General features: G+C 41.6%; 5 protein-coding genes and 1 pseudogene across 6 annotated transcripts; all 6 read right to left on the minus strand.

Moving 5' to 3' along the window:
- Window positions 1–5,938: 5,938 nt before the first annotated feature.
- On the minus strand, window positions 5,939–57,578 carry LOC308435917 (uncharacterized protein; the record flags this gene model as incomplete). Its single annotated transcript, XM_080936650.1, has 28 exons — window positions 5,939–6,116; window positions 6,407–6,479; window positions 7,894–8,025; window positions 10,702–10,849; window positions 11,072–11,152; window positions 12,838–12,978; window positions 16,628–16,666; window positions 18,191–18,295; window positions 19,459–19,563; window positions 21,461–21,614; window positions 24,973–25,106; window positions 27,768–27,912; window positions 30,492–30,696; window positions 33,396–33,571; window positions 37,295–37,465; window positions 37,752–37,824; window positions 40,777–40,908; window positions 42,175–42,322; window positions 43,168–43,248; window positions 44,030–44,170; window positions 46,618–46,656; window positions 47,438–47,602; window positions 48,643–48,696; window positions 50,264–50,417; window positions 51,590–51,723; window positions 54,477–54,621; window positions 57,024–57,228; window positions 57,527–57,578. 28 exons carry the CDS (start codon window positions 57,576–57,578, stop codon window positions 5,939–5,941), a joined length of 3,510 nt encoding a protein of 1,169 aa, XP_080792776.1.
- Window positions 57,579–65,553: 7,975 nt separating this feature from the next.
- LOC308436388 (carboxylesterase 1D) lies at window positions 65,554–94,655 on the minus strand. Its single transcript, XM_080937284.1, has 14 exons — window positions 94,542–94,655; window positions 91,776–91,980; window positions 89,549–89,693; window positions 86,465–86,598; window positions 84,853–85,006; window positions 83,032–83,136; window positions 81,951–82,055; window positions 79,292–79,330; window positions 75,735–75,875; window positions 74,318–74,398; window positions 73,237–73,384; window positions 69,006–69,137; window positions 68,050–68,122; window positions 65,554–65,939 (listed from the first exon to the last, which is right to left on the minus strand). Exons 1-14 carry the CDS (start codon window positions 94,591–94,593, stop codon window positions 65,756–65,758), a joined length of 1,698 nt encoding a protein of 565 aa, XP_080793410.1. The 5' UTR covers window positions 94,594–94,655; the 3' UTR covers window positions 65,554–65,755.
- A 4,152-nt stretch (window positions 94,656–98,807) lies between these two features.
- LOC308436217 (carboxylesterase 1E) lies at window positions 98,808–125,711 on the minus strand. Its single transcript, XM_080937066.1, has 14 exons — window positions 125,582–125,711; window positions 120,998–121,202; window positions 118,887–119,031; window positions 116,613–116,746; window positions 114,768–114,921; window positions 111,706–111,810; window positions 110,837–110,941; window positions 109,086–109,124; window positions 107,095–107,235; window positions 105,611–105,691; window positions 105,231–105,378; window positions 100,236–100,367; window positions 99,261–99,333; window positions 98,808–99,003 (listed from the first exon to the last, which is right to left on the minus strand). The coding sequence occupies exons 1-14, from the start codon at window positions 125,631–125,633 to the stop codon at window positions 98,832–98,834; spliced, it is 1,686 nt and encodes a 561-aa protein (XP_080793192.1). The 5' UTR covers window positions 125,634–125,711; the 3' UTR covers window positions 98,808–98,831.
- Window positions 125,712–142,971: 17,260 nt separating this feature from the next.
- LOC308436218 (carboxylesterase 1F) lies at window positions 142,972–166,147 on the minus strand. Its single transcript, XM_080937067.1, has 14 exons — window positions 166,082–166,147; window positions 162,217–162,421; window positions 161,399–161,543; window positions 159,262–159,395; window positions 157,409–157,562; window positions 155,403–155,507; window positions 154,689–154,793; window positions 153,724–153,762; window positions 151,567–151,701; window positions 147,969–148,049; window positions 147,630–147,777; window positions 144,807–144,938; window positions 143,593–143,665; window positions 142,972–143,328 (listed from the first exon to the last, which is right to left on the minus strand). The coding sequence occupies exons 1-14, from the start codon at window positions 166,131–166,133 to the stop codon at window positions 143,157–143,159; spliced, it is 1,680 nt and encodes a 559-aa protein (XP_080793193.1). The 5' UTR covers window positions 166,134–166,147; the 3' UTR covers window positions 142,972–143,156.
- A 12,209-nt stretch (window positions 166,148–178,356) lies between these two features.
- On the minus strand, window positions 178,357–215,624 carry LOC308436219 (liver carboxylesterase 1; the record flags this gene model as incomplete). Its single annotated transcript, XM_080937068.1, has 14 exons — window positions 178,357–178,531; window positions 181,179–181,251; window positions 182,230–182,361; window positions 195,814–195,961; window positions 196,888–196,968; window positions 200,048–200,188; window positions 203,341–203,379; window positions 205,948–206,052; window positions 206,736–206,840; window positions 208,365–208,518; window positions 210,167–210,300; window positions 212,503–212,647; window positions 213,866–214,070; window positions 215,573–215,624. The coding sequence occupies 14 exons, from the start codon at window positions 215,622–215,624 to the stop codon at window positions 178,357–178,359; spliced, it is 1,689 nt and encodes a 562-aa protein (XP_080793194.1).
- A 10,743-nt stretch (window positions 215,625–226,367) lies between these two features.
- LOC308435919 (carboxylesterase 1E-like) lies at window positions 226,368–240,172 on the minus strand (annotated as a pseudogene). Its single transcript has 6 exons — window positions 240,124–240,172; window positions 236,456–236,663; window positions 234,387–234,534; window positions 231,384–231,517; window positions 228,312–228,465; window positions 226,368–226,538 (listed from the first exon to the last, which is right to left on the minus strand). The product of its transcript is annotated as a carboxylesterase 1E-like (transcript).
- Window positions 240,173–277,617: the final 37,445 nt, after the last annotated feature.

Raw genomic sequence — 277,617 nt, forward strand, 5'->3', positions numbered from 1 at the left:
AAGTGATTCCTATGTAACTATGTATGGGATCAGGAAGACAATGCTTTCGAAATGACTCCTAAGCTCTCCTTGCCTACTAAAAATGATGAAGCTTTCACAAGGAAAAAGTTCATTTACTTTTTAAAAATTTTCTTTTTGTTGTTGTCGTTTGTTTATGCCCAACCTGGTTAGGTTTTTTTTTTTTTTTTTTTTTTTTTTTTTTTTTTTCCCCACCCGGACACAAGCTAGAGGCAGTCGAGAAGGGGGGTGGGCAGCCTCAGTCGAGAGAATTTCCTCACCTGAATGGTTCAAAGGCAAGTCTATAGAGATAGATTCTCCAAAAATGATTGACATGGAAGGGCCAAATCTAAGGCGGGCGCTTACTCCTGGGAAGGTGGTCCCAAGTTCTACAAGAAAGCAGGGTAATAAAACCGTGGAGAGCAAGCCAGTCAGCAAGCAGAGTTTCTCCATGGCTCTGACTCAGGGTCCAGTTCTGGCGGCTTTGAGTTTCTGCCTGACTTCCCTCAGGGATGATAAGGGACTTGGGAGCTGTAAACTAAAACAACCCCTCCCCCTGTCCCCGTCCCTTCCCCTGTCCCCGCCCCTTCCCCTCTTCCCTCTCAGTGTAAGGTGAGGTTGTTTCTTGGAACTTTCACTCAGTAGTTTCCAATAGAAATTTTCTGTAAGTATCCTCCATGAAATAGACCAGAAAGGACTTTCCAAATATGATTCCCTTCACTCAGAAACTAATGCCAACAATCGACTCATGGAATCTTATAAAACTTAAAAAGCGTTTGTATGGCAAAGAAGAATCTCACAGAGAGGAACTGTATAAAGTAAGCGAGAATCCTTGCCAACTGCACGTCCCATGGACGATTCATATCTAGAATACACAAAGAACTCAAAATAACAAAGAACTAAGAATATAAATGATCATTTCTTTAAAAATGGCTATGGATCTGATCAGAAAGTTCTCAAAAGAATTCAAATTGACTAAGAAATATCTTTTTTTAAGCACTCAACATCCTTAGTAACCAGGGAAATGTCTGTGAAGACTGGTCATGTTGCCTTACCCCGGTCATAATGGCTAAGATCAGGGGAGAAGCTGGCAGCAAATGCTGGTGAGAATGTTCACAGTGACAACCCTTGTTCTCCGTTGGTGAATGAATGCAGACTGGAGCAGCCACTGTGGAAATCAATATGGAGAATTCTCAGAAGGCTAAAAGTAGATTTACCCAGTCACATAGCTATACCAAGAGTTGTACCAACTGGGATCTCCTCCCAAAACCCAATAGTAGCACTTACGTCATGGAACGCAACCAACAGCTGTCTAATTGAACTTATGACCCACTCAATAGGAGAGAAATCATGTCTGGGTCTGCAAATGTAGCCAAACACCAATGTCTGGAGAGGGCATGAATCCTAGAGAAGGACCCCAGTACTGCCATTTTCTCTCACTAATAAAATTTCTAACTGTATTTTAAATATGTATCCTTATATCTACAGAGAAGCATAGCCCTCGCCCTTTCTCAAAGAAACTTCTTTTCTACACAGACCCACAAATATTCAAAATGCAGATAATAAATGATCGTGGGGAGTCAGTGGAAATGATGCGAATATGCTATTGATGTATGAATTTTATAAAAACTTAAATAAAAGAGACATTTTTCCATAATCTCTTCTTTGGTACTCTGCATGTACGGCCCTTTCCCTGGGCTGCCTTCAATATCACTTGTCCAATAACCTCTCCGTATGGTCCTTTGACTCCTCCTACCACAGATGTTCTCATAGTGGGAAGGTTCACTCTGCATTTTCCTCTGATGTTTAATTTGTCTCTTGTTAATGGTGTTTTCTTGCTTTTCCGAGTTCTTGGTATTGCATTAAATATTTTGCATCATGTGTCGGAGAGAGGAAACAGGATCAAACTGTCTGAGTGGAAACAGATATGCTTTCCTTGTGGGAGCAAAAAAGCTCTTTCGCTCAGCTCACAAACAGCACTGAGGAAACCAGGTATATTAAACACATAGGGCTGTTTCTTCAAAGGGAAAAAATGTAGAACCCATTTCTGCTGTAAAGGCTGAGAACAGAGGTTGCTAATAGCCTAAGTAATCCTTGCCCTATCTACAAGAACAGGCCATATCTGGCTTTCCCTTCAAGATTCCCCCCAAAAAACAGGACCAGAGGTGGCTAACAGTCTAGGTGACCTTTGAGCTATTTGTATGGCCAAGGGCTCCTCCAAGCTTCTACAAGCAGGACAGGAGTGCCTAATAGTCCAGATGACCTCTGCATTATTTGTAGGACCAAGCCACGATTTGCTTCCGCAGGCTCTCACAAACAGAACCAGAGGCGGTGAATAGTCTAGGTGACATCTGACTCTGTATGACCGAGACCACACCAGATCCTCTTCTAGGCCCTTAAGAGAACACATGTAGTCTATCTATACAACCCATCTTCATGAAAGAAGTGACATGTTCTTTGAGAAGAGTGTCTAAGTAATTATGCCTCTTTGTGCCCACAGGTTTATGTTACGACAGGAAACATTCCCCTGAATTGAACAGTATTTAAATATGCCTAAAATAAGCTTCCCAGGATCAGACTCTACAGGACCAACACTCAACTACTAAGTCATGTTGAGCTGGATTTTCCTCTTATCTCACACAGGTTGTTGGATTGTCATTCTGTAGGCCCTAGTTTTCAGAGAACCCCCCTCCACAACTTCTGCTCAGCTTACTCTCTTTCTTCCTCCCTCCCTCCCTCCCTCCCTCTCTCCCTCCCTCCCTCCCTCTCTCCCTCCCTCCCTCCTTCCCTCCCTCCCTCCCTCCTTCCCTCCCTCCCTCCCTCCCTCCCTTTCCCCTCTCTGTGTGTGCACTCGTGCATTGTGTGTGTGTACCTGTGCATGTGGGCTGTGTGTACTCCATCCCTATTCAGATATCATCCCTTGGGTATCTGAAATGCATGTTGATTCACACTTTCTTGTATCGCCCGGCGTTCTGCAGGCTCTAGTGCTTGTGTGAGGGCTGGTTTCTGATATGAAGGGTTTCTTTAATGCATTGTTCCACCTTTGATTTCAGGCTTCCCTGTGCTTTTGCCTTTCACAGTATCTGATTACTCAGTGAAAATATGGGTTTTTAATGGTCTGGTGCAGTTTCGATCTTAGTTGGTCCTTGGGACAGAATCCTCTCAGAGGTCATACCCCTCCCCAACATTAAAATATCTCTAATGGCCTTGACCTAGAACAACTTCCTCTTTCACACTGAGAGTGAGAAAATTGCTGTGCTGCTGCCTATGGGATGGTTAAAGGATTTTCTTCTTTAAGAGGGAAGGATCTGCATGGGATTTTATGCCTACACCCTGGAGGCTGGTTTTCTCTTGTTTCTTTCATGAACTTCCACCCAATAAAAGACTATGGAGAAGAATGACTAAGGGTATCAACTCATCATCGGATCTGTGGTTCTATGACATTGTGGCACTGGCATTTATTCCCTTTTTCTGGCATAAAACTTAAACACTAGAGCCATGTATGCTGGCTAGTTTCATGTCAAGTTAATAAAGCTAGAGAAACATCAGTTGAGGAAATGCCTCCATAAGATCTGTAGGGCATTTTCTTAATTATGGGGGGAGGGCCAAACCTACTGTGGGTGGTATTGTGTCTGGGCTGGTGGTCCTGGGGTTTGTTGAGAAAGCAGGCTGAGCAAGCCAGGGTGAGCAAGCCAGTAAGCAGCATCCCTCTATAGCCTCTGCATCAGCTCCTGCCTCTAGGCTCCTGCCCTGTTTGAGTTCCTGTCAATGATAGACTGTGAAGCAGAAGTGTAAGCAAAATAAACACTTTTCTTTCTAATTTGCTTTTTGGTGGTGGTCTTTCACCACCACAACAGAAACCCTAAGACACTGATTTGAACGCTAATGATTTGACTCAAAGACAGAGAGAAAATCAGAGGGTGGAATTTAGGGCCACATGGCCTAGCACCCTGGGGGGTAGGGAAGTAGGCCTAAAGGTTGCCTTAGTCACACATGGGCAGTCCTTTAAGAATTTGTGACTGGAGCTGGAGAGATGGCACAGGGGTTAAGAGCACTGACTGCTCTTCCAAAGGTCCTGAGTTCAATTCCCAGCAACCATATGGTGACTTACAACCATCTGTAATGGGATCTAGTGTCCTCTTCTGGTGTGTCTAAGATAGTAACAGTATATTCACATATTTAAGATAAATAAATAAATCTTCTTAAAAAAAATCACAACTAAAAACGAAGCTTCCACATCTCGAAAGCCTGTGTTTGAAGAGCTTTGAGATGAATGAATGTTGGGATTCTGTGATTCTTGGGATGTCTGGTTGTTTCAGGATGCACATCAACCCCTTCTGGCTCAAAAAAAAAAAAAAAAAAAAAAAAAAAAAAACCAAACAAACAAAAAATCAAAACAAAACAAAAAACCAAAAATAGCAAAATCCAATAACTAAACAAAAGCAAAAACCAAACAAAACAAAGCAAAAACAAATAACCTATTTTCAAGTTCCTTTTTGTGCTTACTTTCAAGTTCCTTTATCTACAAGACCAGGAACTTGTAAAAGAGATTTTACATACACCCCCATACCTAACAGGATGAGCCCCACATTTTACCTAAAGTGGGAAATGTAAGTTGTTCCACCTGCCCTCCAAAGTATCTGTTTTCCTTTTGACTTCAGGTTAATCACTGAGCCTACATCTTCAGCTCTTCAGTACAGGAAGTTATGGTTTGGAGGGTAACGCTGCTCTCCGCACTGTTAGAATAGAGGGAGGGTCTTTGGAATCTATATGTCCCAGGGAATCCAGAAGTCTCTCCTCTGGTTTTTGTTGAGGTCATTTTGGAGTTATACTTTAAGAAATTAGTGCAGTGGTTGATGCTTGCATCTGAAGTGCTTCCAGATACAGAAGGGTTCAGAGCAGCTATAGAAGAAATAGCCTCAAGGGGTATGTTTAGGAAGGTATTGCGGAGCTATGGAAAGATCAGCAAATTAATGCACAAGTTTATTTTCTTCTCCTTATACAGAAAGTTAGTTCTGGCAGTGTCCTTGGAGTTCAACTGATCGTTTAGGACAAACCATCTCAAGGTACCCCAAAGTTAGAATGTGAAGAACAATATATGGTAGTTGTCTCTAGCTGGATCAGGAACATCCTCACTAGGGGACCAAGGGCTGAACACTGTTATTACCCTTACCCTAGTGAAGTCTAAGTCCCTATACATGTTCTTCCATCTTATATAATTACACACAACTGAATCTTAGTAAAATCTACTTCTAAGAAGAAAACACCTCCTTCCTGGAAACACCCATCCTAAAGGAAGCAAGAAGGAGAGGAAGTGGGTTGGAGAGAAATATAAGTCCCATGTCTGCTGGGACTGAGCCATTGCTGCTCAGAGCAACTCATGTGTTTTCTGAAGAGTATTCTCTTGTTACTTTGCTACTCTTGACTACTTGATGTATCCTTGTGTCCTGTCTGAAATATTCTTTTGGAGAAACACAAGAACAGAGATTGCTTCTGGGGTCAAGACTAGAGGACACAGAACTTCCCAGAACACTCACATGTACATTGTTATTCTGGAATGCTTCCAGCTTCCCATGTTCCCGTGTTGAATGTGGTTCAGATAAATCCAAAGTCCCCATTAGTGCTTCCAAGCATGCTGGGATTCAGCATGTACACACAAGCTATTCCTTCAAGGGCACTTTTCTTAACCTCTCTCTGGGGAGGAACAGCTTATCCATAGTTCAAAACTCACACACTAATTTGGTTCCCCTCAAAAAATTTATTTTATTTATTTTATAAACTGAAACCACAGCTACAAACATTTTTCTTCACTGGCTTCTGCTTACTTCCAACAGAGTTCTTCAGACTCTGTGATGGGAAAGCTCTCTGGGCTACAGACCCCTTCTGTGGAACAGCATTGACATGGCTGTTGGTGGCTTCCAGAGTTGTGCTGCCTTCAGCTTCATTTCTGAGTGTCTCCCTTGGTTGCTTCCTCCACCTCCATAGCCCGGAGGCCAGTCCAGAAAGCTACTTCCTTGTATTTGAGCTTCTTGGCTTGCTGGGTGGTGGTCCCAATCTGAAGGTAACTTTCCTTCTCGTCATACTCTGGCCAGTATGGCAGTCCCTCCCCATTTGGGTTCCTGAGAACAGAATCGAATAGAGTTTGCAAGGCCACTCTGTGGTCCTCAGGTTTCTCCGAGGATTTTAGGAATTCCTTGCCATATACATTGCCAAGAGGCCACACAGCCCCTAAGACACACATTTACCTTCTACATGGCAGCCTGCCCAGTTTTAGAGAGTTCTCATTGTTAGAATACTATAGCCATTGTTTGGTCACTTAGACTTTAGAAACTGCCCCTTCCCATCTGGTGTGTCTCCAGCACCCCAAATCTCCCATCAAACCTGCTCTTTTTTTTTCCACTAGCCTCACCCGTTCCAAGCAAAATTGCCCCAAAACTTCATCATCATGGTGCTGAGGTTGATCTCCTCCTCTGAGGCACCCTCTGTGGGGAAGAGACAAGAGTTACTGCTCATGGTGTGGTGCATCAGTTGGGAGAGTTTAGAAATTCAGTCTTCACTCCTAGCATATACCTGCTGAGTGGGAATCTGTATTCTTAGAAGAGTTAGGCTGCGTGTTCTGTTTAAGCTTGGCTATCTAGGATTCACAAATGGGCACATAGTTTGCCCATTTCTTTGTTTCTCATGGTTATCCGATATTTCCTCTTCACTCAGTTTCACAATGCCAAACCCCAGAGTTTCCTCTGCCTCACAAATTGCTGACTTTGGATCTTCTCCCATTCTCTCATTTTCTTAGATTCTGAAATATACCAAAACTATTAGCGTTCTAAGGGTTCACATAAGTGGGAGGCACCCAGAGATACTGGTGTGATAAAAATAGCCATGATATGAGTCACAGGTCACCTACACAAACTGAGAGTCATGATGTTGAAGATATTTGTGAGAAGCTTTTTAAAAATATTATATTATATGTTAAATATATTACATATTTAATATATTGTTAAATATATAATATATTTGATACATAATAAATATATAATATATGATTATACTTAATATATTATATAAACATATGATGCATTTAATATATAATTATATGTATTATATAAAATTTTGATATGTAGGCAGAGATATGGGAACATATATGTTAGTCCCCACCCAAGCTTAACACCAGCACTGTCTCTTCTCTCACATTCTATATGCAGATATATTGAATGTGAAATATAGATATATTTCTATCCTGGGATTAGAAGTACAAACAGTGGTATTCTTGCATGAGGCAGAGCCCTGAAGGTAACCTGCCACTTGTCTAAGTGACATCATGAATCAAGATTATGAGGGTGACTATTGGCTAGGATACAGCTTCCTTTATATCTGTTACAGGAGGAGAGACTGCTTGATGTAGCTCTGTTTTTGTTGTAGTCTGAATGTGAAATGTCCCCAGTATGTTTGTGTGTTGGAATGCTAGGTATCTAACTGCTGGTCCTGTTTGGAAGGCTGTGGAACTTTTAGGAGGTTAGAGACTTGTAGAGTGCAGGTCACTGTGAGCGAGCTTTGAGACTTAAACCCTATACCCACTTCCTAGTCGCTCTCTGATTCCTAACTGCAAGTACAGTGTGACCAGTCAACCTAATGGTCCTGCCACCATATTTCCCTCACTGTAGAAGGTGGTAGCCCTGTAAAACTGTGTGTGTACAAACCCTTTCTCTTTAAGTTGTCTTGGGCAGGTATTTTGACAAAGAAATGTATAAAATAACTAACAAAGAAATGTATAAAATAACTAACATGGTCCTGTTAGGAAACTAGGGTTAGGATGAGAGACACTTACTTAAGGCCACCAAACTAGGACTAGATGCCAAGGCTCTGAATTTTAAGTTCAAGCCAATGGTGAGCCATTACCCTTTAAAAATGGTGTCCCCCAAACTGAGTAAACTTCATCTCCATGGTCTGCAATCACCATCTTGGGTCTCATGTTGGACACGAAGCTTGGGCGATATTTAAACTCATACATGTAGGTGGGGACTCCAGCATCTGAGAAGACAAGGATTCAGGTATGCACATTAACATATAAACTTGGGTGGTATAAAGGCCCTGAAAATTCACAGTTAGGAGGGAAACAGAGCTTTAGGGGATCCTAGGAACTTGCTTGGGCTGCTGTTGGTGAAGCTGGGATTTGAAAAAGTATTGTTGTTGTTTATGATGTTGTTTTGGTGTTTTTCCCTAGTACTCAAGCTATCTGCCTGAGCATTAAATGCAAGTCTCGGAAGAGCCTGAGCAGTCTGTCTCTTAGGCTTTGTTAGACCGTGAAACTTGAGGTTAGTATTTGAGTCTTGCTTGAATGAGAGTGGTAAGACCATCAGGCATAAAAGGAGAATGAGTTTGCCTCTTTTCTGTTCTTTGTCGTTCTCTCTCACCACCAAGGATGTCATGTCTCAGCCCATGCAGCATTGCTCCCGCCCACCAGATCGCTGTATCAGCTAACGCTTCTGCTTATGTACCAAGCCTTGCATCCCAGGAACCACAGTACCAGCAATCAGAGGGCAGCAAAGACACCAGCAGAGAACTGCCTCTGAACAGAGGATAAGGCCTTGAATCAGAGTGGTGGAAAACGTTGACCCCTTTCCCTGCTTTTTGTTTCTGTAAAAATCTTGAAAGGATATAGAAGAAAAAATATTCCTCATGATCCCACCACAGAGACAGTCCATTGGTGTTTTATCATATATCCTTCTCTCTATAAACTGGGATAATACTCGCCAAGACATCTTGGAACATACTGTAACTGTTTTTCATGATATTAAATGTTCATCTTTAAAATAGTAGATAATTATGGCACCTCAGCATGAGTACATAGAGTTGGCTTTAGTGAATTGCTTTCTTAGCCACCACCCTTGTCCAGTGGTTTAGCAAGAGTTGGTGTTTTGAACACGTGTCTATTCATGTCCCTGTGATCCACTTATTAAGTAGTCACTATAAGGGCATGAACAATTTCCTGAGAAAAGAGTAACTTAGCCACCAATGAGAGGAAAATGACTGTGGGAGGAACATCAAGCCCCAGCTGGGAGAAGAGAATATTTCCTTTAGTCAGTGTGTCTGGTTTGAAACTTCTTGCCTCAGACCACTGAGATAAGATCAGTAAAATTGTACAATTATAAAATCAAGTCATCAACAGAAAGTGGGGCATAGATACTTGGGTAACAACAATTGGGAACAAAAAAATTGTCCTGGGAGGTCCCACAAAAAGCACCTGAAAGAACACATATCATTTTAGGTGAGTCCAGGCTTTCATAACATCCTACCTTATCTACATGGTCTTGGGACAACTTTGGAAAGTCCCAGAGAAGATCCTCTTTGGCCCTCAAAGTACTCACACCTGTATTACTTAGCTGGACAAAGGCAGGCATGGACAACAGTGGGTCCCTGATCCCCCTTTCCTCATGTCCTAGCACCTTCTGTCTCTGCGATTTGGGTCCTGTGTAGTCCTTAATCCTGTGTGGCTTGTTCTATTCTTTTTTTTATTCCTAGTACTGTAAACAAGCTGCCTTACAGCATGCCTTGAGCATGAGCAGGTTCTCCGAAATTTTGAGTGGGTTAAGGACTGATAGAAAACCGTAAAGTATTGTGTCTGGGTGTGGGCAGTGTCTTTAGGGGAGACTGGAATATGACTTGGTACACTAACGGGGGGAGGTCCACTCTCAGTATGGACAGGTGTCATCTGACCTGCTGGAAATCACAGAGAACAGAGAGAAGGTGATGTCCTCTCTCCTGAAGCTTCTTCCCCTGACCTTGAACTCCTTCCCAGGACTCCAGGATGCTCACATATGGACTTTGAAACTTACACCAAGGCTCCTCAAGGGCCTCTGGCTCCTGGGGTTAGACTGAAAAGCACCATTGGCTTCTTAGGCCCTGAGGTCTCTAATCCTGTAGTCATTTAACCAGAACCCCAGGGTCTCCAAACTGTTTCTGGCCCCAGAATCCTTAGCCTTAATAATCCTGTAAGTTAATTCCCCCAGTATATCACTTCTTACCTGTCTGACTATCTGCCTGCCTGTGTATCAGTTATCTATCCCCTACTGGTTAAGACTCTTGGCAGACCCTGCCAAACTTGCCAAGTGTTTGTACTTTATATATACCAGTGAAAGTTTGGTGACTCTAGCAGAGGCCACTATGCCCCACACATACTCCTTGTTTACGTGCAGGTCAGCTCCAGTACCTGGAGCTCTTTGACTGAGGCTTTGCTCACTGCTAAAGGTTGCCTTGCCCAAGTGTGCAACGGGTCAATGAATCAAGGAACTAACTCACTGAACTAACATTCAACCAATGGCAAGTGTGTGCTGAAGGGTATGCCTACTTCCTTTGTGACTCCAGTGGGATAACCCTGAGATATGTCTTCTGCATGCCTCTAAGAACTTCCTGGCAACTTCCTCCATCCACAGCAGGCAAATTCTTGATAGTGAATCACTGATTGGTCTCCTTCCAATATCATATCCTCATATCCCTATATGTGCTTAATGTGATTAACTCCTAAATTGACTATTTGTATTTGTGCCCAGGCATAGAGATTCACGTAAAAAAGAAATAATAGAGAATATACACCATAATACCTCTGGACCATATGAAATGAACCTTTGAGTTCTGACCCTCATCAGTTTTCACATTTGACTACACTGGGAGTGAGAGTTCCTCTGATGTCCAGCCGCCAGAACTCACCTCTGTGATACCGAGCCACAATCACAGATGGCACAGCAAATAACACATCTCCCATCATGTCTATAAAGAGCTCTTTCTTCTTGTCAGGACAGTCTGAACCTCCCAAGTACTTCTCAATGGCCACTGAAGTCAGTTCCTTAGAGATATTCTGAAATAAACCAAGAAAGAGCCCACCCCCACCCAATGAGCAATGTGTGTTTTCCAAGCAATTGAGAATACTCTGATTAACTGTGACCATCTTCAGTGCCGTGCTAATACTTACTATGGGGCAGGAACTTCAGGTTCTTGTTCCCTTTTACTCTACCATTTAACAGGGTGAACCCTCAGCCCGTCCTTGAATCCCAACCTCTCAGATTCCACTGATACTTACAGTAAGTGGGTATGACTTCCACAGAAGAGATGTGGCTGTCTGCTGGTCCAGTTTGCCTTCAGAGAGTGGATAGCCCATCATCTGTTAAAGAATGGTCAGTCATTTGTCAGTTGTTGGCAATTAATGGGAATAACCAAACCAGATAACCAGTCAACCAAACTGATGCAGAATGGAGGTGTTTGCAGGCCTTGATGTATATGGGATCTAGTGAAATTAGACAATAGTAGTTAACTTGATGTATTTATCCAGAAACTGAAAGAATACAGAAGATATTTAAAACATGTTTAGGAGAAGTTGACTCTTTGTGCCTGTGTGTACATGTGTGTGTAGTGTAGTGTATAGTATGTAGTGTAGATGTGTATATAAGTGTATATGTATTTGTAAGTATGTGTGGGTGTATGTTTGTTTATAAAGCTGGAGTACACACAAGATCCTTCAGGCAGTGAGAGAAAATCTAGAGCAGGTATTTAGAAGCCAAGAACCAGTGCATAGAGGTCACAAGACATCCCACTATCATATCATGTGACTGAAGAATCCACTAGCTCCCATTTATGGCAGTGTCATTGGATAATCTCTAAAATATTCTGTATTGAGAGCTGTAGATTTCTTACCACGTGCTCATGTGTGCAAACCTCAGCAGTCAGAGACAATCCAGCATCAGCATGGCTGTACAAATATGACCCACCCCCTGCTATGCTTACTTGGGAAGAATACCTGAGGTGGGGCAGACTGTCCATGGTCTCTGTTGAAGCAGCTACTGTAGAATGCTTACAGTTACCAATCTTTAAGATGCTACCTGAGCTATTAATGTCTCAATCAAAACGTTTTCCTCAAGGAACAGGGGCAATTTTCTCTAATCTTTGAAGCTTCTTTGAAGTAAAAAAAAATCTCCAAAACAAAAAACAACATCCCCCCAAAAAAATTTAGAAATATTGCTCTGGCTTTTTCTTTTAGTATTTATGGGGAAAAGTCCCTAAGTTTGATAAAGGCTCAACTTTAACTTACAGATCTGAATCCTCCCATAAAAAGAAGGATGTTTCTTCTGCAGATGAGTGTGGATCAACAATTCTGTATCTGACTACACAGACTCATCCCTCCTAGCAAACTAGCTCTTAGAGAACATCACAACATTGAAATCTCTTTCAATATTGGTGGCAAGGACCTGAGTTAATTTTGTAGTTCATCTAGTCCCTAATGCAGTCTTGCTACTAAGTAAACAGCATCATTCTACTTGATTATGACTTTTCATTGTTTATTTTTAGCACAAAAAAACCCTCTCTCATTTTCCTTTTGTATTCCGATTTTTATTTAAGTAGAACTAATCTTCTCTAGTATTTGTAACACAGTAACTTAGTGTGCTTCTGGAGATTTATGGGGTATGTGAGTTCAACTACAGGGTAGAAGCCACTGTGACCCAACCTGACTTCTGACCTTCCAGCTCCCTCTCCTTTCTGGGTGTCCTTGGTTATTTCATCTGAACAGTTTCTGCCACTTCCTGGCCTTTGGGCTAATAAGCCAGCAGTTATCATCATTACAGACCTCTCACTTGGATCTTGTCAGGATTCTTTAGAGAAAGGCAAAGAATTTGGAGAGAAGAACTCCTAGGACTGCACTTCCCAGAGCACAACTGGACCATCTTGGAGACTGTTTCCATGGAGATGCCTACTAGTGACAACGGGGACAGCTTCTGTGGATTCATAGACAAGAAAAAAGTCCTGGGCTGGATAAAGATGGGTTCTGGGGTTATGAGATCACTATTTTCTCACCGTTGGAATAAACCAGCCAAACTCTTGCTTGTTGATGCCTACGATGTAGGGGACAGTGTTGAAACTCTTCTCAGCCAGGATCTCTTCCGGTGCCTTTGGTAGAAGTACCCCATCAATCACAGTGGTCAGGAAAGGGTAGCTCTGGGGAACAAGGCAGCATATGGTTATGTATTCCTCAGAACCCTGTCTCTTTTGTGGTCTAGTTTGTCTGATGGTGAAACACACACTATCAAACTACATGAGCCTGGGCAATGACCAGAGAAGTTCAAGGCCCTTAAAGTGATTAAAGTGACTAGGTTCTGCAATGGGATAGAACTCTGACTTGTGAGTATCACAGGTAAGGTGAGAAGGTGCAATCTGGAATATTTGTATCTCTAGCTCTATGTCTCTATATCTAGATAGATAGATAGATAGATAGATAGATAGATAGATAGATAGGTAGGTAGATAGATAGATACATACATACCTATATACATATATACATAAGCATATTAAAAGATTTATTTTAACTTTAATTATATTCCTATGTCTGTGGGGGCTGTACATGTAAGTACATGTGCCCACAAAGGCCAGAAGAGGCACTGTATGCCCTGGAAATGGAGTTACTGGTGGTTGTGAGCCAACATTGGCCCTACGAAGCAAACTCAGGTCCCTTGCAACAGTTAAAAGTGCTCTTAATCTCGAAGCCATCTTTTTAGCTCTCTCACTTTGATTATTGATTACATCAAATATATAACATTTTGACTATAACTTGTCATCGAAGCCCATTTGTGGAATTTCTGCTGACTGTGGAGCACTGTGCTATTTAAAAGAAGTGGATCACTTTGCACTGGGTGCTTAAGGAAAGGCTTAGCATTTTCCCAATGCTAAGGAACAAAAGTGTAGAGTTCTCTGGCTTCATTTTCACAGCCATATTGTCTCCCACACATTTTAAATATCTTTTTTATGTTATGAACTTATATATTTAGCTTCTTTTTCCTCTTTCTGTAGCCTCATCAAACATTATAGGTGTCATATTTGCACCTTGTAGGATAGCCTATCTTACATGTAGACAAGGCTCTTCTTTTGGATCTAATAATATATTGTTGACACTGTCACCAAACCCATACTCAATAGTTCTGTAACTGAAACCTAAACTAATGGCACCTGACACTTTTTTCATATAGTATATTATAGCACATTTGTGTTTAGTTACAGCAGCCTTTTCCCTACTCTCTGGAATATTTTTAAAACAAGAAATTAGTAGACTCATCAAAGTATTGGAAATAATACAGTAAAGCAAAGGAGAAAGAGTGCTTCCCCGGGAGTTACATGGAGCCCTCCTTTGATTCAAGATGGGATTTTGAGTCTCATGTGACTCAGACATTCAAGGCTCTGCCTGAGAGCAGGAACAAGTTTTAAGTTCCTCTGAGGACTTAGAAACACATTTTTACAAATAGCTCAACTCACTAGCATATCATCTGTCATTTATATAGACTAACTTCATCCATCTGTCTCTATATAAATGTAAGCTCTCCCTGAGGACCAGAGCCCCTCACCTCCAAGATAATTGCTGAGAGCCACAGAAACTGAAATTGACTATACCACATAGATAGACATCTTGATAAAATGACAGACATTTTATATCTTACCTTTGATAAAAATATTTACCAGATTAAGTGGAGCCTGGTTTACACATCTCCAGCTAGGAAGCTGGTTGTGGTTTTGGTTCAACATGAGATCTAGAACTCTGGTGTGTTTGGAACTTGGGTTTTGGAATCAGGCTACCTGGATCTGAAACCTGGCTCTACTATGACTAGCTCTTCCTTGGGAATAGTAATGTACCTGCATGTGCTACAGTTTCCTCATCTGTGAACCCACTTGAAGTAAGCAATTGAACAAGGGCAATGTTCAGCACAATACTTGTACCGGGAAAGGCTCAATAATAGTAGATATTATTTTCACTGGCAGATTTATTTTATCATCTGGGTCACTGTGACACTATTTTTGTGCTGTCTTGCTAGTTTCATATTCCATGTACAGCCTTCCTCTTTTTGGAGAACGAACAGAGGGCTGGAAGATGCTTAAACTGAAAATCATAGTTTCAAGGTCCCTGAATGAATGAAGAATCAATGACTGGCTAGCTCTTGCTGTATGAAGCTCAATAAAACAAAGCAGACCTACCCAAAAGGTCCCAGAATTCTAATCCATGCTAGCTAACACTGGAGAGCAGGTTCTGGGTGCCACTATTGCTGCCTTAGTAAAAGTGTAGAACACAGAGAGAGCTGATGAAGGAGGCTGCACAGGAAGAAAATAATCTGAATGGAGCAGGTGTGTTTGGCCTTGGCAGTGGTCTTTGGGAGTGAAAGATGTTGCCAGGTAGAGGAGGGTTGGGACTTCCACAGATAGAGTTACTACTATGCAGGGCTATTCCCAGAAATGTCAAGTAGCTTGTGATATGGCCAAGTGAGACTATCAGAGAGAGGATCACGGGTCAGGTCACATTTTCGGCATAAGATGTGGCACATAACAAACATTCGGATATGTTTTGAGTGTGGTTGTTTTTAATGGAGGCAGGATGATGTGTGAGATAAACAAGGCCCAGTTTTAAGAAAGGAGGTAGCATACTTCGGCATGTGTTGTGCACGGTAAATCTGCTGATATCATGACATGGGGGCAGGAGAGGAAGTATATATAAAAAATAGAAAAAAAAAAGTCAAGAAGACAGGCAGTGAGGGTCCTCTGAAAGTAGCATCTTCAGAGGGGCCATCAGGAACAGTAGGGACTACAGTGACAGTCATGGGCCTCGGCGATGCTGGTGGCTGCGCTATGCCATCCAGGTTCATTGTCCCCTTTGGTTAGACAAGAGGGGTGGGCATTCTTCCCTCTTATTTCTTAGTCTATAGCTTCCTTCAGCAGATCCTCTCAATTATCCCTCCAAATATGTCCAGCCACAAACTGTTTTTTGCCACCCTTGTGCTGAGGCCTTGGTATAATTTACTAGAATCTCTTCCCTGGAAGGTAGCCCCCGCCTCCACCCTGAGTGATCTCTGTTCCCGCCTAGTCTCTTATCTACTTTCTCTTTCCATTTTGTAATCTGTGGATCCTGGTAAAAACCAAGTCCACATCAGTCTGTTTTATTTATTCTGTTGGAGGCATCCCTCCCCTTGGAATGGGAAGGGTCCAGGAAGGTCCAGAGTACTGTTTCCCTGCTCTATCCCAGTTGCAGAGCTGGTTCTCACCTCATTGTAAAACCTTGAATGGCTGAAAGAGTCTCACACTATCCTTACAAGAGTATCAGTGAGTTGCTAGGGCACCCAGGAAGAGAGCATAGAACAGGACTAGAGATATTTGACGTTTGCACAGCAGATGCCACAGGACATTACTAGAAGGTGAGAAGGCAGGGCTGGAGCTGGAGAGCCAAGATGGAGTTTCTGCTGAGTATATCCGTCCAGAGCATCTCAATGAAGGCTTCCAAGATCCTTACCTCAGCATCTTAGCCCCTTCCACTGAAGGTTTTAGTCTAGTTTCCCCTTCCAGGGCCATACTGTGAGCAGAAATGTAAATGAAAAGAAAATACCTGGGCCCAGGAGGCTGAGATACTCATCAGTCACCCTGTACTGGGCCCACAGCTCTGCCTGTGGTTTTCCTGACTATGCTATTCCATCAACACACTACCTTCTCTGGGCCAATGCCACATGCATGCTGAGAATAACTAGTATTTTACAAGAACAATTCTTTGCTCCATAGTTAATTGAAACTTAAAGGTGGTAAGACTCAGCACCTATGATGGAAATGCAAAGGTCCTTACCTCTCTGGGATCTCCAAGCAAATCAAGAGCAAAGAATTTCTGTAAAGACAAAGGCCGAAGATGTGGTGAGCAAGAGTCCTTGTACACGGGCTGACCTTTAGCTACACTCCTGAGTTGTCAGGTTCTGGCCCCTCCTTGGCTGGGCCCAGTGTGTGAAGACCTGAGCTCTACCAGGCATGAGAACGTGACTGAGGAGTAAGACAAAGATGGATAGACACAAGCAAAGAGACAGACCCTTGGACAGAGAATGAGGACCCTTAGCTCTGGAGATGACACGGTTAGTATGCCCATCTTTCCTCATATGTGTTTTTATTCTTGTGTTATAAGAAGAATCACTGAAGTAATTGTCTCCAAGTCTTAGACACTGTTCATGTTTTGTTCCAACAGTTTGATCATTTTATGAGAACCTGAGAACCTGATATGCCAGGGGAAACAGGCAGTGCCCAGTCCTAATGGGATATTGCAGGATCCAGAATTGTTGTCAGCAGCTAGCACCGAGAAAGAATGAAAGCAAGAGCAGGAGGTAGAGGACTCAAAGTTTCAAGTTTCTCTAACTTCTTACTCACATCTTCCCAATAAAGGGACTAGGTCATATGGCCCTAGATGCTGTGTTTTCAGTGTTTGCTCTGACAAGCTTCCCTGTGCTGAGCACCATGGTTATCTATCTTCTAGTGTCATCTTTCTTTCAAGCATCGTAGCTGGGTGTACAGAATGCATAGTCTATCTTTCTACCTCATCTGGGTAGACATCTGAACGGATGCATGGCCGTGTAGTATTTGATGGTCATATTGGTGAGTTGGGTGAATTAATGCATAAAGTGGTAATGAGCAAGTAACAATAGTAAATCTGTGTTTGGTTGGAATGGATGGTGGGTATAAGTAAACAGTGGCTGGATGGCACATAGGTATGAAAATGGTCACAAAGGGTAAATGAAGCAATATCGATAGATTAATGTTGCGTTTGTGGAAATACAACATGTTTAAATAAGTAGGTGAATGGCTGGACTAATGGATGATGGATGGATAGATGAAGAAATGGATGAATGTGTGATAATCCTAGAATTAGACCACTACTTATAACTGATAGTTTCTCGTTTTACATAGTTAATTACATATCTCTATTCTTGATTCTTCCTGATTCACAACTTACAGAAAGAGTAAGGAAAAGATTGAGAGTAGGAAAAAAAAATACTTGCAAAGTTCTAGTTCATAAAGCCAACTAATCAAGTGTTAGACAAATTATCACACTTCTGAAAACCTTCTTGCTTAGTATTTCCAGCCCGAAGAATTGGAATGGTTGTCACATCTGTGAAAAGAAAATGCTTAACTTATTGTAATACATTCACCTATTATAATAGCAAAACAGTTGTTTTGGTAACCCTGGGCTATTGTGATGCATTTTTTTCAACAAAACATTTTTGAACACTTCTAACACTTGAATCTTTTCAGACTAAAACCATCAAGCTTGTATCAGAGGGCTGACCCTGTCCATGAACGGGTCAGGACATGAGGAGCTCTGTACCTAAGTCAGAAGTGTGGGGAACACTGACTTAGTCACACCTACCATCTTCAGGGTCGTTGCCAAGAGTTCCTCCTCTGTCTTCTCACGCAGACAGTGAACTATATCAGCTGATGTAGTGGCCGCACACCCTGTAGCCATGGCAACTTGCTGCAGTGATCACAGGGAATAACAGAGATAAAAAGCATTTTCTCTCCCTTTCATGAACACAGACAAGGATTCTATCTCAAGCCCAGTTCTGGGATGTGATCGCAGAAAGACCAGCAGGTGAAGGTTGTGGCTGATCAGTATTGCCCCTGTTACTGATTGGATTGTGACGTGAGTCACTTACACATTTGTGTCTTAGCTGCTATTTCCCTGATGACATGAGTGTGGTTATTGATTTTGAGAACGACTATGCTCAACTGCAAGCACAGAATCTATCTTTTGGTTTCATAACTGTCAAAGCAAAACCACTCCTCTGCTGCCCCATGAATCACAGAACAAAGCTACTACTTTCTTGAACCCTGAGAAAATGTGTAATCTTGGGGACAGGTGTGGTACCCATGTGGACTGGAAGCAAACTGGCTGGAGGAGGAGGCACAGGTGGATAGAGGTGGATGATGGTATGCACTTGGCTGACTATTCTCTGTCCATTCTGTCTGCTCTGTCCACACCAGCTTTCACTCATCTCCCATCACAGGATTTCACTTTGTGCAGGACATTTGCACATGCTCTTTCTTCTTGGGATATCCTATGCTCAACAGGTAAATGTGGCTTCTTTCTGACCTTTCTGGTTCTTACTTATTGGCCATGTTCTCACTAACTGTTCCTTCTGGATTCTTGAGATTTCATCAGATTCAGTTATTCTCTTTATGCATCTTCTTATTGTTGAAATCTTACCATTGATTACATAATTAAAAAAAAAAAAAAAACAATCTCCTTTACAAGAATGGATGCTTTCTAAGTTGCAAGGTTATCAGTGCCACAGGGAGGAATCATCCCAAATCCATAACCTGCAAACAGAGGACTAGAACTCAGATGTAATGATAGGACATTGATTCCTGTCCAGCCTAGCTTGCTTTGCTACACTTGGAAGAGTGCGCTCAGTGGACACTGCAGTGAGCTGGCGGTACATTGTCTTGAGCTTGGGTCTCAGCTTGGTCATGATCACTTAGTGACCTCAATAAATCACTTCTTCACTGTGATCGCTGAGAAAATGAATGCTATCTCTAATGCTCTTCCAACATGTGGAGATATCACCTGAATATCTCAATGGGAAATTTCCTTGAAGGTTCGTGCAGAGCTTAGAATGGGCTACAGTGATGACCTACCTCAGCCCCACGCCGTGTATTCTCCCTGAAGAGACATGGTGTGAGGGCCACACCACTCTCAGAAATGGCCCTGTGGAAGAGATTCTTGGTCAGTGGAGATAAAACCTGGAAGGAAGAGAGGAGAATCGTTTATGTCCAACGGAAATGGATGGCCACCAACCTGTTCATCTTGTAAGGTTCCCTCCACCTATACTTCTTGCCTGCAGACTCTGATTCTCAGTGGATGTGGCAGCTCCTTACCTGCCTCTGCTTGTTTCCTGCTTTCCAGAGCCAGGGCTAGCTAGTGAGTATGCCGCATGTATCTATGATAATCATCAACAGCACTGGAAGGAAAGGCTTTGCAGTTCCTAGCTACAAAGTCTATTTCAATGTCCCCAGTACTCAGAAAGTGTCCCAAGGAAAATAATCATGAGCATCCATAAAACTATTCCAAAGACATTTTCTTGATGAGTGGTAAGGATTATACTTATCTTTGGTTATAGGGACAGATATTTAGAAGTTATGATTTTCTCCAGTGGAGTGACACTGGGTACATATCAAGTATATATCAAACACACTCAAGAGCAGGTCCTATGCTTAGGAGTAAATGACCAACAATACATGAAGAAAGTTTTTTGTTGTTGCTGTTGTTTTTGTTTTGGTATAGGAGTGCTTTTATTTTTATTTATTTTTTGGTGTTCTTTGTATTTTTTTGGCTTTGTTTTTTGTTTGCTTTGGTTTCTTTTAAGACAAAGAACATAAAGTCATGTGGGTAAAAAGTAGGAAGATCTGGGAGGAATTGGGGGAGGAAAAGAACCTAATCATGTTATATTGTATGAAAAATAATAAAAGCCAACAAATACAAACTAAATAAGGTAAAAAGAAACAAAATTCATGGTGTATATGATAGTAGAAATAAAGGACAACTTTAAAAGTTCTAATATAATACTGGGTAATAAAAATAATTTATAATTACCATGGATACTATGCTATTATAAAAGCAAGTATTAAGAAAAGGCATTTAGCATTTTAGGAAGTGTTTTCAGTGGTATAATATGGAGAAAAGATTTTCTTAAAGAGTTACACAATACATAAAAGAGATAGTGAGGCAGGGTAAAGAGATGCTAAACAGAGGCCAGGGGTAGAGATGAAGTTGTCAGAGAAAGACAAGAGGCATGGACCTTAAGATGCCACAGAAACATTCCCTGGGTGCTGGGACTGTGGATGACTTCTTTCTCTTTTGACATAATCTTTTTCCCTCCTTTTAAATTTTTTAAAAATATAAAATATTATCCTGTGAGTACTCAACCACGAATTTGATACATGCTTAAAAGATAATCGGGCTGACCAACCCAACTCGGAGATACCTGGAGAGTTTTGTACAGCTCCATTGAGGGTCATTTCATTGTACAGCTCCTGGTGCCATTCCATAGCTTCCCTCAGTGTGCCCCCATCTCTACACTCACATCATAGGTTGTTTGTGACCTCTTTGCCCTTCCCTGGCCCTCTCTGTTACCCTCTGTGCTCTTCCTCTCTCTCACTGACTTCCCTTAAATCATACACAGTACCTTAGGCCTAGGGCTTACTGCCCACCTTCTTAGGCATGACCTCAAAGGGAGCCCTGTTTGCTCTCTCAATGCTCACATTCTCTTAACTTGTAAGTGGAGTTGCCAGCCAAAGTGTGACCTTCTAGATGGCTGTTAGCATTTCTTTCTTCACCCCAAGTTAGGTGAGCTGCAAAAACAAAGTGACTAAGAACAAGAGAGAACTTAACCAAGAGAGAGGAGTAAGGAACAGTATGTTCACAGGCTTAGCTCGACATTCTTTCTCCAGGACACAAAGCTGAGGTCTAAGCTTCTTTGAGAGCTTTTGGTATTTAGTTTACACTGCCTGGTACTGAGCCACGAGTACAATCAATCTGAATCCAGGTCTTGTCAGCCAATGTGCCCGTGACTAGACTGAATGGTCTTTAAGAACTTCAGCACCCACACTAGACATGGGGCTTGGTGTGAGGAATACTTACAAGGACAGAGACGCTTTCTCCTCCTGCTGACTCGCCAAAGAGAGTCACGGAGCTTGGGTCCCCTCCGAAGTTAGCTATGTTGTTCTGGACCCACTGCAGAGCAGCCACCTGGTCAAAGTGACCCCAGTTTCCTCGGCTGTGTTCATCCCCTGTGCTGTTGGGAAAGGTGAGAGTAAGCGTCGGAGACATAGCTGATGGGCCAGGAGCTGGCAGTGGCTAGGGTGTGGATTATCCTTTACTGTTTTGTATGTTAAAAGCCTCGTCTCCAGTGTGGAGATGTTGGGAGTTGAACTATCCTTTAAAGGGTCCATAGTTAGCTAGCTGAGCTATTGAGGACACTAGAATGGAGATTGATCATTCTAATAGCATTCTGGTTAGTTCTTATGAGAAAGTTATAGAGATCCCGCTTGACCTACTACTTGCTCTCTGGCTTCCTGATATGCCCCATTGTCACAATATCATCTGCCACAATGTGACACAGCCAGAGGTTCCACAGCTGGGATCACAGTGCTTGGACTTTCAGCCTTTGAAGCCCTGTGGTGAATAAATCTCACTTAAAAATTTGCATTTATTTCTTTTTTAGTTATGTGTGTTTGCAGGGATCTGCACACGTGAGATCACTGGTGACAGCCAGAAGCTAGAAGCAAGGAATCCCTCTGGAGCCTAGAGTCCTGGGCAATTGTCAGCTGTCCAGTGTGGGTGCTAAGAGTTGAACTTGGGTCCTCTGCAAAAGCAATATTTACTCCTAACCACTGAGATTATCTCTGCAATCCAACCTTATATTTTACAAAATACTAAACTTTGGGTATTTGTTATACCTATAAAAAATAGCTTAATACAGAAAACTGGTCCTAAAGAATTGGTCCACTGATGTAACTGTACTAGAAAAGGTTGGGGAAAGTGTAAAGGAATTGGAGGGGCAGGCTAGTCATCCTGAAGTGCTGTATGTGGAGTGCAATACCTGGTCACCCGGTCACCTGGTGACTCAGATGACCAGAAGGTTAGGAGAGTAATTGAAAATGAATACAGTCTCTGATTGTAATAAAGACTACTCCGAATGTCTTCACAGAGAACTTGGATAAGCTAAGCTCATGCTCAAAGCCTTATGGGAGGCTAAATGAAGACCGATAGGGCACTTTACATGGTGGAAACAATCTCTATACAGATGTGTCTTCCGGATATCGTGTGGACACTATTGGCTGCTGGAGATCTTCAGTTGGAAGTAGTGGGCAAAGTTAAATAGACTAGGAACACTAGTGTGTGGTTAGAGAAGGAACAGAGAAAAAGCATTTAGGGGTAGAGCCAAGAGAGCACCTGCTAAAGAGATTGGCAGGAGGCTAATCATTGGGAAAACAGGAAAAGGGCTTGAGAGCCCTCCTCACAGGCATGGACACCTTCCAGGACATAATGACTTCAAGGGAAGAGTTCCAGACCTTTCCTTGGACTGTCTACCCGAAGTCATCTCAAAATTTTCCTCCTAGCTAGCAAGATCTTCAACCATGCAGCTAAGAACACACTATTAGAAAGTTGGGAGCCCTCTGTGGAGGTGACTATGACCCAATATGGAACAGTCACTGCATTAGTGGCAGTGAGAAAACTGAATGGTCACTATGCCAGTGTAGGCCAGGGACACGGAACTTTGATGTTTGTAAGTGTAAGGAGCTGATGACTAGCTGGACTCTGTATCTACAAAGAAGAGCTAGGAAGGTTTGCTGGCCACACAGGTATGGAGTATGAAATAAAGCAGAATCTAGACTCTTGCAAGGACTTTATTATAAACATTCAAAAGTATAAAACCCAGGACAGCTGCTTGGGGGCCTTAGGAAAACAGGAAGAGAGATTTTTGTGGTCTAGGTAGTTGTCAAGAGCTCACACTGTCTCTGTGAAATTAGGGCAGCCACTAGGTAGACATCCCAGGAAACATGAGGAGACAAAGATGGCATCTTGGCTTCAAAGTAGAGGCGGGCATCATAGTTACTGTTCTATTAGTGAGAAGAGATGCCATGACCAAGGCAACTTATTAAAGAAAGATATAATTAGGAACTTGCTTACAACTGTTTCAGAGAGCCAGTCCCTATCATGGTTGGAAGGATGATTGCAGGCAGGCAGACAGAACTCTGGGGCAGTAGTTGAGAGCTTACATCATATCCAAAAGCATCAGGCACATACAGAGAGAGGGGGGAGGGGAAGAGGGGGAGAGAGGGAGAGAGGGAGAAAGGGAGAGAGGAAGAGGGAGGGAAAGAGGAGAGGTTGGGAAAGAGGGGGAGGAAGATGGAGATGACATGTGTCCTCCAAGAAGGCCATATCAATTAATCCTTCCCCAAACACTTCCACTAACTGGGGACTAAACATTCAAATATATGAGTCCATGAGAGCCACTTCTTCAAACTACACTGCAGGGAGGGTAGAGGGTAGTGGGAATGCTTGAAATTTCTGGACAGGGAGGAGGAGTCATATAGAGGCCAGAGGATAGGGAGGGAAGAAACAAAAAAGGGCTGATCATGAGCAGCCATGATAGTGGAAACAGCCAAAGGTCAGAGAAAAGAAGCTGTTAGAAGCATGTGTGCTCACCCAGCTGTTCCTGAGGAGTCAGAAAGTTGTTCCACGTAGGGCGGAGGTGACTGATGGCTTCAGCAAGCACAGCCTGCCAGGCATTGGGGGGTGTGGAGAAGGAAAAAGAGGAGATGGAGGAACAACTTTTGGTAGGCTTGCTGAAATAGCAAGCAGAGAAACAGAACCTGGGTAGAAGATGATGCCTTAAGAGGAAGGTTAGCTCCTGCTGAGAGGTAGACGTGGCCACCTTCCAGCTCAATTATCCCTCAACCCCCCCCCCCCCCCCCAGTGGAGCTGGAGCTCAGCAGGACAACTTAGCAACCTTCTCTGGCCTGTACATTCCAAGTCATGAATATGTAGGAAAGACTTCCTAAGTTTTAATGCAGAGAACCTGGTCCTGACCTCACAGATCTGAGGGAGAGATTCTAGCCTGGATTCCTGCATTTGCCAGATGCTAAGGAGGAAGTGAGCTGTGAGCATCCTAACAGTCTCCAGGGAACGGATGTTCCCTGGAGTCAGATCCTCCGATAGCTTTCACCAGGCCCTTCCATTCATTCCTTAACACAAAAGCATTTTGTAAATTCTTCTGTGTCTCCTGTCCCAGGATATGTGTGACACTGAATTTCTGTGCTGCACACTGACTGTTGTCAGGAATTTGGTGTTCTGGGCAGCACCAGCAAGAGGAGACACATGTTTCAGAACTGTTTAAATGGCTGCTAGGCTTTGAACAGTGAATGAGTTTTAAAGCAAGTCTTCTATGAAGAGAGAACAGTAAAGGAAAAAGCCCAGGGTGCAAGTGTGGTTGAGGAGAGAGAAGATTGGCAGGGTCTAAACTGAAGAAACACATATGATTTAAGGAACTCATCACAGATTTCTCAGAGGATGAAATTACCAGGGATGAGTCCCAATGTCCTGGTGAGGGAATATTAATGCCATCTGAAAGGGGTTCACTATCTTACCTGAGGAATCCCCAGATGCCCAGGCGGTATTGAATGACTACTACCACTACTTTTTCATGGGTAGACAAGGCCAGTCCGTCAAAAGTTGATGCTCCACCAGAGAGTAAACCACCTCCATGGACCCATACCATCACCTGGGCAGACAGCAAGGAACCACGAAGGTTATAAGAAGTAGAAAAAAAACATTTAATGACTTAATTATTTCTCGGTTCTGACTAAGAAAGCCATTATCTAAAGCCTATGAGTGTCCATTATGGATACAAAAGGTGTATATGTCTGTATGTGTGTGTGTGTGTTTCTCTGTGTATGTGTATATGTTCATGTATATGTGTATATGTGTGTATATATGTATGTGTGTATGTGTATGTATGTGTATATGTGTGTATGTGTGTATACATGTGTGTATGTGTATATATGTATGCATATATGTATGTATATTGTGTGTATGTGTGTATGTGTGTATATGTATGCATATATGTATATATGTGTGTGTATGTGTGTATGTGTATATGTGTGTATGTGTGTGTATATTTGTATGTGTGTATGTGTGTGTATATTTGTGTGTGTGTGTGTGTGTGTGTGTGTGTGTGTGTGTGTATGTGTGAGTGTGTGTAGCTCTCCTAACTCCCTAAGCTTGGTCTCAAATTCCAATCCCATCAAAGCAGCCTAGTTACTTACTGCTTTCCCCCTTCTCTCCTGTCTCCAGGGCCATGTCTTTCTATAGTTCTTCCAACTGAGAATGTCATTTTGTTCCAGCAAGAGCCACAGATATCATTTTCTCCCTGACACAACACCCCTCTCATGTGAGTTAACCTTCCCTGTGACTGAAATATCATCTCAAGAAAAACACATGTCCTCAGTAGTACCTCTTCCTGTGGTGTCTCCTCAGCCTCTCTGTCTCCCAAGCAACTACATTTTCAAGAAGTCTTTATACATTGGCTTTACCTGAGAGCCCACTACCCAGCAGGCACTGCCACATAGATTAAGTATCAGGAGAAAAGGGAGTACAATTTCTGATTAGTGACTCCCGGAGGTCACATTTCAAGGCAAAACCAAAAGAATAAAATAATATAATGTTGCTAATAACATATAAAAGAACTAACAAACTGTAAACTAATTACAAACTAAGTAATCGTAAACTAAGTACTGTTCAAAGTACTTAAAAAATAACCTGTTAATGTAACAGATAGGCAATCTGTTTGAGGTTCCACAGAGCATGAGAGAGAGTCAGAGGTAAGACTTGACTCAGAGCCCACATGTTGAACTCCTGACTCCTATAGCCCACAGCTACATCTTAGTGACTTAGCAGTCAGGTAACTAGGGCAGAAGGCAGATGTTCTTGCTGCCTGTGTGGCTCATTCAGTACTGAATCATGTCTTGAAAGTCACTTCTGTTTGTGCACATGGGCCAGTTCCCATCTGAAGAAACAGAGGCCAAGAAAGTAAGAAAAAGCCCAGTCTCTCATCTTCTTAAAAACACAACTAATATTAATCCAGACCAGTATATATCTAAGACTTATGTTCATAGTTGAAGCATCTCCTGCCTTTAGGCCCCCAAATGTTTCTCCTTCTCTTAGGTCCCCTACCACCTTGAGGGAAGGTCTGAAACAAGATCATCTCAGAGTGAAGACCAGCAAAGGCTGGTGGGCAATGATACACTGAAAAACCTGCTATATTTTATCTTCTGTCCCAAGGGTCACCTTCTCCAGATGCCCACCTCTATCCCATAACCTGTAACTAGCAGCCTGCCCCATCCTCTATCCCATAACCTATAACTAGCAGCCTGCCCCATCCTCTATCCCATAACCTGTAACTAGCAGCCTGCCCCATCCTCTATCCTGTGACCTGTAACTAGCAGCCTGCCCATCCTCTAACCCATAGCCTGTAACTAGCAGCCTGCCCATCCTCTATCCTGTGACCTGTAACTAGCAGCCTGCCCATCCTCTATACCATATAACCTGTAACTAGCAGCCTGCCCATCCTCTATCCTGTGACCTGTAACTAGCAGCCTGCCCATCCTCTATACCATATAACCTGTAACTAGCAGCCTGCCCATCCTCTATCCCATAGCCTGTAACTGGCAGCCTGCCCATCTTTGGGCCTTTGTTTATACGGAAATGCTGACTCACTAAGCCATCAGTTCTTGCCAAAGGCAACCAAGGAAAGAAACAAATTATAGTGAATTCCCAGATGTTTGGCAAAGGAAATGCTTCTGGGATTGTCCCAGTCTGCATCCCACATACCTTCATCATGGAACCATGAAAGCATTCACAGATGGGCCCCAGTGCACTTGGAATGCCACACACTTGTTCCAAGTCCATATTAAAAAACATGGTTTGAAAGTCAGGGGACCTAAGCTCTTGGCCCACCAACTCTAATTTATGCATTCCCCTCTGCCTTTGCCTTATTTTTCTCTATCCATAAAAGTGAGACTAGGTAGATGTTAGGTCATGGATTCCTTCCACTTCTGACTTTACTGAAAATTATGTCTTAATTCCCCAGGGTTTGGGTTCTCAAATAGCAATTAAGAGAATACACATTGATTTCCTAATGTCCATTGTGAGAGAGCATGCAAAAATTAAGATGAGCTTACCTGCTATACTGCACTCCCCCACATATGCCTAGCTTTACGGGGAATAACTGAAGTACCCAAACCGTATTTTTCTGAGGTCAAGGGAAGTCAGAGGCATGACTAACTACACTTATACTGCTAGCATATGTCATCCCCTCCAATCTGCTCTGGAAGTTCCAGGACGCTGAGGCTTCTGGGTGCTCACTTCTACTCTGAGTGCTTACCGGCAGCCTGTCTTTACTTGTCGGCTCAGCAGGGGAGTAAATATTTAGGTAAAGGCAGTCTTCAGAATACTCAAGAGGAACATTTTCTAGTTGGTTAGTGAAGACATCAGAGAGCACTGGCCCCACTCCTGTAATTTGGGAGCACCTGGGAAGGGGAGAAAGAAGAACCGCGAGATTCAAACAAACAGATGAAACCCTTCTATTATGTGATTAAAGGAAGGCCTTCTATTATGTGATTTAAGCTCACAGCCTGAATTTCCATTACTAGGCCTGAGATACTTGGGTGAATAGGAAGCTATCTGGGAGTCCTAGTAAGAATCCTGAGATTCCACGAAGACCATGCAGAGGCACTGACACCCATTAGTCAGATGGCAGACCCAAAGGGGATCTAATGTTAACTCTACATCTTGTGTTTGTTGGGAAACAGCAATAATGTCTGTAGAGGTAACTGCTGAGGGATGGGTACCCATCAGATCCAGTGAGACACAATCTCCAGCATTTGCCCTGTTACAGGTACTGAGGTAGCCTGGTATCAATTCCAGCTTCTCTTACTAGGTTAGGCATTTGTCTTCTCCGTGTAGGGACAGTAGGCTCCACAGGGACATAGTTCCAGGCATAAATCCCTGAGAAGATTGATCATGCAGTCCTGGAATCCTCCTTCTGTGTGCTCTGAGGCTATTTAGTCTGGAAAACCCCAGGACCCTTGTAACTCTCAGGGACTCAGAGCAAATCTGTGTCAAAGTGCCCTCTACTGCTGAGATGTGTGCATTTATCACAGACTTAAGGAACACCACACTTAACTCCCTAAATCTCTTAGAGAATTCATATACAGAAGTAATTTCAGGGACTACTTGGGCCTTCAATGTGTAGACACTGCACAGTGGCCACAAGCATCAGGAACAACCACAGCAACATAACCTCAATAAATAATACAAAGTAAGGCACCAGAGACTGCCACCTGAATGACAAGGATGTGCAATCTCCCACAGCTCTGCCTCTCAACATCTGTTTTCTGTCCTTAAGGAAGAACAACAGACTTCAAGGAAATGCAAAGGAGTGGCTCATAAATTCATTGTAAAATGTTTCTTTTGGGGTGGGAGAAGACAAGTTGTCTATATGGACATATTTCTAATTGCTTGTTGTTAAGCAACACAGGGTGTCTTCACCATAAAAATTTAACAATGAGATTAAATGTTTAAAGAAAAAGAGTCAAATAGGAAGGCTGAAAAATACAAAGAATGATGTGGAAAAAGAGCCAACAGCTAATGAACCAGAGAACAGATCAGTGTGCTTGGGGGCCAAGCTAGCTCATGCTTCTTCGCTCTTTTTTGGGGTCATTTTTATAGTGCTAAGGGCTTTTGAACTTACCAAGCAAACAGTTTACCACTGAGCTGAAACCACCACCCCAGGCAGTTCATTTGAAAGTACACAGAGTGAGAATAGGGCAGGAACGAAGGAAGACAACTCACAGACCCCATTAGGAACATCAAAAGAGCAAGCATGGCAGTTATTGAGAGAGTCGACAAAGACAAAGAACAGGGAAGCTTACTCAAAGAGGGTAACAGGCAATGCTACGGCCGGATGGGAGATACTAACCTCCAGATAACTGCCAGATATAAGGTCAAAGGTCCCATGTTTGATCAAACCCAATAAAATCACCTATGACATATTATAAACAAGCCCAACAGTCAAAGATAAAAAGGGGGGGAAAGTAAGAAGAGCAAGTAACACATAAAGGAACTCGACCAGCTCTGCAATACAAGAAAGACTAGAGTGTTCTAGCTAGAAGACAGCATGTAACAACTTGTTAGCCTCCAATGGTCCAAGTAAACACCGAGATTATTACTACTACCTTAGCTCTGCAATCTCTATGAGTATTCACACCTGTCTGCAAGCTGATGAAACGATTTTAGTTTATTAAAAATATGACTCACTGAATTTGTTAATGATAGGCAAGACAGAGATGTGTTCTGTGGCATTAAAAATTCAAAATGGAAGGACATGCTGTCATGTAGAGTGTTCGTTTTCCTTTTGGTTAATGGTGGGGTCTTGTCAATTTAATACTGCATGAAGCGTTTGTTGTGAGCTTCACAGTCACTACAAAGCAAGAAGACACTGAAAAAGCAGTCAGAGGATCAAAGAACACTACTTGAGAAAACCACCTAACTACTGAGAAAGACAAAGAGAGGGGAGAAAGGAAGAATGGAATGTGGGAACACTGGGCGTCTTTCTTGTGAGCTCATCTGGGCGCTCTAGGCCGTGCTCAACTCACTACACCTCACCCCCAACAGTAGCATCTTTCTCCATGAAAAGTTTAAGGCAGGAGAGACAGGATCCCCACGTCATACCTCCATATCAGCATTTTTATCCAACCAGTGGACCACCAACCATCCTATTACACAATTCCTTTTCTTGCTTTGCGATCAGTTATTCTGTCTCCCCACCTAACATACAAACTCTGCGAAGATAGGGGATCCTTATTTCGCTCACTGATGCATGATTAGAACTTAGAATAAGTCTGAAATATGACAGGCATTTAATAAATACGTGTTTGAGAAAAGTCTCTAGCGTACTCTGATAGTTATGAAACATCCTTGGGATCTTAGAGTATGTTGGGGATACATCAACAACACGTTATCAATCAGAGACCAGTCTCAGCTCTTTCCAACAGCTCTGAGGCAGATATCCTACAGAAAGAGACCCAGGCCCACCTCAGTGGCTTACATAGGTGGGTAGGTGGTGGCATTCTTCACAAAGCTCCAGGGTTCTGCAGGCTCTGGCGGAGCAAACCTCAGGGACCCAAGAGGGGGCTTGGCAAAGGGGACTCCCAGGAAGACAGCCACAGGCTGTGAGAATCCTTCTATGCTGATGTACTTCCCCAGGACTTTGCCTTTCGTGGTGTCCACCACGGGTGGTGAGGATGGGTGTCCTGATGAAACTGGAGTCAAAATAAGAACACAGCAGAGTGGACATCTGAGAGCTGAATTCAAGGGGGGTGTTTACTATTTTTAGGTATATGGTAAGGAGTAAGTTCCCCATAAGCCATGTAGACATCAATTATTTCTAATATAAAGTTATAGTGAGAAAAACAATTCTTCCCAATTCAGAGGGATGTCAGAAGGGGTAAACTGGAACTGCAGTAAGATATGAATCCATGCCATAGAGGTTGGGCGAGAGCTCAGTCGGTGAAGTGTTGATGCTGGTGTTGGATGCTGGGCTAGAGGACGAATGAGAAGTGACATCTTATTCCTCATTACACATTACTTATGCTCTTCACCACTGATAGGACAAGGAAAGGAACCAAAGTCAGTCAGGAGGGAGAGGCAGAAGGATTGGGAGCAAGAAGAAGGAAGAGGAGAAGGGAGAGAGGAAGCTGGTTTGCAGCATTCTTTGGAGCTCAGGGGCTGCAGTTGTCTGGTGCCTGGCTCTGGGAGACTAAGTTGGATAGGCAGTAGGCAAACAAACCCCATATTGAAGAGGCCTGGCGTACAGGCTTTGCATTAGTTGGAGTGTTAGTATCTCCAGATCTGCCAGGCTTTGTGTTTGAAAGGCTCAGATGCCAAAAAGACAACCTATGCTTACTGCAGGACTGCTCAGGACCTCATTATACTTCTATGCCATTTGATGCTCTGAGAAAGCAAGACTCACTAGGATGTTACCCCAGTGTCACCCACTAAACTATGCCTTGCTTCTTTCTGCCATCTGAATCCAGATCCAGTGTTTGGCCATCAGAGTCCTCCTGGCAAACCCCACCATATCTAAGATTCTGTCTCTTTTCTATCCCCGAGACACAGTGACAGATTTGAAAGGCATAATGACAATGGGCGAATCTGGAAAGGCACGTTGTTTTGTTGCTGGTTGCCCCAGCAACTTCATCTCAGCCCATCCTCAGGAAGCCCATTCAAGAGTCTCTCAATCCCTTGGTGTCCTCATCTATAATGTGGCCATTTTAGTGTCTACTTAGCAAGGCTTCTTGAGGAGGATTATAAAGTGCTTGGAACACACATGTGGAGCACAGTAAGTACTCCATATGTGTACCTCTCATCTGATAAGCTGTATTTCTTTTTATATTCTCTCTTCTCAACTGTCTGCTCTTACCTTCTGGCTATGGGCTTCTACCCACTTCAGGTGACAGAAGAGGGTCACTGAGCTAACATGGGCCACAGCTAGTGATCTTGGCTCAGATGTTACTCTCCTACTCTTCCAACCCCTCCTCTACCTCTCCCTGGCCTTCTGTGGCGCTTCGCCCCTTTCTCCTGCTACCACTCCAGGGGCATTCTCAACTGTGACTGTTTCCAATACCTGGAGTGGACTCTGATCCATTTTGCAATATAGTTTCTGATAAAGACCTTCCGGGGCTATTGGCTCTTCTCTTTGGTGAGATCAATTTTGAATCGTTATCTATTTCTGACCACACACTTGAGTTGTGGTCATAATGACATATTGTCTGAACTCAGTGGCAATCATTGGAAAATGAGAGAATGGAATCATGTTATGAGAGGGCTGCTCTGAGATACAGACCCTCTGAAGTCACACAGGAGAACATATGATCAAGAGTGCCAACGTCTCTCAGCCTCAGGACAGAGGATCAGTCTGGCTTTGTATAGAGCCACACTAAAAAGGACCAAGGCAGGGGTGAAGCTGTAGGGAGTCAGGGAGGAACCGTTTGGAAGAATTGGAGTTCACGGGCTCTACAGGAGCCTAGCTAGAGTGGCCATGTTAAGAACTACCAGAAGAATATTCCTGACTCCAGAATGGCTCTTGTTTACTTGACCACTGAGCAAACCTCAGTTCTTTGGGTGGGGATTTGATATCCTCTGCATCACACACCTGTACATTTCAGAGCTCCCCCCACACTTCCCACTGACTATACTTAGTATTTGTAACCCATGTCTTCTTCCCTGCCAGGGCTTGTATCTTGGTATCGAGTCTCTGAACTCTTCTCTTCCACATGTGCAACTCCTTCCTAACTCCCCTCATTTACTCATTTCTACACTGAGGGACAAATTATCTTCTCAGTGGCCATTGGCCCTTAACATGTTGGCTTGATCATATTTCAAATTTTTATTAAGATACCCATTAAAAATATCACCCCTTTAAATCCATCCATTCATTGTGCTTCTAGACTACACTATACTAAGAGCTATAAAACAAACACCTATGTCATCCTCTGTATAGCCCAGTAAGGAAGGCTCCATTTATTTCCTATTTTCCAGATTCATCACCCAGACACTGCAAAGCTGAAGTGTCTTTCTCAGAGTCACAGGGATCAGAAGAGCTGAGCCAGACTCTAGCCCTGCATACTGGGTCCCGACTCAGTGCTGTTAAAATTCTGCTGAGCTTCTCTTCATATCTGTCCAGAGATGGAGTAAGACCTGAAAGTTAGGCACTCTCTTAAGTCATCACATTAGGTGAATAAATATCACCATGGTTTTCTTTCTCTGGATCTCTGTGATGGGAGGAGCTTGCTGGGTTCTTCTGCTCCAAGCCCTTTTGAAATTGTGCTGGTGATCCCTGATACAGAATGGAACCTGACATCTCTTCCCTTGATACACATTTTCAGTCACATTAGCCCAGGCCTAGGAGCTTCAAAAGTGTTCCCAGTGTTTGCATTTTGGAAGAACTCACCAAAAGCCATGCAAGTGTTGAGGGAAGCCAGAGCCAGAACAAAGAACCACATGGTGGAAGACAAGTTGCTCTGGGGCCTTGTAATGGGGTTTTGGTGCTCTTCTGAAGGGCTTTGTAGAACCCTTCTTAGATTGTGAGGCCTTGTCACCACACCCATCCATGTGCAGTCCAGCAGCCTAATCATGAGATGACAAGGTGCTCTCCCTGTTCCACAGAGCTCCCAGGCATCTGATGGCAACCCAAGCTAGACCCAGCCTCAGTTCAAGCTCTTATAATTGGTTCCAGACCCAACTATCAGATTACAGATGACCTCAAACTTGTCCAACGACTTCTTACATAAGGTCTCTCCGCATAGCACTATAATCAGTCCACATTGATCATCTAAAAGGCAGGCACAACAAATGGTACCTTCAGGCCGGGCTAAGCTTTGGTCTGAGACACCCAGGAAAGGCTGGAAACTTTAGAGCAATGCACAACTCCAGAGCTGCTGTCCTAGGAAGTTAGAATGCATCTACAACTTTCCTGGGCTAGTGGGCCGGAGAATTCTGAGTTCTTAAGTCTGCAAGTGAAGTTAAATTGTGTGTAGTTTTCTTTCTGATGCTTCTGCCAAGTGGCCAGATCTTCTGTTATCTACCCCTACACTCCGAGAACTAACTACTTTTAAACATGTTTGGGACAAATGTTTCTATGCTAAACCAACTTCATCTCCCCACCGTACCAGACATTTGCCAAAATGTATTTTTCTCCACAGTAAAATAAAATGCAAAGATTTGAAATGAGAAACTTGCGAGTCTCTGATGCTTGTGAAACGCATCTCACCTTTCCCCATATCCACATGTTCCAGGGAAAACAGCCAATCCAATTGGTGATACCTGTTTCTAAATTTTGTTTTAAGACAGGGTTCCATGCAGGGCTGGCCTTGAACTTCTGATTCTCTACTTCCTAGGTGCTGGGATTACAAACACATACCACTACACTGAGGTCTTGTTTCTAATGTGTCTCTATGTTAAGGCTTCTCCACTTGTCTGTATCTGCACCATCTCAGCCACAATGGTCTCTCTGGTGCTGTGAAAGAAAACACGTTCCTATGCTGCCCTCTGCTGGACACTGGGAAACACTCAGGCTAATGAGACTGGTGTTGGTTCTGAGTGATGTCATGGAACAATGAAATAAGTTGCTTTGCTGAAGGGAGGAAGCTCTTTAGGGACATGTGCTTGTAGAATTTAGGAGTGACTGCAAAAGCCTGACCTTGGAAACACCTCATTCTGAAAATGTGGAGATGCCTTAAATCACATTGAAAGATGAAGGGATTGTTTAAAAAGTTGTGAGTTAAAGCGCATCTTCAATGCCGAGCACATTGAAGCAGTGATTTGGAGAACCTCTTAGCAACTTAGGCCAAACGTATACTACTTTGTTCATACAGTGATCTTCAACAAAACGTTTGGACCAAAACACCCAAGTAAACAGATATCCAGGTCCCATTCTCAAAGATTCCAGTCGGCTGGAACGAACTCTGCCCTGGCCACTGGGATTTTGGGAAAACCTCAAGCAATTCTTCAAATTTTAGCTAATAGAAAAATCTTAAAATAATCAAAGAAACAGAAAATAGGATGGCAAGTATAATTGATAGCGGGGCACCTAGTAAGACACATGCGAAAAAGAAAACCACACATAGGATTCCTAGGGTTGTGAACAGCAGGCACAGTACACAAGGATCCATGGGCTTCCTGGCCTTCCGTCATGTGTCCTGGCGCTGCCCACTCATGTGCACATGGGAGCAGGTACTCACATAGCACACCCTCTTCTGCTCTGGGACTCTGACCATGTTATGCCACCTCTCACTGATCCCGTAGGCTGCCTCATTCTCTCCCTAGAACCCTGCTGCTCCACACTGCCAATGGCTGACCTCTGGCCTATCTGGTCTCTCCCCTCCATCTGAGTACTTCCCCAAATCACAACAACACTCAGATTTGTCTTGGCATTGAATGTGTGTGTGTGTGTGTGTGTGTGTGTGTGTGTGTGTGTTTATGGGGGAGGTAGCAAAGACACCATGCAAAGCCTGTATGACCATGGTTATGTGTACACACACTGAAGACTGTCATGTCTTATTGGAGAATGGACTATTTTTATTCTATAATGCTATTTCTTGCAGTATCCGTTAACATGATATTCATGTAGCCAACACATGTTATTTCGGTGTCTGTTTGGTATACTTGTCTCCTGCGTTGGGAATATCTCTGTCTTTTTCAGTGTGTGTATCCACTGGGAATGTATAACCACACCTCACCTCACCTAAAGAAACTGCACAGTCTTCTAACACGCAGAATGGAGCTCTTACCACAATGTGGGGAGACAGGATAGAGCTTTCAATCAGAAAGAACTTTGTGGTTGGGGGTGGGACCAGGGTGAGCTTGTGAGGTTTGGATCTTACCCAGGCACCCAAACAGGAACTACTCAGGCTTTCTAATCAGCTTCTCCAGATATGTGGAGCCACAGGGGGAGGGTGACAGGTGAGGCTTAAAATCTGCCAGCAATCAGAGGTCGCAAAGTGGAGTCAGATTCCCTGTTACTCAGCACCTAATTTGGCTTTGGCTTTTAAGTACAGTCTCAAGGTCGTTGTTAACTAATATGTTTAGGCTTATTTATTTAGCAAAATCATTCACAAGGTGAATTCAGCTTACTTTCTTGAACGTTCATGGAAATGTGCCATCTACCATGTCAGCTTTCTTTGAGAGTGATGATTTCATTTTATCCCCAACACTCAATTACTATGTAAATCTCTTCTTTAAAAAAAAAATCTAATGCCTGGCACTGCAACAAAAAATAAAAAAGATTTAGGAATTTCTCTTGGTACTCAATATTCACATCTTGTGATATTAAACATTGTATCTTCAAGCAGAGCCGTATCAATCACATGAAGCTGAATAATTTCTCCTTACTGTAAGTCATATTCTCCCATCCACGTATCTTTCCAGGTCCTTCCAGCCTGTTCTCTGCCCTTCACGGAGGGTCTCTCTCCATAAGTTCACTTTCCACTGCAAGTAGACTTCTGGTACCTTGCAGATCAAAAGTGGCAGGTTCTTGGGGCAGCATCTATAGCTCTGATCCAATTCTCACCTTAATGAGACCTCAAGTCTCCAGTTTTGGAATTTGGGACTTCTCAGTAACCCTACCTCTCTCAGGTACTGACAGATCCCCAGTTCGTTACCCACAACTGTGTTCTGCACTCCACTTGGGGAAAGTAGAACATCACAAATCTTTTTGCCCATCTCAATGGGTCTTCACACAAGCTCTAGAAGAGAGACTCCCGTGCACTTTTTTCAGAGGTGGTAGGATTTTGTTTCTTCACGTTAAAGACTTTGTGCAGTGTTGTGTGCCTCAACCCTCTGAGACAGGCTTTGTCCAGCCTGACTATCTGCTGTCATCCCTACTCATGAACACATCCAGCTGGCACCCCTGGGCTGTGGCTCTCAGGGGATTTATGGTCCTACAGCTGCTCACAAGAGGTTATTAGCATGGCGGAGTGACAATGTTGTCTACTTGGAGGTGAACCATGAGGTAATAATCACATCCCATCTCTCCTTCAATCAGCTTTCTTCCCTTAAATTCCAGCAACCATTCCCCAAATCTTCCCCTGAAAAGGTGTTTTTCTATGTCAGCATTTTCTTTATCCTTGTACCCACCCCCTCCACACACCATGAGGATGGATTCATCTTTAGTCTAAGACACAACTCCTGATTTTACTTCTGAAAGGACATTTATTTCCGAGTTGAGATACAAAGATCCCCACGGTACAACTGTGCAGTTTCCTCTGTAAGATCCATCACTGGTGAATAGCCATCCTTTAAGGAATCTTCGCTTCTTTGGTCCTGAGGACGAACGCAGACACTCCCATTCACGCATGTTCCGTGTGTTCTGTCTGAGGTGGATTCTTAGCCAGGAGCTCAGCCCAGAAAGCCACTTCCTCCTCTTTCAGTCCCTGGGCTTGCTGGGTGGTGGCTCCAATCTGCAAATACCCTTCCTTCTGGTCATACTCTGGCCAGTGTGGCAGCTCCTCACCATTAGGGTTCCTGGGAACAGAATCAAAAGAAATCCTCAAAACTGCTCTGTGGTCCTCCATCTGTCTGAGGTCTGAATGAATCCCTGGCTTATCTCAGTAGAGAAGCCGACAACCTCCACAGAGAGCTCACATCTTTTAGAGCAGCCCATCTGATTCTAGAAAACTCTCCCTACAGTGCACTAAGGTTACACAGAATGGTCAGAGATTTTATCACCCAAACTCTAGGAGTCATCTTTCCTAAAAGATATGTCCAGCCACACCCTCTCCACCCTTTTTGCCTTTGCCATACATCTCACCCATTCCGAGCAAAGTTGGCCCAGAACTTCATCACCAGTTTGCTGAGGTTGGTCTCCTCTTCCGAGGCACCCTCTGTGGGAAAGAGAAGTGTGAACCAAATGTAGCTTCATCAGGGAGGCTGTTAGAAGATAGAATGAGATGCTCACTCCTTATCCGCTCAGTCAAGCGCTCCAGTGTGAGAAGACCCTGGCTAATCACTGCACATTCAGGGGCTGAGGAGAGACGCTGATCTGTCACCCAGCAGTGGAAATATGCATATGCGCCATGAGTGTCCTCTTTTGTTTCCTTGTTCATCTGCTTTCTCATCCTTCCTTGGAGTCAAAAATGTCACATTCCAGAATGCCCTTTGTTTGGAAGATTTGTTTCTGGGTATTTTCTGAGTTACTTACACACGGTAGTATTATCGATAGACTGACTATAAAAGGTATCAGAACCGCAAAAGACTAAGGAATAGTCTAACTCGGAAATGCCCATAAGGAGCCATGAGCTGCAGCCATAAACTTATGCAAATGCTGAGGCTTAAGACACCGAACACATTTGTGAAAGGATTTCTTTAAATACCACATTATTGGGCTGCAGAGATGGGTTGGGCCACACTTGCAACATGAGAATCTGAGTTGTAATACTGGGACTCATAGTAGAAGGTAAGGAACTATTCCTAGAAGTTGTTCTCTGATCTCTAACAAGCATTGGTGTGCACACACTCACACACACACATGTCCATACACATATACATATATACACATACATATACAGAAACACATCACACAATATACACATAGATACACTAACAAACACACATATACACATGTATACACACATACACACACAGAAACCCACACACATACACGTATGCATGCACAAAAAATTTAAATTTAAATATTATGTTATTAAGTCTATCTGTGAAGATGCCAAAAAAATCTCCATAGGAATAGAAATAGAGTGGACAGTTAAGGAAAGATGAGGGAAAGGAGGAGGGTAGGAACAGGAGAATCAAGTGGAGAGAAGGAGGTAAGAGGAGGGTGAGAAAGGGAATGTTGGGAGAGACAGTTAAATTCACGGCCATTTGAGGTATAGTATGGAAACCTAATACAGTAGACGCTCCCTAAAATGTATGCATTTATGAAGGTATTCTAAATAAAATTGATGACAAGTAAGGGTGAAGACAAAACCACAACCGGGCATCTCTTGTCATTAAAGGAAGCTTCCAGTACCGGTATTGGGTTACATCTAATTGAGATGTTGGCCAAAGATGTCTCATGGGAAACCCCAAACCACCTACGATGTTGTCAAGAGTATAGGTTACTCTCCACAGGCTAATGAAGGGCCTCGTTGATAAAAACAAGATCTATATAGCTCACTGAATATGGAGAAGTTGAGATGGAACTTACAGAGAACCTTCACCCCTACTCTCTAGTGTCTTTGGTACAGGAAGGTATACTGCACATTCCCCAAAGAGAAACATAAACACCCATATACAAACCCTTAGATCTACAGTGGTGTCCTGTCTGCAAGATGACACAAAGCTTGTGGGAGCAAGCAATATCCAATTCGACTTAACGTCCACTGCATAAGATGATGGAACCTGTACCTGATACTGCCTGAATGGTGAGGAACCTGAGACTAGACAGCTCAGTGACCTGGGCAAAGGCAAATGCTACTGCTGTTAAGAACAGTTAATAAATAACATTTAAAACACGGCAATGAAAAGATTCCTAATGACACTCAGCTATACTCATAGTTCAGTTCCTTGCACAGCCGCCATCAAAGAAGTTTCCTCTGCAGAAAACTGAGACAAATACAGAGACTCACAGCCAGACACAGAGAATGTTCTGGAATACTCAGCCCTAAATGGGTCCTCTCTATCAAATCCCTCTCCATAGCACCCAGGGCACACTACTGAGGAGGAGGTGGAAAGGATCTAAGAGCCAGAGGATGCGAAGGACAGGAAGGAAACAAGGCTCTCTAATCAACACCCATGTGAACTCAGACTGAGGCCGCTTGCACAGAGCCTTCATGGGTGTCCACCAGATGGCGCCCTAGAGCTGAAAAAGTGGACACATGACCCCATCCCTAACCCAGAAGCCATCTTTAATTGATAACCACTTGTAAATGAAAATTTAATTTCCTTCAAGGGAGGAAACAAACCACTATAAGGGTAGGCTGATATGCCAGCAGGAGATGGCCAATAGGGAACAAACTCAGTGACATCCCTGGAGGTTCCTTGTCTTCTAATAACATTTTAGGGCTTTTCCTTTATTTAAAAAAAAAAATCTTATTTTTAATTTAATTTAATTGATTCATTTTTTTTTCTTTTTCTTTTACCCCACATGTCCTTTGCATATATATATTATGGCTTTAATCTCAGTGGTTTCAATGGGATTCTTAATTAGGTCTCTGTTTCTTGTGCCTCGTTTTGGGCTCTTTTCCTTCTGTTTGTTTTGTCCTTTTCCAACGTGTTAGTTTTTGTTTTATTATATTTTTTTAATTATTGCCTAGAAGCCTGTTAGTTTTCTAATGAGAGACAGAAAGGGGGTGAAGCCACACAGGAGAAGAAGTGGGGAAGAACTGGGAGGAGTTGAAGGAGGGAAAACTGAAATCAGGACATAGTATGGGAGGGAAAAAAGTCTTTGATCAATAAAAGGGAAGCTATACATTGTCCGTAAGAGATACATTTAGATAGATAAATAGTCACACGATAATGCAAGGTTTTGTGGGAAATTAAATTATGGTCATTTAGACCTAGATTGGTGCCCTATGTGTGATCCACCACCCAGGTTCTGATTCCCAGGTCATGATGCTGAGAATGACTATGGTTGGGGACGCATGAGCTATCTTTCTGTGTGATATAAAAGAGAAAGGTTGGGGACTGTCTAAGGGAGCTCTGTTCTGCTCTAGAATGCTGGGAACTAGCATTAGGAGAACCCTTCAGAGACAAGAAGGAACTTACTGAGGGCCCCCAAACCAAGACTAGAGAACCCAGTCCTCCTAACTCCCAGATCACACCTGGCCCAGAGCCAATACCTTTTAAAAATGGAATCCCAAATACAGAGAAGATTTCATCACCGTGATCGCCCTGAACCGTCTGGGGTCTCCTGTCAGACACGAAGCTTGGGCGATACTGAAACTCATACATGTAGGTGGGCACTGCAGCATCTGAGGAGAGATGGATTTATGTTCAGTTCATGTTAGCAGACGCACACCTGTGTGGCACTGAGGTCTTCATCCCTGAAGAAGACAGTTGGGTCTTAGTATAGGACAGAAGCAGCTTTGGGAAGCCCAGTGACCTGCTTGCGCTGCATGGCTGATTGAGGTAGAGCTGGGATCTGAGCCGGGTGTTTATGAAACGCAGAATGAGCGGATGTGACACAGGCAGCAAATGCTTGGATGTGCTCAGTGATCATCCATAGTGCCCTTCCATTCTGAGAAATTAGCACCTACTCATACTCTATCTAGTTGTGAGCATCCCAGTGATACGATGCCTTTCAGAAACAAAGGAGAAACATCAGTTCCTCCAGAGAAAAGCTTGTAGAGCTCACTGTCTCTGAGGTTGCCTTGTGAGCATTTGCTAGGGTCCTTTAAACCGAAAGGTCAATGGACTAATGAATAACACAGAGGTCAATGATGTAAACTTGTGAAGCCATGTTCAGGACACCATGGGACTCTAATCTTAATTTGTAAAGGCTTTTTTCTTAGCACATGGGCTTCTGGACAACAATGTTGCTAACAATGAATGTTAAAATCCTCATTCAAATTGATATAAATTGTGACATGAAAAACATAAAAGAAAAAAAGTTGGGCTGAAGTAATAACTCAGCGATTAAGAGACCTGAATACTCTTCCAGAGGACCTGAGTTCAGTTCTCAGCACACACACACAGCAACTAACAACAATCTCTTAACTCACGTTTCAGGATCCGGTGACTTCTTCTGGCCTTTGTGGGCACCAGGCACAACTTACGGTGCACAGACATCCTCATACACATAGGCAAATATACTCATACACATAAAATAAAATAAAAATATTCTTAAATGAAAAAAATAGATAAGATTGTACAGTTATTATATGAAATCAAACTATAGTATTATCAGTTTAAAGAAGGTCCTATGGGTGTAGGGCCTCATGATAACCACAATGTGAAAATTTTGGGGGCAAAGCATATAATAAAAATAAAGAATTTAAAGCATGTAAGTCATTCAAACCATTATATCATCTGGAAGTGACCAAGAGAGTGAGGTAGGAAGAGAATATTTACAAAACCAGCAGAAATAGCCGACGTCACTGGTCCTAAGTCCTTGCCTATCAGAAATTCCCTTCCGCGTAAATTCTCCAATAAAAGGGCATGTGCTGAAAAGTGGGCAAATAAAAATCAGAGACGTTATTGTCCTCTCATGTAACACATATGACTCACGAAAGACTCACCTCTGAGGCTACGGGCCATGAGCACAGATGGGATACCAAAAAAGAAATCTCCAAACATGTCCAGGAGAAGGTCTTTCTTTTTGTCAGGGTCGTCTGTTCCTCTTAAGTACTTCTCAATGATTGCTGGAATCACACTCTCTGAGATGTTCTAAAATGGATCAGAAAATGGCCACTCCCACCTGTCTGCTGCAGACAGTTAAGATGAGTTCATGGCTTGAGGAGTGCCTGGGCTTTGTACCAAACCAGCCTGCTATACTAGGGAAGACTTTCTATATCCACTTGCTGTACGTTAAGTTTGGAGGTCAGGTGTCTGAAAATTATGTTCTGTCATTGGCTGTGGTGAAAAAGACCCTTTTGACTGGTACCACCTGACAGCTTGGAAACTGTCATCTAGTGAATACTATCTTTAGTTGTTTCTAGAGGAAGTAGATATTCAGTATCTTCCCCTGCTCTATAGGGTAAAGATACCTTTTGTACCTGAGCAAATAGAATAGGCTACATCTAGGGAATGGAATGAGAAAAGGCATGACGTAGGAGATTTGCTAGTCAGTAAATATTTTGTCTTAGGTGTAGAGTCCAGAATATCTGTTCAGTGATCTACTGATAACAAAAGCTTATGCATCAGAAAAGCAGAGACTACCGTTTGTAACTGTCATAGTGCCCACCTATCTGATAAGCCTCCTAACTCCTTGGTCTTAGGCTTCCAATGTATAAATGTGATGGTCTTTGTTAGTCATGGAATCGATCCTTTCTGGGTATATAGCTCTCCAAATAAATTTTTCCCCTGGAAACTTGTCCAGGATCTATGTGGAGTTTTGATTGGTGAGTAATGAATGTGAGTTTGTTATACTAGGAAGCAAAGAAGATGGAGTAGAAAAGTGGGAGGGGTACCCAGTCAACACCATTGTTTGCAGCCATTGAATTTGTCTGTGATTAAAGCAAGCCACTGACCTTTGTTTTCCATACAATTCCCATGACTCCCTAAACTCTTACAAGGTTAGAGTGGAACTTTCTCAGGAAGGAGCTGGCTGTTTCCTCATTCATTTTGCCTTCAGAGAATAGATCTCCCATCATCTGTTAAACATGTGGTAAAACATTGGTGAATCTCAGTAAATGAAGAAGAACCAAACAGATCAACCAAGAAAACCAAACAAAATAAAGGTGCTTGGGGGGGACAATGCTAACAGATATGGGAGTTTATGATTCTGAAAAAAAAAATCAGCAAGCTAAAGAAATGGACTTGCATGAATAAAGCTAAGCCACACAGAGAAGACAGTCGATTGACTGTGTTTATTACACCAGGAGGCCCAACATTCCTCAGGTCAGGGTCATGTAGAAGCCAAAAGCTCAGGGACAGAGGACACAGGCAACACACCCTCAGACTCAGGTGATGAGGGAAAGAAGACCTAGCATTTTGTTTGTGTCTATGTTTCTATGATGCCCCATGAGGTCCTCCCGCAGAACTCTGGGAATGTGCTGATCCCGTCCAAGTATGTGCTCGGAGATCTGCTCTGGTCTCAGTGTGTCTTCTAGCACTGGAAGCCACACCCCAGGCTGATACCAGGGCCCTAAAATGCCTGCTTGAGAGGGCTTAGCACTGCTGAGTTTCATAGTGGGCAGTCAGGGTGCTGATACCTCTTGAGTAGTTGCTTTAGAAAGTTTCGAATTATTGATCCCTCCTCTGGCCCAGATACAAATTAACACTCCAAAGGATGTCACCAAGGACTCTCAAACCAAATTTACTTGGAAAGTTTTAAGCCTCTTTGAATGGTAGTCATCTAGGTGCATAACCCTTGATCAGAGGGCGATGATTGAGCCTCCGTGGAGTGTGTCTAAGAGGTCTGTACATTCTCACCGTTGGAATGATCCAGCCAAACTCTTGCTTGTTGATGCCCACAATGTAGGGGACAGTGTTGAAACTCTTCTCAGCCAGGATCTCTTCTGGTGCCTTTGGCAGCACCGCTCCGTCAATCACAATGGACATGGAGGTACTGTACTGAGAAAAACAGAAACACAGTGCTTATATTACACCTTACTTTTGATCCATCCTCCTCTTTTGCTGACCTGAGAGCTTACCAAACAGGAAGAATCCTGTGCCTATGGCCATAGAAACCCAATGTCCTAAGGACAATGGCTGAACCTAGGAGACCTCAAGGTCAGAGCTGTGAGGTGGGAACCCAGCAGTGGTAATGCAATGGTAGGGAATTGGGAAGAGGAGAATTCTTACTTATTAATAAGGGCTGATTGCCTCTGTTCATCCATATGTAAATTTGCTTGCTTTGGGATATATAGTTGGCTTTGAGAAGTACTGAGCTTATCACTTGAGGAGCCTAAGCTGAAACCTGGTTTCTATTTAGACAAATAAAATACCACAGCAAGTACCAGATTCTGTCCAACAGGCTGATAGCAGAAAATACCACCTGGGCCCAACTACTGCCACCTCGAAGAAGCTGATTAGTGAAGACAGAATGTTCTAAATCTGGCAAGAGGGGATGCTTTCTGAAGAAAGATGACATGTCAGACACACAAAGCTGGTCCTTTTGATTTCTGGAGTGAAATCTGTGCAAGGACAACTGAAGAAGAGAGTGAGCCTTTCTAAGTAGTGGGAAGAAAATGCGTCAAGTGAGCAAGGAGTCTGCTGTGTACAGGGCTCATCCTGGGAAAGTCACAGCAGCCTGGACTTGGGGGGACTTCTCTGGGAGAGTATTAGAAAGGGGACCACAGAGTGGAATTATTTTTTTCGTATAATATACAGCACACTTTTCTTTACACTTGACTAAAATTTCATTATCTGTTATGCTGTTGATAGACATGTGATTCCATTCCTTTGCTATTGTGAATAGTAAGGTAACAAAGATACAAGTGGGCAGGCAGAAAACAGCAAAAACTAATTGTTTGAAAAGTTTAAAACATTTTAGAATGCTGTCTTAGTGGTTAAGAGCATGGGCTGCTCTTGCAGAGGTCCTGAGTTCAATTCCTAGCAACCACATGGCGGCTCACAAACATCTGTAACGAGTTTTGATCTCCTCTTCTGGTGTGCAGGTGTGCCTGCAGACATGGCACTCATATGCATAAAATATATAAGTAAATCTGTAAAAAAAAATGGGGGGAGGTCATGTTGGAGAGGTGGCTCAGCAGTTAAGAGATTGTGCTCTTCCAGAGGTCCTGAGTTCAATTCCCCAAAAAGAGCATGGTGGCTCACAAACATCTGTAATGAGATTTGGTGCCTTATTTTGGTGTGTGTGAAAACAGCTACTCCATACTTACTAAAATAAATAAATAAATCTGTTTTTAAGTTTCATAATAAAACCTAATTCTTTGATATATATCCTTAGTTAGTTTTAACAGCTTAAGGTCACAGTTAGGGAATTGTCAGGATCATATTGGTCTGTAAGCGTGTCTATGGAGGAATGTTTTGTTTGCCTACTATGGGCGGCACCATTCCCTGGAAACCATGTCTTAAGCTATATAAGAAAACTAGCCAAGTATGTGTCTTCCCATGAGCAAGCAAACAGCTTTCCTCCATAGATTCTTGTACACTTATTTCCTTAGCTGAACTGACCTGCTTGAGATTCTGCTTCATGTCTTTCCTCAGTGATAAACCATAGCCTAGAGGGTTAGCACAAATAAACCCTTTACCAAACTGCTTTAGATCTGAGGATTTTTAATCACAGCAACAAAAAGGCACGCAGGGTTGTTTGGGATGGGGGTTACTATCTCAATTCAGGAAATGGACTTAATCCTGTAAGCAAAGTCAGGCTTTTAAGAAGAGAAATGGCATGGTCCATCTTGTATTCTCAAGAAGCAAAGAGAGTGAGAAGGGAAAGCAGAGGCAGATTTCCAGAAGACAGACAGTAAGGGCCTGCATGGATCAGCACCTTGGAATCAAAAAAAGACACTGGCATGAGCAACCATGAGGCCCACAGAAGGACCACTACTGCTCAGGAATACTGATAGCTGCATGTCATGTACTTTGCTGTTTGAGTCAGGGAAGCCAAAGGCATCTTTCCTTTTTCTGTTTATCCCATGCCCTATAACCTGCTTATCAATAAGTCCAGTCGGAAATTCCTTCCAATGTTCCTGAACTTCAGCCACATGCCATCACCCCACTCCTCAGTCTCAGGTGTGCTACTGAACCCCTGCAGTGCAAAGACCTGCTCTCTGTAGTGCAAAGATTCACCCACTGCTGTGCAACATCTCCCCATCAATCTCCTTGTACCTTCCCAGGCCCTTGTTTGTACAGTGCCTTTTTATATTGCACTTAGTGTTAAGGTTTATACCTATAATAATGACATTTAGGAGGCTGAGGGAGGCAGATCACACGTTTCTAGGCTGCAGAGTAGGAGCCTATCTCAAGACAGAAAATAAACACAAGACATTAAGAAGAAAAAGACTAGTGTTCAGAGATCACTGATTGTGTCTCATGTTGATTCATAGTCCAATCTTCTTAGCTGTAGCAGCCCCTCCCATCTTGGTGACTGTCTTAAGCCTGCTCCTTCCTCTTTGCCTTTGAATTTGAATGGAGGAAATCATAGGGAGAAATGTAATTTTAATAAAAAATTAAAAAATATATAATTGGTGAGTTGTATAATACATACCGATAAACAGACAATTTTTTTTTTTTTATAGTTAGGTGAAGAATGGTCCATCGTTTGGATGGTTGGAGGGATCAAAGATATGTGTTTATCAGATTATCCATGAATAAGGGACATGCTGAAAATATATTAAGAAAATTAAAGATTTACTTCTAGCAAATTGATGAAAAGACATGAACAAATGAGATGGTTGAATAAATAAATCAGTGGATGATAGATAAATGAACAGAGAAACAGATGGCTGTCCTAGGACCATAATTGAGGCAATATCTCATAAATTCTAGAGAAGTTGCCTACTACTGTGTTATAACTTGATTTTTATATCAACCAGTAGATAATGTGACACTTTACTGAGAATCTCCTAATTGAATATCTCACTCACTAAAATGTAACAAGAAGTTTCAAATAACAAGTTTTGATAAATTTGAAAGATTTCCATGTAATTCTTCATCATGAGCTATATAATTTGGACTAACTCTGGACATTTAAGATGTTTTATAATAGAAAATGAAATTCCCAGTTGCCAGTTTGAGTCAGGAAGTTGACAGTCTTCCCAAGAACTGAGAAATTGTACCCTTAGAGTCGATCCAGGGCAAGAACAGCAAAAGAAATAAAGATTGGAACCAAGGATACAGAATAGTAGCAACTAGAAGGGATGCACATATTACCAGTTTATTTGTGAGCTCCAAGAGTTCATCCTCTGTCTTCTGACGCAAGCACTGAACCATGGCAGCTGATGAGGTGTTATTACACCCAGAAAGAGTGGCAATTATCTGAAAAAGATCACAGGCGAGAGTAATGACTATATTCTCTGTCAGTGTAGACAGTAGATTCTAGCCCAATCTCCTTTTCCTCCTCTGTCTCTTCCTTTTCTTCTTCCTTCTCCCTTCTCTCCTATCCCTCTTCTACTTTCCTTACCTCTCCTCTTACTCCCTCTCTCTTTTTTTATTCCTTATTATTTATGACGATGAAGATAAGTTTGTAAAGTGTCTAAATAGGCACTTCTCAATTTATGGCTTTTGGCCTTTTTGGGTGAATTTGTAAAGATGAAAATGTATCCTGTATATCAGGATTATGTTATGAGGTGGCAACAAAACTAATTTTATGGTTAGGGTCAACACTACATGAGGAACTGTGTTAAATAATCTCAGCATTAGAAAGATTGAGAACCACTGATCTATATTAAAAGATGTAGATAATATATCCCACAGAATTACTAAGAGAAATAATGACACAAGTGGGTCATGTTACACACACACACACACACACACACACACACACAATTTTCTTCAATTTGAATTCCTCTGTAGAAGCTATTTGGAATGGAGAATGAGGTCTGTTTGGTTTTATACACTAACCCTCCCACTCACTAACTACTTCGATTCAGGTGAGCTACAAAAAGATATCTCCTGTCTAGCATTAATGTGAGGGCATATTTTCCCAAAGTAGAAGATTACCAAGGCACTGAGGTGGAGAGGGTAATTGGGAGAGGGTGCACCTTTTTGGAGACAAGTAGAGGGGGAGGAGATGAGAGAAGGGGGTAGGGGATCATTTGAAATGTAAATGCAGAGAGTATCTAATAAAAATATCACCTTATATTTCAGGACTTGCGCAGAATCACAGGTGTCTGAGTAACATGATTCACATGAAGTTATGTCTGAACATGCAGAATGTGTCTTTGCTGTGAGTCAAAAGGCAGTCCTTCTGCCCAGCTATTTTTACTTTAAGAATTGATTATCTCAGCTGCACCCCATAGCCAGAAAAGCGAGGGAACACCCAAGGGAAGCTCTGAAAATGTTGCAGGAATGCTTAGTTTGGGACCTACTTCAGTCACAGCCTGGAGATTCTTGCCCATGGTTTGAGTGAAGATTACACCACTCTCAGAAATGGCTCGGTGGAAGAGGTTCTTGGCCAGAGGAGATAAGACCTGGAAGGAGAGAAAAGATTTTATGCTCCTAAGATGGGTTTTGTGGTTAACATCAAATTGAAAACAAAATTCTGGAATCGCCTAGGAGATAAACCTGTTAGCATAGCTGTGGGATGGTTTCTGCATCAGATTAATTGAGGTTGGAAGATGTCTAATGGAAGCAGCACCTTGTGACCTGTGACTGGCAGCCTGTCCAATATCTGGCCCTCCTTTACATGGAAATGCCAACTTACTGGATCATCAGCCCATGCTAAAGGCAACTAGGGAGAAAAACAAGCTACAGTTAAGTCCCAAATGTTTGATCTAAGCCAAAGAAAGAGGGTATGGATGAAGGATATATGATGAATGATGAATAGAGAGAAAGATATCATGTCTCATAAAATTCTGTATATGTACATGAATGTATCTGGAACTCTAGAAAAGACCGAAAAGGCTAAATATAACAACAGCCAAGTGACAATCCCTCGGTATGTTAGTAAGTAAGACTTTATTCTTCACTGGGCATTTTGGAGAATTTTTGTCTTACTTAATAATTTTTCTGTTTCCAGGTGGTTGTTATCTGCCTGATGTGACTGCTAGAAACCTAACTCAGGTCTTTTGGAAGAACGGCAGGCAGGCAGCCACTGAGCCATGCCTACACCCTTCTCACACCTCTTCTTACATTCTTCCAAATACTGACCATGTTCTCTCCTTACTAAACCTTATGTTAATATTGCATGACATAGTTAATCATTTATTTTAATGTTATGTGCAAAGGTTCCCGCTTTAAAACATCACAACTCAAAAATAATAACCGATTAGTATTCTAAATTATTCTCCCTCTGAGAATTTAAGGAGTAGGCCAGTGTATGTTAGTTCTATGGCTGAATGTCTACTCAACTTTAAGGAAGGTAAGGTTTCTTACAACCTCTAGAACATCTTTAGCTTTCTCGCTGTTCCTATGCCTTAATTCCACAGACCAGCAAGACACTTAACATGCCCAGCCTATGTCTGTGACCCGCATCATCTTCCCTACCCTTCCACCCTAGATCATCCATATTTCTTTCTTCCCTTCCTCACGTCCGTAAGATAACCTGCTGCTGCCTTCTTAACCTCAGGGGAAGCCTCAGTCTGATCTTGGGTCTTGAATTTTCTTAATGTAAAGATGCAGCTTCAACCCAAACAAGGACACTTGGCACAGCTTATTGCTCATCTCCTCCCATTTGTAGTGGGTACCCATCACTGCATCCCAGGACTTGTAGATTGAAACCTATTATTAAAATGATCAGAACGGAGAAAGATCATCCAAGTGAGAAGAGAAGCTGGAGATGCTCGTGACTCCAGAACTAAAAAGTAAAAAAAAAAAAAAAATGATAAGCTTATATGCCAAGGGAAGCTGATTATACACCTGAAGCTATCCATCATCTGATGCTGTGCAGCAAACAGAGTCAACCTCAATGCAGGTGTTGAATGCAAAGATACTGAACTGAATTGGCTGCTTTCTAACAGGTTCCCTCTCATGTACCTCCTTCTTCTCCCAGTAGCCATATCAATCCCAGGCAAGGGGTCTGGTGCAAAGAATACTTACAAGAACAGAGACACTGATACCTCCTGCTGATTCTCCAAAGATGGTCACTGAATCCGGGTTCCCTCCAAAGTTTGCAATGTTATCCTGGACCCAGCGTAGTGCAGCCAGCTGATCCAAGTGAGCCCAGTTTCCCCGGCTGTGTTCATCACCTGTGCTGCAAGATGACAGGGTGGAATGGGAACAGAGATGTCATAGCAGGGCTCTTAAGAGCCAGATGGACTGGAGAGGTTCAGTGAGCTTTTCAGAATCAGGTTGGACACCACATCACTGACACAGGGGATGAGGAGGCATTACCTGCCTATATTCCTGACAGTGTTGCTTTATGTGAGGCTCTACACTCATATTCTAGCAACAATGTACTGCACTGAGGACCCATAGTATATCCAAATTTGCCCAACTAGATAGAAAACAAGACAGACAAAATCTCTGACTATGCCCAGCTCACAGTAGAGACCGGAATCAAGTAGACTAGAAGACAGTATGTCAGTTAGCCAAGAAAAAAACAAAACAAACAAACAACAACAAAAAAAAACCAGTGTGGCCAATGAGGGTCTATAGGATGGCATTTCAACTGGGAAATTCATATTTGAAGTAGCAACCCCGGGAAAGGAAAATAAATGAGCCATGGTTTCATCAGTAAACTGCAAAGGGAATTTTAGTTAGAAGCATCAGGTCCTAGGGCTATGTAAATAGATGTGTGAATGTATGATGGGTGAATAGTTAGATAGAACAAAGGATCTGTTCGGATCTTTTATATTATTGGAAGTGGGGACCACTGGCAGAGACATGATAGGACCTAGTCATTTTCTCACAGATCACTCAGGCCACTGGCAGGAGCAGCTATGGTATTCAAAGTACAGATTTATAACAACGGTGATTGTAGAAACAGAGGCACAGGACTTTGATTGTGGTGATAGTGAAAAGTAATATTGATTGCACAGAGCATGAAGAGATAAGGCTAGGTGCAAGGTGACTGTCCCATTGGGGCATCACTTGAAAGAGGATCTTTGTAGTGCTCATAGGACCTTGTTCAGTTCTCCAGGAGTGTTTTGTCTAAAAATATCAAGACTGCCTCCCATTACTTCCCCCATCATTCAATCTCTTCTTCAGGTAAAAATCTAATTTCTGTTCTTCTACGTTGTTGCTTCCTAGGCAAGAGTTTTCACTACATAGTTATTCTACCCAAACATTGGTCTTTGAGTCTTTCAAACCTTTCAATAAATCTCTGTTCTTCTATCTAGCCAATCTTGGGCATTTGTTTTATTAATTCAACAAAATGAACCAAAACAAAGATAATATGCTGAGAGGAAAATTTTAGTATCTTACCTAAATAATCCCCAAATACCCAGGCGGTATTGAATTGTTACCACCACCACATTTTCATGGGCAGAGAGAGCTAGTCCATTGTAGAGTGATGCTCCGCCTGCTATCAATCCACCTCCATGGATCCACACCATTACCTGGACAACAATAAAGCCACACAGGTAGTAGGTTGAAGATTTGGGACCACCGCTGAGTCCATGTGGATTGATTGTCTATATCTAGGCTGTGACTCCAGGTCATTTGCCCAACCCACACAAGTTGCCAGGAAGGTTGAAAAAGGCTGACTCTTTTTGTTTTCAACTCTCAAAGATGAGGTTCAGAATGCCATGCCACTCAATAACCCCACCTTATCTTCTCATCTCTCACCTCCTCCTCAGACACAGAACTGACATTATCATGGGACCCATCAAGGCCAATGCGGCTGTCATCACCTCATAATCACACCACTTTACAACAAGAACTTCAGGCAACTGAACATGAACAAGAGACAGACTTTGTAGTTCAACTTAGTCTTATCCCATTTAACTCCTCAGCGAGGAATTAAACTTCTCTATGGTAAAGGCTTGTCTGGGGAGACACCCACTGCCCTGATGGCATCCCTCCCTAGTGCACCTCTCCTCAAGCCTGAGTCCTCTCACTATGCTACTCCCAACTCACGTCTCCTTCATTCAAGATGGTCTTTGGTCATTTGGCTAGCATTACCTCAGAGTCTACAGTGTGCCAGGCTCTCTGATGAAACTCAAGGAGAAGGGATATAATAATTCATAATCTGTGTTATTTGATTTAAATAATATGATCAGAAAATAAATAAGGGTATGTAAAAAATATTGTGATAATCAATTAATTTGAGAGAAAATTTTGGGGGTATGATGAACCAGGAATTGATCTATGCACTATAAATAATAACCTCTTCAAATGATAAGGAATAACATTTTCCTATGTGACAGATAAGAAATGGAGGAGAAACTTCCTGCTGAGAAACTATGGATAGTAAGAAATGATTCAGGGTTTGATCCTGATGCTTCTTCCTGTCAGTCAGATGCTGAGCTGACTAACCCTCTAGTTTATGACCAGAGTGCAGTGAGATAGCTCTTGAGTCATGAGGCAGACCTTCCTGCATGTCTGACTAGTGAGTCAGCCTGGCTGTTGCCTCTCAGGCAGTACTGGATCCAAGCTCACTGAGTTTGTATATGACAATTCCCATGTTAGGAAGCAGGCCATGAGGTTAAGAAAAGGGTCTGCCCTTTCATCTTTTTGAAGGTAGATCCAGGTTTAATGCTCAGAATTAGTGGCTCTCGTACACATGTCTAAAGCTAGAGGGTCTCCTGTTACCATGATCTCAAGTTCCTGTTTTCTCTGTGGCCTCTGAGAGATGAGTCATGGATATCTAAGAGTGAAGGCAGAGTCTAAGGGTAATGGGTAATGATGTCTTGAAGAGCTTATGGTGCTTCTATATAGACCAGTTGCAAGGGTCTTTAAAAGCATGGTTGTGTGGAATTGAACTAAATGTTTCCTTTCTCTGACCCTAAGTTTGACTCTCTAGGTACCTGGACCTCTGGTCCAGGTGTGGGCAGTAAAGCTTCCCAAGATCTCGTTGCCTGGCCTGCTAAGGTTCTACAATCTGTCTATTCCAGCAGTTGCTGTTGGCTTCCTGATAAAGGGTGTCAGTGGTCCAGTGTTGAGTGGTGCTGACAACAATCAAGGAGAATCAGAAACAGATGCAAGGTCTCCTTGTGCAGGAAGCCATTTCTTACTCAGAGCAGCCTCAGGTATCTATTGTTATTCAATCTATAGTTGAGGGACTGGGTGCCCAGAGAGGATTCACAGCTGCCCCAAGGATGCATGTTCAGAAAGATCCTTGGTAGGTAATACCTATACTTCTAAGTCCATTAGAAACAACATTTTGGGTCTCTGTTCAATGAGAAGACCAGATAAGGCTGCCTCCTGAGATGCTCACTTTTTATATGACTTAAAAAGTGAGTGTCACCAAGGTTTCCCCCGCCCCCACCCCAGCTCATCTCCCGTGACTTTTGAACACAGGTGATGCCAAATCTTAACATACATATTATCAACTTTGTCCCCCATTTCTGGCTCTAACACAGAAGGATTCTGGGAAGTTTGTTGGATGCTGGCATTACCAACCCAAGATTATCTTCTCTAGAAAACTTTCTCCCAAACTTGTCATCTGTACCTGGCAGCCTGCCCCTTCTCCTGCACTGTGTTTCCATGTGAAATGCTGGTCATCAGACTGTGCCAAAAGCAGCCAGATATGGAAATGAACCACAGTGAAATCCTGGGGTGCTGCCTACAGGCAGGGACTATACTTTTGAGATTGTCCCAGCATCCTCTCTCCTCCTTCCTTTTCATGGGACAGTGAAATTTTTCATCTGGCAATGAAACTGTTATGGGTGACCTGAGAATAAAGCCATCTCCCTGCCCTGCAGACCCTGTCTAAGAGCACCCACATGAAAACCAGAAGACCTGAGTTTCCCCTTCCTCATGCTCTTTTATTTTTCCCCATCAGAACCTTAGTTCCTTTATCTGTGTCGTGTTGGGTTGTTCAATTTTCCCCTAACATTTCTCCCAGTTGTGAATTTATTGGAAATCATGACTTAACTGCCATGGGGATAGGATTCTCATAAGATTAGTCATTCTTTATGTTCCACCCTGTGAAGACTTGGGAAATTATATCTGAGCTGTATCGTGCTCTCTAAAAAAAGGTCTAACATCACTGGGAAAAAAGCTCAAGTGAACACTGGAAGGAAGCTATGGTCCCTTAATCACTCCTGACTTATCTGCTCCTGACCTCTGCTGCTTTTGTCACTCTCTAAGCCCACAGAAGATCTAAATGCTCAAACCTAAAGTCTTGACTAATGGTCCCTGCACTTACAGGCAATCGGCTGCTTTGTGTCAAATCGGCAGGGCTGTAAATATTCAGGTAGAGACAGTCTTCGGAAAACTTGAAAGGTATACTCTCCGTTGTGGTGAAGAACAAATCTGAGAGTTGCTGTGCTGCAGCTGCATTTTGGGAGCACCTGGTAGGGAAGAGAACTTCTGAGATTCCATCAGACTGAGCACGCCCTCCAGACCTGATCATGCACTGAGAGATCTGAACCTACAAAAGTAGTTTCTATTACTTTCCTGGAGTTAATTGCCATGGCTGAGAGGTGGAAAACCTAGAAATCTCTGGAGTCTCTAAGTCCTCCTTCTCTTCTTGGAAGTTTTTTTCTTTTTCTTTTTTCTTTTTTTGGGGGGGATGTCCTGAATCAAGGAGAAAGATGATTGTATGGTGACCTTCCCTAAGAGATGTCACTTCCTGAAGTGCCTGGACAGGACTTTGTCCTTCTGGGTTTTGAATGGTGGTCTCTAGTTGACTATTCTCCTCCACCAGGCAAATGTGCTATATAGTTCTCAGAAGATATTCATTAACCAAGACAGTTAGCTACAATGTTAGGCAGCCTGTTGTAGGCTGAGGTAGGGGAGAAACTCAGGAAAGCTAAATTCTAGCCTTGTCTCAGACATGATGTGCTGGGTGGCCTGAATATCTTTCTTGCTCTGTCCCCAACCTTCTAGGTTCAAGTGGATGAGAAAGTCTCCAAATATTTTGTGATGTGGCCTGCAAAGGTCCAATACCTTCCTGTTCCAACAGTCACTATTGATTCCTCAATAAAGGTTCCTAAAGGTACCGTGTAGCATGAGGTTGAGAGAAATTACTGAGTTCTCCCAGATTACTAGAAGAATCTAGTATATGAAGCCATTTAAGGGTCTGTTCAGCCTCAGGCATCTAGTATTATTTCTGTTTTAGGGATGAGGATTTGGAGGTGCAGAGAGGTTTGACAGCTGGCCCAATGACGCAGGGTCAGGAAGACCATTTTAGTTAGTGCCTAGACTTCAAGTAGATTTTAAGCAGCATTTCAGGTCTCTTTACAATGAGAAGGCATGGTATCACCATTCCTGCTGTGTAGGGCCAGCATGGCACAAAACAGATCAAACAGCAGAGACACCTAAATCTCTGTCCTGGATCATTATCCCTGCATCATTGAGAGTACTGTGTGGTATTCCTAAAAGTATAAATTCACATGACAAATGTGGATAGAAAAGTTCAGGTTCACTAATGTTTAGGAAAAAAATGTAGTGTAGAAACCCAGGTTCTATTTATTATTGTTATGGTCTCAGTTTGTTTATCCAGTGCACACAGGCAAAATTCATCAAGTAAGCCAAGACATGGGTAAAAGCCCAGGGATGGAAGTTTTTATGTTTCCATAGCAGAATTGTGCAGAGTTTGATTGTTTGCGGAGACAAATGTACCCAAAGTTCATGTTTTTTTTTTCTTTTTTTTTTTTTATAGGATATTCTCTGTATTTACATTTCAAATGTTATCCCCTTTCCCCCACTCCCATCACCCTCCCCCCTCTACTTGCTTTCATGAAGGTGTTCCCTCTTCCAATCACCATCTTTGCCAGTCCCCTACACTGAGAAAATGCACCTTCATTGAACCAAAGGCCTTTTTTTCCATTGATGCCAGACAATGCTAACCTCTGCTAAATATACAGCTGGAGTCATAGGTCTCTCCATGTGTGCTCATTGGTTGGTGTTTGAGTCCCTGGGAGTTCTGGAGGTTTTGGTTGGCAATTTTCCATCCCATAGAACAAAAAAAAATTCATCAAGTACAGATTTGTTTCCCTTAATGGTTTCTGAAAACCCTTAACATTACTGGTTCACCACAGGTGCTCAGTAAGTTGGGTCTAAATAAAGGGTTTAGCAAACTATGAAAGTACTTAGTAACTAGACCATTTTAAGAACCCATGATGCTCTCAGGAATGCCAGTAATTGCTGTTAATACAGGTAGTCAGAGGATTGCCTACTCTCCATCTTGTATCACTGTGAGGTAGGTATACCTATCTCACATACAACCTTTCCAGCTGTTGCTATGTATTGTAAAGCTAAGTACTGGCTCTGGTTACCTCAGGGAAGAGGAGAATCTCAGGTACACCAAGTGATGCTATGTGACCTTGTCCCCCAAGTTATCCTTGATTGGTCAATAGAGATGCCTACAGTCTATAGCTGGGAAGAGGAGAGGTAGGTAAAGTTTCAGCTCCTGGGCTTGGGGTCTGAGGCAGGACCACGAGAGGGAGGAGGGTAGGCAAAGAGAGGTTAAGACCCCATGGGGTAGGTGAATCATGAAAATATGACCATGAGGGCTGGCCAATTGGTGTAAGATCAGCCCAGGCGGAACATGGCAAATTATATCTCAGGGTTATTGGTAGCAAAGTAGACAAAATAGTTTAGAGATTAAATATCTACACAGTCTTACTATAAATATAAAAGTTGTATGTTTTTTACCTGGGAACTAAATGACCCAAGGCATGGTAGAAACCCCCAATTAACATTACATATTTACCACAACACATAAACAGTCCCCACTCTAGTGGCTTACATAGGTGGGTAGGTGGTGGCGTTCTTCACGAAGCTCCAGGGTTCTGCAGGCTCTGGTGGAGCAAACCTCAGGGATCCAAGAGGGGGCTTGGCAAAGGGGACTCCCAGGAAGACAGCCACAGGCTGTTCAAATCCTTCTAAGCTGACATACTTCCCCAGGACTTTGCCTTGTGTGGTGTCCACAACTGGAGGTGAGGATGGGTGTCCTGCTGGCCACGAAAGCATGAGGACACATCAGAGGGGAAGAAAGATCAAACCTGGATTCCTGGTTGGTTTTGTCACTTTTAGGCTTGTGTCCTTGATAGTCACTTCTAAGGTCTCATTTCCTTCTGACATTAAAGAGAGGGCCAACTAAAAAGCAATCTGGAGGTATAAAAGTCGCCAGCCTAAACCAGTACAAGGGTTATTGCATTGTTTGGTGCCTGCCCTGAATACATTTTACCCACTTCATCGAGGACAGATTTCTAAATGTGCAACCCAATGTTAGTAATCCAGATTACTTACCCGAAATTGCACAAACAGCAAGAGAAGCCCAGACCAGAGCACAGAGCCACATGGTGGAGGGACCAGAGCTCTTCCAGACAGGGAGGTGAGACAGGGAGGTGTGAGCTGCTCAAATAGAAAGCCTCCTTCTGACCTCTTTGCGGTGGGTCCCACCTCTAGAGCACTTAGCATAATTACATAAAGCAATCCCTCCAGCAAAGAACTCTGCAGGTGTTTGTTAGGACCTCCAAGCCACACCCACTAAGAGTTTACTCTTCTTTATCTTTAAAGACCCTACCTACGCTCTGATACCAAGCCAGCCTTTTATGCAAACACTGCTAATTGAAATCACAGTGCACCTTGAACTTCCGAAGGCTGGTACCAGCAAGCTGATGCCTGAGGTCAGGAAGAAGCTTTGGTTTAGGATTCTCAGCACAAGCTGGATGATTAAGAGCACTTCTCATTCCTAGTGTTGCTTGGCCCAGAACTTTGCACATTTCCCAGCTTCTATAAACTGTTATTTCCTAGAAGTCAGGTTCTGAAGATTGGAGGTTTTCTAATCTCACTCTTAGGCCAAGTTTGTTTTTTGTTTTTTGTTTTTGTTTTGTTGTTGTTGTTGTTGTTGTTGTTGTTGTTGTTGTTGTTGTTGTTGTTGTGTGTGTGTGTGTGTGTGTGTGTGTGTGTGTGTTTGGCTGACTATTCCTGCCCAGTGGCCTGACTCGCCAATGACCTCTGTTAATGACTGCACTGCTTTCAGAGAAGGGGTGTTTAGACAGAATGTTTGTATTAGTTACTTCTGGTTGCTGTGATGAAACACAAAGAGCAAAGGCAACATAAGGAATAGAGAGTACCAGAGGGAGAGGAGTCCATGATGGCCGAGCAGAAGCACGGTGACACATGACAAGAAGGATGGTTGGAACAGAAAGCCAAGAGCTCATAATACTTAAGTGTAAGCTCGCAGCAGAGAGTTAACTAGAAACTATGAGGCTTTAAACTCTCAAGGCCTTCCTCCACTGACATACTTCCTCTAACAGGGCTACATCTCCTAAATATCCCCAAATAGCACCACTAACTGGAGATCAGGTGTTTGAATGGCTGAGACTATGGGAACAGTTCTCATTCAAACACTACATTGTTCTTATGGCAAATAAACTATATGAACCACAGTCCTTTGTATAATCATCCATATATGCATCTATCTATAAATTCGTTTTTGTAGATTTTATTTCCTTTTTGTTCATTTCTTTGCACACACACACACACACACACACACACACACACACACGTATGTATGTATGTATGTATGTATGTATATATATGCACCATGGGCACGATACTCATGGTGACCAGAAGGGAGAGGGTTTCAGAACACTTGGGAATGGAATTATAGGTTGTGAACCAATATATGTGTCCTGGAAATTGAACACTGTCCTCTAGAAAAGCAGCTGTTGCTCTTAATGGCTGGGGCACATCTACAGCCCTTATCTATGAATTATTTAAAATGTCCAAAATGTTTGGCATTAAGACAATCAGAATGTACCTAAGTGGGGAAAATAAAAGAGAACATGTACTATTTGATTTCTGTTTTAACTATATGCTGTTATTCCCATTTCTCAACCCCAGCAGCCCAGGAGCATGTTGGAGAAAGTATGTCCCTGTGGGATTGGGCACTGAGACCCTCCTCCTAACTGCCTAAGAGATAGTCTTCTCCAGTTTGTCTTTGGCCCAAGTTGTAGAACTTTCAGCTCTTCCAGTGCCATGCCTACCTGGATGCTGCCACACTTCCTGCCATAGTATTAAAGGACTGAACCTCTGAACCTATAAGTCAGTCCCAATTAGATATTGTAAGAGTTGCCTTGGTCATGGTGTCTTTTCATTGCAATGAAACCCTAACAAAGACAGTGAGTAAGATATAAGTTGGTACATGAACAATTCAAAGTGTGGGGAGGAATGGAGTACAGTGAGACATTTTTATGAGTATGTTTCTGCTTTCCTTTTGTTTGATTTTTATGATCAATGTGTTATTACAGAATATATAAATATAATCAAAATCTCAATTAATAATCTCATAGTAGCTAGGGTGGTAAGGCAGGAGTGGGTGGGTCGGGGAGCACCCTCATAGAAGCAGGGGAATGGGTAGGATTGGGGGTTTGAAGAGGAGAAACTGTGAAAGAGGTTAGCATTTGAAGTGTAAATAAATAAAATGTACAATAAATAAGTAAAGAAATCAGAATTCACCTGTTTGTTGCCTCCAAGAGAGAGCATTTTAACATCTAGGACAAAGACAACCAAGGACCAAATGATGGAGAAGGCATTTCAAGGAGGTGGAAGTAAAAAGGAAGAAATTCTCTTTGTTCCAAAGTTGACAGACTTCAAATTGATATTATTCAGAAGTCACAAAAAAGGTTACTTTATATTAATTAAGGGAAAAATGTATCATGAAGATGTAAATAATTCTAAACATTTATGCACCAAAAAACATCAGCAGTACAAGTTTCAAAATGAAAAAAAAAAGTATTTGTTAACAAACAGATTAAACCCAAGGGAATTATAGTGGATGACATTGGTACCCCACTGTCACCAATATATATAGATTATCCTGACCAAAAAACCAGAGAACCATCTGAGGTAAATGACATTGATACAAGTCAAATGGACAACCGAAATCTTTCTCAGCAGCTCATGAAACTCTCTCTATAATAGATAATATAATACCCAAAGCAGATTTTAACCAACATGGAAAAGCTGAATCATTTCTTGTGTTATACCTGACAATGAAATTAACCTAGAAATCAGGAGCAAAAGAAACTAGAGAACATACATAAACTCAGGGATATTGAACAACACACCTTTGAATGATGAATCATTAACAAAGTTGATAAGAAAAGTTGAAATTTCTCAAAAAATCAACACACCTAAACCTCAAGGTCATGAGGATAGAGTCCTAAGAGGAATGTTTACAGCTACAAGTGCATGTGTTAGAATTTGAGGTGCACAATAGACCTCTAAACCTAGTCTAACGAGATTTGACGGAAGGAAAGGACATTTTCCAGACTGGGAGTTTTCTGAGGCTTGAATTAGGGAAAGAAGGCCCTAGGTTTCCTCATCAGTTTCTCCACACCTGATAAGGAAGGGGAAAAGAAGAAGTTAGAGGCTCCATATAGCATCTACTCAGTAAAATACTGAATCACTCAGAGGAATATCACTCTCCATCTCAAGACTGAATTTACTCCCTTCTACGGCAGCTTCTTTCAGCTCTGGATTCCTGTCTTTGTCTTCCTTACCAGACCATTCCAGCAACTGCCTTCAGGGACCTCATGACTTTCTTAAGTTGCACACTTCCTACCACAGGGTTTTCTTCCCCCTCAAAACACCTTTAACTCTGTCTCCACCCTAGCTTTGCCAGATGTATCTCACTTTAATTTCGGTTCTTAGTGAGGTTCCATTCTGGGATTCTGGGGGCCATAACATGGATCTAGTATGTTGGTAATTTCTTATCTTTCTAAACCATTAGATACGAGTATTTTAGGACAGCCTTGTTTAAGAGTTTTAATGGCAGCATGTTCCTGACCCAAGAAACTTAAACGGTTCCCTTCCTCCTTTTACACCTCCATGTGTCTCATCTTAACAACCTATTTCAACTTACCAGGCAATCTCTGTGCTCTCTCCTACTCACACTCATGCTACACCATTCTATACACACTACCCAACTATAAACTCCCTCAACCTTCCCTCCCATGCTGATGCTCCCCCAACTCAGCTATACTTGTTCTCCTTCGTGTTTCTCCAAAGCCACAACATATTCTTTCTCATGATTGTTGAGCTATTAGATCATTTTCTTCACCTTTCTGACTCCTTTCCTGGACTGGCTCCAACCTAGTCTATATTGAATTCAACCTAAATGTATGAAGCCACACAAGGCATACTCTATTGCCAGCTAAATAACTCCGGAGTCAAGGCCACTCCTATCAAGGACTACCAATAGGCAGAACATATTGCACTAACCAGGGCACTGCCCCTAGCCCAAGGATCATTTTTAGCTATTGTCATTTATGTGAACAGCTTCTCCTGGTTTAAGAGACATTGTAAAAGATCCCAAATTTTCTGTGTTTGCAGTCGCTTATTATTGAACACCACAAGATGAAGGGGATCTAGGTTGGTCAATATATGTTCACTGACCTTATCATTCCTCGGTAATTAGTTCTGTGAAGCCTTGTTGGAGGCCACTGCTAGCTGCCCAGAGACATCTCTGGACATTATTCTTAAACAGGTCAAAGGGGTTCAGAAGACTCTTTTTAGCTTGGAAGAATACTTCGTTGCGATTGCCTCTGGAAAAAAGAATCTCTCTGGATCTTCTCTTGAATTTCTGCTTCCAGAGGATTATACTTGATATTACTGAATCTATGCTTGTTCTGTCACCATGTCTGCTGGATTAAACCACTGGTTTAGCAGCCCTAAGTATTTGTAGCCCACAAGATAGAACTACATATATTGACTTGGTTTCTATGAATAGAATTGTGTTAGGTTGTAGAAAATACTTCTCTTTCCCCCTGTATCTGCTGGCCTGCCTGCTGGAAAATTGGAAGCCTGCCTATTCTGCCCACCTTATTGACCATTATCCTCTTTATTGATCAATCAAGAACCAACTGGGAAACAGGACCTTTAGCATTCACATGCAGATCCCCAATCAGAACCACTACCTATGTTTGGGAATCTATCCTCCACCTGGTTCCACTCCCCAAATCTTCCAATAATGGCATCCTCCAACCATATTTGAAGGCAATTATCAGAGGCTATAGTACCTGTAATGATTTATTGTTTATCATCACGATCATTAATACAGAACCAAGTGGAGACAGCTAGACAAACTTCAAAAGGTGATCCTTTTTTCTTATAAGAATTTCTGCCCTGGTTCAGATATTCATAGTTAAATCAAATTTTCATAAAAGAATTTGCACCTCTGTATGAATGTGAGGATGCTAATCATACCATGATAATAATTTGATCATAGTCAGAGTGAGAAGGAGCAACAATAGACCTTCTCTAGAATTTTATGCCTAAAAATAGAGGGTGAGGTTGGCATTTATTGAACATGACCTTTTGCACCTCAAAATTCACGAATCATTGTTTATTTAACTCTGTACACTTAAAAAGGTTGTTGACCTCCTGTTTGGAGATAGTACCAAAATCTGAGCCTAGTCCATCCATGAGCAGAAATCTGAAAATCTTGTCCTTCAATGGGTGATGTTGCTCAAAGAGTGTGGTGTTCCCAAGACTTGCTATGCATAGGCCTATTTGTGTGTGTGTGTGTGTGTGTGTGTGTGTGTGTGTGTGTGTGTGTGTGTGTAGGGGAGGGTTAACTGCTGGGAGAATTTTCATTTCTAGTCCATGTGGACATTGGATTCTCCCAGATGGCCTTGGATTACTCCACCACCTTAGATGCAATCTTTTCCTCTTGCCAAATAATCATGTTGTCTACTTAACTGTTAAAGGGAAAGTCCTTGCTGGTACATTTGACATGGCCACAGATGGGTCAGCAGTCTTGGAAGTATTGAACTTACTGGTGATGGCAGGTCCGTAAGGTATGGCCAGGTGGTATTTCTCCTTCTGGAGACCTCCTAACATCACCCTACCAGGATGGTGCTCTGTAGCCACTCAGCTAAAAGATTTGGTTGAAGCACCCTTCACTTGTTCTTTCAGACCCATATCATGATTAAAGATTAACCACTAACATTTAATCTTGTTCCATCTCAATGACAACATTATAAGTGATGTCATTCTAGTATTACCCTGCCTTCTAAAAGCTCCAAGTTGTTTTCAGGGCATGCAGCTTGTCATGCTCCAGTCTCCCTAGAAAGAGAACATTTATCCTTCAGCCATTTGCTCTCACTTGTTCACTCGGACTGGCCCCATGAGAGTGGATAATGAAGATGTGGGCTACACACACATTGTAAAGATGGACTGTACCTCAAGCTTGAGAATAAAATTATTTTGCAAAAAGATAAATAAATGGAACCAGGGAACAACATATGAAGTTAAATAAGGCAGATTCAGAAAGACAATGGTCAAAGGTTGAAACAACTTCAATGGTTGACTTGAACTTTCAATTCCCATCTTTGAACAATTAAACTGTAACTTCACACTGCACTAAAAGTTACATGAAACTTGAAATCAAAGAGCACACTTTAATTCTACCTCACAGTTTTATTTTTGCTTTTCCTTGCTTTCTTGCCTCCAGAGATTCCTTCACTGGCACACCAACCAGCTGACTTCTGTTATCTGGTATAGGGAGTCTATTGACATAACACCAGTGAGGAGTGGGTTATCTAGTCATTGTCTTGTCTTGACCTTAGAACCATCGGTGCGTCAGATGAAGTCTTTTCAGTGACCCAGTTTCTCAGCAGCAGTTAAAGCTCTCTGATGACCTAGGTTCAGTACTGTTCATGAGATAGGTTACAGAACTTTACAACTTTTTTCCCTTGGCTGCAATAAGCCTTCATCTGGTATCTAATGATTCCCCAGTGTGGCCAGAGTGTGATTCCCCTATGGAAAGGGAACAGTGGTGTGCTTTGTGCTTGAATTCCAGAGACAAATTTTATTTCAGTCTTGCAACATGTCCTCAGACTCATTCATAAATACCTGATAGGCATCTGTGGAGGAGTCTGGGATGGGTATAAGCTTCTTTTTGAGTCTGTGGTACTCAATAAATTTTACATTCTTATTTAGACCACACATTGCCTTTAGCATGTAGAAAACTCTGCTCATTCTCTTTATATTTATGAGAACATATTCCTGGAAGGGGAAAGCGAGATATGTTCACCTGTGCTTTGAAAATGTCTTCTGAGCGCAACAGCCTTTACCCTCCTAATCAGAGAGGCTAAGAATATCAGTAAAAGAGTCTTCAGGACCCTGTAAGAGCACATTTAGTGGATTGCAGAGCCACTGTCTCTGATTCCAGCCACTCTGTATTCTCATACAGTCTCTGTGCAATTCTTCCAGAGTTGTACTAGGCTCATGGAGGTGCTACATTATATATAGTGTGGACAGTTAACCAAAGGAGCAATTGCATCTATGCAGCTATGGGGAAGTCTTCATCGGGAAAGATATTTGGAAACACAGCTGCTTTCTAAATAATCTTGTTAGTAACTCTTCACTTAACATAAATAAGCCAAATTCACTCATAGTCAGTGGTGAATCAAGGTGCACTCAGTGGAATCTTCTCTCTCTCTCTCTCTCTCTCTCTCTCTCTCTCTCTCTCTCTCTCTCTCTGCCTTTCTTTCTGGCTCTCTCTCTCCCTGTCTGTCTCTCTTTCTGTATCTATGTGTCTTTTTATTGCTGTCTTTCTGTCTCTGTCTCTCTTCTCTCTCTCTCACTCTCTTTCTTTCTCTCCCTCCCCCCTCTCTGTTTTTTCATGCTCTATCTGGGGTGAGTAGATGCTTGCTCATGTCTCCCATAGAAAATTTCACATGACACCCCATGTTTTCCTTTGGTTTTCAGGGTAATTGTTTCTCTTTCCACCTCCTGTAGAGACAATTTTTATGGTTCTTCTCTCTTCATCTGTCCCTGTTTGAGACACTTAGATTAATTTTGAGCCAAAGACATTGCATTAGTTAGGTTTCTATTGCTGAAATAAAGACAATGACCAGAAATCATTTGAAGAATAAAAATGTTATTTGGCTTATGTATCCCGAGTCATGGCAGTTCATTAATGGGAGCTAAGGCAAGAACTCATAGTAAGAACCTGGAAGAAAGAACTTAACCAGAGGCCACAAAGTAATGCTGCTTCCTGACTTACTCCCCATGGGTTGTTCACCTTGCTTTCCTATACAACTTAGGACCCCTAACCCCAGGGTAGTACTACCCATAGAGGATACACCAATCATTAACCTATAAAATGCCCTATGAACTTGCCTACAGGATCTGATGGAGGCATTTTCTCAAGCTTCTCTGCACACATATGAACATTCACAAAACAAAGAAATAAGCAAATAAATAAATAAAATGAAACAAACAAAAACCAAAAAAGCAACCAAGACCTGACCAAAACAGACATTGACCCAATTTTTATTTTCAACACAATGTTTTATTTGTTACAAGTTGAAGGATAAATAATTTTCCTTTAATGCATTTGTACAAAATACCATGTAATGTTATGGTCTCAAAGATAAGAAGTGTTATTTCTCTAAAAAAATCTTCTGTGGAATAATACCCCTTTGGCTTCAGGTTCTCGAACATGGTTGACCTTCCCGATCAGAGCTCAACATGTTCCCTGTGAGATGGCCTCTCTGCCGCCTCCTTGGCCCTGAGCTCAGCCCAAAAAGCCACCTCTTTGTCCTTCAGCCTCTGGGCTGCCTGAGTTGAGGCACCAATCTTCAGGTACCCTTCCTTCTGGTCATATACTGGCCAATGGGGCAGTCCTTCCCCATTAGGGTTCCTGTGAATAGAATTAAAAGATAAAAAAAGAAAAGAAAAGAAATTCGCCAAAGCAATTGTGCTGTCCACATGGTGCTCTGAGATTTTTCAAGGAAACCTTGGTGGATCTCCACCAAGAAGCTACCTTCCACACCTGTGCCAATTCTTTACCTCCTAGGTCAGCCTAATCATCTTTAGAAAGTTCTATGGTATTTAGACATTTGCTATCCTCCAAGTCCTCACATGTTGAAAGCTGATGCTCAGATGACACTCCTGTTAAGGCTAATGGAGGCATCAGGAGTGGTACCTACTTGAGAGAATCTAGTCACTGAGGGTCTGCTTTGCACCATGTTGGGACTTTAGTCCTTTGTCTTAGAGCTTCCTGGTTGCATGCACGACACACACACACACACACACACACACACACACACACACATACACACACACACACACACACACACACAGAGAGAGAGAGAGAGAGAGAGAGAGAGAGAGAGAGAGAGAGAGAGAGAGAGAGAGAGAGAGAAAGAAACAAGAAAACAAAACAAAACAAGACAACAAAGTCAGTTTCCTGACTGCCAAGAAACCTGGAGCTGGTTCTCATTAAAGCCACCACAGTCCACTTTGTCACAGGCTCAAAGTGAAAATTTCAAGACAAAGTCAGAGCCAAAATCAAGCCTTCATAATTTAAGGTGATGAACCTTGGGTATTTTGTCTTCGCAATTGAAAGATGTTAACACATAGAATTACCACTAAAAGTATTACTAAAAGTGGACTGCTTTGACATTAGCCCCTCAATGTGGTGGTTCTGAAGAACTTAAAAAAAGTAAACTGAGCTATAAAGGAGGTTGGGAATGTTCGGAGTGTGCTGTATAGAATGCAGAATGCAGTGAGTGGGGCTTACTTTGGAGTCTAATAGGTTTCAATAGGGGGAAAGGTAGATGCTGAGCTCATGATGGTTCAGAAGAGAAGGACACCTGGATTGGAGGTCATTCACCCTCACAATAGATTTGCCTGTATTTGTACGAGGTACCGAGTTTATATAGAGTATTCCCTGGTGGAGGACAAAGGTAAAATAGCATCTAGGTAATATGGCAAGATTTGTTTTGTTTTGTTTTGTTTTGTTCTTGATTATATTTGAAGTGAGATTCGTAAGCAAAAACAACAACATAAAGATTAGAAAAAGACAATCTTGCCAAACAACAACAAAACCTAACCAAACTCACAAAAGCCAACCCCTTATCACCCCCACCACCATAGCCAAGGACTACGGTTAAGGCTGTGTGGAAGGAGAGTGCTACTGTTAAGGAGACTGCTTCATTAAGAGAAGCCAGAGTTTCATGTACCAGATCAAAGTGAAAGCTGTTCCCGGAACTTCTCAGGGTTGAAAAAAAAATCACAGGCTTGAAACTAGCGTAAAAGCCTAAAAGTTTCTTGTTTCACCTTTGCCCCTAACTTTTTGTCATTTATACTTGGAGCTCTTTCTCTACTTCCAGACCATAGCCATCAGAGACATAAGATGTAAAGGTATAAAATTTCCCCAAAGATTCTTCTTTGAGAAAGTTACACCACAGGTCCCTGCCCCGGGGTTGCCTGGAGAGTTAATTCTCAGACATTTTTTCTCTTTCATGTTCTCAGACTGCAGAAATTACTATTAGCCCTACTGAACTTGATCCTCAGCTGAAAGTGCTCCCGGGCTATGATGGGAAACAGGTAGGCTTAGTTGGAAGAAGCTGATCCTAAGAGACAAGACCCTGATGAGTATCTTGGGACCTTCATCTTTTCTTCTATCTCTATTGTCTGACTGCCAGAGGGATGGAGAGACAAAGAGATCTAGTTATCACATTATCCCACCATATTCCATACTGACAAACAACTTGAGTAAGTAGATCAAATAACCAAGAATTGAACCCCCTGTGTCTGTGAGCCAAAATTCACATGCCTTCCTTTAAACTGAACTATCTCACAAGTCTATCACAGTTCCAAATCTGATTACTCTAGCCTTCAGTGTTGAAGTGCTATCTATGGTCACAGGAACTGTCAGTTGGCCACTCAAACAGAAAACACTCCTATCCAACAGGTATGACCACATCACACCCCCAGATTTGTCTCTTCTTTGTCACAAGACTCACCCATTCCGAGCAAAGTTGGCCCAGAATTTCATGACCATCTTGCTGAGGTTGATCTCCTCTTCTGAGGCACCATCTGTGGGGAAGAAAGAGTAAGCTTCAGCTACTTACCAAATGGCTTTCTTGTTTGTTTGTTTGTTTATCAGTTATATAGCAGGGGAGATCATTGTCATCATCTTGGGAGCTGGTTAGAAGTTCAGAGTCTTGACCTTTTCCACATATTACTAATAACACCTACCTTTTAACAACATGTTGACTGGTAGTCTAAACTTCAAGTTAAGAGTAGCTTTCTACATATTGACTTCCTTTGTCACCCATGCTCACACACCTGACACAAACCCCACAACTGTGAGTAGTCTTTGTAGGGTTGCTGGCTCTTGGGTTTTTTTTTTTTTTTTTTTAATCTCTCTCTCCAAAGTTCTTAAGACATTACAAAACAGGGGCCTAGAGAGACTGATTTTATGAGAAACATGAGTGAGATTGCTTGCTACATATAACTACTGAAAAGCAATGCATTGAAGACAGCCGTGAAAGCCTCCCTTAAGCACTACATTACAAAAGATGACGAATATATGACCCAACTATACAGATAGGCAGATGGGTAAAACATGATAGACCTTGTTCAGGGTTAGAAATTAACTGTTTTCTCACTTACATCCCAGCACGTTCTTATGGGAGAAAAGTCCACCAGTGGCACCCTTCTCTCAAAGTGGAGCTTGTGGCTGGCCTCTCATCTCTCTTACTGGTGTTATAGACCATGATTCTGAGAGTAATTATGGCTGGGGACACATGAAGATAAGCTTCTTTCGTGTATATGAAAGTTCAGGTCTGTCAACCCAGTTACAGAGTGGCTGGAAAGCTAACTGGTGAGAAGAGGAGAAACTTGTACAAGGTCACCAAGCCAGCATCCAAATTCAGGCCTCCTAATACCAAGGCCAAAGGCAGCAAAGAGACATTACCTTTTAAAAATGGAGATCCAAATACTGAGAAGATTTCGTCACCGTGGTCTCCCATCACTGTCTTGGGTCTCATGGCTGATACAAAGCTTGGGCGATACTCAAATTCATACATAAAGGTGGAGGCTCCAGCGTCTGTGGAGACATGGATTCATTGCAGACGCTAGTATGGTGCCCAGACCTCAATCCCTGTACCGAAATCCCTTTTATGTGAGCAGTGTTTCAGGGCTGCATTTGACCCATTTAAAAATAAAGGCAGTCAAAAACACAAATGCATGCAGAATTAAAGAATCAGCATTGCTTTTCTTTCAAGGAACTGCAAAGTTTGGGGTTCATGTTACAAACTTTCATACTCCTCTTCTCCCTTGCTCAGGAAGTATTAAACATTTAAGATACAAGGTGGTGTCAAAGGAAGAAGCCCAAGGGAAAGAGAACTTGTCTTCTGACTTGTGCTCTTCCTTTTCTCTGTCCCCCCTCTCACCACCAGAGATGTCCTGTTCATAGGCCAAGATGCTCCAGCGTTCTCTTGCTCACAGAACATTGGTGCTGCCAACCACTGCCTCCTATAGATAATCCCACATCCCCACTCCCAACCTTGGAACCTCAGAACTTTACAGAACTCACATCAAGGGATGGTTCCTACAATAAGGTAACTCAGAGAGAAAAGTTTCAGGCCCCAGAACAGCAAAGTGAGGAGATTGTACAGCTTTGCCCCTTTAAAGATAGTAAGAAATTTTTAAAAATTCACAGAAAAGAGAAAAATGCTTAATTTTTATATACACATATTAGTAATAATATTGTGAATATTTCATATACTACTATCATTGTTTCACATGGTGAGTTACTCATTCACAAGTTAAAAACATTATTAATTACTGTTAAGATGTATGAGTATGGTGTGTTATGTTGATGTATTCTATAACACTGCCTATGTGGAGGTCAGTGAATCCCTTTATGGAGTCAGTTCTCCCCTTTTACCTTCATAGGTGTACTAGGATCTCAACTCAGGTTCTAGGCATTGTATGCCAAGTGCTTTGCCCACTATGTCCCTACAAAGGTTTTAAATAACATATGCCATCCCACCGTAGGATAAAGAATAAACTGTCCAATTGTGTCCCGGACTCATCACAAGGTCAGTCCCATGATCTTAAGCCACCTAAGAAGCAGCTTTTCAAGGTCAAGTAGGAGTGCCCCTGCCACTTGGTCAGATTAGCAAGGAACTCAGATCTCAGCTATGCAGAACTTTGAAGTTTGAGGCAGGATGATTGTATGTAGTAAATATGAGGTCAGTTCTAAAACAGTAAGTTTTAGAATAGTCTGGGTTATAGAATGAGAACTTCCCCGAAAAAAAGGAAACATGAACAGAGATAGACTCAGAGCATAAATGACAGGGTGTAATCACTCAGAACACACAATGATAAACACAGACACAATATCATAGCCATTAGATAAGCGAGATAAATAATAAAGGCCCTAAAGGGAGACACAGAGCACAGTAGACTCTAGCCTGCTGGGAAATACTTCCAAGTAATGCCTCCTGATCTTGAAAAATTGGGTGCAACTAAAGAGATCTCCCATCTGTGCCTACTCAGTCTGTGGGCTGAGCTGGTCGCATGAAGAAGGAAGTGGTCTTGACAGCGAGACAGGGGCAACTGCAGACTGAAGGGAACAAACTGAGCTGCAATTGTGGACACAGCTCAATGCCTGAAAACAGTCAGGGTGGGAAACAGAGTTCCATAATTTACAGGACAAGAGCTGGAATGACATGAAAGGGGGCAGGGACTAGAGAAGAGCATGCCAGGTTTCGGACAAGTCTTCAGTGACAAGTGTCTTAACTCCCAGTTAAGAACCTGTAACATTAACCAGTATTTAGGGCTAAGGAATCCAGGTTTCCTGAGTTTACAGACTGTAACTGAATACCATATATGCGCAGGCATACACAAGAACTGAAATCTGACCATCTAGAGGATTCAGTGGGGGGAAGAGAGAGGAGTTGGAGAGAAGAAAGGGAGAAAGACAGGGGAAATGATGCTCTGTCTTTCTACTGGATATGGTCTATACAAGTTCCATCTCCCCACTGTTGGGCATTTCATCTAAGGTCCTTCCTTTTGAGTTCTGAGCACCTCTCACCTCCTAGGTCTCTGGTACATTCTAGAGGGTGCCCCAACCTCAGTTAAGTTTAATCATACATTTTTTAAAACCTCATAAACTGACCTGAAGCATGGCGAGATGGAGACCCTGAGACCTTTGGGCTCCAAGAGAAGACCAAATAATGAACATGTAAGGAGATTCCATGCACAAAGACATGTAAGGAGATTCCATGCACAAAGTACAGAAAATATTTTCAGTAAAAACATAGAAAACACCTCAAAATCTAAAGAAAGATTCCTGTCAGCATACAATAGTCTCACCAAATGGAAGATAAGGATTTACCAAATAGGGGTAAATAAAAGAACTCTCTGTGTCATATTATAATTGAAGTGCTGAAAAATAAAACAGAAAAAAATGATATTAGATCATGTACAAGAGAATGTCAAGTCATACATAAAGGAAGGTCATTTGGACTTACAGCTGATTATTTAACAGAATCTCTTCAATCCAGGAAAGATCAGAAAGGTGGATGTTCTGTTTTGAAAGACCACAGCTACCAACTCAACAAACTATCTGATACAGCCAAAGGGAAAGCCAGCACTTTCCTTTACAGAAGCAGGCTACCAGAATTAATGAGCACTAAGGTCACTCTTCAAAGAGTGCATCGAGAAAGACTTCAGACTGAAGAGAAGGATGACCACGTTGAAGAGACCACTGGGACAAAATAATAGTAGTGCAGCCAAACAGGAAGCAAACCAGCACCATCACAGAAACAGCAATGAGAGGCATCTAACGCCTTTGAAAATAACATCAATGCTCTTTATTATCCAAACAAAAACACATCACTCACTAGCAGATAGTGTGAGAAGACAGAATCCATCTTTTTGCTGCCTCCAGGAAAACACATCTCCTATCATGTTTTAAGCAACTGAAACCAGGAAAACAAAAGGTCTAGATATTCTGATATTAGACAAAATAGACTTCGAATCAAAAAAAGTCATAAGAGACAAAGAGGATCACTTCATACTGATCAAGGGAACAATCTACCAAGAGGACATTTTAATTCTAAACATTGTGTCCAAAACAAGTGTACCCCAATTCCTAAAACAAATTCTGTTAGGTATAAGCTACATATTAATCTTAACAAGTAGGTAACATTAATAACGTGTTCTCACCCATAAGTAAGTCATCTGGACAAAAAAAAAATGAAACAGAGATGCGTTAAAGTAAAATAAAACCAGAATCAGACACCTTCAGGCAACCCACCCAAACACTTCAGAAAAAAACACTCTCACAGAATTTTTCTACAGTAGTTCATAGTTTAGAACTCAAGTCATGTGTTCACTTACATAAAAACATTGAAAAGCTCCATGCATTACTTCTGACAATGGAAGAAAGCTAGGAATCAACAGCAAGAAAAACTGTAGAGACTGCTCAGACCCATAGAGATTAAAGGATATACTATTCAATGATGAATGTGTCATTGAAGAAGTCAAGGAGGAGTTAAAAAATTTCTAGAACTGAATAGAATGAGACACAACATACCAAAGCCTAATTGATAAAGTAAAGATGGTCCTAAGAGTAAAGTTCTTTAGATCTAAGTGCCTACAGTAAACATCAGAGAGGGACCATCAAGACAGCTCAGCAGGTAATAATACTTGAAGCACACAGACCAGAATGATCTGAATCCAATTTCAGAATCAGGCAAAGGTGGAAGAAGAAAAGCAACTTCTTGTCCTTTGACATAAGCACCTATGAGACGTGGCTCCTGATGGTAAATACATATCTGTCTTGCCTTTCGGAAAAAAAGAAAATAATGTGTTCCTTCTCCTTGCTCTCTAGAGCTCTCCAATTACAGCTAAGGCAGACACATGCTCTCCAGATTGAGGTCTGTATCTAAGTCTACATCACCTTACCTCCCAATGGTGTTTTATGGGAATATCTGGTAAAGTAAACTGCATGTGGAGTTTCCTCATGGATCTTTACAAGAAGAAATGGCAGAAACAGCATTACTGGCCATATGGAACCAACATCTGAGGCCTGAACTCAATAGCTTTCATATCTACCTATGCCAACAGGCAGGCAGGTCAGAGACATAAAAGTTCAACTTGTCTTCATCTCCCATCTGACACCGGAAACTCACCTCTATGGCCTCGAGACACAATCACTGATGGGACACCAAATATCACATCTGCAACCAGGTCCTGAAACAGGTCTTTCTTTTTGGCAGGGTTGTCTGTCCCTCCTAAATACTTCTCAGCGGCCATTGGAATCATATTCTCAGAGATTTTCTGAAATAGATCAGAAAGTAACCATCTCACTGGGTGAGAAATGGGACTCTGACATCAGTTAAGAAGGATTTATTTACTCTAAACTATCTCAGTGGTCACCAAATCCTCCAGGTCTTGCACATGGAAGACTCAGATAAACTCTTTAGCTCTTTATCTTCACTTTCTCCGAATGTCCATGCTAATTAATTGCTATTTGAGTTCAGGCATCTATGCCATTTACAATTATTGTGTCACTGGCTTTTGTGGAAGAGAACCACATGCCTGAACAGACCTCATAGATTAAAATATGTTCCCAAGGGGACATTCCTTTCAGCTATACCTACAAGAGCATGGCTTTTTTTTTTTTTTTTTTTTTAAATATATCTCACTCCTGGTCCTCTGGACAAAAGTAATTTTTTGCTATTTTCCCACATTCTCTTGGGAAAGCACATACTGAAGTTCAGAATTAACCTTTCTTGAAAAATGAAATAAAAAAGACATGGGTCATATGATTTTCTAGTTAATACTATTTTCTTTAAATTTACAAAGCTTATAACATCTATTAACCTATAGATTACAGAAGCCTATATGTCATAAAAACAGAAACAAAAAATCTGTAAGTAACCAGGTGTCTACCTATCTGACTTTCATTCAAATAACTCCATAAGAAAGTCTTGTGCCTCAAGTGTCTAAATGCCTGGTTGTGATAGTCTCCAGGGTCTTGGTTTGGCTAAGTTTAAAAGTGCAAGTCTTTTCCTCTAAAACATATCCTAATCTCAATTGAACTTTGACTGGGGAGTCACAAATATGGGTTCAACACACCTGGATAGATAAATGAGTAAATAAAATCATAGGAGCTTAAGCATAAGTTTTCCACCAGTGAACTGGTCTGCGATTAGAGAACACCACCAACCTTCTTTCATCCTCAATCCCCATGATTCCCTAGAGTCTTACAAGTGTTGGGTAGGACTTCCACAAGAGGGAATTGGCTGTTTTCTGGTCCAGTTTGCCTTCAGAGAGTGGATAGCCCATAAGCTGTTAAACAGATAATTAAGCATTGTGAATCATGGAGAAGTATGAAGATCCAAAGACCAACAAAGTAAACCAAATTGGAATGAGGTGGAGTTGAGGGTCTTGACAGTCATGGGAATTTATGGTTTTGAGAAAAAAGTCAACAAAACCAATGCAGATATATTGAATATATGCAATATATTCAAGATGTAATCTGTAATAAATAAATACAAGTAACACAGAGAGGACATTTAATAAAGGTATTGAGCATAACAGAAGCCACAGTGTTTCTCAACACAGTGGGGGACCTGTCAGGCCAGAGTCATATAGAAGCTAAGGACTCAGAGACAGAGAACACAGACCACACCCTGCCACCCCCAGACTCAAGTGACAAGAGGAAACAAAACTAAAATTATGTCTGTGTTTCTATGTTCTTACAATGTCTCCTGAGGTCCTTCTGTCTTGGGGAACCATGCTATGAAGGTAGCAGTCCCCTATTTCCCCATGATTGGAGGTCTTTCTGGGGTCAGTGTGAAATGGGGAACTTCATTTCTCAGTGGAGTTTCCCTGCTTCTGTCTGTCTTTGTCTGGAGAGTGTCCCTGAACACAAGTTGCTGTGACCTTGGTTAACCTCGTCTGAAAAGTGATCTTGTACAGAGCTTTCTGCAAGGTTGCATAACTCAGCACCTATGTCCCACTCTGGCTCCCAGTCTGCATAATTAGGTGCTGTACCAATCATCCTTTTCAGCTTTCTTGATGTAATGACCAGTTACCCCTTTACACTTGCACCCCTAAAAACACCCTTATATATCTCTAAAACAATCTTGCTGAAGTGTTCTCCAGAAGTCATTCCATCAATACTCCTGACACTCTGAACCCTTTCCTCTACCTCTGCTCACTTTCTCCTGTAAGGCTGGTAGCAATCAGCCTTCAGGGAGAAAGGATGAGCACACTTCTGCAGAACTCTGGGAATGTGCTGACCCTATGTCCACGTTTGCACTCAGAGATCTGCTCTGGCTTCAGCATACCTTCTAATATAGAAACCACACCACAGTCTGGTACCAGGGCTCTAAAATGTCTGCTTAAGAGGGCTCAGCATTGGCACTAGAAAGCTTGGTTGTGGGCAGGCAGGGCCCTGAGTCACTGAGTAGTTGCTTTAGGAAGTCTTCAATTATTAATCCCTTCTCTGCCCCAGTTATAAATTAGCACTTCAAAGGGCTTCACCAAGGACTCTCAAAACAAATTTATTTGGAAAGTTTTAAGCCTCTTTGAATGGTAGTCATCTAGGTGCATAACCCTTGATCAGAGGGCGATGACTGAGCCTCCATGGAGTGTGTCTAAGAGGTCTGTACATTCTCACCGTTGGAATGATCCAGCCAAACTCTTGCTTGTTGATTCCCACCATGTAGGGGACAGTGTTGAAACTCTTCTCAGCCAGGATCTCTTCTGGTGCCTTTGGCAGCACCGCTCCATCAATCACAGTAGGTAGGAAAGGATAGCTCTAGGGAAGAGAGAATTTAACCTTTATGTAATATTTTGACATCTGTTATATCTGTGCCCTCTCTGAATGTCTGCGAGCTTGGTCAGCACAAAGTCCTCTGTGGCTATGACCACAGAAACTCAATGTCTTAGATGAACAAAGTCCAGGATTCTCTAAGTTGTCATTGCTACCAAGGTGATGGTGGTAGGGAAATCAAGATGCCAGTTTTTATCCCCAAAAATCTATATACCAGAGAAAAGTGTGTTTCAAAGTTTAGGCTATATGTTGGATTAAAAATATCCAGGTATATGTTAATTTGAGTTAATATATTAGTTTGGGTTATTGTAGATAAGTCTGTTAATTTGCTGAAAACACTGAATTGGCAAATGCTGAACCATATCTGCAAGGGAAATTAAGAGTTAGTCACTGGGAGCCTCTGGCCACACAATTTCCAACATTCTTCTTTACAAGTTAGTTTCTATTTAATAACACCTTATATAACACATTTCTCTTACAAATTATTAGTTAACATCAAATTAGTTTATAACAAAGGATTTTTAGGGAATGGATGTTTCTGATCATAGTCTGAGTATAAATTTCTTTGGTTTCTGTTTTGTAATCCTGCTTTTTTTCTTTCTTTGTCTTTCTTTTTCTTTCTTTATCCTCTCCTTTCCAATATTTATCACCCACAGCCCCTCACTCTACCTCCTGATGGCTTTGGAAGTCTCTGTGTTCTCTTTTGGATGGACTGTGCTGTTGCCTCATTAACACTGATTTCAAAACCAAAAGTGTCACAGCTGAAGGAGGCTAACTCCTTACATGTGTTTTCTCTATAATGTGCCTCACATTCACCCATGTTGGAGGCATTGAAGCTCTTCATTACTGTGCTTGTAAACATATCAAACAGAAATTACCTGTAAACATATCAGTAAATAGTTGTCAAGATACAGTATTGCATAAAGCATAAAAAGGTTATTTCTGAACATGAGAAAGAAATCAGGAAGGCACAGTATCTCCTCTTTGACTTCTGACAGGAGCCTGGGCGTCTAGCTACTCAGTGCATATGGTGCAAAAGACTCTGACTGTGTCATAATTGTTGAATGGGGGTTGCAAATATATTTTAGCAAGTGACTTCACAAATACAGAATAGGTGATTAATGAAGGCAGACTGAGTATGTTTATTTCTATGTAAACCCGAGTGCTTTGGAATGCAATGTCTGGTGTTAGAGGTAGTAACTTCTCTTTTCAAGGTGTCTAAACTGAGGCTTCATTCACTTTTTGTAAAACAAAACAAACAAAAAGCATAATCAGACAGGCTGACAAAATAGAATATGTCCTGGACACAATTGCCACTGCCTTAGAAAAGTTGGGCAGTGCAGATCATCTCCTTGGAGAGCTGCTCATCTGGAGAAAAATATTCTGAGGCCACAAGGAGCCTGCTGTTTTGCCATCTGAGAAGGATCTGGGCAAGAACACTCTATACAAATAAGGAAAAAGGCAGGCATTTCCACATGGGAAAGGGGCACAAGTCAAGGGAGCAGTCAGTGTGCTAAGGTCACCCAAGACAGTCAAAAAGCCTGGACTTGAAGGTCTGCCCTACAGCAGGATTATATATAGTCAGCGGGCAGCACACCCTTTCTCTTCAATATATAATCCATCTTTGAGATTCAGAGATGTGTTCAAGTACTAGATCTGTGAAGGAAGGGTGTTTTGTCTTTACTCAACACCTGTGATCTGGAAAACAAAAGTCCTTAGCTTTTTTGGATCTCTAAGCAAAGTCAAGACTCTGTTACCAGAGGGAAAAATGACATGTTCTAATGCGTGTTTATATAGTCATGTTTGGTAACCTCATGAGGAATGGATATGATTGAAGAACATGGAAGTAGGGAATAGCAAAACTACAGAAGTCAGACAGCAAAGGACCACATGGAGCAGTGAATGCATGAAAGACTAATATTAGCAACCACAAGACACACAGTAATTGCTAATACTACCCATGGAGAACCATAACTACTCTGTGAGGTCAAGTGCTTGAGTTAGAGGCCAGTGGTGTCCTTCTTCCTCCTCATTATGTCACTGATGGTGAGCAAGTCATCTCACCAATATTAAAAAATATCCCAACTCCAATCACATAACACCATTCAGCTTCAGTGTAAAGTCTTCCTATTTGGTTTTTCTGAACCTGTCCTGCCCCTGGCTTATACAGTGAATTTCTACACTGTTGTCCAAATGGACGCCATAGCTAGATGTGATGCCCTATGATTCCAATTGCAGGATATTGAAAAGCAGAGAAAGGAGAATCATAACCTCAGTGCCAGCCTAGACTTTATAGTAGGACTATGTCTCAAATCAAAACAAATAAAATCAAGGTAGCATAGGTATCCAAGATCACTTTTTGAAGCTCACTAAAAACCTATCTCTTGCTGAATTGAAATACAAGCCTTATAAATGCTACCTGATTTTCCTAATATCTTAAGTCTGAAGCCCAAGCTTCCCTCACCATCATCCCTCCCAGCACACTGACTTCCTGCAGCAGGCTTTTGCAGCTGTTCCCGCCTCTGCCTGTAATATTATCTCCAAATTTCCCAACATCTGGCTTTCTTCCTAATCAAATCATCTCCTATTTTCTGTGTATACCAAACTACTGGCCAACTCTGTCCCCATCTCCTAATTTATCTTCTATTTGTCTGACTACCATCAGATACACCACATTTTCTATTTGATCTGCTGTTGTTCTCTCTCAGCTCCTGGGATGGAAGCCCCCAAAGGACATTGAATACCATCTGTGTCACTCACTGCTGCACCCCAGCTGCTAAATAACCTCTTGCAAAATGTTGATGGTTGGCTAACTCTCATTTCCTTCTCACAGGGTTTACAAGGATAATGTTAGATGGGATTTTAGAACTGAACAGCTGTTACTAGGGGAACGCACTGCTGAGAGGTCAGAGGGAAGAGATACTGCCCACTGCCAGTGTTTCATGGGTAGAAGAAGAAGGCTGACTTCTTTGGCTTCCACGTGATTCTTTTATCATTCACCACCACTGTGTCCTGTCAGAACTCTGTGCCTTAGTGAAGGATCTTCAGATCCTTCCTCAGGCATTTGGCAGTAGAAGGTTCTATTACAGCATCCTTCCACAGGCCATTATGAGTGTAGGGGATGTAAATGAGAGGTGAGAAGTAAGCAACACACAGTTGCTGACAAGGTTCTATGAGTCACACTAGCCACACCTCTCTCTTTCTGTCCGTTTTACTAGTGCAGACAACTTCCCCTCTCAAGGGCGTGCACACACACACACACACACACACACACACACACACACACACACACACACACACAAATTATTATACCATGGTGGAGATTTTGCATTCGTTTTCAGTGGGAGCTAAACACTGTTAAGACAGCATTTATGATCAAAGTGGGTGCTGAAGGTCCTTACCTCTTTTGGGTTTCCAAGTAAATCCAGTTTAAAAAGATTCTATAAAGATAAAGACAAATAGTGGGTTAAAAGCCTTCCATATACAAAGTGATCATTTGAACTGTGCTCCAAGGTACCGGGTATCCCCTCCCCCAGCTCTTCCCTGCCTATGTCATGTGGCAATGAGCCTTGAGTAAAAGAGGGTAAAGGAGGGGTATTAGAAGCAAGGGGGAAAAGCCATAGGACCCAGAGTCAGGATTAATGAGCTCTGGAGAGGATGTCTGCTGCCCATGTCTATGTTTCTGTTTCTCTACATTCTGTCCCCCTATGCTTTCCTTCTGGTAAAAATACTCCAATTTTTCTCGAGGGAACAGTAGAATAATATGAAAGTGATGGCAGGAACTAGGAAATCTCAAGGGGAGAGGGGGTTGGATATGGGATGGACCAGAAGAACAGGAAGCTTTCTTTTTCTACATTGCTCAATTCAAGATTTTGGGTATTTATATGTGACTTAGAGTGACCATGTCACTGAATGTAGAACAAATCAAGAATGGGTATATGATGGTGTCTATCCAAAAGAGTCCTGCAAATCCATTGCTGAAATCTGGGGTAGAGATGGGTTCTAAGCAAATCAGATATAAGATTAGAGTACTACTATCTTTCACTTCCCTAAGAAACATGATTATTTGGATAGAAGACAACAAAGAATGGAGAGGTGACACATAGAGACAGGCAGATCCTCAGTGATATATTTATAACATTTGGGTCTAGCCATGTCTTGAATTGTCTATTTAGAATATCTCAGCTACCTGAAGATTCTGTTACAACCTGTTTTTCTTTTTCTTCTGTTCTAGAATTATTGAAATGAGTGCTTTCATTTTGCATCAGAAAATTCTGGTACCCACAAATGTAATGGCACTCCTTCCAGCCCACCCTTTTTCTTGATGTGTTTGCTAAGGCTTCTGTGGCTATAATGGCGAGGCAAGCAAGCATAGGGAATAGCTTCACAACCCATGACTCTGCTTGACTTGGTCTATGGATACACTTTGTTTTAAACTATGCACTTGGCAACCCAGGACTCTTACCTTCAGGTACTTTATGTATACACTCTTTATCTAAAATGCACCTAAGTTTGATGGACAACCTAGAACTCCTGCCTGCACTGAGCTGCAGGTACTTATCAATCTAAACAAGAGAATACTTTCCACCCCTAACAGACATAAAGTCTGCCCTTCAGTGGAGAGTTACTATTCAAATTTTGTGGTGGTTTGAATATGTTTGGCCCATGGGAAGTGGCACTATCAGGAGGTGTGGAGTTATTAGAGGATGAGTGGTCTTGTTATAAGAAGTGTGTCACTGTGGAGGCAGGGCTTTGAGGTCTCAAATATATGCTCAAGTCTGGCCAGTGGTACACAGTCCCCTTCTTCTGCCTGTGGATCAAGATGTTGAGCTCTTTGCTCCTCCAGCACTAAGTCTGATTGTGTGCTGCTGTGTTTCCCATCATGATCCTAACAAACCTAACCTCTGAAATTGTAAGCCAGTCCCAATAAAAATGTTTAATAACAGTTGTCTGGTTTATGGTATCTCTTCACAGCAATGGAACCCTAACTAAGGCAGAACATATTTAGGTACAGAATGTAGGAGTTGATAGGTCCTGAACTAGTTTGTTTTTACTTTGCACTTGTAGTAAGATGAAATGTGCCCATTGAGTGAGCATTTAGGAGAAACCTTCTGTGTGCTATCTTATGCTCAAGCATACTTGGGTATGTGTACACAAATGTTGTGCTAGTTCTTAAGACCTTGAATGTTCTTTTCTTTGTATTTTTGTCCTGCTGTGTGTCCTTGCAGTTGAAGAGTCACATAACTGCCCAACAAGTCTCAAAGGTGACTTCTCCAAGAACTACCCCTGCTAAAATAACTGTACTGAATGTGTTTTCTATCTGTACTGTCCCTCCTAGATCAGTAAGTACATGTCTGAGTCTCTCTGTTAGTAGTTCTCCATAAGACAGAAAACTATTACATTTTTGTCTGCATTACTTCCACATACTTTTGGATAGATGATGGATTGGCAGATAAAGGAGTGGATGGGTAAAGTTGACCAGTACATGTAAGATGGATAAGGAATGAGAAAGAAATGTAGGTGTGAATTGGCTGGATAGTTCATGAATTATAGACACATTGAAAATTAGGTAAAGGAAAAGTGATATATTACTAACATTTGATGAAAGGACACACACACATACACACAGATTACACACGCAAGCGCGCACACACACATATTGAGCAAAAGGATAAACTAATATGATAGTATTATAGTATATGAATGAATGGGGAGATCGATAGCTATCTTAATAATCCATTTATGCAGTATAAGAAAATTTGGGAAATTGGGCTAGAAATTTATGTTATAAATTAGTTTTTGTATTAAATAATGTTGTTATGGTTTTTTTGAAAAACATGCTGAATACCCTCAACCCCCAAAGCCAGAATGGTGTTAATGGTATGTCATTAAGATACATCTTGAAGCAAAAATGTTCACAAAAGTAAGTTTTATAAATATAGAAGGGTATCATATAATTTTTCATTATGTTACTATTGGAATACTTTTATCTGAACAGATGAATATTAGACTTAATTACATGAAGTGACCATTGCTAGAATGTAGAATGGATGTACTTACCAATTTTAGTGAAGTCTCCAGGAGTTCATCCTCTGTCTTCTGGCGCAGGCAATGAACCATAACAGCTGATGTGGTAGTTTTACACCCAGAAAGAGTAGCAACCAGCTGCCAGAGACCACAGGCAACAGGAGAAGTTAAAAACAATGACTTCAGCCTCCATCGATGTACATAGTGAATTCTATCCCACACTCAGTTTTTTATCTCCCTTTATCCCCCTCCCTCCCTATTTCTTTCTGTCTATTATCTATCTGTCTGGCATCTGTTTATCTGCCTCTCTCTCTCTCTCTCTCTCTCTCTCTCTCTCTCTCTCTCTCTATCTATCTATCTATCTATCTATCTATCTATCTATCTATCTGTCTATCTATCTATCTATCCGCTGCCTATATATTGAGAAGATTATGCAATTTTGGATGGTCTTGAATGTTTTTATGTAGATCAGGCTTGTCTAAAACTTACAGCCATCCTCCTGCCTCTGTTTCTCAAATGCTGCTATTATAGACAAATGTTACTATGCTGTGTCCTACAAAGACATTCTAAAGACAAGAGACATTTGAAAATGTACGCTAGACTGGTAATCCTGGGTGATGATCGTACAGAATGTTGTCTCTGCTGCTGAGATAGTGAAATGAGGAATTAATAACTGATATCTCTATTATTTAATTATTGTTAATTATCCCCATTAATACACTTATCTCTAACAGCACAAACTATATATATAATATATATATATATATATTACTGTTATTGGCTCTCAGTGCTTCTAAAGAGGCCTTTTGTTATGGAGGTTTGTCTGCTGTTAAATACCACTTCCTAAATAGTTGGCTGTAGGTAAGACATAAAAGATGTTTGTGATGTGGCTAACCATACTAAAACGTGTGCAGGGTTTCAGGACATCTGCATAATATGATTCACACAAACGTGGAACCTGTGTAGTGGGATTTAGACAGTCCATAGCATCCTTCTTACTCAGCCATTTTCCCTTCCAGCATCCTCTGAACATTTAAGTTGAAATTTGTGGAAAGAATAACCTAAAAACCTCAGAAGAGAAAAGGACGCAGGTTCTGTTCATGGCAGTACTTACATCAGCAATGGGCTTGACATCTGTTGTAATCAGAGCAGCAGTGAGGGACACGCCACTCTCAGAAATGGCCCTGTGGAAGAGGTTCTTGGCCAGAGGAGACAAGACCTGGCAAGAAGAAGAAGAGGAGAAGAGAATAGGCTTACAAGAGTGGCCAGTGGCTCACTTGCTCTTTACGGCTTCTCCCTGCTGCTCTTCTGTCCTGGTCATTTATTTGGGGACTATGGTGCTGTAGACATGACAGCACCTCATGTCTCCTGATATGTTTTCCAGACTTCTCTTTGGTTTTACATTCCACCAAAGAGAACATCAATGGGGTGGAAACAATGACCAGAGTCAGAGCTAGAATAGGACTGGAGTGGCAGGTGCTCATGAGGAAAACTGGGAAGACTGTAAACCCTGAGCTGCAGACTCTGTCTTATCATTCCCCTTCTTCAGAATATATCCTATAAGTAAGGATCATGGGGGCCTGTAAAAATGTCAAAAATGCTTATTCTCTGTTAATAGTAAAACTTGGGAACAATCCAAGATTATAATATTATAAAATATGGGGATAAGGTTTTATTCCTACCATGGAATATTATGCAATTATAAAAATAATACCAAAGAAGTGTTTTATATTTAGGAAAATATTTATGTTCTATTGTTTCATATTACATGCAATAGGTAAAGGAATTGTAGATCAAATGTAGTTGTGTATTGAGGAGAAAGAAAAGAGATTATGCATGGATGGAAGAAGACAGACAGACATAGAGAAGATATGGACAGTTAAATACATTTGTGGACAAAGATTAGAGAAATAAAGGAAAAAAATCTTATAATAATAATCTTTGGCTAGCAAGGAGATGAACAACTTTATTCTTTGGGTTAATTTATTTGTTTTTCTCTACTTAAACATTTCTCCCTTTGAATATAAAACCAATATAGGTTTGAAATATACATTAATATTGGTTATTCTCCACTCATCTCCAAGGCAGTATCTTATGGCTCATAGACTCTTTCTGTACATTCTTTAAATATCCATCTGGCTCAGTCACATGCACCAAGATACTTTTCATCCCCATCTGCATCTGTGATCCATGTTTGTGTTCCATCCTTCCCCCATTCCACCACCCATCCCTCCACCTCCACACCTACTTCCATAGGACATCCAGGTTCTTTAAAGTTGGCTATCTTCCTTCTTAGGCACGTGAAAGATGTCAGACCTTCTCAGGAGAAGCTCCATTATGTTTGTGGACTTATCTTCTCTCAGTGAATAGTCCTGGCTTGAAGGAACCTTGTTCTAACTTATGATGAAATTTATACTCTTATTTGAACTTTTTATCTATGGCTATAGTCCATGAAAACTCCCTCTCTCTCTCTCTCTCTCTCTCTCTCTCTCTCTCTCTCTCTCTCTCTCTCTCTCTCTCTCTCTCTCTCCTCCCTCCCTCTCTCTCTCTCTCTCTCTCTCTCTCTCTGTGTGTGTGTGTGTGTGTGTGTGTGTATGTATGTGTAGAGACAGAGACAAACAGACACACACACACAGAGGGAGGTAGAGAGAGGAGGAAGGAGGAAAGGAGAGGGAGAGGGAGAGGGAGAGGGAGAGAAAGAGGGAGAGGGAGAGAAAGAGGGAGTGAAGCTGGAAATTCTTGAGTGCTCATATGTGAAACTAAGCTTGAGCTTCACAAGGGGACATATAGTCCTTAGCTGTCTACCTTCTGAAGGTGTGTTGTAAATATAGTATTATAAGCAAAGATGTTCATGACTGGATTGGAAGGTAAATGGTTTTATAGGTGGTTCAGACACATAAACTTGGGGGGTTTGCCTTGATCTAGGAATACGTACAAGAACAGAGACACTGAAGCCTCCTGCAGACTCTCCAAAGATGGTCACAGAGCCTGGGTTGCCTCCAAAGTTGGCAATGTTGTCCTGGACCCAGCGTAGTGCAGCCAGCTGGTCCAAGTGACCCCAGTTGCCCTTGCTGTGTTCATCACCAGTGCTGCAAGAGAACAGGTTAGAGTCAAGGCTTAGATGCCATGTCAAAGCTAGCAAGGATCTCAATTCTTCCAATGGGATGGGGGCCCCCAACACCCCAGAGTCAGGTTGCGCATTGCATCCCTGACAAGGACCTCTATATGATTCCCCTTTATGCGGCACTGTTCTATGTGGGGCTCTATGCTCATCTTTCAGCAGGTATGTGCCAAGGACTTAATATTGCATCCAGCACTGCTCAGAGCTAGAGCTCAGCTAAGAGGAAACACCAAATCTCTGACCACACAGAAGACCAGGAACCAGCAGATGAAGAGAGAGTGATGGATAGTAGAAAAGGAAAACCATGCACACCCCATGACAGATGTGGGCCTGCAAGGGTGGCATTTTAGGTATTTTTCATTTGAAAGGGACTCTTGGAAGCAGCAAGTGGTTTGAGTGGAGACCTGAATAAAATGAAGACACAGGTCTCCTGAGTATCCAAGTAATCTATTTTCTCCCAGGAGAAGCTGCAGGTGCAAAGGTCCTAGGTGTGAGAACAACAGTGTAAATGTAGCTGCTGTGATTTTTGAAAGCTCTTCTGTATCGTTATAAGTAATGGTCCCATGTATTATAAATATAGATGTCATTACGTTATAAGTATAGATCTTGAGACATTGTTCAGAGACATGACAGGGCTTCCTGTCTCATAGAACACTCTGGATGAAACAAGTGTTTTATTAAGATGGTAAGTGTGTAATAACAAACTGCTCTAATAATTACCCTTCCCCCAGACGCAGGGCTAAGCAGAGGATCATAGTACCCACATAGATATGTCCTGTTTCTCAATAATTCATTGCTAGGATTCTGGCTTCTATTGTGGCATACTATTTATATGTGAAAGAATATGCAATGGGTGAGGTCAAGGGTGAGGTGATTATTTTCCTGAGTTCACAGCTCTCAGAAGGGATCTATAAAGCATTCCTAGAACCTAGATCATCAAAAGGTACTTTGCTGTACAAAAAATAACAAGGTCTGGGCTGGACAGATGGCTCAGTGTATAATAGTACTTATTGCTCTTACCAAATATCCAGGTTCGATTCCTAGCACCCAATGGTATCCCACAATCCACCATAACTCCAGCCCCAGGACATTTGAAGCCGTCTTTTAGCCTCTGCAGGTGTCAGTTATACAGTGCATAGACATATATGTAGGCAAAACATCAATATGCATACAATAAAAATAAATAAATCTTTATAATTAAAGTAGCAAGATCTCCCCTGCTCCTAGATCCCACCTTCATTGTGTGGTCTTGTCACATGCATCTGTTCTACCATGGTTTTCCATGCCAAGGGCCTTCAGTAGTACTCCACTTAGTGGAGCCAGCCTTAGTCTCTCATATCTTGTGTTATATAAAACTGCTTTGTAATGAACTTGCTCCAGACTGCTGTAATGGTTAAGGTGGAGAGACAACAGTCCAATATCTTACCTGAAGAACCCCCAGATGCCAAGGCGATACTGAATGGTCACCACCACCACATTTTCATGGGCAGAAAGGGCCAGTCCATCATAGGTGGATGCCCCACCCACTACCAGTCCTCCTCCATGGATCCACACCATCACCTGGACAAGAACATAGGCAATGTTGGGACTTACATAGCAGACTTGGAACATAGCAAAGGTGATTTGATTTGGTCACCAGCCTCTAAGCTATGGTCATTGTAGTCACCATTCAAATCACAGCAATGTGCAGCAAGGCTATTCCATGTCTCTCAAACTCACTCAGCTCCTACTGGGAATATAATGTAACATGGTACCCCACTGCATTTCTCATTTCTCACATCCTCCCAAGATGCTCAAAAATTACCATGGGAACAGCTCAAAGATCAAAGATACTCATCTCCTGCCCCTAGTTTTATCATCTATTCCTGAATGAACATTAAAAGGTCAGCTCTTGTATTTCTTTTTCACTTCATGGCATATAACTCCTCACTGGTAAACTAGACTTTCCCACATGGAAGTGATTATCTGATGAGACACACACTACCCTGATGGGACACCTTCCAAAGGTGCCTCCTTTCTTGCACACTCACATCCACCATGATGCTAATCCTATCTCACAATTGCTTTCTCCAGAAAGTCTTCAATCTTCTGCTAACATTATCTCTAAATATATTACATACCAGGTACTCTAATAGACTTAAGCTTGCAAGGAAGTATATTTTTTTCTTCTTTATTTTTTTTAATTTAAAGAGTCCAGCAATAAGGGAAGAAACGTGAATGTGTAAAATACTGTTCAGATACTCTTGCTAAGGAAAAGTGTAATGAATACATAGACCAGAATTACTCAAAACAATAAAAATGACTTACCCAGGTGGTAGAGAAAGTATTTTCTAGCGACAGATAAGAAACGTAGCACTTTGCCAAGATATCATAGAAAAGAAGAGGTAGAAACAAGGCTTCCTGTAGAGATAGTCTCTGTGTACTGTGTGAAAGCATTAGCTTTCAATAAAAAAAAATCTGATGGCCAATAAACTGAGGCAGGATTAGAAAATGAGACATCTGCCAGAAACAGAGGAACTCTGGGAAACTGGCATGGGAAGATTTGCCACCAAGACTTGGAGGAAGTCAGATGTGTGAAACCAAAGAGGTAGCCAGCCATGTGGCAGACATAGACTAGTTAGTATAAATGGGTTGATTGAGTTACAAGCTAGTTAGGAAACCTAGATTAAGGTCTAGGTGCTTATTCATAAATAAATAAGCCTCCATGCAATTATTCAGGCACTGGGGTGGACATAAATAACAATAATTATAGCTTCAACCTGGCCCCCGCCTCCAGCTTCTGGATGCTGATGTGTCTGATACCTGTTCATGGCTGCCATGCAGTGAGCCCACTGTTAGTCCGGGAGTCAGGCTATTCTACATCTCTAACTAGTGTGCCAGCAATTGTTGTGTGCACACAGTCAGAACTGTGATGCAGTTTGCCATGTATTGAGCTTCCTATAACAATTCCCATGTAAGGACAGAGGTTACGAAATGGCTCTGCTCTCCCAGTTTCTCAAAGGCCGGGTTTGATCAAAGACCTCATGGCTCTAATGCTTCTTAATCTGTGGGTTGAGATCCTTAGGGAGTAGTTCATCAGATATCCCGCACATTAGATATTTACATTATAATTCATAACAGTTGAAAAATTACAATTATGAAGTAACAGTAAAATAATTTTATGGTTGCAGGGGTGTCACCCCAACATGAGTAACTGCATTAGAGAGGTTGAGAACCACTGTTCTAGGAGGTCTCTCAAAGCACTATCACACCCATCTCCCCACTCGGGGATTCCTGTCACCTACAGGATAGACTGAGTTAAGGTCATCTAAGAGTAATTGCTGAGCCCAAGGATGACAGACAAAGGCATGCTGAAGAGGTTATGATATAATTGTACAGACCCTTGAAAGCCAGGCTTAAATTCCTCCCTTCTTCAAGCCCAAGTCTGACTGTGTGTTTGGGGTTACTAAGTGCACTGTAGAAAGTGGTATGTGTGTGTGTGTGTGTGTGTGTGTGTGTGTGTGTGTGTGTGTATGCATAAGTGTGTATGTATTTGTGTGTTTGTGTGTATGTATATATATATATATGAATTTGTGTGTGTATGTATGTATATTCATGTATGCATGTATATTTGTGTATGCATGTGTATGTATATGTGTGTTTTTGTGTTTGTATGTATGTATGTATATGTATGTGTGTGTATGTATATGCGTGTGTATATATGTGACTAAGATTTATTCTCATCTCCCAGTGAGTGCAAAGCACAGGTGGTACTAAGTTTCAGCACACAGATTTGTAAATAGCCCAAATTAATAGGTTCCACACAAAAGAGTTTCTGGGAAATTTGTTGGGTGTTGGTCTGTTACAATGCAGGGATCAACTTCTTTTTCAAAAGACCTACACCAAGCCTGTAATCTTTACATGGCAGCCTACTTGTCTCTGGCACCGTGTTTCCATCAAAATGATTCACTCTGTCACCAGACCGTGCCAAAGGCAGCTAGACTGGGAAATGAGCTATGGTAAAAATCCCAGGATGCTGCCTACAGGCAGAGAAAGTACTGACGAGAATACATCAGAGCTTTAACTCCTGAGTCCTTCATGGGCTGTGAATGCCTTCACATTTGTCCACATGACCTGAGAATAAAGGCAATACTGACCCTCCCTCCCAGACACTGTCTAAAAGCACAGGTATGTGGGTCAGAAGACCTGACTCTTATGAGCACGCCTTCCATATATGCTTCCATCTCTACCACAGCCTCAGTTTCTCTAACTGTACAGAGAGACTTAGCTTCTCTGGGGATTAGAAGCTAACCTAATAACAAACATGACCCATTCTTTCCCTCATATTTGTGTGAGAAAAGTTAGGAATTTACTGTGATCTCCATGTAAAACAAATGTCACTTGGAAAATCTGAGGTCATACTGTTCTTGAATCAGCTCTAGCCCATGAGCTGCTGCTACCCCTTTGTGGTTGCCTATGAAGAGTTGGAGGCTGGAACACAGATTTCTGCTCCAGTGGTCCCCATACGTACTGGTAGCCGGCTATTCTTTGTCAAGTCAGCGGGAGTGTAAATGTTCAGATAGAGGCAGTCTTCAGAAAACTGTAAAGGAATGTTCTCCTTCCTGTTGGTGAATAGCTCCGAGAGAACCTGCCCTCCGACAGCATCCTGAGAGCACCTGGAAGGGAAGAGAGAATATCTGAGGCTGCACCAAGTTGAACCTAGTATTATATATTAACTAGAACTGGACCTTGTACTTATAATTTTGAGCACATAGTTGAAGTTATCCTCACTGGATTGGAGTCATTGTTAGGGATAATAGAGTTTTTAGATTCCTGGTGGAACTACTAAGATTACAGATTCTCCCAAGCATTCAGAGGGAGGACTTGGCATCTCTTTCTTCCTGGAGCGTTAGGAGTACTGTGTACCATAGAGAGAGACACTTGTATGCTGAGCTCACATTCTCTAGAAAATGGTGTTCACTGCACTGTTTGAACAGGGCTCTGTAGCCTGCTAGACTTGTTCAGCTGGTTGTGGCAATGATTCTATAGATAAACAGGCCTATTTGTGGTAGTCTTCTAAAATCCAAGAAAATGACTTGTTATCGGCTAGAGGTGTTATCTTTGGCAGACACATAAGTGGTCCTGCCTCTACCACTGACATGCTGGGTAATCTTGGCTGAATTTCTTGCTTGCTCTGGCTTTAGCCTGCCAGGGACAGGTGAGGTGAGTAATGTGTCTCTAAGAGTCTCACCATCTGGCCTGCTAAGGTTCTTCCATCTTCCTTTCCCATCAACGATCACTGTTGGCTGTCCTGATTAGGAGCCCATTGTAGAGTGGAATTGGTAGCAATATGTGAGTTTTTCAGAGTTTTAAATACCGCTCAACTTCTGCTAGAGAAGGAGTCACTAAAGACATGTCAGCTCCAGGTGTCCATTATCCTGTTTCACAGATGACACCTGGCTTCCAGTTTGTCAAAGAGAGAGTGGAGACACCCAAATGCCAAAGCCCCACAGATGTCCATGACAGAAGTGGAATAGAAAAGGTGACATCCACATCTCTGGTCTAGGCATTATTCTACCCAATAAGAGAAAGGAGCATAATTCATAGAACTAGGAACCAGAGGACCAATAAAGGAGAGGAGTTCAGCTTCAGTAGTGTTTAGAAGTCTCACATAAAGACCAATGTTGCACATTTAAATTCTTATCAGCTCATGTTGCTTATCTAATACACACATATTCTGATCAAGGCATAGCATGGGGAGAGTTCCTCTGAACACGGGTTTTTGTGTTTGCATGGGAGAAGGGCATTCAGTTTAGATATTCCTGGAGATAAGCTTATTCAAATTCCTACTCTTTGAGTCAGAAATGTCACTTTTTAAATGTCTCCCCAAATCTCCATGATTCCGTGCAATGATATGGTTACAGATTGATCACCATGCTGTCACACTGTCAATAACATGGGAAAAACTTAACCCGAATTGAAGATTGGATTCATAGAGTCTAACTTCACATCCAGTTAACATAACTGCTAAACATTGGTTGTTGCATTGACAGTGAGGAATAATGTTTATGTTATAATGTGCAAACGACACCTAAATTTTTCATGCCCATAATTCCTGTATAAAGGAAGGTGCAACACAGACAAAAGACTGGAAACATGACCTCAAATGCTCACCATTATTCTGAGTAATTGGATTGTACGTGATTTTTAACTTTATTACCTTCGCTTCTGTGCATTCCCCTGCCTTTTCTGGTTTCAGTATTTGTGTCTTATATTTGCAATCAAAATGGAAAAAAATAGTAAATGATGATATTTTTTAGAAGAAAAGCATGCAGTAGTAAGGACACCACCAGGAGTGGAATCTTTGCCATGGGAGCAAGTACCTTGCCATGGGAGCAAACATTGCCTGCACTGACAGTTTTAGACTATTTGGGGTCCTTGGGCTTTTCACTTGGCTCCAAGACTGAGTGGGAGACATCGGCTACTGTTCAGTGGTGACTAGGTGGCTGGACAGACCTGGGGATGAGAACTTAGTCACCCTCAACTGTATAAGCCACTGGTGTAGGCCTATTTCAAAGTAAAGAGGATGAAGACGTTTTATTCCTGTCTTGAATTTTGGCGATGCTTGGGAGTGGGTGGGCGGAGCTACATGGGTGAAGAGAAGAGTTGAGGATGACATTAAGTTCTCATGCCCAGGTCTATGTCACTGTGGGGCAGGTTTCCTCCAAAAGAGGTACAGACTCACCCTTGTGACTTACATAGGTGGGTAGGAGGTGGTGTTCTTTACGAAGCTCCAGGGCTCTGCAGGCTGTGGTGGAGCAAATCTCAAGGAACCAAGAGGGGGCTTGGCAAAGGGGACTCCTAGGAAGACAGCCACAGGCTGTGAGAATCCTTCCAAGTTGACATACTTCCCCAGGACTTTGCCTTTAACAGTGTTCACCACAGGTGGTGAGGATGGGTGACCTGTCAGACAAGAAAAAATAAGGACATATCAGAAAGGAAAAGGTAGACCTGCATTCTTGGTGGGTTTGTCACTTCAGGATTGATGGCATTGATAAAGTCATCCAGCCCCTTCCAGGTTTCATTTGCTTCTTACAGAAAACTAGAGTGAAGAAAGTTGTCTTCGTTTCGGAGGGCTGGTTAAATGCTAAAGTGTATTGGTGTCTTAAAAGCATCTGGCCTAAGTCACTGCAGAAAAAGAGGTATCAAGCATAAAAATGAGTTTTGGTTTCCACTGGAAATGTTTGTTCACTAGGATCCTGGTGCTGACCCGAAAACTGGGTAAAAAGATGGACAAGAGGCGGTCCCTGTCCTCAGGAAGGCTTACCTTGTATACATGGCACCACACATGACTCAATATGAAGGCTAGACTTAATATTGAGATGAGTGAGATTTTGTCCTGGGATAGAGCCGGGAAGGGGATACAGCAGTTGGAAAAGAGGGAGACGTTCCTGATTAGTCACACAAGAGTTGTGACTTACAGTGTGGGGAGTGGCTAAGGAAAACAGAGTTGATGGGAATGGCATTGCAGGAATGAGAAAGAGTGTTATGGCTCACAGCCCAGCTGGGAAGAATGGGAGGTGTCCTATGACTGCTGCCAGGAGGAGGCCATGACAGAGAAAGATAGTCCTGGAAGAGAAAGTGTACACCAAGGAGGACCCTGGATGACGGAGTAGGGGATTGAATTTTACTGAGTGTACAGAAATAGATCAGTGGTAAAGCAGACAACATACTTCTAGAACATGCTTCTTGGAGATCTTTAGAAAAGAGAAACTGGGCATCAAAACCATTTGTCCCACTGCCTCCATTCTTGCAGAACAGTCTCTGCAGCTTCCTCACCTCTTCCCTTTCTCCCCATTGGGGGTCCTGCACAAACCAACCCCATCCTTCTTTACATGGTTGATGGACTTAGAGACACTTTGTCATGGCTCTCCTGATGTCCTCTCTTGTCTGACCTCAGGGGCCTCAGTTTGTGAGATCATCCCTCATTGGGCAGGGTCTTTGAATTCAGACAAGATGTCATCTTCCTCAATGCTTATGGCCAGGAAAAAAAAAAAAGGAAAATTCCAAATTTAGTAGGAATTGTACAATAGAACTGAAGACTCCTTATGGGACTCCAGCCTTTCTGTCTCATGCCATCCTTAGCCAGCTGCATGCTGTGAATATGCAAGCTATTGTTACTAGTTATTACAGAGACCAATAGACATATGAAATCTCCTTTAGGATATTCAGAAAGCATATGGAAGCTGGGGTGAGATGCTGAAATGTGTTCAGGACTTCAAAGAGGTGAAAAAGGGTAAAGCCTGAGGAGAAATAGCCTGGGGTAACCTGTGTCAGCTCAGTGAGAGTCCACCCTGAAGTGGGTAGAAACAGATTACCTAGGGTCATATGCTTGTGTCTAGTGGATGCACAGGAATAGCACAGATGTTATGTAATTATGTATTTAGAATTGTGTAATATCAGAGTGTGTTACTGAACATTCGCTGTGTGCCCAAGCATATTCATTCTCTTTACATAATTCCTCAAAGAAGCCTCGCCAGGTAAACAGGCAAGATTTCAAAGCACAAAGCATCCACTATAAAAAGGTGTAAATAGAGCATCATCACAGGCTGGGGAAATTGGGATCCCCAGGGCTTAACTAATGCAGGTCTAATCCCTCACTTTACCTGAGTCTCTTTCACCTGGACCACCCCATCTGTCCTGATCTCCAAGATTTAAACATCAAAAAACCAGAAGACAGTCTTATTTCCCCAAATGCCCCAAAGAACTCCACGTAACCACCCTCTCACACCACCTCACTCCTCTTCTTTTTAGGACAAACTACAATGATGTCTCTTACCCCTGTCTCTTTCCTACCTCTGCATCCTGACTGACCTCATAGTTTCCTCTTCTAAGTCATCCCTACGTTCTGTCCCTGTCTCTTGGGAGCTTCAGTATGACATCATCATCTTAATTGTCTGATTTAAGCACATTAAAATTTCTATTAATCCATTAAGTTTTCAGCCAAACCTTTTGCCTACCTCTTAACCTAACATCCTCTGTACCCAGCGCCATCCTAGGTGCTGCAGAAACAACCACACGTTTGATCCTCAGCGGCAAAGGCACTCTGGTCATCGCCTCATTAGTCCCCTAGGCACTGCATCTTCCGGACACTGCAAGCTTTAGGATATTGAGTTGGAGTTATTGATTAGGAGCCAGCCTTACTTCTGGCTCCCGAGTTTATGTTTTCAATGTTCTGCTCAGGTTCTCTCTATGACCTGCTTGCAACCTGACTAAGAATCACAGGGAAACAGACTAAGCTTTCTTCAGCTGTCCTTTGCCCCCTTTAGCTGGGTATCCAGGTGTTGGTCCTCCTCAATGTCTCTGTGAGACCCAGGTTCATTGAACTTCTATGTGCCTCTTTAAGTGCAGAAAACAAAACTCACCAAGGGACTGGGACTATTTTTTTCCACAGCATTACCCACTCTGCCCAAAAGAAAGTCTGAAAATGTCCATGCAGACATTTGTAACTCAGAAGAACTTACCCCAAGCCGTGCACGCAGCAAGAAAAAGCCAGACCAGAGGGTAGAGGCACATTGTGGAAGGACAAGGGCTCCGTGTGTCTGTGAGCTATCTGTTGCTTTAGCAATGCTTCTGTGGTGGACCTGGGGACCCGCCTCCTTAAGTCTTGCTCAATCAGTTCAGTTATGTAATCTAAGATGACAAAAAAGCTTTCCCTTCCAAAGAGCTCTCTGAGTGTCAGTTGGGACCTCCAAGCCACGCCCACTAAGAGTTTACCCACTTTTATCTGAACAGTCAGTGCCCAGTTCTCAGATTACAAATGGCCAGAAACCCATCCAACAGCTTCTTACATAAGCCCTCCTCCCTGCAGCACTCTCACCTCAATCCAATGCACCTTGAACTCTCTAGAGCAGACAGCAGCAGGCAGGAGCCTGCAGCTAGTGGCAAGTGTTGGTCTGGGGTCCCTTTTACAAAGCTGAACTTTCTAGAGTACCTTACGTTTCCTCTCTGCTCAGCTGGGAAGTGAGGACATATTTTTTAGCCTCTCCGGGCTGGCATTTGCTAGAATCCATGTTCTCAAGTTAGGAAGGAACCTCACCCTCTACCAACTTTCAGACTAAATTATCTTCGTATTCCTAAGTGACCTGGTGAGGCACAGTGCATACTCAGGCTCAAGGAAGTTTACCCTTCAGAAAAAGAACCTTTGGACATAACGTTCAAACAGTAAACAAACTCCAATGGCAACAATCCTTGCTTCTAACCATCTATGCATGCACTTATGCACTGATCTGTCAAACATTTACCCAAGCACAGGACCTCCCTTTTCGTGGGAATGAACAGCAGCAGGTGGGTTGGTGCATCTCTGGAACGGCTGGCCCTCTCCTGTTCCAACAGGTAAAGACTCTTCTTGCTTCCGTGAATCGGTACCTCTTTTCATTCCTCTGTTATGTATTTGTTTGTTTTGCCCAATCATTTATTTTTAAGTTCTCAGTATGCATTACTAGGTTATTTGTTTGGTTTTTAGGAATCTTTATGTCCTTTAAGACTGAATCTCTTCGACTTATCCATTTTGGAAAAATGTCTATGAGCTGATCAAATAATAATCTACAGCTCTGGGAAGTATTAGTTTGTGAATTTAAGTCCATTTGATGAATAATTATGTCTTCCTAAAGACATAAGACTGTAGAGTGACACTAGAATTTCCTCCAGACCTACTTTAGTTTTATCTGGGTCCTAAATGTTGTATTTCCATTTTTATTTCATTTAAGGAATTTTGCAACCCTCCCTCTCTTCCCCCTATTTCTTCAATGAATTGCTGTTCATTGTAAATTTTATTGTTCAAACTCCATTTTTATGTTTTGGCTCCTGGTTTCTTTGGTTTTATTCCCTTATGATCTGACTCAATGAGAGAAGTTATTGTAAGTTTTATATTTATGTTTGTCAAGTCTTTACATTTGCTAAGACTTCCTTTATTATTTAAAATATGACTTGTTCAGAGAACCTAAGGCAATAAAGTGAATTTGGATTCTGCATCTGTTAGATAAAATACTCTGTAAATTTCTGTCAAATCCATATGATGTTTAGGGTAACTTAATTCTACTATTTGATGACTTTTAAAATTATGATGATCTACTATTGGTAAGAGTAGGGTATTGAAACCATCAATAGCTGTGCTTAAGCTCATGACATTGTTATTGTGATGGTGGCCCAACAACCTTTGAATAAGTAAGTGCAATCATTTAGTTTGTGGTGCATTTCTGTCTTTATCAATATGTCTCTTCTGACTTACTTTGTCATGAAGTCTGTTGAGTTTCGTATAACTATAGCTTCTCTTACTCATTTTCAGGCTCTGTTTCTTGAATCTCTTTCCTCTGTGTTTGAGAGACTCATTTATGATGAGATATTGCAAACATCACATTGTTATGTCTATTTTGAAAAATCCGGTTAGCTAGTCTTTTAGTTGGAGAAATTAGACCATTTGCATTCAGGGTTCTTTTAAGTAGTCTGCATGAATTCTGCTATTCTGTTGTTTTCTTCTAGTTGCTTTGAGTGGCCTATGCCTGCTTATGTTTCTTCTGTTTACCTAGAGGTTTGACTACTCACCGATTAAACAATTCTTGTTTTTTACTTACCTGATATTTATTTGCTGATTTTCTCTTTTGGTGTCATTTAGTCTCTCTCCTGTTGTCATGACTGATTTTATCTTACTTCTGTAATGCTTAGCCCTCACACATTCCTTTAGCTTTGTTTGTTCTGGAAGGCTTTTCCCCCGCCTCAATTTGACAGATAACTTGGTTAGTATAGTAATCTAGATGGGCAATTGAAGACAAAGTGGAAAAATCACAGAATACTAAAATGTTAGAAATCAATATTTACAAATAAACATTGTTCTTTTGTAAAAAAAAAAAAAAAAAGCAATTGCAAAAGTATTTACAAGTAAATAGCAACTATAATAAAATACCGAAGATATTCAAGAGGGAGAACTGTGAAAGAAATGAGTAAATAGAATTAAACTGCAAAGCTGGGGTTTGAGGAATGGCCCCGTAGGCACAGAGCCTTGCTACCTGACTACCTGTATTCATTCGGTCCTTAGGACCCACCCAGCGGAAGGAGAGGACAGAATCCCACAAACTGTACTTGTATTGTTCACCATGAGCAGCAGGGTACTTTGTGGGTGGAGTCCATTGTAACCGCCCAGAGACCTTGATCACCAGAACAAGCTGGAGTGGACAGTCATCTTTACAGCCATATCGGGCTGAACCATCGGTGGTATGCACAGGTTTGTTTTGCCTGCTAGGAGGAGTGGAGTTTCCATATGTTGTGCTGTTACAGCATCCACACTGAACACGGAGGGTGCAGAGGTACAGTACAACCGTATCCTTCCCAGCCACTGGGCGCTGCTGGCGAGCCTCCAGCTCAGTCACACTGCCAGGTTTCCTCTCAGCTCTGGGCTTTTTGGCTGCTTTCCTGCTGCACCTTTCTCTCAGTAGGTTGCTGTGAGTTTGTGTTTGTTTTGTTTTGTTTCGCCTGTTTTTCTTTTTCTCTGGAGTAAACAGGTTCTTGAGGCTAGTTCTCTGGCAGTCTCCCAACAGAATTTTGCTGTGAGTTCATGGAAACAGGAAAATGATGGAAGCATTTCTCCCAGAATAGTAGTTTTAGACTCGAATTCTTTCTTATAGTGTCTGTCTCTGCTGAAACACACACACACACACACACACACACACACACACACACACCAGCAGGGCGTGTGAATTTCCTATATGCTTATTTGAAATTCCCTTGTCTGCTCCTTCCAACACTTGTGTTACTTACTCCATCGACATGGGCTGATCATGTCGTCTCTTGCTAGTGAGATTTTTTTCCCCCCCAAGGCTGTAATTTTTGCATTTAATATTCAATCAATGTCTACTTTGTACTGATTTCTTCAGTCAGAGTACTGAGACTTGGTATCCACAAGCTGCTAATTTGAATGTGGTATACAGTCTAGGTCTCAGAATCCTTAGAGGGTCTCATGGTTCTGTATATTAGACTACAAATTTCTGTGTGCGCTTGCTCTTCCAGAACTTCAAAAGGCAGCTAGCAACACTATTCGGGACGGTTTCCTACCATTCTCCCCAAGGTGTAGGCTTAAGTTCTCCTGCTTCTCTGCCTCAATAAGTCTTCAGAGGCAAAGAATAAATTATTAAATAAACATAAAATGACTTCTCCTTTTCCTTACAGATTGTATTTATTAGGATTAGAAAATCGGAGCAGGGCCTCATGCTTTTCTTATGCTTCATACCTGCCCTGAACCTTTCTTATCTATCTCATGACAGATACGCATGGAGAAATTGGTTGTGTTTGTAACTCCTCCTTGGATCTGTGGTTCTATGGACCTCATAACTCTCCTATTAGCCCCCACTTACCTTTAACAGCCCACTAAACCCTTTAAAGTAAATTTCTGTACGTATTGATGTCATCACTCAGAAGCAAATAGAATGTGAGCCAGAATCCCTGCTTCTTTACCCTGTACTTGTCTTCCTTTAGATTTCTGGATAATCATTCCATAAAGGACTTTTCTGCAGAGACCTCTCCCTAAGACATTGCCTCTCTCTGAGAAACATAGATTCATCTCCAATCTAGGATACTGATTTGATTTATGAAGCAATTTATTTTTCAAACTGAGTTCACATGTGCAAAGATCCTCTCCCTGGCCTCTGCCCACCCCCACCACACTGTACCACAGTCTCCCCAGAGCCTTGGCCAACATTATCTTCCATGTGAAATAGCCTCATTTGGGCTCCTCTGAGGCTGAGGCTGGCAGAGCCTCCCATTCACAGCTCAGTGTGTCCTGTCCTCAGTGGCTTCCTAGCCAGAAGATCAGACCAGAAAGCCACTTCTTTTTCTTTCAGCTTCTGGGCTTGTTGGGTGGTAGCTCCAATCTTCAGATAACCTTCCTTTTTGTCATACTCTGGCCAATGGGGCAGTCCCTGTCCATTGGGATTCCTGGGAACATAATCAAATAAAATTCCTTAAAGCTGTTATATGTTTTCTATGTTCCTGTGGTATTTATAGGATTCTCTCGTTTATCTCTTCTAATGGCCCTTGTCCCACAAAGAAAAAAGAGGGAGCACCATTGTCAGAGCCCTGGGTCATAGGGTTGGAACCAATCACTTAACTTTTAAAAGCCACCTCTTACTTAAGGGTACTCTATTATCTCATCTCACCCATCAAGTTGGCTCCATTTGGGTTACCAGACTCACCCATTCCTAGCAAAGTTTGCCCAGAATTTCATCACCATCTTGCTGAGATTGATCTCCTCTTCTGAGGTACCACCTGTGAGGAATAAGAAGAATTATTTTGATTCAGTTCATGGTTCATGTGCTAATGAGAACAGTATCACTCAAGAGATTATTTAAAAAGTGAAGTTTGGGCTTTTACATCAAAGCTGTGTAATCAAATTTTTCTTTGTTAGAGGATTCTGCTTAGCTGGTGTATACTTTCTGTCTGAAAATAACTGATCTGCCACACAGCAGGCATGTAGTACATTCTACTGTGATCATCCATGTTCAGTTCTAGCCTCCTTGACATGTAAATGTCCCAGATAAAGAATTCTGTGAATCACAGGGTCAGTGAAATTGCTGGTCTTTGTACCTTTTCTTATGCATTCTCCATAAACCCATAAATAGATGTACAATGGCCTTAAGATGCAATATTGGGACCTACATAGAGAGTGTCATAAAAAGACATGAGATGGCTCGCATGAATTATAGCAACTACTGAAAGTTAAGGTATTAAAGACATTCTAAAAAGATTTTCTTCAAATATTGTATTATTAATTACAATATAGGTAAAATATCACATGCAGCTAGGTATGGATATAGGCAGATTGATGCACATGACATCTAACTCATGGGCAAGAACAGCTTGACCTCATCCTCACTCACATTATAATTGGGGAATGAAGCATTAATAGCATTATTGTCTTCAAATGGGACACTTGGGTGCATTCCTGATCAGGATCTTGATATAGAGTATTGCCAGCTGGCCAGAAGTCTACCTTTCCTTGAGTATGCTGGAGTGGGTGAAAGACTGGGAACTTGAGAGTTGAGCTCATCCCTGTTACACTGAGTTGAGAAATGAATATCAAGAAAGGAGGAGAAATATGTTCAAGGCCATAGAAGCCTTGGAACCCAAAGCTCCTAATCCCAAGCTCACAGGCAGAAAAGTACCATTACCTCTTAAAATTGGGGCACCAAAGACAGAGAAGACTTCATCTCCATGGTCTCCTATCACTGTATTTGGTTTCATTTCTGATGAGAAGCTTGGGCGATATTGAAACTCATACATGTATGTGGGGGCTCCAGCATCTGAGAAGACAGAGATTCACATACCATTCAAATTTCCAGACACATACTTGGATGGTAATGCAGAATACCTGCCTTTGTAATGCAGACGACCTCCGAGTGTTGTGAAAACAGAAACAACTCAACAAAAGCTAAATGGTGATGCTCATGTGAGGGTAAGGATTTATGAGCACACTGCATCTAGTAAGCACACTGGCTGATTGCTCATTGATCACCCCCTAGTGTTCATTGATTTAAAGATTTACACTTTGCTGTGTGTCCTCCATTTGGACCTGTTTTAGCCATTTGTTAACCTTTTGTCTCAGGAGTGCAGTGTTGGAGAAGGTTGTCCTTTATAAGTAAGAGAATAACATCTTCTTCAGACAAATCGAATCTTATGGACCTCAGCACTCTCCCCAGGCCTTACTTGTCTCCTTTAAGCAGAGATACAGATGGACAACATGAGAGAAATGAAAACACAAAATGATACAGAAACAGAGAACAATATTCAGAATGTCCAGATGACCGTGATGATAAGCACAGCAAGCTTTATCTCAGGTTAGGGACGGAACAAAAGTATCGTGAGACATAACTAAATCCAATGACAGTTATAGCCAAGAATATTGTCACTGCAAAGTGATAAATTTTCTAATCTCAAAGGCATCACCGTGTACAGTCGAGGGGGATGAAACATGGAGGTGTTCTAGCGAACTTGTTCTTGGCATCACTGTAAGCCAGCCTCAATTAAATGTTGTCCTTATAAGAGTTATCTTGGCAATGGTGTCTGTTCACAGCAGTAAAACCCCAAGACCGCATCCTAGCCCATCCACATGTTAGAGGATCTGAAGCACAGAGGTAGGGTGTAATAAGATTATAAAGGGGCTTCAGTATAGTTGCACTGTCAGTGATGGCCCATTCAGATAGAAAATTCTTAGGGAAACAGGTCTTGATCAATATTTATCAAGAATCAATTTAATGTCATTACATGTACTATTCCATTCAAAAATACATATTATTTTTAAGCACTCACAGAACATATTCTAGGACAGATCCTGTGTGAGGACACTATGCAATACTCAGATAATATAATAAGACTAAAATTGGAAAAGCCATCTTTTCTGATCACAATGGTTTAACATCAGACATGAACACCAAGGGCAATTTTCGACAACTGAGAGACTCTTGGAAAGAAACATGGTCCTGAAACACTAATATGTCTGTTATAAAACTAAGTGGAAATTTTAAAGTATATTGAAACAGGGATGGAAAGGTTGCTCACTGGGGAAGAGCTTGCCACACTAGTGTGAGTATGAGTGTTTGGATTCCCAATATGCATGTCAATATAGCCTGCCCATGGCATTTCAGACTGGTGTAAATCCTAGTTGGAGGCATCATGGGGAATCTCTGGAGAACTCTGACTAGTTAGACCAGCTCAACTATCAAGTTCTGAATTCAAGCCAGAGGCCCTATCTCAAGATATAAGGTAGAGAGCAACAGAAGTCTGGTATTCCCAGTCACACACAAAGGTGTGTGCCCACATTCATATGAACATTCATGTAAATATGTGTAATCCACATACACACATACAAATGTGTGTGTGCAAAAACATGAGGTCATAGTTTGCTAAAACTAATGCGATATAGCAAAAGCAGTTGTATGAGAAACATTTGTAATATTAAACAACTACATGATAAGAAGAGGAAGAATATCAAACAACCTGCAGTTATAGTAAAAGGATCTAAAAGAACAACAAAGTAAACCCAAGGAGAGAAGAAAGAAGAAATAGTCATGATTGATAAAAAGCAAGGGGCTGGAGAGCTGGCTCAGCAGTTAAGAGTACTGGCTGCTCTTCTAGAGAACCTGGGTTCAAGTCTCAGTATCCAATTCTCAGCAGCCACATGGGGGCTCACAACAGCCATAGGCTGCTACCTTTCCAAGGAATCCAATACCCTTCTCCAGGCTTCCATGGACACAAGGCACATACACGGCACACAGACATGCATGAAGATGAAAGGCCAACAAACTAACTAAATATGATTTTTTAAGTGAGTTCTGAAGCTATAAGAAAAGGTAAAATTTAAGAAAATCACGAGTTTTATAAATTTTTCTTTTTTTTCTATGAAAAGCAAAACTAATAAACTTAGTTGAACTAAGAAAAAAAGAAGATTTGCACAAAGGAAAGACTTTGTGTTATATATGATGCCAGAGCATAAGAGAGTACTATAGACTATTTTATATACAGAATTTCGGTAACCCAAGAGAAAAATAATATGTTGTTCATCCAATATAGTCTACCAAAAATGAAGTAAGGACTAAAGAGTTAGTACAAAGGAGGAATGATGTTCTTCCCCAGAACCTAGTCCTCAACACACACATGGGGCAGCTCGAAAAGATTCAATACAGTCTTCTGACCTTCACAGTCACCTGTACGTACACGCACACACACACACACACACACACACACACACACACACACACACACTATAAATAGATCAAATAAGTGATAACATTAGCCTCCTATCAGTGCACATTGAAAGTTCTGATGACGTCACAGATGGGTTACACTAATAGCTTAGAGAAAAACTAGTGTCAGCCCAAATATTCTCCCTAAATTTCTTTTAAAAATCAAGAAAGTGGGAATAGTCCCAGGACACCATTGCCTTCAAACTAAAAGAAGAGAAAACATTAAAAGAAAAATACACCATATTTTCTATAAGTATACATGCAAAAGCACTCAAGAAAATGCTAGTAAGCGAAGTGTAAGGGCACATCTAAAGGCTTATCCAGCTTCATGAAGAAATATTTATCACTGAAATATCAAAAATGATTCACTTCATTATTTTGATGTGTATAGCATTATAGAGCAATGTAGAAAAAAACAGGTGGTCATCTTAATTAAGGCCAGCCTGGTCTACATACTAAGTTCCAGGCCAGCCTAAATAGTAAGGTCCTATCTAAAAAAGTAAAAACAAAAGTGGACAAAATACCCACATTACACAAAGTGTTCTGCTGGTTTTGTGCAGTTCCTATAAAAATCCTAGTGTCACTATTCACAGTTATAGAAAATGTAATTCTAAATTCATATAAAATCCCACTGCAGAGAGTAAACGTGAACACACACACACACACACACACACACACACACACACACACATGCATGTACTAAAGGCAATCATGAGTAATGAACAATGCTTAATGTCTCATTATTTTCATGCTGTGCTAAAACTCACATAATTAGAATAGCAAATTGCAACAAGAACAACAACAAAAGGTAGACTGACCATTAGAACCCTAAATGAACCCAAGAACACAGGTAATTGTGATTAGAACATGGTATGAATTTCCATTTCATGAGAAAAAATTGTATTTGATGTATCTTTGGCCTAGAATAAGCATAGTCTGTGTCATGGATTCCCCAGTGCTGCTGTACATTCCAAGAACAAAGAACACATAATTTGAAAAAAAAGTCACTTCAATAATTGCTGTTCTGAAAATATTGCTCACTGTTTAAGAGGATGTTCTTCTCTTCTAGAGGATACAGGTTTGGTTCCTATGACTTTCTTATGGCCTCTGCCATAACCAGCATAAACAGGACATATACTCAGAGAAAGACTCACACTTGCATATGAATATATTATATAATAATTTAATTAGCAGATTAAATATTAATTATTAATTAGCAAACATTATCATTCATTATTAATTAATATTAACATCAATTTTAGTTATCATTAATCATTGTTAATGTCAATATTAATTATTACTTGCTGATGTTAACCATTAATCTTAATTGATATTAGTTGGTATCAATTAGCATTAATTAATAACAATGTATGAATAATATAATACATGGGTAAATAAAATATAATAATATAATTATAAAGAAAATATAAAATTAAATATTTAAAATAAATTCTCCCAGAAAGTTAGGGTTGCAATTCAGTAATTAAAAGCTGGGAGCAATGAAGGACTCCACAAATAGCAATCCTAGAGGTCCTAATCTCTAGAGTGAACTTATTATCCCCAGGTTCACATCCATGGACAGCACTTGGTCACATAGGGGGTTTTGTGACAGCCCTCAGCCTGCATACAGTGGCACACTAAGGTGGACAGAAGCTGACCAAGTATACAGGGAGTGTCTACATTCCTACCCTACAGGAATCTCCTCCCTCACTAACCTCCTTAGTCATAAGCAGCCCTCCTGATGCCATGCCTCATTCCTATTCTTCCCTCGGTTAAAACTCTAAAATTAGTTCTGATCTCAGTCTCAGACTCTAACACTTCACCCAGTATTAGCCCTGCAAACTCATGTACCAGCCTAACTTCATATAAGGAACCTGTGACAGATGCTGTTGATGTGACACTTGTTCCTGTTCACAGCCTGGCTTCTGTTTATGTCTGCCATCTGTCACTGTATACCCAAGGGTTCTTTGTCTGGTTACTGCGCACTGTTGTGTTTACCTGCACAGAAGCCCGACAGAAATAGCAAGCAGTTGGATCAGTTTAGCCTAATGGCACATATTCACTGGTAGATTAAAGAATCTATTCACTTACTACTCAGATGGGATCGTCTTGGATTATGTGTTCTGCTGGTTTACCAGCCCTCCTCAGCCCCAGGTTCAGTGAATATATGCTTAGCCAGGTGTCAGCTTCTGTGCCCTCTTCCATCGCTTCCTCCTGTTCCAACTCATATTTTCTGGGATCAATTCCCTTTACTCTGATGCATTTGAATGAGATCCACATACAATATTGGCATAAACCAAAGAGGGCATTATCAAGATGCTTGATGTTGGAGGTTTTACATTTGCAAATATTTTGGGTGTAGGCCACCCACAGAACAAAGGGGTAAAACAAGTATCCTTCTCCTGTCCAACCTCAGGAACCCACCTCTGTGTCCTCGGGAGACAATCACGGATGGGACACCGAATACCACATCCCCGATCAATTCCAGAAGTTGGTCTTTATTTCTGCCTGGGTCATCTGCATCTCTTAGATACTTCTCAATGGCTTCTGGAATCTGTTCCTCAGGAAGGTTCTAGAATGGATGAAGAAAGTGACAGCACAGCTTGTATGACTCCTCTGGCTCATTCATTGACTATGAGTCTCTTGAGCCCTGAACAAATCCTGGGTAGTGATGTGGAACATCAGAAAACTGGGAGCAGAAAGAAGACTCCATTCTTTTCCTGACATCGTGTAGGTTTATTATAATTTGGGGCAAGTTTTTAGCTTGTTTCTTAACCAGTTGCCATGGTCCCCAGGGTGCTTACAAGAAGAAAAGAAGACTTCTTCAAGAGTGATGTGGCCATCATCTGGTCCAGTTTCACATCAGAGGGTGGATAGTTCATCATCTGTTTAAAAACATGGTTAACATCTATTTAAAAACAGTCATTATCAGAATTGACTGAACAGGAAAACTATAGCAAAGCAAATATAGATATTAATTTGGGCTTTTATGAGCATGGCTGTTTATGAGCTTTAAAACCATCAGGGAAACAGAAGGATTTATGCAGAAACCCAGTCATGAAAAATGATACTCTAAATATGTGTATTGACCAGGCCAAGGGGCACAATGACCCTCAAAGCAGAGAGGAAACAAAACCTCACAGATGTAAAAGAGAAAGCAAAAGCCACCCATTGCATGCTTCAATGTCTACAAAACCCTTTTGCAGTGAGAGCTGTGGAACTCTCAGCCTGTCTCAGTCCTATATAGAGACTTGCTCTAATTCCGTCATAGCTTCTGGCACCTGAAAGCCACATGAAGGATAACACTACAATGACTTTGCTGGAAATGTCTGCTGCATTCAGAGATTAATCTTTAGCTAAGACTTGGCATAGACAGTCACCGACATCTACTCCAGACTGACTATAGAATACTTGGGGTTAGCCTTACTTCTCTGCCTATGGCAACCTCAAACTTAAAGACCCAAATGCTTGAGAATAAATATTGTTCATCTTGTTGTGACCTCTCTGGAATGTAAATGCACAGGGTGACAATTCTTCATCCCTTTTAACCATATTGGTGTTCCTACTTCATCTTGACCTTCTACCTGTCATGAAGTGTGTTTCTCCTGAGGAAGAGTTTTGAATAAAAAAAATTAATAGACAGACTCTCCACTCACTCCACAGTTCCTCTCCAAGTTTTTCCAGCCTTGAAACATCTCCAGAGTTAGTGATGTCTCTATCTAGGACTTGAATTCAAGTTATGTTTGGCAAGAGGCTTCTTCTTCTTGCCACCCTATTAGCAAATAAAATCTGCCTTATTCTCGAACCTAATGTCTGACTTTTGTTACTATCTTTGAAAAGGAAAAGACTTTCTTTTTCTTTAAGAGGGTATTCTAACTCATGATGGAGTGACTTTGAATCTTTCAATGATGAGAAATGAGAACATATGTGGAGATTTATGGAAAATATGTCCAAGTGCATGGTGGAAGCTGTGCTTCCCAGTCAGACTCTTCTGAATTTCCAGCCCTTTCCCATATTTGTTTGATTTCCTGGATCTTATTTTTATAAGCCTTCTCAGTCTGCATATTCTGAGCACCTAATTTTAATGGAGTGACAAACTGTTCATTGAGATAAGATTCCCAGAACTGGAACACCTATGCTTAAAGTTAGCTCCTGCTGAAATGTCTCCATGGAAGCATCCATGTAACAAGAGACAGATGCCCTAGGCACAAGCAGAGGTCCAAGAAGAACATGTTGGAGGAGTGATGGGTATGGGATGATCTTATCTAAGAGGTCTGTTTATGCTCACAGTTGGCAGAACCCAGCCAAACTCTTGCTTGTTGATTCCCACGATGTAGGGCACAGTGTTGAAGTCCTTCTCAGCCAGGATCTCCTCAGGCATCTTTGGCAGCAACACTCCATCAAGCACAGTGGGAACAAAGGGATAGCTCTGGGGAAGAGAGCAACACAGTACCAGGGATAACCCACCTCCCTCTCTGACTTTCTGAGGGAGAAGCAATAAAATAGACACTGTGGCTTGGGGGGGAACTGTGGGGACTTAGGGCACTAAGAAGGAAATTAATGGTGTATGTGCCACTAAGGCCTGATTTGAGGTATCTAAGGTTGATATTGTTGAGGGTGGCATGGAAGAAGAAGGGTCCTTAGATGAAATTAAATATATATTATTAAAGAATATGTATTTCCATCTGTAGTAGATTATATCATTTGGAGTGATTCTCACTATTCCTGATAGTTATGCCTGTGAAGTTGACACTAATTCTGCATCAGTGAGTCCTGAGCCACTGCTGCAAGTGACTTATTGAACTGGGCTCCGGGGAACCCGTTCCCAACATTCTAGTCATCCTTGTGTTATATGTGGATCCCAGTTTCAAAAGCATGCTATATAACAAATGTATTACAAATAATCAACAAGTAGAACTTATTTAAAATAAAATACCAGATTAATAGGGCCTAGCACTTCCCCAAACATAAGAATACATTTGTTTGGATTCAGATTCACAATCATGAAGTCTACTGTGATTTTTAAATGCATTGTCTCCCTAATCCACTAATTTTCCTAATTTTCAATCCCTTCAATATATATATATATATATATATATATATATATATATATATATATATATATATATATATTGAATATAATATATATATATTAAAGGCATCACATGACTACACTTCAGCATGGTTTCCTGGAGAGCTAGTCAATTCTCCTTTTTCCCCTTTGGGTGTAGTGTCCTGTTGACTCATCAACACCGACTTCAAGGTCAGGAGGGACCAGAGCTCAGGCCTGACAGAAGCCCACCTATCGATTCTGTTTTCTCCCAACAGCTCCTCACAGCCTGTCATGTCTCAGAGCACTGGACATATCAGCATCACTATGCTCTAGAGCACTTTAAGCAGAGAAATAAGTTAAAGCAGCAAACATTAAAAACATGGTAGGAAATAGCACACAAAGTGGACATATGTGATTATCAATGAGACAAGATAAAACTTGACTGCAAATAGGATGCCAGGCCCACATACTCTCACTTGGCTCCCACCTCTCATTGCCATACCTCCCAATCAACTTAATTTTAATCGACAGGAAACATGTTATTATATTTCTTTTCTTCTGCTACATGCCTCTCCTACTAGAAGTCTCAAAGAAAGAAGATTTTATGTACTTCACTGTCATGTTCCAGCTGTTAGATCAGCTTGAGACACAGTGAGTCCTTAGTAAATCATTATTGGGCGACTGAGAGAATCTCATTTCACTCCTTTAAGAACCTTTAAGGAAGTTCTGGGACCCTTGGAACGTTAAACACAGAGGACAGGACCATAACTGGCAGTAGCTGGGTATTGAAAAGTGAGGAGGGAGGAGAGGGAGGGTAATGATGGACTTTCTTAAGTCATAGGAGAATGAAAGTCTAGGCTTCTCCCTGAACAGCTTGCTCCTTTCACAAAACTCTTAGTGGCATCTCTGCCTCCTGATAGTGGTATATTCCAGTAAAGCCCGTCCCCGCAGGCTCCTTTTGGGAATGAGGAATATGAATGACAAGGGGACATGGGGATGAATAAGTTCAGGGTACATAGATATTGGCCAGAGCCCTCTACAGAGAGTTGGGGGTAAGTTCTTATGCTAACTGGCAAGTGAAAAGGTGATTTCTCCTTTCTTGACCTCTACAATTCACACATAGGAATAACCAGAATCCCACAAACAGAAGTTTTATTCACAGTTATTTGGAGGGAAAGCACTGTTAATCTCAAGAGGAGTTTCATCCAGACGTAGATAATCCTCACCTGTCTGGAGTCTCCATGCAAATCCAGCTTAAAAAGATTCTGTGAAGGTAAGACAGAGGTTGTGTTAGGAAGGCATCCTGATGCAGAGCTGATTCTCTGAGTTGGGTTTTGAATATGACTAGTCTTTCCTTCTTCATTCCTACAGCGTTCTCTGTCTATGTGCACTCTGTGGGTGTGTCGGGGGTGGGGGGACAGAGTCATTGGAGCTCGGGAAAGTCACCTTCTATAGGATCTGTCCTTCATCTTTCCACCTACTTGTTCTCCTACAACACCCCATGGTTCCTCTGTAGAAACAGTCAAAACAATGTGACTATGTGGGGCAAATGGGGACTTGAAGGGAGATCATGAGACAGGCTGGAATGGCAGGAGATAACGCTTGCCCAGCCCTCACTTGCTGCTTCCTTATTCTGATGTCATAAGTTTAGGCAACTACAGGTGCCATGGGGCTATGCCTGGCATGTGCTAAGTTTGATCTCAGCACCTGGATCTAGCTACACCCTCAGCTCTCTCTGCTCCTGAATGTCTTAGTTAATGGAAGGCTCAGTCACAACACATTCCTGAAGTGAATGCTCTAGTCTTGTGTTTGAAAACTCCAATACCCATGCTCACTGAAATTTTCTAGTGCACACTTTCCTGTGTTTTACATTTACCTTGTTCAGTGTGATTACAAAGAGAAGAGTTATCAAATCCCCACATCCTCTGTTTTTCAGATATGTGTCCTGTGGGGTTCCCCATGATAAGCAGCTGCCAAAAGCATCAGTCAGTCCTTAAATGTCACCTCTGAGTAACACCTTTTGGATGGCTGTAATGACGTGATTCCTCTCTTGCTGCTTGTGCCCTAGACTACTTGCTGCTGAATTGATTTGCTCTTGAGGTTGGAGGCGAGATGTTGCAGAGTCAAAGACACAGACTCTGGGAGCAGGTGAGAAACGCCACAGCAAGCTGATCTGAACTCTGCTGCAAGCTCTTAATACCCTCCACCCATACCCGACTGGTCCCAAGAAAGCATCTCTTCTAAACAGCAGTTTCCAATTGGTTGGCACTGTCTGCACCAGTAATCCTTGGTTTCTCAGCAGTCCTCAATTCTCCTGTAGGAGATGCTTTTGTGGTTGCATGGCCTCCAGAATTTACATAGAGGTGGCCCCACCATTCTTGCTACACTCTCTGGATTCCCAATACACTTAACCCACTTGATATATGATTGTTTTTCTCCTTGAATTATTCTGGCAAACAGAAAATATTCAGTGTATTCTTCATCTCCTACCCTGATACCATGCTCCCCAAATTATCTTGGTTAGATTTTATGGAGTTGGCCAGCATACAAACTGTTGGTGGGCTGGAAAGACACTGACAACTGCTTAAAGTATTAGGTGAAAGTTATAGATGCTGACTGAATGACTCATAGATTGTAGACAAATTGGAAGTGACAAGTTCCTATATGTTAGACAGGTAATTGTTCTTGAATCTATAGAAGTTGTCTCTGGAAACATGAAAAAGTAGGTAGTAACTTATAATTTAGATAGCTTCTAATTCAGCCAAGTGATGCTTTATAAAAACAAAACACTGATGGTTTTTCATTTTAAAAGAGAGAGAAAAACATCCTCAATAATACAGAAGGCTATCACTGTTGCCAAGAGGCAAGAGAATGTCCTGAATAGTTTCTGCAAAACTGCAGAAGAAATTAAGTGAAGAAGTCTTGGGTAAAGTACAAGGTTGGGGATCAATGGGAAAGGCCGACCAGTTTCACCTACCAATGTTAGCGTGGTCTCCAAGAGCTCTTCCTCTGTCTTCTGGCGAAGGCAGTGAACCATGGCAGCTGAAGTGGTATTTTTACAACCAGATATGACAGCAATTTTCTTCAACAGATCAGAGGTCACAGCAAAGGTCAACACTAGGATTTATACGTCTATCAGTACAGCCTAGAGTTCTATCCAATACCTACTTTCTACTGATGGCACATGGCTGCCCCAAACCCCAGTACCAGCAGGTGTGGGTTCTGGACCCCTCAGAGTGTTGCCTGTATCAGACTCAGTAGCTGGAGTCTGATAGACTACTTAAATAGTTGAGCCTGCACTACTTTATAATTTGCTAAGTGGAATCAGGTGTGGTGGCACACTCCTTTAATCCCAGCACGTGGGAGGCAGAAGCAGGTGGATCTTGCTGAGTTCTAGGCCAGCCTGGTTTATAGAGTGAATTCCAGGGCAGCGAGGGTTATATATAGTGAGACCTTGTCTTAAAAAACAGAACTATTTGTTAAGTGGCATAATATTGTGAATGTGGATGTATTGAGAGAAGCCAGTGTGATGAGGAAACGGAACCAGAATTCTACTGTTCAGTGTAGAGCTACTTTCTCCATGCTGGTCAGGTGCTTTTGCCACCTTTCCTATGAGGAAAAATAACACATGATGTGCTAGGGAAAATGCTGACACAGCAAAACTTCTACTGGGTTGTCATGTGTCTAAGGAGCATGATTCCACAAAATCACTTCAGAACACGCAGAGGTTGGCCCAACTGTGAGCCCAAAACAAGCTTTAGTGATTGAAATTGTCAACTGCATCCCATAACAAGAGAGATTCATGAGGAGAGAAAAGGGCACAGGAACTGCCCTGGTAGAATTTACCTCAGCCAAAGGCCTGGTGTTCTTCTTGACCAGACCTGCAGTGAGGGCCACACCACTTTCAGAAATAGCCCTGTGGAAGAGATTTCTGGCCAAGGGAGACAACACCTGGCAGGGACAAGTAGAGAGGAGACTTTATACTCAAGTGACTCTCAGGATTCTGTGGGTCCAGCATTTGGACTCCATGTGATCACCTTGATGACCAGCATAAAGCTTCCCCCTTGGTTCTGCTGCCTCCTGGACAATGTGGGATTGCCTTGGTGGCTCCGCATAGCAGCCAACGCCAAATTTTACCTGACCCTGCAGCTGAACTTCATTTGGGCATCCTTCTGGAAACATTTACAGAACACATCCAAAGAGAGTCAGAAGGAGGAAAAACTGAAAGACGAATCCACCTCAGCAGACGAGTGTTCATGCACTGAGCACCAAAGCAGAGAGAGCGGGTTACTGAGCAGAGTTTCCCTTGTAGATAATAAAGTATATTTCAAACTGAAGCTAATAATGAGAGATAGGGAACACTACCTATTGATAAAGGCTGAATTCACCTAGAAGGTACCACAATTCTAAGCAAATGTTCGGAGCCTCTTAATTTCATAACACAATCACTAAGGGATGTAAAAGGCCTCCTAGGATATGAAGCAATAGCACTGCGGGGCTTCAACATGCAGTTATTTTATTTTGAAAAGTCTTCCAAACTAAAAATAAGCAAAGAAATCTCAGAGTTAAAATAAGCCCTACTTAAGAGATTTGTACATATATCCCACTCAATACACGGGGAATACAAAGGCTTTTCAAAATGCAAATGGAAACTTCTCCAAAACTACCATATCACAGCCCACAGATAAAACATTTAAAAGTACTAAGAAATTGAAATTATTCCTTGTTTCTAATGAGATCTTAATAAAATAAAAGAATCAATAACAGGTATTTAAAAATATCTCATCTTAAGCATATTACAATACCAATATACATGTATATATGTTAAAATGGATTAAATTTGTCCTTCAACCCATTTCAACTTATCATCTGATTGTAAATAATATATGGAGGAAATTAAAGTTATTAGACTGTGAGCATAAAATCAATGTATCATATAAAAAACGTTCAGACCCAGGAACTAATAAAGAAAACGAAGGGCAATGCCTTTTTGTATAAATTAGGAAATTATAATATTTAGTTATCTCATTAACGGCAGCATGAAAGAGACCTTGGACTCTCTTCCTAGAACCATATTTCAGTTACTGAACAAGATAATTCTTTAGGCTTCCTTTAGGGTCAGAATTGAAGACAGAAGCTATAACTCTATATAATTATCACGTAAGGGAGAATCATGACAGAATTAAATTAAGATTCAAAAATAGGAAAGTTATGCAACATGAATAAGTGAAGGAGACACAGGAGCACACAACACATATGCAATGGAAAGGGGGGATAATGGGAAGCAGGTCTGCAGGAGACAGGTGGTAGATATATACAGGGATAGATAAAAGCTATGGAAACACTGCAGTGATACATGCCCGGATGTTCCTCCTTCGATTTATCTGCACCTTTCCTTATCCCCAAGGAAAACAAGACCATTTTCTATGCCCATCCCCCACCCACCAAGGGTTAGCTGGACTGTCAGCTGGTATGCCTAGACTTTGGGAATAGAACACGCCCTCCTTTGAAGTTTAGATGGGCCTAGTCTCAAGAGTTGTCCCACACCTGTGTTCCTGTTTATATTGCCACAGGTTACAGACTCACCCCAGAGGGTGTCTTTTCCACCAAGAAGCTAGTTTGCATATGGCTTTGTGTTTTTGAGAGCAGGAGTCATGACCCTGAAGGGATGGTGAGCATTTCACCTGACTCCTGGGCACCAGGCTCCTGTCACTAGATGCAGCAGCCTCCAGAGATCTGTGACTATCAGTCAAGTAAGGACAATGCCGCAAGCACCTCACTAGGTAGAGGGCATGACCATAGGTCACGTAGGATGAAGACAGATCTCTATTTTAATGAGGTAACTAGAGGCCTGGAGGTTTGGCCAATAAACTTTCCTTCCCAGACACTTCTGCCTGAAAAAGGTATTTAATCTCAGGCCCACCCTGAGAAGGGGGGGGGTATGGTTTTACTCATCCACTTTAAGACAATAAGTGCCTTAAAACCATGGGCTGCCTCTTTTCACTGGGATCTGCCTTGGGTAGCCATGGGAAAGGTCTTTGCCTACAGAACCTCCATCTAATCTCCAGTAGAAGGCCTCTCTGTGCTCCCAGCCACAGCCACCACCAAACCAAGATCAATCCCAAGACTGCCACCTATGAGCCAAGAACCTGTGGGACCAGCGTGAGCGTCTCCCAATTTCCCTCTCTGCCCCAGGTTAGAAGCAGCCCATGACTGAGCCCTGTGTGGGATCAGACATGGGACTTCACAACCCTACAGAGTGTCACTTAGGACTCCCAGAAATTCCCATAGATTCCCACAGTGTCTCCTACTCCTTGTCTCCACACCAAGTTGATTCCTCATATCATCAGAATGTGTCTAAGACTGCTCCCTGTTGCATCACCTCCCTGCAGCATCCTTTCTCACAACCATCTCTTCATTTCCACCTGCACCCTCAGTCCCAGATACTGCTGCTTTTTTTTAGTGGGTTTTCAAAGCCACTTTAAGATGACCCTCAGCCAGCTCCCACTGCTCTAGTTCCTTCAATGTGGAAGTCTAACTTGGAACCAAATGGTGAAGCCTGATCTACTTGATGGCCTTCCCTTTTTATGACCTGCAGCTTACTTTCAACACTTCTTCCCCATCCCCCCAAATGAATTATATGTTAATATAATGAGCAAAGAGAAAGAGAACTCAATGAATTGAGAAGAGAAATATAAAGCAGGTGCTTTTTATGGTGGGCCATAAAAGTACCTCCTACAAGATGAGGAGAGCTTGGTTCTTAATTTCCCACTGTCTAATGCTGAGCAATAAAAGTATCAACCTGAAGCTAGGTATTGAAAGCCAAGTTCCCATGGCTGGGGTGTCTGGCCTCCAAGGGATCCTATCAGCAGATATACTTAGTAAGGCCTAGTGCCAGAGACACTTACAAGAACAGAAACACTTTCACCCCCTGCTGACTCTCCGAAGATTGTCACAGAGCCTGGATCCCCTCCAAAGTTGTTGATGTTGTCCTGGACCCAGTGCAGTGCAGCCACCTGGTCCAAGTGACCCCAGTTCCCTCGGCTGTGTTCATCCCCTGTGCTGAAAGAAACCAGGGTGAAAGCAGATAGGACATGAATGGATCCTCAGCGCTAGAAGCAGGCTGGGGCTCTTAGTGAAGTCAACTGTTCTCTTCAGTCCTAATACCTGTCTTCCATTGACTCTCATCTCTCTCGAAATGTGCTATCCAGGACTCTACACTCAGTTTCCAGGAACTGTGTAGCCTAAGAGCTAGTTAGTTCTCATGTCATAACAAGACAGTCAAAACCTCCAACTTCTGAGTGTATTCAGTTCACACTGCAGAGCATAATGAGTGGGGAGAATTTTAGTATCAAGTACTGAAAAATTCTTTGAAAATAAAAATAAAACTAGATTACAGAAGATGTAGGGATGGGGCGGGGGGATAAGGTGGGGTTGGGAGCTGTGGATGGTACTTCAGACTGCAGGACCAAGAAAGGCCTCTTGGGAGCAGTGTTAGCCAATAGTCACCTGAGTATAATGAGTATATAGGCTTATGAATATTGTAAGATATCACTGCTTGTTAGAAGAAGTAGCAGCTACAAAGACTTCAGGGCCACAGAAACAAGTAGTTCTGAGTGTAGCTAGCAGCAGACACAGGCAGAGCAGGTGCTGAGAACCTTGGCAAGGAATTCCACATGTTTGTGAAACCATTTGTAGAAGCAACATCTGATTCAACCCCTGTCTCCTATAGCATTCTGGCTACTCTGTAGCAGATACATACCTTAAAGGAAACGGATTGATCAAAGCCACTGGTTTTAACAATAATCCAGTCCTAAACTGTAGAGACTTTAATCAGAATGGCAGCAGGTAGTAGATAATGAGTAGGTGAAGTCGGTTTGTTTTGAAGGTGGAACCAAAAGAACTGGTTCATTGGTTAGGTGTTGAGTTTAGAAAAAAGTGGAGTCCAAAATTTCCTTTAGACTTTTATGTCAAGCGAGCAGGAGTGGGCATGGCCAGCCCCAGCAGTGAGATGCAGGAGAAGGAGGAAAGTTTTCTTCTGTTCCCTCTGCTCAGAAGAGCAGAAGTATGGCATAACTTAGTCCACCTCTTATAAAAATGTGCCCACTCTGCAAAAGGTGGTTTAGAAACAGCTGTTGTCTATGCTTGGAATCAGAGAGGGAGCAGCACATAAATCAGCTTAGAAGCAAGTGTAATGGGTGGAGAAATAATGGATAGGCGAATCCATTGGCGGAAAAGTGGCATGCATTCTGAGCCATGCAGAGGTCTCTAAAATGCTTGGCATCACTAGACCCGAGTCCTGGCACCTTTAATCTGGCAGTTGTTACATTTCGCATGTGCTCATATGAAAGAATGATGGAGTACTAGAACCTGTAAAATGTGAGGTTCATTGGAAGGCAATTAAGCCACTGGGTACACTGCCCTGGGTGAGCTCATGGCACCGGAGATAGTTTCCTCGTGAGCCAGGTATAAAACATCAAGGCTTCCCCAGCTTCCCCCTTTGTGTCTCATATGTGATCTCTTCTGCATCCTGAAGATTCCATTTGTTTCCCTCTACCATGCTGATCTCAATGTAAGGGCCCACACAGATCTCAAACAGGAGTAAATATATATATATATATCTTGGATGTCCAGCCTCTGAAATTCTTAACTCAATAAATATTTTTCTTACATATTAATCTGGTATTCTGATATATAATAAGAAAACAAACAGACTAATATGGGGGCTAGTCATAGAAGAGTTCAAACTCTACCTGAAGAAGCCCCAGATGCCCAGACGGTATTGAATGGTCACCACCACCACATTCTCATGAGTAGACAGGGCCAGCCCGTCATACGTTGATGCCCCACCTAACACTAGTCCACCTCCATGGATCCACACCATCACCTGGAAAAGGACACAACAACACGGATTACCAGAAAGATCCTCAGAAGGGCCATAGAAGGTTGCCTAAATTCAAGCTGACTCAAGTATTTCCTCGACAAAGCCATACTAGTACTGATCATGGCTACAACAGGCAGCCTTTTCTACCAGTTTCTGGGGACTAGAATGCCATCACCTTCATTGTTTCTTGCCTTTCTTTCAAGACTCGTGAACTCTGTCTTTGCCGGCCTCCTTAAACCAAAGACACCATCATTGAAACATCCGAGGCCATTGGTGTCATACTCACCTCAGTATTCCACCCTTCTCATGCCAGGGCTTTATGTCAATGGCTCATCTTCATCTTTCTCAGACTCTGTGTCTGACTGTGCACATGGTGACGGTGAGTACAACAACCGGATGAAAGAACAAGTGACCCAGCGAGAAAACTCCCCTAGTCCCATTCTGAGCCTCTACAATACACCCATTAAAAGGTCTCTCCTTTCTCATCTTCTCTCTCCTCCTCCTTACTCCCTCCACTTCCTCTTCTTCTTTCTTCCTCTTTTTCTTTCTTTTTCTTTTCTCTCTCTCTCTCTCTCTCTCTCTCTCTCTCTCTCTCTCTCTCTCTCTCACTCTCTCTCTCACACTCTCTCAGATAAGGCTTTGATTTTTAAGACAGAGTAACCATAGCCACCATGGTACATTTGCTATGTAGCCCAGGCTAACATTGAACTTGCTCAAATGCTTCTGCCTCAATCTCTTTAGTGCTGGGCTCAAAGGCTTTTTTTGAGTGGATATTTCTTGACTAGTCTTTTGCTTTCTTCTGATGCAGGGGACAAAACTCAAGTCCTTGAGCTTCTAGGCACCTACTCTATCACCAAGATACACTGTGTCCCTCTTAACTATTTTGGTATCTTCCATTAGTCCCATAGGCTGAGGTGGTGATCAGAAAAATGGAGAGGAACCAGTAACAGAGGAAATGATGGCATCAGAACCAGGGGAACACCCTGAAGCTATTACAGGGGCAGAGGCAGGCAGTATGGCAGCTGGGGACAGCACAGCTGTGTCAGAAGAATGGCAGAGTTAACAGCAGCATCAGAAGCACAGCAGCAAAAGGCCAGCAGGGCTCCTGACATTAAAAACATCAGCAGAAGCATCAGTAACAGCAAAATGCAGTAGTAGCTTCCACCCTAGAAATAGCACCCACAGCAGTAGCTATAACAGGCAGATGGAATATCTGAGAGAATAGCAAGGATAGATGCTGAGGAACCAAAGAAGTCAAGAGGAGTTAGTGTGGTCATGCTTATAGATGAATAAGACTACAAAAGCCAAAGAAGAAAAAAGCTACAGGTCTTGTCTGCTATGAGTTTAAGAGAGCTTCTGGGTCTTGTGGACCCTGGGTCTCAGAAACACTTGTTCCTGGATAGAACAGTAGCAATAGCTGCTATTGGGGCTGGGAAATCCTGATATACAGGCCTGAAATCAGTAATATTTTCTGTGCAGTAGTGCTGGGGAATCCCAACAACTAAATTGGAAGCTACAATGCTAATCCCTGCCCAGAGAATGAAGTGTAGTCTGGAAGCTATTCTCTGGGGGAAGGAGCCCTGTCTTCTATAACTGCCAAAGAGCTATAACATGTGTCATTACAGGGCTAGTGGCTCCAGTTCCAGAAGCATTCTCAACATCTGGCTGGGGGTTACTTCCAGAGATGCTCTCAGAAGCAATTCTTTTTCTTACTGACTCAAGATTCCTAGGGCAAAGGATGAGTAGCAAATAACTATAGGTAATCAGTTTTCCTTCCATTTGTGTGAGAAAATCAGGGAAGAATAAACTCTGTCTGTAACACTATCTTCTCCAAACACCATGAGGAACAAAGTCACAGGGGTTAAAGAAGCTGGTATGTTATACTGCTTTGGAGACTCATGCAATGAAGAGTAAATCACAAACAACATTTCCAGATTTCAGTGGACCTTGAAGGCAAGCACCATTGCTTGATGTTCCTGGAGAAAATCAAGGAAGAAATGTCTTTTATGATAGACAGAAGCTCTGGACCTCTGAATAGGCTCATTGCTGTGGTGCCCCTGCCTCTAGCTGTTTTAAGCCCCTTTGTTTGTACAAAGGATCGAGATGGTGAAACTCAGAAGGTTAGAACAGTTTCATAACTTACCGGCAGTCTGTCATTTTTTGTCAAGTCAGCAGGAGTGTAAATATTTAGGTAGAGACAGTCTTCAGAAAACTTGAGAGGAATATTCTCTTTTCTGTTCGTTAGGAGGTCATTGACTATTTGCCCTGCCACTGGGTCTTGGGAGCACCTGTGAGAGGAAAGAAAACACCCAAGGTTCCATTCCACCAGATGCAAACTGGAAACATTACCTGGAATCTACTGTGTGCTGGGAGACGTAATTCTCTAGGTTGCTATCACCCCATGGGAACACTGGAATGGAGATAACCCAGGAGCCATGGGAACTGCATCCTGGAGCTAAAGTATCCTTTCCTACAGCAAATGAAGAACTTACTATGTCTCCCTTCCCTGTCTTCGATCTACCCTGGCCAAGAAGAACATAGGTGCTCATATGTTGGTTAGCCCTTGTAGATGACACTCCTTGTCTACTCCTTGTCTAGACAGGAGCCTGCACTCCACTGAGCTTTGTACAGTGGGCTGAAAAGTTGGCTGAGATTGTCTACCAGGTGAACATGGTCTTGTCCTGGGGTGACTGCCATCAGCCACAAAAATGCTCTCAACCATATGCAGCATCTCATCAGTAACCCAAGAGACTTGTTTTCCAGTTCAGCTTCACCTACTGATAAGCTGGGGGAATTTCCTGACATAGGCCCCAATCTGCCAGGTCTCAAGAAGGAGATAGCTATGTCCAAGAGCTTTGAGCCCTGACCTGCTAGGATTCTATCAACAATTATTGAAGTAACCATTGTTGCTCATAACAGATTTCGAAGACCATTCAAGATTAGAGTTGATAATGTTACTGATGCCTTCCAGTGAGAAAGACTAATTTACATTATGAGCTCACATATTAATGCCTTGGGTAAGCTCCAGGGTAGGTTCCACCTTCATCTGCATTTCATAGATGAGAAGACAAGGCACAGGGTGGTCAGAGAACCGTTTAAATATTTCATCACCTTGAAGACTCATGTTGGGCAGTGCCTATATTCTCAGTACATTACAAGCCATGTTCCAAGATCTCAATGGACCCAGGAGCCAAGCATTATTGGCTTGTAGAAGCAGCTGCTAAGACCCTTACATATTAGAAATGAATGTTAGGCACAGAAATGAATCAATAAAAATGGTTTTATGTTTCATTCTGGGATTTTTCTTACATCACAAAGTGAAAGGGTGTAATAGTCATAAAATCAATAACTCAGATGTCAAAAGAGTAATCCATTAAGTTCATGATGATTTCAACACAAAATAAAGATTGACATTACATTTATTATTGCTATGATAATTATATACTATTTGTTTCCCCAAAGGCAGGATAAAGGTATTTCAGTAAGCCTAAGATTTAGGCATTGTCTGTTAATGGAGATGCTCTGGAGAAAATTGAAGAACAGGTTCATAGTCTCTAGTTCAATTATTCTACTTCTTGGAACTTATCTGAAAGTATTTATGAATATGTGGAGTGGTTCCAACAGTTTGTCCTGATCACATGTTAAAGACTTGGTTTGTGTAATACAGTGTGACGCTGAAGCTAAGGTGATTAAAAGCAACAGTGTGAGAGTCAGTGACAGAGGGGGCCCAAGGCTGCCAGCATACGAGTAAGTGAGGGAGACATTCATCAGTGTTGTAGAGACAGACAAGAGACTGGAAACGAGTCAGATGGCAGTGACAGCCACTTCTGAGTGGCAATCCGTGTGGGGGTCACGTTCCTTAGTTTCAAATCTTGTATTTCCTAAATTTTCTTTAGTAAGCACTTATTAAATAAACAATGAAAACATATAAAACCACAGAAGTTCCAGTAGTACACTATGGAGAAAGAGTTCTAGGAGTGTGGGCAGTTTTAAGTATTTCAACTTTCCATAATGCTCTTTTATTTCTAGCAATTGAAAGGCCTTTTGTTAGGGACAAGGAACACATACTGCAGGCATTCAGAGAAAAAGCCCCTTTGAAAAGTAGAGCGGGGACTTGGGGAGGCTGAAGTCCTTCATAATGTTCCTGATTCCAGAAATAGTAGAAGCCAGTTAGAGGGCAATGTTGAGCCCTTCCTATGTCACTGTGAGTAAGCGTTCCTCCAAAAAAGGTACAGGCCTACCCTTGTGACTTACATAGGAGGGTAGGAGGTGGCATTCTTCACGAAGTTCCAGGGCTCTGCAGGTTGTGGTGGAGCAAACCTCAGGGATCCAAGAGGGGGCTTGGCAAAGGGGACTCCCAGGAAGACGGCCACAGGCTTTTCGAATCCTTCTAAGCTGACATACTTCCCCAGGACTTTGCCTTGCAGGGTGTGAACCACGGGTGATGAGGATAAGTGTCCTGCTGGACAAGAGAAAAAGGAGGCACATTAGGGAGAAAAATGCAGATCAGGGTTTCTAATGGGTCCCCCATTTCTAAGCATGATATCTTGAATTAGCTGCCACAGCCCCATAAACCTTGGTATGCTCTCACGTAAGATAATGATGGAGAAAACAGTCCTTATTTTTTAGAGGGCTGAAGGAAGGGGCAAATTTGACTTGCACAAAGAAAAGCATTTAAGCAGAAAGCGGTGGCTGGTAACAATGTTTGTGACTTGTGTATAATCCTCAAAAGTTTCTGGAAACATGAACCCATTAAGGACTTGCAACTGTCCCATCATAGTTGCATATATGTTTAATTCAAACACTCAAGGGGCAGAGGCAGAGACAGACATATCTCTGTGAGTTCCAGGCTAGCCTGGTCTAAATAGAGAGCTCTAGGACAGCCCTAGAGATACACAACCAGATCCTTTCTTAATATAATAATAATAAAAAGAAGATGCCAGGGCTAAGCTGAATGGTGAACAAGAGAATGCACAGGGATCTCTCCTTCTTTTGGGAAGCTGACCTCATAGGAAAGGACCATAGAAACACTTGGCCCAATGCTGAGTTGGAATATGTGTTCTAGGATGAACACTTGTGAGTTTTGTCTCAAAGGAAGAACTGTTGCTTATGGCAGGTGCAGGGGTGAATGGGGAGGATTAGAACATGCAGAACAGCAACAGCACATCGAGTAGAGCAGAGGGTCTGCTGGGATGACTTAATAGCACACCACCCAGCAGAGCCCGTACTTGTTAACGGTTCTACAGCAGTGAGAAGGTGCCTGTGAAGGACAGCTGTCAAGTCCAGACTTCAGTCTTACAAAGTCTGAACAATTGCACAATAAAGGAAACTATTAAGTTCTGGGATATCCATCCATTGGCTCTAAGTTGGGTCATCCAGAGTAGAGCATTTTATGTATTCCACCATATCTATGTATACTTCTATATACTCTATATAATTCCATATACTTCATAGTTACAGAGTACACAACCCTTTTTCATTTCTCTGTTTCTTTTTCTGTCCCACTTCTTGGTATTGTGGGGTCAGAGGGAGTCAGTCCAATCGTCCTTCAAGAGGCAGAGGCTTGTACACACCTCATGGTCACCCATACCTGCCCTTACATGGTCAACCACCTCAGGACATCAGAGCATCCTTATCAGTAATTTACTTTCTCTCACTTTTACAACTGCTCCCATATTTATACAAAAAACATACCTCCTTCTACATGTGTAGCATAATAGAAAAAGACTTTAGGCTTCCATCTAACAGAAGAATAACCCACTTAATGGAAACTCTGTACTGAAAACAGTGAACAAAATAGAGTATAGGACGCAAGGTATCTGCAAGTTAAATACTGAAAATTTTAACTTGTCTCTTACTTATATTTCCTGCTTATATTTGTGTAAAATACTAAGTTAATTTTTGAAAGAAACCTATATATCCTCAGATTATATTTTGATGACTTTTAATTTACTTATGTTTATTAGGTTATCAGGACAAAATCCCATTATGGGTATAAAGTATAATTATGTAAAGAATAACATGTATTAATACTGAAAAATCTTTATAAAAGTAGGTTACAAGCTCTAACCATGCTTCCTGTGACTGAAGCAAAACCAATGCTTCCTTCATTTCCTTGTTGTTAGTTAGTATCAAGTCATTTAGAGAGGCACTTTCTGGAAAACATATATATTAGGATGTCTGTGGATGGTGACAATGTGAGCTGCTTTGTATTAGACACAGTATAATATATAAACAGAGAAAATGTCATAAATTAATATGAAGATATGGATGAGAAAGGAAGAACTGATTCCTGCCTGATGTCAAGGTCACAGAGAAGAAAGAAGACCCAATATCAGGATCAGATCCTGGCTCAGTGTGAGGCAGGCCCTACTGAGAAGCCAGTGGGATGTTCTAGGACGATGTGTAAGACGTGAACACTCCTTACTGAAAGTTTGTAATAGGCGAGTGAAGTTCAGTGCACATGGGGGGGGGGGGATGTGTGAGACCACTCTGCCACTGCCACCGTGGAGTGACAGGAGGGCTGAAGGCAAGAACACAGGGACAGCCACAACTGTGAGTAAGAATGTCTACCATGGGGCATCAGGACAGGGGCACAGCCTCGCAGAAGGACTGGGATAGAGAGAATAGGTTGCAGAAGATGCTGAGTGCTTTGAAGAGGTGACAGCAGCAATGTCTGAGCAGACCTAGGCATATCCTCTGTCAGGCCAATACTGATACAGAGCTGGTAGAAGCCAGACTTAGCAGAATAAGAAGAGTTTGGCTCAGGTGGGAGTTATGAACAAGACCAGGTGCAGTAATTGCCACTTAGAGTGTGTGGAATGTGTGGAATGTGTACATATCAACATCATGAGCAATCAACGGTGTGCTGGAGCTTTTATCCAGGTCCTTTAAAGTATTTCTCCAAGAATGTTTACTAGGTAATCATGAATGATCCCACTTATCAGAAGAACATGAGCTTGCAAACAGCTCCTCTCTCTCTCTCTCTCTCTCTCTCTCTCTCTCTCTCTCTCTCTCTCTCTCTCTCTCTCTCTCTCTCTTTGTCACACACACACACACACACACACACACACACACACACACACGATGGAAATGGAATGCTCAGCAGGAAAGAAAGAAAGAAAGAAAGAAAGAGGGAGGGAGGAAGGAAGAGAGAGAGAGAGAGAGAGAGAGAGAGAGAGAGAGAGAGAGAGAGAGAGAGAGAGAGAGAGAGAGAAAGGCTTCATCCAAAACCTGGTTCCTTTCTCTGTTTTACTCTCAGCTTGTGGCTTCTCATAGAGCTGCATGTACAGAGAGAAGATAAAATATAAACAGATTCTCAGCTGTCAGAGTTCTTGTAGAAAAACACCATCTCTGGATCTAGGAGTCAGAGATAGGCTAAGGTGATGCCTGCAGTGTTGATGGCCTGATATATCTCAACTTCTCAATTGCTAAGATGCCACAGGTAAACACTGAGATGCAATATGTTGTCTCATATTAACCATGAATTTAATTAGCTCATATGATGTATTGACATATTGCTTTCATGACTCTGGGGGAACTGTGGCTCCTGAAGTGCATCAAACCCAGGACCAGTATTCTATATACCTCTTTTGTTTATTTTTCCTCTCCTGGGCTACTGTGTTATGGGCTGTAGCCCCTTACAGTCATGTATGTACAACTAAGATAGCCTGTGACCAAGGATCCCTTGGGGAAAAAAAAAAGGTATTCTTCAGAAGATGCCTCAAGAAAGCACCTGTCTATACTTTCCCCATCCTTCTGCCCCTAACTGACCCTGACTCTTTATTCTTGTCACACCCCACCCCAGTGATGAGCCCTTCCTTAGGGAGCCAGAATTAGCACACTATTATCTTAATGTTTTTTATCTCTAATTTGATTACCCGACCACACCTCCAATTTACTATTAATATGCTCCATTTTATTTTACTATAACTTTAGTATGTGTTTACACATGATATATGTGCATGTATGTGCACATTTGCATGAGTGTAAGTGAAGGCATGTGTATCCAGTGATGCACTGTGGAGGGCAGAGCACCCACTACCTGGTTTAAAATATGGTCCCCTTGTTGTTTCCTAGGTTTCTTGGTTGTATTCTAGGCTAGCTGTTGCAGGAGCTTCTGGGAATTCTCCTGTCTCCACCTCTCATCTTGGCATAGAAGCACTGGGATTGCAGTCTCACCACCTACATCACATGGATACTGGGGATTTGAACTCACATCTGTGTGCTTACACAGCAAGTGCTCTACCCTGTGATCCAGCTCTTCATCCCTGATTCACTTTATTTCAAGTCAACCCCTTCATTTATCTACCCCCTTCCCTCACCTCTTCTCACCCTAAATACTATAGAAGGAGCCACCCAAGGCATCCTCACAGTGATGCAGTGGGGAAGGTACTGTCACCGCTGTGTAGAGGCTGGAAGACACAAGTCTACCATGCTTAGTCTTTTGCCTGAAGACAAGTAGTTTGGAAGCATTTTGCTGAGATTCCAAATTTCCTACCAAGCGTCTCTCCATGATCAGGCAAAATGTAATGTAGACAAAGAATTAAGGAGGAAGCAGGCACTATTTCTAATCCCCTTTGTGACACACGGGGCCAGCTCACTGCCCTTCCATACCTACCATATAATCATAAGCCTCAGAGTGTTTGTCTTCCTCTGATTCAGCATGTCTACTCATTCCAATAGCTGCTCTGGAATATTTGTCTAAAGAGTAAAACCTGCTACGGCTCAAAGCTTAGTAGAGCTTTATACTTTGGTTACCTCGGCTCAACTTTATCCCATATTAGCTTTTGAAATGTACCCCCACCACCGAAATATTTGTATTCCATAAAGACTCACCCCCTGCCGTGAATGCTGCAAGAGACACCAGGATCAGAGCATGGAGGCACATGGTAGAAAGCTACAGGCTGGGGAGGCAGCAAGGTCTCCAGCCTATGACAAAGGGAACACACTGATTCTTCCTCACTCCTGGAGATTACCAGCAAATTTCTCTCAATCAATTGTGTGATACGAGAAAAGGACAATCCTTTTGTTTAAAGGAGCTCTGCAAGTTTCTGAGGAGATCACTAAGCCACCCCCACCCAGAGTTTATCCTGCTTTATCTAAATTGTTTGGACTTTCCACTTAGATTGCAGGAGTCCACAAACTTGCCAAACAACTTCTTACATAAGCACCTCTCCCCATGCTTTCACTCCTCAGTACTCTCTTATTTCCCAAACCCAGGCACCAGCTCTGCAGACACCTTCAAGCAAGGTGACTCCTTGGTCTTGGGTCCGCACCTGCACATCAAGGGAGAAGAGTTCAAAGCCCCTCACAGTCACACAGTTGATCACCAGAGAGGTTAGGACACACCTCCCAGCTTCTCTTTGCTGGTAGTTTTAGATGGTAAATGTTTCTTTTACTTTCAATCAACTCAGGTGCTTGGAGTTTTATCTGTACAGATTAGGGTAAGAAGAGAGAAAGGTAAGAAGGAACAAATTTAGCTCGTAGTAATCAAATTATTTCTATTTACAGATAACATGATCCTGTATTCCAATGTATGTAAAAGCTCCATCAGAAATCTCTTAGCTCTAATTCATAATAATACAAGAGTTATGGGATATAAAACTAATAATAATATATATGATTCAGTAATTTTTAATGTACCAATTATAACTAACTGAGATAGAATAATAAATATTCCATTTATAATAGTTTTAATGGTATCTACAGATAAATATAACCAATGAGGCCTAAAAAGACTTCTACAGTTAAAACCAGTCTGTGGTGGCTGCTAGCTATTTCTCATTCTTAATATATTAGGTGTTAGGAAAAGGATAAAGAGACTAGAGGGGATATGTTCTATGGAGGTGTGGTGAGGTATGGGAGAAAGGGAGATGCCTCTGGTGGACCCATGTTGAGGCATCTCTTCCCCATGAGGGACCAGCCACATGACAGTATAGTATAGAATAGAGTTTATTCAGGGCATGGGGAGGGAATTTAAGAGGGTAGTAGGGTCAGAGAGAGAGAAGAGGAGAAGAGGAGTGGAGAAGTAGAGGCCGTGAGCACATGGAGAGAGAGAGAGAGAGAGGGAAAGGGAATGGGGAAAGAGTGGGGGCTGAAAGGCAAGAGCAAGAGAAGAGCAAGAGAGAGAAGAGGGGGCAAGCAGCCCCTTTCTATAGTGCCAGGTAACTGTGGGGCAGAGCATACAAAGATATTCTAATTAGCAACAAGTAGCCTTATCACGAGAAAAAAATACATTGATCTTGTATCAAAAAAAATACAGCATCAATTTACCTGGCCAAAGTTTGGGGGTGAGGCAGGGTGACGGCTGAAAAGAGGTGGATAGAAGAGGTGGGATGTGTTCTTTACTCCACGATCATATGGCAAGTCTGTCCTTGTCAGATTAGATTAATGTTAATACCAGAAGTAGAGCTCTGTACCAACATCCAAATAGTTCTGTATCAACACATAATCGCCAGGGATCATGAGTTCTTCCTTAGGGCCTTTGATGCCATTTCTAGAGACCAAAAGTTGAAAAGGGATGTCAGTTAGCACTCATTTGCTAACTGGCAGGATGTTGAGCCCTATACTGAGGGCAAACGCTTAGCGAGAGAACCAGAATCCATTCAAGTGAATGATCAACCGTGACAAATATTGACCAAATGTTGAGGTCCTCCTCTTTATCAGGAAAGGCATTTGCTCTTTAGAGAAAAGGTTAAAAACCCATCCCCATACCTCTGTCCACATGGAGCAACATTAGTATTGTCCTCACAAGTCAAGACGGTGTCCAACTATTTAGCAATACATACATGAACTTATCAACAGTGCTGTCTTTGCCCTAGCTGGCTGGCCTTCGAAGCCTGGCAAACATCCCTGGCATTTGGGTTATGAAAACTATCAGGAGTTTTCTTAAGAAAACATAAACCATAGGAATGGATTGTGTTCAGTATACGTTAAATCTCAGCCCCATCTGAGACTCAAGGAAAAACAAGAGGCCATGTCTAGAACTTGCCCGCTTCTTCTACAGCTGCAGCTGCTGTTCCTACTGTATGATGACTTTGTAGCAGTGGTCAGTGACGTTCATTCTACCATACCTTAGATGTGTGAAATAATTCCAATGTGTCTGTGTCACATGAGCTGAACACCTCTCTTTCTGTTTACATATAAACAGATGATATAGGATTACTATTTCCTTCTTGAATTTTTCTATATGGAAATCAACATTCTAAGAAGTGTCCTGAAGTCCTAAAAAGTTGGTAAGACATGGCAGCATAGAAGTCTCTGGAGGCTTCAAACAACCTCCCAAAAGCCAGCACATGCTCTTAATTTTAATGGCTGCAAGGACAGGGCATGTTAAAACAGGCTTTATGCAAAAGCAAGCAATGTCACACTGACCTTTCCTCCAGTTTTACTTGTTAGTTCTGTGACTACTTAGGGACAGACTGAGGTGGAGAACACTCCACTGGCTTGGAATCCACCACTTGCTTTTTTTTTAAGATTTATTTATTTATGTATATGACTACACTGTCGTTGTCTTCAACACACCAGAAGAGGACATCAGATCTCATTACAGATGTTGTGAGCCACCATGTGGTTGCTGGTACTTGAACTCAGGACCTCTGGAAGAGCAGTCGGTGCTCTTAACCACTGAGCCATCTCTACAGCCCCCATCACTTGCTTTTGTTAATGTTATCTAGGAAGGGTTTAAGTCAAGGGTTGTTCCAGATGAGGAACTGGTTCACACACCATGCCCTATGGCTCACCATGCACAGAATCTAAAACTACAAGACAACTTCCAGTGCACTCTGTACACATGCTAAAGTTTAGAAGCCTTCTGTGTGTTTATTTTAATGCCATTTTGCATTCTCTTTTACATTGTAAGAGTTGTTGGAATCTGAATGAACTCCCTGTGTAAAGTCTTAGCTGCAACCATTAATCAAACACTCAGAGATAAGAAAAGGGCACTGCATCTTTTGGTCTGAATATTCTAAGACTAACAAATCATGACTTTGTACAAAGGCAGCCAATATATCATGAAAAAGCAATTTTTCTCAGGTTGCCAGGTTGGCAACTGCCTATCCAATCTTGGACTTAAGCCACCCTTACCTTTGACCTTGTAACTTTGCTACAAAACCTTGTGATCAAGGATTTCTGGTTCAAAGGGCTTGTAAAACCCTCTGGCTGCTTTTAAACTTCTGTGTTCTAGACACCCATGCCTTCTAACATGTCTTTCGTCTGCAGTTAATCTCGTTTATTCCACCATGTAAATATGAATTCTTCCTCTGTCCTTCTCAGGTGATTTCCCATCTCTGCATATCACTCACATCTTTAGTTTTGTCTAAATTCATTAAATCTTTTCTCCAACAGATTTATTCAAAGGGAAGGAGGCTTTTATATCACATTTATAATTAGGAGAATATGTTAATATACAGTAACTTAAAGATAAACATGTAAGTGTAAAATAATAATAGCAAGAATAAAAGAAAAACTATAATATATGGTTAACCACCAAGTTTATAGAAGTGTATACTGAAATCTAAGTCACTCAGTGTGGGAACTGACCAATGATGCATATTCAGGAATTACAGATGGTGTCTCCTATGATCTTCTATCTTCATCCTTCGAACTTCCAAAGGATTTCATGCCACTGTGACCTCCTGGGGTCAATATCTGTGTTTTCATTTCAGACATTTCTGTAAGTCAATTCAATGGAGCTTAAAAGAAGAGAGGTCTTTACAGGAGCCTTTCTTTAGAATGTAGATACTACGTGAAGGGGTCCAGTCCTTAGAAGGTCAGGAAAATGCTCAAGAAGATTAAAATGAGTGGTGTCCTAATTTCATTTCTAGTGCTGTGATAAAACACCATGACCAAAAGCAACTTGAGGAGGAAAGGGCTTATTTTATGTTATCTTCTATTTTATCATGAAGGAAAGCTAGGGCAAGAGCTCACGGCAGGATCCTGAAGGCAGAACTGAAGCAGAGACCATGGAATAACACCGCTTACTGGCTTGCTCAGCTTGTTTTCTAATACAGTTCAGGATCCCCGCTAAGAGGTGGTACATGATGCTAACCCAGTGCTGGAGGGATAACACAGACTGTGGTCCTTCTGCCTCCCTCCTTTTCCAACTTGTTCTGGGCCTTTTTTGGGGTTCAGCTCTAGGGGATACTCTGAGGCCACAGACACAGACTAGATTTTCTGGCATTAGAGAAAAGCTATTGCTGAGAAGGCAGATATTCACTTAAAACTTATATAAAGAAGCAAAGTTGTGCTTACCTATAGCCCCCTCCCAAGAGAGAGGTTGTCACGTTCATTGTCCTTCTTTTTCCTTTTTTTTTATGGTGATGGGGGGCGGAAACAAATGATTTTTTTCACTGAGGCACTTAACACCCCTGGAAAACACAGATATTTAAGTTATGATTCAAAATAGTAGCAAACTACAGTTATAAAATAGCAATGAAATAATTCTATGGTTGGGGCTCACCACAACACGAGAAACTGTATTAAAGGTTTGTGACATTAAAAAGGTTGAGCAAAAAGAGAAGATAGAACTTAGGCTGATTGACTCTCTTTTCACCTACGATTGCTTCCATGAAATCTGTTGTCATTCAAGAATACATCGGTGGTGAAATAATACCCCAGAGCTAGATTTTTGGGTTTAGTGAATTCACCCATAACCTCTGCTCATCTGTAATTCACCCAGTGAGGCAGGATATCCTCCCATCCTCTGATCTCAGTTTTCAGTCACCATCTGAGGGAAGCAGAGCACTAAGACTTCAGTCACCATTTCAGGTTACCCTAGGACAGTGGTTCTCAGCCCTGCTAATGCTGTGACACTAAACTGTGGTTTTTTTTTATGTTGAAGTGCAACTCAAACAGGGTGGTGAAATTGCAATTAGTAAGAGTCCTCTATTGTTTTTGAAGGCAAAAGAAATCCAAGATCAAGAGCGTCATGGAAATCAGATGGGGCCCAGCACCCTGAAGAGATGCATGAGAAGCCAAGAATTAAGCTGTAGCTTCAGATGCAAAGGAGACCCTCAGGATATTGGAGATTATATGTGATGATGCCCAAAGACCGAGAGGCAAGTGTGGAGTGGAGATGACCTAAGCCACAGAACAGCTGTATGTATTGTAAACAGCAGAAAAAGAGCCCAGATGATCATGTTGCCAGTTGTGACATGGAGCAACACTGATGGACTTTGGCTTTCCCTTTAGCAAAACAAATTAGTAAACTCTTCATCATTTTTCTTACAATCATGGAAATAATTTTTACTCAGGGTAAGATGAACTAATGTTTATGTTGTGGGATATCCTCATCTAAACATAGTAGCTGTTAGCCTCCTAATTCGTTCACCTATTCCAGATTGCAAGAAAACCCCAGAAGATCTGGTCTGGTGATGTATCATCAAAGGAGAAAGGGGTGGGCAAAATCATTAGACCCTCACCAGAGATCCCAGCTACTCTCTTCTGTAACATTCACATATATATTTACTCCAGCTACATAGTTCTGGCGATGCTAAATACGCAGAATGTAAAAAGTTACCTGAAACTGGAAACTCAACTATGCAGCTATGTGAATGTTCTCATCCATGCTGGGGTGGGACTTTTCAGAGATGAATCTTCCTTGTAAGGAACCATGTAAGTAACCCCAACATAAACCAGATGAAGCCAAACATTGGGTTAAATTATCTCTGTTTCTTCTTTCACGCCGTATCTGAGGTTAACAGACAGTTGTTTGTGATACCCAGGGAAGTTAAGCAAACTATATCTCATGTATTCTCCAGTATACTTGTCTTTCATTGGATTTTGGAGGAAACATTCATCCAGCCAACACGTGCATAACAACTCTTTACAATGCCACCACTTTCCTCATCCTTCCCTCTCTGAGGAATATAGATTCATCTTGAGTGAAAGAAAGAAAAAAAAAAAAAAACATGATTTTATTTCCCAAAATATTTTTTTAAATTTCTTTACAATTTGAGGTAATAAAAAATAATAACCTTTTATTGCCTTTGCACAATATAGCTTGCACCCTGCAAGCCTTATAGCTTTAAGAATAAGATGCCTCAGAGCTCAATTGTCCTTCTGAGTTTTCCCCTTTACCTATTCCTTGGCTCTGAGCCCCAACCAAAAGCCACTTCCTTATCTTTTAGCCTATGGGCTGCCTGTGTTGAAATTCCAGTCTGCACGTACCCTTCCTTCTAGTCATGCTCTGGCTGATGAGGAAGCCCTTCTCGATGAGTGTTCCAGCAAACAGGACAAAGAGAAATTCAACAAAGTAGCTGTGCCATTTCTAGAGTGCTCTTAGATTTGCAAAGATGACTTCTGTCTGCCACCTTCCACAAATGTGCCATCCTCTGGCCCCTGGGACAGCCTAGTCCTTGTTGTAAAACCATTACTGAAAGTGAATCATTTGGTAACTAACTTGATGATGTGATTCAGAAGTCATCTTAATTGTTTTGTGAAGAAATTTGGAAATGTTTGGAGAAGTGTGCTGTTGAAACCCAGAGGGCAGTGTGTGTGAGGCTCATGGGGGATACAGGTAGGTACTAATGAAAAGAGCACAATGGATCATCTGAGATTTCTTAACATGCTAAATTTACAAATAATTTTAAGTGGAGGAGGAAATTTGTGGGTAGCACAGGATTCAGACAGTATTGAGGTGTTTTGTTGGTTTCAATCATATTTGTGGTCAGATTCTGGAGAAAAAGCACAGGATGAATATATCAAAACCTCTGTCTTCCCAAAGAAACAATTTCCCAAATCAACCACTTAAAATGGTGCACACAAAGAGAGTACTGTTGTAAAAGAGATTAGTGCAATGAAATAAGCCAAGTTTTTTCATGAAAAGAAAAGGTACTCTGAGGACATGTGAGGAATCTGAGACTGCTCCTAGCAAAGGCACAGGGGTGTAAAAATGGTTTAGAAGACACTGCTTTGAGAGATAGCACTAAAAATCATGGTCCCCACAGTGTGGCCAGAGGGATTGTGTCTGGGAAAAATTTATATGCCATGGAGATTAGTTATATCTTCAACCATTCTCCACATTGTGCTGCTTTGAGGCATGCAGAATGCCAGAGCTTTGGGGTTATCTTGGCATCTACCCAAATTTCATCTACCCAAATGGAGTCTGGGATCCCAGCAAATATGTGGCATGTTTAGCAACCATAAATGTATGATGCATGAAGCTGTGGGAGTGAAGCTGATGTTGCTATAGAAACCCTAGCAAGTCAAAAATGCTAGGACCTGAAATATCTGCCTAGGAAAGATTCAGAATATGAGTAGAGCCAGCCACAGAGATGCCCTAGGGCATCAGCAATAACATGGAGCAAAGACTTCATAAGCCTTTGGGAACCCTAGTCCATCCACTGGAGATGAAGCATTAGGATTTAAGATTTGCTCTTCTAGATTTTCCTTGTGTTTTGCTCCAATTCATAGATGATATCTTCCCATTGCTTCCTTAGGAAATAAGAGTGTTTACTTCTGCCCTTGCATCATAGGAGTGGCCATGTTTTTCCATTTCCATGGGGACTCAGTTGAGATCAACTGGCGACAAAGTCTTGGACTCTTGATCAGTGCTGAAACTGTTGAGGAGGTAGAGAGCTATAGATGAGCTACATGAATTTTGCATTGTGTGATGGACATGAACTAGGGCAGAAGCTTATGATATGTGATTTTCGTTCTTCCATAATAGCTCATGTATTAAAGCCTTGATCCTCATCTGATGGTGGTATTGGGGCATGGTTGAAACTTAAAAAGATGAAAGTAATACAACAGGTTGATTGTGTAAGACACATTCCAAGGTGAAGCCCTGGTCATTCATATTTCTTCTTACTGATCACTGAGTTAAGCACTGTGTGAACAGGAGAGAGGAGAATGGGCATCCTTGTCTTGTTCCTGATTTTAGTGGAAATACTTTGAATTTTTCAACTTAAAATGATATTGGCTGTGGCTGTTGTTATGAAAAGGATAATGAGAGTGGAGAGTGGGGATATGTTCTATGGAGCTGTGGTGAAGTGTGGGGGCAGGGGGCATCTCTGGCGGGTCCATATTGGACATCCCTTCCTCCTGATGGACCAGCTACATGATGGTATAGTAAAGAGTTGTATTAGTCAGGGTTCTCTAGAGTCATAAAACTTATTGGTAGTCTCTATATAGTAAGAGAATTTGTTGGTAACTTACAGTCTGTAGTCCAACACCCCAACAATGGTCAGCAGCAGCTGTGAGTGGAAGTCCAAGGATCTAACAGATGTTCGGTCCGACAAGGCAAGTAGGCTATGAGAGAACCTTACTTCTTCCAATGTCCTTATGTAGGTCTCCAACAGAATGTGTGTCCCAGATTAAAAGTATGTACCACCACACCTGGATCTGGGACTTGTTTTGTCCCAGAGATCCCATTGCCTTAGTATCCTAAGATTCATAGGTTCTATGCCTCAAGATCAGGATCAAAGGTGAGCCTCCCAATTTTGGATTGTGGTTCATTCCGGATATAGTCAAGTTAACAACCAGGAATAGCCACTACAAGAATAGAGTTTATTCGGGTCATGGGGAGGGGAGTTAAGAATGTAGTAGGGGCAGAAAGAGAGGGGAGTAGAGGGGTAGAGGTGGAAAGGAAATGGAGAGAAAAGGGACAAAGGGGTAAGGGAGCAAGAGGGCAAGAGAGGCAAAAGGGCAAGAGCAAGGGAGTGAGGAGGGGGCAAGCAGCCCCTTTTATAGTGCCAGGTAACTGTGGGGTGGAGCATACCTGGCTGTTGCCTGGTAACTGTGGGGTGGAGTTTAGACAGAATGCTAAAAGTTTTCCTGCATTTTATTTCTATTGTTTTGAGATGCATCCATTTAATCTTTACTATTTCTAGAACTTTTATCACAGATTGATGTTGAAATTTGTCAAAGGTCTTTTCTGCACCTAATATGATCATATTGTTTATGTCCTTTGGTCTTTGTGGTATATTATGTTCTTATTGATTTGTATATATTAAATCATTTTACATTTTTGTTATAAAGCCAAAACAAGTATGGTGGACAATCTTTTTGATATGTATACATACAAGTATTAAAACTAATATAAATACAGTATTTGTATTTTACCCATTATTACTGGGCAAAAGTGAAATTACAAACTAGGAGAAAGTAATCATCACTCTTAAGCAGCGTGACCCTCGGAGCTACAGTAAGGACTGGCCTAGCAAGACAAGCTCATTGGTGCAATAGTGACATGAACTTCATCAGAGTGATTAACAACTTATGATTGGCTCACCCTACAAAATGAAGCCCATGCCAGGGCCAAGAACTTGTAACTTGTTGCAGGATATTTAATCATACTGTGAACCATAATATTGTGTAATTTACTGAAAAAAATAAAACGGTTTCTTGTCATAGTGTGGCTCATTCTTAGCTCATACCTTTAATCCCCTCTGGCTAGAATAGAGACATGTCTTTAGTACACACCTTTAATACCAATCAATGAAGGTTACATTAGTTTGAAGAAGAAAGCCTCACATTTGAAACTGATGTCTAATTGAGTGGCAAACAAAGTGATGAACCAAAGAAACGTCTGGCAGAATAGAATATCCCTAACTTTCATGAGAACAGAAAGAAAAAAGAAGCAACCTCAGGGGCTGTGCAAAGACAGAAAGAAGGGAGGAGACAGTTATAAAGAGATAGGTTGCAGAGAAAGGACAAGCTAGACACAGGTGAAGACAGACTATAATATTAAAAACTTGAAGATTTTGAAGAGAAGTTTCTCTAAATATCATGTTAGGGAACATAGGCAAGATGGAATACTACATAGTAATCGTGTAGATAAATGATCGACAGAAAAATGCTAGAATCTTCAAGATTGGAAAGGTCTTTACCTTACTTGAATCCCAGTGCTATTATGAGAAAGGAGTCAAATCTTGATGGTATTGCCTTAAAGCCAGACTTTATAGGAGAGGTACCACATCTTTTACTGGTGTCACAGAGCAGGAATCTGAGAGTGACCCCGCCTGGTCACTGATCTGTGTGTGAAAGCAAGGAAGGGAAACTTTGGAGCTCCCAGTAAACCTCAGTCTTGCTATAGAAAATCAAGGAAAAAGATTTAGGACCAAAGGACAAACTTTCTCAATGCCATCAAGACAAAACCCAAGCCTAGGCCTTCTAACTCCAAGGCTGCAGCCAGCAAAGACCCATCAGTTATCCTTTAGAAACAGAGCTCTACATACTGACAGGAGATGATCACCGTAGTCTCCCATCATGGTTGGGTGTCTCGTGGGTCTTCTGTCTGATGCAAAGTTTGGTTGATACTGAAAAATGATAGTATCATGTAGGTGGGGTCTCCAACATCTCTGGATTCTTGTAGAGTTCATGTTATCAGACATGCATCTGAATAGTTCTAGTCTTCCAATAGCTCTGGTAGTAAACCTGTTTATCTGGGCAAGAAATAAAGAGCTTCCAGAAGCCCCACCAGCTTTCATAGGGCTGCATGGCTGGTGGTGTGGAAAGGTGGTTTACCTGAGATGATGACTAACTAAGCAATGAATGGGTCCTGCGGGCAGTGAGTGCAGCCCGTGGGAACAGTGTGTATATGTCCACTCCTAGATCTCCACCTCAAGGCTCTCTTCCATGCAGCTGAGCTTTGAGCCTCTACAGTGATTTTCTCCTTAGAGGTGAACCTAGCAACTCTAGCTGCTTCTCTGAACGTTGAGATGTCAAACAGAAATGTTAGACATCTGTGAGATGATCTATCTCTCCTGTTTTAAGAAATAAAACTTAGAGCTCATATTTCATATCCTGCTTCCAGCTTGAATGTCACAGTGCAGAGATAGTAAAATGGAAAAAATGCAGAGACTGAACTACCTTTCTCCTGCTCTTTCTTCTCTCCTCTGCCTCCCTGGTCTCCCCTCCCCTCCTCTGCCTCTCTGACCTCCCATCTCCTCCTCTGCCTCCCCAACCTACCCTTCTTTTCTCTGTCTCCCTTCTTACTATAAAAAATATCCTGTCGAAGTGCCAAGGTGACACTTTTATTGCTTGTAGATACAGTGAAGACACACACTGTTGTGCCACATATGCTAACCACACGGGAGAGACTGACTGGGTAAAAAGGTTCAGGCCCCTTATCAGTCTAATAGGGAAATATCTCACATTTATTCACATGCTTGGTTTCTGACTTAGAACCATGCTACCCACTATGGTTTTTAAATGAAACCATTTCAAGCCCAATTCTCCCAGGTTCAAAATGAAAAATCGGCGCTGAGTCTAGTAAAAAAGGCCTCTTTGGAAAAGCTCCGCCATGCAGAGGGGGCTCTGAGAGCCACCAGCAGGAGTAGCTCCTGTGAGGTAAGATGCACGCTGGCCTCACTGAGAAGTGTGGCTTAGGACATGGGGCTTTCTCAAGCAGTGAACAGGTCATAAAGAGATTGAGTGAGGTGTCACTGTGCTCGGATATTTCTGACGTATATTGAAGCTCTCGGTGAACCTTCTGAAATAAGGCTGAGCTCTGTATTCCTGGTGTTCATCGTAACGCTTCAACTTATCCTATAGCAGTGTTTTTCGTGGGGCTCCACTCTCATCTTCCAGCAGCTACGTAATGTGGATCCAGGAAGCAGAACTCAGGTCTAAGAGATAACACACACACACACACACACACACACACACACACACACACACACATTTGAGGACAGATTAGACAAATTTCCTGACTACATCCTTCTCATTCTGCAGACCACAAGCAAACCGAGAAAAGGAGAGTATAGTGATATGTGGGAAAAGGAAACAAGAGTGAACCAAGAGGCAGATGTGGGGCTGAAGTGATACTTTAAACTGCACTACCAGGGAAGGCCTCTTGGGGGCAGTAACATTTAGTAAAATGCCAATAAAATGAGCATATGAAGCATGACCATGCACCTCTATCAGGTAAACATACTTTACTCCAGGGTGACTTCTACCAACGAAAGCCACTATTATAACTGGTTACCCTGTCTCAAGCTAGGAGCAACGGTTTTGTGGGAGAGCGGCATTCTAGTGAATGTGTGGGCGACTTCGAGTAAATTATATCCCTGTACTCAATGCCAATCTTTTCTGTCCAGATGAGGCAAATACCTCAGGGCCTTGCTGCCCTGGATACCTAAGGTTCTACCTTTCTCCCACCTCAACAGTTAAAGGTATAATCAGAGTAGATATTACCAACAATTACTGAGGGTCAGGCACTAATTAAATTTCCTTATGTACAGTCATTTAAGACCTACACCAGCCCCAGACATCTACTCTGGCTGCTATAAAGATGAGGAAAGCGATACAGAGGAGGGATACACAACTGGCCCAAGACAGTTAGCCAGGACCATAGGGCTTACAAATCCATTATAAGCCACATCTCCAGATCCATCGTCACTTAGAAGGCTATAAGCATCATCAGACCTGGTGTGTATAAGAGGAAACCCCAGTTCTCAGGTGCCAAGATGACACAGCTGCCTAGTGATAAAAATGAAAGAAGCATCTCTATATAGTCTATATCTACATTCTGGGCAAATGCTCTTGGATCAGCAAGCTATGAAAAGTAATATTTATCAAATTAAAGATAGAAATTTAAAGTTTAAAACATGGAAAGATTCCATCATTACTAATATTTAGAGGCATGGCAAGAAAAGAGAGAAATGATGGTTTTTATTGTTATGATTGTTGTACGATCATTTTGTTTGTTCAATAAACAAATTCAAATAAGATCAAGAAGAGGCGAGGGCCTCTGCTGTGCGGATGTAGTTACGTTGCTATGGATGGAGTGTTTGCAGCTCGGAATTCTGGACACAAATTTAGTAACAGTTTCAGACTTTGTCTTAGAAATCTCATTTCTTGGTACTTATCCTAGATGGTCTGTGATTGTATAGTTATTTAGCTATAATTTTACCAGAGCAATGTCAAGAATATAAATGCATTAATGTCCCTGAATAAGAATCTAGATATAGACTGAATAATTTACAAATTTAAAACTTTTAATTAATGGTCCAGAATAATGTTGATGTCATTAATTTACAAGGCAGTCACACAGATTTTTCATATTCATGACTCATTTGAAAGAAAGCATAAAAACATAATTTCAAATGTTAGCAGCAATTTAGAGTGTACAAACTGCAAATGTTCTTAATGTGTATGTATCACACTTGAAATCAGCATATGAACACAGCAAATGCTATTTTGAAGAGAAAGGAATTTGTAAGAAGATAGCCAGAGAGAGGATCACAGGAGTCAGTTGATGGGAAGGTATTAAAGGTCTGGGTTGACGTGTGTAAGTGTCTGAGGTACTCTAGTAGCTGCTGGGAGGCCACCTAGATAATAGTGGGCACCTGAACTAAGCCTACCAGAGTGACTGTGACGCCCAAAATATCACTCAGATTGTAAATACATGTCCAAACAGATCATTTCCTCTTGCTCATTCTTGTATGATGTCAATGTTCGAGACAGGTCAACAGGTAGACTGAGTAAATTCTCTTCTTTCAACTTGACTGAATGACCATTTTCAAACACTGATAATATTGTAACTCCACATATAATTGCCTTAGTAATTCATGTACAGTAGACCATCTTTCTCCACCTGTTGAATATAAACCTCATGAGGACAAGATTCTCTAATAGAATCTAAACCAGGCATATTGCAAATGCTCAATTTATACATGCCTAGTGAAGGACTCCAGAAAGTTATGGTCATTTTAGAATGTTTTTATGACATTCTTGAGAGTTTTAGAATAAAGTACAGCTGATCAGTGGAATGTCTTGTCTCTTTACTGTAACATATTACACATCTTCACGTAAAGAGGCCCAGGTCCACCTGTGTGACTTACATAGACAGATAGGAGGTGGAATTCTTCACAGAGCTCCAGGGCTCTGCAGGCTTTGGTGGAGCAAACCTCAGGGATCCAAGATGAGGGTTGGCAACTGGGACTCAGTATGTTCAAATCCATCTAAGCTGTCATATTTGCACAAAGCTTTGCCATGGTGCTCAGCTGGTCAAAATAAAATAAAGACATTTTAGAGGGGAAGGGCCAGACCTGGATTCCTTGTGGGTTTTGACACTTTCCAGGCATGTGACCTTGAACAAGCCATCTCAGTCCTCTAGACCTCAGCCTTTTCTGTACAATAAAGATAAGGGAAATTGTTCTTCCAAACTGGGACTAGGAGTGAACTCCAGTTTGAGTTGGAGATAAAAAAAAAAAAAGCATTTGGGTTTTAGACAGAGTTACAAAAATACAATTGGGAATGAACAAGGCATTAGTGTCCCCCCTCAGAAGCCTCTGTAAATACTTATCCATTAAAACTCTGGGGTGTTTACCTACATGTTGGGTAAGGCAGTGGATGAGAAGTACTCCCCAGTCTCAGGAGGGCCAACTTAGGAGAGCAATGCTTCTCAACCTTCCTAGTGCTGTGACCCTTTAACTATATTTTTTTTGCTGCTGTTATGAATCTTAATGTAAACATCTGATATGCAGGATATCTGATATGTAACCTTGTGAAAGGGTTGTTTGACTTCCTGAAAGAGTCTGGCCCCACAGGTTGAAAACCACTGTTGTAGAGGAGTGATCATGGGCACACTTGATCAATTTCTAGAAGTTATGAACCAGGAGAGAGACATGGAAAGGATACAGAAACTAGAAGGAATGACATCCTCTGTGGGTATTACCATGGAGGACCTCTGACTTGTAGCCGAGGGATGAGTAATAATGGTAGATGAAAAGGAAAGGAAAATCATCAAGAATAAGCCTTAAGTGCAAAAAAACATAGAGATAGCATACATAACTCAGGGGCATTCTGGGAAGGGTGAATGACATGTGAATATCACCAGATGAGGTTTAAGGGCAGTAGGTGAAAATCTTGAATTATCAGGTGTGTGTCAGGAAGAACACAGGCTGAGGGACTGGTCTTTATTTAGCAAATAAGTAGGATAAATAGATATGGGGTCAATTATCCAATAAAATTCTACAATATTCTCCTGACTCTGGACTTTGTCATCCAGAGAGCAAGAGACTGGACATCAGGTGATGGGGTAAACATTGAGTCCATTCTTACTCAGCAGAGAGTTCTGCCTCCTCTCCCTGCAGCTTCACACCTGTCCTCATTCGAGCTGCTGTGGGACTGGAATGAATGCCCTAGTTCCCTTCAGGAGGCAGGAGGTTATTCATATATTAGGTCATGGCTACTATTTGTAACCCCTGTTTGCTCTCAAAAGCACATTTTAGACATGATTCCAATCCCTAATTCTCCAACTCTTTGCAGCAAGCTATCTCACCCAAAATGCACGATCAGAAAAGAAGAGACTAAACCAGATTTCTCTACCGGAAAAAATGCCAGTGAAACACCCAATTATAAAAGGGAGTCTAACTTTCAAGTCTTTTTGTACCAAAAAACTAATTCCAAACTGTGTAGTTAGGCAGATACTGTTATTGGTGATTAACCAACAACAGAAAAACCAAGGTGACTTTATGGAAGGTATTCATAGATGGACTCCAATTATACATATTTTGACAGGATTTTTTTAACTTTAAGATCATGAGTTTATGGCCAGAGTAATTAACCTCATAGTAATTTGGGGGGCATTTGTATATCAAGGAGCATTTCAATATATTCTCACAGGGATAGCTTTCTTGAGATGCATATATATTAAAATGTTCATATAATTATAGCATTGACCATACTATATGGGGCCCACTTATAACCTAGAGAAATCTTATGTAGAAATATGAGACATATGTGAGGAATTTAAAAGGTAGGCTTGGTCCTTGGCTAGGTAGATAGAGCGGTCATGAAAGAGAAAGAATACAAAAGGTGGATATATGTTGTTGACTTCTTTTTTAAAAAATTGGTTATTGTCAACCCCTCTTGAGAGAGGGCTACCATGATGAGAGGTCCTCATAAGAAGATGCCACCAGTCCTGGGGGTTTCGATATTGAAAGGAGGTCAGTTAGGGGGTGGGAGGATTATGCATTAATACCACTTAAAGGTGAGGGTATTCATCATGGGTATGTATGATGTTCAGGGGCCAATATGAGAATGGAGAAAAATACAAAGTTAGACCCAGGGAATGTTACAGATGTGAGTGAGACACCTACCAGTGTGTTAGAATGAGAAATAGAGAACAATATCAGGGAAGACCAGAAAAAAGCAGGGACTTGCATGGTGATGAGAGAGGGTTCGTTCTGAGCAGAAATCACCAAGCGTGGCCTGCATTGTCTCAGTGGTGATTTTCTACCCAGATGAAGTGGTCAGTAGTGAGGTGGAAGTGGATGAGTGAGAGGGAGAGTATCCATCCTCACAGAAGTAGGGGAGGGGGAATGGGAGGGGGGAACCTGGAAAGGGGATAACATTTAAAATGTAAATACATAAGATATTCAATTAAAAAAAAGAAATTGTATAGCATATTAGGGTCTTATATTATCTCATTCCTGGAATTTAGACACATCGCTTAGCATCTCTGGACCTGTGTTTTCTCAAGTTCTAGGCGCTGGTATTTGGGAAAAAAATCTTATACTTAATCTAGTTCTCTTCAGATACCTAACTTGCCTGTTGCATGCTCTGCCTGCTACTGAGCAGTTGCTTGTTTTTGAGCTCACTATCTTAGAGAGCTGGGATTTAGGCCCAGAAGGTCCCCACAGTAAACCAATTCCATCTTCTCATAATCTAATCACAAACTCCTCATAGTAACTTCAGACCTCATAGTAAATACAGAACTGAAAGCCAGAAAAGCCTGTGCGTGTGTCACTGTTCTCATCACAATAAAATGACTGGCAGATGTGGGGTTTCTTTCAGTTCACAGTCTTGGGCACGGCACAGTTGGAGATGGGACTTCTAAGGTCTTAAACATGCATCTGAATTTTTTCCCATGAGCACTTGACAATACACAAAATGATATCTGTAGTTGATATAAATCCCTCCTTCAATATGCAGTTCCCAGGGTTTATCCCCCGTTTTTTCTCTAGAACTTTAGTAAATATTAGTTCTTGTCTCCCATGTTAGATGATGTTCCCCATCTGAGGTATAAGACAAGCCTAAACTCAACCTTTTTTTTTTTGTTTGTTTTTTGTTTGTTTGTTTTTCTGCAGCATGTTTCTTTTCTCTTTGATTTCAAAGTAACTATTTTGCTATGGTACCTCTTGTGAAAGATCTTTGATGAATTCACTCTCCCTCCTTTTCTCTCTTTTTTTCTTTTCTCTCTCCCCACTCTCCTCCCTTGCTCTATTTCTGGGAGTATATATATACACACATTTATAATCATTTCAAAACACAGATACCATAAAAATTTTTATTCTCTAAATTGATGCCATAAGTACAAACATGTCCACTCCCTGGATTCTCCCTGATTTTATGAAAAAATTGTTCAGAATCCTCCAAGATCCATCTTTAATTCACATACAACTTCAGTGGAAGAACTATGTCTTGGCTTCTCTGGTCAGAGGCTGGCAGAACCTTGCATTTACAGCTCATTGTGGTGTAGCTGGGGTTGTTTCTTAGCAAGGGGCTGTGTCCAGAAAGCCACTTCCTGAGCTTTCAGTCCCTGGGCTTGCTGGGTGGTGGCACCAATCTGCAGATATCCTTCTTTCTGGTCATACTCTGGCCAGTGAGGCAGCCCTTTGCCATTAGGGTTCCTGAAAACAGAATCAAATAGAATTCCTCAAGGCTACTCTGTGATCTCTGCATTTTTAATGAGATTTAGAGTGATTTTTGGATTATCTGTGCCCAACCATCTTTGTGTCACAAGAGATAAGGAAAAAAATGTAAGAGTAATGAATTGTTTGAAGTGACAGGATTTGAGTTTATCACTAAACTTTAGAAAGTGCTCTTCATCCCTGTGAGAACCTCAGAGGTCTGGTCTTGCCCAATACCCCAGTCCCATCTTTGCCAATCCTTACCCATTCCGGGCAAAGTTGGCCCAAAATTTCATCATCATCTTGCTGAGCTTGATCTCCTCTTCAGAGGCTCCATCTGTGAAGAAGAGAGAGGAAGGGTTAAAAAAGCATCTGTGCTAAAAGCATACATAGCTCCTGGGCCCACCACTAGCAGAACCCAGGGCACTGTTTAGAAAGGCAGAACTCTGAACCTTACTCCATAATGACTTAGTCAAAAGTCTACGAAGTCCTGGTTAACTAGTGCACACTTTCAGACTGAGAATAACTGATCAAGAATTTATCAGTGGAATGCAGCCTGTCCAATACTGCCTTCATTTTCCATGCCTATTCATCTGTTCTTCCACGCTTGGGGCAGAAATTCCACACTGTGGGGTTTCTTCCACACCCAATACTGTTGGTTCTTAGGTCTTTTCTTAGTCTTGGAAACTTGTGAATATTGAAAAATATAAGATATGTGCTAAGTTAATACTTAACTGGGAGCTTCCCATGACAGTTGATATGCCCCAGAAGCTAGAGAGTAGGTTAGGAGCCACACACTGTTTCTGAAAGTCAAAGCTTTAAAAAGGTTTTCTCCAAATATTGACTATGTCAGAGCTTCATAATGTATTACTAACTATAATATAGCTAAAAATTTACATACATAGATTAGTAGACATATTGTGGTGGTTTGAATATGTTGAACTGTCAGCTCCTATTGTGCATACCTGCTTGGGTGCTGCCATGCTCCTGCCTTAATGATAATAGACTAGTCTTATAGGCCAGTCTCAATGAAATGTTGTCCTTATAAGAGTTCCCTTGGTCATGGTATCTGTTCACAACAGTAAAACCCTAACACACATGCCAATATATGTGAATCTGATTCACAGCACCAATTCTGACTTTACTTTCAGTGATGTTCTGGTTTGTCATTTTGTATATAAATTCAAGAATGGGATTCTTATCATGAAGTGGCTTATGTATGATATACAGCATCTCAGTCTCTTTTCAATGGTCAGGATTATGAAAGAAATTTTGCTGGGGACACAGTAACATATATAGTCTCCTTCATATATATATTAGACTAGGAGAAAAGGTGGTAGCATCCATGTATACTTCACCCCCAACATACTGAATTAAGAAATTAAGATCAAGATTAGAGAAACTTGTTCAAGTATACCAAACCACGACTGGAACTCAGACCTATCAATTCTTCATGTATTCCAGCAAAGAATTATTACCTCTCAAAACTGGGGCACCAAAGACAGAGTAGACTTCATCTCCATGGTCTCCAACTACATTCTTGGGTCTTTGGGGTGATGAGAAGCTTGGGTAGTATTGATACTCATACACATAGGTGGGAGCACCTGTATCTGGAAAGACACAAATTTATAACAGTTTCTGTTATTTGACATGCACCTACATGGAGTCAAGGCTCCTTTCTTCAAAAGAAATCCTGTTCATAAGAACATAAAAAAAAATCTTCAAGAAAACCCATTGATTTGCTAATATTTGCATAGCTAACAAAAATAAAAGTGAGTTTGAGTCTTATGTTAATGAAATATACATGTGTGTGTGTGTGTGTGTGTGTATAATGAATCTGGTAAATATGCTCTATAGGTGTTAATAATTACACACTAGTGTTTGTTCATTTCAAGAAGATCTACAACACATTGTCTCCATTCAGCATGGCTTTGAAAATTCCTAGAAACTGAACCAAATCTAAGTACATGTCTGACAATAATGTTATTTATTTCTGGTTAAATTGCTATTTAAGTTATCAGGAGAACAGGTGTGCTCTGGAACACACAGACACACACACATGCAAATACACACAGGCACAGAGACACACACAGGCACATACACAGACATAAACACATGCACAGATAAGGCGCTCGCCCTCGCACACACACGCACACACACACACACACACACACACACACACACACACAATCTAGGTTCCATGTGTGACAGAAATGTGCTATTTGTTTTTGAGTCTGAATGTTTCCTTATGATTGGAATCAAAGATTTCCATCCATTTCCCTACAAGTGTTGTCATTTTATTTTTCTTTATGGCTGAAGAAAATTCTATTGTGTGTGTATACTATATTTCCTTTAGCCATGTATCTGTTGATAAACAGAGGATAGTTCCATGCCTTAGCTATTGTTAACAACATGGTAATAAACATGGGTGAGTACATATCTCTGTGATAGAAATCATTTCATCTCAAACTTGTTCAGAGATATATCTTTTGTGCATTAGTAAGTCTGTCCTAAAGAAATGGGGGCATTTAGAAATGAGGAGCAATATATAAACAAAAGCTTATGGCATGAATTACTTCTAGATAGGCCTTGCAGAAATTACTGAATTTAAAGTGAAGCAGAAAGATACTAGTGGTTAACAGAAAGCATGACAGCACCGATATCAACGATACAAGCTAATATAACAGTCCTCAGACACTGGAGGGCTATAATGATGGGGTGGGACTCAATCCTCTGGCCATTCAAATTCTGTAATGAGAGACTCTGTGTCCTCAGTTCATAGGGTAAGGATGAAAATAACACCAAAAATGCAGCTGAAAAGAATGAGCCATAACTCAAAGTGTCATTAACAAAAAATGTAATTTCTGATATTAAACTTGTAAAGTGCATTTAGGAAGGAGGATGGAGAAAAGTGTGAGGCTTCTTATATGCAAACAAGGACAGACAGTTACCAGCTATATGGGCTGCTGTGTGTGAGAGATTCTTGGTTTTAAGCACAAGGGAATTACATTTAAAACTTATTAAAAGGTACAAAGTCAAAGCAGAAAAGAGTCTGAGCATTTCTCTATGGAGAACCATCAAGCCACAAGGGAAGGAAACCAGATAAGTAGAAACAAGTTGGTATTTTCAAGACAATAACAAAACATCCCAAGAAAATAACACTCTTAAGTCTTTATCAGTAACTCTCTCCAAGATACTCTCAAAACAAAACAAAGAGACTTGCCTTTCTTTAAATATTTGTATCTTCTGAAGGTGAAGGAACAGGATATTATACATGGATAAAAATATCACAGAGGAGAGGTAGCTACAGTTATATGAAATGATAAAGTCTAAGCCAAAACTGTAAAGGCTGAGAAATAAATATATTACATGTTGAATTTATGGGTTGATTTTAGGGAAGATAAAGATTACAAACAGTAACAGGATGGAACTTCAATATCCCCACCCTCAAAACTGGGCAGATCATTCCCATAGGAAAAATCAGAAAACACCACACTCAAGTGGCTTTGGGATAAAACAAATATTCCAGTAAAAATGTGCAGATTATTCCAACCAATTTCAACAGAAGACTGATGTTCTTTTTAAAACATCCTACACAATGTTCTTCAGAGATATATTTCAGGTGCAAAAACAAGAAAAGTTTCATTACAGTTAACAGGAATGAAATTATAGCAGATATATTTTCTGAAAGGAATAGAGAAAACCAAAATCAAAAGAGTGATGAAATTTTAGAATTAATTTTTTATTATAAAGTAAAAATACTCATGCTGAAGTCAGCGAAGTTGGCAAGTAAAGAGCAAATCAGAAGCAACTTATGAAGATTTGGAAATTATTTTACTAATAGAGTGCTGGCACAAACACACAGAGAGTCTCTCTCTCTCTCTCTCTCTCTCTCTCTCTCTCTCTCCCTCCCTCCCTCCCTCCCTCCCTCCCTCCCTCCCTCTCTCCCTCCATCCCTCCCTCCCTTTCTCTCTCCCTCCCTCCCTCCCTTTCTCTCTCCCTCCCTCCCTCTCTCCCTCCCTCCCTCCCTTCCTCCTTCACTCCCTTTCTCTCTCCCTCCCTCCCTCCCTCCCTCCCTGCCTCCCTCCCTCCCTTCCTTTCTGTCTCCCTCCCCCCTCTCTCTTTCTCTCTCTCTCTCTCATTCTCAGAGACTATTGATTGGAAAACAAATCATAACAGGACCTCTGCTCAATCAGACTTTGCACACTAACTAAAAGAACTTTCCACATCTGTCTATCCTAGGGAGTATGCAGGTTGGGGGCCAAAGCAGGCGAATCTTCATCACTTTCCCATGGACTCACCTCTGTGGCCTCGAGACACAATCATTGATGGGACACCGAATGTCACATCCCCAAACAAGTCGAGAATTCCATCTCTGATATTGATGGGGTCATCACTACCTTTTGTGTACTTCTCAAAGGCAACCGGAATGATATCCTCTGATATGCCCTGAAATAGATCAAAAGTGATCCCCGGCTTCGCCTGCAGGTTGCACTTCATTGCTGCTGACCTTCCTGTGACCTGTATAACTCCTTACTGGGGTCATGCAGTGGGAGACATTAAATTGACCTGTAATTTGGCCCAATTCCTCCAAATATCTGTATTTCTCGGCCAGTGGTCACAGATCCCTAGATGCTTACAGACATGGAAGCAATTTTCTTCAGGAGTGAAATGGCCATCTTCTTGTCCAATCTTACATCAGCTGATAGAAATCCCATCATCTGTTGAGAAAAAAATGACTAAGCGTCTGTGAGTCCTCAGGAATGAACAGAAAGAGACAATCAGGAAAATAATCCTCTCATTGTGGGATGAAGGCTCTAGCTTTTCCACCAATCATTTAGGAATAGGGGGATTTCCTTAGGAACATATCTTTGTTTTACACTGCTCCCATTGGTTGGGTTATTCAACTGTGGTATGGGACTTACCTTGTCCAATATTTATGTCTTAACTTGTCTACCAGGATGAGACTTGTAACATTCAACCATAAACTTAACAAACAAGATGTCAATAACCCATGTACATGTCTCTTTCTGCCATCTGGGATGTCAGCTCAAGGAGGTCTTGGGAACTTAAACCTTACTTAAGTGCTACTCAAAATGGAAGTCTTATCTTAAATAGTTTCTTATATCTCTTATGTTGGGGTTCATTTCTGGGGAAGCTTTTATTATAACAACTTATGCACAGGTTCAGGAAGTGCTGGTTGGGTCAGGTCCAAACTTGTTGTGGGTAAGTATACAAAATGATTTTACTGACTTCTATCATGATTGGGTTCCAATGGAACAGAGCATAACAGAATATGTAATCAATTTGGCATTAAAAAGTTTTCTGTTAACAGTAGAAACATATGAGAAAAGTTTCTTATAATGGCAGGTTAGACAAATAACAGTTAACTAGGCCATGCAATTTTACCCAGGTCTTTACATTCCATCTATGTTTTAATATTTCACCAGATTTTAATATCTGAGTCAACAGCTATGCCTGTGCTCCTTTATCTTTGATCTTTGAAATTTTTCTGCAGAGGGAGAGAGCAGTAGAACTCTCCCCTAAAAAATTTCCTGAACAGAACACTAATAGATTATGCTCTAAGATCGAAATATGGGACCTCATGAAATTGCAAAGTTTCTGTAAGGCAAAGGACATTGTCAAAAGGACAAAATGGCAACCATCAGATTAAGAAAAGATCTTTACCAATCCTACATCTGAGAGAGGACTAGTATCCCATATATACAAAGAACTCAAGAAGTTAGACTCTAGAGAATCAAATAATCCTACTAAAATGGGGTTCAGAACTAAACAAAGAATTCTCAATTAAGGAATATCGAATTGTTGAGAAGCACCTAAAGACATGATCAACATCCCTAGTCGTCAGGGAAATGCAAATCCAAACAACCCTGAGATTCCACCTCACACCAATCAGAATGTCTAAGATAAAAAAACTCAGGTGACAGCAGATTCTGGCAAGAATGTGGAGAAAGGAGAACACTCTTTCACTCTTGGTGGAGCTATAAGCTGGTTCAACCACTCTGTAAATCAGTCAGGTGGTTCCTCAGAAAATTGGACATAGTACTACCTGAAAACCCAGCTATACCACTCCTGGAAATATACTCAAAAGAAGCTCCAACATCTAACAAGGACACATGTTCCACCATGTTCATAGCAGCCTTATTTATAATAGCCAGAAGCTGGAAAAATCCAAGATGTCTTTCAACAGAAGAATGGATACAGAAATTGTGGTAAATATACACAATGGAGTAATACTCAGCTATTAAAATAATAGCTTCATGAAATTCCTAGGCAAATGGATGGAACTTGAAGTTATATCCTGAGTGAGGTTACCCAGTTGCAAAAGAACACTCATGGTATGTATTCAATGATAAGTGAATACTAGCCCCAAAAGCTTGGTATATCCAAGAAACAATTCACAGAAGTTATGAAGCTCAAAGAGAAGGAAGGCCAGAAGATGGATGCCTCAGTCCTTCTTAGAAGGAAGAACAAACCTTCATGGAAGAAAATAAAGGGACAAATAGAGGAGCAGGGATTAAAAATAATCCAAAGACTGCCTCACATGAGGATCCATCCCATATGTAACCACTAAACCCAAGCACTATTGCTGATGCCAAGTAGTGTGATTACTGGCAGGAGCCTTATATGCCTATCTTCTCAGAGGCTCTGCCAGAGCCACACTGATACAGAGGAAGATGCTTGCAACTAACCATCAGACTCAACATGAGGACCCCAATGAAGGAGCTAGAGAAAGGACTGAAGGAGCTGAAAGGGTCTGCAACCCCATGGGAAGAACAAAATTATCAACTAACCAGACTCACCACAGCTCCCAGGGACTAAAACACCAACCAATGAATTCACATGGAGAGACCCATGACCCCAGGTTTATATGCAGCCGAGGATAGCATTTTCTGATATCAATGGGAGAAGAGGCCTTTGGTCCAGCAAAGGCTCGTTTTCCCAGTGTAGGGGAATGCCAAGGTGCTGAGGTGGGAGAAGATGGTTGGTAGAGGGAGCACTTCATAGAGGCAGTGGGAGGAGGAAGGGGAATGCAACTAAGAGAAAGGGATAACATCTGAAATGTAAATGCAGAGAATATCCAATAAAAATGTATAAAAAAGTCTGGGACTGATACCCTTCAAATGACTGTTCTTGACTCCAATGACAGAATAAGGCACTTTCTAAGATATACACAACCCCATAAAATGCCTATTTAAGAAAGTCCAATGGTTTTGGGTGAAATTCCTCTTTCCCCCAGCAAAACACTGTTAAGAAGTCTGCTGCCCATGGATTGTACCCTCTCTTAGTGCTATGACTATACAAAATCCTCAGCCAACCAGCAATCATGTCTTTCATTTTTGAAATGTAAAACATCAAAACAAAACTTTTAGCTCAAGAGCTTAAAGGTAAATTTTAAAGTATTATCCACAGTTTGGGATAAAGGTCTGGGAAGTAACTGTTGTTACTTCTTTCAGTTCCTAGTAAAAAACAGAGACTACTTTAAGGCTCTTACTTCACCTCAGACCTCTGCCTGTTGTCATGAAGAGGAATCTTTCTCTTCTCTCTACATCTTGGAGATGTAGGTGTGTGGACTCATCCCCATCACACCACAGTACCTTGCAGAGTTCTCAACAGCCTGGAGACACCTCCAGCTTTGGGGTCAGGGAATTAGTTTAGATAATGCTTTATAATTATATCTCCACTGTCCTATTGCTAAATTAAAATATACTCCCACTTTTTTTTTTACTATTAGCAGTATTTTAATCTTTAAGAAGAATCCATTTCTCACCCATTCAAAATCAATGATGACTCAGAAACTCCTTTCTTTGAAAAGTGGCAAAGAATTACTGAGCAGCCCTGTGGCAATCCACAGGATCTGGGAGTCCAGGCACAAGGAAAAGATATATGTATCTCAGCTCTCCTGAATTCCCAGCTCCTGCCTCACTTTCTACTTGACCTTGGTTATTCAGACTACACAATGGTTACACCAACAGACTCTTGCCCACCCCAAGAAGTTCAGAATTCATTAAGAAAAGGCAAATAATTGGTACACTATTCCCAAGCCTGTGTATCTCAGTTGAGCCATGCCAGAGAATGTTTCTTTGGGTGAATACACTAGAGCAATGGGAACAGCTGCCCCAGACACAAGGCAGAGCTTAAAGACAGAATTCACGGGAGCACAGGGTAGAGGTAGGATAGCAGTGGGTTAGTAGACGAGTATCTGTTCAGGCTCACAGTTGGCAGAAGCCAGTGACACTCTTGCTTGTTGATTCCCACAATGTAGGGCACGGTGTTGAAGTTCTTCTCAGCCAGGATCTCATCTGGGTTCTTTGGCAGCACCACCCCATCAAGCACAGTTGACACAAAGTACTGGGGAAGAGAGCAGTGCAGTGTCAGAGATCCCCACATCTCCCGTTATGCTTGTCTAAGGGAGCAGCTGGAACATAGACCCCGTGCACAGAACCCTGCATCTTTTAGAAGACCTGTGAGCCACAGAGACCAAACTTTTGGCATTTGTGAATGATAAGACTAAAATAAGTAGTTAAGTGAAGGGAGGGAGGCATTTTCATTAAATTTGTAGCATGTAAAAATAACTCATATATATTTTTTTTCAATGATGAATATTCTCTAAAATTGATTTTCACTATTCCTAATGATTAGGTCTAGAAAGTTTCCGTGAATAGTGAATTTGTGAATCCTGGGCCTCTGTTGCACTGGAACTTTCTTGTTTCTTTGGGAACAACTGGTCACAATATTGTCATCATCTGTACATATGGCACCCTGTTTAAATGTACCTTATATGAAATATATTTCTCACCAAGAACTAGCATATGTAAGATTTAATCATAATATAATAAGATTCCATTTGAGCATGGATTTTTATTTCTTTAACCCTGGGTAACAAAATACTTTCTTTAGCTTCAACTGCTTTTTATTACTGGCCTGTGGATGCTAAATACTCAAAACCCACAGGTTTAGATGGTTTACTACCTTTTCCACAGTTTTATCATACACTGTAGCTATCACATGACCATTCCTCCCAATCTACAAAACTGGAAAACATGCAGATTTCCTCCCTTAAATTTCTTTTAGGTGTGCTGTACTGCTGTCAGGATGTCAGCACGGGCATCACAGTCAAGGGCATGACGTCCAAATGGAAAGGCTGTGAGTCAAGAAAAGATACGCTGCCACTTGGAGCTTAATCCAGGGCAGTTCAAGTTGGAGCCTGTAGGAATGAATGGACCAAAGCAAGATTAGAGAGAAGAGGGGTCACAAAATGAGATACCTAGAATCATAATATCCTTCCTTCCTTATTGAAGATATAAATCGACGGAATTGCTGTGCTTTGAATCTCAAGTATCCCTAAGGCAAATGTAGTATAAGTTTGGTCTCCAGCCTGTACTGCCAAGAAGGGTGGTAGATCCTTTAGGAAATGGGGTGAAGTAGGGGTTCAGGTAATATTTAAGGTAAACTTTGAATCCCCTGTCTCTTTCCTACTTCCCTCTTGGCTTCCTCTAATTCTGTCCCTTTCTTTCTTTCTTTCTTTCTTCCTTTCTTTCTTTCTTTCTTTCTTTCTTCCTTCCTTTCTTTCTTTCTTTTTTTCTTCTCTCTCTCTCTCTCTCTCTCTCTCTCTCTCTCTCTCTCTCTCTCTCTCTCTCTCTCTCTCTCTCCCCCCCCTTCTTCCTTCCTTCCGTCCTTAACCTTACATCTGAGTGTAATGAGACATAACATTTTGCTAATTTATTTTTTCTATACCTTTCCTGCATGGAACTCTTTGAGAGAGGCAGACATTTTTCTGCTTTACTGCCGTCCATCTCTGAAACCATAACCTGACACGTAGTAACTTATTTAAAAATGCTAAACGTCCGAAACAGTTTAGATTCTTTAAATTTCCAAAACATTTAAGGGATACTCTGGGATCCCATGGAGTAGTCAAGAGGGCCAGGCTATAAAATTTGGCACAAATAGTGTCACAAGACCCTGACTACTGATGGGATGCGAGAAGAGGCGAGACTACGGAGGTCGTGGCTGGAATTTTTCTGGGTTCAAGAAAGAGAGTGTTACATCTCTGTGTGGAGTTTATGGCTTGTTTTTCCCAACAGTGTTTTCCACCACCCTTAGTTCAGCAACTCAGCCATCAGGAGTGCAGCCTCTTTTCATTGGTCCTTTCAGCACAGTAATCATAATTGAGAAAATACAAGGTTGCTAATTGGGAGCATTAACCAGCAGTCAGAGGAGGAGTGTCAACACTGCCTCTGGTTTTCTACACACACACACACACACACACACACACACACACACACACACACACACAAAAGGACTGTGATTCCACAGATGGAAATCTTTCAATCACCGTCTAAGACTGTTACAAGTAGTATAAAATGTCCTTACATCTTTGGTATCTCCTTCCAAACTGAGTTTAAACAGATCCTGTGGAGACAAAGAAAGTGGTTATGGTTAGAGTCTTCCTGGTATTAATCACATCTTCAGACCTGGGCTCCCAGTCTCCTCTCAGACAGGGTAAGAGAACCTACATGACATCTCAGAACATGCACATGGTTGGGCAGGATGAGGCCCATGGAGGGGCAGCAGAGGGATTAACTAGTGCGAAGACCCAGCATCACCGAGGCTCTGAGAGGCATCTGTGCTGGAGTTTGTTCTCCTTCAGCCCTCCCCCTATCTCTTCTGGTAACAACACCCCAATTTTTCCTTTGAGAAAATGGTGACTTCACCGGCAGGATGTTTTAACGTTGATGGGAGACTGAGACCATGGCAGAATGGGATGAATCCTCTGCTTCTGCCCTTTTGCTGCTTTGTCTTCATGAGTTCAGAATATGAGCTGACTCACTATGTCTCTGAACACAGGGGACAGCTCAAAGACAGATTCAAAACAATGCTAGTCAACAGGCTTTGATTCTGCAGGCATGTTAGGAGGAAGAGATAGTTCCTAGGCACATAGGGTATGAATGTACACTGCTGTTGTGCTTAAGCTTTATAGGAGGCAAACCTGTTTCAGAATGAAGCCAGTGGGAAGCTGGGGTGTAAAGTCTTATCTTTAAAGCACCTGGAACAAGCTACACTTTTAGATTTGAATTATTTGATGTTTTTACAATACATTCCTTTTCCTGTTCAAGGCTTCTAACTTGAGAGATTGCACAGAATAGAAAACCCCAAACCCTAGAAGCTTACTGATGCTCATTCCTGCCCGTCCCAATGAAGGAGATTTCAATGCTACTCCATTTAGTGGGTCTGACCTAAGTGTGTGCTGTGGTTAGACTATCACATGGCCCCCATTGGCTAAAGAACAGCTGAATATATGAAGCCTGTAGCAGAAGTTCATTAGACTGCACACCAACCATTTTCTGTGCGATCTCTAACAGCTCCTCCTCTGACTTTTGGCGCAGGCAGTGAACAATGACAGCAGATGTGGTGGTTTTACATCCAGCAATAACAGCAACTTTCTGTAAGAGACAACAGACAACCACAGGTGTCAAGAGCAACATCAATATCTTCTACTAATATAGACTGGTGGGTTCTCCCCTAAGTGCCATTTCTGAAGACAAAAAGTTTCCTAAAAACACTCTAGATCAGTAGACTTCCCATACAGGCCCCACACAATGTTGTCTCTGTTATTGTTTGTAATGTGTGTCAGGAACACATCTGAACCTGTCATCTTAACTTTTAAAATACAGTGTTGCAAAAACATATTATCTTAAGGGGAAACCCTGATTCCACTGTCTGCTTCAGATCCACCTTTTCCATTTATAGGCCTTTCCACCTCTATGTTCCAGCCTCTGTTATATAAGGAGAGCTAATGCATGTGTCATGCTTCAGAGGGCATCTGGTCTTCCCACACAACCCATGCAGAATTGCAGAGCATCTGGATAACGGGAATCATAGGATGAAACTTCAGAACCTACAGAATGTAGTTTAGATGCAGCCCTAGAAGTAATTTCTGTTCAGTCATTATTACTTTGGAAATCCCTAAAGCACATAGCTGAATCCTGTGACCAGAGGTACATTTGAGGACCCCAGGAAAGGGTATGGTGATTTTCCAGGGTAAGACCTACCTCAGTGACTGGCCTAATATCCTTGGTAAACAATCTAGGAATGAGGGCCACACCACTCTCAGAAATGGCCCTGTGGTAGAGGTTCTTGGACAGTGGGGACAACACCTGTCATGAAGAAGAAAGAGGAGTTTATGCTTACAGGCAGGTCAATGCCACCTACTTACCCTCTGAATGCTCCTCTGCCTTGGTCATTCTTGGAGACTCTGGCCATAAGACTCCACAAAAGAAACTCAGTGGAGTGGAACCAGGGCACAGAGTAAGAGACAACAGAGAATGTACATAGCAAGTGCATATGGTGACAAGAAAACCTACCTGAAAGATATGTTGACAATTCCTAGCCACACATTTTGTTTGAGAATTTTTTTATTTTGAACTTATCCAAAAGAAAATGACCATGGGGGCAAAATAAATGAGGAGTCATCTCTGGGATACAATTAATGTTTCAAGTTAACATGAAATGTGGAATGAAGAGAGGAAAAAAAGAGGAAGGAAAGGAGGAAATGGTGGTGTCACCATGGAAGTTTACAAAGATAGCTACTTCATATCCTATTTTGTGCAATGGAAACAATGGAACATATTCCAAGATTCTGACATTTGGGCTATTCAATAAGTAATCAACTCATATCTGACCATGGAACTTTTCAATTAGAAGTGATAACACTGTATGAGTCTTCAATGCTTTGGGGGATATTTATGTCATACTGCATTTTAAAAAAAAGAGTTTCATTGATTAAAAACAGCACAACTAGATTATAAGATTCAGGAGATAGATAGAACATATAGATAGATAAATAAATAAATAAACAAATAAATAAATATGAATACATAGACAAGCAAATAGGTAAATTTGCAGAAACAATAAGAGATAGATGGGACAAGCTATCCACAGGGACCATTTAAAAGCCACAGGGAAATTTTTCTTCTTAATATTCATCTGTAATTTTTTCTTTCAATTTAAACATGTATGTATAAAATGAAACCTTTAAGTTTATATTCTGTTTAACTCTGTAGTTTCATATGGCTACCGGAACTTTCTATAACATCTTCTTAAGTCCCATTTTCCATATAAGCATTTTTCACATTTTTTTCACATCCATTTGCATGCTTCACACATCCACTGCCCATTCTTCTCTATCTCAGCCTCATATGCCCTTTCTCTCAACCATTTACAACAAAAGAACTTACCCTTCTGCTCTAAACTCGAATGCCTACCCTGGTAGTTATGGACAAGCCATAAGGCTACCTAAATCATTTCTTCTCTCCACACTTGAGTCCCCTACCATGTAGATCTACCTTGGATCCAAACAATTGCTTCTTCCTATTTTTAGTTTATCATCATTCTTATTTCCACAAAGAAGCAAGGTAAGCCCCAGCCCTAGCTAAGAAGATTCTTGTAGTCAATAGTTCTCAAGAAAGGGTGGGTCCATTTTCTGCAAGAGATTTACCCTGGTGGGTTGACCACATCCCAGTAAAAGCCACACCTCCAAGAGTATATGGACACCATAAATTATATGAGTTTAAAATTTTTTAAAAAGGGAGTTGGGAGCAGTTGGATATGCAAGCGATGGGAAATGGGAAATAATAAATATCATGACATTCACTGCATAAAATTCTCAAAAACTAATAGCAAAAAAAATGACAAAGTCTAAGCCTTCTGTAAAAATATGAGATTCAACTTGTTTCTTGAATAAACATATTAATGACTTGAAAAATAATTTGGACAAAGGGAAAAAGAACTCAATCAATTGAAGAGGCGAGAGATGTCATTGATCTAAGCTAGAACTGGAGATGTCTACATCTCTGGGGACACCAAGTAAAATTCTGAGCCTCTTAGGAACCAAATGTTATTAGGTTTGTTGTAGAAAACTGACCGTCTAATATTGTGCAGGAAGTAAAATCAACACCAAATCCAGGTTTAGGAGCAGCAGTTGGCTGGCATCTGAGAGGTTTCATCAACAGCCACAGTAGCAAGACCTATCATAAGGCATGGTACCCAAGATACTTACAAGAACAGAGACACTGTAACCTCCTGCTGACTCTCCAAAGATGGTCACAGAGCCTGGGTTCCCTCCAAAGTTGGCAATGTTGTCCTGGACCCAGTGCAGCGCAGCCAGTTGGTCCAAATGACCCCAGTTTCCTCTGCTGTGTTCATCCCCCGTACTGCAAGAGACATAGAAGGTACACAATGCATTGCAGAGATCTTAGGACCATATATGTATTGGGGGTGCACCCTTTGCAGCTTTCTGGAACTCAGGTGAGATCAGCATCCCTGACATAGAAATCTTCATCTGCATTAAGTTGTCACTCCTTATTCTGACCACTAAGAGTCCAACATAGATCCAACTCTGGTGAGAGGGCTACAGTGTCTCTTGAAACAAAGTTAAATAAGGCAATATTCAGCTCACAGTAGAAAGCACAAACTAACAGATAAAATGAGGATATGGTGTCAGCAACTGGGGAAAGAAAATCTAGTAAGAAAAGAAGCAATGATAGGTCTGGGATATTTTAGTCTCATAACCAGAGAAACCCTCTTGAGTTGGTTGCATATGATAATGAGCACTTGGAGCTTTGTAAATATCCAAAGAGAATTTCAATTAAGATGACCAGCCAAAGTAAATCTAGGGGGACAATATATGAGTGCAACCCCTGTGCAATGGTGATAGAGGCGGTGCTGTGAGACTTGGCGTGACTTTCTGTGTCACTGAAATTCATGTGAGTGTTATGCAAAGGCACGACATGGATCAGACAGCCATTGTTTCCCTAAGTATTCTGCCACAGTATGCAGCAGCTACCATGGAAAAGTTGTAAGTTTGATTAAAGCGATCCTTATAACCTTAGCACATCCCACAGAAGCAAGGCTTTGCTAAGTGAAAAAGTGGATCCAAAGCAAGTGGATGGAGCATATTTTAAAGATAGACTTGCAAGGATCTACTGCCTGACTAGGGAAAAATGGCATGAACCAAGAGTCCAGAATGAATGCAAACCCTCGTGAGCAAATGTGTGTTTGCAACAGCAACAACTATATAGGCACCTTGTGGGAGACAGATGAAGACCTTGGTTGATGTTAGGGGTTCAGTTTCTCCCTGTGAAGTGGGAATACTCTGTACATGTCTAGAGAAGACCAGGAGGTAGGTAACAGGACTATGTAGAATTTAAAGGAGAATTGGGCTTCACAAATTGGGTAGAGCTGTTACTGGAATCACTCAGAATATTTATAGAAAGGGAGAAGAAAGCACACAGTCCCTGAGGTCAAGGAGGGGGAACAGAGCAGAAGTAGAAATGGCACCAAGGAGGAGGACACCTAGGCCAGGGCAAAGAACCTTCTCACAGTAGTTAGTGTTATAAGCTATATGAAGTTGGGATTAGCACTGGTAAGGTCTCAGTAGCTTCTAGAGTGACAACTTGGCTGCATGCATACTCCATGGTTTGGATATGCTCTCTGACACAAGATCTCATGTATAGGGGCTTTGGTTCCTAATGTGCTAGGTTTCCTCATTGTTAGAATCTGTAGAAGGTGAGGTCTTCCATTGGGTGCACTGTGTTTTGATGTAGTCTGAACTATCAGGGGAATCATGCTATATCCCAAGAACCTGAGTTGTTACCAAGAGGGCAAAACTGACTTTCCATTTTCTTGTGGTTGCCTCTTTATCCACAGTTTAGACACAGTTTCTATTCTTCCATCACAATGCATTATAGCTTAGGGCCTATGCCTAAGTCTGAATAATGATGCAATCCTTGGTATCCAGCCACTGGCCTAAATAGATCTGGCTTTCTTATCACTGACACATTTTAAATATGTTGCTATAGAGCTAATCAATGAAGTAGCCAATATGCAGAGAGGAGTGTCCAGAAACCCTACCTGAAGAATCCCCAGATGCTCAGCCGGTACTGAATGACTACCACCACCACATTTTCATATGCAGAGAGGGCCCGTCCATCATAGGTTGATGCCCCGCCCACTGTCAGTCCACCTCCATGGATCCACACCATCACCTAGTTAGCAAGCAAAGAATCATACTTGTTTTAGGAAATAGAATTGAAAAGAAGGTCAGAAGATGTCTGGTTTGATTTTCCTGGCCTAGCCCTGATTCGGGGTATCATGCTCAAAGTTCATCAGCACCTAGTTGGGTTGCAAAAGTAGTATTGTCTCCTATCCTCAACCTACCTGGCTGGAAAACAGAATGTCACCTCATTCAATGTCGCCACCTTTCTTCTTAGATCTATGTACCAAGTCTTCCTGCGGTTCTTCTAACTGAAAGCATCATCATGTGAACAATAATAGATGGTTGAAGGTGTTATCTTTTCCCAGCACTCTGACATTCTGACATGTGGTCCATTCTTATAGCTGAGTCTTTTAGCTTCCATCCCTTTTACCTGTTAAGTGCCTACATGCTCATCTCTGGACCCTTATTGGTACCCTCCCCTGTGCCCTTACTGCTCCACCTCTCCATCACAACCCTCCCCATTTTGATAATCCTAGCTCACATCTCCACATTCTCTGTCAATCCTCAGCCATCTGACTATTAAGAATGTCTATACCAGGTTTTTTTAGAGCATTTGACACTGATTAGGGATACAATAGCCTTTAATTTGCGGCTTCAGAATTTAAAGAGGTCACATTTCATAGAACTGAGAGAAGATAAAGTTGAAATCTTATAAAGCACTATACTGCACTGTAAGTAAGGAAAGAGAAAGCAAGGATAATCTGAGCATGGTAAAATGATTGTTGTCTATAATACAGAAACAAAGATTACCCCATTTGATAGAAAACCTGAGGCACCTCTGCTGGTGATCCCACAGCTAATGAAAGGTACAAATAAGGCTTGAGCAGAGAGACATCTGTCACCAGCACCACAGCTGAGCTCTTAACCAATGCAGCTCATGGCCACAGTTCAGTGATCTGGGCCAGAAGCCAGGACCTCCCATAGAGTGTCAGTGCTGTGTTCTCTGCCAGGACTCAGGTGCAGCTCAGCAGCCTCATTTCTTCATCCGGATCCCATGTCTCTAGAGCCTGTGTACACAGCTGAACAGTTCCTTGGTTTCCAAACTCCATGTGCTTCTATTTCTCCTCCACTTGGGTTCTCTACAACTTACATGGGGAGTCTGAGTCAAGGTCATCTTAGAGTAAAGGTGAGCCAGCAGTTTGACCAATAAAATATTGAAGATGTTATCCTCCATGTCTGTAAGAACCTGGCTGAAATGATCCATGAAGGAAAGGCTATGCAAAACTTTGTTACTGCTTCTTCTCCTGGCTCTAAGTCTGGCTGTGTGGTTGCAGAGTCCACACAGAAGGCGAAAAAATGAGTGAGGGTCAGATTCGTTCTCACCTCCTTATACAATGCAAACATATTTAGGATAAAATACCTGGTGACTTCTGCTTCCTCCAACACTTCTAAGTTCTGTTCCAGAACTCAGTGTTCCCAGGAGACAGGACAGATACTCACATGCTGTCTTATTACACTTCAAAGATATCTTTTTATATTATAATAGCTTCTCCCCAGGACTCTGCCCTGTAATGGTCAGCCTGCCCTTCGCTGGCCTCTTTATTTCTATGGGAAATGCTGACTCATTGGGACATCAGCATGTGCCAAAGGCAACCATGGAGGGAAAAGGGCTACATGCAATCCAATCACAGGTGGGTGGCAAAGGGCATGAAAAGTGATTATGAGATTCCTCCCTCCACACTGCCATGACGGACTGTGAGTTTCCCCTGGAAGTGAAAGTTGTCACTGGTAATGTGAAAGGTGGCACTTAATTCTCTTGCCAGGCCCTGCCTAAGAGCACAGGTGTGAAGATCAAAGACTCGGGTCACTCCTTTTGTGTTCTCTCCCTTTCCTACCTGAGTTGCCCTGTCTTATTATTTATTTATTTCTGTCTGGTAGAAGGAAGCTCTTGGTCCCTGACTCAGTCCTGACATGTCTACCCTTGTGCCTTCATCTCCTTTTAGTTATACTAAAGACCTGGATGCTATAGCACATAGTGGTTTCCAAACTTACTGGTAGCCTGCTGTTCTTTGTAAAGTCCCCAGGAGTGTAGATATTCAGATACAGACAATCTTCAGAAAACTCAAGATGGATTTTCTCCTTCCTATTAGTTAGGAGGTCATTGACCTTCTGTGATTTTGCTGTATCTTGGGAGCACCTGGAGGGGAGAGTGAACACCTGAGATTCCAATATATAAAAACTGAAGATGTCACCTGAATCTCAACTTTGCACCAGGGTGTTTGTGCTTGTAAATGGAGGACTAGAATCAAGTCTCATTAGTAAGAGGGATTTTACAGGTAAGTGGTGGGAACCTGGAGACCCCCAACCCAATAGAGAAGTACTTGGCATCTCTCCCTTTCCTTTGAGACATTCTGGGTAATGAAGAGATGTTCATAGTCTGACCTACCTGGCATATGACAGTCTCTCCAGTGTTTGTATAGTGCATTGTTCTTGGCTAGCCCTAGTGTAGTGGGTTGAGGATGACCCTGATCATTCATCAGGTGGCCTTCCTCTAGTGCTTATGAGATTTCTGTGAACCCAGGAGCTATAACAATAACTGTTTATCATGTTTCAAGTCATGGCTGATATCTTTATAGGATGACCCCAAAGACCTGCCTTCTAGTAGTCAGTCAATGTTATGCTAGGTAATACTAGCTTTGTACTTTTTCCTTCTCTGTGTCCAAATCTCCAGGCACAAGTAAAGCCAGTACTATCTCTAATGACCTCTATCAGCCTCTTAGGATATCTGACCCGAGAATGACTCCCTCCTACACCACATAAAGACAGATGCTTTCACAAAAATGAGTCCCAGACCCATGTTAGCAACTTACATAGGTGGATAGGTGGTGGTGTTCTTCAAAAAGCTCCAGGGCTCTGCAGGCTGTGGTGGAGCAAACCTAAGAGATCCAAGAGGCGGCTTGGCAAAGGGGACTCCCAGGAAGACAGCTACAGGCTGTGAGAATCCTTCTACATTGACGTATTTCCCCAGGACTTTGCCATGAACAGTGTCTACCACAGGTGGTGAAGAGGGGGTTCCTAGTAGACATGGAGGAGTGATAATGTCAGACCTGAATTTCGAAGTCATGAAGAAAAGAGAACTACCAGGATGAACAGAACCTTTGGCTTTCCTTTTAGAAACCTCTAGAAATTCTTATACTTTCTGTTTGTGAGTCTAGCCTTCAATGGCTGAGACATCTCTCCAGGTTACTAAAACAGATGGATGCAGAGGTCGACAGCCAAACACTGGACAGATCATGGAGACTCTTATGAAAGAGCTGGGAGAAGTATTGAGGGCACTGGAAGGTATAGAAAAACCTTACAGGGGGATCGACTGAGTTAACACTCCTGGACCCTTGGGCCTCTCAGAGACTGAACCAAAGGGCATGGCCAGGCTCTTTGCACCTCCCCCTCTCCTGCACATATGAGGCAGATGTGGAGCTCAGTCTTCATCCCTTTCCTACAGCAACTGGAGCAGGCTGTTCTTAAAGCTGTTGCCTGTCTGTGAATTCAGTTCCCCTAACTTGGTTGCCTTGTCTGACTCCAGTAAAAAAAGATGTACCTAACCTGCAGAGACTTTGATGTGCCATAGTGGGAGAATATCCAGGGGGTCCTTCATACTCACAGAGAAAAAGTGGATGGAGTTATGGAGGAAAGACTGTAGGATAGAATGCGGGGACAAAGAGGAGGCAGTGATCAGGATATAATGTGAGTAGATAAATTAATAAAAAAATTAGAAACATCTAGAAACCTGTATCCATCAGGACTTTGGTGCTGAGCAACATGCTGAACTACAGGATAAACAAGAAGTGGTCCCCTGTCTCAGGAAGGTGAGTGTTACAGGAAAACAGACATGCTAGCGTTAGAAGGAATTAGGTCTTCTGACTGGTGACGTTGTGGAGGAGCTGAGACATTGAACAGGAGGAGGGATGACGACAAATGACGCAAATAGTAGAGTGATCAAACAGGAATCAAAAGCAAGAAGAAAAACAGTATAAGCACCTGGCTAGGATGGATGAACAGCCTATGGGTGGAGTTCACGGGGAGAAGATAATCCTTAAGATTCAATGTGTATTAGGGAGGGTACTGAATGCCTGACTAAATGATATATTTTACATGGTGGATAAATACGTAAAAAAAGCATTTCTGGTACTGAGAACACAATGGTTTAAAATATTCTGGTCTGTTTGTGTAGGATTCTCCAAGGGAAAGAGGGAATGGAGTGATGTCCATCTGACCATTGGCTCCATTCTTGAACAGCAGACAATCTTCCCCAATTCCCCCCATGGCTTTCTTATCTATTCCTCCACCTTCTGTGGGCCCATAACAAACTACCCTTAAGCATCAAAACCACACATTTAATCACAACCAGTGCTGGGTGTCCCTTGGAATAATAGCCTTCTTGTCAGTGCATCATTTTAAACATGTGATTTCTATCTTCTGGTCCTAATTGCTCCCCTTTAGCTGCAGAAAATATATCAATCCCTCCCCCAGTAAGTTTTGGGGGAGAGAGAGCAAGAGCAAGAGAGAGAGAGAGAGAGAGAGAGAGAGAGAGAGAGAGAGAGAGAGAGACAGAGAGAACATAATGTGGGGTGGATAGGAAGGTGGAGAAGAGTTGGGAGGAGCTTGTAATAGTAAAGAATATGATCAGTATTGTAAACATGCTTTTATAACAACAGTAATAAGGTTGGTTAGACAAGAAAATCTCAGATTGTTTTCCAGAAATAACCTTGCCACCAGAAAGTCTTTCTGAAAAAAATTAAGATTACAAAATAGTTATCTGTGAAACCTGAGCTCAATAACCAGCTTCATATGTTTTGCTTTCTAATGCGAGTTGATGTAAATAAAAGCGAGTAAACCTCTGGGGAAATCACAGGTACATTAGCTCCTCCTCAACTTATGATGTTTTGACATAATGGCGTTTGATTAATGATGTATTTTTTACTTTAAGATTATTAAATTACCAGATTGAAATCTCCTCTAAAGTCTGGGATGAGCTTTATAGAGAAGAGTCATTAACACTGGGGACTCTTTGGTGACATCTGATTACAAGCTTGAGGCCATGCCTCGTGTCATTAGCCCCAGCTTGTTTCCTCATGCCTGTTAATTATTATTTTGTTTAACTTTTTATTTTTAAATGTACCACTGGGATACCTGGATATGAGGAAACTCATAGGTTGAAACATGGGGGAATTGTTTTTTTTTTTTTCAAGAAATTGCTATAAAAATACATAGTTATGAATCTTTATATGGAATGGGGACTTGCTCCCCACCATGATATGGGGCTAAGGAAGGAAAGAAAGCTATGGGTTAACCTGCAACAGCAGTTCCATATGAGATGGGTGCGATAGGAAGGAAGTGAGATAGCCTGATAAATGAACCAGGGCTGTTAGGGTACGCTTATGACCCCACTTCTTGGGAGACTGAGGCAGGAGAACCACCTTAATTTCTAGATAAGATCAGGCTATGTAGCAAGTGAAAGTTTAATCTGAACTTTGTAGTATGACTAACACATAAACAGCACTGCATGTGATCATCTCCATATTGAAAGGTCAGGAAAAGACAGATGCATCTGTCCACTTGAGCTGAGGGTATTTAGCATGAAAGAGAGTGTAACATAAGAGAAAGAGCCAGTATTATAAAGAGACACACTTGTAGATGAGCGAGAACACCCACCAAGAGCTCTGTCAGGAGAAAAATAAAACATGGAAGCCTGAGGAGGAGAAGAAGGAAAAAGAGGAGGGATGAAAAGAATGCTTCAGATATAAAAGAGGGCAAAGTCTGATTACAATTGACCAAGTGTGGCAGAATTAACTGTGAACTTTCAACCAGACCATCTAGAGCAAAGTGTGCTTGCATGGCAGGGGTGGGTGTGGGGCAAAAATATTGCCAACAGAAGTCATGATGCCTACTTTCTACCAGAGGTACAGCCTAGTTTTTTGTATCTATAACAATAGTCTTCCTAGGAAACTATTAGTATGTTCACTTAACTTGGAAGCATCCTGACTGGAGTTCCTAAAGATAGAAAGAGAGTAGCATTGCCAGGGTAACCAACAGCAAAAGCATGTTCTATTTCAAATCTGGCTTCTCTAGTTCCAGGCCTTTCTCAGTGTCACCTGTCCACACAGGGTGAGACATTTGGGGAATTAATTGCCGAGTACTGGCTCTGGATTCAGGAGCTAGAGACACCCCAGATCATGATTTTCCAATCAAACTTGAAAGAACATAGTCTCTGCAAGCCACTATAATGACACAGATATACATCAAAATCAATGCTATATCCATATAGTCACCATGGATTTAGTCTGTCTCTGATGTTTGGAAGACCATCATGACCTGTGGGACCTGTCCCTCTCAGAGTCTGTTTCAGAGTCATGACCCGAAATATTTCCTTTATGATAGCATGGACTACTGCCTACCTATCCATCTGCCCTCATCACCTTGACCCTGGTACCAGACACCTAAGATTCACACCGTTCCCTTGGCACCTTGTCTTCTGCACATATAGTGTGCTGCAGGACCTCAGGGATTGTATGGTCTCCTGATCTCAGTGTGTCCATTACCATGGTCTGGGCCACTTGGAGACAAATCCAAATCAGGAGAGTGAATTCTCCTGCAGAACTAAATCTGTCTTGTCTTTTCTATGCACACCCTGAAACTGTCTGTGTCCCCACAAATTTGTATTTCAAAAGTACTCACCGCAAACTACACAGGTTGCTAGAGATACCAGGAACAGAGTGCTGAGGCACATCTTGCATGGACAGGCACTGGAGTCAATGGAGTTTCTGACTCTGATCCGCAAGGAAGGGGAGTATAAGGTCCTGCCCACATGCTGGGAACCTGCCCAGGAGTCCTGCCCACTGAGCCCAATTACACAATGCAGAGCTACACAACAAAACCCTTCCTTAACCACACCTCTTCCAAGTTTAACCTGCTTTATCTGAACACTCATCCGCCCATCATTTGCTGCCTTATATCTAAACAATTAGTATGGAAATCTCAGATGGCCATAAATGAAGTCAACAGTTTCTTACATACGCATTTTCCCGTGTACCACTCTCCCTTCAGAGTGCCAAGAGATCTCAAACTCAAGCAAATACCTCCTGGCAGTGCAAAGCTTTAGTGAGGTGGGTGGCTTCTTCTAACAGGCTGAAAATGTCTGGAGACTCTCAGGGCTCCCCAGTTGTTCACCAGGGCGATCAGAGCACAGCTCCCTGCTTCCTTTTCCTAGCATTTTGGATTCTTGTGTTTGGTAACAACATTAAGGTTCAAATACCCTCCTTGGAGAAGTCTAGATTAGTTATATAACAAGCTTGCCAGGTGGCCCTGTCTAGGGCCACACGCAACCAAGTTTGGGAGCTCACTTGCTTCAGGACAGAGATTTAGGTCTAGAACTTTCTTACAGTAATTAAACTCCATTTCAAAACCCTTTGTTTGTACAACCTACCTATCCACTGATTCAGGCATACTCTGAACATTACTTAGACCAGATGTGAGGTCAGGGAGAGACTGGCATATGTGTGAAAACTCCAAACCATGAGGGTACGGTGTAAGCATGGACCGGGGAAAGAGTCCTTCACAAGGTGCCGATGAAGGAAGCTGCTAGGATCCGCTCAGAACTACCAAATGCCTTAGAACAGTTCTTTGGTTGAATACAGCTTGCTACAGCTGGTTAAGCAAATGCCCTGTCCTCACTCAAGGTATCTGTGAGCATCACTGTGTAGTAACATGGAAATTCAGAGAATCAGCTCTGGAGAAGAAAAAAACAGGTTATAGATTATCACTTAACTTAAAGATTTAGCTTCTCTGACAACAAATCAACTAAGCAGAGATTTCCAGTCCTATTAACATACCCACAATAATTAAAACCATGCACAGTACAATAATGTCTCTACAAAGAGCATTTATTTTAAGGGGCAGTAAAACCCAAACAGCCCCAAATAAATGTTCATGAACTAAAGGATAGATAAATTGGTCACATGTGTCCCTCAGTAAATACTGTTTATCGGAACAAGGTACTACAGTGCCACCAAAACTTGACAATATAAAAAAGAAATCAAAGAAGTCAGTCACAAAGCTAATAGGCTCTAGGCTCCCAGTTGTGTGAAGGTTTCAGAACATGAAAATGAACAATAACGACTGGTTACTGAGGGAAAGGACATGAAGTGGGAGCTGCCAAGGCAGGGGAGCCTGCATATGGGGTTTGCATTTGTCTGAGGAGTGATGGAAATGTGCTAGGTCAGTCAGTGGCCATGTGCAACTCACTACTCATCTTCTTAAACGTGCTAGAACCTGAAGGGTCGTATGCTTCCTATTTATTTAAAGTTTCTGTTTTTATCCATTCTTCTATTTCACTGACAAATACTTTTTTGGGAGCCTGCAAGCCCTGACCTCAGTGTCCTGTGCACAGGACAATCGTGCTCAGAATAACCCAGTGATTCTCACTAGTAGACCCCGAAGCTCAGCTGGGCTGAGGGACTGGCCCTAGAGCATATCACACACACACACACACACACACACACACACACACACACACACACATACATACACACACACACAAACACACACACACACACACACACACACACAAATCCTGAGCTTGGAGAAAACCTGTAGGCCCAGAGATCTATAGTCTCAATTTCTGTGTATAATGTCAGTTGTATGCATGTGACTTATCTGAGGAAGATCTGAGAAAATACCCTTCTGGAATTCCCTCCACCTTTCCTCATCAAAATACCTATACAAAGCCTCCTATGGGCTTCCACTGTATTTCTTCACTGTATTCTGTTCATCCAGGAAGGATGAACACAGAGTACCCTATGGAGGTGTCAGGGCGTCAGAAGGCTGAAAACAAGACTCATAGGATTTCAGGGAGAGATGGGTGGCTGGGTGACAGAATCAACTGGGTTGTTTCTGTCAGTGTGGCTTTCTTTCTGGAAAAGTACTGCTTAGCCAAGACCCAGCCCTGCTGACATTTAACTGGAGATGTGGGAGAGGTGTCCCCAGGTCAATGTAATTAATGTGAGCTTTCTCCATATACAATTTTTTTTTCTACAACCAACTGAAAACCACAACTGGGAGATCAGTCTCACCTGGTTGGCAGATGCTCTGTAGTTCCCAAAAGTGGTATGGGCTTCCTGGGACCAAGAAAATCAATCTCTATTTTTGAGTAATTAGTATGTGTATACACACAAATACACACACACACACACACACACACACACACACACACACACACACATCATACACATATGTGTTTCGGGGCAGCCATTCTTGAGAAGTACAGATAGAATGCAAGCATTTTTACACAGTAGCACTGGAGACTTTATCAGTTTGAACTCTAGTTTCTCACCTAAGCTGCAGCACAGAAGCTCACACCTCCAGCCTCTTTCAGAGATTTGGGGATGAGATTGCTCCTGTGAATGCCATTAGTGACTGGCAGATGTCCTAGGACTACACAGCAGCGGTGTTCCTGTGTGAAGCAGAACAGTGCCATCCAGAGTTCTCTAGCCCTGGAGTGGTTCTCAGTCGTTGACTGAGTAGGGTTGGCAGGAAGGATCACGTCTCCTCTTTGCTGGAGTAGCTTTGAAAGTCTTTGCCCCACTTTTCCTTCTGGGACTGACGTTGCTCACGCACAGTGCCAGCTGCTGAGTAAGAAGCCCTTTCCCTCCTTCTTTTTCTCCTCCCATCTCATTATTCATCACCATTCTTTGTAATTCTTAAAATAAACTCTTACTGCAGGGCTTATTTCAAGTTCCTTTTAAAGACAACCCAATATAGGACAAAGGATGCATGTATTCCAAGATCTGAGATCAAATCACTATGTGTCTGCTGAAGGCTGAATTGTGCAGGACCGACCCTCAAATTCCCTAATGAGATTGTGTTTAGACATGGGCCCTTTAAAAGATTAGACAGTTAAAGAAGGCCATGATGGTGGGTTAGAAATCATCTGCCCTGTCTGATTCATTAGGGTGAGTACCCAACTGGCAGACTTCTCACAAGACAAAATGCTTTGACCTTTTGCATAGTAACACTATCAGTTCAAAGGCCAAAGATAAGAAGGGAATGGCAAGGCCTTAGAAAGGTCTACGGGAGGAAACCGGAACTTAGAGAGGAGGGCTTTCTTATCGCCGTCAGACCAGTGTTGATAAGAAGCAACACCAAAACCCAGACATGCTCCTGAGATCTTCCCCAAGAGCAGTGCCTTTATCTGCAGTGAAATTTCCAGAGACCTCAGGTTTAAAAGATGTTCTTTCACACTCTGTGACAAGGTGGGGGGAACCTTCCCTGAATGTGGGGACTTAGTAAAGGAAGCAGTGTGTAAACAAGTTCTACATTGCAAAGGTTGGTGTGGGTTTACATTCTTCTCTTACCTTTATCCAGGAAGAAAATATGGCCTTAAAGAGCAAGCACTCTGATAAAAAAATCCTTTCCCCATGAAGTCCAGGTGGTGTTTTCCGGATATTTTTGGGAGTGGAGTCTGACCTGGTAATAATGAAAAGGCCCATGGAAAAGGAAACGAACATGTTCAAAATTTTATAAATGAAAATATTTAATTTCTACCCATCCTTATTTATATGGGATGATCTGTGTGGACCTCCAAATTAAATTTTAAAAAGTTTTCAATTACAGAACATACACACACAGACACACACAAACACACAGACACACACACACACACACACACACACACACCTTGCTTTCCCTAGCTAACTGGCCTTTGAACCAGCTCTGGCACTCCATTTATAAAGATTGTACAGTGCTTTTCTAGAAAAATATGAAAGATAAAAATAAATTATTTTCCTAGCCCCAGTTGAGTCAAAGGACTGCCTAGACTCCACGGAATTTGACACACATGTACAAGCAAGGAGGTCACATGGACAGCTTGCCTGTACCTGGGCGCAGACCTCCTGTCTTATGGTGACTTTGTTTTGCAGAAATGATTGGTGACTCTGGGGTCTGAAAAGTCTCCCACAACTTCTCAGAGATGGTCCTGAAGTTCAATTTGCCTGCATTATTTCAGCTGAAGGTGACTCATCTCAGTGTTAATTAATTGATATTGATTTTCCCTTCAGTAACCCACAGAAGATTCCTATGCTTAACTATGTGAACTGGAGAGAAAACGGCAAGGAACTAAGTTAAATATTAAGATATTGGGAGGCCGTGTCTCTGAGTGATATAAATTAGTGGAGATTTCCTATGTCCATTTATGTATCCAGTAGGATAATGAAGACCAATAGTAGAATTCGCATTAGGCAAGAGCAAACCATACATGATGCTTTACCTACTTATCCTGGGACTAATCACTGGCATACTGTGGAGGGAGATACTGTGCAGATAGATTCCACATCTGAGAAACCACCATATCCCATTGCAGATTCTTACCATATGAGGGGTCAAGAGGAAGGTGGTTTGGGTCAGCTGCTCACAAATGCACCATTCACCACTGTGTAGCATACATAGCCTGCAATTATTAGACATTTTCCCATGTATCCTGGCACATGAGCTGTCTGTGTAGCCTTGGCTAATATTATAATTAATCACTTGTTTATTTACTTATTTAGAAATCATCCAGAATCTTAGAAAATACATAAATAAGGAAATCACACAGGAGAGGACATTGCAAACTTTGGCCAGATAGTAAGAGTATCCACGAAAAGACAAAGTCACAACCTCATACTAAGGCATTATCATGGAAATAAAACTTTCCTGAGGATAGCATTGTGAGACCTGCATATTTTACTTTAAACTGGGGCCAAGACAAAATTCATTCAAACATTTGATCCTTGGAAATCATTGCGAATCTTCAGTTGTGATTTGTATTTTAAATTAGCTTTATGCAGTTATCTGTTGGGCTTTAAAAATATTTTTATTTATTCTTTGGGATTTTCATTTGATCATAGCATCCATCGCTCTGTCCCTCTAGCTCCCTCTAGGGCCTCCATTTTGTCTTTCACTGAGTTGGAAAGAGCAATGTGCAATTTCATTTGGAATAACAAAAGACCTAGAATAGCGAAATCCTTCCTCAACAACAAGAAAACATCTGCGGGAATCACTATCCCTGACCTCAAGCTATATTACAAGGCAATTGTGCTGAAAACTGCATGGTACTGGTCCCGAAATAGGCACCTGGATCAATGGAATAGAATAGAAGATCCAGAAATGAGCCCTCACATATATGGTCACCTGATTTTTGACAAAGGAGTTGTAAACATTCAATGAAAAAAGGACAGCCTATTCAACAAATGGTGTTGGTCCAACTGGCACTCAGCATGCAGAAGAATGAAAATAGACCCTTTCTTATCTCCTTGTACAAAGCTTAAGTGCAAGTGGATCAAAGAGCTCCACATTAAACCAGGTACACTGAAACTATTAGATGAGAAAGTAGGGAAAACCTTAGAACTCATAGGCACAGGAGAAAATTTCCTAAACAGAACACCAATAGCTCGAGCTCTAAGGTCAAAGATTGACAAATGGGACTTAATGAGATTGCAAAGTTTCTGTAAGGCTAAAGATACTATCATGAAAACAAAATGGCAGCCAACAGAGTGGGAAAAGATATTTACCAACCCCACATCAGATAGAGTCTTAATATCCAAGGTATACAAAGAACTAAAAAATCGAGATACCAGAGAATCAAACAACCCTATTAAAAAATGGGGTACAGACTTAAACAAAAATTTCTCAATTGAGGAATATCAAGTGGTTGAGAAACATCTAAGGAAGTGCTCAACATTCTTAGCCATGAGGGAAATGCAAATCAAAACAACCCTGAGATTCTACCTCACACCAGTCAGATTGGCAAGATCCAAAACTCAGATGACAATAGATGCTGGTGAGGATGTGGAGAAAAAGGAACACTTCTTCACTGCTGGTGGGGTTGTAAACTGATACAACCACTCTGGAAATTAGTCTGGCGGTTCCTCAGAAAAATGGACATAGTACTACCTGAAGACCCAGTTATTCCACTTCTGGGCATTTACCGCAGAGATGCTCCAACATACAACAAAGATACGTGCACCACAATGTTCATAGCAGCCCTATTTATAATAGACAGAAGCTGGAAAGAACCCAGATGTCCTTCAGTAGATGAATGGATACAAAAATTGTGGTACATTTACACAATTAAGTACTACTCAGCTATCAGAAACAATGGCCTAACGAAATTCTCAAGAAAATGGATGCATCTAGAGAATATGATCCTGAGTGAGATAACCCAGTCACAAAAGAACAGACATAATATGCAGTCAATGATAATGGGATACTAACCCCAGAAAGCTCTGAACACCCCAGAAAAAACCCACAGACTGTGTGAAGATCAAGAAAAAAAGAAAAAAAGAATATATTTTAATTAAAATAGAACTGTATCACATCCCCCTTTCCTACCTACAGCTTCTCCAAGTTTCTCTCCTATCTCCTCAAATTGATAACCTCTTTTCCTATATTATTGTTACATATATATATATATATGTGTATGTATATGTACCCACAAATACTTAATTACAACCTTATAAAATGTATTTGTTTATTTTCATGCAAAAATGCTTAAAAATCTGAACATTTATCTTTGTTTTTCAAAATAAAGTTAAAAAATTAAAAATATTTTTATTTATTCTTTGGGATTTTCATTTGATCATAGCATCCATCGCTCTGTCCCTCCAGTTCCCTCTAGTGCCTCCATTTTGTCTTTCTCCTGATTTAATGTCTTCCCTTTTTGCTATTACTAACATGGGTCCAGGTAGTGCTACATTAGGGAATAAGCATGGGGCCATTTACAGGGACATGGACAATCTACCATTTGCCATGTCCCCAAAGGAGAGCGGTTCTCCTCACCTCAATAGTTATAACTCTCAGTGGCTTCTCTGCCAGGGCTTGGCCTCAAGGGTCCCTCCCCAGTGCATGCTAGAACTATGGCTGTCTTGATCTTGTGTAGGTGAATACAGCCGCTGGGAAGTGATGTGTGCAATCATTCTTACGTTCTTTCTGTCCCTTCTACCATAACCCCCAGGTTGCTAGCTTACAGGATATTTAATCCTCTATTGGATGATTCCCTATGACTATTTCTTGACTCTCACAAAAACCCAAAAAAAAACAAATATGTCTGGGTCTTTAATCACCCATGTTTTCTGTAGGCTCAACTGACTATTCCCCAGAGTTCACTTGTTAAAGTTTTAGTCTTCAGAGTTCATGGGAATATTGTGTTTGTAGAAGGGAGCTTTATTAAAGAGTTTCTAAAGGAACTCTAGGCTGTTCTGATATGTGCTAGTTCAATCTAATTGACACCATCACTAAAAAAAATGATTTACAACATACAAAGTGACACCACTGTACATTTTTTGTATATGTGTCACCTGTAAAGGCACAAAGAGGACAACCTATTTGAAAAACACAAGACCTGAAAGAAAACCATGCTGACAACTTGAACTTGGACTGTCAACCTCTAGAAACAAAAGAAAGAAGATGTGGAGTATGTACCTTGTCCCTCAACATGTACCGTATTGTTATAGCAGACCAAGTGAGCCATGTGAGCCTATTTTCACATTGTTTTTTTTGCTGCCTGGTGGAATCTAATTCCCAGACCTATATAGCTGATGTGTGACATAATGCAGCAACTCAGTGTCAAAACATTATCACAATCAGAATCCTGACTCTTATTTTGTTGGGTCATCAGGGAGATGTCCTAACTAGCAGATTTATCATAAAGCAAAATGCTTTGATTTTGTGCTTAATTATGATGTCATATTTTTGGTTACAGATTAGGAGGGAAGGGCTGAAGAGCTAGAGAAGCCAGAGGAAGAAGCAGAAACCTTGGGAGGAGTGTTCTCTCACCAAGATGGCTTGATAAACCTGGCATCATCTAGATTGGACCTATGTTGATAACATGAGGGATTGAGCAAGTATCCTCTAAGTAGCACCCTACTATTGAAGCCACATTGATGAGTTCTTCCCTAAGACAGTGTTACCTGCTGTGGACTCTCTGGAGACCAGAATCTCAAAAATGTCCATCAGTACTCACTCTGACCTGGTGTGATGCCCTGTACTTCAGGAGAGGACTACAGTGACACAATCGTTTCTTGGAGATGATTTACTTGGCCAAAGATTAGCCTAAGCTGAGATCCCTCCCTTCATTTCTGTTCGGAAAGGAAATTTGGTCTTTAAAGGACACTGTAATAAATGAGTGTTCCTCTACCTCTACCCATATAGGCTAATCTGGGTAGTCCTTCTAGTAAGACAATAAAGCTGTTTCCAATTCCTGAGCACCAAGCCTTACCCTTCCCCCATTAACTATCTTGCAGTCATTTGAAACCTGGGTGATGGTCTTGGCACTCAGTCCATTAAACTGTACGGTACCTACTCAAGTAAACACCAACCATCACATATAAAACATGCCTTTATAATTAAAAAGAATGAATTACTTGCCATCCACTGTTGACTCATGGGATCACATGTAACACAACCTTATTAGGCAGTTTCTATATCGGAAGACTTATTTTTGGACATATTCTTTTATAACAAGGGATTATTTTATATGTTCCTGGTTAGTGTTTTTCACATGGTCCAACCCTCATCAGTCCCATGCGTTGTAAATAGGAAATGGCTTACTTATATCTCAGACCTGTCATCATCTACAGACCACTAAAGTGCTGGATAAATTGATGGGTATAGGAAGGCTTGTGTAGTTACTCGGAAGGTATCTGGTGGAAGATAGACAAATTTAAAACTTACTTAAAGCATTATGATATTTTGGTATTTTATTTTTTTATTGTAACTTTTTTGCATTTACATTTCAGATGTTATCCCTTTCCCACCATTCCACCCTCCTCCCCCTCCCATTGCCTCCATGAAGGTGCTCCCTCTCCCAACCACCCTCTCCAACCTCAGCACCTTGGTGTTCCCCTACACTGGGAAAATGGGCCTTCACTGGACCAAAGGCCTCTCCTCCTATTGATGTCATAAAGTGCCATTCTCTGCTAAATATGTACCTCAGGCCATGAGTCTTTCCATGCCAACTGATTGGTTGGTGTTTTAGTCCCTGAGAGCCATGGTAGGTTTGGATAATTGATAATTTTGTTCTTCCCATAGGGTTGCAGACCCTGTCAGCTCCTTCAGTCTTTTCTCTAGCTCCTTCATTGGTGTCCTCCTGTTCAGCCTAAGAGTTACCTACAAGCATCCTCCTCTGCATCAATATGGCTCTGGCAGAGCCTCTGAGGAGGCATCCATATCAGGTTCTTGCCAGGAAGCACTACTTCTTTTTCCCCCATTGTTGTTTGACTTTTAGTAACCTGGTTGCCTAGCACTAGAGTGTAAAATTCATAAATAATGCCACGTTTTAATGTTAAAACTTGGTAAATGCCTAATAGAGGCTAGTATTATTTTATTTTGCCAAAGAAATTGTCTACACTGTGTTCCAGGTCTGGGGACACTGTGTATGACTGAGATTAAAGGGGGCTTAGTTAAGCTGGTAGTGGAAATTACCAAGAAAGCAGCATCCAGGTGGAACTCAGTTATTGGCTAGAGCTGTTAGCTCTGCCTACAGTGAAAGCCATCAGCAAAATGAAATAAGGAAGCATACCATTTGATAGCAATAGGCCCTTTGATGTTGGGAATAAGAAACTTGTGAGAGAAAACAAAATTAAAGAAGTAAAAATTAATCCACAAATTTTTATCTGAAGGAGAATCACAGGCATTGTAGGATTTGTTCAGATTCTACCCACTGCCCTCAGAAGTGTAAATGTTTCCTTGAGAACAGAATTTTCATGGTATCCTTTCGTACAAGCCAGGAGAGAGGGAGAGGGTATGTTTCCCTGTGTTCTGACACCTAAGCACTAAGGAGGTCCTGCATCTATGCTCTGAGGGCCTGTCTGAAGCTATGCTCTAAGGGCCTGTCTGCTCCACCATCTGAGGACAGACTTTGGCATCATCCATGAGGTTAGTTCTGCAGTCATACAAAATGCGAATTTTTGGCTCATGGAAGCCTTGGCATGGATTTCAAAGGAAAAGCAGACAATGTGTGCCATGATCAGAATAACCATGAACAGTGTGGGACCACTCATGTCCTCATGTCCACACATGTGGGTTCTACAGATGTACCTTGTAGATCAGCTACCAACAGCACAGAGCCAGCTCAGAGGGGCCATATATACTAGAACCACTAGGTCTATAAAGGAGGAGATTGTAGTCTGCTGATGCTCTCATCTGGATATATATCATCTATATCTATATCTATATCTATATCTATATCTATATCTATATCTATATCTATCTCTATCTCTATCTCTATCTCTATCTCTATCTCTACCTATATCTATATCTATATCTATCTATCATCTATATATCATATCTATATCTATATCTATGTCTATGTCTATGTCTATATCTATATCTATATCCATATCCATATCTATATCAATATCTAATCTATACCTATACCTAATCTATATCTATATCTAATCTATATCTATATCTAATCTATATCTACCTCTATATCTACATCTACATCTACATCTAATCTACATCTACATCTACATCTACATCTACATCTACATCTACATCTACATCTACATCTACATATACATATACATATACATATACATATACATATATATATATATGATGTGAGGCTGTGAATATAAAGGGCCTAGTGTTTTCCCTGTTGTCTTTCAGTCTTCCTTTGTCTCTATTCCTGATTTATGGGCCCCAAATGTGTCATTTCAGAATGGAAGTATGCACTTTATTCCGATGTGCCTTCTGGGTATGTGAACTGTTTTGCAAATACTAACATGGTTCTTGTTCTTTATCTGGGCTCAGTAGACCTTCATGTGGAGCCAGGAAAACGTGAAAAAACAACATCTCCCCTCTCCTATAGTGTGCTTGTTTTCTTTAGACATTGGGACAGTCAATCATCCATCCACCTCCTATGGAGGTGGCATCTCACAGTGTCAGAGCTCTCTCTTTGCTACCTTCTCTAATGTGCAAATGAACTATTCTTAATATAAATATATGTAAGCAGTGAATTAAACCAGAAGCTGAAGTTTTTTACTTTATATTAGTCCCCAATAATCACACAGATAAACAATATTTATTTAAACCTGCACCTCAACAGCTGAGGAATGTAATGACCTACTTTTACTTCCTATGCTAATCTGGCTACATCTCAGTCACATCCCATGATGCTCGCATATTATTATTGATATGACTTTTTTTTTTTTTTGAGACTCAAAATTTTCCATCCTGCTGCTAATTTGAATCCCTTCTCCTCTTCCTCCTCCTCCTTTTTCTCCTCCTCCTCTTCCTGCTCTTCCTCATGCTTCTCTTCTGGCTGACAGATGTTACACCCTCTTCTCTATTCTGCTCAGCCATTCGGTGATGAGCATTTATTGACAAGGTAGAAAATAAATGCTAAGAAACTTTACACAACATGAGACAGGAGATACTTGGTATTAGCACTGCAATACCATGGTCACAATGAAATGAGATATAAGGAAGGAAAATGATCATTTGAATAACACAAGGATAAACTTCTCACAGTGTACAAAAACATTATTACTACATTAGTGCTCATAGATCCATTTTGAGCCAAAGACACAGACTCTAGTTTGAGTTCCAAGGGAATGGTTTTGTGATGTTGTTAACAAGTTGAAAGCATATAGGCAGTCAGTGGTGACACATTCCTTAAATCCCAGAACATGAGAGGCAGAGGCAGAAGCAGGTAAATCTCTGAGTTGGATGCCACCTTGTCTATAGAGTGAGACCCAGGATCACCAGGGCTATAGAGGTAACCCTGTCTCAAAAAAAAATAATAATAATAATAAAATCCCCAAAATTGAAAGCCTAAAATTAAATTAAATGTTTCTCCTTATTGTGCTTGCACAGTTTGCCACATGATTTAGTGATACTGTAGTTTGGAAACAACATCTCTTTCCAAATTACCCTTCTCTTGGCTCCAGACTCTCAAATCTAGCTGGACCTCCTGATCAGAGCTCAACATGGGATACACTCTGTGCTGTTTCCTTGGCTCTGAGCTCAGTCCAAAAAGCTACTTCCTCATGTTTCAGCCTATGAGCTGCCTGTGCTGGGACTCCAATCTGAAGGTATCCTTCCTTCTGGTCGTATTCTGGCCAGTGAGGCAGTCCTTCACCATTAGGGTTCCTATGAACAGAATAAAAAGAAATTCACCAAATTATGCTACCTGAAGATGTGCAAAGATGCCCTGGCTTATCTCTGCCAAGAACCCTATAATCTTCCACAGATCAAATAGACATCTCTCTATCTCTTGGCACAGATTTTTTTTTTTAAAGTTTGCTATGGTTTATACCTTTCATTCTCTGAAAATCCTCCTGTGTTACAGGCTGGTACTGAGCTAGAAACTAGTAGAATAAAGAGGGGGTGTGGTTGAAAGATGGCCTTGAACAATGCCGGGGTTCCACTCCTTCCTAACATGGCTTCCTGACAGTATGATGCTCTGCCTCATCACAAACTTCAAATGAAAAGCTCAAGTGGAACTCAGAGCTAGAATATAACATCTATTTAAGTGAGTGGACTTTGACATTTTGTCAAAGTATTTGAAAGCTAACATCTAAAACTGCTTCTGAGAAGGGTGTCACCTTATTGAATAGGTGTTGTAGTTTGGAATACTTTTTAATTGGTTTGTGAAGGAATTTGGAAGTTTGGAGGAAAGGCTGTAGTAAACTCAGAATAGGTAAGTTGGTGATTCTAGATTCTAGTGGATTCTAAAAAAGAAAGAAGACACCGAAGCCAAGCTTGTGACAATTCAGAAGCCTCTGTGAGGAATGTGGTTAGAGATAATTAGTGTTCCATTATGTCTACATTTGTTCATGCCCCAGCCTTTCTTGAAGACCACTTGCAGCGACAGTAGACTGCATCACTGATGGACTTGTCCAAAAACATCACAGCTTCCAGGCAATGTTAGGGTATTTTGTTGTTGTTGTTGTTGTTGTTATTGCTATTGTTGATTTCAATTAGATTAACAGTGAAATTAAAGATAAAAATACAGCATAAGAATTTGAATGATTCTGATTTTCAAAATTAAAAGTAGGGCCAATAAAGTTGCAAGTCTTCTGAACAAATTAAAGGAAGACATATTCCTGAGAATGTGTCAGTAATCTGCAAGATGGTGGATCATGAGAGTATCACTTGTTCCAAAGACATTGCTTGAGGTATTAGTATCAGCTGTCCTTCACCTACAGAATGATGTAAAGAATCAGTTCTCTAGGATTTGTTTCCTATGTTCAGGTTCTCAGAGGTTTTAAAGCTGATGGTCCATAGAGCCAACTCTACCTCAAACTATAGTCATATCTTAGCATCATTAAATGTAATGATGGAAAATGCAAGGCTTATGGGGCTATCAAGTTTGCTATCTACATTTCAAGTGAAAGTATAGGCAATCATCAAGTGTATAGTAGGTTTGATGTCTTGGGTAGCAACCCTCAGAGCATGATGCATGAAGCTGTGAGAATAAACTGACATTTTGATAGAGAGAGACCTTAGTAAGTCATAAATGGCAAGGCCTAGAGCATCAACCTAGGAAACATTTAGGCCATGAGCAGAATAGGTCTGTCTTAATACCTCTTGATGTGAAGAGACACCCTGACCAAGGAAAGTCTTATAAAATAAAGCACTTAATTGGGGCTTTGAATAAACTTGTAGAGGGTAATTTTCATGGCAGGGACATGGTAGCATGCATGGTGATGAAGTGATAGCTACACTGAGCTACAGGCAGAAAGAGACTGGGCCAGACTGGAAACCTCAAAGTCAACCCTGAGTGACAGACTTCTAACAAGGCCACACCTGCAAATCCTTCTAACTTCTAACCAAAGCAAAGAGTTTTTACTCCATGGTGACTATGCATTCAACTATATGAGCCTACTGAGGGGCATTGTTATTCAAACCACCACAGAGCCTGAGAGAGGCCACAGAGGCTGCAGGTATTGAAAATTAGGAAAATGCATTAGCCCATGTCTGTCGATAGATTCCTGGATGTTCCAAAAAGGGACTTAGGATTTAAATTCTTCTCTCTTGGATTTTAGACATGCTTTAGTCTAGCTCCTTATTGCTCTTCTCCTGTCCCTCCTTGTAGAATAGCAATGTTAGGCTGTTTTTCTTATATCTTAGAAATGTGTTACTTTTTTATTTTTGTGGGTCCTCATAGCAAAGGTTTGCCTTAAACTGGGAAGTCTTTGGACTTGGATGTCAAAACAGTATTAAAAATAATGGGAAGTTAGGTATCTGTGGAAATGAGTTTTTGTGATAGGCGTGAGCTTCTTGGAGTCATGGGCAGGAGGCTATAATTTAGAACTTAATACTACCCCACATGCTCATGAGTTGAGCTTTGATCACCTCCTGATGGTGCCACTGGGACATGGCAGAGAAGTAATAAAGAATAACTTGGAGAAGGAGGATCATGGAAGACTTTCCACTGAAGAGTAAGGTCGGATCCAGGTCTTTTCTTCCTATTCATGAATGACTGGACGTAAGAATCTTTGACCTACCATATGTTTCACATATGATGTCCTGTTTCAACACAAGAGCTAATAATAGGCAAAGTGATTAAAACCCTCAGTCTGAGCAAAAAAAAAAAAGTCACATTTTCTCTTTCATGTTGAACTATTACAGATACTATCACTACAAATTGGAGTAACCCAGATCCCATTGCTAGGATGCTTTGATTAAAGGGACAGAAGGACAATCACTTAAACATTAGATAACTTGTCCTTCATCATAGGTAAGACTCACTGAACCACACCTCTAGCTTTGGCTTCATGACCCCACATCTCACCCATTCCGAGCAAAGTTGGCCCAGAATTTCATCACCATCTTGCTGAGGTTGATCTCCTCTTCTGAAGCACCCTCTGTGATGAAGAAGGAATAGAACAACAGATACTTAATTTAAGATGCAGTTAATAAGCAGTTGTATTTGAATATGAGCACCTTTAAGAAATTTCATCTTGTCTACGAATGGATTACCCTGCATGCACCCTGTCTACCCTGATCTATGAAAGTAAATGGACTCAGGCCTTGCTACTAGTTGAAGAGGAGAAATGCACTTTTGGCCTTTATTACTTACTCATTGAGACAAAATCTGCCTTTTAGGATCTTGGTGAGTGTGCCCTCAATTTAAAGTCAAGAGGAACCTTGCAGATGTTCTCTGCCCTTTTATGTCATGCTCACCAGCCTGTAATTTCCTCCTTTGTATGTAATGGCAGCAACACTCAACTTTCCCAGCTTTATCACCAGGATTTCTTGCCCTTAGGGCCACCTCCTACCATATACCTCCTTATAGAATCTGAAAACAATCAGAACTGCGATAATACTAACTGCAGAATGATGCTCAGACAATGGTATGCTATGGGGAATAAAATTCGCACAGTATGCTAAACTGTAGCAATGTAAGGCATTGAAGACCTTTGTGGAAATTATATATATATATATATATATATATATATATATATATATATATGTATATATATAATGATAGGCTTTATTTAAGGTTAGAAATTTTTCTCATACCATGCCACACTCACAGTTTAATACTTATGAAAGGAAAATTAAATACTGGCACTGTTGCCCTAAACCAGGGCTTACAGTGACCTTCCACTTTTCCTGCTAAAGTTACAGGTCAGGATTCTGAGAATGACTATCCCTGGGAATACGTTAACATAATTCCATCATGTGTGTTAAAGAAGGAGAGAGGCTGGAGACTGTCCTATAGATAATCCCTGTCACAAAAGAAAGCCAGTTTAAAAGGAGAAACTCACTCAAGGCTATCAAGGCAAGACACAAACTGGGGCCTCATATTGCCAAGGACACAGCCAGCAATGCTACATTACCTTTTAAAAACGGGGCTCCCCATACAGAGAAGAGATCATCACCATGGTCTCCTTTCAATGCTTGGGGTCTATTGCCTGATACAAAGCTTGGGCGATACTGATATTCATACATGTAGGTGGGGGCTCCTGCATCTGTGGAGACACAGAATTATGTACATTAGCAGACACACATTTGGATAGTGTTAGAGCCTGAGGTTCTGCACTTGATTACATTCTTTATTTGCAGTAGAGATAAACATAGTTTTAACAAGGCCATGGACATTATCCTTCCAGTCCACAACTGCACCAGGGGGCAGATGGTCCAGTAACTCCTTTATGCTCACACCCAGAGACACCTTGACTTCCAGGAAGTCTGTTATAACCAGACTTGAATATCAGAAGCTCCAGAACTCCTCCCACACCCAGAGACATTCTGACCAAAGGAAGTTCATAATGACCAGACTCACAGAGGGGAAAGGCTCCAGTCAGAGATAACAAGGCCAGTTAACACAAGAAATAATCAGATGGTGAAAGGCAAGCACAAAAACATAAACAACAGAAACTAATACCACTTGGCACCGTCACAACCCAGCTCTCCCACCACAGCAAATTCTAGATCCCCAAATATATCTAAAAAGCAAGATTTTGAAATAAAATCCCATCTCATAAAGAGGATAAAGGACCTTAAGGTAGACAGAAATAACTCCCTTAAAGAAATACAGAATAACACAGGTAAACGGGTAGAAGCTCTTAAAAGGAAAACAAATAAATCCCTTAAAGAAACACAGAAAAACACAAACAGGTGAAAGAATTGAACAAAAATGTCCAGGATCTAAAGATGAAAATAGAATTAATAAAGAAATTACAAAGGGAGGTGATTCTGAAGATGGAAAACTTGGAAAAAGATGAGGAGTTATAAATGCAAGTATCACCAACAACATACAAGAGATGGGAGAGAGAATCTTAGGCATAGAGGTTACTATAGAAGATAATGATACAATAATCAAAGAAAATACAAAGTGCAAAAAGTTCCTAAGAAAACCATCTAGAAAATTCAGGACAAAACAGGAATAGATTAGAGGAAAGATTTCCAATTCAAAGAACCAGAAAACAACCTTCACAAAATCATCAAAAAATACTTCCTAACCAAAAAAAAAAAAAAGATGGCCATAAATTTAAAAAAAGCTTATAAAAAACCAAATAGATTTGACCAGAGAAGAAATACAGCTCATCATATAATAATCAAAACTAAATACAGAGGACAGTGTAAGAATATTAAAAGTGACAAAGGGAAAAGGCCAAGTAACATATAAAGGCAGACCTCTCAGAATTAAACCAGACTTTTCAATAGAGACTTTAAAAGCCAGAATATCTTGGAAAGATGTCATGCAGACCCTAAGATACCACAAATGCCAACCCAGAATACTATACCCAATAAAACTCTCAATCATCATAGATGGAGAAAACAAGATATTCCAAGGCAAACCCAAATTTAAACAAAATGTTTCCACTAATCCAGCTCTACAGATGATAATACAAGGAAATCTGCAACACAAGAAGGGTAACTACACCCATGAAAAACCAAGAAATTAATTATCTCACAACAAATCCAAAAGAAGAGAACCACACAAACATAAGAATACCTCTAACAACAAAAATAACAGGAACCAACAATTACTGATCTTTAACATCTCTAACAAAAATGGACTCAATTCCCATAGGAAAACAGACTGAATACATAAGCAAGACCCAGAATTTTGCTGCATACAGGAAACACCATCTCACTGACAAAACTAAATACTAACTCAAATTAAAAGGCTGGAAATTTTTTTAAGCAAATGGTCATAAGAAACAAGCTAGAGTAACAATTCTAATATCTAATAAAAACAACTTTCAACAAACATCTATCAAAAGAGATGGGGGAGGATGTTGCATACTCATTAAAGGAAAAATTCGCCAAGATGAAGTCTAACTTCTGAACATTATTACCCCAAATGCAAGGGTACCCACAACTGTAAAAGAAATGTTACTAAAGTTAAAAACAGGCATTGGAACTCACACAAAAATAGTGGGAGACTTTAAAACCCCTCTCTCTACAATGGACAGGTCATCCAAACAGAAACTGAACAGAGACATAGTGAAACTAACAGAAATTATGAACCAACTGGATTTAATAAATATCTACAGAGCATTTCACCCTAAAACAAAAGAATATACCTTCTTCTTATCATCATATGGTACCTTCTTCAAAACTGATCATATAATTGGTCACAAAACAGGCCTCATCAGATACAAGAATATTGAAATAATCCCAAGCATCCTATCAGATCACCATGGACTAAGTCTGGTCTTCAATAACAACAAAAGCAACAGAATTCCCACATACACATGAAAACTGAATAACTCTCTACTCAATGATAACTTGGTCAGTGAAGAAATAAAGAAACTAAAGATTTTATAGAATTTAACAGAAATGAAGGCACAGCATATTCAAATTATGGGACACAATGAAAGCAGTGCTAAGAGGAAAATTCATAGCACTGAGTGCCTTCAAAAAGAAATTGGAGAGATCCTACACTAGAAAATTGATAGCACATATGAAAGGTCAAGAAACAAACACACACAACCTCTTTTAGATGGTAAAGAGGGCAGGAAAAAAATCAAACTCAAAATTAAAAGTCAACCAATTAGAAACAAAGAGAACAATACAAAGAATCAACAAAGCTAAGAGCTGGTTCTTTGAGAAAATCAAAAAGATTGATAAACCCTTAGACTAACTAAAGGTCCAGACATACTTTTCAAATTAACAAAACCAGAAGTGAAAGGAGAGGCACAACAACAAAACATTTCAACAAAACTAAACAATCTAGATAAAATTGGTGATTTACTAGACAAATACCATGAACTAAAGTTAAATCAGAAACAGATAAACTATCTAAACAGTCCTATATCCCCTAAGAAAATAGAAGCAGTCACTGGAAGTCTCCCAACCAAAAAGTGCACAGGGCAAAATGGTTTTACTGCAGAATTCTATCAGACATTCAAAGAAGACCTAATTCAACACTTCTCAAGCTAAAAAATAAAAATTTAAGGAATGCTACATAATTCATTCTATGAAGTCACAGTTATACTACTACCTAAACCATGTCAAGACCCACAAAAAAAGAAAACTTCAGACTAACCTCACTTATGAATATTGATGCAAAAATAATAAAATTCTCACAAACTTAATCCAATAACACATAAAAACCATCATTCACCACAATCAAGTAGGCTTCATCCCAGGGATGCAGAGATGCTTCAATATATGGAAATCCATCAGTGTGATCCATTACATAAACAAACTCAATGAAAAAAAACCACATGATCTTATTAGGTGCTAAGAAAGCCTTTGACAAAATACAAAAACCCTTTATGTTAAAAGTCTTGGAAAGGTCAGGAATTCAAAGATCATACCAAACACAATAAAAGCAACATACAACAATACAATAATCAATATCAAACTAAATGGAGAGAAATTTGAATCAATCCTATTAAAATCAGGTATTGTACAAGGCTGTTCACCCTCTCTCTCTTTACTGTAAGTTCTAGCTAGAGAAATTATACAACAAAAAAGGTCAAATGACACAAATCAGAAAGGAAGAAATCAAGATATCACTATTTGCAGATGATATGATAGTATACATAAGTGACCCCTAAAATTCTATCAGAGAACTCCCTCTACCTGATAAGCAACTTCAACAAAGTGGCTGCATTAAAATTAAGTCAAACAAATCAGTAGCCCCCCTCTATACAAAGGATAAACTGGCTGAGAAAGAAATTAAGGAAACAACACCCTTCACGATGGTCACAAACAGTGTAAAGTATCTTGCCCTGACTCTAACAAAGCAAGTAAACGATCTGTATGGCAAGAACTCCAAGTCTCTGAAAGAAAGAAATTGAAGAAGACTTCAGAAAATTGAAAGATCTTTCATGCTCATGGATTGGTAGAATTAACAAAGTAAAAGTGGCCGTCTTACCAAAAGCAACTTACAGATTCAATTCAATTCCCACCAAAATTCCAACTGAATACTTCACAAAGATAAAAAAAGTAATTCTCCATTTGGAATACCAAAAAACAAAAAAACAAAAAAAAAACAAACAAAAAAAAAAAACAAAAACAAAAAAAACCAAAAAAACAAAAACAAAAAAAACACAGGATAGCAAAAATTATCCTCAACAATAAAAGAAATTCTGGGGAAATCATCATCCCTGACCACAAACTTTACTGTAGAGCAATAGTGTTAATAACCACATGGTATTGGTACAGAAACAGGCAGGTAGATCAATGGAATAGAATTGAAGACCCAGAAATAAACCCAACACCTATGGTCACTTGATTTTTTTTTAACATAGAAGACAAAAGCTTACAATGTAAAAATCACAACATTTTCAAGAAATGGTGCTATTTTAATGAGCAGACTGCATTAGAAGAATGCAAATTGATCTATTTTTTTCTCCCTGTACAAAGCTCAAGTCCAAGTGGATCAAGGACCTTCATTCACATAAAACCAGATATGCTAAATCTGATAGAAGAGAAAATGATAAAGAACCTAGAACACATCAGCACAAGGAGAAATTTCGTGAACAGAGCATCAATGGCTCATTCTCTAAGACCAACAATTGACAAATGAGACCTCATGAAACTAAAAAGCTTCTTCTGTAAGGAAAAGGACACTCTCAGAAGGACAAAACAGCGACCTACACATTGGGAAAAGATCTTTACCAACCCTACATCCAATAGAGGGCTAATATACAAAATGTACAAAGAACTTAAGACATTAGACTTCAGGATACAAGATAACTGTATTAAAATTGAGGTGTGGAGCTAAACAAAGAATTTTCAACTGAGGAATCTCAAATGGCTAAGAAGCACCTAAAGAAATGTTCAATGTCATTAGTCATGAAGGAAATGCAAATTAAAACCCTGAGATTAAGCCTCACACCAATTCGAATGGCTAAGATCAAAAACTCAGATACTGATGCTGGCAAGGATGTGGAGAAAGAGGAATAGTCCTCCATTGCTGGTGGGATCACAATATGGTACCAGTCACTTTGGAAATCAATCTGGTGATTCCTCAGAAAGTTGGAAATAGTTCTACATGCAGACCCAGCAATACCACTCCTGGGCATATACCCACAGCATGCTCCAACATATAAAAAGAACATGTGCACCACAGTGTTCATAGCAGCCTTATTTATAGTAACCAAAATCTGGAAACAATCCAGATGTCCCTCAATAAAATAATTGATATAGAAAATGTACATTTACACAATGGAATGCTACTCAGCTATTAAAAAATGACAACTTCATGAATTTTGTAGGCCAATGGAAGAATCTAGAAAATATTATCCTGAGTGTGGTAACCCAGGCACAAAAGGGCATACATAGTATGCACTTACTGATAAGTGGATGTTAGCCCAAAAGTTCAGAATATTCATGATATAACTCACAGACCATATGAAGCTTAACAAAATGGAAGTGCAAGTGTGGATGCTTCAGTCACACTTAGAAGGGGGAACAAAATAATCAGGGAAGGCAGAGGGAGGAACCTGGATGGGAATGAAAGGTGGAGGGTAAAATAGAGCAGGGCCAGGTATGGGAAGAGACAGGAGAGAAGTCCAGAGGTCCAGGAGAATGGAGAGAATTAAGTAGCTGTGTGGAAGGTAAGAATCACTAGAAAGTCCCAGACTCCAGAGATGCAGGTGGTTCCCAGAACCCGATGGGGATGACATTAGCTGTAAATATCCAACAGCAGGGAGATAGAACCTAAAGAGACCACCTCTAGTAGATAGACATGGCTCCTAGTGGAGCTATGGGGCCATCCACCCATCTAAAATTTTTAACCCAGAATTGTTCCTGTCTAAAGAAAATACAGGGACAAAATAAAATGGAGCAGAGACTGGAGGAAAGGCCAGCCAGAGGCCACTCCCCCTTGGGAGCCATCCCATCTTCAAATACTAAATCTGACACTACAGCTGGTGCCAAGAAGTGTTTGCAGACAGGAACCTGGAATGGTTGTCCTCTGAGAGGTTCTGCCAGCACATGACAAAGACAGATGCAGATACTTACAACGAGTCACTGGATTGATTCCAGGAACCCTGGTGGAAGAGTTCGGGAAAGACTGAAGGAGCTGAAGGAGATTGCAACCCCATAGGAAGAATAACTATATCAATTAACCAGACCCCACAGGGCTCCCAGACTAAACCACCAACCAAAGAGTATACATGGGTTAGTCCATAGCTCTCTCTACATATATAGCAGAGGATTGCCTTATCAATAAGAGTGGAGGTGATGGTCCTGTGGTGGCTTGTCTCAGAAAAGGGGAATGCTGAAGGGGTAAGCTGGGAGTGGGTGGCTGGGTGTGGGAGCATATTTGAAATGTACATAAATAAAATGATTAATAAAAATTAAAAGCACTCACATAAAAAAATCAAAGTGAGAGACTAAATTGGGCCATTAAAAATAATAAATATTCTTTCATGGTGGGGAAGTGGGGAGAGAAAGCTATGACTTGCTTAGGGCTGCATAGTTTGTTGATACAAAATTATGATTTAATCCAGGTGTTATTAAATGAACAGTTAATGTATCCTATGTGTGTTAGTGATATGGGAGTACCTTGCTTTCAAGCCTGTGTAGAACCTCACAGTTGTCTTTTTGTATGCCTAGCTTTCTTAGGGTTTTCCTCAACTCTACTGAGCAGGCTGAGAAAAAGAATTCCAGCTGCTTTTCTAAAAATTATGATAATTAGATTAAAATTATTGTAGAAATTATTTAATCTCAATCAAGGGTTTCCACCCTGCCTTTGATCATTCAGTTCCTGGATAAAAGACACATAGCATTTATTATTACAATAAGCTATAATCAGCAACAGAGCTGGGCAGATATCTACCCTCTAAGCTACAAGAATCTATTTCTCCATTAATATTCCTAAGCCATAATTTGCCTTGTTCCATCTGAGCTGCTCTTAACTTTAACTGGCCAGCCCTCATCCCCATTGTTTCATGATTCACCTAACCAATGACATCTTTTTCCTCTCTTCCTTCTCCCCTCCTTGTGGTTCTCCCTCAGATCCCAAGCCCCACCTATCTCAATTCTGCCCAGCTATAGGCTGTAGGCATCTTTACTCACCAAGCAGAGATAACTTAGGAGGGTAGGGTTGCATGGTGTCACTTGGGTCTACATGAAGATTCTCTTGTATCTTGGGGACAACCAGGGCTTGGGGGCCAGTATTTAGCATTACAATGCATGGCAAAAGTCTAAACTTCAACAAAAATTAATCCATGTGGAAACCAGAGGCTTCACATTTCATATCAGGCTGTATGTTTGGCCTGAGTGTAAGATAATTTTTTTTCATTCTGTGTCCTTTATTTCTCTCTGTACATCAGGCTATAAATTCATATGTAATGGGGTCCAGCAGCTCAGGCTCCTTTCTCTTAGTCCTCACAAAGTACACTTCTCTGGGTGGCCCAGGCTGGTGCTTCAGCTGAACCCAGGTGCCCTTCTCTTTGGCTCCTTTCTCTTCTGATCGTTCTCCTTCACCCGCTTCAGGAAGCCGTCTCTGCTCTTCGAGTGCTTGATGTGCTCAATCCGCACATTGATCCTCTTAGCCTAAATCTTGCCCTTAACTTGCTTGTTTACAATGATGCCCACAGCGTGCTGGGTGACACCGTAGACTCTTCCGGTTTTTCTGTGGTAACACTTCCGGGGCATTCCTTTTTGAACAGTGCCCATTCCCTTGATGTCTACAATATCAGCCTTCTTGTAGATTCGCATGTATGTGGCCAAAGGAACAACTCCATGTTTCCTACAAGGCCTAGAGAACATATAGCAAGTGCCTCTCCTCTTTCCCTTTGTGCTCCTCATTTTGGCGAGTTAACTGGAAGATGGCTGCCGTGGCCAAAAGCTAAGTGTAAGATCTTAATGTGATAAAGTAATGGTAAATCAGAAGCCTCAAGTCAAGATGAACTTAGCTTCTTCTCTCCCATCTCCTCTGCCTTCCACTCTAACCAATAGGGTCCTGCACATGGGTCAAGATGCCACTTTTCTTGCAGCATTAGTGGAGCCACCAATCCCCATTCCTCATGTACTAGCTCAGAAAACCCCAGCATGGGAGAGACCTTATCATTGTCACAGAAATGTATGGATGTCCTCAGAACAGTGACTAAGATGGGAAGGGTGAGCATATCAACCTGGTGGAAAAAATACAACTTTATCCCCATTGATATAGTAAGAAGATTGAAATTTGTAGAGAGGGGGAATCAAAACAAAAATAAAATGTGTAATTATTGCACAGAGAAAGGTCCTACTGTTTTATTGGCTCTGTAATATAGGTATACATGTTTGTGTGTATAGTGTCTTTATATATTAGTAATTCAGTTTTATAATAAACATCATACATATACACATTTGAAATAATCATTTGTGTATTTAATATGCTATTGCTATTACATCACTTCCTAATATATCAACTGACCAATTTGTTTTAATGGCATATGCCCTCCCAGCATAGGATGAGGGCTAATTACCCTTCACAGCTTCCCTCACTGTAACCTTGTGACTCCAAAACCTATTTATAGAACAGATGTTTCAAGATCAAAAAGAACTTGCTGGGAATGGGATTTAATCCTCTGCCACTTTGTTACTTTAGAAGAGAACTCAGATCCCAGCTATGCAGCAGAGCTCATTCATGAACAGAAGACTCCATTTTACAGAGCAAACAGTCCAAGAAATTTGTATTACATTTTGCAGTACCCCTGGTATTTCTGAACATCTTATAATCACAATGTGAGATTTGGAGAGAGAGTGAGACACATGTGTTGGTAATTATAAAGTGAAACACTCAAAAAAGCAAAGATGGGGGGAATGCTGTAACCAGGCTAAATATTCAAACAAGAATGGTAAGAGTACAGAGGGTTTATTTCAAGAGATTGTGATTGCAAATGCTCCCTGCCTGGGTGTGGTTCTCAACATTAGGTCAGGAAGATCAGCAGCCTTCAGTTAATTGTAGCCAAGAAACAATGGTATTAACCATCAAGGAGAAGGGAAAACCCCACGAGCATCAGAGAGAAGAGCATCACAATCAAAGAAGGACCAAACCTACATCCAGTGTCTCAGAGAAAATCTCGTGGGCAGGTAGAGCAGGGTGATATAGGCATCCTACTGGAGGAAAGTAACCACCAGCCTCAAGCACTGTGCTCAGGAATTGAGTCCTTCAGAAATGAGAGAGACATAGCAGCTCTCCCAGTAGGAAGCCATGGAACTCACTGCCTTTGAACCTGCCTCAATAAGGGCTAAAGAGTGATCTTTTATGAAGAGTAACAATAGACAGGTGACATCAAAGCCATTGGAATAAATAAAATAAGCCACAGATGGGTGCTCTCAGTTGAAATGAGGCGAAAATTTTTATCCTGTGCAGTGTAAATGTACATCAACATAAATTATGCCAAGGATAATAGATGAGGAATATTATCATCTAGAGTTACAATAAATTATGGAGTCTGTCTAAATTATGTAATTCTTGCTATCAGAACCAGAAAGATGTCAATGAGGATGAGAAATAAGGGAATACTCCTCCATTATTGATGGCAGTGCAAACTTGCACAAACATTTTGGAAATCAATTTAGAGGTTCTCAGAAAATTTAAAATAGTTATACCTCAAGATCCACATATATCACTCCTGGGCATATGCCCACAAAGATGCTCTGCTATACCACAAGGACACCTACTTGTGTCAACTATGTTCATAGCAGCTTTATTTGAGATAGCTAGAAACTAGAAACAACCTAGATATTCCTTAACTGAAGAACAGACAAAGAAAATGTGGTATATTTACACAATGAAATACTACTCAGCTATTAAAAAACCAGGACATTATGAAATTATCAGGCAAATGGATAGAACTAGAAAATATCATCTGGAGTGAGATGAGCCAGACACTGAATGACACATGTGGTATGTACTCACTTATAATGGGATATTAGCCATAAAGTATAGGATGCTACAATCCATAGACCCAAAGAAGCTAAGTACCAAGGATAGCCCAGGGGAAGATGCTTGAGTCTCACTCAGAAGGGGAAATAGAATAAACATCAGAGGTGGATGGAGGGAGGGATCTGGGTGGGAGAGGGTATGGGGAGGGAAACAGGTGTGGGGAGAGCAGGGAGAAAGAGGACTGGGAAAGAGAACACAATTCATTGGGAGACGGTCATATTTGAGATGAGCCAGAGATCTAGGACAGGAGCCTAGGGTGATGACCCTAGCTGGTGGGACTTCCAGTGAATAAAGGGGGACACCAACCCACCCAGAAAATCTTTGACTCAAAATTTGTCCTGCTTACAAGATGTGCAGAGATAAAGATGGAGCAGAGATTGAGGTCAACCAATGGCTAGCCCAAATTAAGACCCATCCCACGTGCAAGAACCAATCCCTGGCACTATTAATGATATTCTGTTATTCTTGTAGACAGAAGCCTAGCATAACTGTCTTCTGTGAGGCTTCACCAAGAAGCTGATAGAAACAAATGCAAAGACCCACAGTCAGACATTAGAAAGAGGTAGGGAGTCGTGGAAGAGAGGGGTAAGGACTGAGTGAGCTGGAAGGGTCAAGGACCCAAAAATACAGACAGAGACAACTAACCTAGGCTCATAGAGGCTCACAGAGACTGTTCCACCAACCAAAGAGCATATGTGGGATTGACCTAGATACCCAACATATTTGTAGCACACATGCAGCTTAGTTTTCATGTGGGTCCTCTAGCAATTGGAGTGGGGGCTGTCTCTGACCCTGTTAGCTGCCTTTGGATTCATTTCCCCTAGATGGGCTGTCTTGTCCGACCTCAGTTGGAGAACATGTGTTTAGTCCTGCTGCAACTTGATGTGTCAGGGCTGGTTTGTACCCATGGAGTCTTTCCCTTCTCTGGGAAGAAAGATAGGAAGAAGGGGGAATATGAGGGTAAGGGCAGGAGGAAAGAGAGGGGGCTGTAATCAGGGTATAAAGTGAATTTATTAATTTATAAAGAAGGTATATGTTGAGAGAAAATGGTGTAGAGTTCTTATACTTAACCAAAGTTACAGTTTAATATAGATTGTTTGAATTACAGTATAGGCTAACAAGATTTTTCAGGAGACAAAGTGCTTGTCACTAAGGCTGAAGACTGGAGTTCAATTTCAAAAACCCTTATGCTTATCAGCTGTAAGAGTTTTCTAATGGAGTTTTAAAGATCTTTTATATCCAGAATCCTGTCATCATAAGGACACTTTGACTTTTTCCTTTCTTATTAATATTCCCTTTATCTCCAATTCTTGTCGATTGCTTTAGCTAAGACTTCAACTACAGTGTTGAATAACCCTTGACTTGTTCGCTTTTGTGGAAATGCTTTGAGTTTCACTCTGTTTATAATAATTTGACTGTGGGTTTCTTAAATACTGCCTTTATCATATTGAAAGATGCTCCCCATGTCCCTATTTTCTCCTGGACTTTTATTATGAATGGATGGTAGATTTTGCCAAAGGCCTTTTCTGTATCTAATGAGATGATCATGTGGTTTCTATCCTTTAGAGCATTTATGTGGTGGATCATGATTTTTGATTTATGTATGTTGAATTATTCCTGCATCATAAGAGACTACTACAAACAAGTACATGCACGGGACTTGGATGGCAGAAAGAATTATGTCATGTAAGGGGACTTTTCTCAACCTAATGTCTAGGCTAGTGTTGAAACCCATCAGTGTCAATGGTAAGTTCTCTGCACCATTGTGAATTGTCCTTCTGTTGTTAGTGTTCTTGTCAATAAGCAAACGTGGGGAAGAAGGAGCATCTTGACTCTCTAATGTACGACAATGTTGGGATCCTCTTCCCAGTCCTGGTTGCTTTGGGATAAACAGCTGTCAGTCAGCCAGTTAAGTGAACCATATGCCATCATCAGCCACCTTGAATATGCCACAGACTCTTTAGACAACCATACACTGAGGACATCTGGATGCTCTGGCTACTGAGGGTACAACCTCATCCAGTGGGAAATAGCTTGTACCAGACATGCTGTTGTGATAACCTTGGTGAAGCAGAAGGCTGCTGTGAATAAAGCTAAAAAGACCCCTTGACACAAATACCTCTCCTTTGGGTATAAGCTTTTTAGACTTGGTGATATAGCTGAGAGATCCTCTTACCTTGCTCCCTTTCCTGGTACTGAAACACCAAGTCTAATGTGAGAGTTTGGAGCATCTCTTTTCTTGGCTAATTCAGTAGTGTGGGCAGTGCTGTAGAACAAAGAAATGAACAGTGGACAGCAGAAGCAGCTGAATAGTTTGTGAAGAATTGTGCTAGGAAGAAAGTCAGTGGGAGGAGAGATAGAAGGAGAGGGTGGGGAAATGAGACCAGAAAAGGATACAGCAGACCTTTGTTGACAGAAGATTTTTTGCAAAGGATATTGAGTTTTGGGTCCAGGGATTCAGATCCTGGGTCAAGCATTGGAATTGTGACACTGACCAATGTTAAGGGCTAAGAAATTTCCCATTCATGAGCCTAAACAAGAGTTGCAACATTTCCTTGCTGTTAAAGATAGGAGGAATCTGGATACCCAGGCACACCTGCTTGCTGCCTTTGTAGAAGCTTCAATGACTCAGCAAAGGGATTGGTAATCTCGGCTTCCTGGACCTATGTAGGAGCTACGGGGGTTTCATGTTGTTTCTCAACAGCACATGACTAGAAGATGAGAGGCTTCCCCCTGCTGTTGACCCCACCTGCCTGTACCCATGTCAAGGCTACAGAAAAGCTGCCAGAGCTTAAAGACTTTCTCCCTGATTTATATCTGTTCATAATAAAGCACCCGGACCAACTGAATGATAATTGAAACAGGTAAGTAAGTGCTTTATTCAATAAGACAAATTTAATCAGAAACAAAAAAATAGCCAATCTGAACAGATCAGTGTGGAGTAAGGAGACTGAGACTGTAATTAAAAGTCCCCATCAATGTAAAAACCCAGATTATTGCAATTTCACTGATAAACAGACCACAAATTAAAGGGAAGGGCTGGCGGTATCAATCCTTTGACTCTTCCCAAATAGCTCTAAAGTGCAAAGGATAGAAAATTTTGTAAATTTCTTTTACGGAGAGCATCATTATCCTGATGCTAAAGTGAGACAAGGACACTACAAGAGAATAAAATTACAGTCCAATACTCTTTATGATCACAGATGCAAAAATCTTCAACAGGATATTACCGAGTATGGTTCAACAACACATTAAAGATATCATCCTTGAGGCTACAAAAGTGGCTCAGTGGACTGCACATCAGGTTGTCCTCAACCTTTTCCAAGCGTTACCCCCTCATCTCTTTTCACTGTTTTCTGGATCACCTCCTAGATTTAATTGCATGTGAACCTTATTCTCATAGAAACTTACTGGCAGAAGCAAGAGTAAACATTACAGTCCATAGAAAGCCAACCTCCAAGACCTGCCCCTCAGCCGACTTCATATCTATCTGTGCTGAGGGGAAGAAGTTAGGGACTTTTCTGCTGAGTCTAGTGTTCCTCCCTCCCCCACCCCCGTTCTCAAGTCTTACCCCTGTGATTACGAGACACGATTGCAGATGGGACACCGAACATGACATCTCCAATCAAGTCCAGGAACAGATCTGTTATTGCGATAGGGTCGTCTGTCCCTCCTAAATACTTCTTAATAGCTGCTGGAATCAACCTCTCAGAGATGTTCTGAAATGAACCAGAAAGCAGCCACATTACCTATTGCAAAGGGGTGTTTCCAGATAGTTACCAGGAATTCTTTGATTCTGAGTCACTTGAGTGTTATGCCAAATTCTTCTAGTTTTGGCAATGAATGGAAAAAAGGGCAATTTCTGGAAAAGAATGTGCTGCATAGAAGAACAATACAAGTTCCTCAGGTTTATTCGTTCTTGGGAGATTTTAAGTTTAAATTTGGAAGTTAGGAATTTCTGAAATATATCATTATTATCCCACTGGCTTCAGTGGCAGAAGTCCGTGTGACTGAATTCACATACTGGCTTTACAACTGGTCTGCAGTGGGTGATATCTCAAGCTGTGTCCTTAAAAAAAGGCACTTTTCTTTCTGTACACACATCATTCTAGGACCTCAAGGGAAATTCAATTTTTGCTGTCTTCCCTTGTTTCCTGGGAAAGAGCAACTTAAGTATCCAACAAATTTATGTCAAAACAACCTATTTCTGGGGAATAGAATAAAGAAGGTACAGGTCATAAGATTCTCACATAATTTCTTTTTAACTGTACTGGGCCCAGGACACCCAAGGACCTGCAGACAACAGCAGCCTGTGTACCAGAAGAACAAAATAGCCCAAATCTCTAGTCACCATGGTGGCCCCATTGGCTATACCTTTTTATAGTAACCTATGTAAATCTTATGCCTCCATTTGGCTTATTAACTTTCAAAAAAATATTTCCCGAAGAATGTTCCTGCAGTCATCAGTGGAGAAGGTAGCAAATCACAAAGGTATGTTTCTTCCCAGGAAGTGAAAGGGGGAGAAGTCAGGCTGTGCCTAACATCTAAGTACTTTTCCATCCATTGACTAAGTCTGTGTTCCTGGGAACAAACAGACAGACTTCTTTATTTTCTAACCAATTCCCATGAGTCCCTCAAAACTTACAAGAATGGGGTAGGCCTGCCACAGGAGGGATGCAGCTGTCTTCTGGTCCAGTTTTCTTTCAGATAGTGGGAAGCCCAAAAACTGTTAAAGGGATGTTAATAAACATTTATGAGTTATAGAGAAAAGACAAGAAGAACCCAACAGCCAAATAACCAAATCAATACATAAGGTAACTTCATCACTGGGACTTTATAGGTGTGTGATTTTGTTTGAAAAAATAACCAATATGACAAATGAACTGTACAATGGAGTGTGTGTGTGTGAGAGAGACATGTAAAATATAATATGTATTCTATACAAACAACATATATTATTTATATATTTGTACTAAGTACATTATACATTCATATACAGTATAAATTGTATACTGTATGTAATATAGTATATTGTATGTGTATATATTATATACTGTATATAATAATATAGTAATATTATATACATATGTTCAAATATAGTCTTTATAAGACCTATTTATGTCTATCTATATATACTTCATTACAAATATACATATATACACAGATATATATGGAACATATACACATAAAAAAAGAATGAAGTAACATCTTAGTCAGCAGAATAATGTAGAAGTGAGAATTCAGGACAGAAACTGAAGCCCTCACCCACAGTCTCAGGTGAATGAAGAAGCTAATATCAGCCATGTGGCTGTACACTTTTATGAACTTTTATGGAAGTTCTTTTTCAGCACAGCTGTAAAACCATGAGTGAGTCTATACCTCATCCAAATTTCTGCAGTTAAAGAATTTACTATTCTACCACAGCTTCTATCAGCTAGTGGTCATACTCTAACATGACACCAGCTCAGGACACTCAGTGAAAGTTATTCAATTTTCTTGCCTGAATCTGGTGATGGGCAGACTGGACCCAGAGCCCTATCTTGGAGAGTTAGAAACCTTGCAGTGATGAGTCTTTTCTCTATCTTATGAGTTGTAGTTTCATTGCCAGAATTATTTTTTCAAGACTTGAGAAAAAAATTGCTTGTGACATTTGAAACCTTTTGGAAATGTAAACATCTGGAAGACATGATGTTTGATCCTCTTGGTGGTCACTGTGAAGGACAATGAACTCATTTTGGTGAGAAGATTTTTTGTAACTTACAGCTTCTAGTCCTGATGAGAAAGCATGAACTGAATCCAGTAGCATCGTGACATTCATATCACAGAGCCTCCTTGAGCTCCCAGTCTTGAAACCTATCTCGATTTTGGAGCCACGAACCTCTTTTCCATATTTTGTCATAATATTAGAAGTGAACTAAAGTTCTTAATTCATTTACTCCGTGTATGGCCTTATCTACAACATATTAAAAAGTCCTTCTTGGCTTTCAGAACTAACTCAATGCATTGTCTCTGAATCTCAGCAATGAGGCACTTAAGAGCACCTGAGAAAATCTATGGGACCTGAAAGGTCAAGTCTAAGGCTGCTGAGACTTCCCTGACCCCTGAACCCCAGCTCTTTCTCCTTTGTAGATGTCCTTAGATGCTCTATCTGCACAGATATTATCTCTGGACATGCCAATCTATGAATTTCAAAACTCTTTCAGAAAAGATAGTTTTGGAGAAGAGGGGTAGCCATGACTAAAATTTCCAGAAGATAGTTGGGTTTTTTGGGCAACTATGGAAATACCCACTCAGGGTACAATGGGAACATCATTCATGGTCTCTACAAAAACTGGAAGTAGAACGAAGGCATGGGAGGGGCAGCGGGATTGTGATGGTTGGGACTGAGTAAAATTATAAGAGGCCATATGGAGGCAGATGAGGCACACTGCCATCAGGACTCATGGCCTGCCTGCAGAGAACTGAGCACAGAGAAGACGTGGGAGCACTTTCCCTACTGAGAGCACGGGAGAGCCCACACTCTCTCAACTACCTATCTGGGGAGAGACCTCCAGAAACTCTCAGGGCACAGTTATCATGCTACTGCTTGGTTCTGTGCACTTCAGCCCCCCATCTGCACCCAGAGTTAGAGCCGGCCCATCGCCATGGGAACTCACAGGCTGGTACAACTACTCTAAAAACCAGTCCAGTGGTTCCTCAAAAACTTGGACATAGTGTTACCTGAAGACTCAGCTATACCACTCCTGGGAATATACCCAAAAGAAGTTCCAACATCTAACAAGGACACATGTTCCACCATGCTCATAGTAGCCTTATCTATAATAGTCAGAAGCTGGAAAGAACCCAGATGTCCTTCAACAGAGGAATAGATATTGAAATTGTGGTACATTTACACAATGGAGTACTACTCAGCTATTAAAAACAAGGACTTCATGAAATTCCTAGGCAAATAGATGAAACTTGAAGCTATCATCCTGAGTAATGTAACCCAGTCACAAAAGAACACTCATGGTATGCACTCACTGATAAGTGGATACTAGCCCCCAAAGCTCAGAATACCTAAAAAAAACAATTCACAGAAATTATGACGCTCAAAGAGAAGGAAGGCCAGAATGTGGATTTCTTAGTTCTTCTTAAAAGGGAGAACAAAACACTCCTGGGAGGAAATAATGGGACAAATAGAGGAGCAGGGATTGAAGAAAAAAAAATCCAAAGACTGCCTCACATGGGGATCCATCCCATATCCAGCCACTAAACCCAAGTACTATTGCTGATTCCAAGAAGTGCTTACTGGCAGGAACCAGATATGGATGGATGCTTCCTCAGAGGTTATGCCAGAGCCATATTGATACAGAGGATGATGCTTGCAGCTAACCATCAGACTGAACATGAGGACCCCAATGAAGGAACTAGAGAAAGGACTAAGGGAGCTGAAAGAGTCTGCAACCCCATGGGAAGAACTAAATTATTAACTAACCAAACCCACCACAGCTCCCAGGGACTAAAACACCAACTAATCAATTCACATGGAGAGACCCATGGCTCCAGATGCATATGCAGCAGAGGATAACATTCTCTGGCATCAATGAGAGGAGAGAACTTTGATCCAGAAAGGCTCATTTTCCCAGTGTAGGGGAATGGCAAGGCACTGAGGTAGATGAGGGAGGTTAAGAGAGGGAGCACCTTCATGAAAGCAATGGGAGAGGGAAAGGAAATGGGATTGGTGGAATGGGAATAACACCTAAAATGTAAATACAGAAAATATCCAACAAAAATAATTTTAAAAAGAGGCCATATGTTCTCACCATTGGAATGATCCAGCCAAACTCTTGCTTGTTGATGCCCACCATGTAGGGGACAGTGTTGAAACTCTTCTCAGCCAGGATCTCTTCTGGTGCCTTTGGCAGCACCGCTCCATCAATCACAGTAGGAAGGAAGGGATAGGCCTGGGAAGATGAAAATGTAATGTCTGTGATTGTCCTACCCAGGGATAAGTGAGATATGCACATTACCCTTCCTAAGACGTGGAATATTCTGGAAGATATGGAAGGAAGTATTGGAAGACAGAGGGGAGTCATGTGAAACCACCTATCTTCCCCTAGGCAACAATTTCTATCAATAACTTTTAGGCCACTTTGAACACACACAAGGCAGCCCATATCTACAGCAAGTCAATATATGAGAGGGGCTGGTAAGGTCCTGCATTTTAATTCTGCTTTATTGACCATTAATAGAATCTGGTAAGAAGTAACCAGTATCTTGTTATATACACACTGCTGGCCCCACCAGTACCAAGAGGTAGCTCCAAACCCATGACCACAAAGACCTTTTAAAAGCCAAGAAATTTCTGTTCTTAAATGTAGCACTAAATAGACCCAAAGCAAGACAATTGTGAGTTTAAGAGAGCAAGCAAGAAGACAAAGTATTTTCTCTTTGGGCACCTGGGCATTATCTGTTCTACACACAAGGTGATGATAACCAAGACAGATGATTTGGGGTTGCAAAGATGTTTAACTAAGTAACTGAGTATGTCAGTTTTCACAGACATGGATATGCTAGATGATAGTCATCAATCCATATCTAAATTTGTAGTGTTAAAAATAGTTTTAAGAAGACATTAAATTTATTACTGTAGCTTGATTCTATATCTGAGTGATGCAGGCACAACCCTCCTCTAACAAGCTGACAATAGAAAGTAGGACCTCTGCACAACTACTCCTGCCATAGAAAAACTGCAGTGCAGAGGGACTGCAATGGACCAGACAACAGAAGCAGCCTCTCTGAAGGAAGATACACGCTGGCTACACAGATCAGAGGATTATGTGCCCTCTTTATTGGGCACTGTGCATAAATATTCCAAACAATGAGCAGAGTATGACCTCATGGACAAAGTATCATGTAAAAGGTTATTTCTAAGACTTTCAAATAGTTCTGACTTGGAGGAATGTTTAAAGATAGGATACAGAGAAGAAAGGGTAGAGAATGTCCTCTGTAATGTCTGGAACATCCCTAGCACTCAGTAATGTTTTATAGGACCCACTTCATGAGAGGAACACATCTAAAATAATGGACAGATTATTAAGGTGGCTTGTCTCTATTGTGTTTATAAGACTAAGTCTAATGACACCATGTAAAAATGGTAAAATTGATAGACACAGAGGAAAATCCGGGTTGAACTGGATCCAAGAGGAGGTGCCCCTCAGTAGTGACTATGACAATCTGAGCAATGATCAGCGTCCCCTGAGATTCTTATTGCTGTTCTCCGGTGCTGCCTGCCCACTTGGGTAAGAGAAATCTTGGGCCTCCTTTCTTCATCCTTTCACACATCCACAAAGAGTCCTGCTCAGATACTCCTTCACAGTTTCCAGATTCCAAGAATTTATCACAACCTCACTGCCCATGCCCCAGTATATTATAAACACTACAGAAATGTAGTGCCTTGTTGTCCCAGTGTCCCTAATCTGTCCCTCCCATGCCGTCTAGTAGTACACTCTAGTCAAAGACATTAGTAAATGCACTATGTTATTGTTCACAGGCCTCCAAACAGCTCCAGTCTCAGGCTGAATCACTGTACAAACCTTTGATTGACCAACTTTCCTTCCTGCCGCTACTACCTACCCAGCCTCAGGCCACTCATTCCCAACACACTGGCCTTCTACAGTAGATCCTTGAAGAAGCTTCTCTGTCATAATCACTTCAATCTCCCAGCTTCCAAACATATGGCTTCTTCCCTTCCTTAAAGCTCCACTAGGAGGCTACCAATCAATCAAGCCACCTTCAGACCCAGCTGCTCACATCAAACCATGTGCAGCTCCCCAACACCCTCCCCCCACCTTTACCATGACTCCAACCATGAAAATATAAACTATAGTTTACTGTTTCCCTATTGTGATGACACAATAAAAGTCAACGAGTGTTACTTGTAGTTTTTTTGGATTCTGAAAGACTTTCATTTCTTTCTCATGGGATCTTTCAGTGAAGTGCTCAGATCCCTAGGAAGGTATGAGAGGAGACGGGACTAGAGATGCTGCATAACTAATCTGCTGGCCAGTGCTTGGAGGTAGAAGAGCAGGAGAAAAGAGATGGAGGTCACCATTGGAGTTGTCTGGCTGGTGGGAAGAGGGAGGTCTGTTGAGATTTGGTTTTGCTGTGTATTGTAATGTTTAAATTTGGGCCCCCAGTATAAGAGAGTCCACCTGTAGACACAAGTGAAGCTATGTGACCCTGCCCCCAAGTTATTTCTTATTGGTGAATAAAGATGCAGGCAGCCAATAGCTGGGTAGAAAAGACATAAGTAGGTTTTAGGATTCTGGGGATTGGGGTTAGAGGAGAACCACAAGGAGGAGGAAGAGGAGGAGGAGGAGGAGGAGGAGGAGGAGGAGGAGGAGGAGGAGGAGAAGGGAAGCTGCCATGGATTAGGTGAGTTCAAGAGAACATGGCCCAGAGGGCTGACCAAATGGAGTTAAGAGCAGCCCTGATGAAACATAGTAAATAACAACTTGGGGTTAATGGTAGGAAAGTAGATTCTAATAGCATAGAGGTTAGGTATCTGTCCAGTTCTTGTGCTGTTTGAAGCTTATTGTAACTATAAAGGCTGTGTGTGTGTTTCTTCTGGGAACTAAATGATATAGACAAGGAAGAAACCCAGGGTTGGGGTTAAATAGTTTCTACAACAGTGGCGTTCTAAGCAGTACAATTAAAGTCTCCCACTTCACACCACAGCAAACCTGTGTCCCCTCAGAGATCTGTGCTTCTTATTGATAGCTTTGGTGCTCCTAAGCCATCAGTTTCCTGAGCTGGAAAATTCTGGTGCACCATCCTCCTACAAGATTGTTATAAAAGCTGGAAATTTCACTTACAAGAGGATAGGTTCCCCTGGGGGATACCAAGTTTCTGATTGAGAGCAATGGACTGCAGAGTCAGGTCACCGTATGTTTGATCTTCCTCGCTGTGTAATCCTTTCAAGTGCTATCCCCTCTCAGGACCTCCACAGTGTGCACACAGGGAACAGAACTGTTCTACAAGTGAGAATTCCTCCTCAATAGGAAGACTTACAAGAATTAAAAGAACCCATAATTCAGAAAACAAAGAACTTTACCTCTCTGGGGTCTCCAAGAAAATCAACTGTCCCAAATTTCTGTGGGAAATAAAAAGGCAGAGAAAATGAAGATAGAGGGGGGAAAAAAACGTCTTTGTACAAAAGCTGATTCCTTGAGCTTGGCCTCAGTGGTATTAGGTTAACTCTCCTGATTCTTCCTTGGTTAAGCCAACCTTATACCTGGTCTGTGATGGTTAGCTTTAACTATCAACTTGGTACTACCCAGAACCACCTGGGAAGAGAGTCTCAAAGGGGATCTAGTGTACTCTGTGGTGGGCCTGTGGTGGGCTTGTCAATTGGTGAGTATCCTAGTTGATTTAATTAGTGTACAAAGATCCAGGCTACTGAAAGGGCATCATTCCCTAGTCAAGTAGTCCCATATAAAGGTGCATAATTGACCACAATACACAAGGGCATATGTGTCCAAGCATTTCTCTCTGTTCTCAACTGCCGATACGATATACCAGCTGCTTCAAGCTCCCACAACTCTGACTTCCCCACAATGATGGACTGTAGCTAGGAATCGTGAGTTAAAACAAACCATCTCTCCCTGAAGTTGGCTTTACCTTGAGATGGTTTATCACAGCAACAGAAATGAAACATGGTCAGGGTCCTCTGGGAATGGGCACAGGGAGGATCATCATGACACAGGGTGGTGGCACAGAGGGACAGGCTTAGGGATCCATTCCTGGTCATTGGAACTCTGGGAAGAATGCTTGCTGCCTATGCCTATGCTCCTAATCTCACCACTCCTCCATGGCAACAATACCCAGTGTCTCCTTTGCAGGGTAGTGAGTGGAATTAGGTCAAGGCAGTGGTTGGGGGCATACAGAGGTCAGGTGGTCAGGAGATAAGGCTACAGTTGGGATGGAGTAGCAGAAAGCTTCTCAATTATTTTCCCATCCCTCCGTCCTGCTTCATGAAAGTAGGCAACTATATATGATTCTCTCAGTATGAGGAGCAGTTAAAGAAGATCCCAGATTCCAACCACATCTTATACTCCACTCCTCAGGTACAAGCCACCAGGTCCCTTGACTGGTTTAATCCAGCATTCCCAGGTGCTGTTTGGGCATCTGACTTCCCCAATAGTCTACTTCCATGTAAATCAGAAATCTTGGTAAAACCATATTGGTCCAGATGAGTTTAAATCTACTGCTAAATTAAGGGAAAATGCCTTCTAAGCAGATAAGGATGACTCTGGAAGGCTGGAAAAAGAACAGAAAACTGAATAGTAGAGTTGGTAAATAAACAAGTATCATCAGAGCATTTGAATATAGCCATGGCTTGCAGCATCTTTCTAGAACACTTCAGTTGCTTAAAAATTCTGTTATAATGCACACTATTATTCTACTTAAGGGAAAACAAACAGGGTTCTCAGTGGGAATCAGAAAACCGACACCACCAAGCTCACTGGAAATCACTGTAACGCATGCTTTTCTTTGTTGTAAGGACCACAGTGATTGCACCAAGGCACTCTAGCTAATGGGTCTGGTTTGCATGTGAAAGCAGGAGAAGCAATTGCTATAGTGCCTCCTTTGTAAATTGTGGTCCCATCATCCCGGAGTGTGCAGTGTGTATGTAATCATGGATATGTGTCTACTAGATTCTAAATATTTTAGGATGTTCTTGGATATTGGATTCTCTTGGTTTCCTCAAAGTGACTTGCTATTCCTATGCAAGCTAAGTCCTCCTGAGCCACATGGAGAGTAGCTGAAATAGTGGCCTATTTTCTGGGTCTTAGGAAATAACCTTGTCTCAATTCTTTTAAAACTTTGAGGTTCTTACATAAGCCAGACAAAAGAAATCTTATTCCCAACATGGCTCAGTCCATGGACAAGCAGAAACATCATAGTGCCAGAGAGCATGGGGTCCAAGGGAAACCTACAGACCACTGTTTTGACAGTCTAGGTAAAAGCATGTAGATACAGGTTGAATGGATGGTTAATAAATGCTAGATAGATTAAAAATAGAAAAGCTAAACATTTTAAGTGGATCTCTACTGGATGAGTGAAAAACAATTAATAGAATTGGCTATGGGCATGAGTGGATCGATGGTAGGAGGATGGGGGATTGTGTGCTGTTGGTCTCATCATCTTGACACTGACTAGAGTCACCTATGACAGGGAATCTCAATTGTGAAGTTGCCTCCGTTAGATTGCCCTGTGGGCATGCTTGTGGATTCTCTTGATTAATGATTGGGGTGGAAAAGCCCCGCCCACTGTGGGTGATGACTTCCCTGGGCAGTGCTCCTAAATTGTGACACTTAGAAGCCTTGTGTTGTACGCCCTTTCCCCCTTCCCCATTTCATTTTGTTGATTATGCATAGAAATGAGGATTATTTTATAACTTTAAATACACCTGAAAACAAGAATACCATAATATCAAGCTTTTATAAAGCTGGAGAATGACCTTGTGAGTTCTTATTAGATGTTCTTACTACACAGTTTCACATTTTAGGACTCTCATGTTAAGGAAGAAGTGACAATCTCAATTTATATCAGAAGATTGGCACTGTCCTGAGAGATAACAACTATTTCAGACTACTGAATGACTCAAGGCCCTAAGCCAAGTTCACAGGGTGGGGACAACGAGGTTAGGCATACCTACCATTTTCAGTGAGACCTCCAAGAGTTCATCCTCTGTCTTCTGGCGCAGGCAGTGAACCATGGCAGCTGATGTAGTGGTTTTACAGCCAGCAAGAGCAGCAATTTTCTGTAAAAGATCAGGGTCAAGAGCATATCCTTTCCCCCCTCTCCATGCAGAAAGTGGATTCTAACCCATGTCTGATTTCTAAAAACAGCAGACTGTTGATGAAAGTAAAGGAGCAAGTGTGGGGACTGGGTACCAGAGTGTAACCTCTAGTACTGCTCCACCAGATGTGTAAGCTGGCTACCCAATATCAATGCCTCTGTTACCACTATTTTTTAATAAAAATGGGCACAATGTCAGTTCCCGAAGGGATGAGGGATATTCTCTACTTAAAATGTCTCTTAAGAGGCTGTTAGAGATTTAAGGTTTAAAATCAAGAATTTCACTGTCTGGTTTTAAACCTCTAGCACTGGCTATGACATTCAATCTCTCTGTGACTCATTTTCCATTAACCATATAAGAGGGTGATGCTTCGATATGACATGCATAGGAGGTAACCATGTCTCCAATATGCTTCTGTGTGTGTAACATGGCTGGATGATTGGATAGCATAATTAACATGAAACCTTTAATATGTCTAGGAATGGGGCTTAGATGTGGGTAATCAATCATCAGCCCTTCCCAGTATTCATTCTTATTTCAGGCAGCCTTTGAGCACCTCAGCTGAATCTTGCCGCAGGAGAGACTGCTAAAGAACCAAGTCATTAGACTAAAAGGTGCAGTAGCTGTTTGAGGGTGACACATACCTTAGCCAAGGGTCTGGCAGCTCTCCCAAACAGGCAAGGATTCAAGATGACACTACTCTGAGAGATGGCCCTGTGGAAGAGGTTCTTGGCCAGTGGGCTCAACACCTGGAAAGGGAGAGAAGAAGAGTTTGCATTCAAATGTATGATTCAAGACTCACTTGCTCTTAGGTTCCATCTACCTGCCCTTCTGCTACCTCATTCAACTGGTAGCCCTGGAGCTCTGGGAACATAAACACAACCTGACCCAGGATGTTCCTACTGGCACTTCTTCCAAATGGCCCTCAGCACAATAGAGACAGAGCCCCCAAACAAAAACCAAACAAAACGAAATGGTAAAAGACCTTCTCAATAATTAAGCCATCAGCAAGATAATATGACAATTTTTAGTCACAAATTCTTTTTCAGAACTTTATTGATCAGAATTTATCCCAAGAAGAGTGATCATGGAGGTCCGTAAAAAATAAATGTCCTTCTGATATTCATAATATTACCATCATAAATAGTCCATGGTTCCAATGTAAATGAATAAATAATGTTTTATTCTAACTGTGGAATAATATATATATGCACATATATATAATAAATATAATTTAATATAAATATTAATATTTATATTATAATAAAATTATATAACAAAACAATAACATAATAAACAATAAATTCTATAATATAATATGTAATAAGCAATATAATATAATTAATATATTTAGCATAATTAACATAAAATAATGTATAATATTAATATATACTGTAATATAAACATGCATAGTAACATTGCAGAGGACTTCTTCCTATTTAACAAAACATTTGCTGTGTTGCTAAATAGGCCAGAATGGGAAAGATTAGTTCTTTAGCTAAGGTTAGTCTTGATCTTGTGACCTTTAAACCTCGGCTTTCTGAGTAATGGAATTATAAACATTTGGCATCATCCAGCTTCTCGTGGTTTATCTTTTTCCTTTATCTCTACTTTCAAAAATGTGAACACTTCCTTTGACAGTCAAAATATGAACTTAGTGTGGTTGACAATGTAGTAATAGGGCTGATCCTCTGCTCACCTTTAAAGGAGTTGGAGGGGTCCTAGAAGTCACCAATGCTTTGCATAGCTTCTCTCAAAGCCTTCTAGTCCTATGCCATATTTCACCACATCACACAGTCCCAAAGACTGACACTTTCCTTCCTGGACATGGCAAACCCATCCAAGGACACCCCTGCCTGTGCTGGGTGCCTGGTCCCTTCACAGTGTAGATATTCCCAGTCACCAAACAATCATGGCCTCTCACTTTCTCATTTGGAGTTAGCCCCCCAACACTTTGTAAGAGAAATTAACCCTAATGTTATTCTGACTAACAACAGAGAATGCAAATAAGTCAGGAGTAGAGAAATGGCATGGCGTGGAATACAAATAATGTTTGTTATGACCCATGACATAACGCCGAGCTCTGAGCTCCCTAGAAGCCAAGGAAAGTTTAATCTTTAGCCATCCACCATCTGATGCTGAGCAAGAAGTAGAGTCAACCTGAATCCAGATCAGGAGAGCAAAGGTGCCAGAGCTGGACTGGCAGGTCTCTAAGAAGTTCTAAGGCAGCCACATTCAGACTAGTAAGGGGTTCTGGTATCAGAAAAACTTACAAGAACTGAGACACTTTCACCTCCTGCTGACTCTCCGAAGATGGTCACAGATCCCGGGTTGCCCCCAAAGTTGGCAATGTTGTCTTGGACCCACTGCAGTGCAGCCACCTGGTCCAAGTGACCCCAGTTCCCCCGGCTGTGTTCATCCCCTGTGCTGTAAGACAACAGTGGGTAGAGGTAGAGATGCTGTGGCTGTGTCCTAAGAGCTAGAGGGAGATTAGGCTCTCTGTGGCTTTTCTGAAATAAGGTGGGTTCTACATCAGTGATAAGAGTGTTCTTATCTGCTCATCCCTACAGCGATGTTCTAGAGGGGCTCTCTACTCATTGTCCAGGAACTGTGTAGTCAGGAGCCACCAAACCTACAATCAGGGTTTGAAATATACAGCTCATCTGCGAATAAACACATGAAGTTTCCATCCACACTTGGCCCTTGTTGTATACCACAGGCCAACAGATGGAAGCAGAATATGACAGTGGCAAAACAGAATTGGGTAGAAGGAGGCAGCATCGAGGCTATGGGGAGGTACTTTAGATTGCATTAACAAGGGAGGATATCATAGAGACCGTGTGACTTACTAGAAACCTGAATAAATCATGTGTATGTGCTGTGCTAGTTAGTTCTTGTTGCCAATTTAACACAGTCTAGACCTGGAAAGAGGGAACCTCAATTTATGGGTGGCCCAGATCAGATTGGCCTGTGGCTATGTCTGTGAGATTGTCATGATTGATGAGTGATGTAGGAGAGTCCAGCCAAGGATGGATGACAACATCCCTACTTAGGCGAGTCTAGGCTACATAAGAAAGATAGCTGAGTATGAATTACAAAGAAAGCCAGTAGTCAGCATCCCTCCTGGTTTCTGCTTCAGACCTTGCTACATTTTCTGCTTTTGACTTCCTTTGATGATATCCTGGGACCTGGAAATATAATCCAAATAGATCCTATGTTTTCCCAAGTTGCTTTTAGTCAGAGTATTTTGTCATAGCAACAGAAAACAAACCAGGCCATGTGTTGTTTTGTGCATCTAAAGGGACTGCACTTAGGGAGCACAATAGATACAAAAGCCACTGGGCCACAAGAACAAGAGTACAAGTGTAGTAGGTATGACATGCCATCAGAATAAGTACTAAGAGCCTTGGCAAAGACATCTGTGTCTTTATAAATAACACAGAAGCATCGTATAGAGAACCGGAATGAGTTAATAAGTCTCACCAAACACTCTGGGCTCTGTAAAGGACAGCTATAGTACCCAAGAGGTAGTTCATAACAGTAGATAGATATAATAATATCAGGTTTTACACATGGAGCTTTGCCTAGGGTTGTAACAAGGACTCATACTGATGGCTAGGGTTTGCAGATGGTTGCCCACCAATGTTTCAGTGTTGGATTCCTGATCTGTGTTGTATCAGCATTTTCTAGCAATAGAACCTTGGAAAGCTGAGGCCCAGGGGAAGGTTAATTGGTTCCTTGAGATGTATATCCATGGGACGGAACTATTGTAGTTCTCACGTGACTCTGGGATTTTACAAAAAGGAGACTGTCTATTTTCCACTCCTAGACATTCTGCCATGCTGTGTGATCTACTTACACATTCAGATCTTCTGTTTCTGCATCATTTTAACACATCTCAGAACTCTCTCCAATGGCTCATTAGTGAAACCATAGTCTTGAGCTTTTAACATCTCAAACCCAAACTAAATAAGTTTGAATGCTATATAATGTCATAGTCTCATGCCTTTTGTTATAGCAACAGAAACAGACCTATTTCAGGAATGATGTATAGAGAGGAATATTAATATGTCACCTGAAGAATCCCCAGATGCCCAGGCGATACTGAATGACCACTACAACCACATTCTCATGGACAGCGAGGGGCAGACCATCATAGGTTGATGCTCCATCTATCACAAGTCCACCTCCATGTATCCACACCATCACCTGGACAAGGACATAATCATGCAGGTCATAGGTAGCAAAATTATAAACTGCAGATGTCATCCAGTTTGGTCACCTGCATCTGGACTTTGGCTCAAGAAAGACTTCCCCCAAAACACACCAGTGTCCAGAAAGTCGGTAATAGGCAATCATTCTCCTTCCCAACTACCTTAGGTCACCTTTAACACCCAATGTCCCGGTATTTTTCATAATTTCCATCCTTCAGTGATTTTAAATTTAGAAAACCTTCACAGAAACATCAATGACCAAGGAGGTCCTGTCGTTCCCATAAGCCAATGACCTCATGCTTAGACTTTTCAGGCCACTGAGCATAAAAGCAAGAGGCAGTTCTCAAACTACCACTTCCCCTCATACCACTGACGCTTCAGTGATAAGAGGTTATTTGCTGAGGAGCACAGCAGCCTGATGATACTCAGTTCTACAGTGCCCCCTCAGCAGACCCGACTCCTCCCACCCTGCTAAGTCCAGCTTACTTCCACTTCCTCTATGATATCTTTACTACTTAGGTTAACATTACTTGAGGACCCGCTGAATACCAAAGACTGCTGACACTTGAAAGTAAAAGGATGCAAAAAAATTTGCAGTGTGTGTGTGTGTGTGTGTACATATAGAGTTAGAGCAGAGGAGAAATGAGAGTATACAAAATCTCTTTTGTTTCAAAGAAGTCCTAATGTGTACTGTGAACCTAGCAGTACAATGAGCTGAAGAAACAGCTGCCATATGGAATTGAGAATAATTCCCATTGCATCAAGAAAGAAACAAAGACACTTTGCTTCCTGGAATAAAATGTGGTAGTTGGCTTGACCAGGCTATGTGACTCAAGTATTGTTCACTGGGCTTCTAATCCCTACAGCTTGTGGTCACAAGGTAAGTCAGTAGTTAGGACAGGAGATGATGGCAGAGGCAGAATTCAACCCCAGACCCCGTGGCTCTTAAAACTCTGTCCAAAAATACAGGGTTTCCTACCTTTAGGCTATCGCCCATACAAGCAGGTTATATGCCAACTCCAGTAACAACTAAGCTAAGTTCATCTCATTAAAAGCTGGAGGCAAGGGCTAGTGAGCATGAGTAATAGCCACACTGCCCAGCATTTTCTAAGAGTAGACTGATAATATCAAGGTTCTTTAAGAGAGGACTGTGACGTAATGGCTTAGGTCCCTGCTTTCCCTGACTTCAAGTATGATTGTGCCTTGGGCACTGAGTATACAAGAAATAGATGAAAAAATCAGAGTTTGGGTGAATGAACATTTGTTGACAGCTTTCTGTGCATTGGAAAGCATGTGTAGTCCCTAATGGTAGTCCCAAATTCAAAATCTCTTTTCCCTACTCCTGTTCATGGAAACTTGCAGGGTTTTGGCCTTTGACTTGTTACACCCCAGAGATAGATTGCCTCTCTCCCAAAGTTCCTTTCCAAACCACTGGCCTACAAATGGCAGTCTGCCCAAGCACGGGCTCTTTGCTTATGTGGAAATGCTGATTCATTGCAGCAACAGCCTGTGCCAAAGGCAGTTACTGATAGCAATGACCCACAGTAAAATCCAGCATTATTGACAGACAAAGGAGAGTCCTTCTAATTTCCCATAGGCCCCTCTCCTCACAACTTTGTCTGAGGCCAATGAAAATTATCACTGGGTAGAAAGGTGACACTGAAGCTACCTTTGCTAGTCCTTATCAAAGAGCACAGGTTTAAATATTAAAAGACCCATGCTATTGCCCTGCCTACTCACTGTGTGTCCTAGCTTCTCTCCCCAGAGCCTCAGTATCTCCTTATGGAAACTATCACATAGGACGTATGATTTCTGAGTGCATGCATGAGAGCATTCATTTGTGTGTGAGTGTGAGTGTGAGTGTATTTATGTGTGTTTTCAGCTTAAGTTTGTTGAAATTATGTCTTAGCTGCTCTGGAATCAGGTTGTCACTCCAGTAACTAAAACTTGAGGTTACTGCCATTGTTAGTATAAAAGACTTTGGAAGGTTATGATTTTGGTGGCAGCCTCCACCAAAAGTCTGATACACTGGGAGAGACAGGCAGGTTTACTTTTCTGGTGGTTAACAGACCTTGGACCCCTACTTAAGTCGTGAACTGTGAAAACCCTGTCCCTAGCTGCCTTTGACCCTTTCCAGCAGCACAGAAGGTTCAGATGATGGTACCCACAAGCTGAGACCAATGGTCCACATGCTTACAGGCAACCTGCTGTTCTTTCTTAAGTCCGCAGGGGTATAAATATTGAGGTAGAGACAGTCTTCAGAAAACTTGTGAGGAATGATCTTCTTTCTGTTGGTGAAGAGTTCTGCGATGCTCTGTGCTGCCTCTGGGTTTTGGTAGCATCTGGGAAGGAGAGAGAACACCTGAGTCTCCACCAGATGGAAGCTGGCTATGTTGTCTGCAGCTCAACCTTTACACCACTTCTGAGCTTGGTAATGGAGCTGATATCAATGTGTAAGGGTGGTCTACATATTTCCTGGAGGAGCCTCTGAGTTCTCTAAGGCCTTCTAACTCTGCAGAGGGAGAACAGCTTTGTGCCTTTCTCCTTCCCAGAGTTTTTGGATACCCCAAGCCCAGGAGAAAAGAACTCAAATGCTTCCCCTTCAATACAGCATCCCCTCCATGGCCAGGACAAATGGCTCCAAACCTCTGCTGGACTTCCCATAGTGGGCTACAGGCTGATGTGGTATTCCATCAGCAGAACGTGTCCTTATCCTTGAGCTATTTTTATCAACCAATGGCACAACTTCTAACGACAAACACATACACTGTACAGGTCAGGAACTGTGTTTTATAAACAATCTTAGAACAACTACATCTTAGTTCTACTTCAACCACTGATAAACTGGATCACTTTAGGTAAATTATTTTCCTCTACTGCCCTGACCTGCTAAGATTCTACCTTTTCCACAGCCCAGAATCACCGATGGCTGCCCTGGTAGGAGAATGAAATGGCCCCATGCAGAGAGGAATAGGAGGCAATTACTGAGTCTTTGAGGGTTCAAGCACTTACTTTTAATGAGCAAAAGTCATTTAAGGCCACATCAACCCAGACATCTATTATTACCTCCATTTTATAAAACTAAAGTCTGAGGCACAGTTGTCAGACGACTGACCCAAGGACAGTTAGTCAGTGTACTGGCTTAAATAAGAATGATCTCCATAGGTTCATGCATTTAGATACTGGAGCCCGCTTGGTGAAACAGTTTGAGAGGTGTGGCCTTTTGGGGGGCAGGTGTGTCTCTGGAGGGAAGCTTGAGGTTTCAGGAATCACATCATTCTGAGTTAGCTCTCCTCCCCCTCCCTACTCCATGGTTGTTGTTTTAAGATGTGAGCTCTCAACTACTGCTCGAGCACCATGCCTGCTAGATTGCTACCATGCTCCTTGACATGAGGGTCATGGACTCATCCTCTGAAACTGTAAGTCCCCATTAAACTCTTTCTCCTATAATTGTCTCGGTCATGGTGTCTATACAACAATAGCAAGGCTGCTAAAACACTCAGGAGGTTGATGCTTGATTAATAAGAACAGGGTCCTCAAACAGGGCCCCATTGGCTTACAAAGGAGGGTAGGAGGTGGTGTTTTTCACGAAGCTCCAGGGCTCTGCAGGCTGTGGTGGAGCAAACCTCAGGGATCCAAGAGGGGGCTTGGCAAAGGGGACTCCCAGGAAGACGGCCACAGGCTGTGTGAATCCTTCTAAGCTGACATACTTCCCCAGGACTTTGCCATGAACAGTGTTCACCACAGGTGGCAAGGAGGGGTACCCTGTCAGACAAGAGAAAATAAGGCTAGAAAAACAAACAGGTCATGCATGGATTCCAGGTAGGCTTTGTCTGTCACTTTTTAGGCATGTGAGCTCAACAAAGTTACCTCAACCCTCTATGCCATAGCTTTTATTATGTAAAATTAAAGACACTTTCTTCTTATATCAGAAGGATAATGAAAGAAAACAATTGGAACCCAGATGAAGTGGGAAGAAATTAGATTGCTCTGGGAATAACATTGGACTTATAAGATGGGAGTATAAACAAGAATAAACCTGCTGCTCAAATAATATAGTGTGCACACATATTGAATGCACGCTGAATGCTACATGCACATGCCAAAGCTCCTTTTTAAGAAAGCCTTGCTAAGAAGGAGTTATCAAGGCCACATTAAAGATGAAGAAATGGGAATGGCAAGAAGACTTGATAAACTTTCTGAAGATGGTCATTGTGAGGACAGTCAGCAGCACAGACATGTCCCACTCAAAACTCGAACCCTATTTCCCTCTGCCTCGCCCTCTCTTCTTCCATCCTCTCATGGTGTCACACAGTCAAACAGAAAGAAAGTCTAGAAATTTCACCAAGGCTATGGCCCTCAACAGGCAAGCACTGCTGTAGGATCTGCCAGAGACAGAAAGATATGATTCTGGGAGACCTTGGGTAAGTTTTTTTTTCTAGAATCCTCAGCCTTCTTCCTTGAAGTGGTGCAAATGGGTGCCAAGGGTCCCAGGTTATGTCCCTGTACTGAACACAAATTGTTTTATCTATATATGTTGCTTTAACCACTGAGGCACAGGGTTCAACTGTCACCCATAGGGTCTGACAAGCCTAGAACCATATACCAGCCACACACTTTATCTGAGTTTCCTATCCTGTGCTGCCACTAACCTGTCTTGATCACCCAGAATTAGGTTCTATTAAATTGGACCAGGCCTCTAAATCTTCAAATCCCCTGAAATTATCCCAACTAGCCAAAGTTACACTACTTTCCCTTGGCTCCTCTTTTCTTTTGAGGGTAAATCATGACAAAGACCTTGACCATGGCTTTCATTCTGCCTCAGCCTTCTAAATAACCCCAGTGCACATCCCTCTGCCCTACTCCATTGAGGGACCCACCCCCTTTCAGGAAATTCTCAGTAAGAAATAATTATTTCAATGACCAACAGCTCTTGGAAATTCTCCACATCAAACATCCATGGATATACTCTACTTTAAATCCCCCTTTTTTTATACCTCCTCTAGACCAGCCACCATTCAGAGCATTAAAGACAAAAGAATTCATTTCATGCTGAGTGCAGCCCAGTGGGAAAGGGGCAGGCACTGCAAAGTTAAGTTTCTCACTCAAAAACATTGAACTCCAAAGCACTCAGCTTGGAGTTACTCATGTATTCTGCCCATGTCTGGAGGGCAAACACCTCTAAGAAATGGGATCAGTTTTCAATTTCTGTGAATTCACCTAGACTCAGGATCAAGAATGTCAAATGTGCACCCAGAATTACTCACCCAGACTCACGTTAGCGATGAGAGAGATCAGACCCAAAATGCAAAGCCACATCATGGAAGAATAGTAGCTCTGGGATCCAATGAGGTGTCTAGTGGTTGGAGATAATGTACTCATCCGGCCCCACAGCTATAGACCAGTGCCTAAAATCCTGCCTACTCAGCCAATATGAATAAAATAACCAGATGAAAATCCCTGACAAAGAGCTCTCTGGGCACTTAATGGGACCTCTTAGCCACACCCACCTAGAGTTTACACACACACACACACACACACACACACACACACACACACACACACACACACTTATTTGAACAGCCATTGGTCAACTCTCAGATAACAGAGGTCCATAAACTAACCAAGGACTTCTTGCATAATATTTCCTTCTTTGATATTTAAACCTCCGTGCTCTGTGAGCCTCCCAAAGGCAGAGACTAGCACAGCAGGCGAGTGCCTTCAGTCAGAGAAAAACTTTGATTTGGCATCTCCAGTAAGCAATGGAAAATTTCAGAACAAATTAAAATCTCCAAACATCTCAGTTCCAAGATTTGGATACATCTCTTAGCATTCCTGGGCTTGTGCTCCCTAGAGCTCTTGGCCCATGATTAGTCTTTATACTTTATCCAGAGTCTCCTGATATCTAGATACTGCCCTTACAATACTCCTGTCAAGTGCCCTGCCATTTTCTGCCCGACTCTATGATCAGATAGATCACTAATTTAAAGAACAGGGGTTTGGAGATGGAGTCTTCCCACAGTAAATATCCCTCCATAGCCCAATCATCTGTCTATTTATTATCCATTCATTCTTCAAACATTGACCACAATACCTAGCATTTCCTTCTACAGGAAAGAAATTGAAAATTGGAAAAGGAAACCTGCAAATCTAGAAAATGCCCCACCCCCACCCCCAACTCCATCCCCATGTGTCTGGGAATGTACTTTTCTTCATTGAGAGACTAAACTCCCCACTTGGTTACCCATGTAACCATGGTGACATGTGCAGCATTACTTTCTAATTTAGCTATGTGTTTAGGCTTCTGATCTGCCTGCAGGTCTATAATATCTTCTTTAAAATTATCTGTAGGCATATTGGGGTACTTTCATAAAGGTGCCTTAAATCTCTTTCCTTTTTTTTATCCTCCAACTTTGTCCTTGCACACCCTTCTTGCTTGTCCTCACTCTTCTTCCAACTGACTAGCATCTGAGCTTTCATGTCACTTGGGTCTCTGACCTGAAGGAGCAAATCATTCTTGAATGACAGAGTCCTGAGTAAGAAGGTGCAGGGTGCCAGAGTTAAGATAGAAAATGTGGTAAGAAGCCTTACACAAATTGTGTCTTATACCAAGCAAATTAATCAAGAAATGCAGGAACTTATACACTATTCCTGGGGGTGAAATGAGATAGAGCCAGCAGAAACTATCATGAAATGGGATGAATTCAACGGGAAGTTAATCAAGCAATTAATTTGCACAAGAAAAATGCAGGGTATCTAAAGAGTTTGATAGACCAAGCACACAGTGGACTTGGGACTGATAACCATAGCTATATAGAAGGAAAAATTGGGTTCCCAGAGTCAGAAGTCACAGCTCTCCTAAGCTGCTAGATCCAAGCCATTAATGGCTCTACTAAGCAAATTCTTGGTTTTAGATAAGGAACTCTGTTCCTTCTCCTACAACATCAGGAAAAAAATCTCAAGGCCCTGGGTTCAGGCTATTACTGGCTCTGCAAAACTTGTTCCTTGTTTAGTGAAAGAGCGATGTTTCTTCTCTAAACATCAAGGCTTCAGAAAGAAGCCTTAGATCAGTCCAGCCTTCAATATGTTCTCTTATCTCACCTCTCCCACGATCTTTTCCTCATTTGTAATAGTCCTCTTTCTCCCTCTCCCTCTTCTTCCTCATCTCACTCTCTTTGTCTCTGTCTCTGTCTCTGTCTCTCTCTCTCTCTCTCTCTCTCTCTCTCTCTCTCACACACACACACACACACATACACACACACACACACAATTCTATATTCAACATACAAAAACAGCATGTTATATACTTCAGGGTCCGAGGCCCTCTTAGAAGAGAGAAATCTATTATTTTCTGTTAGGGCAATGTTCCCTGCTGAATTTCAGGCATAGAAGTGTGATTTGTTTCTAAATGTTCTTGTTTCTTGACTGTAATAGAACTAGACTGTTATAAAGAGGTGACCAAGAAAATTTGAGAGCAGGGAACCAGACTAAAATGGGTAAGGGTACAACAATTGGTTATCCAACATTAAATAGCCCTAGAATCATACATACAAGTAACAATATACAGACTAAGCAGGCAGTATTTATGTATTTATGTATATGAATATGTGTGTATTGTATGTGTGTATTATGTATATGTATGTAACAACAACTGATATTCCAAATGAACACTTAGAAAACCTATTTAATGAAAATAATTACAATTACATTAAATTTCTTAAATCTAGAACAATATATGAGCACAAAAGTACTTGAGACATTTAGAACTCCTAATATCTGTGGTAAGAACCCTTCCACATCCCAAATAGGTCAACCATTGAGGATTACAGAATATAAAACAATATCTAAATGCCTACAAAATAATAGTGTCCACTTAATTAACAAACCAAACTCATTAGAATTACACCATCACTCTTAACAGACACCCTGGAATTAAACATACAACCAACAAACAAACAAACAATACGTAAGTAAATAAGCAAGCTTCAAATGGTATAATCTCAGCCCTAAAGCAAATAATTGCTACCCACATGTTGTCAAGTTATCTTTCAAAATTGATGGAAACCCAAAGACCTTCCACAACAAACACAAAGTTAAATCATGACAACTCTGATAGCATTGAAGATACTTTGAGCAGTTCTATACACAGAGGAAGGACATAACACAAACAACACTGGAACCCAGCATCTCTCTCTCTCTCTCTCTCTCTCTCTCTCTCTCTCTCTCTCTCTCTCTCTCTCTCTCTCTCTCTCTCTCTCACACACACACACACACACACACACACACATACACGAAAACCGAAATATACTAGCAAAAAAGGAAGGAAGAAAGGAAGGAAGGAAGGAAACACAGAAACAAACTATTGGAGACAAGAGGTGTATAAAAACACATTGAATTTGTTTTGTGTTGACCATCTATACCTGATGGATCTGCCCTGAAGTGTAGTCAATAAACCCAGTGAGACCCCATGAACAATCAGTTCTTTAAAAGAAAAAGCATTATATCTGTATTATGGCATAATGAAGTACTTTAAGCATTAACTCATTTTAAGGTTAAAAACTTTATATACACAACTGCAGAGGCAACTTTTCATACAGCTTAAACATAAAGCTGGTTGTATTTCAAAAATATTTTTCCATAGAAAACAGTAAAATTATGACACTTCCAATAAACCAATGCTTACCAAATAATAGCTGAGTTATATACATAAATATTTTTTTAATTCTCAGATCTAGAAAAAACCCTTACCATTATTTATTCAAAGACCCAGGTTTGTCTTAAAATTAAATAGTGAGCAGGGAATGGTGATGCACCCTTTTAGTCTCAGTACTTGAGAGTCAGAGGAATGTGGCTCTCTGGGTTCAGGGTTAGCCTGGTTTACACAGTGAATTTCAGGCCAACCAGAGCTACACAGAGAAACTCTGTGTTGTGAAACCAAACGCAAAATAAAATGATGTGTGTAAATGAAATTCTTATTAATCTTCCCACTCCCTGTTTACTATATGGTATGTCATTGTTCTATAGGATAATCAATAATCAAAATAGGTTTTATCCCTTCCTTTTAAAGGCACAGGCAGCAAATCATGTCCTTCAATCTGCTAGGTAGGGCATAAATTCTTACCTTGATAATGAAATGTTCTGTTGTTTTTAAAGGCTTCCCAGTGAAGAGATCAGAATGAAAAAGTATTTTAGATTTCTAGAACCACATGGCAATAAAAAATATGCTGCAAGAAATCTTTGAAATAGAGAAGTGCAGTTTTGAGAGGAAAACATAATTATAGTGCCTGGGTTGAAAGTTATAAACAGAAAATGGGTAAATAATGCACTGATACATCTACAAAGATGGGATGCATGACTAAACCAAGCTTAATGTTAATAGATTGAAATTACATGTTTTTATTCAGTTTCTTGACCCCCTGTACTTATCTCCTGTCCCTTCCAATACCTGATCCTGCCCCTCTTTTTTCTTCCCCTCCTCTCTCCCTCCCAAGTCCCTCCCACCCTCTAACTCCTGTGACCCTTTCTGGTCCCCGTTCTATGTAGGATTGAAGTATCTACACTTTGGTCTTCTTTCTTCTTAAGCTTTATATACTTTGTGGGTATCCTGTGTATTCTGAGCTTTAGGGATCATATCCACTTATCAGTGAGTACATACCATGTGTGTTCTTTTGTGACTAGGTTACCTCACTCAGGATATTTTCTAGTTCCATTCATTTGCCTAAGAATTTCATGAAGTCGTTGTTTTTTAATAACTAAACAGTACTCCATTGTGTAAATATAGCACGTTTTCTGTATCCATTCTTCTGTTGAAAGACATCTAGTTTCTTTCCAGCTCCTGGCTATTATAAATAAGGCTGCTATGAACATGGTGGAGCATGTGTTCTTGTTATATGTTGGAGCGTCTTTTGAGTATGTGTCCAGTAGTAGTATAGCCAGGACTTTTAAAAATCTTTTTCTTGGTTATTTTATTATTTACATTTTAAATTTTATCTCCTATCCCATTCTTTCCCATTCTCCCTCCCCTATCCCCTTGCTTCCATAAAAATGCTCCCACTCCCAACCACCCACACCCTCCTCATTGCCCTGGCATTCCCCCACACTCGAGAAATGATCTTTCAACAGGACCAAAGGCTTCTCCTCCTATTAATGCCAGACAATGCTATCCTCTGCTACATATGCGGCTGGAGCATGGGTCTCTCCATGTGTACTCATTGGTTGGTGTTTTAGTCCCTGGGGGTTCTGGAGGTTTGATTGATTGATATTGTTGTTCTTCCCATGGGGTTTCAAACCCTTTCAGCTTTTTTAGTCCATTCTCTAGCTGGGTCTTTAGGTAAAACTAGGTGCTGAGATGGAAGAGAGAGAACCTTCATGGAGGCAATGGGAGGCAGAGGAGGGATGTGATTGTCAGAAAGGGATAACATCTAAAATGTAAATCCAGAGAATATCCAATAAAAACAATTGGGGGGGGGGAAGAATTGACCAATTTGTATTCTTCTACATGATGACTGCCAGTTGAACAAGCACTATTTGTTGAAAATACTTTTCACAACTGGATGATTTTAGTTCCTTTGTCAAAGATCAAATGACCATCATTATTTGAGTTTATTTCTGGATCTTGTATTCTGTTCCATTGATCTATCTGCCTGTCTCTGTACAAATACCATGTGGTTTTTAATCACTATTGCTCTGTAGTACAGCTTGAGGTCAAGGATGGTGATTGCTCCAGAAGTTCTTTTATTATTGAGAATAGTTTTTGTTATCCTGGGGTTTTTTGTTATTTCAGATGAATTTGAAAATTGCTCTTTTCATTTCTGTGAAGAATTGAGTTGGAATTTTGATGGGAATTGCATTGAATCTGTAAGGATGCTTTTGGTAAGATGGCCATTTTTACTATGTTAAACATGCATGAGTATGGAAGATCTTTTCATCTTCTGAGGTCTTTTTATTTATTTATTTATTTCTTCAGAGACTTGAAGTTCTTGTCATACAGATCTTTCACTTGCTTGGTTAGAGTCAGACCAAGATATTTTATATAACTTGTGACTATTGTAAAGGGTGTTCGGGATCATTTCTATAGTTTTTATTTTGTTTTTAAGAAACAGAAATATTATAAAGTTGGGTGGGCAAGGAGAGGGGATCTGAGTGCCACTGAGGGAAGGAATAGACTATGACTGTACTGGCTGGTTGTGTGTCAACTTGACACAAGCTGGAGTTATCACAGAGAAAGAAGCCTCAGTTGAGGAAATGCCTGTATGAGATCCAGCTGTAAGGTATTTTCTCAACTAGTGATCAAGGAGGGAGGGTCCAGCCCATTGTGGGTGGTGCCATCCCTGGGCTGGTAGAGCTGGGTTCTATAAGAAAGTGAACTGAACAAGCCAGGGAAACAAGACAGTAAGTAACATCCTTCCATGGCCTCTGCATCAGGTCCTGCTTCCTGACCTGCTTGAGTTCCAGTCCTGACTTTCTTTGGTGATAAATAGTGATATGGAAGTGTAAGCTGAATAAACCCTTTCCTCCCCAACTTGCTTCTTGGTCATGATGTTTTCTGTAAGAATAGAAACCCTGACTAAGACAAATTGATATAAGCATAGTGGGGTATTCCTGTGACAACCTGACCATGTTTGGGGGAGAGCTGTGGAAGGACTTTAGAACTTTGAGCTAGAAGATCCATTGGGATATTAATAGCTCTGTGAGATATTTTGTAGGAGCTTGGAAGATAATGTTGAGAACAGTAGAGAAGATGGAAGCCTGGCTTGTGAAATTTCAAAGGGAAGATTAAAGACTCTTGTTAGGGCTGTTGCTGTTTTTATTGTGAAGATTCTGTGGTTTTGGTTAGCTGGGGTGATGAATCAGCTGTGATTAACAAGATACCAGAACTACTAAAGCAAAACCTTTGCATTGTTGGGACTATTGATGTTGGTTAGCTGGAGCTAAGAAGTTAGTGGCGATTAGGAAGAGACCAACATTAAGGTGAAATCTTCTGGGAAGTGTTTCCTGAAAGCAAAAAGAAGCTGTGGTACCTCATGCTATGGCTGGACTTGGTAGTGTGTAAGAGTCACTCAGGTGGTACTGGTTTTGAAGAAATGAAGGGGTCATGAAGAGCAGCTGAGGCTTGGCACTGGGAGAGGCCATAGACGGCCATTGGTAAAGGTGCAGCCTCAGTTACAATTAGTGCCCCAGAACTGAAAGGGTCATGCAAAGAAGTAGGTAGGATTTCCAGGTTGGAGAGGGGAAGGGAGGAGGAGAAAAGAGACTTGTGACCTTTTTGGACAAGGAGAGAGAGCTTGGAATATAAGACGTAATGAACTGAAGGCCCTGGGTGAGATGGTGGTCTCCAGTAGGAGGAAGATGGAGGAAGAGAAGGACAACCCAGATCTGTGTGACTTTAAATAGTCACAGGTAGATATGAATATCTTATAAGGGACAAATTATTATAGGACAATTTGTTTTATCTAGGTGGACAGTTTATATCAGCATCAATTGGCTCTGAGTTTATTGTGTGGACATTTTGTGGAGTGAGAATTTACTAATATAAATCTGATTGATAAATTGTAAGCCTCTAGAGTTTTGATTTTACCGGTTACTGTGAACTGTGAATGTATAAGCACCAGGGATGAATGGCGAGGCAATGAGACTGATTGGGCCGAAGCGTAGCTTAATCCAGTGTGGCACGGTGCTTTGTTCTTTTTTAAAGGTTTTTAACGCAACATAGACTAGAAGAAGAACACGATAAAAAATGAAGAATTTGCCTTTCAAAAGTTAAATAAGAGGGAAGAAGGAGAGGAGTCAAGCTAATAACAGGAAACATTCAGGAGATATTACATAAGTCTCCCCGAGATACTTGTGGGCATGAGAGTGAGCTTGGAAATCTTACATGCCAGTAGGTTGGAAAAGCTTGAAGAAATGTACAAATTTATACTAACACTAGATTTGCCAAATAGGTCAAAACCACACGAACACTTCTGTATTGGTCATGAGACTGAGGGAGCAATGAGGTTGTCAAAAGAGAAGCTCAGGTCCCGGGGGATTTGCTACAGAATGCTGTCAAAATTCTAAGAAAAAAAAAAAAAAAGAGCTGGCCCAATACTCTTGAAAATATTCCGTCAAACTGAAAGGAAGAGATGCTGTAAAACCTCTTTTAAAAAACCAAATTTTCAACAGAGATCATCTTCTTGCAGTGACTAGTAATCAGCACAAAGACTCAGGACTCGAACATGTGCAGAGGGAAAGACTAGAGCACTGAGCCAGATGTGGGAAGTCTCCATCACACACCCTGCCTGGACGGAGGCTTAGGGAAGAAATGAAAAGATTGTAAGAACCAGAGATGGTGGACGTTCTTCTCCCTGCACTGCTCAGATTCGATGCTGCTCACTCCAGTGCATCAGAGGAGATGCTGTGGGGTCTTCACTGCTTGCACAGAAGAAGGAAAGCTGAGGTAGATCCCAACCTACTATTCACCATCCACCACTCCGAGATGTGGTGCTATAATAACGTAATCCCAGGAGGCCCTCGCTAATCACATGCTTTCCCATGGCTGTTTTAAAATGGAAGTGATCATTCCCCTTCCTCATGTGTGATAGTTGTAGACTAATTTTCTGTATGTAACAGTTTTGTTTGTGAGGGGTTTTTTTTGCTTGTTTCTTCTCTGTTTTTCTTTTGTTTTGTTTTCATTTTTGTTTTTAACTCCAGAGAAAAACTGGATCTCAAGACAGATCCCCAGTCATTTGGTGAACTGATGTAGTCGGTTCACAAAGACAGAAATGGAGGGGCCATGGGCTTCCACAGCAGTGGCCTGGGACTTTTTCTTTAGACTTTCTGAGTCTCTTCAGAAAACATCCTCATGATTGTGTGAGTATTCCTGATGGTCATTCTAAATTTCTATCTTACTGGATCCAACATCTGCTTTATTACTCAATGGAGCTATGTTGGTTATTTTATTATAAGATTTTTCTTTCTTTTCTATTTACAACAAAATATATAGTATTTGACATAACATATAGAAAATTAGAAACAAGTATTAATTTATGAATATAGATATATTTTATTTAGTTGATGTTCTATGTGTATATGTGTAAATGCATGCACATGTGCATACATGCTGGAGAAATAAAAAATGTATAATATAAGACGTCAGTGAGGCTTGGTTCCTTCTGTCATCTGGGAAGACTTTGAGGCATCTCCTCCAAATCTTCCAGTATGACCCCTAGCCATTGCTATTCTAGAATTTTTGTGGGTGATTTTTTTTTTTTGAGATTTGCTTGATGTCTCCTCAACCCTCAACTTTAGACATCCTCTCCACAGAAGGTTCCCCAACTTGACGCTTAATACCTACTCACTTAAAGGCAACACCAAAAGAGGCTGATATAGTGTTACCAGAGTTTCTTACAGGAGGGGTTCCTTAATATTAAAAATATTAATTTCTCACTGGTGATGTTCCTCCTTAACAAGTGAGACTGCTTATAATATCCACCCAGGATGGCTTCTTACCACTCCCTCATGGGTATAGATGGGTTTCTTGTTTTCTTAAACCCAAGTAGTTCTTTACCAGTGCCCTATAGTAGAGAATAATGTGTTTTCTCCAATGATTGTAGGGTACCATTCATCATAGTACTAGTCTGAGCAATGCCTACACCACTAGTGATAGGTCTCAAAACCTGCTTCCACGACCATCCTGAGTGAGGTAACCCAGTCACAAAAGAACACTCATGATATGCACTCACTGATAATTGGATACTAGACTAAAAAGCTCAGAATACCCAAGAAACAATTTACAAAAATTATGAAGCTCAAAAAAAAAAAAAAAAAAAAAAAAAAAAAAGAAAGGCCAGAAAGTGGATGCCTCAGTCCTTCTTAGAAGGGAGAACAAAACACTCATGGGAAGAAATAATGGGGCAAATAGAGGAGCAGTGATTAGAGAAAAGATCACTCAGAGACTGTCTCACCTGGGGATCCACCCCATATGCAGCCACTAAACCCAAGCACTATTGCTGATGCCAAGAAGTGCTTACTAGCAGGAGCCAGATATGGATGCCTCCTCGGAGGCTCTGCCAGAGCCATACTGATACAGAGGAAGATGCTTGCAGTTAACTATCAAACTGAACACAGGGACCTCCAATGAAGGAGCTCGAGAAAAGACTGAAGGAGCTGAAAGGGTCTGCAACCCCATGGGAAGAACAACATTATCAATCAAACAAACCCTCCAGAACTCCAAGAGACTAAAACACCAACAAATGAGCACACATGGAGAGACCCATGGCTCCAGCTGCTTATGTAGCAGAGGATAGCATTGTCTGGCATCAATAGGAGAAGAGGCTTTTGGTCCAATGAAGGTGCATTTTCCCAGTGTAGGGGAATGCCAAGGGGCTGAGATGGAGAGGGTGGGTGGGAGAGAGAGAGCACATTCATGGAAACAAGTGAAGGTGAGGGGGATGGGAGTGGGGGGAAAGGGGATAACATTTGAGATGTAAATACAGAGAATATCCAATAAAAATTTTTTAAAAGCCTGTTTTCAATTTTTGCATGAGCATCTAACAGATGTCCATGGAAAAGTTAGTGGTGGCTATAAACTGCTCCTTGATATGTGGTCACTGGGGATTTCAGACACTCAAGCTAGCCCACACATTACATCTGTCACTTTAGTACACTCTCATGCAGCCTTCTCGTGTGTTTGGTGATGTTGCCCAACTGGAGGTAGAAAGTAACCAAAGCTCACATTGGACTTGAATTCTTGAAATATGTTTCTTCTCAAATTTGGGGTAACCATTGCTAAGCCACACCCCCTACATGGAGGCATTTTCCTACTATAGTTTCTTTCTACTTGTTTCTTTCTATATTTCTTTCTATTTCTTTTTCAACCTACGGTAGGTAGAGACAAAAGTTGATCTAAAAATTAACATTTATTGTCCAAATCGGAAAACAACAATTCTCCTCCCTTGCCTCTGCCCATCCCTATGACAAAATTCTCTATTTTCTGAAAAATGTATTTTTTAGCCAAGGAACATCTTCTGTGGAGTATCCTCAATTTGATTCTGTTGGTCGCATGAGACTGGCAGAGCTTCCCATTCATAGCTCAGTGTGTCCTGTCTGTGGTGGTTTCTTGGCCCTAAGCTCAGTCCAGAAAGCCACTTCCTTATCTTTCAGTCTCTGGGCTTGTTGGGTGGTGGCTCTAATCTTCAAGTAACCTTTCTTCTGGTCATACTCTGGCCAGTAGGGTAGCCCCTTCCCATTGGGATTCTTGGAAACAGAATAAAACAAAATTTCTCAAAGTTTCTGTGCGTGTTACATTCATGTGACATTTATAGGGATACTTGGCTTATCTCTGCCAACGGCTTCTGCACAACAATGATGGGGGGAGCACCATTGTCAGAGCACTGTGACCACTGGTGGGATTTGATCACTTAAATTTTAAAATCCGCCCCTTCCCAGTGGTTCCATCCTGATCAATATCTTAGCAATTTCTCTGTACAAGACTCACCCATTCTGAGAAAAGTTGGCCCAGAATTTCATTATTATGTTGCTGAGGTTAATCTGCTCTTCTGAGGTAACCTCTGTGGGAAATAAGATTAAAATATAACATATAATATATGATTCATAATATATATTAATATTGATATTAATATATCTATACCTATATGAATATATGAAATGCATATTGAGTTGCCATTATATATATTCATATATAACACAAATATAAAAGTATATAAAAAAAATAAAAATACTAGAGAAGCAAATATTCAAAAACACATCTAATTGGTAGATTCCCAGAGTGTGTCCTCAGCAGCCATTGAAGTGGACCAAATCACATGAACTGCTGAGAATTCGAATATTAAAGAGGCTTGTGAAAGATTTCTTTAACTATTGTATTATTTTCCATAATACAGTAGTAAAAAAACAGAGCATACACTCGGAAGCAAATCATCATGGCCAGTGCCATCATGATAATCAAAACTACCTAAAAGACAGCTTTGGCAACAGCTAATCACAAACTCTGCAGTAGACTTTCTGTTACACAGAACTTATCCTAAGAAAGGGGGCCATGGTTAAAAGGTTTATATCACCCTATACTATTCAGGAAAGTTTCATTGTAGGAAACTAATGTAATTAGATTATATGGAGTTGGAGAATAGACACATGGTAACACGGGATGAGAATATTGGCATAATTTAAATGGGTACAGAGATAAATGGAGAAACAATAGATGTACAGATGTAGATAGCATGTTAGATACATAAATACCTTAGTTCTTACATGATGAATAAATGCAGGTAGATTATAGGTGCATATGTTGGTAGATTTGTGGGTTGGTTGAGAGAGTAGGTAGACAGACAAACAGACAGACAGACAGACAGATTAGAAATGAACATCTTTGCTCTGTGAGTTAGCAGTTAATAGGGATTGTACTGCCTCCAAAAATTTCTATAGGTTCCCTTAGAAATTCACTGAGAAAATTCAGTTCCATACATCAGCAACACATTTCTACCTCCAAGCATCTGTGCCCTGCTTCCCCTAACAGGATCTGCCCATCTTACTTCCACACATTTCTCTTCTCACCCACCTTCCAAGCAAAACCCATCCTTCTGCTAGAGTCAGCTGGCCTCCCTCTTGGGTATGACAGGTCACAAGAACACTTTAGAGTTCCCTGCTAGCTTTCTGCACTTGAACCCATAGTCTGTAGATCTGCCTTGAAGTTTAGAAGCTAATTCTTCCAGTTTGTGATTTCTACTCAACTCTACTTCCAAAAGAAGTGGTGAGTCTTAATGCTAAATGATTAATAAAATGTGGGAGAGGGAGGATAAACCAATTGAGAAGACTGGGATGGTTAGTATCCCAAGCTGAAACTGGAAATGCTTATGGTAGTTAGTCATAAGACCTTACCATCTAGTGCCTAACAAATAGATTCCTGAACTCCTGGATAGAAAGTAAAAATGCATGCGGCCCTTGTTTGTCTCCAAGAGATTCCATGGGTAAATTCACCGAATCTAAGCATGGATTTCCAGGGACACATACAAGAACAGAGACACGTTCGCCTCCTACTGACTCTCCAAAGATGGTCACAGATCCTGGGTCCCCTCCAAAATTGGCAATGTTGTCCTGAATTCAACATAGTGCAGCCACCTGGTCCAAGTGACCCCAGTTTCCCTGACTGTGTGCATCCTCTGTGCTGTAAGAAAATAAAAGGTGACATAAATGGAACAGCAAGGCTCCCAGGACTTCAGAGTGACTGGGGTTTCCTGAATGAACTTTCCAGAATTATGCTATGCTCTTATGCCTGACACAGAGTCTTCACCTATCTCTTATCTCTACAGTGATCTTTTCAGGGTTCTCAATGTTTCTTTCAAAAACGATGTACTGAGTATTCATCATCCATCTGACTACTTCTGGGAAAGTAAGGGACAAATTCTGCCTATAGCCATTTTACCCTGCAGACCACACACCAACAGATTCAAAGGGTATATCGTGCCACTAGAAAAAGAAAGTCACAAAGAAAGAGGCAAAGGCAAAATCACGAGGCGGTATTGCGTTCTCGTGACCAGTGAAGGCCTCACTGAGACAGTGGCACTTGGTAAAGACCTAAATAAAATGAGTGCAAGTCTTATTAGCATCTAGAGATTGAACATTGGGTTAGGAGAAGCATCACATGCAAAAAACCACAAAGCTGTGTGAGCAAGGGGTCTGAGGGTGGTGACTGTGAAATGGGGGTAGAACAGAGACGAGGAGCCCTGCGAAGGGTTTCTGTATTGTGATTAACAGGGAACATGGTGAAGAGGCCTGACTTCTGTTGTCTCCCAGAACACTGAGGCCACTCTAGAGCACTCTCAATAGTGAATTTTTAGGTTTATAAAATCCAATCAGTTATAATAATAGGCCAGAGCCTTAGGGTTCTGATTAGTAGAAGGGACTGCTGCATGAGAGGGGGGCAGAAAAAAGAGAGAATTCCAGTAACCTGCAAGGCCTTTGTCCAGAGCACCCAAGGAAGTTAGAGGATCTTATGGGAAGCACCTAAGGTCTTTGTTGTGAGGAATCATTTTGACGAATGACTTGTGAAATGGTATGTGCCCTACAGACAGCCAGATGTGTAGGCTGTTAGCTAAAGAGGAATGCCAGGGTTTCAAAGGAGAGGTGAAGACCACAAACATGGAGCTGTGTTAAGTACTCCTGGGATCACTAGTGAGATTGGAAGAGAGGGACATAGCCCAAAGACAAAGAGTGGACGGGCTGAGAAGCAGCAACTGGGGAGGAGGGAAGTGGCCAAAGCCAGGAATGGGAGCATCTCAAGGAGGCTGGACTACCTGTCTGTGACTGGCGAAATGAGCCTCATTATCTTGGAATGAGGACTGATAGAGGCCATGATAGGCCTTGAGAACAGCCTGCGGGAGTGCTTAGTACAAAACCTGCCTGCAGCACACGGGTGCTCTGCCTGTCATAGAGAAGTGGGGCGTTCTGAGCGGCGCATGCAAAAATGGATGTGTAGTTCAGCAACATAAAGAGTTGGTCTCACAAGGTAAGCATCGTTTTGGCGGGTGGGTGAGGCATCCTGAAAGGAAGTTCAGAAGGAGGTGGACAGATGGGGTTCAAGAAAGAAGAAACTGGGAACCTTGTGAAGAAACTTAGCAAAAGACCTCATGAAAAATGACAGCATTAATGCCTTTTTGATGGTTTAGATATGATTGATGTGATAAGCATTCATGTGCTGGGGCCTTGGTCCCTAATGTGACAGACATAGGCAGTGATAAAATCTGTGAAAGGTAAGGCCCAGTAAAAGGTAATTAGGTCACTGGGCACACTGGAATCTTAGTGATTCATGTACTCAGTGAGATAAGGTTACTTCTTCCCGAGACAGTGAGATTGTGCCTGTGCTTATAGTTTTTTGTCAACTTGACACAAACTAGAATCATCTGGGAAATGGGAAATACAGCTGAAAAACTATCTCCATCTGATTAACCCATAGGCAAGCCTGTAGAGGCGCCATCTTGATTAATATATTAGAGGGATAGTCCCAGCCTATTGTCAGTTTTATGCACTGTGTATTCAGATTCTGATTGATGTAACCAGAGAACTAGTTGTAGTCTAAACATTGTCCTTCTCATGGTTATTGGAGCATCTCCTGTATCAGTGTTGTATAAAGATTGTTTTCTATCACCTTTGATGAGTTAATAAAGTGCTAATCAGCCTTAGCTGAGCAGGAGAAAAAAATTGGCCAAGACTTCAATTCTAGTCTCGGGGAGGAGGGTCCAAAGGCAAAAGAAGGTAGAGAAGGAAAAAGGGAAGGAGATTATACCAGGAAGTTTCACCATGAGGTCATAATGAAAGAGCATCTATGAGAACACACACGAGCCATAGCAAGCCAGAGTAAGAGAAGACAACAAGTAATGGGGCAATGTGGCTGGGTAGTAGACAGCCTAGTCAGGTTAGAATACACCAGAACATGCCTGGCTCAGTGCTGGCAGCTTGTTAATAAAAATAAGAGGTCTGTGTTTAATTTATTTTGGAGCTGAAACAGGCTACAACAGGCATAGGAATGTCCTGTCATTATTTGGGGACAAAAGACACCCCACCCAGAAGAATTACATCTGTAGCTTATTGTGGGTGGTCCTCTGATTTATGAAAAGCAAGATGAATGTGCCTTGAAAGCAAGCCAGTAAGGAACACTCCTTCATGTCTCTTCTCTAGTTTCTTTCTCAAATTCCTACCCTAACTTCCCTCAGTGATCAACTGTGATTGGGATGTGTAAGTCAAGTAACCCCCTTTTTCCCAAGATGCTTTTGGTTATGATGTTTTAACTTAGCGATTAAAAGGTACTAGAAGATTAACCTACATCTTCCTTCTCTCCAGTTTATTGTCTTCTTGGGTGCTTTGCTCTTTAGCCCACAGTTTAAATTTTGTTTCCTCCACTAATACATTGTAAGCTAGAGCTTTGCACCACCTAAGTCTGATTAAATGGCCCAGTCTTAGCTTTGGGCCATTCACATTCTGAACTAACTAAATCTATCTTCTTTACCATCAACCAGTTTCAGACATGTTGGCTATTTAGACCAATGGAGGTCTAATGAGGAAAATAGGAAGGCCCAAAAATCCTACCTGAAGAATCCCCAGATGCCTAGGCAATACAGAATGGTCACCACCACCACATTCTCATGTGCTGAGAGGGCTCGTCCATCATAGGTGGATGTCCCTCCTACTCCCATTCCACCTCTGTGGATTTACACCATTACCTGCACAACAAGAAAAAAAAAAAACATCCTTTCATAGCAAGTAGAAATGAGAAAAAAACTCATACATTTTCTGGTTTGGTTCTCTTGGCTATACACTGTCTCAGAGAGAATGCCACTCAAAGTCATCTAGTGACAGCTGTTTGCAAAAGGTAGTCTCTGTCCTCACATTTCCTAATTAGGTTCAGGGGAAGATCACAGCCATCATTTTCTACTTTTCCCTGTAGACCTTTCTCTGTTCAATGTCTATTCCAGTCTTTCCAAAATAAGAACATTATCATGGGAAACAAAGGAGTCAGTGATGTCATGTTCTTTCAAACAGCACACCATTTCAGATAACAAGAAGTGCATGCTGACAAGAGCCTGATATAGCTGTCTCCTGAGAGGCTCTGCCAGAGCCTGACAAATACAGAGGTGGATGTTCACAGCCAACCATTGGACTAAGAACGGGATCCCCAATGGAGGAGTTAAAGAAAAGACTGAAGGAGCTGAAGGGGTTTGCAACCCCACAAGAAGAACAATAATATCAACCAACCAGACCCCCCCACTAGAGCTCCCAGGACCTAAACCACCAACCAAAAAAACTAATGGTGGGACCCATGGATCAAGCCACATATATAGCAGAGAATGGCCTTGTCAGCCATCAGTGGGAGTAGAGGCCCTTAGTTCTGTGAAGGCTTGATACCCCAGTGTAGGGGAATGCCAGGGCAAAGAGGCAGGAGGGAGTAGGTGGGTGGGTGGGAAAGGGAGCACCCTGGTAGAAGCAGGAGTAGGGAGATGGGGTAGGGGTTTCTAGAGGGGAAACTGGGAAATAACAAAATTTGCAAGGGACAGTATCCAAATTTTACTCTCAACTCTGATAATACTAATGTACCTGAATGATTGTCTCAAGCTCCACACATCCTCAATGGGATGCCTTCCCAATGTTCCCACTCTCTGTCATTTCTAATCAGTCAAGTTCTCCCCCATCCTACTAAGTTCATATATACATCCTCTAGGAAGTCTTCAGTGACACAAGTACCTGAATGCCTAGCAGACACCTAGGACTATGAGTCCACTTGAGGTCGAGGGAGCATACAATAGCTCTTGATGATTCTTGGATTTAAAGAGCTCATATGTCATAGAATGAAGAGAGGATAAAGTTATAATGTGTAATGTTAAATATTTTATATGTTTATATAAGATTTTTAATAAAAATAATACAAACTATTCAGCAAGACTATGGTGAGCAATTTAAAATGATTATCCACAATGTAGGTAGTAATACTGCCTGATTTGACAGTATTATAGGAAAATAGGCAAGCCTGAGATGCAACCTTAATGAAAGCTGGGGATAAGTTGTGACTCAGCCACCTGGTCTCACTAGATTTGCACAGAGCTCTCCATCCCTAAAGCTTGTGGTCACAATTCATTAACCTGGTGCTAGACATGATATTTCAGACATGATAATGTATTAAGAAAGAGTAAGACTCCCTTTCCTCTGGTGCATTGCTGCTGCTGTTTTGCCTACTGAGCCAGAGATGGCTACACAGTCTCTGCTGAGTATTTACACTGAACTCTCTAATTTGAGGATGAGACACTGAGAAGGTAAGACATGGCTTGGTCTTGGAGCAAGTGAAATGAAGACCAAGGATTCAAACTGAGACCTTTAGGTTAAAGATGTGTGTGCATTGCTGGTGAGGTGTCTTACTCCCATGTTCCCAGAGATCCTATTTCTCTCCCTATAGGACTGCCTCTGTCCAAGGAAGGGCTGAATCCAACTCATCTTGTATAAATATTGGGCTCAAGAGTTGGTGGGCAATGATATGCCCAAGACATTATGATGTGTGTGCTCATGCACGTATGAAGATCACATGGCAAGCTCATGAGAGGCAAGGCTCTCCATAGCAGTCTGTGTTCTCATTTCCATTGCCAAGCATCTGACTGTGCAGACACACTGAGTCCACAGTAGAGACAAACGAATGAGCGGGGATGAGATTTATTCTTACTTCCTTGTGTAAACTAAGCATGTTTTGGAGCAAATACTGTTCTCAAGATCACAACTTCTTGTTTCACTTCTGAGTCCTATTATAGAAGATTCTGAAAGACTTGGTGGGTGCTTGCACCCTGTCTTAACTTCAAGGATCATCTCTTTTACAGTAGCTTTGCTCCAGGACTCTGCCCTGTAACTGGCAGCCTGCCCTCCCCTGGCCTCTTTATTTCTATGGGAAATGCTGACTCATTGGGCCATCAGCATGTGCCAAAGGCAACCATGGAGGGAAAAGAGCTACATATGATACAATCACAGGTGGGTGGCAAAGGGCATGAAAAGTGCTTATGAGATTGCCTCAGGCTCCTCCCTTCACACTGCCATCATGGACCATGAGTGTTTCCACTGTTAGTGAAAATTGTCACTGGTAATGTGAGAGCAACACTCATTTCCCTTGCCAGCCCCTGCCTAAGAGCACAGGTGTGAAGATTAAAGACCCAAGGGTCTTATCCTATCACCCTTCTATGTGTCCTCTTCCTTATATTAGCCTCGGTTTCCCCAACTAAACAGAAAAGTTTGGGGTATGCATTTTTCTCTAAGCTTCATTCTCCTAACTTCACTATAAGTTGTGTCGTAACTGCTCCGAGATCAGATTCTAGTCTAACATGTACAAGTATTTTTTTAATAGCATAAGAAATCACGGAGAAAATAAGATACAATTCTAGGCAAGCACCAAGTCTGATGTCTTTGGGGAAAAGTGAAATAGGGAAACTTTTGGTGGGATTAACTCTTGAATCAGTCTACCCATGATGCCCTGTGCCCAGATGCCTTTGTTGCCTTCTGGTTGCACAGAGATCTGGATGCTGGGATGCAGGAGTCTGAGTTAGTGAGCTCCTCCCTTACTGGCAGCCTGTTGGTATTCTCCATTAAATAAACAGGAGTGTAAACATTCAGGTAGAGACAGTCTTCAGAAAATTGGAGATGAATTTTCTCCTTGCTGTTTTTCATAAGGCGATTGACCATCTGCCCTACCACAGCACCTTGGGAGCACCTTAGAGAGAGAAGATATCAGATACCCATCAAGACCAAAGCTGGAAAATGTCACCTTAGACCTAACATTTGCACTTGGGGGCTTGCTGCTGGGAATTAAGCTGTTTTGACTGGACTGGATGTAAGTGCAGTCAGTAAGAGGGTATCTAAAAGATACTGGTGGGAACCCTGGGTCTATCCATCCTGAAGATGGAGGTAAGCTTGGTACCTCCCCCTTTCCAAAGATACAGCAAAACTCTTAGTGCCAGGATGAAGTTGTCAAGTAAAGCCAGAAAAATATGTCTATAGCTATATTCTCTGGGGCCATTCTCATGTCAATGAAATCAAGGGGTATAATACTCATAAAAGTAATAATTCAAATATCAAAAGAGATAAAATTCAACTTCACTAGCATTTAACACTAAATTATATGTATTATTGTTTCATTTATTATATTTTATTTTAAGAAATAACAATTGCATATATCTTGTTTACTCAGGAGTCACCAAAAATTATCCATTTTTAAATGTATGTATGCATGTATCTATAAAGGGGTACATACATTTGGGTAGGGGTGCTTACAGAAGCCAGAAGACAGCATTGCATGCTTTGGCGCTGGAGTTACAATTATGAACCTCCCAGTGTGAGTGATGGGAGGTAAACTCTGGTCTCTGAAAAATTAGCAAGTGCTTTTAATTGCTGAACTACCTCTACACTGCCCACAAAGTACTCTTCAAATAAGTCCAGGTACTGGCAGGTGCCTATGAATGACTGGCCTCACATGTCCAAGGAAGAAACAGGCAGATTTGGACCTTTACAGAGAGACATGTGGCAAAAAGTTCTTATTCACTCTTCAGAAATGTTCTTTCTTGGAAATTACCCTAAAACAGTCATCACTGTGTGCAATTAATAAACACAAGATGTTGCTTTTGGTGTTATTTATACTGTCCAGAACATAACAACAACTTGATTACAACAAATTAGAGACTAAGTAGATAAAATTCAGGTCAGTGTTGAATTTGGAGCTGCTATCAGATATCAGTTTGAGACACTTAGTAACAGTATGTAGTTGACAGCACTGGTGAACAAGGTGACAGCCACCTATACTCTCCAAAGTTATGAACTATTTTCTAGGAAAAAGACAACAGGTCAGAGACTAGAAAATATGACTAATTCTGTAACAACAGTTCTCCTGGGGTAGGGACATCCTATGTTGTTTTTGCTTGCTTAGTGTTGCTTCTGTGTGTTTCTGAACCTGTCTGCCGTACTTGTGCATTACATTTGGAATCAGAACATTAACTTGGTTATTTTGACAAAAGGAAAGAAGGCAGCCAGAGGTAGAATCTCAGGTATCCTCAGCATCCTTACTTAGGAGAGATAACATCTGAACTGACATCTCTGAGTATCGTGAGTTTGCTGGAGGTGGCCAGAAAGCCATATGGATCCATTGATCTTTGTTACCAGCTGATGGGGATAACGAAGGCATACAAACCATTGTGTGGGCAGCTAGACACATCTGAGAGAGGCATTCCCTACTCCATTTTCCTACCAGATCTGAGCCAAGAAAAGACAGCATTAAGATAGATGGCACAGAAATATCTCTCTTCCTTATACATTATAATAGAACATACCGAATTATTTATTTGTTAACACCTGTGCTTCCTTTTGTTTCTCCCTCATACCAAGAAACAGCTCAGTGATTCTATGAGTCTGAGTTTGGGTCTTTAATAAATCTTTATATTAGAGCATGCCTAGCTCACAACAGATGTTCAATAATGTGTGCTAAACAAAGATGTCTAAAAAACTATAATGGTTCTGAAATGTTTCTTGAGGATTCTAAAACAATGTATAGTAGGTCAGAGAATTGTTTAAATTCCTTTCTTTATTGCTCAGATACATATTTCCTAACAGAAAGAGGCTTAAAACTAACCCCAGTGGCTTACATAGGAGGGTAGGAGGTGGTGCTCTTCAGGAAGCTCCAGGGCTCTGCAGGCTGTGGTGGAGCAAACCTCAGGGATCCAAGAGGGGGCTTGGCAAAGGGGACTCCCAGGAAGATAGCCTCAGGCTGTGAGAATTCTTCTAAGCTACTGTAGTTCCCCTAAACTTTTCCATAAATGGTGTTCACCATGGGTGGTGAGGATAGGTGCCCTGCTGGATAAAGAGAGGACTCGTAAATTCATCATAAGGGAAAGTTCAGACCTGCTTTCTAAGTGCTCTTTTAAGATGTGGCATGAAATAAGTCACTTGAAATTTTATAGGACTCATTTGCTTCTGACCTAAGAGAGAAACTGCCCTTATCTCAGAGCACCTAATGAAATTGGAGCCATCAAATCCTCTGTCCAAAAGTCATTGCAAAAAGAAGAAATATACATGACCTTTGTTTGCCACTTAGAAGCCTTCAGAAACTCTTATGCAATAAGACACTGGGCAGAGGCACACTGGATGAGAAGGCAAACAAGAAGTTATCCCGTCTTTCAGAGTGGTAGACCAAATGCTGAGATGAAAGAGGAGAGCCAGGATGATGTCATGGGAGTTGGAAGAAAGAGCGAGGCCTTCTGAGTGGTGTTACTATGGTAAAACTGGTACTTGGTGTAAGTAAAAGAAATTTTAAAAAGATGAAAGGTGGGAGAGAGCTAAGCAATAATAAAAAGAATAAATAAAAGTAAGACATGACAGCACAGCGCATGTCTGAGAAGGAAGGTGGCAAGGACTGCGGGCCGAGAAATTTTGTAGGAAGAGTAAGATCACCTAGGATGAGCAGGTACAGGTCAAGGATGAGGGAACATTAGCTTTCATGCCATGGAGTAGTATTCAACAGAAACAGGTTTGGTCCCGAGAACACAATGGTCCTCTAAAATATCCAGGTGATACTGTGTAGTGTCATCGAAATGTAAAGGAGACTGGATGTCAAGCCCTGTCTGAACCATTGACTCCATTCTTGAAAAGCAGGCAATCTGTCCTCATTCCTTGAAACTTCCTTGTCTGTCTTCCTTCTACCTGCTTTGGGATATGAGAATTCTGACCTGGCCCTTCTTCAGGAAGCAGAAGAACATTCATATACTTCCCCATCACAATCCTGGTGTTTCACTGTTCGGTTAATAGTCACGTCATCAGAGTATTGCTCATAAGACGTAGTTCCTCTTGTCTTCACATTGTTTTTCTTCCGATACAGATGATGTGCATGAAAAGCTCCTTAAAAATATATACCCAAAAGAAAATTCCAGACTCCATCACACAGAAAAGCAGTATGTGTCCCTGGAGAGTCTTCATAATAAATTACCTTATAAAATAGTATTTATGACACATGGCTTCAATAGTCAATTTTACATACTTTGTATTTTTGGTTTTCTATCATTTTTTCTACTCTAATTATTGTAATTAAAACCAAATGAAGATTTCTGTAGATATGTACATTTGACATCTAATTTATGATGTTTTGATTTAATGACATTTAACTGATGATGTACCATTTTACTTTAAGATCATCATATTATCAGAACTTAACCTCATTCAAGTCTAAGATGAAATTTATAGAGAGAAGATCCATTAACATTGGAAACACTTTGGGAAAAATCCTGGTTATAAACTTGGTACCATGCCTAATGCTATTAAAAGTCAACCCCACACCTGTCTCTTTTGTCATTGACGTTAATTATTAACATGTCACCAAAACCTAGGAAACCTGGGAAACCTGGGCATGAGGAGATACATAAAGGGATCTTTTTGTTCATGAATTTTCCTGAGCATAGGGACCATTTATAATAAAGAGAAAACTGCTATGGATAAATATGGAGATGTATATGGGGAATGAGGACTTATTCTTGCCCTGATGTGGGGCTAAAAGGAAGAGTAAAGCAGGAATAAGTGGCACTGACTTATTGTGAGATGAAGGTGACAAGATCTTCTGGTAAAAAGATGCTACAAGCAAGAAGTGACAGAACATATATGTGTCTGAGGCTGAGGTCCCAGGGACACTTCAAGCTTAGGCTATCCTGGGATAAATAGTAAGACAAAAGGAAGCAAAACAGATTTGGTCATCCCAATACTAGAAAAAGCGGATTGACCCACTTAAGAGAACACAGCGTGAGTGCACGTGACTCTGTGGTAAGGAGAGGATGTGTAAATGAAGACTGGGAGCCATAAATGAAAACCAGACACGGCTAGAGCGTAGAGTGAGAACAGTGTAAGAGTGAAGCCAGGAGGATATGCCCCATGAAAGCGTGGGCTGTGCAAGAGGAGTATTTAGCAAGATCGTTATGTGTTTAGTTACAAATCACTTAGGTATTGGGTGTATTAGTTCTATGATGAACTTTCATCCATAGCAGTCAGAGTAAAATGTGTTTGGATAAAATGTGAAAGGAAGACAAGAATATTATCAGTGGTTGACCAGTTGCATTATATGGAATGCTCAAATGTTGGACACCTCCTGTGTGCCAAATGCACATTCCAGTCCTTTCAAAGCTCCCCAAAGTCTTGCTAGGTGGCCGTTAATATGCACACTTAAAAGATGGACATAAGGTATTTGGAAGAATGGACCTCCAAAGAATGGAAATGGAGTAACATTGCCAGGGCAGCCAGCAGCGCTGAGATGTTGCTCTTCATATCCCTTTCTTACAGTTGTTTACACTCAGTTGTAGGGCTTTCCTATGTACACAAGAAATACAGACTCAAGATAGGATGAGGATGTTAGGTCCCTGATGACTGTGTGCTTGCTCTAGATTCATGATCCAGAGGTAGACCAGAACATGGATTTCCAGAAAACCCTGGGGAAGGTACATGTTCCTGTGAGCCCAATTTCCCAGCTGATGAAAGGGAAGGATTCTATGTTGAGATTCAATATTATACCATATGTTAACCATGAACTTTATCTGTGTGACTTGTAGGACTCCAGTTTCCTGTGGGAACTACCATTCTTAGGATCTGTCTAATCTGTGTCAGCGCCCTAACCACTTCCTTCTCTTAGCATTGACCACTCTGTCTGCTGTCATCACCTAGATCCCTACACTACACAGTCAAAGCAGGCACCCTGGATCCCCTGTGTAGTTCACACAAATCCTACACCTGCATATGCTGCCTCACCTCTTTGCTCAAAATAGGTACTAAAGAGTAATTTTCGAAGACTCCCTACTCTTGGCTCCCCTTTGCCCTATCCCAGTTCTGTGTTCCTTCCCTTAGGAACCCCTAATAATAAATGCCTTTCAAGTGGTCATTAGATCCTAGCGTGTTGACCTGACCATACCTCAAATCTTCTTTTAGTCCACTCCATTTGAAGTCGGTTTACTATTTATACTTTCTTTGTTACACTTCCTCTTAACCAACCAATAGCCTATGCCTACAAACTTTAGAAACAAAAAACTATTGAATCCTGCCTACAGTCCAGTAAAGCAAGACCACTGAGATGTCCTCATTGCTTCTGTGTGAGGCATTGGGTTGTCTCCCTGCCCTGCTGCACCAGGCTGCATTTCTGGGTCTCAGATAGCCTCTCCTGATCCAGGGTGTCCAGTTCCAGGGAAATCATCCAGGGGGAGAGAACAAAATCCTTGTTGTACACACATCCCTGTCTACCTCTGCTAGAGCAAGAATTTTGACTTCTATTGGAAAGAACTCACACCCAGTGCCATGGCTGATAGGGACAGCAGAATCAGAGCATAGAGGCACATTATGAAAAGCAGACTTGCAAGCTAGTGAAGCCTTCAATGCTGATCTGTAATAAAGGAGAATGGTATTGGTCCCATCTCTTTGTTGGAGACCCACCCAGATATCTTTCCCACTAAGCACAATTATAAAACCCATGATGACAGAAACTCCTCCCTCTTTTAAGAAGTTCCCTGGGATTTCTGTGAGATCCTAAGCTACATATCCTCACAGGTTTTAACCCGCCTTAACTTGGTTCACACGCCCACATTTTGCCCTCTTTTATTTGAACAGTCATGACCCAAATCTCAAATTACAGATAACTGGAAACTAATCCAAAACTTTTTCTTCACAAATTTCTCTCTGCCACATCTTCACCTCCGGGCTCTGTGAGCCTCCCAAAGACTGACAGATGCCTTCAGACAGAGTGAAGCCTTGGTTAGGGGGTCTTTACAATAAATTAGGAATTGGTGAAGTTCATCACAGTCTCAAACTGCCCATCACAGAATTTAGAACACATTTCATAGCTTCTGAAGGCTGACATTCTTAGGCTTTTTTAAGTTTAGTAGCAATCTTAAATTTCATCCAGCCTCTTAGTGAAGTCTAATTAGTTTTGTAATAATCGGGCCAGATTGCTCTACTTGATGTCACACACATCAAAGGACAGGGAACTAGCTAGACTTTTTATTAAGATATAGACTGCCTTTACATCAAATGTACTGCATTTCCTAGAATCCTTGGCTCTTGTTATGTTTATCTATTTTTTTCATATACAAGGCAGCCCTGTTGGGGGACAGATCCCGCAGTTTGGCAACAACTTTCGGGAAAGACCCCACTCCAGTTGTTGAGTGACTCACATGGAGAATGAGCTGTACATCTGCTACATATGTTCTGGGGACCTGGGTCCAGCCTCCTTATGCTTTCTGGTTGGTGGGTCATTCTCTGAGAGCTCCCAAGGGTCCAGGTTAGCTGACTCTCTTGGTCTTCCTGTGGAGTTCCTATCCCCTTCAGGGTCTTCAGTCCTTCCCCCAACTTCCCTCCAGTGTTTGGCTATAGCTATCTATACCTGTTTAAGTCAGCCACTGGGTAGAGCCACTCAGAGGACAATTACGCTGGGCACCTGTCTGCAAGCAAACCAAAGTATCATTAATAGTGTCAGAAATTGGTGCTTGGTTGGACTGGTTATTGGTCAGTCTTTGCTCCATTTTTGTCCTGCATTTCTTTAAAACAGGACAAATTTTGGATCAAGAGTTTTGTCAGTGGATTGGTATCTTTATTGCTCTACTGTGGGGTCCTGTCTAGCTACAGGAAGCAGCCTCTTCAGGTTCCACATCCCCACTGTTAGGCATCTAGGATAAGGTTACTTGCATTGACTTCTGGGAGACTCCCCATTCCCAGGTCTCTAGGACTTCCTAGAGATTCCTTCCACCCCACCCCCAAAGGCTGGCATCTGCAGATTTCCATCCTCCTGACCCCTCTGGTCCACTCTCCTGTCCCTCCCAAAACTGAATTTATATCCCTTTCTATTTGAATGTTTATCCCATGTCTACTTCAGGGAAAATCTAAAAGTTGGTGTGTGTATACTGGCAAATCATATATTCAAGCTCTAGCCCCTGCCTCAAACCTCAGTCTGTGACTATGCTTAGACATAAGTCCATTGAAGATTAGAACCGTAAAATAAGGCCATGGATGTGGGCATCAATCCAATCTGATTGATGTCATCATGGAAGGGACTTAGGAAATTCAATGTGACAGCACTGACAGATGTGCATAGTGGACGGGCCACATTTATAAGCATGAAAGATGCACCCTGCTATATAATATGCAGAAGACAGCCTGGAGGTAAACAACCTGTTGGAAACTTGAAGTTCAATGCACAGAAATAAAAAGAAAAAAGTTACTACTTCAACACCCAGTTTGTACTAAACTTTTATGGTAGCACAAGAACAATGACTTATAAACCCAACCCAGTGCCTTCCTTGTTGCCCAGTGGGATATAAAACCCTGATATGAGTATAAAGGATTATACTCATATAAAGTACAGAACAAACAACTCAGTATCAAAGCCTGTAACGAAGCCTGCAACAATTGGCTTTCACCCCTTGGATCCTGGTTGCTATTCGTCTTGCTTAAGACAGGAAGAGGCTGGCCTGAATGCAGCCTTTTCATAAGGCAACATGCTTTGATTTTGTGCATATTCATATTGACAGTTCTGTAACTAAAGATAAAGATAGATGATGGACTGAAGAGTTAGGAAAGACACAGGAGAAGGCAGGAGCCAAGGGGGCTGTGCTTTCTTCTTCAGTCCAAACCGATGTTGAAGCAGAAAACTGGGCCACCACTATCCAAGTGGCAGCCCACCACCCCAGATACACCTATGAATTCTTACTCCAAAGGAGCAGTCAACACTCTAACATGGAAGGGGTGTTCATTAACATTTACTACAGTCATTGTGACAAGTTGCACAGTTCCACACTGAGAGTGAGAACTTTGACAGACTTAGAATCAGTTTCTGGAAACAATCCACTCTGCCAAAAACTGGCCCGGGCTGGGTTTTCTCTTTGGCATTTATCAGCAAATAAACTTTGGTCTTAAAATGTGCCTTAATGAAATGTGTTACCATATCTAAATGCATATAGATTAGACAACAAGGCTCTGTGAGATACCTAGAATATTCACACACACACACACACACACACACACACACACAGGTGGGAGGGAAAGTATTTTGTTTGCCCTAGGCAAATGGTCTTTGAAGTCTTGTAAGCAGCCCTGGCATTCAATTTATGAAGATTATACAGTGCATTCTCAACAAAATATAAAGGATTCAAAAGGACTGTTCTTAAATCCATTCTGTGATCACAGTTGCCTCCAGAGAATTTGGAAAATACAGGTAGCCACACCTGAAGCTTGCCTGCACCTATGTGTAGCCTTCCTGTCTCATGATGACTTAGCAGAAATGACAGGTGAAGCAGGGATTGCCCACACCTCACACCAGATCACAAAGCTGTTCACCAAGTCTAATTTGCCTCTGTCACTCTGGCTGTAACTGACATATATGTCTTTCACTTTAAAGGTGAATTAATTAGTATATCCCTTTTCTCTTGAGGTACTGTCTATAGATTCTTGTGTGGAACTATATGAACATAAGAGAAAAATTCTAGAGCATGACCTGGAAACCTAAGAATTCGGGAGAACATGAAAGCATAGGTTTCTCTGGATGCTTTTAACCTTACAGTCTTTTGCATGTCTATTACGTTAAGAGTTTTCAGAGAAGAACGGGGCTGAGGATAGAGCAAGGCATACAAGTGCTTTGTCTGCCACTCCTCTGACCAATCATGGGTGGACTGTAATGGAAGACACTCTTCTAGAAGCTCTAAAGTCTGTAAATACAATAAGAACCATTGCACGTCCTCTCTAGAAAGGGCTTATAGAAATGTTGAAAACAAGGTACTTATTTATAACTATTTGTTATGGCTCAATATGCACAGAACTTAAAATTATAAGGCATCTTCTAATGGACCCTGTAATCCCCCAGTACTATTCACTGCCATGGAGAGACATGACAGGATGCTTTAGGTGACCACATATGTCCTGGTGATTCTCTGGGTAAGAAATAATACAAAGCTTTTGTCTATAGTGAGGTCATTCTGTTCACCTAGGAATCTCTAATAATTTACAACTCAAGTTCACTGAACCCTCTTTAGGTTAGACTTCAACATAACTATGGGGCATCTAAATTTTTACAAAACTTTGTAAATCTTCCTTTTCACCTTTGCATTCAAAGGCTTGAAGAAAAGTCTCACAAAGCCATAGGGGCTTTTATGATTTAAATTAAAACTCATTATTTATTGAACAATATTACCTTTATTCCTGGAGCTTTGCAAGATCTTTTAGATAGTAGGCAACGACACTCTAAATCATTGTTTTGTTATATATTAGTGAAACCGTTCTCAGTGTAATGTTTATGGATAGTAGGTAGTAGTTCTGGATAGGAATTTGTAGCTAATGTTTGTGCCAGGGATTGCTGGGATCTAGGTACAATCTGTCCTATTGCTTTGCCACACATACAGAGCACATTGTCCAGCCCCCTTTGATAAGGTTGGTGGTGATTAAGTTGCTTGCAGTGGAATCTCTGTGAAAACCATCTAGGTCATATTCAGTCTTGAAGTATGTAAGATTTTTTTGATTTTTCTTGTCTGCTTCTCTCTTTTGCTTTTGCCTAGATTCAATTCCCACAACAGCTTTACAAACCACATATATAAAGATGCCAAACTAAGAAGTTGAGGATATAGCTCAATGGCATCACAGTTGTCTCACATGCATCATACCTACATTCAAAGCTACTCAAGACACACACACACACACACACACACACACACACACACACACACACACACACTCATATACACACATACGCACTATATATATATACATATATATATTCATCCCTGACATAAACATTATCCACAAATTTATATCCAGAAATTATATATGTGTGTGTATCTGTGTGCAAACAAGCACCCTGTCAAGATAAATATATTCACATATTCCTCCTTTAAAAGTACTCTGCGTTTGTTTGCTGTGGTTAAGCTTGGTGAAAGCAACTTCATTTGTATCATAGAAAATTTTACAGTGGCAAAATTATGAGTTAAATGAGGACATTACAAATTTAAGAAACATGGCAATGTCTTTCTCCACTGAAAGAAGCAGTATTCTAGACTTGGTGTCCATCAAGCCAGGGTATGATGTACGGGATAGCACCTTTCATAGAGCCTTCTGCTCAGGAAGAGTCTGCGAAAGAGAATGGCATGTCCCCCAGCTCCTGACTTCCCAGGCCAGTGTTCTGCACAATCTACCATGACTAGTAAGTAAATCAGAGTGCAGGACTCAGTAGAAAATGGCTTGCCCTTGTCTCAGACCTATTCCCATATGTGTACTCCATTAGAATGTGGAACAACTTAGTGGGTAGAGGTGGCTTGTGGAGCTAATTCAGCACCACATCAAGACACCTACTGTGTTTATGTTGACATGTTGGGAGTCACAGCCACTTCCTAGGTTTTTGCTCACTAATATCAGAGTCATAAAGATTACACATGGAAGTCGTTAAGGGAAATTATCTCAATTAACTGACATGTGAACAGAAAGATGTGACACATGCAGCTAAAGTGACATGGGGAAAGTAGACCTGTTAGCCTGCTCTAAAATCTGATGTGGTTCTTTGGAGACCCCCAGCCCCACCCATCACTTCTCCAAGGCATCCATGGTCCAGGAACTGCTTCAGATGCCACAGCCAGGACCAGAAAAGCCTTAGGTGAGGCTGCTTCTATTTGCTAACTAGCTACTGTTAAAGGTGCTTCTGTCATTCCACAGTGGGTGGAAAACCATTTGGTCCTCTGTAATGATGATAGATGTTTTATGTATGTTGAGATTTTTTTTTAATAAAGCTCCCTGTGCTTTACCTTCCCCAGACTTCAGAAGCTAGCATTCTAGGGCAAAAAAAAAAAAAAAAAAAAAAAAGATGGTTACCAGGTGGCTGTGTGAACCTTTGTGCTAAGTGATTAGAAGTGGCTTTCTTGTCACAGTGGGAGAACTATCCAGACTGCCTAACAGACTTTTTGATAGGGTTCTTCACTTAAGACCAACGTTTTTCCTTGAAAAGAGAAAGGAGCTCTGGATGGGCTAAGTTTGGCAGAGTAGATCATCTCCAGAAAGTGACTGATTCCTCACTACAGCCTCACTCTCATTACAGAGCTCTGCACCATTACATTAGTGACAATTAGTGCTAATAAATGCTTCTTTTGATACGTTAGAATTTTCAGAGTAGCCGAAGCTGGTGATCTTAGTGAAGAGCTCATGGGTGACTTTGAGGTAATGGATAGGCACTTGTGAATTGGTTGCCAGTCCTGCTTATTATCAATATTGTTCTAACAAGAGAAGGCTTCCCACATACCCTTTCCAAAGAGAACACACCCTTCTATGGTTCCTGTTTTCTCTTGTGACTTTCCTAAACCCTGAGCTCCTCCCTCCTTATATTTGGCTAATGAACTAACAGTGTTTTATACACATAAATTACACATAAAACCAAAGTGTTTTGCTTTCTGAGAAGGCTGCCAGTTAGGGATTTACCCTAACCCTAACCTTAACCCTAACCCCACCTAAACCTAAACCTAAATCTAAACCTAAACCTAAACTTAAACCTAAACCTAAACCTAAACCTACCTAATTAAGGAACATAGGTTGAAAGTCAGATGCTTTTGGGTTCTGCTACTGGTTTTGATACTGAGTGGTTGTGTCATGTTAGGCATCCTCTACTCATGCTCAGAATTCATATCCAATTAGACAACAAGAAAGGGTTGCATTTTTGTGTCCTGCATAGACTGTCATAGTAAGGCTGGTTTTTGTGTGGCTTTCCTCATTGTCTTGCAGTGGGATGCCCCTTTATACCTCTAAATGTGATAAACCTTCTATGTTCACTTACCACTGGTGTCTCCTTTATATACATAATTCTCCTGTGATAACATCAGCTGGATTGCATTAGTGTCCATAGTATGACCTTTTTATTGTTATAATCTTTTTAATGGGTCTATGTCCAACAAAAAGTTGCTTCTGTTGGGCCAGAAGAACTCTGTGCTTAGGTTTCCCCCAAAGCAGACTTGAGAGAGTCTTTTGAAATATGCAAAGAGAGAGGAGTTTTCTGGTTAGTTTGAAATTGACTTCTTTATCTACTGCATCCAAAGCATATTGTGCTTTTAGCAATTGGATTTCACTATCTAATTATGGTGTGTAGCCATGTGCAACTCTAATAGCTTGATTTGTTTTGTTGGCCTCTGGACCTGCCCCTTGCAGAGAAGTGTCCCATGCATGCCTTGCATTTTTGCTTTTTCTCATGAGCTCATGTCTTTTGGAAGAGACATTGTCCACCCATTCACGATGATTCTAGTTGAACTTCACACATCTTTTTAAGATACTTTCAGTTTTGTTTGATCCATTCACTACAGCGTTCTCCTCCGTCTCCATCCTTGCTGACTCTATTAAGCCCACAATATTCTGTCCTTCTTCCATAGCACAAGTGTTCTATAATCCCTTATCTGTATTTTAACTGGGTTATAAGAGCTTAGGCTTTCATTTGGCTTTTCATATACCCTTCCTTTGGGTTAGCTCTCCCCTCTATCTTACCTTCTGTCACTCCCATTTAAGCCTTTTCCCTCCAGCTATTCTACCTCTCTTCTTTCATTTTACCTATAAGATGCCAGCTCCTAAGCCTTAATACAGTCCTTTCTTAAAGTCCTTCTAGCTTCCTGGCTTCCACATGGGCTCCAAGTTAGGCACACATATGCAAAACAAACAAAAGATTTAAGCTAGAACCCACATGTGAGAAAAGATTAGGGACTTGTGTTCTGAGCCAAATTACCTCATACAGTATAGTCTTTTCTAGTTCCATCCATTTACCTGCAAATTTCATTATTTCATTTTCCTGTAGAGATGAGCGATATTCCATTCTATGTACAACATTTTTGACCATTCATCAGCTGATCGGCATCTAGCCTGGTTCCATTTTCTAGTAATGAACTGAGCTGTAGTAAACACAGACTTCGTGTATCTCTGTACAGGCTACAAATCAAAGCCATTGAATGTATGCCCAAGGGTTTCCTATCTGTGTCATGTAACAGTTTTGTTTTAACTCTTTTGAGAATTCTCTAAACTGACTTCTGAAGTGGTGGCACTATTTTCCAACAGTGTACAAGAGTTTTCCTCTCCCCACAATCACGCCAGCACTTGCTGATAAGTATTAACAGATGTGTCCCTGATGATTGCCATTCTAACTTGGCTAAACCAGAAGCTTTAAGTCATTTTTATTTGCGTTTCCTGTGAAAGCTAATGATGTTACTCTTTAAAAAAAAAAAAGAATTTTCTAGCCATTTGTACTTCTTACTTTTAAGAATTTTCCATTCAATTATGAGTAATTTTTCAAATTGGGCTGTTTGACCTTCTTAATGTTTATTTAGTTTGTTGAGTTTTTTGAAGATTCTAGACAGTGGTGTTCTGTTGGATGAATAGACAGACAGGATTTTCTCCCATTCTGAGGGCTGCCTATTCATTTGCTGCACAGTTCCCTTTGTTATACACAAGCCTTTTAGTTTAACAATAAGATTCTATCCCTTAATTGCTGTTCTTATTTTCTGTGTTTCCAGAGTCCTAAAGTCATATTAAAGAGTTGTTAACTTGTATTCACATACTAAATCATACTCCTTACTCCCACCACCACTACCTTACCCAATAGTCTCAGAATACAAGGCCATATGTTAAGGTCCTTTTTGCCCATATATAGTTGAGTTTTATGCATGGCAAAAAGTGCAGGCATAGCTTTATTTTCTTTATGTTGAAATCCAGGTTCCCCAGCACCACTTGGCTATTTTTTTTCTCAGTGTATATTTTTATCATTTTTTTTTATCAAGAATTAGGTAACTCTAGTTGTGTGGACTTACTTCTGGGTCTTCAGTTCTATTACACACATCCATGTGTCTATTTTTATATTGTACCAGACTGTTTTTGTCACCATGTCACTGCAGTTTGAGCCCAGCTTCAGCGGCATTCTGTTTTGTTCAGGATTATTCTTTTATGTGCCTGTATAAATATTTTAGATTTTTTTGCTGTGTCTGTGAGGCATGGCTCTAGAATTTTTATTGGAATTGCACCGAAACTGCATACTGTTTTTTGATAGGGTGGCTATTTTCTCAATATTAATTCTTCCAATTTGTGATTATGGAATGTCTTTCTATTGTCTAATGATTTCCTCATTTTCTTTTTCATTGTCTCAAAATGTACATCATAGAGTCTTTCCTGTCCTTAGGTTTATCCCTGTGTATTTGCAGTGATTGCTCTTAGTAGTTCAACTTGACTGGATTAAAATATACCTAGGGGGCTGTTGGAGTCTGTTTTAGCTTATGTCTCTGAGGATATTTCCAGAAAGCAACTAAACAGGAAAGACCTGCTTTGAATGTTGGCAGCACCAACCAAAAGTGTGTGCATGGGCTCAAAGTAGGCAAAGAAAATGGCCAAAAAGTCTCTATTGCTACTGTGGACATCAGATTCCAGCCTCTCTTAATATGGTCTCCCATCAGCCACTCTTCAGAGACTGAATTTCTGGCCTTCAGTCTAGAATTTGGACTTCCCATTGGGTTTCTATTATTCAGAGGCTTCCAGATGCTTAGATTGAGCATATAGTGGTTTCTGAACTCTGGATCTCCTTCACCCAAATAGTTCTTGTTGGCCTACTAAGCCTCAATTATCTGAATTTTAACCATACAAGGTGCAAGCAGTTGCCCTCTGATGAGACAATGATACAGATCCAGGTGCTTCAAAGAGGTTGTGTGTGTCCTTGAATCACATTGTTCTCTCTCTCTCTCTCTCTCTCTCTCTCTCTCTCTCTCTCTCTCTCTCTCTCTCTCTGTCACACACACACACACACACACACACACACATATACATAAAATCCTTTCTATGATTTTTGATATGTCAAAGTTCAAAGACAACCAATGGATAAAAACCATTAGAGTTGTGCCTGCCTAATAGTTCAGGTTTCTGTCTGTCCATTATTTAAATTGAAATGTGCACCAGAAGCAAGCAGGACTAGATTATTGCTGAAGCTCGATACAAGCATATCATGTGATACTACAATATAATCATATGGTTGTAGCTTAATGGTTTAGAATCCACTCACTGTGCATGAAGCTCTGGGGACTGCAATAAGAAAAAATTTTAAATAAAAATAAAATTTAGAACTACAACAAAACAGACAAAAGAGAAAAATGAAGATGGAAAAATAAAAAGAAACAAATAACAAATATTGTTCAATTTAATTTAATTTTTTTTACTTATTCTCTTTACATCCCACTCATTCATTGCCTCCCTTCCTGGTCACCCCTCCCACAATCCTTCGCCCATCTCCCATCCCCCATTCCTTTCTTCTCTAAACAGGTGAGGACCCCCCCCTGGATATCCCCTTACCATGGCACTTCAAGTCTCTTCAAGGCTAGGCACTTCCTGACTCACTGAGGTCAGACAAGGCAGCCCAACTAGTAGAGCATATCCCATGCACAGGAAACAGCTTTTGGGACAGCCCCTGCTCCAGTTGTTCAGGTTCTACATGAAGGTCAAGCTACACATCTGTTACATATGAGCAGAGAGCCCTAGATCCAGCCTGTGTTTGTTCTTTGATTGGTTGTTCAGACTCTGGGATCCCAAGGGTCCAGTTTAGTTGACTTGGTTGGTCTTCCTGTGGAGTTCCTATTCCCTTTGGGGCCCATAATGGTTCCTCCTATTCTTCCTTAAAATTCCTTAAGCTCTATCCACTGTTTGGCAGTGGGTGACTCTATCTGTCTGAGTCAGTTGCTGGGTGGAGGCTCTCGGAGGAGAACATGCTTTTGTCTGCAAGCATAACAGAGTATCATTAATAGTGTTAGGAACTGGTCCTTGTCTATGGGATGGGTCTCAAGTTGGGCTAGTTACTGCTCAGCCATTCTGTGCTGCGTCCCCTGTGCCTGCATTACTTATAGACAGGATGCATTTGGGTTGAAAGTTATGTAGATGGGTTGGTGTTTCTTTAGCTCCACTGGGGTTCCTGTCTGGTTATGGGAGGTGGCTTCTTCAGGTTCCATATCGCCAGTGTAGTGTGTCACAGCTAAGGTCACCCCCACTGATTCTTATATAATGTCTCTGTCTCATCCTGGAGATACTCCCAGCCCCCTTGACCCCAATCAGTTGAATATTTCCATTAATTTTTTATGGCCATCCAGCCATCTCTCTTGTACTTCCCCACACCTGATCTGGAACCCCAATTCCCCTCCCCATCCTTTCTCACTCCAGTTTCCTCCCATCATCTGCCTCTTATGAATATTGTCACCAGGAAGAACAGTGTCACAGGTGCAGGGCCCAAGCATGATCTAGCTCCCTCCATCTCTCTCCAGGAACAAAGGAGAAAGCAGAGACTTTGGTTCAGACTGGTATCCAAGAGTAGAAAACTAAGTTACAAAGCTAGGCAAAGGCCCACAGACCGAAGGATATCAGAAAAATAGAGGGAACTGACAACCTTAGACAAACTCTTCTCTGTCTTTATCTGAGGCTCTTCAAGAACTTCACCAGAAAGAACAAAAATTAAATTAAAAAACAAAACTGCAGCCTCAGCTTCTAGTCTGTCAATCAATTTTCAGGTTATAGACTATACTGTTTCCCTTTCCAAATGCTACAGAGAAAAAGTGTGTGTGTGTGTGTGTGTGTGTGTGTGTGTGTGTGTGTGTGTGTGTGTGTGTGTTGGGATATTTACAAACATTTCTATTCTAAGTTCAGCAATAATATCACCAGGAAGTTTGTAAGACATATTTTTCCTGTTGTTTTTCTGCCACCTGCTGGACTGTGGGAAATTCACAGGTGATTGAAATGAATAAGACTTTACAGTGTTGATGGGGAGGGCTCTATTTAAAGCATCATTTTTAATGTCATAATGCAAGCAAAGGGCTTGGTATATAGGGCTATGGTGCTGAGTTCCTAGGATGCAGGAGGTTCTGTATTCAAACTCCAGCCCTGGAAGGCCAAATATAGTAATGTTACTTACTGCTTTGGTCTTTGTAGTGGTAGAAAGGCAAAGGTAACTGAAGTAGGTTACTTACTGAGATTGATTATGTACACATGTAACCCTAGAGGAAATCGCCCAAGTGATTGCTCCCTTACCCCTTTAACAGGAAAACCTTGGGTCAAGCATGAAAACAAAAAGCAGAAACCAAATGTTACCTAAACATAAAGTTACTCCACAAGATACTTGGTTTTGTATGAATCTGAAGGAATGCCCTGATACCTGGGAAGCTTAGAAGGGGCCTTCATCTAGCAATATATTGCCGGTATTAGATCTATAATCAAGGATAGTGTGAGAAGTATGAAATTGTAATATCTCTGAAGATGACAGTACATTTTAAATGTGTTAAGTGGCACTCAGAACTCTTCAGTGTATTAAATGCCAACATACATATGAGCCTACTGTCCCTACAGAGGCTATGGGATGCCTACTTTGTCTGCACAGGTCTTGGCTTTCTCCCTAGGTTCATAAAGCAACCCTTGGTCATGGGCAAGTGGGAGTGGGTGGGTCCATATGTAACATAAGTTCCTCACCTTTAAGAGGCTCTGACCACTTAATACCACCTTCTGGGCTCTTTTCCATCAAGTGATTGAGATTGGACCAACATGTCCAGTGTATATAAAACACCTCCATGTAGACTAAATAATCCTTTAGCCTTCAAGAGGACAACAACCCAAGAGCATCCACTGAGAGTCCTGCTGACAAATGCTTTGCCTCAGAAGATTGTACCACAACAGACAGCAAGCACCTGAAGAGATGCAGTCCAAATAGGCCATCTACATGGCCACCTCACCAGCAGCATGGCACACCATGAGCTCTACATATCCATGAGGAAATGGCAGGTTGAAGGGTGAAGTCGAGCCTAAGCATGACGAGCCCGGCAAGGGTCAGATATAGAAATCCCAGGAAGAGAGTTGGTTACAACTAGAACACTAGGAGTGCCGAAGAGGCTGTGACTGGGGTGAAGAGTTCACATGGTGGCATGGTTCACAAGCACTCCTCCTGCCACATAGAGAAAGGTGCTCAGAAACACCAAAGCCAAAGGTACCAAAGGTTGCTAGAACACTTTCAACCTGGTGATCCTGTGGACTCTGGCCCTCGAAGTACCCATACAAGCCCCGTGGACACTACAGAGAATGTGAAAGGCTGTGTGGAATGGCAGATGAATTGAAACAACTCAGCCCCAGTCAAAACAAACTGCCTGTATTGTCAGGAGAGCAAAACACACACTAGGCAAAAGTAAAATGAGGTTCAGAGGAGAAACATTTTGAAACACAAGAGATCTGGGAATGAACATCAAAAAAAAAAAAAAAAAACAAAAAACAAAAAACAAAAAAAAAAAAAAAACATGTGCCATGTTTTTCATTGAGTTCTAAAAAGTATTTCTTCTTTGACCAAGTGATCACTGAGTAGAGAGTTGCTCAGTTTCCATGACTATGTGGGCTTTCTGTTGTTTCTGTTGTTGTTGAAGAACAGCATTTAATCCATGGTGATCTGATAAAATGCAAAGGATTATCTCAATCTTCTTGTATCTGTTGAGGGTTTATTTGTGTCCAATTATATGGTCAGTTTTGGAGAGAGTTCAATAATGTGCTGAGAAGGTATACTCTTTTGTTTTGGGGTAAATAGTTCAGAATATATCTGTTAAATCCACTTTGTTCATAATAACTCTTCATTTCATTGTTTCTCTATCCAGTTTCTGTTTAGATGACCTGTCCATTGGTGAGAGATGTTGAAACCTCTCACTATTATTGTGGGAGGTTCAATGTGTAATTTGAGCTTTAGTAAACTTTTATGAATGCATTTGGGACAATGATGTTCGGAATTGAAACTTCATTTTGGCTGATTTTTCCTTTGATGAATATGAAATGTCTTTCCCCATCTCTATGACTTTGGTTGAAAGTCTGTATTTTATATATAGATATTAGAATGGCTAGTCCAGCTTGTTTCTTGGGTCTGCTTGCTTGGAAAACCTATTTCCAGCCCTTTACTCTAAAGTAGTGTCTGTATTTCTGAGGTGTGTTTCTTGCATGCAGCAGAAGGATTGATACTGTCTACATATCCAGTCTGTTAGCCTGTGTCTTTTTATTGGTAAATTGAGCCCATTGGTGTTGAGAGATATTAATGAGCAATTATTGTTAATTTCTGTTATTTTGATGTTGGAGGTGTTATTGTGTGTGTGATTCTCTTTTTCATGTTTGCTGTGAAACGATGACTTTCTTGTGTTTTCTGGGGTGTAGTTATTCTCCTTGTGTTGGAGTTTTCCTTCTATTATCCTCTGTAGGACTGGATTAGTAGGAAAATGTTGCTTAAATTTGTTTTTGTCATGGAATATCTTGGTTTCTTCACCTATAGTGACTGAGAGTTTTGCCCATGGGTATAGTAGTCTGGGCTTGCCTCTGTGATATATTAGGGTCTCTACAGGATCTTCTGGCGTTTAGTCTCTGCTGAGAAGTTCGGTGTAATTCTGTAGGTCTGTATGTTATTTGGCCCTTTTCCCCCGTAGCTTTTAATATACTTTCTTTGTTTTGTACATTTAGTGTTTTGATTATTATGTGGTGGGAAGATTTTCTCTCCTGATCCAATCTTGTTGGTGTTCTGTAATCTTCTTGTATGTTTAGAGCTATCTCTTAAGTTGGAAAAGTTTTCTTCTATGGTTTCATTGAAAATGTTTTCTAGCTCTTTAAACTGAGAATATTCTCCCTCTTCTATTCCTATTTTTCTTATGTTGAGTCTTTTCATAGTGTCCCAAATTTCCTGGATGTTTTGAGTTAGGAACATTTTACATTTGACATTTTCTTTGACTGATGTATGTTTCTTCTATGGTATCTTCTATGCCTGAGAATCTCTTTTCCATCTCTTGTATTCTGTTGGTAATAGTTGCATTTGCAGATCCTGTTCTCTTTCCTAGGTTTTCCGTCTCCACAGTTGCCTCTATTTGTATTTTCTTTATTGCTTCTATTTTCATTTTTAGGTCTTAGACCATTTATTCATGTTTTTTGCCTGTTTGATTATATTTTTCCTGTATTTCTTTAAGGGATTTATTTGTTTCCTCTTTAAGGATTTCTACCTGTTTGGGTTTTTTTTTTTTTTTTTTTTTGAGTGAACTATTTATATTCTCTTTAAAGGTCTCTACCATCTTCCTGAGATGTGGTTTAAGGTAACAGTCTTGCTCTTCAGGTGTGTGAGGCTACCCAGGGTTTGCGGTAGTAGGAGAGCTGAGTTCTGAAGGCGTCCTGATGCACTGGCTTCTGCTGTGTTCTTGCCTTTTTGCCATCTATGTGTCTCTGGTGTTGGCTGGCCTAGGCGGCCTGGGTTGGAGCAGGCCTCCTGGGAGGCAAGTGGAGCTGTGATGTGGGTGTTGGGGGTGACAAGCTGATCCAGAACTGCAGATGTAGGTTTGGACCAGAAGAAAATTGGAGCTCCAACGTGGTGGGGCAGAGCCCACAGCTGCTGAGCCTGGTGGGGTCCAAACAAGCAAGGGGATTGGGAAGAGGTCTCACCTGTGTCCCAGGTCAGAGTAGCTTCATTATCATTCCTAACAGTAGCAAAATTATAGTTATGAAGTAACAATGAAAATATATTTATTGTTAGGGATCACCAAAACATGAAGAAGTGTATCAGAGAGTCACATTAGGAAGTTTTAGAACTACTACTCTAGGATCTCTTTCTTAAGGGCAATAATCCCACTCACAAAAGATTTACCCTCCTAAGTGACTACCAGATTACTACCCTCCAGTGCTGACCTCCAGATTATAACTTGCTCCTTGATAATGAGGATTATATAAATGGAAGGAAGTTTAGGTATAGACACAAGTGATGGACCAAGGCCACAGACTTTGTTCTGGGCTAAGCTAGAACCAAATATCTCTGTCAGTTATCGATTCTGCGCCTTTCCCATTACAGTCGCTCTCTTTGGACCCCGACTGCTTTACTGACATTAGTTGCTCCAACTAGTCAGACAACTTGACTCTGACTCTGGTTGTCTGTCACATTAAATCCATGAAAGGCATTAAATAATGCAGCTGTGCCACTGACAAGGATTTTTGTTTTTAAATCTGATAGTTACTAAAGGCAGACTAAAGAAATCCTAAAACTGTGTTGGGTATAGCCCATGGAAATTACCTATATTTGTTGTGGACTAAATATTGGTGTCTCCTCAAACGCTACCATATTTGTCTGTTACTCCAGATGGTGCCATTAGGTGGTAGTCTATTGGAGGAAATTTGGTGAGAAGCACTGAAGACTCAACTTTGGGGTAGAAAGCTGAGTTCGTCAGCACACACCAGTAACAGTGTTCTTGTGTCCACACGCTCTTGATTGCGAGGACCACCCAACAACTTGAAGAGCAACTGCAAACTGGGCTAACAAGAAATTACAGCCCAGCTTCACAAGGCTTAAGTTCAGCAACAGCAAATGTTGCTGCTTGTTCTGAGAAAGACTTTGTGACCCACGCAGGAAGGAAAAAAAAAAGAAGTTTGATGTCTGAGAGGTGGTTCAGGCAGTGGTGTGCTCGATCTTCATACATGAAGACCTGAGTGCAGACTCTCAGCTCCCATATGAAAAAAAAAAAAAAAAAAAAAAAAAAAAAGGCTCTTCCCCTTGGAATCCTACTGCTTAGGAGGAAGAGCCCTGTATCTTGCTGACTAGACAGACTAACCATGCTGCTGAATGTCATGTTCTGGGAGAGAATTTGTCTCAAAGAAAAATTAAGAGGAAAGCCAGCAGATACAATGAAACACACACACACACACACACACACACACACACACACACACACACACACACACAAAATCATACACAGTGTTAATTTTTAAAATATTTTTTAGTCTGAGGTACTTATGTGAAGTTTGACATTTTAATTGTGTCTGTAACAAGGTGACATCCGTGGTGTCCAACATGTCTCTTAATCAATCATGGTACCTTAAGTTTATTTGAATTCAAAATGTTTATTCACTCCTTCATTGACTGAGTAGGTCTTGTCCTCAGGAGCTGAGGATTCTGTGTTGAACAAAATTATGAGATATAAGCCTTCAGGGACCATGAGGAATACTGTTCTCCAGTCACCATGCAAGTTTTTATGTATGGAGAAGGTAGTCAAAATTACAAGGTGCAGAGATCAGAGAGATGATGTGATCTTCAGCCTGCCCTTAGGGTAACTTGCATGGAGGAAGTTTCACTGCTAATCCACACTCTCACACCCTAAGACCGGCAAGATCTTCAAGGTCCTGAAAAGCAATAACCTGTGCTCAGAGCTAGCTTAGGTTCAACAAACCTGCCCTATTTGAAGAATCTTGTGAGAGGGGTGGAGCTTTGTTAGAGGCTGCCTAGGGTGCTGGATCTTAGGTGGATCTGTAAAGAATGGGGTCCAGAGTATCTGGGAGTCTGTGCCTAGGTTTAAGTCTGATTTGTTCTTATGAGGACAAGGCACAATATGTAGGCATGTGTGGACATTCTTCATTGTGCAAAGGCTCCAAGTATATGATCAGAGAGAACTTGTGCCTTGGATGGTGGTACAGGTGCCTGTGGTGGTGGCTGGTCTTAGGCCAAACCTGAGCAGAGCTAGAAAAGAGGGTTAGGTATGGATATGTGGCAGATGTGCTGGGGGTAGACTTGAGAACATAAGGTTAGACCTGTGTCAGGAAGCATTCCCAAGCAGAGCTAAACTTCACTCTTTTACTAGGAGAGGAGCAGGAACTTAGTCCAGAAACGCAGGTATGTGGTTCTCTAAATGCGGGTTTAAATGTCCCTATCAAGAGCCTTTCCAGTGAAGAAGTTGTATGTCAGGCTATAGCTGCTGGAGTGAAGCCTGAGAGAGGCTGTTCAGAGATAAATCCTGGGCTGTGTCATTGTGCCAGGGTATAAGGCAGCAGCTAAGACTGGGAGGGCTGAGGCAGGCTGGGGCTGCAGCCTAAATTCTGTGCATGGAAGCCAGCCAGCACCAGGGCTTGGAGATGAGGCCCCTCTTCTTAATGACCAAATATGTTTGGAGAATGCTAAACACAGCAGTGTTAAACGACGTTCTTCAGTACGGCCACTCACTGTGTTTTTACTCTTGCTAATTTTGATGTGGGTGTGCAATGAAGAGATATAGTATATGGTTGGTTTAATTTCATTCCCAGGTGCAGGCAAATTGCAGTGCTAGAGTGTCTGAAAAGCCCTGGCCTTGATCTTGGGCACTAAAAAAAGCAATGATTGCTTTGTCCAAGGAAGCATTTCTGCTTTATCATATGAGTCAAGTGTTCTAGGATACACATTTTGGTCAATTATACTGCATTTTGTAAGATGCCATTCGTAATATGTATTCACTATGAACCTGTTCAAAATATACAATAAGACAAGTTCACCAGTGTCTTGTCTTCAAGTTTTATTTCTTTGTCAATGTGGGAATCATTGGAAATAAACATTGGAAACACTGGATCCATTCATTGTGATTTTGTTTTGCTATGTTTTAGCTGACAGTTTTTATTTTTCAGTGCTTTTTAGTCTTTAACTCTAAATTACTCAGTTGAGCTAACCATATGACTATACAGACAAAATGCTGTGGGTTTACATAATGGGATATTACTCAGCTGTTCAAAAAATGACAATGAAATATTCAGACCCAATAGCACTAAAAAGTGGTCCATCTCTGGCTGTCTGACAGGATACATTCAAGGTAGAAACGATTCCCTCATGTCTTAAACAAGCCAACAAGAATTTTGATTCTACAAGCATGGCGCAGTAAATTTAATCACAATTAACATAACACCTCCTAAGTGTGAGTTTATATATCTAGTTATGGTGTTAAAGATGCAGGGGCCAATAGTAATCCATAGGAACTGAATGGCTAGAGGCCCGGCAACACCAGAGGTATCAGCCAGGAGGAACCTGAGAATGAAGTCAGGAACACTTCATTTCCTCCATGCAGTGCCTTTACCTATTCTATGAGACATTTCCCAAGCATAGTCAAATTATCTCCAAAAAACCCCTGAACAGTTTGCATGGAAGCAAAGTCATATAGTAACTCCCCTAGTCTGTATAAAGCAGATCAAGTGCCTCACCACGTTGCAAGACTACCTCAGCTAAAGGTTCTAACGTTGTTCCTCCAGCTTTGCAATGAACTTTTCCAAAACAGACAAACTCTGGGTTATCTGACTTCCTAAGTTCTGTAGTCACTGTCCACCATTGTTTTATTGGTTGCGAGGAAGAGTGGCTCCAGCTGTTCCTAATCCTAAACTCACTGTAAGGGGTACAGACTTCTGAAGGGACAGAGGGGCTATCCAGTTTGATCCCAGGACAGTACAGAAGGCAACAATAGACATTTTAACATCATTAGGTTAAAACCCATGTCAATCTTATCTTTAATGGATCCCCTCGGGTCCTGGTGATGGTCTAGCTCTCCAGAACTGGACTGTTGGCTTCCTCTGGACCTGGGCAGCCTTCTTCCTCTGTGATGGGCTTGAATTTCAAAGGACGGATCTATGTAAAGATGCCATCTGCCTTGACAGCAGTAGTGATGTTCAGAATGACCGGCTGGCGTCCCTTCCAGCAAGGTCCTAATGCCCAAGTTAGAAGTCTATTAATCGACACCTTTTCTTCTGGATGGAAAGGGTGTGATGAGGCTGCTCTGGAAAGTAGCTTTATCTGAGGAGGCCACAGCCTCCTGAGTCTGCTGCAAGGTCTGCACAGGTAGAAGGTACCAGTGATTAATTAGTAATTTCTGCAGCTAGTTCCAGTGCCATCTGAGGGAGGAGGGGAGGAAACCTCCCTAAAAGGATTTCCAATGGACTCAGTCCTCTAAGATAACAAGAATATCAAGCCTTAAGGAGGTCAAGGAAAGGAGCCCCATCAACCTTTCACCAGTCTCTAAGGTTAATTTAGTGAAAGTTTCCTTTAGGATCCCATATATTCTCTCTACGTATCCTAAACATTGGGGATGATAATCACAATGTAATTTTCAATTGATTCCCAGAAAAGCAGAAATACTTTCAGTAACATTAGAAATAAAGGCTAGCCTGTTGTCTGACACTATTTGTTAGGGTCTAAAAGTCACTGAAGGAATACCCCAGACTCAAATAGTATGCAAAAGCAGAAAACACTCAGCTGAATTTCCAGCATGCAGGGGTCTCCCCCAATTGGGAATGAAGATTTCTAGTGGATTTGCAGACCCAGCCTTTTCTGTCAGTTTGGGGAATTCCAGGAAAGGGTATGTGCCCTTTTACCTTGATTGGTCAGCTCTGTCTCTAGGAGTCTGACTGATTCTGGAAACTTCCCAGGAGGTTGCTTAGTCATTCTAGCTACCTATTCTTACTTCAGGTTAGATGACAAGGTGTCTTCAGATAAGCTGCCCATGCTGTGGTTGGCTGACCACAGGTTCCTGGATCTATACTCCACTATCTACCTGGTCCTAAGCCTTGTCCCCTACACCCTAGGGTGGCTGGCACCTTAACAGTGGAAGCATTTGTCTGTCTACAGGCTTGGCATATGCAGTTTCCTGTATCACCAGATCCATTTCTGTGAAAAAGAATCTTTTCCTTATAGGTTCAGTTGACCTGGTTTTCCTAGGTGAGTCCCTCCATGGAGCTGGTGCTCCGGGTATCTCTCCAGTGCTTGTGGTAGAAGCATTGTCCTTTCATCAATTGGTTTAAGACAGTCTTGGCAGGATGGGTTCTGGGACAGCAGGCATTTTACTCCTTCTAAGGCAGCCTCTCTGGCTAACTTGTCCCTAATGAATCATGTCTATGGTGAACAGGACAGTTGGTGATAGCAATTATTCTTAGTGCCCAGATTTCAGTTAATGGATCCAGTATCTTAGTCTCATTTGTGGTACCTTCCCCTCTGCTGTTGAGAGGACACTTTCTAGGTAAATGATCCTATGCAAATATGCAGTGGAAAGGCATGTCTATGTTAGTATATTATAGTTTCCTCTTCCCAGTTTGAGGGCCTCAGTGAGCGCACCAAGTTCTATCATCTGAGCTGAAATCCCTAGGGGAAGCACTTCCATCCAAAGGAAATGGCTCATAGTCACTTCAGCTGCCCTGGCATAACTTGTGCCTTCCTGGATAAAACTGCGACCACATGAAAACATTACCATGTCTGTTCATGTCATAGAGCATCTGTCATATTCTGCCTCAGGCCCTGAAATGTGGTGGAGACCTGTAAGCAGTGATGTGAGATGGTGGCACCATTGCTTATTACAATAAAGTGTCTGGATTCAGGTTATCTGTATGATGGCGTCTGATTGGTGACATCAGCTGGTAAGGGGTTATAAGAGAATTAGTCATCCATTTGTTCAGCAATCCACCTCATATGCAGGCATGATCAACAGATTTTGCCTCGGAGTCATCTCTGTTTTCTGTGTTAGGACTCAGACATGCTGGTCATTCTGCTTCCATAAGATTTGACTTCTTAGAGAGGTAGGCAACAAGTTGGCTTCCAGGTCCTCATTTTTGGGGGTTAGGGCCTCGAGGCAATGGCTTTCCTCTCATCTACAAACAGGTGGAGTGGCTTGGCAATGTCAGACAGTGCTAACTCTGGAGCTAAGCCTGCTTCTCTTTTGGATATAAGCCAAAGTCTTGCTTAGTGGTAGTCAAGCGTAGTGGCTTGGTCAGCTCAGCAAACCTGTGTATCCAAAGCTCTCAATATCCTGTAGACCCAGGAAATTCCAGAGCTCTACTTCTGTCTCAGGCTTGGGAGCTGAATTATTGCCTGGATTCTGTGGGGGTTAGTAACCCATTATTTCTTTTGAGCTCATACCTCAGGTACGTTTTCTCAGAGGTGTAGCTGAACCTTCTTTGCCGAGAGCTGTTATCCCTGTTGTCACAGTGTTTCCAATATTTGCTATGTGGTTTGAGGACAATTTTTCTCAGATTCTGCTATCAGAAAGAGGTCATTTACTTATTACAGGAGTGTGACATATAATGTTTGCAACTTTGTGTGGAGAATTTCATCCAACAAAGTTGAACAATTTTTAAAACCCCGCTACAATCTACTCTTCCAATTCACCATTGGTCCCCTTTTTTCACCTCAGTCCACATCATTCAAAGTATGATGTCAAACGGCTTGATCTAGCCTGAAGCATACTAGAAAGGGCATCATTTAAATCTAGCACAGTATAGACCTGCCCTCTGGTGAAAAGTGTAGAGAAGGGGGTGAACTCAGAAGTGCATCTGTATTTACAACTACTGTATGACTGTCTTCTGCTCAATTGTTCATCTCCAAAAGATCTTGGACTGGTCTATTATCACCTGATCCAGGTTTGCTGAAGGGAAGCAATAAAGTATTATTCAAAGGAAATGGCAAGGGACCGATGTGTCGGCTTCAAGCCACTTCAGCAATGTGAAATCTGACTGCCTATTCTGCTTACCATATTACAGGACACTGCTTTACCTTGACACGGGCAGAGTAGCCTTTCATCTCCACTTGACAGGGTTGGCAAGCTGCTAGTCCTTGTGGGCTTGTGGATTTGTTTAAGCTGAGACAGAGGAAAGTTCTATTGTAAGTCTTTTAATAAGTCTGACCTTTTCTCCAAAGCAGGGCTGATTAGTAGAATATATTCTTCCCAGAGTGAAATGATTATCAGAATTTCCTATTGATTTGGCACTCTTTAAATCTATTTTAACACCATTCTTTTCAAAATGGATTTCAATCCTTAGTTTTTGGCACAGATCACACCCCAGTAGAGGGTTTGGACATGCAAGCATTACTGTCAAAGAATGAATGACTATCATCTTTTCCAAGTAAACACTTTTGTTTTGGTTTTGGTTTGGTTTTGTGGTCCAGGAGCAGATCTGAGAACTGGCATCTCCTCATTTTATTGACCTTTTTTTTCCTTTATTGATATGCTTGACACTTTAGATAGGAGTAGAAGCCTCACATATCTACCAGAAAGTTAGTTTAGGGGAGCCCACCTCTCCCCACTTTCACAGTAATCCTGAGCTCTGATGAGTGCTTTCAGAGCCTGCAACACACTAGTCTGGGCCTAGCTCAAGCACAGGTGTAAACCTGTGCTCTGGTTTTGGGCATTCTTTTTCTGCAGTGCCCATGTCACAGCAGAATGCACGGCAGTTACATCTTGGACACTGGCCATTCCAATGCCCTATCTATTTGCAGTGTGCACACTAACTTTTTGTGTCTGCTTTCCTTGGGTTTGGGCTTTCCTTTGCAGATCCTGAAAGCCGAGCCCAACATAATCCCAGCTAGTTCTCTAATCTGTGTCTTCTGGGATATCCCAATTATTGTTTCTGCATGAAACAATAACTTTGTCAATGTTTTTCCTTCAAATTGTTCTATTTTATGAATTTTTTCCTAAGATCTATCTGGTACAACCTGGGAAACAAACATCACATTAATATTCTCTATCCCCCCCAATCCCCACCCCCACCCCCATGGCCTCCAGGTCAATCTGGGTGTAAGACCCATAGGCTTCTAAAGGGAACTACAGAAAATCAGATGGTGACTCTTCTGAACCCTGAGTTATCTGGTTTACCTTAGAGAAATTTGTAGGCTGTCTGGCCATTATCCAGAAACCCCCTAACAGAGTCTGGCGAAAGTAGTTGAGAGACTCCCTACCTTCACCAGAATTCAGGTACCAAACCTGCTGTTTAGCAAGGAAAGTGTGATAGATAACCGCAGGTCACTGGTTTGTCTTCCATCCCTTCCCAGGACTTGTTTCTGGACTTTCCACTGAATTCTGTTTCTCTTCTTTGTCGGGGGCTGAGGGATGAAGTAGCTGTTGACAGGCAACCCAAATGGGCTTGTATTTGTAAAAATATTTAAAAATTAAAATTTAAAAATATAATAAACCTTTGGGGCTCTTCTGAGATATGGAGGATTTGGTCTTTCCGATTCAATAGATCACTAGAGAAAGAAATATGTATCACAAACAGCTGGCAAGTTTCCCCATGTCATCCTTCTCCCACTGTGCTTTATCCACGTGAGAGGACTTCTCTCAAGGGGAAAACGCTGGTAGCAAGAGATGCTGGGGAAGAGCGTTGGGGAGCATCAAGTGAAACATGTCCTGCTGTGATGAGCTCTATGGTTGGTAGATCATTCCTCTGAAGGGGAAGTCCTGAGGAATTCTACTGCTCCATCCGTGAGAATGGATGGAGATGAGGTTTCTTCAAGAAAGTTGGAGGGAAACTGGGAGCCAGAGCTACAAGAAAATGACCAGGAGACTGGGGTTGATGGGGAAACAAACCACTTCAGTGTGGGCAGGGCTCAGCATTGTCTCCAGAGGGGAATTTTTCCATCTAATCAATGGCCTGCATGCATAGGGTGATGACGCAGGGCCTGGGAGAAGTGAGCTGGGCCAGGGAGTATTACCCATGTCAGTGGCTAGTCCCACTTTCTGACCTACAGTACATTCATGCAGGGCAGGAGCATTTCCTCTGCGTCTGGCAGGGCACTCAAGCCTCGGGGCCAGATTTTGTCCTGACCCTTGGTTTCACTTGTTTCCTCGGAAATAAAATGCTGGCGTTAGGGGGAGAATTTGACTGCTACTTCCTTATCAAGGGAAGGAAAGTATTCAACCAGGAATGTCCAGGCCAGAGAAAAGGGAGTATGCCCAGATACCCTGGTTTACTAAAAACTGCTTTATATGCTACACCCTAGAAATAAAAGAGAGTTTAAAGAAGCCTTAGGCTAGCCAGCCCACCTGGAATGAAGACCAATCAAGGCAGGGGTGGGGGGGGTGAGGGGAGAAGCAAGTAGTTTCCTGACAGAATTGTTTTCCAGTCTCCTGAGCCTTTCTCGGGAAGTCCTTAAAATGAAAGTCCATCAGGTTCATAGGCTGTCATGGATGGAAGACTTTTGACCCACAACTTTAGATTTAAAACAACAAAAACAAACAAACAAAAATTCCTTTAAGTGACGTAATGAAGAGAACACAAAGATGGCAGACAGTCTACCAGGACTTGGTGACCTCTACTTCCTCAAGAATTGGGTATGGAGGACCCGGTGTCCCCAGCATCCTAGAGTCCCCCTACATTGCACCTGGCTTGTTATAAGTTTCCTTACTGAGCACAACAGGAAAAACCATACAGCCCCAGAGGCTTTCAAATGCTTCCTGTCAGCCTCTTTTGTAGTTGGAAATCTCTCAGTGGATCACCTAAACACTAAGCCTTTCAGATTTCTTTTGCCCCAAGGCAGGGAACTCAGCAGTCTCTTCCCAAAGAACTGGGTCTCTCCAAACTAACTTTCAGCTCCCAGGTTGGAACCCCTCCAGAGGGCTTTTAAACCTCTGTAGAGGTCCCCAACAGAGAGGTGAGGCGTTGGGTCCATCCCTGTAACTCCCATAAGGACTAAGCCTCTCCAATTTATTGGCCCCTAGGCCAAGAGTGCATGGGGAACCTAGGCTGGTCAGAAAAAAACCTGGCAGCTTCTGTACCAATGCTCAGATCTCACTGGCAATCACAAATGCTGGAGGTCTGAGGTCAGTGACAGAGTTACCAATCTGACTCAAGTATTGGTTGTAATAAACTAGAATCTTTTTATTAAAAAGAGACAGGCTAGAACCAAATCTGAGAGGATATTCTAAATAAGGCCCCTGCTATTGTTAGGATTATAAAGACAAAATCCACAAAGTTATAATTTTGAGGAGGTACATTAACTCATATGCTGTTTGTGTGTGGCCAAGGGTTGACTTTATAACAGATGAGCAGCAGGTGCCTCAGCTATCCGAGCAAGCATTTCATACAAAAGCAGAGCTTAACAGTTAGCCTGATTCTGCTTAATCTTGTGAGCCATCACCTTCTAAGAATAGCTTAGGCAATAAAATATTTTGTAACAATCATTATTTTAAGATCACAGGAAAAAGAATCTATTTTCAACAAAAAGAAAAATTGAAAAGCAAGAAGTGTGTAACTTGAGATAATTTTCTGTTCAGCGGTGGGAAGGGGGTGTGAGTATAAATTTCTCCCAGGATGCCAATGTGTCTTTTACTCTTTACAGTTGAGAAAAACAAAACGTTGTGTATCTGCTTTTCTTTGCAATAGTTTCCTGGGGACAGAGCTACATGTCTCTCCTCTTGCATTCTGATAGACTGTAGGTTTGCTTCAGCCACTGGAACAGGAAGAGACCAACAGTAACTCCACATATGGAAACAAAACTTTAAGGCCTTTGACTTGGATGGTAATGGGCATGTCCTCATAAAATGTTGCAGTGATGTATCAAACTGTGTCAGAACAAACTGAAAGACCCCCGGAGGGTATCTTCCGTCTGAAGAGACCCGTCCCAAGGAACAGCGAGACCACTCACTTCGGATGCAAGTAGCAAGAGGTTTATTTACACAGGTACCTGTGGGCACACAGTCTCTCAGAGGACTTGTGCGCAGGACAAAGGGGCAGTCCCCTTTTTATAGGGCTTGGGGGGCAGAAGCAAGGTACAGAAGCAGAAGCATAGCAACAGGGTTCTAATTGGTTAGTTTAAATGTGGCCAGGGAGTGAGCCCAAGGACAGGGCTCTAAGGAAACAGCTCCTGATACCAGCTGGGGCTGCAGCTCCTGAGAATAGTTGTCTTGGGCTTATCTAAGTGTGGGAACTATGGCAGAAATATGGCTTTAAGGAGGCAACTCCTGGTACCAGTCAGGCTGCAGCTTCCGAGGATAATTGCTTTGGGCTCATCTAAGTGTGGGGACGGTGGCAGAAATATGGCTTTAAGGAGACAACTCCTGGTTCCAGTCGGGGGCTGCAGCTTATCTGAAAGCTGAGCTTGTCTGAGTGTCTCCCTTTCTTTGTCTATTGCTAGCTGGCCTCTCACCGGTATCTTGCTTGGTCACCTGGGATCCTGACCTAGCCTGCCCCGTGTGTGCACAGCCTTACAGACATGGCATTTACTGTTGCTAAGCGGGGGTCTTTTAAAACTATAAAACCGGAAACCCCATAGCCAGGACATCAACTGAGGCAGGCAGCAGTCGGGTGTCCATTTCATCTGGGTGCAGTGCCAATCTGTGGTGCTTTCAGAATACTAGCCAAAAGATGAGTGTGTTTTCCACATTTTCTGGTGTCTACAAAGGTTCCCTGTGCTCTAGAACACCATTTTTTCCCCAACAGAAAGAGTAAGACCTAAACTCCATGGGGATTTTTCCAGTGGAATTAGTCAACTCCCATCATGAAGAGGAGGTTAGACTGATGACTTCCCTGTGGTACAAATCCTCATTGAATCATCATCTCCATTTGGCTTCAGGTTCTGACTGAACCTAATGCCAAGAGCAAACTCCACTGAGAGAGGAACTATGAGCTCTCCATCCAGTGTTTTGTGACCTTGACCTTGAATCACCACATCCAGTGTGGCTAAGAGATCTCCCAGTGGACTAGGAGATCATTTGGCCATCATGGGATAATAACAGAAGAACTCCCACCAAGGTTCCAGTTGACCTTCACTTTGAATATGAGACCAGAGGCTGTACCAGAAAAGTCAGCCAGCGTGTGAGCAGAGGCAATCTGAGTAGTCACTCTTTATGGCAACTGCACCAGCAGCATGAACCCTTGAGCCAAAAACTTCAGAGAAAGAGAAATGCTCAGATGAGGGATGAGCCTGTGTGCAGACTGAGACAGGAACAAAGTGACATAGATCTTGGCTGCAAAGTACCTGGCAAGGGACATACGGAACTGTGAGAGAGAGGCTAAAGCACCAAGAGCAGGGTGACGGTGACCCTCCCCCAGGAAGATGCTGTGATGACGTGACACTTATACATGGTGTGAAGGGTCACAAGTGCCTCTGCCACAACACAGAGGAGGGTCTTCGGTCATACCCCAGGAGAAGTTACTAAGGTTGATCATGCTGGTGACCATGTGGACTCTGACCACCACAGATCTCAAAAAGTATAATTAAATAAAATTGAATTAAATTAAAAAATTCCAGTGTATTCTGACAGAAATATCAAAGGCCGTGTGGCACCTTCGTAGGTCAAAAACAATAAACCATTCAAGGCAAAGCAATCTGCCGGGTCTGTCCCAAGAGCACAACACAAGCCAATCAAAAGTGAAACCGGGAATTCGGAAGAGAACAATTCTTATACCAAGAAGAAGGTGAAGACTGTGAAAATGACAAAAGGGGACACAGCCCCCAGGCCATCTTTGTAGGAAAGCATTGGCACAATTTGCATAGACAGAGTCAGCAATGTCTCCTCAACAACATCTCAATACCAATTCTTGAGAACTAGATAAAGGCTCTTGGCTCCCTAGAGATTTGCAAAGGACAAAATGTCACAGCATGCACGAAAAGAAAGTCAGGAGCACAGGAGGCCTTGGGCCACAGGGTGGGAGCTTATGTTCTGCCTTCAAACTCAAGTTACTGGAGGAGAAATGCAGATGCTAAAGGACACCCAATGGCTCAAGCACGAACTCAACCATTTTCACATGACTCTTCTCATAGACAGTAATAATAACCAGGATACCCAGCAATACACAAGTTTAAGGCCCTCTTTTACACAAAATTAAAGTGTGGGGACTACAGGCAATCGAGATGCTAAAGCAACAAGAGTGTGGTGAGCCAGTTTTACCCAGGCAGTAAATGCTTTGCAAAGGAGCTTACTTTGGTACCAATTTATCTGGATGTGCATTGGAACCTGGTGATAACAAACCTCTAAAAAGGGGGCGGGGGAGCATAGTCTGCCTGCTTCAATGGTACAACAAATACCAGATATCCTTCAGATGAGCCTGCCGCTTCCAGTGAGACACGTGTGAGACAGAAGGTGGAGGTCACAGGTTATTCGAGGGTAGACTAGAAGCAGATAGGATGAGCTTGCCCTGCTGAACCAGCCCTTTCTAAAGGAGGCCAGATACTTAGAGCATCTTGTGAGCCAGGTGGGGGATCCCTGTACTGCTTTGTGCTGGGGGCCATTTACTCTTTGTCCATGACAGTTTACTTGGTACAACCTTTTTTTTTTTTTTTTTTTTTTTTTGAGGTCAGGTTCAAATGTGTCTTCCTGTGTTGCTGTTAAAATGCACCTCTATTGGCAGTCGGTGTATTGTTTGTAGAAGGGCATGCCACAGTTTCCCCTTTAGGATTTAAAATCCTGTCCCTTGAATATGTGACATTTCCAGTGAGATCTGTCTGGATAGCGCACACTTAGTCATGAAACAGCGGCATTGTTTTAGGAGCTTCTTACAATACTGGGAAATAGAGGCTAGGTAGAGAATGGACATCCCTGGTAATGTATGTTGGGAGTACACCACTATCCATGCCTAGTATCTGAATGGATCTCTGCCTTCTGGTCCACTTCAAAGTCAAGAGTTGTAATTGAGGCTCCAGGTCAGAATGGACCTTAGAACCTTATGAGCCCAGTTAAACCATTCATCCCTAAACTGGTGAGGTGAGTAGATTTACATTCTTGCTCACCATCCACCCGAGGTTTTGTAGTTCCTTTTTAGTTTAACACAGGTAGGCTAGTCTCATATCTCGAGAGAGAACCTCAACTGAGGAACTGCCCCCATCAGATTAGCCTATAGAAAAGTCTGTGCTAGTATTTTCTTTATAATACATGTGGGAAATCATAGTGTCCTGAGCAATAATAACCCTTGGCAATTGATTCCTGGGTTATAGAAGAGGGATGGATGAAAAACTATAGCCAATCAAGGACTAGAGTCAATTGATCAATTCTTAAACAAGAATTAGTTTTTCCTGAAAATAAACCCTTTAATTGGTTATTCAATATCCAGTGTTTTTGGGTTAGCGCTAAAACCATATACATACAAGCAGCACTAAAATGAACCCAGTCGGATTCATTTACATTTTTTCTCATATTAACATACATGTGTGTGCTGCATTGTACATGTATGCATACATGCATGTGCGTGCAGTAATCATAAAATGTAAGGGGACATGAATTTGTGAGTGGATGAGAAAGGTTGGGGCAAAACTGGGATAAGGGATGTAAGTATATTTTAACAGAAAATAAAATTGCTTTAAAAAATAGAGAGTACCAAATGGAGCAAGTGGTCAAGATGTCAAGCATGTGGAGCAAGAAGTCAAATATCGGTCCTGCATTGGCTTCAGCTCCCACCTCCAGACTCCTGCCTTGGTTTCTGTGTCTGATGAACTGTCACCTGTAACCAAATAAAAGATCCCCTTCTCCCATTGCTTGTGGTCAGTGTTTGACCACAGCAACAAAGAAACAAGTTAATACACCTTGCTTCTTCATACATCCCGTCAGTGACATGCAAAAGGAAGAGAAGGAGAAAAGGGACAGTGAGCTCCACCCTCCCCATCCCACTAGCCAAAGGCAATAAAAAACAAACAAGCAAATGAATGTATGTCTGTGGCAGAACCTTTTCTAATGAATAAAGATTTCAGGGGACCCATCACTGTGTGAAGAGTAGGCGGGACTTCCAGGTGAGAGAGGGGAAGAGAGGGGAAGAGAGGAGACAGGAAAAGGTGACTTGCTTTTGGACAGGGAGAACTTGGAGGAAAAAAATATAGCTAAGAGGCCCTGGTTGAGATGACAGATCCGCCAGAATTTACCACCAGAGGAGTTATATTTAATATAGCATAAAAATTAAGATGCCAGTTGCTGCTCCTAGCAATTGTTATGTGTTGATTGTAAACTAAGCTTGCGTGGTGTTTTCCTTCATGTGGTGACTCAGCTGGGCTCCAGAGAGAAAGGTACAGCAGCAATGCATGGGTTTTCGAGAAGTCCAAACCAGCTTGCCGGGTCAGTTTGATACATGGGGGGAGCATGGCAGTGACTCGCCATGGGAACTTAAGAGAGTTGGATGGAGAGATTTCAGAGCTCTGGGTCAGAGATGAGACCAAGCCCACCGGTGCCCTGCTAGAGAAGTGTGGGATGGTACCTTCTTTTTATTACTGCACACGACATATGTCCACTAGCAGGGCATGTCAGCAAACACACTGATGGTTATTAAAAACTCCAGTGCAAAGCAAAACACTTGAATTAGAGAAAAACAAAAATTAAAAGGAGCATAGAAAGTGAAAGGTTTGATCTACCTAATTAGGTTGCCTTTGCTAGTTGACTAGGTCGAAGGACTGAAAGCACTTACTCATGTGTCCAAGCATTCAATTCATATTCGCATGCTCATCAGCAAATCATACAGCATTTCCTCCAGATATGGCACTACTTTGCAAGCTATAAAGGAGTCAAGATTGCAGGAGTCACTATAGGTTTAACTTGATGCCAGGGCTTTCACAGAGTTTCTTTTTATTAAAAGGGACTAGCTCTACTAATTTAACAGTGAAAAGCGTGCGTGTCTGAAACAGCCTTCACACAACGAGGCACTTGACCACTCGGTGTTCAGACTTTCAAAATGGCTCCACAGCAAAATAGATTGTAACAATATTTTCCTGTAAACAGGATGATGTCAATGGTGGATGACTCTAATGATGCCACCTGGGCAGGAACTGAGCTCCGGGCTCTGCCTTCCTTTCCCAGTAAATCACCAGCTGAAGGCAATCAAGTTCCAGCCAGTTGTCCCACTGGTAGAGAGAGGAGCTCCAGCCTTGGACAGCGTCCTGAGGTCCTGTCCCAGTGGGATCTGAGCAGGTTAAGAGTGGTTTATAAGATGCCCTAGGGGTTCAGCTGAAGTTTCCCTTTCTACCTTCAGCCAAAGCAGACAGCAAGTTACACACTAAACTCCAAGAGCACAGTGACAAGCAGGCACACAGAAAGCAAGGCAGCCTCTCTCATCCTTACCTTTGTCTCGACTTTCCTACTTGGCTATGATCTCTGCCATTTTGTTGTTGTTCGGTTGGTTGGCTTGTTTAGTTTTTGGGTTTGTTTTTGGGTTTGTTTTGTTTTGTTCAGCCTGAGGTGGACGTTATCCAGCTGTTCCGGACTTGATTTCAAAGGGCAGGTTCACTGAGGTGGTCACCAGTCAATCTCCTTGGAGAGACAGACTCTTGCCCCGAAGCCAGAGACAGTCCTCCTGGTAAGGGCAGGAAGAAGAGTAGAAGAGGATCAGTTACAGAGAGCCAGGTGCTCACCAGGCTGAGCCCCTATGGATGCTGGTGAGTGGAGCTCCAGCCCAGATAGACAGCCACGCAAAGTCGGCCAGCGATGGGTGGGGGTGTCCCCACGCTGCCTGCTCTATGGCCGCGGGACAACTAATAGGATCCAGCCATCAACGTTCACCACAGTTGAAAACCCGAGAGGACCTTCCCCCTCCCTCCCCCCAACTGCCTTCCATCTTGCCTTCTTTCTGGCTGGGATGCTACCAACACTGTCAAAGCCCGGCAGGTCAACGGTGGCAGTTACCACGCGAGTCCACTGGACGGGACTCAAAGGGCAGTGGCGGCGGCGCTCGGATGTGCCAGGTTCAGCCCCCATAGAATTAATGTCTATGGGGCCTGTGCCAGGAGCATCCTCTGTTGCCAGGCACCAGGGCTCGCTCTTAGCCTGAAATGGCTATGCTGCCCCATGGTGTCAGCCAAGGCATCTGCATCCGAAACCACGCCCCCACCCCTTGGCTGCTCAGTGCTGGGGGCCCTGCTGGACTCTCTGGCAGGGGGATAATGGCTGCTGCTGGCCTCTCTGGCAGGGGGATAATGGCTGCTGCTGGCCAGGAAGACTTGAACAAAGTTGGGCCTTGTGAGCCGAGGAGGCAGCACTTCCGAGCTGACACAATCTCTGCCCTTGCCCTGGGCACCACTCTTGACTCCTCCTGGAAAATGTATGCCACTGGTGACTAATCTAAACAGCCTCCCCCTCCCTCGTGTACCCTCCATCACTTGCCCTAGGCATAGGACCCCTTGCTTCTCTGGGGATCTGTAAGGGGCCTACACTGGGAGACCAATCTGAACCTGAGGACAGACCTCTTTACTGCCTTCCATGGGGGCTCAGGCCCTTTTCCACTGGTTGCCAGAGTTACCCTAATAGACTCGAAGATGTTGGACCCCAGGAGGAAGAGTGACGGGTTGTGACAGGGCCTCTGGTTTAGGCTTTGTCTTAGTTGCTGTTCTATTGAATGTAAGACACTGGGACTAAAGCTAATTATTAAAGAAAGCATTTAACTTGGGGCTTGCTTGCAATGTCAGAGGGCGAGGCCATCCTGATGGTGAGCATGCCAAGAGGCAGGAGTGGGACTGGGGCAGCATCTGAGAGCTTATACAGGTTGAGACAACACGGAGAGAGGGGGGGGGAAGGAGGGAGGGAGGGAGGGAGAGGAGGGAGGGAGGGAGGGAGGTAGGGAGAGGAGGGAGGGAGGGAGGGAGGGAGGGAGAGGAGGGAGAGGAGGGAGGTAGGGAGAGGAGGGAGGGAGGGAGGGAGGGAGGGAGGGAGGGAGGAAGGGAGAGAGAGAGAGAGAGACCAGGACCAGAGTGAGGGACCACATTATGGTACTGCAACAGTTCTCTGATTTCTCTGTGCTCCCCTTAAAGAATGTGTTGTCCCCTCTCCAAAGTTTAATCACTGCCCCACATAAACAGACCAACTACATCATCTAAGATAGCAGATATCACTTCCCTCCTCCAGCAGGCTTCCCAGGAGTCCTTTAGGGCCACCGAGCAACGTCTACCCCTTTCATCTGAACAGTCTGTAATAAGTCCATAGCAGATGTCCATAAACAAATCCAACTTCGTATATAAGACTTTCTCCACTGTAGAACTCCAGTCTCAGAGTCAGATATAATTTTGCTATCTGAACCCTAAGAAGAACAGTGCAACACCGGAGAGAAACTTGAAGCCCCGAAGTTGCTCAATTAAGATGGCAGGACACATCTCCCAACTTCTGTGGTCTGTTATCCCTGATGGTTCTAGGCTTTCCAGTTCGGACATGATCATGCACTTTACCCAAGTTACTGATGTTACAATTTCATCACCACGTGTCTACATTTTTAAGTGTTGAATACTTGGCCCCAGATCATGATGCTATTGAGCTGAGTGGCTCATGAGGGCACTTGGCTTGGGCAGATTAATGATCCTTTGATGAATCCATCGCTGAATGCACCGTCAGGAAAGGGGACCTCAGGAGGAAGGAAGTTATCAAGGCATGCTTTTCAAAGGGGCGCCTGCCTCATCCCTGAACCCAGCCCACTCCCACCCTGTCTGCTTTATATTTGGAGATTCACACCATATCAGCATACCATCTGTTACTGTAAAATTTCTTTAAATGCATTTGTTACTCTTTAATATTCAGATATTCATTTTTATAAATGGAAGACCAGAATTATATGCAATAAATTAAAAGTAAAAGTGGGAAATAAATAGGTCAGTGCACTTACAAATTAAATGATGATAAAATAAAATAAATTAAGCAAGGAAATACAAGTAGCAACATAATCTATCTGCAAAGGGATTCATACCTGAAAACAAACTACTTGTATGGGAAATAAATCATTGACAGTCACTTGGTAGCATACAGACACCTATCTTCACCATTGCCAGCTAGGTGACAGGCATTAGATTGGTGGAGGGCCATAGTCACTGCAGTTAACTCCTGAGCTTCAGTGAGCGATTGCTGCCAGAACCTAAACCAGTTGCTTTGTTCTCTGAACTCTTCCAGATTCTAGATTCTGTGCTGAGCACAGCAGAGTTACTACCATTGCTGTGTTAAACACCATGACCAAAGGCAACTTGGGGTGGAAAGCATTTATTTCAGCCTACAGCTTTCATGTCCCAGTTCGTCCACCCAGGGGACAGTCATTTGGACAGTCATTGGACAGTCAGCTGTGGTACTTGTTGGCTGCGGAAGGTCAGGCTAGATCGGTGTTGCTGTTCGTGGGTGAGACCGTCTCCCCGCAGGAGCTCTCTTCTAGCATGCTTTCACTGCTGCAGCAGTGAAGTCCTCACCAAAGCCAGGGACATGCCAACACCATGCTTTTGGGCACCATGACTGTGCATTGGATAAGTTTTCTATCTTTGAAAGCGTCTGGGCCTCGAGTGTGTTGCTATAGCAATGGAAGATGGACTAATATGATTCTCTGGGTGGGTGGGGGTTCTAAGTATTTCCTGCAGATCAGAGCATGAAGGCTGTCCCCAGAGGTGCTCACACGAACCTCAGCAACCTCATCATCGTAAGTGCCCTGCACATTTGTCTCCACACTCCACACACTGGCAGGTCCCCCTACTAGTCACCCTTAAGTCTACACACGAGTTCCCACCCATTCAAGCCAATGTTCATCAATAAGTGTGCCCTGTATTTTGACACACTCAAATGACAAAGTACATTGTTGTTGATGATGATGATGTCTTCCTCTTCCTCTTCCTCCTCCTCCTATTCCTACATTCATTCTTGTTCTGTTGCTGTTGCTGTTCTGGTTTTGGTTCGTGTTTCTTTCTACCCTTTCCTTCCCAGGGAACAAATGAGACACACTTTAGTAGAAAACAAAGGTTATGAGCAAAATGGCCTCCCTCTCAGCTGTGGGCAAGATGTCTGGGTATCTTCCCCACATTCCTTACTCTCTCTTCACCTCTGAGAAAGGAGGAAGCTGATATGCATCTCTGGCCAGAGGCTGAGAGAGGAGAACTGGGCCTGGGCGTTTGACTTGAGCAAACAATCCACAGTCCGAAGGCCATCTGGAGAACGGAGGAAAACATGGGTCTGGAAGGAAGATCCTGAGGCTCTTCAGGAACAAGTACAAAAAAAAAAAAAAAAAAAAAAAAAAAAAAAAAACCACTTCAGACCTTGCTCATGTGTCTTCTCCCTGTGAGTCTAGCCTTCTGGGTCACAGAGAATACAGCTTCCCATGCCAAATGTCAAACATGGAAGATGTAAATACTGTTCTTTCTAATTCAATATGCTTGGTTCCATCCTAGATGTAAAGGATTCCTGCAACTGCCCCAGCTGCCAGCAGGAGGAAGCACCTTTTTCTTGTGTCATGCTGCCATCTGCTGGGCATTAAGGGATCCACAGGCAAAGATGTGTTTTCTGCCTAAATCTTGATCTTGTTTGGTTTAATGAAAGGGGCCTAACATTGGGAATGGAGTAGCTAAAGGGGTTTTCTATAAAAAGAAATATATATATATATATATATATATCTTCAAATAATAAAGTTACTACATACTTTAGATCTGTAGGATGAAAGAGCATAGATGGCCGCTGTGTGCTGCAAACTGTATTGCAAATGAGAAGGAAGTACTGTGACTCTTCCCATAGGTGAATTAAAATAGCTCCCGGGGAGTACACTTTAAAAGCCTGGCCTTACACGAGCCCTCACTTTTAAATATCTTGATCCCATAAATATTATCTTAAAATAAATTTTAAAAAAACAGTTATTCCCAGAGTAGCTCATGAAATTACACGCTGAAGCTAGGAGTGAAGGCATACATTGATAATCCCAGCACCTGGGAGGTTGGAGTCCAAGGTCACTCTCAGTCATGTACGGAGTTCAAGGCCAGGCCGGGCTATGTGAAACGTGTCTCAAAACACTAAAGGTTTAAAATGGAACTACACTCAACCTCATCCAGGATATTAAACAGACTTCTGGAGAGAAGGTATGCATAGAATGAGAAAGGACCTCGAATTCTTAATCAAAGTGAGCATCAGACATTTGTGAACTGAAGATGCAGATGCCTTGGGCCCATGCAGAGCTTCTACCTCGTTGCCAAACAAACAAACAAAAAAGACAACGTGTGGTGGTTTGAATATGCTTTGTCCAGAGAATGGCACTATTGGGAGGTGTGGTCTTGTTAGAGGACATAAGTCCCTTTGTGTGGGCTTTGAGACCCTCCTCTTTCCTAGCTGCCTGGAAGCCAGTCTTCTCCTGTTTGCCTTCAGAACAAGATGGAGTATTCTCAGCTCCTCCAACACCATATCTGCCTGGACACTGTCATGTTTCTTGCCATGATGATAATGGACTGAACCTCTGAAACTGTGAGCTAGCCCTAATTAAATGTCATTTCAAAGAGTTGCTTTGGTCATGGTGTCTCTTCACAGCGTTGGTAATCCTGAGACACAAACTTTCATTTATATGTAAACTTCAAATCCACAACACATCAGATTGCATGTAAAGAGAAAGGGATAGGACGCTATATCTGGGTGACTTGGGAATGTCACTAGAAAGACACCCGCCAAAATGCTGCAAACGGGCAGCGTAAAAGGAGCATGTGATATCATCCAATGTAGTAGTAACGTAATGCATTGTGTTCACATGTGTGTTCCCATATGTGTACATGGCTCGTGTGTATGCATGTGGAAAACAAAAGACAATGGCAGCTGTCACCCTCCCCCAGGAATGCAGCCCATGCCCTTTAAGACAGTGTCTCTCACAGACTTGGAGTATACTAGTGAGGCTAGATGTCTGGCCAGTGACCGGGGTCCTCCAGTCTCCTCTCCAACACCAGGATTAGGGGTGCCTACCACCACACCCAAAATTTGTATGTGGAGTCTGTCGTTCACATTTGGAAGCCAAGCACTGAACGGCTGCCCCAACCATGTAACATTTTTTTGTTTTAACTAAGTGCTTCCAGCTGGTAAGTTCTCCAAACATTAAAATAAGAAAAAGTTCTCAACCGATGTAGAGGTCATGGGATTCCTGGCTCCCTGACAAATGGAGTGACCTCTTTCTAGAACCATAAAGAGATCCAAGTACCTCTGATTCACCTTTTCCAAAACTACTTGAGCTAGAGACAGTCAGTGGTATTTGTTGGTGTGTTCAGAGACAAAGTAGAGGCAGAAAGAGGCTTGCTGTGGTGGAGAACTGCCTCCCAGCATGTACCAAAGTGGTCCACGGGTTCCCAGCATAAGGGAACAGAACCAGGATGATTCCAGGGTTTGCTTTTAGTTTCCAGAGAAGTTGAATGCAAAATCCCTCCAATAAAATTAGCCCACTACTAATTACAAATCGTTTCTTTTTTGTAGGGGCTGAAGAACAATGCATTTCTGGTCAGTCTGTGTCAGTCTGTCAGTTGGAGAGCTTTGAGCCAGATAAACTCAAAGTTCCTGGCATCACAGAAACCCATCCTGTA

This window comes from Micromys minutus, assembly GCF_963924665.1.
Source record: "Micromys minutus genome assembly, chromosome: 24".
NCBI classification, from domain to species: domain Eukaryota; kingdom Metazoa; phylum Chordata; class Mammalia; order Rodentia; family Muridae; genus Micromys; species Micromys minutus.

Coding starts and splice junctions, on each gene's coding strand:
- LOC308436388 (XM_080937284.1), bottom strand. CDS start 94,593: ATGTGCCTCTACCCTCTGGTCTGGCTTTTTCTTGCTGCGTGCACGGCT. Junction 91,981..94,541: donor TGCTGCGTGCACGGCTTGGG/GTAAGTTCTTCT, acceptor CTTGTCTGACAG/GTCACCCATCCTCACCACCT. Junction 89,694..91,775: donor ACCACCTCCTACCCACCTAT/GTAAGTCACAAG, acceptor CTTCCCTTCCAG/GTGCTCTCAGGATGCTGTCG.
- LOC308436217 (XM_080937066.1), bottom strand. CDS start 125,633: ATGTGCCTCCATGCTCTGATCCTGGTGTCTCTTGCAGCATTCACGGCA. Junction 121,203..125,581: donor TGCAGCATTCACGGCAGGGG/GTGAGTCTTTAT, acceptor CTTGTCCAGCAG/GACACTTATCCTCATCACCC. Junction 119,032..120,997: donor GCCACCTCCTACCCTCCTAT/GTAAGTCACAAG, acceptor TTCCTCTCACAG/GTGCTCCCAAGACCCAGTGG.
- LOC308436218 (XM_080937067.1), bottom strand. CDS start 166,133: ATGTGCCTCAGCACTCTGTTCCTGGTATCTCTAGCAACCTGTGTAGTT. Junction 159,396..161,398: donor CAAAGAACAGCAGGCTACCA/GTAAGTTTGGAA, acceptor CTTGCTAACTAG/GTGATGGTGTGGATCCATGG. Junction 147,778..147,968: donor AGAAAATTGCTTCCATGTCT/GTAAGCATCTAG, acceptor GATCTATTTCAG/GGCATATCAGAGGATATCAT.